Source organism: Lycorma delicatula, chromosome 5 (genome assembly GCF_047948215.1).
Source record: "Lycorma delicatula isolate Av1 chromosome 5, ASM4794821v1, whole genome shotgun sequence".
NCBI lineage: Eukaryota > Metazoa > Arthropoda > Insecta > Hemiptera > Fulgoridae > Lycorma > Lycorma delicatula.
Window position 1 is genome coordinate 93,633,315 of NC_134459.1, and position 288,358 is coordinate 93,921,672.

Here is a 288,358-nt window from a genome sequence, read left to right on the forward strand (position 1 = left end):
GACTTTCTTGTACGCCTATTAAATTACATTAACACATATTTTTAAAATTAAAAGTACATAAAATTTTATTTCATTAATAGGTTCTGATATTTTTACATTTTTTTTTATTTTTATTGTTATTATTGAATTATTATTTATCGTAAGATTTTTTTACAATCAGAGGTTAATAATTAAATAATTAGGTTATTAAATCAATATATTTAAATTAAAAAAACAAGAAAGTTAAAGAGAAAAGGAGATGAAGTCTGATTCGAACCGATGTACCTTCCCCTTGCAATATTCAAATATTTCATTAATTAGAAATTCATTTGACTATAACTCTGGAAACGATGAAAATAAGTACCACTTATGACATATCGTTAAAAAGTTCTCAATGAGGGCTTATTACTGCATTTAAGAAAAATCCAAAATCCAATTTTTTTTTATTTTGGATTTTTTTGAACTCTTTTGGTTCAGTCGATTACAATCAAAAAGAGAAGTGTACAACTAGATGTTATAACAGTCCTAATCCAAAATTTCAATTTCCTACGGCTAATCGTTTTAAGTTATGCGAGATACATACGTACGTACAGACATCACGCTGAAATTACTCAAAATGGATTCAGAGATGGTTAAAATGGATATTTCCGTTGAAATCTGAAAACCGAAATTTTTCGCGATAACAATTTTTACCTTGAACAAGTAAGTATAAAAGAATTTTTTCTAGTTTATTGCTTTTTAGAAGTTAAAATATAATTCCGGAAGTAGTGTTCTTGACGCCGTTTTCTATATGAATCTTAAAATTATTAACGCCTTAGTGCATGTATATAATGTAAATTAGTTGAATTGTTATCTTTATTTGTAAGACCGCTGGCTAGGACGCAATGTTTATAGATGGAAGAACTTATAAAAAAATAAAGTAAAATTATAATACAATAGAAGTACTAACATAAAACTAATAATAATTAATGTAAATGCAGAATAATATAAATATTTATTAATAACTTATTCCGATGTAATAAACCGGTTCCTGATGTTCACCAATGTTAAACAATACTGGGTGCAGTTTCCCTGCATACTGTTTGCATGTTTTATTATCTAGTCACTATAGCAGTCAATGTCATTTAAAATTAAAATAATCAGAAATAAAGTATAGGAAAATATAATAATTTACTTTTATTTTTATTTGTATTGAAATTTCAGTTTTTTTTTTATTTTACTTTTATTTTTTTTATTATTACTCGTACTTTTATTTTTTTGTCTCTCAGCGAATAAGCCTTCAAAGGGCTACGCAAATATTATTTAATGTAGTTTCTTTCTTTTTCTTCCAGAAGTTCTTCATTCTTTCGGACTGTTTACCGTCTTTTTCTTCAGTTCATTCTCCTCGGTTAAGTTTTTTTTTTTCTCCTATAGGAACTATTCAAAAATTTTCTTTTTATATTCTTTTCGATCTAGACAGTTTTTTCTGTAATGTTGAACTTTTTGAACTCTTATTTCATCTGTTTAACATAGCCACCTTGATCTTTGTAGTTCTAGGTGTAAATCTCTCTTGACTGGTTCATTCGGACCATGCGTCTGTAGAATTTTAGTCGTCGTTTTCTTATTGTTACTTCTAGGTCTTCAATTTTATCGTATATCTTTTCATTTGATCTCATTCTTTGGTTTTCTTGTCTTCGTGGACCACTAATTCTTCTTTTTATCTTGATAGATTTTTTATTCCAGTTTTATCGGAAGTTTCAATGCCTTACATGGTGATTGGTCTTACAACTGTGCTATAATGTGTTAATTTTGCATTTATAGAAAGGTTCTTTTCATTGTAAATATTTTTTGTGTAAAAGTTTTGATGTTCTAATTTATGTTTTTTGGTCTCCATCACTAGTTTATCTGTTCCGTTTCTATTAGTTATTTCTCCAAGACATTATAAATGGTCCGTGACCTTACTTTGGTCATACTTTATTTCTGTTGTCTTTTTGAGATATTTACTGACACTTGTCATCATTTCTGTCTTTGAAAAGATCTGCAAGCCTGTTTTTTTCAGGAATGTTTTAAAAATTATATTTAAACTTTTAAAACCCACGAAAAATATTATGTTTGTTTTCACACCGGGTAAAATGTCAGGTCTTCTTTTCGTTTTTCATGTACAAAAGACTAGTGGAAAAACATTTCCAATTCCATTTTTGCAAATATTTTGTAGGTAAATAGAATTTATTTAAAGCTTTCCATGCTAAACTTACAACTTTGTATATATGAATTGGTGTATGTGTGTTACTGTGCTCACATACAAACAAGAAAAGTGTGAAAGCGTTTCCACGAGAAAATTAATTATTTAAACTAAAATAATCGTTATTTTTCATATATAATGAAAAATTGAAATTACACCATCATATGTTTACACAATTTTAAGAAATTTCATACTTCATCAGATTTTTCATCCAGTAAAATTCAGAAATAGCCGATATTAAGGAGTCAGATCTGCAAGTTTTTCTTTTATTCTTAAAATCATGAGATAATGAACATCCGTCTCGTGCAAACGACACAATTTCAACTCCTTAAACCGAATTATGATGAAATTTTATTTTAACATTATTATTAACAGTTTAATTTTATACTCTTTTCAAAATGTCAGCAAAATCAATTAATCCAGTCAAATATAATTAAGCTTCAACCACGCCAATACACGTACATACTCGTACGTATGAATATACAAATATTATCTCCAATCTTATTTTGTTTTTCGGGGTCCCTGGGTCATGAAACGTCGAGAAATGCAAAAATCCGTACTCCATTTTTTAACTGATTTCCATACTTTGCTTCTTGCAGAATAGTTCTAGAGATGTGATGCCAGTAAAGTAAAAATACACAAAATTGACAAAATAACAGGTTTTTCCTTAAATATATTGAGTGAGGAAAATAACTCATACTGTGAAGAGAGAGGCTAAAATCATGAACCAAAAAAGATAGAGAAGCTAACAACATTTTTTATAACAAAAAAGTTTTGAGTAAACTCACGAGACTTCTTTTTTTGTTAAATGAAACGAGACTGTACTTTCAAAACTAAGTGGAACTTATATCGATAATCGATTATAACGATGGTATAGAAAAAAAGTTTATTATTTAAGTTCATTTATTCAACTTTTCGCTAATTTTTATTTCCAGTTTTGCGATTAAATTGTATTTTAAACGAGCAGCTGAGTTTTGTTCTCCATCTGTGTTGCTCCTGTTTATTTTCCTTTTATTTTTTGAATTAAAAGGTACCTATCTTATTTCAATAAATTTACCTTACTGTTAATTAAAACTTAAAAACCCAATGATACGTAATTAATTAATGGATTTTTAATGGTTAGTTTTTTAAGAGATTGATTTTTTTTTAAATAAGAAGACCCACGATTACAACAGAATTTATTTACTTTTATATATAAAACTTCTTTTTAAACATTATTCTTTACTTTTATTACAGTTCATTGTCTTTGTGTGATTTTTGGAGTTATTATTATAAGATTTTTACTATATTTATGTTTAAATAAAGTTATGAAATACTGAATGCTTCTATTCTCATTTTCCAGATTTTTTTTCCTTTTTTAATTAATTAATTTCTTTCAAAAACATTTTTGTTTTTATTCAACAAGAAGAAAATACGCTTACTATGATTGAGATATGATATGAAGCAAATGAATAAAAGAAAAGAAAACTGCTGGAAAGAGAGAATAACGACTAAAAAAAAACACTGAGGGAAATCGATGATGAAAAAAAGTTTATTGAAATCGATTGTTAAAAAACTAAATTCATTTCGTTTAATTTCCAACATAACCGATTTATATTTAAAAGTTATTCAGTAAAGAAAAAAAGGAAACTCTACTGAAAACTCATAATGGGAAGAAGTTAACTCTAGCAGATGCTAAAATTTTGAATTTGATCAATTAAGAATTAATCTTTTATTTTTCTAAAAAGGACAAAATAAATAAATAAATATGAATTAAAAATATTACAGTATTATATTTTTTAAATATTTCCCCAAGAATAGATTACCCATTTGAACTCAAAAATACTGTAAGCTTTATTATTATGACTCTTACACTGAGACCATTTCGTTTTTTACTGCATTAAATTAGAATCCTTTAATTATTTTTTTTTAACGTATTTCAGTTTAATTATTGAAATTCAGTTTAGATTAATATTTTAGGACAAAAATAACAACTTCCATAATCTGACAATACTAATTATCATACATTATTCTTGTTTTTATTTCGTAGCAGATCATATCGCCTAGTATTAGTTACGTTTCATCCTTTCTTTTTTTTCGTATAGGTCAGTGGTTCCCAAAGTGTGCGCCTGACCCGCTGGGGAATCGCGACTTCCTCAGCAAAATACAACACAATTCTCATAATTTTATTTCATTTTCAATTGAATTCATAGGCCGAGACATTTATTTTGTGATGGCCAAATTGTGTTTTATTTATTTTTACCAAACTCTTGCAAAAGATTATTGACTATTTCACAAACAGTAACTTGTCAGAATTTGATATAGGGTGTCTTGGAGAAATCCGGATTCAACAAGGTTGTCGAGAATCAAAACCTTTGAAAACTGCTGGTATAGCTAGTGAGTGAGTGACTCATACATATACCAGACTATTGAGTCATTGACACGACGGTAACGAAAATGGACAACACGCTCGTCTATAGCTAGATAAATGTTTGCTAGACGAATTAACTGACTTTTACTAACATCAGACTCTATAATAAACATATGCTATAGCAAATACATTATAGTCTTACAGTTCCGATGTTAGAGCTATCTGTCGGTAACAAATACCTTCACAATCATTTATGTTAAAAGGACCTAGAGATTACGTCACTGTGGAATTAAACCTAACGATAATTACATGTTTTTTTAAATTAATTTGTTTTTATTGTAAATTTATTTATTTATTTATTTTTTTTAATTAAAATTATTTGTTATTTGTTTTTTACCAAGACCGACTGAATTTATTTTTTAGTCGATCAATTCAAAGCTCAAAACTTGTACTCCTAATTAGTTACTTCTTATTCTTTTAAGATGGTGCATCTTAAAACCTAATATATATACACATTATACTTTCGAATGGTAAAGAAGGAAAATGGAAGAACACAAAGGAAAGAACCACTTTATCCTAGCTGCCAAGGAAAGTAAATTACTAACAGTGTTTAATCAAATCCCCTGCTCACAATTATTCGATAGTTTAAATATTTTTATTAAAAAAATCTATGAATTAACTATTTTCGGTTTTTATTTCTAAAAAAAGTCATGTAAGGGGATAGAAGTCATCCTGGTATATTACTTGATACTTTTCTAATTGTAGGATAATGCACTATTGGAACTTAACTGCCAAGATTTGGATAGTTTATCTCATGCAATGTATTTGGTTAAAACTCCCTAAAATATAAAATCTTGCGGTAGGAAGTAGGTCGAATAAAATGTTAATTAAAAGAGTTACATTCCCAGGTCACGTTATTCGAAAATAGAACAAACGGAAATATATTTTTAAATAAAAGACTTTTAATTAGATACGATTTACTGTCATGAAGATCAGCATTTAAAAAGAATAATGGGATCTCCTTACTACACATATGTTTTTGGTACTTTTATTCTCTACCAAGTGGTTTATTTCTGATTTTCACCGCTGTCTAAGTGGCTGTTGTATTTGAATAGATTATTAGACTATGTAAAAATAACGTTTTTATAAAATTTTAATGGCAGCTTCTAAAGAATCTTTTTAGGGAAGAGAGAATAAATCAAATTCTCCAGTTTCTAGCTTCAAAAATTTATTTTTATTTGTTATTTATTCACAGAAATAATACTTAAATTCTGTTGTATTTTATCGTTATGAGTTTTTAAAAGATTCAATATTTCGCGTTTATGATATCAAGAGAAATAAACTGACTTGAAATTCTAGTGCTCAAAATCGGCCAACTTAAAATTAGATAAAAGTTACCGAGGATAACCACTTACCCTCGATAACTAAAATAATAACTATAATAAATTTGAAAAAAGAAATTTTCACAACATTTTATGAGGGTCAGTAATAATTAAAGAAACAAATTACTGTACAAAAATAATGAGTAATGAGTTATTTATTCAATGACAATCAAACTGACGGTACTTTTCAACATAATCCCCGGGGTTAGATTTTGGCACTAGTCCCATTTTCCTCTGACTCTGTTATTCCATTAGTAAAGAATTTTTTAACTTGGTGTCTGAGCTGTTCTTTTACAGCATTCTTGATCCGATCGTTGTTACCGAATTCGGCTACATAAAAACTCCTTGAGAGCACCAAACAAAAATAAGATTGACCAAACAAAAAAAAGTGCGAGATCGGGAATATAATTTGGATGTGGTAATATCTCCCAATGCAACTTCTAAATAGCTTTCCGTGTCTTTTAAGTGATATTGAGACGGGAGTTACAATGCAGAAGAATTTTTTTACGCTTTTTGAGAGAAAATCAGGATACTTCTTCATTATTTTTCTTTAATTTTTAGCGTGATACAATAGCCGTTGATTGTCCGTGTTTTTTCCAAAATTATTGGAATAAATTGGACCTTTATAGTCTCAAAACACCATTAGCATAAATTTATTGGCTAACGAGTAGGTTTTAAACTTGTACCTGGCGGGTATAGTCGGATGTTTCTATTCTATTCTCTGACGTTTGGATTCCGGCTGAAAATGATGAATCGAAGTTTCATCATGATTTATTATGCGATCTAAAAAACCATTACCTTTCGCTAAAAACCTCCATTTAAGCCGGTACAATGTCAATTCGGGTGTCTTTTGTGATTTTGTCTCAGAACCCACTTTCAACACGTTTTGCGCTAGCTCAACATATTATGAATAATGAAGCGGATAGTGCAGATATTTTCATTACAAATTTCAGCGATTTTCCAAATTTTCATAGTCTGCGTCCTTGCGAATAAAATTATTAATGCTATTTAGCAATGTGACTGTCAAAACTTCACCGAAAATCGATGGCACTTGTTCTGGCCGATTTAAACTACTCGATCCACTTATAAAAATTTGCCTGGTTAATGCGTTTCAAGCATAACCGTCTTTTTGAAATAAACAAAAGAAGTTACAATGATGAAAATTCTTTTCGAACAGCAAATATTTTCTACATTAGAGTTGCCGATTTGAAAGTCACAGTTCCGGTTTAATAGTTTATCCACTGTTGCCATTTATCTCTTTAATTATTATTGAATGACTCTCGTATATTTCTGCTAGGATTATCATAATTGATTTGAGTATTATTTTCTGCCCATTCTAACATTGTCACTGTAACATTCAGCTGACGCGTTTCGGAATACCTCCATTCTCAAAAATACTTTTAACACGAGTCTTTCTGAGTTGTAATCGTCGAATAAATAGCGATATTAAGCTCCTCCCAATCTTCATCCCTACTGACACGGCCTCTTCCTCTCTAATGGTTATACAATTTCATGAACTAATCCTTCTGATTCTTTATTTTAATAATTTAAATTTATTTAATTTTATTACATCAGGTTGAGTGAGTGTTTATATGTTCATTAATTATCTCCTGTCCTTTTAATTTTAGCTTGACTGTGCCCATATTTTATGTTCATATTCTAGAAAATTTCTGTAAAAATTATTTCACTTGTAGATTAGATACAAAAATAAAAGATATTTATATCTCTTTAATTTTTTCTGTTTGTTGGATTAGTACGAACAAATTATAGTATGTTACGGTTTAATCGACATAAAATGAAGGAAAAGTAACTACTGAAAATTATATAACCAATCAAAAGAGTAACAAGCACTCCGTGTGTAACTTAATCGGAAGAGTAAGGTTGAAGCGTATGTCATTTCTTCAGTGAAAATACTTCATTATTGGTATACTTTTGTACATAATATTCCTAGCTCAGTAAAATTCATATGAGATTGAGATTCAATACTATTAATAAATTACACCATCTCTTCATTTTAGCGATGGCGCTGTTTTGAATTCTTCGTCTTTTATCTATGGTGTGTTACATGCATCATATCCTTAAGAAATACTAATAAAAATAATGTACAGAAATTAATTATTGTATCTCTAAGCGATACAATAAAACGCCGAATTATTTTCAAAAATATTCGGCGTTTAAAACGCTGTTCTTAGCAGGCGTTATTTTCAAAAATATTCGGCGTTTAAAATGTTGTTCTTTTTACTCCTTTACAGACTCTTCGAAGAAAAATAAGGTATTACTTTTGGTCGCATGTTGGAATGGGGTTAAAAAAACATTTTGAGGAATGAGGAGCACTAAAATACCATTCACTTAAATTGAGGTTTCCTTTTGTATTTATAGGCCTATGTATAAAATTTGGTAGCTCGAAAATCTTCAGACTACTTAAATTTCACTGAAATTTAGATATTTTGTTGTAGTTAGTCTATTTCAAGTTGTGTGTGTGAAAATTTCATGTAGTCTATTTGAGTAGTTGTTGAATGACGTTCAATTTAAGGTCAGAAAACGCATAACTGGGCAAGTTAGAAGCGTGGTTCGTTATGATGGTTCAAATTGAAACATTGATGTTTCTTTACCTGTGGTATCTGTTATTAGCAACATTAGACCAATTTTTTAAAAACTGAAATATTAAAACATTTTAATTCATTTCAGTGTATTAAAATTCACTGATTTTTTCTTCATTGACTGATTTTTTTCTCATTCAGTGATTTTTTTTTAATTGATGTCATTTTCACTCATAAAGTATTAGCCATATTTTTTAGATTTATAAAAACAATCTTTGTATAATCGTAACGTAATATTTAAGATCTGATACAAGGCTAAAGTTACTCACCAAACTGGCATATCCAGTCCCAGGTATAAAATTACATGCCAGGCTTACTAGATCAGGTGAGTAATGAAACGATTTCCAAAACCCTTTTTTGAACCCAAATATACTCGTAATAATGCAAATCAGCAGGTTAAACCCTCCGAAATGTAGGCATTATCTTGCCCTACAATAAACATCACCCTGTTGATCACATATGACTGGCTGTAAAAACTGTTTGCAGAGAAAGCAACTCTTAATTAACGCTACTTCTAACACAGATGTAACACAATGATTAGAAAAACTGAAAAACATATCGTAAAGCTACAAATTAATTTCTATTGGAAGAAATGTATACTATATTCTTCTCTTTTTATTCATTAGGGGGAGATAAAAAAATTTTTAGATGGCCAGATCAGGTGTTTTACAATTTCTCTGACGTTTTGTGAATTTGTGAAACAAGACTGTCAAAACCAGTACTGCTTCTCTAAGATGAGGGCTGGCTGTTTTTTTTTTTTTATTATTTTAAGGATCAAAGATAAAAAACAGTGGATTGAAATACTTCTGATTGTTTGATTACTGTCTTGTTTTCTATTTATATTAAATCTTTAGTTTCTCTCTCTCTCACACACACACCCACACACACATACACACACAGATGTTAAAGTACACAATTTTGATTCTCATATCAGTACCAATCAAAATAAGGAAAAGTGACGAAAGAAATAAGTAAACATTTTGTACCTTGCAAACTACAATGTTTATATATCCGTAACTTTTTCAAACGACACAGAAGAACTTCATGCTCTATAAATTGCCAAGAGTATTCCACTAAGGGAATTGATTTCTAAAAGACACTAGGTTAGATTTTTCTCTTTGTATTCTTAGTTTGATAGTTCTGTACGTTTTGTTTTTCTTCTTCTCTTTCTAACTTGATGTAGGAGACTGGGTTTATTTTCTGCTTCCTGTCTTCTAGAAAACCCTTTTGTTACTCAAGCACTCTTCAGGAGAGAGAGCAAGAGGACTTTGAATGACACTCTGTAGGACAGAGAATATTCGTATCTTGTTCTGTCTTACTGTTTATTTTTATTTTATTTATTCCCATTGTATCACTTCAGAAATTGATTTTCTCTTATTTATTCATATTCAAACAGTTTAAAAAAGTAAGGTGACTTCATGTAATGATATTAAATACAATAAGATGAACGAAATCAGTTTGATATTTGCTTTTATCAACTAAAATATTAGGTTTGGTAATTTTGTCATCCCCAACAGTTCGATTGGTTTTTTATATGAATCACGAATGTCAAAAAAAAACCTATAAGTATATTTTTATTATGGGAGTGCTATAACTAAATGTTATTTATATCTGGTGAACATTTTTATGGTATATTAAACTCATTGATATTTTATTAACTGCTGAAATTTTAGAACGAAATCATATACATTACCCTACAGTTAAATTTAAATTTAAATAATTATAGAAGCGGCAATTAAAATTCTTTGAACGGTACACTATTTTTTAGACATTACATATTTGACTACCTTTAAAATAAATGAACTGTGTAACATGTTTTATTTGTTCTTTGCAATGCTAATAATAATCTTTTTTTAGAGGTGGAGAAGAAGGTCAACTAAAATATCATTACAAACAACAAAAATTTAATCGATAAAATAAAATAAAATTTATTTTCATTATCTTTACCATTATTATAAAATCCTAAGGTTTTTATATAATATATTAAATAAAAAAATATATCTAATAATAATAATAATAATAATAAGTATTACTCTCACAAGCATGAGGATAATAAGCACAGTAAAAAATGGTAAGACAAGCATGCATGCAGTACTATAATATAAAATAAAGTTATGTTTGCAAAATTTTGAGAAGATTGACTCCAAAAACTATCTACTTCATCTCCTGGAAATATTGACTCCAAACTTTTACCAACAAATTTCTCCTTCCACACGAGTTTCTGTAAAAAATTTAATCAAAATTGGTTTATCCAGTCAAAAGTTATTAAGTTTCTAACACGCCAACACAAGTACATACGTACGTAACAGATTTTGTACATGCCACCACCTTTGTTTTGTTTTTTGGGTTCCCTGGGTCATGAAACATCAATAATGTAAAAATTACCATATCCAATTTTTTAACCTATTACTATATTTTCCTTCTTGCATCATAGCTGTCTGCGAGGAAAGTAATATATACTCCAGCTTAAAACCTTTAGGTAGATTTCATAAGAAAGCTACCTATTTTAATGGATACCATGATTCCGAAAAATTTCGAGATAACTTGCATTTCACATCTCCCAGACTCCAAAACCACCGTCAGCTCAAACGTTTATCTAACGTTTATATATATATATATATATATATTTCACTTTCTTGTGGACACGATAACTGCCGTAATTGTGCGCCATTCACTTTCAAATTGTTCAATAAAAATAACTCAACCCAAAATTTCGGTCGTTCGTTAACGACTAAAATCGGACCATGGGATGGCTTTTACGAAAAAAACAAAATATCTCTATAACTTTCTTATTAAGTAAAATATCGAATTCGTTTAAAGTTCTCACTATTCTTTGGATAAGAGCCTAAAACTATCTAAGTAAAGCTTTTTAATATAACCAACCATTGGCCCAGGGGGTGGAAAAAATGGGGTTTCGAAGACAAATAAAGCCATACCTACCTTGATAGGTACAGTATCGAATCGTTTTAAGGTGGTATTAGTCTTCCGAAACTTTTGTCTGAAACAATTTTTGATATGACCAATCCTAACGACAAGGGATGACCAAAATGTTGCTAGAATTGTACGACGGGTCTTGTATGCTAAATATGTGAAACTTTTTTCACATCCAACCATTGTCATATTGAGTAAATTTGAAGTTTTTCTTAACTGTAAGGTGGAAATCTTTTTTATCCCCCTATTTAGCACCGGTGAAATGTACCTCCGCCTTTCGGCGGACCGAAAGAGTTTTTTAAACTAAATGAATTTAGGTTTTTATTTAAATCAAATTTTTATTAGTTAAATAAACATATGTTTTTGTTTTTAAGAAGATGAGAAAATGAAATCAAATTTAGTCTGAAAGATAAAAAAAAATAATATTAATTCTAACTGAATCCAGTGTCTAGTATCAGCTGGCGGGCATTAGGATGCGTATCCTCGTCTGCAAATTAAACCAGATTGTCAACTGTAAACGTGTCAGATCAATACTATAAATACCGCGGTGTTAATATTACAAGTAATTAAGTAATTTAATATGTAATTATATTAAATAATACGTAGTTGATTAATGTAATAATAGTATATTAAACTTACATGATTGTTGTTTAATGAGGTGTAATATGTCATAGTGTTAATTTAATCTGTTAATTTACGCTTTGTATCTTTGGAATTGATAATATTACAATAAATTTAGGACCGACTTATTACAAAACTAAAACGTAAAATAGATTTACTAGCAACAAAATATGTAAACCTCTAGATATCTCTTTATACACATGTAAGTTTTATTATTACTTTTTTATAATTATAAAATCAATTACTCAGTTAAATATTAACTTTCTATTTTTAGTTATTTTATACTTTCTTTTCTTTATTTATTGCTGATAATCATCTGTAATTTAAAAAAAAAATGTACAATTTATTGTTAAAGATTTTGAAACATTTTGGTTTAAAGTATAAGTAATGGTTTGTTTACTACACATTATGTTACAATTAATAAAAAAATTATATTCTGTATTATATTTATCAGTTAAAATAAAACTTTTAAATAAATTTCACATCAAAACTTTGGAGTAGGCCCTTGCAGGAAATGTTTTTTATCGATTGATTCATATGACATTCCGAAATTTCCTTATATCTACTACAGCTTTCATTTATTTGGAGCCCGTAGGCAACTATATACCTAGATGAGTATTTCTTTAGTATTTTAATACATTCATATACAAAAACGATTGTCACAATTTTTCGTTAATTTGAGCTCAACAATATAGAGGGAGCCAGGGACAATATAGAGGAGCCCTTACGCTAACAATCTAATTCGTTTAGCCGGGCCTCAAAATATTAACCTTCTGCATTGGAAGCCTAGTAATAATCATCTTTGCCACCTTGATAGACACAGTGAATAAACTGGGCCATGAAAAATAACGTTATATGTCTTAAGCTTATGAAAAAACTACCGATGCAAAAGGTGAGGAAATCAAATGTTGAAACCCCCTCCGATGGTTCCTTGAGCAGCCAATAGTAATTCGTAGACAAAATAAATTTATCTTCTACCTTTTTAGAAACATTGACTTTTTTCTGATATTCTGACCGAGACCACCAAAATAAACATATAGCGAAAATGGTGCGAGCCTTCTGAATAACTTAACTATTGTGCTTAGCGCATTACTGTTCTAAAATAAGAGCTGTTATAAATTATTAAAAATAATAATACTAATATTATTATTATTAAACATATTTTTTCCCTAGTTAGATGAACATGCAGTTGGTTGAACCCTAGAAAATTTATTTCATGGTAAATGTGGTGAGCATTTTTTAGTTGATTTAGTTGCAAAATTTATAATTTGAGTAATTTTAAAAGCTATTATTACTTTTTTTTACTTCCTTGTACGAAGTAAAGGAAGTATTTGATCGCGAAAAATTTCAACGGAAATATCCGTTTTGACCACCTCTGTATCCACTTTGACTAGTTTCAGCGTGACGTCTCTACGTAAATATGCATCTAGCATAACTCAAAAACGATTAGCCGTAATATGTTGAAATTTTGGGTTTAGGGCTGTTGTAACATCTAGTAGTACACCTCCACTTTTGATTGAATCGACTGGACCAAAAGTGTCAAAAAAGCCCAAAATCCAAAAAATTTGTATTTTGGACGTTTTCTTAACTGCAGTAATAAGCCTTCATTTTGAGGTTTTTAACGATATATCATAAGTGGTACTTATTTTCATTGGTTCCAGCCAAATAAAATTGGCCTCCTTTGGTTTCCATTGGAAATTGACTTCCATTGAATTGCTTCATCGGTTTTCCAGAGTTATAGCCAAAAATGAAAAATGAAAAATTTATTTAATATTTTATTTTATTTTTTCGATTTTATTTGGTGGGTGCTACATTTTTCACCCACCAAATCACGTATTCATTTAGAATAGTGTTTTATCCATAAATTTCCCTGCAGAAAACTATGATTACGGTATAGTAATATTTGGATCTTACAAGGGGAAGGCACATCGGTTCGAATCAGACTTCATTTCCTTTTCATTTTTTAATTTAAATATATTTATTTATTAGTAATTATTTAACCTGTGATTGTAAAAAAAAATTACAATACTTAAAAAATCAATAACAACAAAAAGAAATGGAAAAAAAATAAAAACATTATTTATTAAAGAGTTCGACGATCGTATCTCCCTTTCAAATGAAATAAGTTTAAATATAGCGCAGCAAAATATGTGTACAGTAAAACAGAGTAAGCATTTTTGAAAAACTCTTAGGGTATTCGATCTTCTCCCGGCGACTTTTTATTTTTGCTACTCTTGATTACACTGAGTAATTCTATTAATTGAAAGGGAGTATTCAAGGTTTCATCGAGGAATAAAGGCTCACAGTAAATTATTTTAAAAGAACCATTATTTGGATTCAAAAACTTATTAAAATACTACACCAGCTCCGGACCTGTAATATCATTTGTAGAACAAAATATTTTTCGTTTTAAAACATCGGACCAACTTCCAAAACTCCTCAGAATCTTTCACTTCTCTGAATTTAACTACACTAAAAAAATTAGTATGTTCAAAATTAGTGTGTTTTGATAAACTGATTTATAAGAGCAGTTTAACTGAATGTAATCATTACTTACAATCTGGATGAAATGGTATTTGATAAAAAATTCTTTAAAATAATTAATTAGATTAAGAAAGGAGAAGTAACAACCGTATTGTAACATAAACTTCGTTTTTTACGCTCTTGCTTGTAAGACTTGATACCAGTTAAATATTTTCGTGTGAGTTACAGTCGTTCTTATTGAAACATTTATCCCATTTTTATTTGCAAATATCACTTAATCCAAGGCACTTAACCAAGGTTTTAATAACTAAAAAAAACTTTCTCACTCGGCTAATCAAAACATTAAACCATTTTTTTATTTTTAAAAATAACAATTTCTAAATTAAATAAAGCGTATTTTTATAATACTTTCTGCGTATTTCACACTGATATCAACCAAATCGAGTTGTGTTAAAAAGTAATAAATAAAATTATTGGGGAGTAAAATTGAGCCACCTTAAATTTTCCCCTTTTTGTGTTGTGAAGCCAATTAAGCGTTAAATTCAAAGGAATAGATTCAGAGCATCGCGTATTCATAAAATATTAATCAAGATTTGATGTGTTTTTTTAAAGTAATGTTTATATTTTTTACATAACTGTATATGATACATAAAAACAAAGGGGTATGACATGGTTTTTATAGACAGGAGTACACTATATAAAAATTTATGATGAAATTAAAATTTACTAATCGATGATTACGATTGTAAAGAAAGTTTCGCATCTGAACTTTCACATCGTCTATTTTATTTATACATCTGTATTTATTTAATTACTTCCCTTTTTTTCTTTTATTTATTTATTTTTTAATTTCTCTTAATTTTCTACGGTGACTATTGAGAAATAAAAATAAAAGAAATAGTTTTCAATTTCTTTACCGTAATAAAAAAAGTCTACAAAATCAATGAACGCATTAATTCAGTTAAAATAAAAATATCAATTGTTAAGCTCTATTAGTCAAGCAGTTCATAAATAACAAAAGAAATAATGAAAGTTAAAAATAATTTAAGCATTAAACATCGGACAGAATTGAATCAGTGGCGTCATTAAGTATGAACACGAGTTCAGTTTACGAGGATGCGGTTTAGTTAGAAATGTTTGTTAAAGCGGAAAGCCAAACAGGATTCATATATACAAAACCATTTTGACAGTTGACAACTCACAACGGGTATCATACAGATGTTCACTATTTGATAATTCTACACCGTTACATTTACTCAAAACAAAACGGGGTCATCCATTCATCGGTAATGTAATTATATTAGAATGCACACAGGGGCTAACTTGCTTTAAGGATTAAGGTATGACGTAACAAATCGAGTTATATTTTCCCAGTGTATGTTCCTGTATTTATTTATCGATATAAAATAAGAAGAAATTATGTTTAAATTTTACGGATTTACTTTTTTGCAAAATAATATTGCCTCAACATAGACTTTACTGTTAATTTGTCCTGTTGAATTTCACGACAATTACGCCCACGTAAACTAAAAGAAACAAAAGCATACATTTCCAAATAAAATCAACCTTAATGCTCCTCTGTATTTATTTTTTAATTTTGGTCGTATAGAATTAAAGGAAATATTTATATTGATTTTGAACAGTTTTTCAGGAAATAAAGTGTTCATAAGTGTTAATTAGTGTCACTGCTATATTTTTCACCCACCAAATCGCGTGTTTATTTAGAATAGTGTTTTACCATAAATTTCCCTGTAGAAAACTATGATTACGGTATAGTAAATTAGTTATTGACAACATTTTAAGATTTTATATTACCTAAGAGTATTAAAAGAATAAATTCAAAAAAATTTATTTATAAACATTGAGTAAAAATGGACATAGTATATTCTGGCAGTCCAGAGAATTTAGCTGCACTCGTTAGTAAACTTTTACGTTTTTTTTTCTAAATTGCTTTTCTTATTTTTAACAAGTTGCAGTTTCTCTCCATTTATGTTTTTTTACAAATAATCTTTTTTTCATAAAAGCAGCGGTTTTTATATGCACCTTTCTATACCGTAAACAAAAAAGGTGAAAAAAGTGTTACGATTCCCACTAATGAAAAACAAAGGTGCAGTGTTATGCTTTGCATTACTTCTGATGGATCAAAATTACGCCCGTACATTGTTTTTAAAAGAAAAACTCTTCCTACCGTACAGGTAAATGAAGTTATTATCAGAGCACAGGAATCAGGTTGGATGGACGAAACCTTAATTTTAGATTGGATCAGGTATGTCAAAAGCGATCAGGAGATTTACTTAATAAAAAAATACCGGTATGCTAGTAATGGATAGTTATCGGGGGCATACAACTGATAAAGTGAAAGACATTTTAAAAAAGGACCCAAGGTATGAAAGACCCAAGTAATAATTCCAGGCGGATTGACATCTCTATTGAAACCACTAGATGTCTGCATTAATAAACCGTTCAAATCTGCATTAAAACAACTGTATAGTAAATGGATGGCTGATGAAAATTTCTTTCTCACGCCTACAGGAAGAATGAAACGCCCAGATTTTAACCAGATTTGTGTTTGGATAAAAGATGCTTGGGAAGGTATTTCCACGGAATTAGTAAAGAAAAGTTTTAAAAAATGCAGAATATATCTAATGAACGTGATGGTAGTGAAGGCCTTTGGCAGAGCGACGTGGAGACTACCGGTAAGTCTTCTGACAGTGAAAATGATTAATTAAAAATAAAATCCCATATTAAACAGTGTATTGAAATGATCCTTTTCAACATGATACTTTCTTTTCGTTTTACTGGCCTACTAATTATGAACTAAACTAGTACTTACGGTAATTATATTAATATTGTAAATTAAATGCTTTTTTTTCTGAATATTTTCGTATTTACGTATTTTTTTATCATATCTATTGCACTAAAATCCCGGTATATAATCGATTTTTTTTTAGATTTTCTGTCCGGAAAATCGAGGTGCGGGTAATATTCGTGGGCGGGGGGTTCTCGAATAAATACGGTATTTTTTTTAATTTTTAATTTAGATTTTAGATTAATGTTTAAATTTTTTAGGTTCGAAATTCCCAATAACCTGTGAACATACCAAATTATAGCATAATCAACCCATGGGTTAGTCTACTGGTGAACTCGCCATCGCAAATCAGCTGATTTCGAAATCGAGAGTTCTGAGGTTCAAATCCTAGTAAAGGTTTAAAAAGTAAATTTAGTACGTATAAAAATTACTTTTTATACTGATTTGAATACTAGATCGTGGATACCGGTGTTCTTTTGTGATTGAGTTTCAATTAACCACACATCTCAAGAGTGGTCGACCTGAGACTGTACAAGACTACACTTTACATTCGCATTAATATCATCCTCTGAAATAATACTTTACGGTGGTTCCGGAGGCTAAACAGAAAAAATAAATTATTGTACAATTTATTTAGCAAGTTATATAATGGATTTCTAATACTCAATATTTAAAAAAAAAAAAATAAGTAAAAAGGATTATTTTATATATTTTAATATTTTTTTTTAAAATCGGCTTTATTGTTTTCTTTTAACTTTGGTTTTCATTAGTATTTTGACAGAGAGTTTTCTTCATGTAATCCGATAAGAATTTGCACTCAGAAGAACACTGCGTAATTCAACTTGTTTTAGGCCATGTTGATAATAACGAAAAATGTATTTTTATATGTATATAATTTTTTACTGGTTTTGTTACTTTTTGTAACAATAAATCTTATAGTTGTAATGAAAAAATAGTAATAAAAAAATTGCTCAGATTATCTTGTTTACATGTTAAGGTTTGAATTACGATCATCATTACGTTATTTTATAGTTTTAACTTTAAAATAACTTTTAAATAATTTTTTCAAGAAAATCTTCTAGGTATAATTAGTTCCTTTTTCGTATTTTACATATTATATATAAATAATTCTTGTTAATATTAAACATAAAGGTTCATATTTAATTTAATAAGCAAAATTTACGTACAACAGATCCGAGTTAATTATCTTTGCTTCAACATAATATCTTTTAAAACATTATAATACCAAAACTTATTAATGTGTTTTCCTTACTTGGGCATCATTAGTAATAATTGAAGTATATCTTAATATAAAACTCAATTATGTAATTATTATGCAGTACGTAAAATATTGTATAACATTTTACATTAATTTATTAAATAAAATTATTTTTATTTCAAGTACGTAATTAAAAATTTGTATTTAGAACATTTATTACTTACTCATAGAATGAGTCTGCCTTTAAAAACAACAAAAATAGGAGTAATTTATTTATCAATATTTAAAAAAGAGTTTTATTAAATACAAATAAATAAAATATTTTAAAAAAATATAATAAATGAAGTAGTTTAAATTTATTCCAAAGTTGATAAAATTCATTGAACTTATAGCAGCAGGGAGTAAAATTCATATACATAATAAATAAATAAATTAACTATCTAACTGGAAAAAAAAATTATGAAATTATTGCTGTTATGTAACATGAGTGTGAGCGTAACATTAGTGTAGTGTCTTCATTAAATAGTAAATATATTTTTTATAGTTCTCATGTTCAAGATGTTTCATATTAAGTAGGTGTGTGTGTGTGTATGTGTGTGTATATATACATTTGTTTTGCTTGTGTGTGCTTGTATTTGTAAAATGTATTGCATGTAAATGATAAATGGTATTCAAATCGTTATAATTATTAAAAAATTATATTTATCTATTTATTCGGTAGCGAGGCCAAGAGTTTGACACCGACTTTCACTCTCTTCGTAAATCCCCCTCCATTCCTCGTTTATTGCATTTAGTCGATTATATTCCGATCCTCGGACGCGTTTCCCCAGTCTTGATAACTCGCGCGCGACAGACGTTTGTTGTACGATTTAAGTTTTACTACGCGGCAGTGTTTAATTTTATGACAGTTTTAATTATAAGCTAAAAAGTGTAGGCCGTATAGTGCGATATTATATTGTGAGAGTAACATTAACATAGTGTCTGTAGCCTGTTGACCGACTTCTCGTTGGATATTTTTATCTACTTACTAATCGGGACGTCGCGGTTAAATATGTATTATATACACGTGTGATTAAAAAATAACCTGAAATAATCCGTGTAGTATTTTATGAATATGTAATCAAATAGTTTTGTGATTTATTTTTAATTTGGCAGTAATTTAATCCGTATGAAATATATTTTAATTAATTATGAAATGCATATATTTTAACTTAGCTGACTTTAAATTTGTTATATTAGGTTTGTTTATAATTTTTATTATGATTTACAAAAATAATTTTTTTTGTGTTTTTAAGATAACATAATAATTGTTATTAGTCTACCTTATATGTTTACGTAAAATATTTTTATATTTTTAATTAAAAAATAAGTTATATCATCCAAAAATAGAATTTAATTCAATCTTTAACAAAATAAATTGAAACTATTAATGAATCACGGATCAATAACATCCTTGTAATTGGATCAATTATAATTTTTCGTAAAAAATGGTCTTAAATATTTTTAAAAATAGCAACCTAAACAGTGGGTATTCTTAATTAAAAACGGGAATTATTTTAATTCTCATTCTTTTTACTCCACCTCATAAACAGTAGTTAAATTTTAATTAGTTGTTAAGCTCTTGAGTTTTAATTTAGAATTTTAATATAATTCGATCCCTGACAAAGGTCTGGTATTTTTTCACTTATTTCATTCGATGTTAAAATTGATGTTGTAATTAAATTAGTGTGTGATATGTCCGTGATTATAATGGTGAACGTTACCTAACTAAAATAAAATAAATCAAATATAATTTTTCAACTGAAAACTTACTATCTAGGAAAAATACAAAAAGAAGAGTTTTCTTTAATAATTAAAACGATATTTTATCTCACTGCTATTGTTTACAAACTGTTCTTATTTTGTAATCAATAAATATACATAAGTTATTACGCAACGTCTTATATCGTTATTAAAGGCGTTGTTTCTTTTTACAGTTCTTATATGTGATTAAGCTTTCTCGTAATGTGGAATATTTTGTTTTGGAGTTTACTTGAATGTATCGTTGTTTTCTTCTTTAACATATCAGTCGTGAAGTTTACATTTCATTTTACTTGTGTCTAAGGAGTTTAAAAATTTTATGGTTTTTAATTTTAATTGATATGTTGCGGAAATCTGTAAGTTTATTTTATATTAATAATCGGTATATTTAATTCTGTATTGATAATTGATTAATAAACGTGGCAAAGCGACACTGTATTGTACGAAGCAGTTTGGATTGAAATCGTAGTAAAAATTTGTATTGTTTTAATTAATTTATGTTGCCCATAGTTGAAATTTTATATGTAAAAATGGTTTAATAGTAATTTTTATTATAAAAATTTTATTAAAATAAATTTAAAAATTATAAAACGATCCAGTTTAATTACCGTAATGCTTTTTATTATGTTTTTTTCTGTTAAATTCGTGTACATTATTGATAAACTATACTCTATAATTTTTTTCTTCCGATCTCATATTCTTATATTTCTTAGTACTTTTAAAAGATCATTGATTTGAGCTTAGGAGATATTAAAAATTAAGTTTTACGTTTTAAAACAATGGTATTTTGGTAATTTCGTATAAAGTTAACGAAATAAAAATTTCTTTTTTTGTTTTCTCTAGTCTGTTAGACTCATTTATCCCGTCTGGATGACTCTCTCTCGGTCATTTATTCATAAAGACCTAAAAATCGGTAATGTATATAATTTTTTTAGGGGGTTGGACATTATAAAGAAAATATACGTATTAGGAATTTGGTTCTTTACAAAATTACACTACCACATTATAGTTACTAAGTAATACTGTTAAAGCAGAAAACACTTTTTGTACAGTAGTATATTTTACTTTGTACACGTTTATATTTAAGAGTGAAAGAAAAATTATATAGGTTACTGGATTCGATACAATAATATATTTATTTATTTGAAACATTTAGCTTTCTCTTAACTTCAGTTAAAATAGGGTAGGCAAGTATCGATTTTCTTTAATTTTTTTTTTTTTTCTAGCGCACCAGGCATTGTGTTTTTGGTTTTAATAAAATGTTTAATAGTTTTTGTTATTTTCTTGATGTTAAAAAGTTGTGAAAATTACTTTTTTTCTCATTAATATTTGTAATCTTTTTTTCTAATTGATGAATACACATATAATTTACATCGACGTGGTCTGCAATGTGTATTCAACAATTTCACAGAAAATATTTTTACTTTTTTTTCGAAAATTATATAAAATAAGGACCCACTTGCACTAACATCATTCATTGTTATTATTAGATAGTCGGTCCTCGTAAGCAGCTCCACCACCTTGTGTGCAGTTTGACTATTGTTGCATAAAGATGAAATCAAGGACAGTCTACTTTTCGTTCAAGGTCATGAACACTATAAATTTAATGAAAACGGTCCACTGCTTTCCATTGGACGATTGCGTTACAGTTATCTAGTCCAGACAGAATACATTTTTTTTTAATTCCTAGCTTCTCGAGCCTATCAACGAAATGTAATAGAGATTTATGGATATTGGATTTAATAAATCTAGATTTTGAATTCCCAGTATAGCCATGTTTTTAAGGAACATGAAATTTTTAAAAAAATATAATATTTTATTTGTATTTTTAATTAATCAAAATTTTTGATAATCAGTTTTCGATAGTTTTGATATAATTATCGTCTACTTTCTCTACTGTTTTAATATTATAATCTTAAAATAATTAATACATCCTATATAATCATTTATGTGCTCTTTATGTCCTATTCTTTGTTATTTCTTAACAGTTTTTACCATATAAAACTTCTTATAGCTTAATATTAACTCTTAGATGTTTCAAGATTTGATTTAGAATTTTTTTGAAAATAAATAAATAGATTTATTGACTTTTGTCAATAAATAAACTTCTAGGTGCTTTATTGATTTATTTTCAAACTCCAATTTAGTATTGCTATCGTTATTACGATGAGTTTATGTAGTGCAAGGTTGACATAATACTATAACGAATTTTAATGCAATAAAATGGTATTACATATTATCACTTTCTATTGTCATATCTGTTTGATGATATTCCGGTTATTTCTGTACATTTTGTTTTAATGTTTTCGAAAATAAATTTAATTGGTCAAAAACTAGACGTGATCGAGTCTGCACAGATTCATTTTTTTATAAGGCACAGGACTAAAAGCGAGAAATGAGGGAGATTTTAACTAAAATATGATATAACTATTTATAGACTATTTATTGTGATAATTACACAAGAAACAACCTTCCTGTCAAATAATTAAAAATTTTTATTATTTTTCGATTCGGTTGTGATAATATTTCCTTTTTCGAAGATTATTGTTTTTGTTATTACGAAAACTTCTTTTGTTTTCTTCACAAACAATAGCCTGTCTGATTTAACCCTCTCTTCTTGTCTTTATTGCTATACTATGCTTTATCCACGTGTTTTGTTTTTCTGAACTGGACCGACCACTATAGACTATTCCGGCTTGAACTGGGTCTTCCTTGTTTCTCCAGGTTCGTTATTAAATGCTACTGCTTGTTGTTATTCAACCGCATGAATAGTTGTTTGCTCAATATATCTCTCTCTTTATCTATCCCTCTAATCTTGTCTACTGTATTGTTTTATAAAACCTTTTGGTGTCTCTGTTACACATACATACGCGCACGCGCGAGTCTACGTAACGAAGAGCAATGTTTCTGTTCACTCACGTGTCTATGAATACGGATTGATGAATATCTACTTACGTCAATTGTTTTTATGCTGTTAAAAAATTATGTTCGGCTACTTCGTAATTATATATTTTTTTAATGATTTAAACGTTGTTAAAGTGTATTTGTTTCTTATTAAATCTATATAAACTATTTTGTTAAATTATTTATTTACTGATATTATAATTAAAAATACATTAAGAGAGCTTACGTTTCTGATTTAATATCTTGTAATATTATAGTATTTGTCAAATCCAGTATTGCTTAATATGATAGTACATGTATTAAATAATATTATTATTATTATTATTATTATATTATATATAAATGTACATATATAAAAATGCATATAATTTTGTGACGCTCAATATTATTGGAAAAAAAGATTTCCATTCAAATAAATTAAACATATTAATTAAAATATTTATCTAAATTATTTTTCATCGAAAATTTTATTTACCTTTGTTATAATCATAAAATTTTTCAAATAATATGTTCGAAGTAAGGGAATTTTTTCTATTTTTTAAATCTTTCGTATTTCTATTTTAAATACAAATAAAGGACAAAATAGAAAATATGCATTTTACAAACGAATGAAATCAGTACTTCAGGTTTCATGATAATGTCTCCGAAATATAACCATGATAGGATGTTAGGATAAACAAATAAATCAATTGTCATAACATAAATAATGAACAAAAAAACAATACGAACCATACAAGTTAAAATACAATTTATTTTTGAATAGTACGTTAAAGAAGTTAAATGTATAAGACTTTGCCTCTTTTTTTAACTACCAATCTAAGATTTTAAATTCACAGCCAAAACGTTGTTTATAGTATTTATGGAAAAGGAAAATGAGTAGAATTTATTTTTAAAGAAAATTGTAATTATTACCTTAAATTTTGACATAGCTATGCATCAATATTGCTATACATTTTCTGAATCAATAATTCTTTTTTGTTTTGTTGTCTGATCTGATAATTATATATTTCTGCTCCTTTTTCACTATGCCACTGTATTTATGTATGTGTGTCTGCATGTTAAAATTTATACAACTTTGTTTTTATAAACGTAGCGGATTAATTTAAATAAGAAAATGATGTGATGACATTTTAAGTTTTTAAAAGTAGGCCTGCAATTATTAGTAGTAAATTTGTAGCGTATAAATATCTGAAGAGTTATAGATTTATTCGTAGTGTTCATAGAATTTTAAAAATAAATTATTATCATTAGTGGAAAAACTAATAAGAAATATTGAATTTACTTTCGGTGGTGATACATTAAAACGACAAATTATGATTACTGTTGTTAAATTAATGAATCATCAATGTTGATTCATTAATCACAGTCATAATCGCTTTTAAAATACATAATGAAAATTATTCACCCATAGTCTAAAATGAGTTAGTAACTACTCAAAACTAAATTTTCTTTTGATTTTATTATTATAAATTACTCGGTGTTCTGTAAATTTATTTATTACCAAGAAAGCCTTTATCAAATTTTCATTAAACAATAATCTGTTTGTCATTTATTCTTTTTTATGAAATGATTTTTCTAAATTGTATCGCTAATAGGCTAGAATTAATTAATCGCATACAAATTTTAACAATTTTAACCGTCTCTGGAAGACGGATCCCTGAATCAAAATTAAAAAAGAATGTTTAAAAAAATCATAAGTTCTGTTTTGTTTGTCTTAGTTCCCACCCCTTTCTGTTTCTCACTAAATTATGTATTTAGCAAGTTAGACTTATACCAAAAAATATTAAATCCTGTTACGAGGAGAGTGGAATCCGCGATTTTAAGTTAAAAACAAGTTACTTTTAAGTTTTTTCTTCAGTGTTTCTTTTTTTCTTTTTTTTTTTAAAAAAAAAGCCTATTAAAATCGAAATATGGTAGATCCGTAATTTTTTTAAGTTTAGACATAAGAAAATTTTGCTTAGAAATAAGATAATTTCAGTTTTTTTAAAGTAATTCGCCTGTTTAAGTGTGACTGACAGCTTCACACAAATTAACAAAAGAAAAAAACAATATAATGATTCATTTTTCTATTTAAAAAATTACCGTGGAGATAAAAATTCCAAGCAATATATATATATATATATTTATATATTATACAGAAAGATCATTTATAGATACACAAATAGATGAGTAGATACATAAATTTGTGAATTGTTCTCGTTCGTATTTTGTGTGTGTGTGTGTGTGTGTGTGTGTGCGCGCGCGCGCGTGTGTGTGTACAATATATATTGTTAATATATACGACAGTTATAATAAGCTTTAACCTTGACTGCAATATTGTCATTACCACGGCCATACAACACTGCATCTACATCTAAATATTCAAGCCCATATATTATTTTGTAAACTTGCTTTAAAATTAAATAAACTACTATTCAAATATAAAACTTAGAATTTTGGAAATATTAAATCAATTTCGGATTTATTATTTGTAATATATCGGCTACTTATTATTGAAAGTATTTATTAAGTTTAGGATATATTTGTTTTTTATGCTTAGAATATACGTTATAAACCACTTTCTGTTTAATTTCAATGCTTAAAAATTAAGTTTATAAATTTACTTTTTTGGCATCATAGCTCCAGAGCTCTACTGCAAGAAGGAAAGTACGATAATCAATCAAAAAAAGGGGTATGGGGTTTTTGCATTTCTCCACGATTCATAACCCAGTGATCCCCCAAAAAAGTGGGTAGGTAAATTTTCGTACGTACGTAAGTACGAACAAAAAAACATCAAAAAAGAGTGAAATATCATCAAAATCGGTTTATTCGGTCAACGATTATTAAGATTCAAACACGCCAACAAACGTACATACGTACGTAATTACGAACATTACCTCCGACATTTTTTTTTTTTTTTTGTTCACTGGGTCATAATAAGTAAAAAAATCCATTCGCAATTTTTTGACTGATTACCATACTCTCCTTCTTGCAGTATAGCTATGATGCGAGGAAACTAGTGAAAAATTTAGGTCGGCCGTTGGTTAAAGTAACATGAGAAAATTAAACTCTCGTAGTCTTAGTTAACTTCAACTTTCACACGTGGTGTGAATTTCATAGTGGAAATACAGATTAATTTGTTTTGTGTCATAATTTACAATTAGTTACAGTATTACAGAAACCATAAGTAAATATGATCACATACAATCACATATAAAGAGGGTTCCATCAAACCTCCTCAAAAATTACATATTAATATTCCTATACAGAACATTTAATGTAAGTAAACTTCTAAAGTTAGGTCAGAGAACAGTACCATTGCTAGTTTAATACAAAACAAAAGCAAACATAAGAACTCATAAACAAGAAAAATATTGAAAATAATGCTATAATTAATAATGAAAGAATAATAACTAAAATTGAACGAAGAGATCCAGTGATATCATAGGTAACACGAAGTTGATATATTCCCCCCTCAGATCACATAAATTTGACCTAAGACGTGAAGACGTTTTACTCTTCCAGTGTTTTCACTATTATCTAGAAGATTAATAACCAATATTTCGCGTGGTTGTTTATACACAACCTATATTTTGTACCGAATAGTTGTATTTCTTCTCGAACATACGGTAAACCAAGATATTCGTAAATTTCACTGTTTCTTACGAACCAAGGCGCATGCCTCTGTGGTGTTGCTCAGTAATTTGGAATCGCTGAATAAACTCTACTTTACCACTTCTTGCTATAACCCAAAGCTGGATCCTGTAGGTCCAAATCGGTTTCAGGATCGTCATGTACAATAATTGTTTGTTGAATAGTGAAAGCTGTGACCTCTTGCTCAGCAACCAGTACATTTCCTTAAACTTAATATCCAATTGTTTTCTCTTTTCTCTTACATGGACCTTCCACGTCAGACGACGATCAAGATGATCAAGGTACAGTGCACTTTGAGCAAATGGTATGAGAACGCTAATAAAATGGTCCCGTGGGTAGTCTCCTCTCATTCCGAATGTCATACAACTCGATTTTGCTTTATTAACCCTATATTAACAAATTTAGCATAAAAATAATATTTATTAAACAAATAGAATGTGATAGAGTTGTCATTTCACTTGGTCGGATATTTTTATTATTTTACATTACATTAGATAATTGGTGGGAATTTGTACGAAATTTTTAACAGTTACAACCGGCCAACCTATATTATTTCATCTATACAAACAGTTGGAGTGAATATTTATCAAAATAATTGTTTTATTTATTTCTGTATTTATTAAAATTTATCTGAATTGTATCGGTGAAATAGTATATTATAATATACGTGCTCTCTCTATCATTCTCTCTCTCTTTTTTTTTCAGTCTCATTGTATCTCTTATACATGCGTAAATACACGTACGAATATGCACAATCGTTGATACAAAGCATTAATTCTTTTCACATATATCATAACATATTTTTTTTATCTTTATTATACAAATATCTCATTTCTGTTAAAAGCAAAATTATTATAATTAATCGTATCTGTTGAATTATTTTTTTTATATTCCAATCAAATGATCTTTAAACTGTCTAATTTTTTCTTATTCCAAATTAATATTGATTTAAAAAAAAACTAATAAGTTAAAACTGAATAATCTTCACGGTTAATTAGCCTTTTGTAAATTGGAATGACGTATTCACTCGACTAGAAAATTGTATTGAGTTCTAAACTTTTTTTTTAACTTTTATACAAATTTATTAAAAATAATTTCTTAGGTCTTATGAGTTTATAACACTTATTTTGATTTATTTATAAGCTCCCTTTTTATAAACTAAGTCTGCACATAAGAAATATTGTAATCTAGCAAAAATGTATTACCAGCTTAGAAACATCTTTCTTTTTTTGTTTAATGACATAATTAAAAAAACTATATTTTAACTATAATTCCTGGACTATGTTTTTGTTTTGTTTTCGGGTTTCAAGCATTAAAGTGTGGGATCGATTTCAGTAAAATAAGTAACTGTAATTTACGAGTAATAGTATACATTAATAATTCCATACCATAGTACTTTTTGTGATGTCACAGTCTTCGTACAAAACGAAAGTTCAGTTAATAGGACATAAACTTATTACATATTAGACCAGTGACACGTGATGCTATGCGGTATGGTTTAAATTATGGTTCGTAATATCAAGATATAAATCAAAATGTTGTATCTCCCCAAAATAATCCTTTGCATTATTCATGTGTAACATATTGTCTAGCTCATGAATTGTACATTTCGTTTCTGGTAGATCGTCATCATTTTTTTTAATTTAATTTATAATTAGAATATAGCACTTTTTTACATATGTTTTTAGAATGGAAAAATTGGTTCGAATAGCTTACATTTAATAATAGTTGTAGAAAAAATTACAAAAATTAGATTCAATTTTTTTTTAAATAATTTTTGATACTGCCAATAATTAAAAATTAATCTTAATTTTTTTTATTATTAATATTATTATAAATAATTAGGTTAAAATATCTCGTAATCGAGCTACGTAATCCTTATTCGAATTCAATTTGTTCAATACTTTTAACTAATATCTGTGTTTTCGTTGTACCATTTTACCGTTAGGATTCAGTTCATGTTATTAATGTCTCAGTAGATTACTGGTCATCCAGAAGTTTGATATCAACTGTCTTTCTTTTTTTCTGACTAGCTTCCGGAACCACCATAAGGTAGGATGAATGAGGATATGTATGAATCTAAATGAAGTGTAGTCCTGTACAATCACAAGTCGACCGTTCCTGAGATGTGTGGTTAATTGAAACCCAACTACCAAAGAACACAGGCATCCACGATCTATTAAAATATCAACTGCCTAATTTTAACTAAAATTACCATATTTTTAACAAAAATACAATGTAAAACAGCTGATTTAATTTATTTATAAGCTAATCATTTGTGGGGACTGAAATAACTTTCAATTATTGAATGAAAATTCGTCGTCTATAGAAATACTTACCGTTTTCAGGCGTACATATACTTGAAATAGTAAAATCAATAGTTTTTAATTTATTGAAGAATTGAAAAAAACAAACAAAAATTTCAGAGATAAAGAAGTTTACAAGTCTGCTTATATAAAAGGAAAATATTTTTCCGCAGTTCTGCTCAAGAAGACCGACTTTTCGGTTCCGACGTCCACAATATTTTGTAGTCAAAAACGCAGTGATTTTCAGAGTACAACGGACTACATACGTTCTATTAAATATATAAATACATTATGCACATACCATTTAGTATAACTTTTTGTCCAAGAAATATGCAAAACATAAATTAAGTGAGAAAACTAAAAGAAGTATATTTTTTTAAATTTAATATTGAAATATATTTTCTGTTTGTAAGAAAATTAAATTATTATAACCGTAATTTGATGAAACAATTAAAAGTAACGAATAGGCTCTATATACAAGCATCAAGTTTAAACTCACCATTTTCATTCACTGCATAAGCGAGTATGAAAAATACACCACCACCACACTAAACATAACCTCAAATCGAGGTTATATTGTTTATTGTCAACCTTAAGTTGGGTGTAACTCAAGAACGATTCGACCAATCTTCATAAAATTTTGACGTGCACAACTTCAGATATACTACTACACCATAACTAAATTTCAATAAAATTGATTTACTAGTTTTGGAGATATTTAAGACAAGATGTTTATATAAATACACTTTAAGTGAATGATTTCGTACTCCTCGTTCCTCAAAACTTAAATAAAGTTCAATCTCACCCCCAAATCTCAAACTGCGACCGAAAGTAATATACTTTTCTTCGAAAATTCGTTAAAAACAAGCAGCATTAATAATATAAAGAGGTGACGATATGATTAAAATTACAGTTGATCAGACGAAGATCAATTATCACTTAGATAATTAATTTTTGGTGCTTTTTCCTACTTTCTGCAGATTGGAAGAACTGAAGAAAGATCCTTCCTCTCTTCAAGAAGTTCAAGAGGAAGAATTAGAGTCATTCTTGACTCCAAAGAAGCCTTCCAATTATTAGGATGCTCAAAATTTGTTTATCTGTAGAGGAGGGATTTTCTTTAAAATTCCGTTGTACAACGAAGATTTTACATATTTATGTACGAGTACAGATACAATATTTATACCATTTAAATATATTTTGATTTATATTTCATCCTTTTTTCCTAACTATATACTTCCTTGTAAATTTAGTTTTCTGATCTACGACTTTTATTAGATCTATTCTGTAACTGCTTTTTCTTTCTTTTTTTTTTGTCAGTATCTTTACATTTGTTTAGAGTTATTTTTATTATACTGATATTTCACTGCTCTTAATTTTTTATTTATTTTTTTTGTTCTGTTTTTATATTTAATCATAATTGGAAATATTTGGCAGTATTAATTTTTTTTAACGTATTACTTTATTTTTTACTATTCGGGTGACAGTAATTTTTCTGTTTGTGCTCTCGAATAAAAAAATAAATAATAAATACTAGTTAATTGCAACTGTTCAAACTGTTGCCTAGTTAAAGATAAAAAATTAATTAGAAATAATTTGTAGTATTTTCCATTATTGCGTAGTCAGAATTTTACGCGACATAGCTCATCAAGGAAAAATCATTAACAGCATTTGTGTAGATTGATATTGTAAATTAATTTTCCTTTTGAAATACTGTTTTTTGTCAATAGTAATAATTATAGTACAAATTAGTAATTTTATAGTAGTATTACTCCCAGGGTATAAAAATGAAAAAACAGCATTTTTTGAAATTTTAAACCCTGAGCTCATTTCTCTTATTCAGTTCAAAAAACGGATAATATTATTATCAACCGTATGGGAAATAGGCAGTTATTAGAAAAGAGTTAGTCTAAATCTTTTCAGCTTGAGCAAGAATTAATCTTAAGAAATGAAAAAAGTTGAAAAGTTAAGGAATTCTTTCGTACATTTCTGGGGTGATGCACAGTAAGTAAATTAAAATTGAATCAAAAATAATTAGAAATAGGAAACTTTCCTTTGTTTTCCTTTATTTTTTGGAAAACAATTCTAGCAACGAATTTTAATAGGATATTTTAACCAAAAATTAATTAGGAAATTATAAAACATTCCCTTTTTACCTTTCAATATAAAATTACTATATACGAGTGTATAAAGTTATATTTCCCATAAAAGAAGGCAGTGCATGGGTTTGTTATGTGTGCTCACATTTTTTTTTTTAGCTGTTATTGGCGCAGAGAGGACCAATTAGAGTGCGCCGGGCGGCTCCGCGCAGCGCGCGATTCATTGGTTCGAACGATTTGTACTTCTTGATACGAACGATTTATCTAAAATTATTTTTGTGTTTTGGAGATAAAAAAGGAAAACATTGGGAAAAACATTTTGAGGTTTTTCATTGTAAAAATTTTTGTTGTTAATACGCTACATACATGAACGTTATTCAGTTACAATTGGCAAGTACATTTAATAAAATCATATGTAATGAAACATAAACCACGTAACATTTTCCTGGCGGGCCGTGGGCCCGCCTTTCCAAGTATCTTATAAAATGTAACCTTTCAACTTAATCTAAAAACGGTATACATCTTTTCTTATAGGCACAGTGGTTGTGTTATTAATATTTAATTCTGTTTGTTTCTGGTCTCAACATAAACGAGTGGTCTGATTAAAAGAAAAATCAGTTGGAATGTTGAGGGTTAATTACGATTTTTTTCACATTTACTGGAAAAGATAAGACATAATTTGTAGCAGTAGTTGGAATTTCTGTAAAAATTTTGGTTTAGAAAATCCCGCTATCAAACATCATTTGATTTCTTCTTTTTTTTTTGTTATACAGAAATTATTCATTTAATCTCCGTAAGTTTGTGTAAAATAAATTGAAAATAAAAGGACTGAAATAAAGTTTTTATCTTTATGTTTTCTTTAGGTTAATATTAACCTTCAACGTATTTTAAATAAATGGAAATTTTTATTTCCAAAAAAATAAGGAAAATTTTATTTTTATTAATTTTAAACTTCCGGCTTTTTTTAAATAAAAATATGTCAATTCATTTTTTACTTCCTTGTACGAAGTAAAGGAAGTATTGTGACCGCAAAAAATTTCGGTTTTCAGGTTTTAACGGAAATATCCATTTTGACCATTGCTGAATCCATTTTGACTAGTTTCGGCGTGTCGACGTGGCGTCATGCGTACGTACGTACGCTTGCATGTATCTCGCATAACTCAAAATCAACTAGCAGTAGAATGTTGAAATTTTGGATTTAGGACTGTTGTAACACCTAGTTGTGCACCTCACCTTTTGATCGCAATCGACTTGACCAAAAAAGCCCAAAATAAATTCTTTTTGGATTTTTGGCTTTTTCTTAATTGCAGTCATAAGCCCTCATTGGGAGCTTTTCAACGATGTATCATAAGTGATACTTATTTTCATTGGTTCCAGAGTTATAACCAAGTAGAATTTTAATTAATGATATATTTTGATCTTACAAGGGGATGGTACTTCGGTTCGAATCTGATCTCATTTCCTTTTTTTAACTTTTTTTTTAAATTTAAATATATTGATTTATTAATAATTACTAACCTGAGATTGTAAAAAAATTACAATAAATAATTCAATAAAAAAAAATTTTTTTAATTAAAAAATTCTTTATTGAAGAATTGGAGGATTGTATCACACACATCAAATGAAATAAGTTTAAATGAAATGCAGCAAAAAATGTATATATGTGGTGTCCACATCAGATTATTGACAATTGTATTTATAAAGAAAGTTAGATAATTTTTAATTAATAAATTAATTACGTATATTTTATTAACTGTGTTTAATTTGTTTATCGTCTTTTCTTTTGAAAAAAACATCTGTAGTAAACTATGATAACCTTAATGACTCTTAATTAAAATTAATTTTAGAAATATTTATAATTCGCCTTAAATTTTTTTAACAGAAAACAATACATTTAAATTAAAGAAGAATAAAAAGACTCAATTCCCGTACCAAGACTTTGGTAACATAAATGATTATTTTATTATTAACTTTAATACAATTCGCTAAAAGGTACAATACCTTATAGCGTATTATGACTACGGTTAGGCCGTATTCGGCCTTTTTTTTTCTTTTTTTTTATATTTTAAATAAAAGAGTTAGATGTTATCTTATGTTAGGAAACATTTTGTAGGAGGCCAATTACGTTAATTAATTGTATTTTTAAACAAATTAATTTAGAATTTAATATTTTAAAAAGATTAAAGCTATATTAAGCTATTTAAAACATATTGTATTTCTCCAACGGATTTATTAAAATATTTTATCTATTTTTTATTAAATAAAAATATAGTTTAAGCATAACTTTTCAACGTACTCGTTTAATCGATATCAAATTACTTAAGCCTTGGAATGTTTTATTTTTTATAATTGCCGAATAATAATACTGTTTTGTAATTACATATTAATGCTTATGAATTCGTTAATAACTCGCCCATAATTGCAAACTTCAAAGTTAAATTTGAAAAGTCGAAAACAAAAATCATCTTTCAACATTTTAATGATTGCATGGTGAATATTTTTCTTAAATATACTGGATTTTAACCCTTTATGTATAAATCAACCTGCTTGGGTGTTTGCGTAAAACAAAAAAAGAAAATTTAAAAAAATTTATATCGTGACAAATGGTCAATCAGGTAATTTTAAATACCTCAAATTCATTTCTTGGTGTATTTAAAAACATGAGAGTTTTGTCCTGTTAAAGACTTATAGCTAAATGGCGGTTACTGTTGTATACACTGATCAATTCAAAATGGCTTATTTTTATGTACTAACAGTAACGATTGAAATTTCAGTGATCGTCTAAGTATCATTTCTTATCAGTTACCTCAAAGGAGGTATAAATCTATCAAAATCTCAAAAACGTTTCCTCCGGAAATTTGCTTGAATTCTCCCTAAATTATATTATAAAATGCATTACAAAAAAAATAAATTTTGTTGAGAGGAAGTAAAACCTGCTTCTGAAATTAAAAATGGTCTTAAAAAGGTAGCATTTTATCTTATTTTATTTTTATTATATAATTTTTTTTTGTGGAAATCATTCTTTACAAGTAAATCGTAAAAAATTTGAAAAAATGTTTTCTAAAATTTTTTTCTCGTATGTAATGTGTAAAGACTGATGGTATTAAAATTCTATAATTTTCCCAGTTTTTCTGGAGATAAATAAGACGAATTTTGCAAAATTTTGCAAGATCGGTTACCCTATTTTAACATCAACTAACGAAAAAGAATAAAATATATAAACTTGTATTATGTGAAAAAATAATTAAATTAATAATTAAAAATAATTGAATTAATTGTAAGTATTCAAACCCAGAATCTCACAATGATGATGCAACTACAAGAAAATCGAATATTAAGGACGGTCATAGCAATTTTTAATAAAAAATTTAATATATACTAGTTGCTAAATAATATTACAAATTTTCCTGTAAGTTTTTATGAATAACATATTTCTTGTACTTTCTAATGATAACCCTAATGAGAAGGTAAGTAGAGACAAGTCCAATAACTTGATGTGATGTTTATAAAAAGTATGTAATTATTGTTTTAAATATATGAAGATAATAATAATAATAATAATAATAATAATAATAATAATAATAATAATAATAATAAACAAAAAAAACATGTAATTATTAGAAATATTACTCGTCAGTATTATATATGAAATAAATGAAACTAATAATTTGATCCCGTTTATTGATTATCGCTTGCACAACGCGTTATTAGGATTAGCTCTTCTGAAGTACGTTTCCTTCTGTACGTCATAACGAATAACCTTTAGCATACGGTTCACACAGACTTGTAACCGTGATAGCAATAAAAATCTTTCATGGAAAGGTCGTTTTTTGTGAAATTTATGTACATATGTTTTTATTGATTATTGAATAATTTCGTGCGATGTAAGTTGGTAAATATTTAGCATAATATGCAGTGTCTGCTCCCTCCTCATTTACTTGCTGGTTATGTATTTTGTCTAAAATTACATTTTATGCAATACTAGATGTTAATATAAACATATTGTATTGTATATGTATATTGTATACACACACACACACACACACACACACATATATATATATATATATATATATATATATATATATATATATATATATATATATATTAAAGGCACTGTAATCTCTTAAACCTAATACTCTTCCCTCTGTACTGAATTCCACTTCATATGATACTCATAGATGTTTGAGTGTGTACATATATTTAAATCTATTCATGTATTTGTATGGTATCTATTGTTACTAGATTGGTTCCTTGCTCTTGCCTTATTCAGTTATCCTGATTGTAATTAAAATTGATCGAAATCAATTTTCTAATTTATAGAATAGTTTTATGTCATCCTACCCATAACATATGTTTACATTTGTTGAAAAACAAAGTTATTAAAAAAAATTAAACCGACTTCAAAAAAAATATATATAAAAACTAATATTAATTACACTTTTTCAGTTCGTCTTTAAATTTTGACGTTTAGAAGTCAAAGATTAAATGATATTATCAACTAATTTAAAACCCTTAAGTTGGGTTGTGTCTCAAAAAAATATAAACCATTGAAAAACTCTTGCGCAGTTTTGCGCAAGAGGACCAACTTTTCGTTTCCGACGCCCCATATTTCGCAGTTAGAAATTTTTCGTAGTACAACACACTATCTTTGATTACCTCAAATTGACGTTATGTTGTCTGTTGTTAACCTTAAATTGAGCGAAACTCAGGAACGACTCAATTAATCTTCATCAAATTCTTACATGGCATGCACAACTTCAAATAAGCTACTACAACATATCTAAATCTTAGTGAAATTGATCTAGTAGTTCTGGACATTTTCGATATATATATATATTTATGGAAATTTCATAATTTTATGTAAATTGTATTTTCCTTTTCCTCATACCTTAAAAGATAAAGAAAATTCAATTTCATCTCAATCTCATCGTGCAACCATAAGTAGTAATACCGTACTTTTATTCGAAAAATCGTTAAAATTATTTTTTGGGTTTTTTTTTAGATTTTTAATAAGGTTTATTTCAAAGTCAGTATTTTTTTTTCAAGTTTTAATTTTATTTAAGAATTTAGACCGTTTTAAACGATGCCCAAATGAGACAAAGCCTTTTGTAAGAAACTTAAATTAAGAAACCTGTATCACGATAAATATTGAGAAAAGAATGCAGTCAAAAATGTTAACTAATACCACTAAGATTGTCTGGAATACTCGTATGTGCTACACTGTTTTATCTGTAAGTAAAAATAAGAAATTAAATTCCAACAAACTAATTAAAGAGATTTTTATAGGGAGTAATATTAGGAATTCCAAATATAATTAGTATATATTACTTTTTTACCTTTAATTTAATAAGTTTACCAACTAATTTTCGAGCTAAAATATTTATCAGAATGACATCATATTGCATACATACGTCACGGTAATTCAGTATTAGTAACGATTCTAAAAACATAAATAAACAAAAAAATAATAATGAAAACAATTTAAAATATTCGTCATATGTAATTTTTCGTTTAAAGATTTTTTCCATTTATGAGCTTTGAAAAAAAATTATTGTAAGATTGTCATAGGAAATGCCCTGTTTTATCAAACAAATATTCGAAATAATTGATCTATTTGGTGTAGAGTAATGAATAAATGTAGATTAGAAAAAAAGAAGATTAATAGTCGTTGTGGTGATATCCTATTTAGAAGAGTCGGTTTGTTAACTAAAATGTAATTTACTAAAGAAGCATTAAATTTTATGACAGCTCATATCAATGCTACTTGTGACAATTACCAGTATTATTACCATTTTTCTATAATATTTCAACAATAATATTAAATTCGCTATTCTATTTTTTGCAAAGCTTATCTAACTTTTTTCTAGACTGATATTAACAATTTGACTCAAATTAAAAACCCTTTTCATATCTGTTCGTCCAAAACTATGTCAGATTATTCTGTATATATTTCTATACAGCCTACTTAATGACGGTTAACAATTAGCAATAAAATTATTTAAATAAAAAACGTTCTACAACCGCTTTTTTTTAGAAAATGTAAAACGGATGATGGTTTTTAATTTCAGTTATAATTTTTTTATAACAATATTAAAAGATAATCTTGATTCGTTAACAGATGACAGAGATATAAAGTTTATATTGGAGACTTACAGTCACCAAAAATAATTACCGAAGCGAGATGAAATTTTATGAGGATCCAGATCAAAGATGATATTTTAAAATATTTTATACGTATTATACTGATTAGGTTTTTTGTAGCCTTAGAACTCGAAAATTCAATTTATAAAATAATTACATAGAAACAGCTCATTTCTTAATGTTTTTTTTTTTAATCTCCTCCCGGGGCCGGATCAACGAAGCATAAACGTAGCCCGGGGGAGTGTGCCCATTATTCTAACGAACCTACCCGCCTACCGGCTGTAAGTTCGGCATGACAGGGAGGCCAGTCGGTAGGATCGTGATTTCCTTGCCCTGTTTCTAACCCCCAATGCAAAAAGCCACCATGTCCGAAAAAGTCCTACCCAGCGACCCCACTCTGGGAGCCGGGTCTCGGTCTTGTATGCCTGCCTCAAACGGAGGCAACCCGGTGGTCACCTCGGCCGGTTCTTTCAATTGTCTGACTGTAACAAGCGCGACCCACAGGTCGCACTTGCCGGGACTCGGTCTTATCAGCTCCTGGACACCAGAGTCCCCGTGTTTCATCATCGACGGCTACACATCCAAGTGTAGATACACGGCGACTCCACAAGGGGCTGTCCAATACCCCATTGCTACCCCATCATTCACAGTTCTGAAATAGACCGGAACGCCCCCACGTAGGAGAAACTGAAAAGCCAGACACTAGGCAACAGTCACCTTCCACAAAGCATGTAAACACCAGGACAGCAACTCACTCGCAAGCAGCACAATCATCTGCCCGGTGATCCGTTTTCCCACAAATAACGCATACCCGCAGGCTCCCACAAGTGGCCCGCTGATGACCCGGTTGTCCGGAATTATAACACAACGCTGAGCGATCAGTCCCGCGAAAGGTCGAGGACATGTGGCCCCGGCTCCAACAGCGATAACATTTTGTCAACAGGATCCCTCATAGAAGCCCGACAATTCACCCAGCCGATCTTTACCCGGTGTTTATTCAGTTTCCTCGCAACACCGTACGTAGTCTCAACAGTGGCGTTCTGCGTTGCTTCATAAGCTGAACGAACCGAAGGCACTCGAAACTCGGCCGACTCGCTAACTACTCGGCGTATCTAACTAATCGGCCACAGTAATCTTCACCTCAGTCGTAGTACATTCAATATCCCGTAGGTGAACCACCGATCTGCGACCGCCTCTCTCTTCATGCTGACATGCAGGGCCTTAGCTTTATCCTGAAGAACCGTCTTCAACACAATCGCCTTATCATCGAATACGCAAATCTCCTGCAGGCCCCTGTTTCACTGACAGCAAATTACCCACTTCCTCCATCGCAACTGTCTCCTTACTGTTTTGAGTAACTCAGCGTAAGAGCGCCTAGTCACCTTAACTACAACAGTACTGCTGCCAACAACCTTCGGGCTGGAATGCCGTGAATGGACCACTTTCCCTTGCTTATCACCAAAGACTTAGGGTAACACCACCCGAACCTGGGATCCCATCGTCCAAAAACAAACAACACCATACGTTCCAGGCATGAGCCAATTCCTTCCTGGCAGGAAAATCAGCGGATGTGGAATCTCGTGTATATCCGTATATTATGGACGCTAGGTCTACCCCGAACGTGGCGTGAGCATCCTTCGAGGAATCATAAAACAAACAAAACTGTCGATCATCAGAGGGACCGGTCACCCTCCCTAGAATGCGAGAGGTATCCTCCAACACATCCCCCGGCTGGAGCCCAGATCGCCACGACACATAGTTTTGAGGACGAGGCTCCGATAAGTCCTCAGAGTGGTCCAAGTGGATAAGACCGAGTGGTCCAAGACATGGACCACTCCAGAACATGACGCAGGTCACCTTTTTCCGCCGGAGTCTGCGTAGACAGCGCTCGCGTTATCCCTTCCACATATGTGGCCACATAATCCGTATCAGGCGCAGCATCATTCCAAACATCCTTAAGTTTCTCGATATGTAATTCGGCCGAACAACACTTAATCTGTGAATTCGTATTAGGATTCCGAGGAACCTCAGATTGTAATTCATCAATGAACCAAAGCAATCTTACCAATGATACATCGATAGTGTACTCGGCGAGCGAAGGTCTGTTCCTCCTTCTCCTCCTCCGAGCTCGCACTTCCATCACCGATCTCCATTTCAGCCGAGTTTGTTAATGTTAAAACAAATTTTTAATAAAATTTCATAAAAAGGAATAGGTTTTAATTTGGTGTACTTTTTTTTTTATCTATTTATTTTATAGTTAACATAATATACAACTTGGATACTGACGATGACTAATTTTAGTGTTGTCAGATTAGTATATTTGTTGCACATTATAAGTTGTCAGTATTAAGAGAATCTCTGCGCCTTGATATTTTAATGGCATAATCACATATTTAACGAAGGTAAAAATTTCATTACTCGCAGTTTAATTCTGTTCTCTATAACATTTAATATCAGTTGATTCTGTACAATTTATCTTATTAATACCATAATTTTTATGTAACAGTTTTTTCCTTCTGCAAAAACATCATAGTTTAAAATTAAATTTCATAGTTGATTGAAAGAAGCTTGGAGAATTAAATAAATCTACCCTCGATGGTGTTTTATCGTTTGTATGAAGCTTCAGTTTCATTGAAAAGAGTTGTAAAATTGTGATAATTCAATTTTGTTTTATTTAAGTTGTTTTTTAATGGTAAATTTGTGTGTGTGTGTGTGTGTGTGTGTATATATATATATATATATATATGTGTGTGTGTGTCTCTGTGTGTGTGTGTGTATGTGTGTGTGTGTGTGTGTGTGTGTGTGTGTGTGTGTGTGTGTGTGTGTGTGTGTGTGTGTGTAAAGATAAAAATTATCAAAATAAATTTTCTACATATGATGCTTGAATTGAATGAATAATCCGTTACAAGAAAACAAATGCAAAATATATATGAAAAATATCTTTTATTATTTTTTCCTAATGTGTATGTTGCAATTTGTTCTAGTGAATAATAAGCAACCCTCCCCCCCTCTGGCTCAATGAGATGAGGATTATGACAAGTAAATAAGGTGCAATCTTATACAGATTCAGGCCGACAACATCTGAGACGTGCTTAATTGAATCCCAACCATCAAATTACAGCGGTATTCCCACGGTCTACTATTCAGATCTGTATAAAAGTAACTTTACTAGGATTCGAACCTCAGAACCTTCGACTTCTAGGTTCGAACATCATGTGAAATTTCGAAAAAGTGAATTTATAACTTTGGCACCTTTTTTATATGAAAATATTATAATTAATCAAAATAAAATGACTAAAAAAAAAACAGTTTATTCTATTAACTTTTATAACATGATCTGTTACAGTCGTCTGCCACAATTGGTGTACCTAGAAAATAAATGCCTACTTTTCGAAACGTAACATAAAAATACTGTATTATAATGTAAAAAAAAAAAAATGTCATTTCAATATTGGAAAAACAAACCAGGTGTTAAAAGTAAATAGTAGAAAAATAATTTCATATATTAATAGTATTATTTAAATTTCATTCATTGTATTATGTTTCCACCACATTTCTATCCTTATTATTTTTAATAAAAGTCCAACTTCTTAAATTTTTTTTCATGTTCAGTTAATGTTACGTACATTAACATAGAATTAAATATCTTTGAAAAATTTTATTTGAAACGGTAATTTAATGAAGTTATTGTACGGCAAACCGAAAAAAATTAGTTTTTGTGGTACTAATTGTTTTGTATTTTACAACAATTTTCTCAAACATTACTCGAGATAGAGTTCTGGGAATCTGGGACCTGTTATATACAATTTTATCGGTCAAAAACTATCAAAATTATCCCTTAATTTACGTTCCAAGGATTTTAGTATGACATCATTTACCCTTGCAGCAGGAATCAGGGGGACATTTTTCGTAAGCTAAAATTCTTTTCCTTGAAAGTATTTTCTCAAAAAATCACCCTTTTCCGAGTTAATTTAACTCTAATTAAAGGTACTAAATAAATTACGGATACGATCTGAGAATTATAGGTGTAATTTTAATTGTCTGAAGTTTTTGAAAAATTATATCAGATGTAGGACTACAGAACTAAATTTAAATTTTATAATATAAGTCTTATACACATTTTTATTACAAGTGTTTTTATGTTGAATCAAATAATAACAGGGAATATTATACTCACGATTTACTGACTTTTTTTTATTGATATTCTTGAGAACACTTTCTCATTGATTACTGCTTCATCAGGTGAAAGTAGACAATAATAACTCGTATAAAATTATCAATAAAAAATTGACATTTAAAAAGTGTAACATGGTAATATTCTTAGTCTCATTGTAGATTTATACTCAGTTTTTATAACATTGACTACTCTCGCCTGTTGAAGTATGATTCAGTGTGAAAGCGAGACAGATAACAAAAAAGTTGTAATCTAGCGTCGCAGATATATTCTTTGCTGACAGAATACACTTTTAAATACATATATATATATATATACTAGAATCCCCGCCGCGGCTTCGCCTGATCTATATGGTTACTTCCGTTTGCCGTCGCGATTTATTTATTTATTTATTTTTTTGTTTTTTAGTCAAGTAAACCAAAGGCAGGTTTAGCCATTTACATCGCACATACAGTAACACTGGCAGTAGCTGTAATGGTTGAACCACCGCGCTGCATACCGATTCATTTCAAAAATCGAAATTCAAGAAAACCCGAAAATGGTTTTTTTAGATATTTATTTGAAGAGCACTTGCAAGTCTAAATCTAGAAAAAATTTCGTTTAATTGGAAATGGAGAAAATTTTCATTGTTCAAAATTTTTTTTACCTTTCTTCATCCATTTCAAGGTCGAACTTCAGAAAATCTAGAAACTGGTTTTTATATATTTTCATAAAAATTACTCGCACAAAAAATAGAGTTGATACCTACATCTGTTACAGAGAAGTTAAAAAAAAGAGTAAATTTCATTGTTATCCCATTTTAATTCTTTAAACACGAAATTAAAAAAAACATCCTTTCTTAGTGTACACTTACACTGTAAGGAGAACGTCAATAGAAATTTTCATCAATTTATCTTTAGTAGTTTTTGCTGAACATTAATTATGAATAACTCATGACAAATTATACATATATATATATATATATATATACAGGGTGTCCCATATAAAATGCAACCCAACCTTATATTGGTAGGTATTGAAATAATAAAAAGGCATGTGTAAATGTAATTTTTATTATTACCATACATTACCTTTCATTTAGAGTAAATGTTGGAAGTGGCCGCCATCTTCTTGAATACAAGCTTCAATTCTTTTTACAGCGTTTCTTGCAACTTTTTTCAAAGTTTGTGGCTGGATATTTAATACAGCTTGTTCAATATTGACTTTCAATTGTTCAAGCGTTCCTGGTTTGTTGCTGTAGGGTTTTTCTTTGAGGTAACCCATAGAAAAAAATCCGCCCCAGTTAAATCTGGAGATCTTTGTGGCCACAAGCCTCGACCGATAACACGATTACCAAAGAATTCCTCGACGAAATCAGAAGTTGAATGTGCGTAGTGAGATGTCGCACCGTCATGTTGTAGCCAACAGTGTCTGTCTTCCTCTTCCAAGAGTGCAATGAACTGAAATAAAATATCCTGATATCGTTCTGCATTAATGGTGTACTCGAAAAAAATAGGACCGATTATTTTCTTCCGCGATATCGCGCACCACACGCCCAACTTCTGCGGGTGTAATTGTTTTTCGTGATAAACGGGGGAAACCCCAAATCAGCACTTCAAATTCTACTGTTTTGGCTATTTACGTAGCCAACCAAATGAAACCGTTCTTCATCTGTGAAAAATAACGAATCCATAACATTAATTCCCTCACGTAGAAATCGACGGAACCGTTGACAATATTTTAGCCGTTTTTCTTTGTCGGGTTCAAGAAGTTGATGAACCGTTTGAATGCGATTAGGTCGTAATTGTAATTGTTTGGTCGCCCGATGAACAGTTGATTTAGACAAATTAATTTCAGTAGACAAACGTCTGATCGATTTATTTGGCGAGGCGAGTAATCGGTCTTTGATTTCAGTGACTGTATCTGTATTCAACACACTGATGCAGATCTTTTGTCTTCCTTGTTATAACCAGAACCGGTCTCTCTAAATTTTGCAACTAACCTTAATACTGATGGTTTGTTAGGAGCTGGTTTATCTGGGTACTTATGACGAAACAAATCTTGCACTGCAACCACTGATTTCGTACTGAAGTACAACTCAACAATGAAAACACTTTCATCTAGCGAAAACACCATCTTGTCTCTAGCAATACACTGAATGTTATGATTGCATTGTTGTTACTATCGGTAGTGTTCTAATGCGTCGCCGCGATGTTCAGATGTTGGACGAGTCCATTTCAGTAACGAGTAGGGGAGTAAATTTCATGGATGAGTTATTGATGGGTTGCGTTTTATATGGGACACCCTTTATATATATAAATATATATATATATATATGAGAGTGAGAGAGCTGGATTCTAGAAAACTTTATTCATATTGTACAGATCTGAGTGTAAAAAAGATGATAAAATCAGATTAAATATCTAAATCCATGTAAATTCAAATTTAACGAAATTGTGAAATTTCTACCAGCAATGCCACTTTGAAACCAACTTTAAATTTTAAATTGCAAATGCTCTTTTGATGTATAATTTTCATGTGAAATACAACGAAAAGTAATATAATGAAAGTTTTTCGAAAACCACTCCTTTTTTTTGTGTTACTGGCAACTAAGAGTGAAAATAAAAAAACACCCAAGAAATGAAACGAGGGAAAACGGAATGGGAACATTGTTTTTAATACGTTTATTCTTCAGATTTCATTCAATAACGTATTTGTAACATTTAACGTATATTTTCTGTTATAAAACCGCTCATTTCTAAAATCATTCTAGATTTTACTTATTTAATAGGCAAAATTTTACACAATTAGAGATATTTTTCAAGGTTATTAGAGTTGTTTTACAGCAGTACAAGTACGTGCCATATTACAAGTATGAAATTGAATGGAATCTTAGGTGAAATATAAAACAAAAATGTTTACAGTATACTTTATTTCGTTTTATTTCTTGTGCCACTTTCGAAATTTTAGTTAATGAGTTTTCAAACACAGGATTAGTAATCAACAAATACTGATCATCACCCCGTTTTTTTTATAATAAAGAAAAAAGTACATCAAAATGATCATCACAAGAAAATTTAGTTGTATAAAAAATTAGTGTATTAAAGATGGAGTGACAGGAGAGGGCAAATTTTTAAACTTTCTAAAAAATATTTGCCAATATTAGTCGTACACATCTGTATCTGCTTTTATCGTATTGTCACACTAATTTTTATAATATTAAAACGTTTTGCGAACTTTCTAATTCTCTTTATATAAGTCTTTTTAAAGACGTTTTCAGACTTTCTATATATTTCCATATATTTTTTTTTTTACTTTGAATCGAATTGATAAACGAGAGTAATTATAATGGAAATATTAATTAAATAAAACCTTAAATTGATAAATTAAATTTTCAAGCAAAACTAATCTCATTATAAAAGAAATATTGAGTCCTTACTTTAATAGTAATAATAATAAAATATATTAATACAAAATTTAATTACTGGTGTTCCGTCATTTACAGCATAATTATGTTTTTATTTTACATCAACAATTTTTTTTTCTTTTATTGTAGGGTAATAAAAAACACTTGACAAAGTTAATCTATACTTTTATTATTACTTTTTTTGTGTTATTAAATTATTATGAACTTTCCATTACTATTATAACAATAAACTGGTATTATTATTATTGCAATACTGTTATTATTAATTTTTTTATTTCTAAATAAAATTTATTTATCACAAATCTAAATTACGTTTTTAAATTCAATGGCTACGATTTAAAGATATTATAAAAGGAATAATAATAATTTCTTAACATAATTGACAAAGTGGCGTTTTAAACAAATAGATTCTACGATATAACTCACTGGGTTGGTCTAGTGGTGAACGTTTCTTTGCAAATCAGCTGATTTCGAAGTCGAGAGTTCTAAGGTTCAAATTCCAGTAGAGGCAGTTACTCTTAAACGGTTTTCAATACTAGATCGTGGATAGCGGTATTCTTTGGCGGTTGGGTTTCAATTAACCACACATCTCAGAAATGGTCGGCCTGAGACTGTACAAGACTACTACACTTCATTTACTCTTACACATATCATCCTTATTCATCTACTAACGTAATACTTTGCGGTGGTTCCGGAGGCTAAAAGGAAAAAGATTCTACAATATGTACGCGCATGAAAATTTAATTTAGGAAGCAAACCGTTTTAATATCCATCTTCCTTTATGTTGTAATACATAAATAAAAATATGTTAGGCTATATACACTCTCTGTATATTATTATGAAATCTACAGATTTGATTTATATGTGGAATATATACATATATAATCTACATATAAATTTGTGTTTGTGTGTGTGTGTGTGTGTGTGTGTGTGTGTGTGTGTGTGTGTGTGTGTGTGTGTGTGTGTGTGTGTGTGTGTGTGTGTGTGTGTGTGTGTTAAAGTAATAACCATGATGATTGTTGGCGTAGGCATTCAAATATTCTGTATTTCTGATATGTATTTATGTTCATTTTTGATTTTCTGATTTCAAACTTAGAAATCAGAATATAAAACGTGTCACTGTATTCAAGAAAACCTTATCTCGTGCTCGATTGTAGCTCTTTAATGCTGTATCTCTACGTTAATCTTTCACTTTATCACCGTGTAAGTTTTATCGTCTTTGCACTTCTAAGAATGAAGTTTCTTTTAAGAATGAAGAATGTTCTTCTAAGAATGAAGAACTTTCTTTCACATAATCGGGGTTTTTGTACGCCTACAAATTAAAATCCGGATGGTTTTAAAAATGAGTTGTTTTACAATAGTACATGTGTAATGTTATTAATATATTATTGAATGGAATCTAAAGATAAAATTACAAAAAAAAAAAATGTCTACAGTATGTTTTACTTCGTTTCATGTTTAGTGCGACGTTCGAAATTTTGGTTGCTGAATTTTACAACACGGAATTAATAATCGAGAAACAATGTTCATCATCTCTTTTTTATAGTAAAAGAAGCTAACAACAAAGTTGTTATACTTTCCTGGCATTGTTTTTTTTTTTTATTCTTATAAGTAGAAAAATAACGACGATACATGCAAAAACTTCAAAAAATCGACAAGTTTTCCCATATACCCGAGTCTTTGTGCCAAATTTCATCAAAATCGGTTTATCCAGTCAAACCTTGTTGAGCTTCTAACACGCCAACGCACGTACATATGTACTAAGTACATACGAACTTTCCCCCTCTTTTTTTTTATTGTTGGAGTCCTTGGATCATGAAAGATCAAGAAGTTTCAGTCAAAAACCCATAACCAATTTTTTTTACTGATTACCGTACTTTCCTTCTTGCAACATATCTCTAGAGCTAAAATGCCCGAAAAGTACAAAAGAGATATAGGATACATAAATAACATCATCAGATGAAATTTTTTTTATTTAAAAAAATTAGTTGGATTAAAGATTCCATCCATTGAATGAAAATAAATCTAAAAACATTAAATTGATTTAAATAAATTAATTTTTTTAATTAGTACACAATCAATGCAATGAATAAAAAGTTTCTTAAAAAAGTAATAATAGTAAAACCACTTCAAAAATACACAAAAAAGTAAAAATATTTACTTAATACCAATACTGTTTTAAATTTCGACTTTTTGACCTTGACATCAAATTAAAGCTAATACGTTTCAGTTTCTTATAATTTAGAGTCACATTTAAAAAATTGAAATTTACATTAAATTTTTTTTTTTTTTTAATACCTTTTCGGAAAATGATAAGTTATATCAGGTAACCTTATTCAAACATCTTTGTTCTTCTTTCAGTGTTAGTAATATAACATTTTAATATTTTAACAATATGGCTTTGTTACACTAAATTAATGGATTGTTATCAAATTAAATCTAGAACATTAAGTATTACAGTTAAATACAATTTGTTTATTTTTTTTAGAGATATTGTATATGTATTTCAATGTTCTTTTTTCATTAAAATACCTGTTTTCTTCCAAAAATTAATATCAATTTAAAATCTTATCTACTTGTTTTATCTTTTATACTAGATTTCTACAGAAATAGGTTATAACAAACATTTAATGTAATTTTTCTTTCTCCGCGCAAATTGCATTATTCTCACTTAATTCTTTACATCATATCTTTCGAAACTTGGAAGATTGGATTAAGATTTTTGTTATCCCAAAAATTCTGTCTAATTCTTTTATTTTTATCTGCAAATTAAATATTTGTTCTTCAACTGATTTGATTAATTCAACAACCATTGAAATAAACCCTTAAAAATTGTTCATTACATTTTTACTAAATTCTTAAAACTATTACAGTTGTTATCGGCTGAACGATTTTTATTCTCCAAATTACGAATATATTCGAATTTAATTTAAAAAGGCGTAGGTAATATAATTGATGTTTAGATGATGTATCAGTTAATAGAAATCTTTTTTTTTATTATTTATGCATTCTGTAGATGCTCGTTAATTTTGCCCATTTTATACCTTAGCGTTGTTAATTTATGAGTAATAAAATAATTTTTAATTAAAAAATAAATAAAAATCACTTTAAGCTATAAATATTAAAAAATAGATAATATATAACAATAAAAAAACATATAAAATAGACCTGATTTTTAATTTCTTTAATTTTTAAGTTTCGTTTCTCAGAAACATAGAAGGTATTGATTGTTATAAGATTTAACTAGTCAACGGGGCGGGCAATATAGCATTTTAATTGATGATTTTTAACATTTTAGATTTTGAGTAATCTAAAATGAAGTGAATGTGAAGTGAATAAAAATTCTTATTTAAGGTTATTGGCGTGAAATACCTTATTTTTTCAAAATTATTTGTTGTTTAATTTTTGGGTATTTCTGCTGTTAATTTTAAGGTCAACTACTTTTGTCATGGTTTTTATATTTTTATTTCTTGTTTTGACATCAGATTATTGGTTTATCTTTCTATAAAAAAAAATAAGTAGACGTTAAATATGTTTTTACTTCTGCGCAGTATTTTCGTATTAAGTTGAAGATTTAACTTATTACTTTATTTATCTGTTCATTCATTTTCTAACCTAAATAAAAATTAATTTAAATAATCGATCGACTTATTAAATCAATAAAGTTTTATTAAAAATTTCTGCATATTCAAATAATTAATTTCCGAGATTGATTCAATTGTAAGCATCTCGAATGATAATTTTAATTAAAAAAACCCTAATTTTCATAATTTTTTAATATTTACTCCTACCCCTATGATAATATAACAAGGAGTTCTAACCCAATCATATATTTATAAAAATGTTCGAATAATAAAAGTTTAAAGCCGATACATAACCAAATTATTTATACTGATCTGTCTTTTCCTAATGTGTACAACTTTATGTGGTTCAACTTTGTGAACAATAAGCAATCATACCAAATGAAAGAATGACAATTAGGTCAAGCAGACCATTTCTGATATGTGTCGTTAATCGAACCCCAAAGACCAAAGTACACCAGTATACAATAATATTCAAATTCCTATAAAATTAACTTGCTTGGATATACATTAAAACTTTAAAAATCTACATACTCGAGTGTATGATTGTACGCGCGAGCTTTCTTGTATATTTTTTTCTTCTTATAATTAACTTTATATGTATTACATATGGGCCTGTATTACTCCCCATTTTCAAGTCCTACTGGAGAATTAAGATGTAATTCGTTATTTTAAAACACAAAAATGACGAAATTTATAAAATTCCAATTTTACGTAGTTATATTGTAAAAAAATCAGGCAATTTTAAATCGTACTTTCTCAATTGGTATTTCGCAGTGATATTATTTTATGAAACTCCAAAAAGTTTTGTTGATCTATTCCCATTTGGGATAAAACTCTACTCCCCTCAAATAACCCTTCCTCACTGTCCAATTAAAAAAAAAAACAAAAAACTAAAGATCAATACTAGAAATACAGAAGCTACCATATGGAAACTCGTAATTCTAAATTAAATTTCCTTTTAAAGAAAAATAAAGGTAACGCTCGTTCAGAATTTAGAAGCAAAGATTTTTAGAATATGATTTTAAACATTTTCTGAAATGTAACAATTATTAACATTGTATTTAACTGTGTTTAACGGATAAATTTTCTGTTGTAGTACTAGCACTCAAAAGCACTCAAAAAAAATATTTTTTTAAATTCAAAAAAGTTCTCTTCTTGTCACAATTTGTGATGAGAAGGGACTGATTCCCGTATTTTGCAATACTGTAAATTTTTACAGTAAAAATTTGAATTTGAATTATTTATATCCTACATTTAAATTTTTATATGGTTTTGTAGAAATAAGTTTTTGCGATTTGTTACTTTTTTTATTTTGTATCTTGTACCTAATAGCCGTCTCGATCGGTTGGGGATCTCAGATAATCGTATATTTCAGTGTTTTTTGCAAACCACGGCGCTTCTGTTATATTTCTCAATAGTTTGTTTTGGTATCGATGTACGACTTCAACGTTACTCTCAATTTTAGCCCAACCCAAAGTTGAATTCCGTAGGTCCAAATCGGTTTCAGGACCGCTGAGTACAGCAATTGCTTGTAAGATAATGATAGTATGATTCTTGTCTAGCAACCAGTACATCTCCCTGAACTTAATGTTAAACTGCGTCCTTTTCTCGAAGACACGACTCCTCCACGTTAGATGGCGATCCAGTTGCAGTCCTAGGTATTGCACGCTATTAACGTACGAGACGAAAACGCCATTAAGTTGAACTTTCGGGCAGTCACCCCCTCCTCATCTCAAACGTAACATGTGTAGACTTAGCCGAAATAACCTTCATCTTCTACCTAGCTAGCCACTCGTTAATTAGATCCAATACAATTATTAATTTAGCAGAAGTTACGATAGCATCCACAGCCAGATTTGCGGTGTCATCCGCAAACGATGCAACTGTGATGTCCTCTGGAGTCGGGAAGTCTACAATTAAAACCGTGTGTAGAACCGGACCCAGAAATAATCCCTGAAGAACATCCGACCCAGTATCAAAGAATTCAGTCAAGTCATGATTGTTTTTCACCTGAGAAACACGTCCGTCAAGTAGCTGTGTAGGATCAAGTAATACGGTTGAGAAAGGCTCCCTTTCAATTTTTAGAGTAGACCAGGGAACCAGACCTTATCAAAGACCTGCTGGACATCCAAAAAAACAGCCGCGCAACACAACTTCTCTTCTAGGGACTTTCTGATAACTTTGACAGTCGTGTGTGTTTTTCCAATTGTTGAGTGACCACGTCTGAAGCCGAACTGACGATTAACACGCCCGTCCTCCAAATTCGGCTGTAGCCTCAGAAGAAATAGTCTTTCAAGTACCTTTTATAGAATAAGTAACAAGCATATCGGTCTGTATGAAGCTACATCATGGGTATGTTTACTCGGTCTCGGGACCATTACCATCTGCGATACCTTCTATTCCGTCGGGAAACTCATAGTTCGAAGAATTACGAGTGACTTTGAATGGAAGCATAAAAAACATTTTATTAGTTATCAAATCATACCCGAGAGCTTTCTTTGTATTCCTTGCTCTCCTGATTATTCGCAGAACCTCTGCTGACGAAAAACATTTCACAGGAACACTCATAGGAATTAAGCTACTCAGGAATTCGATTATTTCTTCCTCATCAGCCCGTCGAAGTCAGAAGACTGAAAGATACAAAATGAGACTGAACAAGCATGAGAACTGGCTGGCGTTTATCCTCCTGAATAAAAGTGAGGACGTCAGGCGTCTAAAGTGAGTGCTTATATTAGACTTTGAGATTTGAAGTGAATCAACTTCCCTAGGTTGTATTGCATCAACCCACCGGGTTGGTCTAGTGGTGATCTTGTCTTCCCAAAGCAGCTGATTTAGAAGTCGAGGGTTCCGGCGTTCAAGTCCTAGTAAAGTCAGTTATTTTTACACGGATTTAAATACTAGATCGTGGTTACCGGTGTTCTTTAATGGTTGAGTTTCAATTAACCACACATCTCAGGAATGGTCGAACTGAGAATGTACAAGACTACACTTCATTTACACTCATACATATCATCCTCTGAAGTATTATCTGAACGGTAATTATAGGAGGCTAAACAGGAAAAAGGAAAGAAAGCATCATCAGAATTCTTCACTTCATTTCGTTACATAATTTTGGAAGTTGTTTGATTTGTTTCACATTTTCTTTATTTGATTAGTTTTTGATTGATAAGACTACATTTTGGTGTTTTCTTTGGTTTTATGTTCTGACACGTGATCAATGTTCTTTGGACTGATCATTGTATGTACTTATTTATGTATACTGTATGAAATATGTATACTCATTCATATAAAGTTGTTTGAAGGATTTCAGTGAAGACCCCTCTGTACATGTCACTTTTTTTTGGATTCAGATTCACTTATGGTTCCGATCAAATGGAACCAATTGTAAATTAAAGTGACAAAAAAAAAATTATTGTCATTTCGTATCTAAATAAACAGAATGATATGTAATTTTATATATTTCATTTTGTACTCCAAAAATGTTTGAACGATTAATATGTTGATTGAACTTGTTTTGATAAAAAATAGAATTAAGTGAACATTTTTATATTACAGCAAAGTATATAATCGAAGTTTCTTGTTGCAGTGCATAACAGTGATATTTAATACGTTTACATTATAAGTCATCAGAATAATTAAAAAAATATGTGAATGAATTTATATAGATCTATATATATCGGGGAAAATACGCAGTTATTTTTATAATATCAGTCATTATAATAATCATTTGACTTATTTTGAATGACCGGGCATGTACTCAGATGAGAGAAGCCAAGTTATTTAAAGACAATTTAAACAAGACAAATAGTGGTGTTATGATTCAGTGGAAGGGATAGAGGATGAGATCAAGGAACTGGCATTGGTGTGTAAGTGGCAAAAAAGAAAATGAAGACCACCCGCAATGTCGTCTTATATCAATACAAAATTTATCACAGGTAAAAGTAAAAACCAGTTATTTAGTTATTTTTTATTTGTTTCTTTTATTATTGTTATTATTTCTTATTTTTTTATCTAATATGTATTGGGATGTTAATCCTTCAAACATATCTAATTAGTTTTCTTTGCTTTTTAACATTATTAATTAGTATCCTACCTTTACATACATAACAGATTGCGAATCTTTTTTTTTGTATAAAATTTTATTTAACTAATGTATTTTACTTTTATCTGATTTAATTTGTTGCTATTTATAAAAAATGATACTAGTTTGTATAATTACTGTTATTAAAGCAAACCATGATAGATTTAGTTCATAGATAAATGTTTCATTTATGTAGTATTTTATTTATATCCCTAGAAAAAAGTAATTTATTCTTATTATATATATATATATATATATATATATATATATATATATATATATATATATTCTATTATTATTATTTTTTTATTACTCTTAAATATTTTAATATGCCTTTCAACTGAACGGATAAACATTAATGTTCGTAAGTTTATTATTTAATTAAATTTTAGTGAGAGAAAAGAAGTCTAGAAAGGTAATTTATTATTCATTCAGATATTTAACAATTCCAGAGATGTGTGAAGGTGTTCTTTTGGAAAGCTTCCAAATTACTATACGAACATTTTTATCATTATATGAATACTTTCATTACAACTGTCTGCACTATATATATATATATATTTAGTGCATCGGCGACGGCTTGGATTTACCTTTGTCATTGCCAGAACCTTAGATTAAGCTTTTTACTCCTTATCAGTAAACAAGATTCCTTAATTAGGAATCTAGAAAGAGGCGTCCATATTTTAATACGTAGGTTCCTCCATGTATGTAGCAACGACTTTAGAGAAGTTGAGCGAAAAATCATGGAGTATTCAAGGGAATAAACAAATCCAGGCACATTCCGCCTAAACTTCCTTAGAAGAGATCAGTGTATCTTTATTAGGAATAGGAGAGGAATGTTACTAGCAAACGATTTTTGGTTGACTAGTTCAGGTAACACTGAAAATCGTTTGAATCGCTAAACTTTTTGTGGAAAAGCAAATATTCTTGAAAACCTTAATATTAAAGATACTCGATGTAAAAATTGTACGTTAGTCTTAAAGTAATAAATATTATATTTTTAGGAATTATTTGGAATACATGTTCGGGAATAGTAATAGCTTAAACCATAAGATTTGTTGTTTCCTTGCACCAGAACAGGAATAAAACAAATTAATTTGTTCAAACATTCTGGTAAAAGGTCGTTATCTTTTAGGAAAAGTCTTTAAAATGCTTCTTTATCTTGACGTAAGAATCGTGTGTTGGGCTGTAAATAATAGAGATGAAAGTAAGCAAAAATAGAAGCTGAAAATAAATTTCTGAGGAGTGGAATCGGGGAAACTTGAAGAACTGAAAAAAGAAGTTGGCTTCAACGTTTAGTTAATCGGATGAAAAGTTAAGATAGTTTAGGAAATCTATATTTAATAGTTGAAGAATAAATTCCGCGGTAAAGTGTGAGAACAGAAGGAAACGAGAAGGGAACAAGAGGGGGATCAAGTAAATGGTAGATGGATTCAATCAAAGAGCAATTAGTTGAAGAAGTGATCTTCAAAAAGTGAAGTACTGATTTGTTTTGTTTTATCGGGAGGTGTGAAGATGTATTGTTGATGGTCCACCCCGAGTTATTCTGGAACAAAAAACCGATAAATAAGTTATAATTGTTGATTTATAAAACTTTTTTTTTTTACTTTTTTAATATCTTTTCTTTTTGAAACTTAAGTTTTTGTTTGTAGAATTTTTCATTTTCAGATTAGGAATATTAGCTTTTTGTTCCTATACTAGTATATTTTTTATTTTATAATTTTATGGCTCTGTTGGTGAAATTTTATGTTTCCCTTTTTATTTACTAACTAGTCATGTTTTGTTCAACAATATTTTTTATGTATATCCTTCAAACCAACATAATTCGCAATGGTGGTCAGAAAATAAAAATATCTGTTTGTTGTTTGCTGTTAAAAAAAGATGAAAAATTATAAATATTTTTACCATGATTATTTTCAAACGTTATTGACATTAATCAAATATAAATGTGATTTATTATACTACATTTCAATTTTGATTACTTTTCAAATGGTTTAAAATAATGTCAGAACATTTGAAGTTATTGAATTTTATACGTTTATTTATCATTTTTATTTATTTTAAAAATTTAATTGTAAAGAACCTTTTAATAAACATTTAATTAAAATAAAATATTTTTTAATAAATATTTACAATACAAATACAAAAGTACTCCATTACTATCTTTACAGAAATGAGTGGCGACTCATTTCATATTTTGATATGGTCAAAATGGTTTGTTCATATAATCCGAAATATTATAATTTGAATTTTTTAATTATGATTATATATTTAATATAATACCTTAGAACGGAATTGAATTACTAATCATTTTTACGGATTTAATGAAAAATTTTTGAAGTTTTTTATTGGGATGTTTTTTTAAAACTAAATTAAAAATTTGTAAGAATAAAATTGTCTCGAAGTAATACCTGGAAAGTTTAACAATCAATACTAAACTTGTTTTTAATTATAATTTTGTTTTTAATAATAATGTAAAAGACATTTATCTATACTGTTTTTAATCGCTCTTCACAATTTGAAAATTACAATATATAAAAGTTCTATATGAGGATAAATTAATCCCTTCTATTAATGCGCTCGATGGAAGTATGTCTGTCCGGCCGAAGTGAAGCCGTTCGGCTCGTGCTCGGAGGCCTTCGGATCTCAATAATAAGCTAATTATTGCAAACTTTCTTGCTAAGAAACAAAAGAGGCTTGCAAAATGCTTTGTCTAAGTAAGAGTAATATGTAAAGTCAAAGTCGCGATATGCGAGGGATCCAAAAGGCCCCCGAACATCTGGTATAATCTAAATATACTTAACATAACAGTATTAAAAATTCTTTTTATATGCTTTTATAAAAATGTAGTGTATCTTCTATCTACAAATATTAGTTAGAAAATATTTTCAGAAAACAGTTTGTTAAACACGTACTTTCATATGTATGTTAACTATTCAGAATAGTTGAGGAGGTATATCAGTATTATTGTCTGTAAAGAATGTCCGAGCCAAAAATAACTGTTTGTCATTTTGAAAGCGCTTTAAATTGGTATTTTCTACATATTTCTTAATACTAATATATTATCATTGCATCCAAATAACAAGAAAGTTTTAATATTTAATATATTTGAAAACAGAATTTTTGTTTCAATTATAATAATTTTAGAATAATTATTTGAATTCGAAGAGTTTTTGAACACGAGTAAATTAAATTTTAAATTTTAAAAACCTGCGACAAAATAAAAGTTAAGTTAAAAAATACTAGTTAGAAAGACTGAGAAACATACAAAAAGCCATTTTGATACGTTTAATTTTGATATATCGGCTTTGAACTCGTTTCATTATAAATTATTTTTTAAATATGATTATATGTACAACAGAGTACGAGAGCCATCTGTTGTGACACTGACAACCAATAGACCTGAAGTAGATAATTATATAGTGGAAATTAACCAGTATGTGGAACTGAAAAATTCTGAAGAAAGAATTAGGTAATTATTTGAAGTTTTGTCAGTTTTTCGTATCACACAAACCGTACCGATTTTTATACAGCTAATAGGATTAAAAAAATAGACTACAAATGAAAAGTAATACTTTTAGACTTAAAAAAACTGTCATAACTTTTACAGAAAAATTGTACTAATTCTATTATAGTTAATCCTAGCTAATCCTATTATAGTTAATTTATTTTACTTATCATAATCCTAGTATAGTTGTTTTAATCCTGATCAAAATCCGAATTTATATCTCAAATGTTATTTACAAATTGTCCTACTCACTTCTTGATGAAAAATGTATTTTTTCTAAATGTACATGCTTATTTTTTTTTATTTTTTTTTATTTTATTATTGTCTTTTAAGTAATATCTTTTGGAAAAAGTAAATAACTAATCTTAATTCTAATTCCAAAATATACTTTTCTTTTTGTGATTTAAGTTTGAATATTTCAAAGCGAGTTTCAAAGGAAAATATAAATAAAAAGAAAATAAATTTAGTAGGAAAATTTTTAATTTTCAAAAGGCGGTTCCTATTTTTCCTTTTAGCTAGTCTTTTTTATTATTTACAGACTGAATTGAAAACAAAATTTTTTGAATGAAAATAAATGCATCTTTTAATGCATTTTTCCAATAAATGCATTTCTTCTAAAATATGAAACTATTTTTTTCCTTTTTATCGCTGTTGAGGTTGCAAAAGAAAAAAGGAATACCATAAAATATTAATTTTATCTAAAACAGCATATTTTGATTTTTTTACTTAAATAAAAACTTTACAGGTTTAAATATAAACTGATGTCGAAGAAATCGGAGTAATTCAGATTGTACGATTCTATAATCTATATTTCCTGTTACAGCCTACAAGTAGTTATTATTATAAAATTCATTTAAGCAGAATCTTCTGTGTGTGTGTATATATATATATTAAAATAAAATGGAATCTCGCTATTTGGAATTTACTATAACCATAGTTGATTATTTGCCAATGATATCTTACATACATCTAATATTCAGTTATTTAATAATATTAATACAATCTATGTTAAGAAGTAACATCAATGTTTTTTTGCCTTCAAGAATATGTGTAATTAATATAAAACTTAGTTTTATAACCTTATCTATCTTTTACAGTCGACTGATTTATAAATTTGATAATGGCATGCACATACACGCTTACACACGTACGCACATGTATTTAGATTTGACCTGTAATATGATTTTTAATAGAGGTTATCGAGTTATATTTTAGCTTTCACTTTAGATATTTTTTTGTTTTTATATGACTATTCCAAACACGGTAATAATGAATAATATTGATATTTTTCTGTACAATTTCTTTTTATTTCAATTTCAGAACAAACTACAGTAATTCAAGGATATTCTATTAAAATTAATATACGATTTTTTTTTTTTAATTTGACTAGCTTTTTCCTGATATAAGAAGTCACGTAACATAATTACGTATTAAAACTAAAATCCTGTAATTTATTATTTCTCTTTTTCTGTACATTGGCTTAATAAACTTTTTTTAATTTTATTAATCAGTTTTTTTATAAACCAATGTAGGTTAGTTTTATTTACAAGAATAGTTCTACCCAAAATCGTTTTCGATATTAACTATTTCTAAATTATTTAGTTATGTTAATGATTGTTATTTTACTTTCGGGTATTCAATTCGAACCGTACATCTAACCCGTCAGTAAGGGCGTTCTCTCTTTCTCTCTTTGTTTTACACGCATACATACGAAATCTGTTAATAAAGTAATGAGACTAGTTTTTTTTTTTTTTTTTGGTAGCCAAAGGTAGAATTTCTTGGTTTTAATTTCTTGGTAACAAATGACGATATCAATTTGATTTTTGGTGTGTGTAATTTTCATGTAAATATCTAAAAATAAATTTCTTAATTTTTCGAAATTCAACCTTGAAAGCGGTGAAGAAAGGTAAAGAAAATTTTGAAAAACTATTACAAATTTTCCCAATTTACGATTATACTAAACGAGATATTCTCTATACTGCAGCTTGCAAATATTCTTCAGATAAATATAAAACCATTTTGGTTTCTTGAATTTTAAGGGGTGCGACGGTGTATGGCGCGGCGGCTCAACAAACACGGCCACTGATACTGTATGTGCGACGCGAATGGCTGCATCTGCTTCCGGTTACTTGACTAAAAAACATAAAATAAAAGTAATTTTAAAAAAATGAGAAACTAACTACAGTTACTTCCTAGTGGTGTTTGTCGGGTAACGACAACAACCGGACAAAATACATTTTTAACCAGTTATAACTAATATTTTTAAGATGGAGGCCGACTGTTTTGAAACCCACATTGTTAAGTCTCTTAAAGTTAAGGTCTGTACTGACCAAACTGTTGCTGTGAAGTAATTATAATACGCTGGCTGGACGGGAAGGGCGAGAGAAGCCCTAATAAGCCCTAACCAACTAAACATCCCCTTACCGCGACGGGAAAGTGCAGGCGAAGCCGCGACGGGTCTGCTAGTATATACATAAAAGAACATGTCGTGAGTGATTCATAATCAACGCCTAACAAAAATTGCTGAAGATAAATCGATGAAAACTTATATAAATGTTCTTTTTACGGTGCAAGTGCACCGTAGAAAGGATTTATTTTAATTCCTAATTTAAAGGTTTAAAACTGGAATAACAATGAAATTTACTATTTTTGGTAAATTTCTCGGTAACAAATGAGGATATCAACTTGATTTTTGTTGTATGTAATCATCATATGAATTACTAAAAAGCATTTTTTTTTCGATTTTTGGTCTTAAAAGGATTGAAGTAAGGTAAAAAATTTTGAATAATGATTCCAAATTCTCCCATTTCTGATTATACTATACAACAGATTCATTACATTTCAGATTACAAGTACTCTTCAGATAAATATATCTAAAAACCATTTTCGAATTGTTTTTTAATTTCGATTTTTTAAGGGGCGCGACAGTATAATGCGCAGCAGCTCAACCAACAAAGCCACTACCAATGTTACTGTAACTGTTACTTGAATTAAAAATTGAATAAAATAAAAATCGATTGACCGCAACGGGAAACGCAAGAAACTGAACAGCGCGGACAAAGCCACGATGGTGATATTAGTTTCTCTGTAAAAAAAAATTAAAAAAGATTCATCAAAATCGGTACAGTAGAACCGAGGAATGAAAAAATTTACGTTTCATAAACTGAATTTTTTTTAAAACTGAATAATTTCTTCACGTTTCGAAGCGTTAACGTATAATACCGGGTGTTTTGAAGTCTGTATGTTTTTCTATAAAAAAATAAGGAAAATAAAAAACGATTGATCGAAATCTGTACAGTAGTTTTTCCGTGATTGAGTAATAACAAAAAAACAGACTTTCATTTATATATTAGTATGATATATATATATAATAGAGAGAGTGATACAGCGAGAGAGAGAATTTTTTGGTGATATTTTGTCAAATTTTGTCAAGTAATTGTCTATATAATACTTATCTTGGAATAAGTAACCAAAACTATAAAGATTATCATTTACAGGGTTGATAAATTAAAATTAATTCAACCCTAAGAGGAAAGCAAATTATTATAGAAAATTATTGTGTTTAAAATATCAATCAAGAAACTGTTATTTGACAACGTATTTTATTATCGATTTTATCTATAATTTTATATTTATGTAATATTTTCGTTCTTATTACACTTTCTTATTTTTTTGCTTACAGTTTTTTTTTTATCCTCTGTTAATTTTTTTCTAATATTTATTGTATTAACACATTTTATGAAGCATAATCAATCAATTTGTCCAGTAAAATTCCCAATTTTAAGGTACAAAATTTATTTTTAAATAAACTTGGCGATTTTCCAGGATTTCAAAAGGAACAAAAAATAACTGTTTCAAAAATAAATATTTTCTTTTAATTTTGTAAATATTTAACCCCGATCAATTTCTGCAAAGACTTTATAAAATTATTTTATGAGACCATTATATATAAAGAACAGTAGATAAACATGTACTTGATTATAACCGAAATAAAAAACAGAATATATTAAATTTTTTACCATCTAATTTTGTAGATCAAATATTTATTCCCTCTTATTGAATCTATTATTAGAATTTCGATTTACGTTGGCACAGATTATCACGATGAACCCAAGCGACCTATAAGAAGAACATTAAGTGAAATTTAAACTAGTGAAATCTAAGACCTATCACGTATATGCTCTGAATTTTATAATATTAATGTAAGTCGAGTGAATAACGTAATTAATTTTTCTTTTATCACCTATTCTATTCTGACACGTTATGATTTCTAGGAACAAAATTATTGACAGTCTGTTGGTCGTTCAGTCGTAACCAATCGATTGTTAGTTAAATTAAAATGAAATATTTCACTGTAACATGAGACATGTTACTCTCAAAAATAGCTAAATCATTCTTAAAATTAGATCATACGCTAAAAGTATTTCATAGTAATATTTTATAATTTTAAAAGACAACTAATTGTGGTTTTCTGTTTATAATAACAAATAAATATATTAATATCAATATTCAAAAAAGCTTCTGAATACGTTAAGTAAGCGGATATGAGTCATCCGTATGTTTTTAGTATTATATAGAAATATCAGCAGAAATATCGTCGATAGTATTTGGAGTGGTGGGATAATACTCCCCACCACATCAGTTCAGTGCCGGGACATAGAGCTCGGTATCATGCGATAGACTGACGGTTTTACACTATATCCATTAGAAAATACATCACGTATATCCTATCGTTGCCAAATATCGTTTAGTTAAATTATATATATTATCATATTGAAATCTGTGTATTTTATTTTTGTCCTCCGAAATTTAATAAAATAATTTATAGAAGTACGCTTTTTTTTATACTGAATTACTTTATAAATATTAATACAATTATTTTTTTTAATAAAAGTAATATTTTGATAAATTACTTGTTTTATTTAAAATTACGATAAATATTATCATACTTTATATAAGAAAAGTATTACGTTAGAAAATTAATTTAAAAAATTCCAGAAGAGTTATTTTTATAGCTGTTTGTTGTTATAGTAAAATGTATCGCATAGGCCCTACATTACAGAAGCGTAAAACGAGCACATAAATGTTCTATTTATGTAAATTCAATGTAACGTGCAACAGCTGAATCCATATGCAAATATGCGCATATAACATAATATGAGTTTCTATTCAGAATTAAGCATTTAATAATAATTACTGTACTCTCATTTGAGAATATATTAGAATATAGTTAATCTACAGTTGCACTAAATTAATTAATTAATTACCCTATGGTATTATTTAGTAGTACTATTTATTAATTTTCACTTTTTGGCATCATAGTTTTAGCGGTAAACTGAAAGAGAAGGAAAATATGGTAATCAATCAAAAAATTGGGTATAGATTTTTTGTATTTCTCCATGTCTCATGACCCAAAGTAAAAAAAAAAACAAAAAATAGAAGGGATGTAATTTTCGTACGTGTGTTGGTGTGTTTAAAGCTTAATAACTTTTGGTTTGATAAACCGATTTTGATCAAATCTTTGGCACAGACTCATGTATATGGGACAATTTGTTGGTAAACTTTTAGGGTTAGTTTTCTCAAGCACAGTACATGTTTGCATCCTTCTCTTACCATTTTTTTTAAATTTTGCCCCAAAATTCCCTCCTTTCCCAAAAATCTAAAAAGTTACCTTTTTATTTTTTTGCATATTTTTTAAACGATTTTCTTAAGTCTTCCTAGGCATATTAGCAGTGCAAGTGATGCAATGAAATACTTTTGGGGCAATATTGGAAGTGAGGAGCCGATCAAAGTTTAAAAATATCAATTTTTTGGAATTTAAGATCTTTTTTGTTTTATTTTTATATTTCATTATTTTTATATTATATAAGAATAAATAAATAATCATTGCCAGGAAAGTACAACAAATTTGTTGTCAGCTTTTTTTCCTCTTTTCAGTAATTTTTATTTTTTATGTTTTGTACACTTCATCGTAAAATGTTAAACGAGTAAAATTGTTAAAAAAACGTACGGTGGTTTGGCGGAAAAATTTAGAATATAAACAATTTTTCTTGAAGTATTTTCAGTTTTTTTAATAACATTGTTTGGTCCTTTAAATTTAGCCTTATGTTAAAAACCATCCTGATCGTATGTATCAGTAGAAACTTGCTCGTTTAGAAGTAGTTGAACTTCCATTCAAATCTTTATAAAAAATAACAATAAAATAAAATTTAAAAAAATATTTAGTGTAAACAAAGTTAATTAAATTTGTTTCTTTTATTATTTACGTTGTAAAATTTATCTGAATTAGTTAGGAAATTTTTAATTAACAGTAGAATGAAAATTTTATAAACAAAATTTATAGCTCATTAACATTATATCATAATTATCCAAGTTAAGGTTTACGTTCATCCAAGAAGTTGCGTTAAAATTAAATTGGCCATTTTTTTATTACACTCGTACAAACAAAAACAAAAACAAATCGTTAAAGTATGCTAATTTGCTTCAAGTCTGCGATAAAAACAAAAATATCATGAAAAAACGCTTGCTGAACTTTTTCGTCATTTGCATAGAGCTTAAAATTTAAACCATTCTGCAGGACAAAGAAGATAATTGTTATTCCCCTCACGACTACTTTCTTATTTTTTTATTTTTACTTATTTTTATTTGTAAAGAAATACCAATTTTTTTTAAATTTTTTTATCTATTTGTATACTTTCCTGTTATTTCTACCGCAGCATATATCGCCATAACAGGGAAATTAAAAAATGAAAAATAAATTCGTTAAACCATCAAAAAGTTATAAAAATTCTTATGAATTCATAAACTAAAAAATACAGATCTAAGAAACAGGTTATTAAAAATAATTTCTAGAATTTAAATATTTAGGGGTTAGATTGAATTATTTAGTAACCTTAACTTAGTAATTTAATAAGGGTTGAACATTTTCCATCCTGATAACGTCTACTTTCAGAGGAAAATTCAAGACGATTATTTAAAAATTAATAAGAATTACGGAAAATATTTTTTGTAAAACTTTTTAGTGATAATGTTTCTATCACCTATTATAATACTTGAGTATCTGATAAGCTTAAAAATGTGCTGCCGTAAAATTATCGATGACAAATACCCTTCAAGATATTGCAACCTTTAATATTTCTCCACCATTTCATTTGATTTTTAAAGACATTAATTGAATAATCCTCTTATACACTAATTCCCAAACGAAATTTCATAACTGTAGATTTCCAAGATAGAAATAAAAGTAAAATCCAACACACACGCACGTGCATACATATATATATATATATATCCACACACAGAATTTTGTGATTTATTTTTAGGATATTTGCACCCAGAGAATTTTTTAAAAATAGACAATCAAAATTTTTGGACGAGGATAATTTCTTAATAGGTATGAATGATAATAAGATGTGTACTGAGCTATACAACTTCAAATATCTGCGTATAGATATAATATTAATTTTATGTTTTTGTTTTTTCAACGCCTTAATAGATATATTCAGTTTTAAAAGAATTTTTTTTAATAAAATAGTTTTAAAAATGGATAATAAATACCGGTTTCGATTCATACGTCAATAAATCTCCTAATTTCAATTCAGTTGCTTAAATGATTTCTATAAAAAAATATTAAAAGAAATCTACATTATTTTACTACGTAATAATTATTCTTATTGCAATTGTTTATTTATTATATCACTGCTCAACAAGTGATAAAATCAACATTTTTAAAAACTCAAGAAACATATCTACTGAAGCACCCGCTGGCGGCTTCTAACCATAAAACTAATCTAAGAAGCTGCTGTGAGCTGATACCTATGTAATGCAAAAAACCACATCAAATTCGGTCCAGCCGTTTTAGAGAAACACATCTACTGCAGTACCCCCTAGCGGCTTACAGCCGTAAAACATGTCTAAGAACCTGCTCTGAAGTGATACCTATATAATGTAAAAAATCTTATCGAAATCGGTCCAGTAGTTTTTTGAGGAAAATGGTAAACACATACATACACCCTCTTACCCCAAACGCATACGCTAACGTTTCTGTTCCTCTTGGGTAAAAAGGAATATGTATGTAGACTAAAAGAGTAAGTAGTATGTATGTTTGTTCCACTGTAGCAGCTCAACGGCTGAACTGATTTAGATGTATGACCCTGCGTTGGAATCCATACGATACCGGAAATATCATAGGCTATATAATTAAATATACACACAGAGAATTTAAACATACATAGATGTTTAAATTTAAAAAATTTGAAAAAATTATACTTTAAAAATGACTATATACACTACTACCACCCACACGCTCTTTAAATATCCTTTAATATTTATCCTATATTAAACAGAGCAATATTGTTTTTGGCAGTCGTATTTTTGAATTTTTAATATTTATCTTTTGCAACTGTCATTAATATTATTATGCAATCACCTACTTAAGTGAATTGTTTTTTCAAGGCAATGATTTTATTTTTCTAAATATTTAAAATTCAATTTTTACGTTTTATAATCTACCTTTTAAATATATTTTGATTTTTAAATTTTAAACAAATGTTTCGTATTTTTCGTATTCCAATAAGCTTTATCGTACTAATACTAAAACTACTAATACTTATCGTTGCTAATACTAAAAGTACTGTAATTTCGCCAAAAAAAAGTATTACAAATAAATGTTTAAAAAACTAAACTTTTTATGTTTATTTATTTCAACTAAAATGATCTCAGAGTTATAAGTATTCCAATAGGGTCAATTACATAAAAGCAGTATCATCCTGTTAGAAAGAAATCATAATTAAAGATCATTTTTAAAAACAGAATCACTTAGAATCTTAAATTAAAACGTCATATTTTATGTTTTAAATTTTTGAAGCGAAGCTTCTTAACGCAGGCTTCGGGATGGGGAGTCAACGAGAAAAACGAGCGCCACGAAAGAGCGTACCGCGCTAGCAAATACGCGCATGCGCATGCGAATGCAATACAGCTGACCATAAATTATAGAAAATATGGCTGCAACTTATTTTAATAGACCTCCGGCCTTTCACCTGGAGGTCCCGGGTTCGAATCCTGATCAAGCATGGCATTTTCACACACTTTACAAATCATTCATCTCATCCTCTGAAACGATGCCTAACAGTGTACTCGAAGTTTAAGCAAAAAAAAAAACCTTATAATAATGATTAAACTTCAATGTTAATAAATTTTTCTGTTTTATTAAACAGATATTTTTTATAATATTATATTACTCCGATCAACCCAAATACAGAATTAATGAAATAAAATAAAATACGATGACACCTACCTTATTCCATAATCCAAGCAAGAGCGCTTTCGAGAGTACCTCGCATCATCACTTGCTCTATAATTTTTCAAATCTTTCTTTGCAAATTGCACATTAAAATTAAAATTGAGATTTAAAATTTAAAAAAAAATCCTTTTCCAATTAAATCAAAACAGAATAAAACTAATTTTTTTGTAGTCAAAATTTTAAATTATAAATTAAAATTAAAAATTTCATATGTATACAAAATATGAAGTCATCAATAAAAAAAATTAAATTAAAGACAAAATTAAAATTATTAATAAAAATAAAATAGAAATCCATGTAGACTAGCGACCCAAAGTTATGTTACTGTCAACACATATTTATATATACAAATTTTTATAATATATGTATTTCATTGTTAGTTCTTATATATTAATAAAGAATTGTATCATTTGTGTATACGTTATTTTATAACATTAAATTCATATAATATTCCGTAAGAAGCTTCGTTTCTGTCGTGTGTCCACGCACCGACGCAATCGTTTTAATTTTTTAGCTAAATCTTATTATCAGAATTATAGGTAACTTAAATCAATATTTATATCTATTTTTCTGCATAAGATTTAAATACGGCAACACTGGTTTTACTCTTCCATAGCAACCTTAAGTCTAATTAATATAACGAGTGGGAATGGTTTCTTGCTGCTTAAAATTTACCGTATTTCTACTTTTTTTTAAATTCTTTATTATTATTATTTGGTTAATCGTATAATTATTATTTTAGATGGAACTTTTAACTAAAAACATATGACAACAAGACAAATGCATATAAATATAAAATGCATATCGCATTTTAAATTTACTTTGCAAGTAAATTTAAAATGGAAGAAATAATTTATCACTAAGAGAAAATTTCATCATGTAGCTTACATATTTATAAATTCTTCTTTGTCGTCGTCGTTTACAAAATATTTCATGAATATAAAACAATGGTTTAAAGTCGATGATGAACTGAGAGTAATATAATGTGTAAAAGTAATATTGTATCTTTTATCAAACGATAAGAAAATTATTCTACCCATTTTAATTAAAAACAGAAAGAAATAAAAAAATGTATATACTGTCACATTTATCCTAGAGTAAGCTGCCGTATTTTTGTAGTGATATTCGTGATGAAGCAGTTGAAAGTCGTACCAAGTGGTAGGAAAGGAGTTCGGTTGTATAACATCATTTAATTCGAGTACCGCTTCAGGCGCACGAATCTTTCTCGTCCTGCTGTCATAAAACAATCCTTTTTTCCCCTTAATGTAGAATGTATATATTTTTATTTTTACAATACTCATTAAGGGAATTACTTCCCTTTATTATTTTATCAGTATTAAAATTAGATTAAGAACTTTCATTAATTTATATTAAAAAAATATAGCTATATATATACATATACACACATATATATATATATATATTTGTGTGTGTGTGTGTCACTTATTTTATTAATATACATTTTTCACTTCGAAAAATCTGTGTTTTTAACATTTTATTACTTTTTTTTTAGTTTGCTCTATTAAAGAACATTACTTATGTCCGAGCAAGTATACTAAATTTTATGATGTCTTGATCACTTATCGTATTTCTGTGTAAGTATATTTGTAGAAAGTATTATACAACGAATATCGTTAAATATCACCATTATGAACTGGGGGATTATTCAGGTTACCTCTCAATTTTACTTATCAATACACCTTCTTAATAGCACATTTTATCAAGATTGTTTATTTATATATCAAACTAAAGCTTAATAATTTTAAATAAACAAAAAAAAAAATCGTTTAAAGGATTTTTTTGGCCCGAACTGATCGTCAGCTTGATAATTAGATTACATGAATTCTTGTAAAGAATAATGATTATTCTTGTGCAAAATTGAATCGGGTGACTGTATTTTGAGATTATATTATACAATGATTTGCCCCGACTAGAGATGGCAAGTTAGTCATTTGAGAACTGATATATATATAAATATATATTTTGTAAACGAAGGAGAGTTGTAAATAAAAATTCATTAAGGCAATTTTACTATAGTTTGGCCAAATTCTTGTTGAAATACGCCTGTTGAAATACGACTGGAATGGTGAATTAAAAATAGCAAATAAAATATTATTGAGAATGGTTTTCTTGCGAATTGTCGCCGAAGAAACTTTATAAACACCGGACGTATTGGATTTAACGCAACTACTTCTGAAAAACTTTGTGTTATTTATAGTGTTATTGATTAGTTTTGGAGACTTATCCGACACGAAAATAGACTAAAATTAGACTGAATTATAACGTTAAAAAAAGATTTCTCCTGATTCTAAGTTTTGTACACGCTTGGTCCAAAGTTTCCGTATGAAGCCCATTTAAACTAGGAGTCTTTACGGTGTGCACTACAGAACGTGTAGCAAATGAATTGTAGAATCGGTTTTTATTCTACGGGCAGGAATGTTATCATTCACAACTGTTTAAATAACAGAATTGTTGTAATTTATATATGTATTGAAGTTAAATGTAATGGTTATTTACAGTTTTTAAATTGGGATAATGTACTCTAACCTTATTATAGGGCTACATTAGTATTTATTTATTATTATAATATTTATACTTTTTAATAATGAATTTCTTTGTTATATTAAATAATATTTTTACCGTAATTACAATATAATAATAATAGTAATATAGTAAGTAGAGTATTGTTATTATTTTTTTACTCGAATTTATAAGAGGATGAAGAATTTAGTCTCCAAAGCATATAATTCTGGTGAATTTGATGTTGATATTAATAGCACCTCCTTATGATGGCAACTTGCTGAAATATACTTTAAAATGAACACTTTTACGTAGTAAGTTTTACTTTATATTTTTCCTCTTTCATTAAGAATGGATTTTTGCTTAATTTTTACAAATTACATTTATTCTAATCTTTATTTATTTTTTAATTTTTGCTTTTCAAATATCTTAATTTTTTCTCATTCAAATTAGGTTGTTTATCATCTTCCAGTGAATTTTTATTACCGTAATGGAATTATCAATTACAAATTTTTTTCACATTATTGAACTCAATAATTTTACTAAATAAAATCGAAAAAATTCTAAAATAAAATAATCTTAATATGTCATATGTTCTTGCACAATATTTCGGTATTAAAAAGACTGTTTTAATATCGCTTATATTTACCAATAATATTTTTGCTAACGTTGAGATCAAAATACTAAAAATATTCTCCTAATTTTTAAAAATTTAGTAGCCCAATTCTCAAGAAGGTTTTTTTATTATTTATGATCATTACTAAAATAAGATTTCACGTAAAAATTCCCAATTTTGGAATAAAAAGATGTCTGATTTTAGGGGCTTACTTTGTAGAAAAAATTTATTTGTAAAGAAGTGATCCCTAACAAAAAAGAACAATTCAAAAGAGAACTGTTTAAAAATACAGAAAAAATAGGTATAACTTTTATGAAAATAATGAAAAAAAGTAGGCTACTTTAATAGCCCTTTATTGAAGAAAAATATAAAAAAAATTAATAATAAACGTTAAAACAGTTAGAGCCAAAAAGGCATTAATTTTAAAGGGGGAATAAATTTATAGCCTTATCCAGAAATATTCATATACAGGTTAAGCTTAACAAATTTTCTGAATAAAGATTTCTCTAAATCTAACACCCCCTTCAATAAAGGTTAAAATAAATAAAAAATTTTCTACATTTTAGGTCCGCAGTCTATAATTTAAAAAATTGTTGATATTTCTTGGTAGCTCAATGTAATATAAACTTTCAAATAATCTTTAAAAGTATTTAAACGGAAGGGAGGTAGAGAAAGAGAATAAAAATCATATATGTCAATTTTAAAATGGGGGTTGATTTTTTGAAGAAAAATATTTGGATTACGTATGTATTCATTTTAGGTAACAAATTTGCATAAATACATTTTTCTCTAAAATCGAAATTGATTTTCCCGCAGTACCTCTTCACTCTCTGAACGAATTTTGAAAAAAATTAATATGATCCTTGCCCCATATGCAGGTATACTTGAGCCAAATTAAAGAAAATTGGTTTTTCAGTCCTCAGAAAGAAGGCCAAAAGCAGTGCGCATGAGTATATTTTTTTTTTTGTTTACATGAATAAAGTTGGACTCTATAAAGTTTCAAAAAATATGATACCTCATTTTTGGCGTGATCACTATAGTTTCCCCTTTATTATAAATATTCTCCGGGGAAATATGTACAAACATATTTGTATAGTTTGCTGAATATAAAATAAAACATTTATTTATTACTTTCTATACCCTTTGATTATGTTGGAGAAAATAGATTTTATAATTTCTTCGTAGAATGGAATTGAAAATATAATACCCGAAAAAAACTTGGAACACTATGTCTTCCTTACAATTTTATTTCTTTGATGTAAATATTTAAATTAAAAAATTAATGTAATAGATTAAGACAAGAGATAAATATCAAAAATTAAAAACACGACTGCCGAAAAAAACATTGTTGACAAATATTGCTCTTTAATCTAGGATAATTGAAAAGCGTGCAGGTGAGAATTTTGTATATCTTTTTTTTCAAATTTTAAAAACCTATTTAAACATATATATAATTACACTCCCGGTAACGTAAGGATTCCAACACGTTGTCATACATCTAAAACAGTTCAGCCTTTGAGCTGCTACGGTGAAACAAACGTACATACATACATATATAAACAATAACAATTACACTCCTTTTTGGGCAGTCGTATAAAAACACTAATGAATAAAATTGATCATTTGATCTATCAACTGATACATTTGAAAAAATCTATAGATGATTGAGTCGTTTTTGAATAACACGCATCTCAATGCTTCTTTCTGAACGATTCGGAAACCTCGTCTCTCATACGTGAGATTATTAATTTTATTTACAATGTCATTCTAAAATTATTGCAAAATTAAGCCGGATAAATTTCTATCTAAAAGAAATTATTAATGTTACTTTTTTAATTTATTTCCTAACATTTTTTTGTTGGTTTAAATTGTAATAACAACTTGCCGTAAAATTATGGCAAGACAGCTTTTCTCATTAGTTATATAGTATAGAAACATAATGTTTTTAACAACCAATAATAATTGAGTTAACACTTCGATTAACTCGCTAAATAAAAGAGAGGGATTATTAGTTAATGTTCAGCAATAAAGAACATGATTACATACATCGCCGAACATACTGACCGTCAAAAAATCATAAGATTTTTCTAAAATGTTTATAAACAATAAATAACAGTAATAATAATTATAAAATAAATTAATAAATTTTACTACCGTAATTCATTGATTCTTTCAATTCCAACGCGCATCATGCATCTAAATCGATTCGGCCGTTGAGCTGCTACAGTAGAACATACATATATACATACACCCTAAAAACTTTACACTCCTTTTTGGGCAGTCGTGTAATAAAAAAAAAATTTATATTCTTAATAGAAATTTAAAAAAAGATAAAATGATATCGTCTGACTTACCATTATCTGAGTTTTGAATTATTGTAAGATAATTCAACTCAAATCGAATTTTCAAGTCGACGTATTGTTAAGTTCAAGTCGATTTTTATAGCTGCCTTATATTTTGCAATCCATTGGTAAAGGAAGCCAGAATTTGACTGAAAATAAATCAAACCCCAGGAAAAAGTTAAGTTTCTTTTTAGCCATTCCTAAAAGGTTGAAACAGGATAAGCAGGGATTTGTACGCGTTGAATAATAACTAAAGCTTTTGCAAACGTGCTAAATGTGAATTCTACAAAAAATTTACTTCAGTATTTCGATGCAAACCATATTTTAAAGCATAAAACTGAATAGAGGAACTTTATGTTTTCAATTTAAGTTCCAAATTGCTGGAATTTGGCATACTGCTGAGGTAGAGAATCTATTTTATATATATATATATTACTTATCCCGCGAATATAGCTAGAATAGCCACATTAAAGGGGAAAGTATAGTGATCATGTCAAAATTGAGATATCGGGGTTTTTTTGCAGATCTTTACGTTTTAAGGTCCAATTACTTCATCTAGGCCAAAAAATATATTTATGTGTGTAACTGCGTACGTATGCGTGTTACACTACTTTTAGCCTTATATCTCAGGATTGACCGAACCGATTTTTTTCCAATTTGCCTCAAATATTTCAATATGTTATTTGTTTAAAGGATAGGCATATTTAAAAAAAAACAATTTCGATTTTTTTCAGTTTTAGAGAAAAATTCATAAAATCAAATTTGTTACTTAAAATGCATAAAAATAATAAAATAAAAAAATCAATCCCCACTTCTTAAAATGAAAATATCTTACTTTTATATCTATTTATCTATCATTTTTCTATCTTACTTTGGTCTAAATATTTTTCAAAAGTTTTTTTAAAGTTTATACGTCATTTACAGAGTTATCAAGAAATGTGTACAATTTTTTTTTAAATTGTTGACCTTAACTGCGGAAAAGTTTTTTGAAAATTTTATTTTTTTATTTTAGCGTTTATTGAAAATTGACGTTAGATTTACAGAAAAATTTATTTAAAAAAATTTGTTAAGTTTCATCTGTTCATCTAAGAAATGATTTCTTAAAATTTATTCCCTACCTTTAAGAAAATATATATTCTGTTCTTTGTGTTTTGGCTCAACTCTTAATTTTTATTACTAACAGCCGTGAAAATCATCCAATACTTTGGCAGCTCTTATATATACATTGGAAAACAATCATTAAGATTCAGTGTTTGATTGTGCGAAGATCAGGCTTCACCAAGTAGATAATATTTGAGAGGCTCCAGTTACTCAATCAATGTACCTGTATATATATTTGTTAATACCTGTTTATTTTTTTATAATATCGTGTTGTTGGTTAGTGCAACTATTTAATGTTATTCGAGATTAAACTAAATAAAATTATCGCCACTTTAACGACTTCTACTGTGAGATAAATTTTTCTAATAAATTTAGTAAAATATTTAATCTTTCGCTTATTGCTTTTATATAAAAATAAAGGGAGGAAACGTAATATTCTTTTTAGATATTATCAATATTTTATCAAAATGACATTACATATTATATGATTGCACTTTAACACTGTAATATTATTACTTTTTTATTTTCTCTACGATGCGAATTTAATGGTTATTACGTTTCTCTTTATTATACCTCAAAATAATATTCTAGTTTTACTGGTAGCGTATATAACATGAGCGATAAATTTTATTACAACATACAGTATACATCATTCTTATATTAAACTTTAGATATGATTTATTCAAATTGTTTTGAAAAGCCATGGTTTTTTTTTTTAATTTATTTTATGTTCTGAAATATTTATGTAAAAATATTAAATTATATATTATATAAAATAAATAAGTACTTAGTTTTACTATATAACTAATCATGTAACTGTAATCTGTTATTACTAATAATGATGAAATCATAACACATTTGTATTATTATATAAATTTGTAAACTAAAAACTTAATACAGATCGATTGAATTTCTGATAGCACTGGTTTGATCATGAGCACTATTAAATGCTCCTCCTATTCACAGTCGCCAGTACATTCAGTGTATATTAAAAATATACTGTAATAATGTAAGATGTATTACTACATACACATTATTCAGTAATGATTCAGTAAAAATCTTTACCATGTCTTTTATAATTTTTATCATGTCTATAATAATAATAATAATAATATCATATATTTTAGTGAGATAATAATAATATTTTTTTAATTGAAGATAGAATATAAATGTTTGTTGCAAGTTTGAAAAGTTCTTTTTAATGACTTATTTATTATTTATTTAATAACGCTGGTTTTTATTATACAGTCTTATTCATATTGGTTATGGTTTATTGTACAGTCTTATTCATATTACAATGCGTAAACAAAGCCATATAATTTATTAAGTGATCGTTTGTAGAGTTATAAACAATCCGTTTTTATAACCAGTTTTTTAGTAAATTAATACAAACACAGTTTGGTCTCAATAATCGCTCAATGTGCTAGAATGCATTCGGTTATCAATACAAAAACTGTTCGGTAGCTACAACAGATAGAATATATCAGCATATATCAATAGAACAGCATATATTAATAATGCAGCAGATAGTACTAATTAGTTTTAATGTCGTGTGTAGCTTTATGATTTACGGTTAAAATTATTTCAATTTTTTTTTTTTAAATACATTATTTACTTTTTTTATTAAATATGTCGAAATTTGATATCCATATTCCTCGCAGTCAAACATTTGAAATGTAATAAAATTATAAAAATTATTAATTATAAAATTATTATTATTAATGTAATGAAATTATTTTTTTATTAAAATGTAATCAATTTTACGTTATTTACAAGTAGAAATGTAAAAGCTTTGATAACATACAAAAAACGGTAATTACTTTTTGATACTGTAGTTTATCACTACAAAATTACTTTTGTATAGTCTTCCTGATAGACCAGCGTTCTCTCGGTTTTTGAAAATCGAATCTTTTTTTGTGTTTTCATACATCCCTGGACTGGATCTGCAGTCAAACATGACTCTTTCCAGGAGCGTGTCCTTGCGACTCTAACGGGCCTCCCCGCCTGCCTAGGTCCGGCGTGGCAGGTCGGCCCGCCGGTTCTGGATCTTCTTTTTTAATTTGCTCGCCTCTAACTTCAGAGGCGGGAGTAACAGGGCCCGGCTATGCCGTGCCCGGGACCCCGCCACATCCGCCGGGACTCGGTTTTTTCTTCATTTTTTTTTCCGAGGAATTGGGAGTCCCCGAGTCTCCTCACTGTCGCCCACCCGTGCAAGCATGGACAAATGGTAGGTCAGCAGGGAGCTGTCCTTCCTCCCCACGACTTCCAACCGGACTTCAGTTTGCCCCCCATTTTCTGTAATCCATTTACTTCCTCTATAGGATTTAGTCTGCAGTCAGCTTCTCCATTTTTTGCCATTACCTTAAACCCTTCAACATGTACGGGATAGCGGTTTCATCTGTCACCCATTCGAGATTAAAATTTAACTTGGTCCCATCCCACCGAGGACATTCAAAAAAAGTATAAAGTATGTTAGGAGGCGTCCTGCAAGCCGCAATATATGCCTTCTACCAAATCGGTAGAGATATTCCCCAAATTCGTTGTGACCGGAGAGCAACTGTGTGACATGATATCCAACCTCTCCATGCCCTTCTACAGCTATGGCTCTAACCTGGGTATGAGTCTGCGCGTCCAGGTACCATTCGTCGCCGTGTCACATGCCTCCTGCCATTCTTGAGATAATAGTGCCGTCGCATCTTCTTTGGTCATTCCCTCATATCGCCTTATAAGCTCTGAGACGAATCGGGGGGACCCCAGCGTGTACTCCCACCGCCCCTGCAGACACCGTTCTGTACGCACATGTTATTTTCAGCGCGGCTCTTCGCTATGTCGATGTCAGACATCTGACGTGTTTCTTTCTGTCCAAGGCAGCAAACCACGCCAGTATCTTATATAACAACACCGACGTTGCAGCAGACATGAGCAGTTTTCTTTTTTCTCTTCGAGGGCCCCATCTGGTGTCCATTAATCGGCTTAAGGTTCCAATCACACGCTCCGTCTTGCTCGACACTTCCTTAATATGTTTATTGAACAGCTCTCCTTGTTCAAACTATAAGCCAAGGTGCTTGACATGGGGCTGAAAACCGAACCTGTACAAACATTTAAAGAAGAGAATAGAGGAGCACTGGAATGTGAAGACGAATGGCTCATATTCTATGTTTTGTGCGTTGGATCGACGCATTCCTTTTGACATCAAATTAGTAATAAATAAACGAGTAGGACGATTGTAAATGTTTGCCTTCATAAAAATTTTTATTCTTATAGTTAGTAGAATTGAATAAAGCAACAGTTTCGGCAGTACAATTCTTCTGCATTTTATTTTACAGTGATTTTAAAAAGAAATTATCATAAATAAATTATTACTGTTCATTGTCAACGTAATCTTTTTTTTTTTGCAAATAGACTTAAAATTGTTATATTCTGTAGCGTGTTATGCTAGTACTATAATTTTATAACCTAATTAACTATGTCTAGTATTTATGGTTCTTTAGTTAATTATTTGTTTACTGTTACCTAAAGAATTTGTTTTTTTTGTTCTAGTTTTAATTTGATAAGTACTTTTAAACCTTTACCTCTGATTTTAGTATACTGTACGCTTTCTGGCAAGTATTAAGTTTGTAAACTAAAACACTTCTTACCGCGACTATTAAATTAGAAACTCAATCTTGCTAATACAGCCCGCAATTCCGGAGTAAGTGTGATTTCTGTGTATAACTGCAAATGCAGTATCTTAAACATCACATAATACCAATGGAAGCCACATTTCATTACACATAATTTTATTATTTAATAGTAATCCGATATTTTTTTTTATTATATCAAGAAAATCATGGTCCACATTAACTCTGATTAAAGAGACTTTTCAGGTATAAGTCCATAAGAAAGAGAGAGAGAGAGAGTGTGTGTGTGTGTGTGTGTGTGTGTGTGCTCATAAACTAAAAAAATAAACCGAAATATTATTTATACAAACTCGTCTTCGAACGGGTAATTACTGTTTCCCTAAAAGAGAAGATGTTTCTTCATCGTACTTTTCTGATGAAATTTTTAATGAAAATGATTAAAACAAGTTAACAGTACAATAACTTCTTTAGTTAATTTTTTCTAAAAATTGTACATTTAAATCATTATTTTGATTTCTCACCTTGATTGACAAATCATTTTGTAAATAAACAAATATTATTTTTCATTTTTTTCTAATAGGTAAAAATTATGGGCTCCAGCTCATACAGACTCGCCACAATTGCTTAAATAAGTGTGAATTTTTTTATCCGATGCAAATATAACTAATATATATGAAAATGTTTTACAAAATTGTACGCATGCATATATATATATATATTAGCCGATCAGGGCTGCCTTCACTCGCCCTTCCTCGCTGATAACAAACACAGCGGAGACCTTCACTGATAAATAACAATTAAAGCGTGTAAAACTCTCTTCCTCCAACGGTTAGCTTCTTCTTCACATAGAAGCTCTGATACCCTCCTGCTGAAGACGAATATATCCCTTTTGGTTCCCGTTTCCATTACCCTAGAACACCCTATACCTCGAGATATGTTATAAAACGCATATTCTATAATTTTTACGCCGAAAAATGAAATGAAAATCGATATTAGGTTGTAAGAGGAAGCATCCACAACTTCACCCCTAAGGCCTCGATCTTTGGCTTAAAACCTTCCCTGGAATAACATGAATATCTGCTGAAAATTTGAAAGAAATCGATCGGTTGATTCTCGCGTGTTGCAGTTAGAAACAGACGGAACCGCCACAAATTTTCGCATATACATTTAATAGATTGACATATATACGAGTAAATAAGGTCATATGTGTGACTAATATATTCCAATGTAAAATTTTTTGCTCTTTTCATTTCTAGCTTTTTAGTGAGGTCAAAAATAGATAATTCCATATGTAAAAATCATGTTAACCTTGAAATAACGGTCAAGGTCAATTCCAAAGTCACCATGAGGTGTCCCCCTCCACTGTGAGTAGCGTTTTTTTAGGTAATTTTTAAAACTGTGCGTAGTTTACGAGAAAACGTCAGAGAAAATTAAAATTAAACATCCTATTTATATTTGAAATAATTAAGAAAATATTTTACAAAAACAATTTATTTAACGTAAATTTTAATTTTATTGCTGGAAGCTTTTTAAAAATAATAATAATTCTCTCAATTGTATAAATAAAACAAAACAGAGTGTACTTTTATAATCTAAAATAGTAAAGAAACATGATTTTAAATTCGTTAAAATTTTAATATTGTTTAAAAAATGGTAAAATTATGGATTTTCATAACTACGTTATTGTCTTTTTAATTTTGCGAATGATGCCGGCTAAATCAAAATTTGTAAAATAATTTCATAATAGAAATTCTACAGATAGCTTCGGCGGGTCCATAAAAAAGAGAAATACATTTTCTAAGCATGAAGGCGGTGGTATATTTTTGAAATGCTATGTAGCTAAAGCTTGAATCAAGGCCAAGATCGAATCAATTTATGTGTAATTTTAATGAAAACAGAAAAGACGTTCAGAAGTGATGACAAAATTGACACGTAGCGGACTTTCATATTTATTTACAGCATGAAAACCACTAAGCCGCTCGAATCATTACTTATCTAGAAACTCTCGGCATTAGCATAATATTTTTAGTCTATATAAACATGTTTTACGTAGTATATGGCAGCGATTATTAAAAACTATGTTATAAAAATCTCAGCGTAAACGTTGAGATTTTTTACTCTTAAAAGTAATGCAAAGTTTGGACGTCGATTTGGTTAGTTTTTAACTTTTGAGTTTATAATTATAATATTTGAAATTTTCTGCGGTTTTTAAATATATTAAATACTATAAAAAGTTTGTTAAAAATAAAAGAAAAAGAACGAGTAATTTAGTGGTGTATTTTCATAATTTTTTTTAATATTACGTATTATTTATTATTAAAAATAATTTTTTTGATTAATAACTTATAATTTTTCACAGTATTAATAATTATTTTTTTCTCATTTTCAATTCAAACAAACGAAAAATTACAATATCGTAATCAGATTACTCGTCTTTAGCACTTGCAGAATCGATAAAAAAACACAGTTTTTACGGTATTTCAAAACTAATTAAACTGTATTTATTTGAAACAGAGAATCATCGATTACTTTTGCATCTAGCTATCCAAGTATTAATAACGAAACTCTTGCCGTAATTAGTAGCCACTCTGTTGATTTTCATGCGATAATTCGGGTATATGACTCTTAATTCAGAATCAACAGACTTTTCCTGGTCATACAAATTACCTTGAATACGATAATTTTTTAATATCTTTATTTTCTACTGATGACGAACAGGTTTTTCAGTAATAGTAATGAAGCCGAAACACAGTAGTGTTTCGGCTTCACTTGTAATTTTTTTTTTACATTTAACTTAAAAACAAGAGATGGAATTTCACGCAATAATTATTAAAAGACTATAACAGGCAAAAATTATTTAAAATATATATAATAAATAAAAAATGAAATTTAACTTTATCGTTATAGATTTAGTTAACATTCGGAAACAATTCATTCTCATGAATGTTTAATATGTATTTGTGATAGTACATTTAACTTGCTACAACTGTCATTCCTGTAAGTAAGCGATGAGTAAATTTATCAGTACAGTCATCGCAGTAATTTAAACTTGACTTATACAGCAGATCTATCATTATTCATCAAAATCCCCCATCAGAATGATATTCGAGTCGTACTGAAAAATTTACGGTAAACCCTGTACGTGATCAGAATTTAATAGTTCTTATCATAAAAACGTCATTTTTAATGAAAAAATGTTTTAGATAAAAAATTTTAAAAATATAATAAAAAATTATGTTCATATTAGTTTTGAACTTAAAAAACATTAAAGAAGAAATTAAGAAAAAACGTTTCTTAATCAAAAGAGCAACGACGTCCGCCAATATATTTAGTTTTTAAATACTATGTAGCTTGAGTTTAAATGTAAAATAAAACCAAATCAACCTGCAATACTATTAAAATGGATTAGCCGTTTTGTAGTGATACCTGGAAGATAGACAAACAAATTTTGTGTTTATATAATTTGCATGAAATAAAACTTAACTAAAAAATTATTATTAAATTATGTTCGTAATACAGGTGACTGTGTATTATTAAAATATTATATATTTTTCTTACTGCATACGTCAATAAGATTGCAAAAGTAAATATACTAAAATTACGTTACTAATGATGAAATGTTCTCTTTCAAAATACTAAACATTAGGTTGCAGTCATGTTTATTATTTCAATTTAGTTTTACATTAGCTATTTTCGTAAAATTTTAACTTATATTAACCAGTCTAATTTAAACACGACACTCTACCATTTATAAACACATTATAATTGCATGTATTTTATTTTTGGAATGAATCCAAAATCTGCAAGAAATCGAAATTAGTTTCAGTATTAAACATTAATAACTAATCTATTATAGTTAATAGTGTATATGTTTATTAATATAACTTCTTTGTTTGCGCAAGAAAAAGATGTATTACACTATAGTAGGTGGTTAGGAGGAAGATGGTGTTTACTGGAATAATGCAGTATGCATCGTATAGTTTACTAATCTGTTAATGGTACAATCCTATAAAGTTAGAATGAGAGTTTTATCTGCTTGAATACGTGACTTGTTACTATGAAACAAAGATTTTAAACACAGAAATAGTTTATCAAGCAGATTATTCCCTTCATCTTACTCGTAATCTTATATTATTTTTCTTCATGTGGCCAAAGTATCATTAGTTTGAGATTGGGAAACATTTTGGTGATGCTAGTGAGATCGTAAAGAAAAAGCGTGATTGTAAAAAGGAATGATTACTACTTAAACAAATACTGATGGTAGTATTTTAAGTTGTAAAAAAATTACCGATATTAACCGTCTCAGAAAACGTTTGTGCAGAATTCCAGAATTTGTTTCATATAAAAATTATATTTTTAGTCTCACTAAACATAACTTTTATATTCAGATCCTTTCTGCTCTTTTTAATTCCTTAATAATCAATTATTTTTATTTTAGATTATTTTTTTTATAAGACTGTTTTTATATTGAGGTACACAATTGTTTGTTTTCATGTCTTATAATAAAATAAATTTAAAAAAAGCAGTTGTTTGAAAATCGTAACATTATTATTTAAGTTTTGTTAACTGAGTGGAATCAAAGTGGCATGAACCATTTGGAGCAAGTAGATATCAATTTCTTCTTCACAATATGGATTTTATGTTATTTTGTTACCACATATATGCCTAATTTAATATCGGCGGGTGAACACGGTATAGCAACTGGCGCACAGTATACGGACGCTCTAATACAAGCAACACTACCGCCGGGCAGATGACCGCGTAGTTCTCTCACCATAGCGGCGCGCAGCTCCGCCACTCTCAGGCTCCAATAAAAGATCGTGCACTGCGAGATTGAATACAATTCATCGTCGACCACCACCTGGAGAAGACCAAGGAGAAGAAGAAGATGGAAGAAGACAGAATAAGTTCCATGGCCGGCTCAACGTGGGACCTCCCGGTGGATGCCAACATCCCAACATGTTGTACTGAGTCTAGCATATATCGAGAAATTTTTTGGTAAAATTTTAGGGTAAATGTTTCCAGGGGGGTTTTTTGGAAGTCAATTATTTCAAGAGTTTACAAATATAACACCTCTTTTTATTAAGCTCAGTACACGGTACATGCTTTTCTTATTTAAAAAAAAAATAATAATTTTTTTTCTTCCTCAAAAATCGAAAAACAATTTTTTTATTTACCGATTGCATATTTTTTAACCGAATTTTTTTTAATATCTTCCTAGACTTAGTAAAAGTGCAGGCGACCTAAAACAAATATTTTGGGGGAATATTAGGGGTGAGGAAGTCGATCATATTTTTAAAATATAGTTTTTTCAATTTTCTAAAACTTTTTTGGTTTCAAAACTATTAATAATATTAAAAGTTTAAATAATCAACTTTTAATAATAATATTACAATAAAATTTCATCATAGTTCACTCCCACCACAAACAAAGAAATCTTAGGTAACTTTGTATTGGTTATATATACATTTATCAGTGGATTTTTTTAGTTCCTTCCATTTAATATAGTAGAAGTAGAAGATCAAAAAAATTTCTTGGAAGATGATTTTGGTGGCAGGGAGCAAAAAAAATTAAGAATACAAATTTTTTTAATTTTAATTTTTTTTCGTCTATGTAAACATCTCTTATGTAAAAGAGAATGTCCTGACTGATTCACTGACTCATAATCAACGTACAACCAAAACTATTATTGGTAGATACTTGAAATTTTCAGGGTACCTTCGTATCTTTAAGTATGCGAGCATTAAGAAAGGATTTTGCCAAATTTTGATTTTAAGGGGTTCAAATCGATAAAAAACTAAATTTCGTGTTAACAGCGTTATCTGTTGGACGTAAAAGCAACATACGCTACACTAAATATTTTACGATTCCATTGCAATATTTCTGATATGTGTATCCGCTATAGACTAAAAAACTACTGGACCGATTTACGCGCGGGGAAGAAGGGAGAAAGGGAAAAATCAGAAAAGGAAAATAAGGAAAAATCGAAAAAGGTAAAAGGGAAGAAGGTAAAATGGAAAAAAGAAATAAGGAAGGGGGAAAGGGAAATGGCAATGGCAATGGAAGAAGAGGAAGAGGAAAGCAAAGTAAGGGAAAGAGAAAAGGGAAACTGGAAAAAACGGGACGGGAGAGCGAAGCGAGTCGTGATCCTTTGATCGTGATGGGAAACACAAGTAACCATAGACCACGGGCGAAGCCGCGATGGGGATGCTAGATTTGGGATTGTAACAAATTTTTTGTTTATCTTTATTGGACTTTTATATTAAACTATTTTAATTCATTCATAAAAAGGAGTATATTCCTTCAGTGTTTTTCATAAAAATTTTTATTTACCGTTTTATCAGAATTTAATGAAAATCTAAATATAATATTGTTGATTAAATATTTTTTATTTAAAAAAAAATAAGTTTGCTATTAAAAAAGCATCGCGAATGAAGCTACATCTATATTGTGGACGAGGTCACGATGGAGCACGCTAGCATAATGATAATTTTATAATAACATTCATCATAAATTACCCCCATCCGACAAAAAGAAAGCTTGGGTAACTTTTTTTCGTGTATAATTATTTTTCCACTATATAATAATAAATAACCAATGCCAGGAAAGTATTACAACTTTCTTATCAGATTTTTTAGTATTTTTTTTAACCAAAACATTTTAGTTGGAACTTAAAACATAAATACTTCTAAAAAAAATAAACATTATTATTTTAATAAATGGGTTTAAAAAGTAACAGATAACTGAACAAATATTAAAATTTATTATGATATTTTCTTTATATCATTATAAATTAAGAATATGGAGGAAGAGCGGAAAGAAAAGGACATGTACCGTACATGATTACCATACATTCCCTTTTAATGTAGCTATCGTATACTGGCGGGAAGTAAATATTTAATATAGCAGTACTTTTAAGTTTTTATGAAAGTAAATAGGTTTGGAGATTGGTAGGAGGTTACGGGAGGAGTTTAAAATCTTTTCAAACTTTATGAGTACGTTTCTGGTTCTACAAAATCAGATTTTAAAAATTCAATGGATGATAATAAATGCTTTTTCTAATCGATTTTTATTTATCTATTTATTTTATTAATGTAATTATTAAGAACGCATCCCAAACGGAGTAAAATTGGGTGGGAGACTGGTTACCTAATTAAAATATAGTTTATGACATTCTCACGAAATAAGTATTAAAACAGTGTAAGTTTTGTACAATGTTTAGTAGTTCTTGAAATTACTCTGAACAAAAATATACCAAACTCTGCATTATATACACGCGCGCGCGCACACACACATAAATATGTATTATAGTTGGCTATATTTATGCCCGTCTAATTTCTTCCGTAGCAGTTAACCTTACAATATTGTGCGCCATCTGCAGTCATCCACGTGTCATTTTCTCTTCGATTTTCCTCCATATTTACCTCTTAATTTATGATGATATGTAAAAAATACCATGATAAATTTTAATATTCATTAAATTATTTTTAAGTTATCTCGTTTATAAAAATAATCCTGTTTAATGTTATTTATATTTTTAAAAAACTATAAGCAGAGTGAAGGAGATTGATTTTTAATTAATTAATTTCCGAAGCATTTTCTTACAATAAATATCTTTCGGTATCATTTCATTTGTTCAAAATAACTACTGGTAATCATTTCTTGGTTTTATTCTCGTTTTACTTTTCTTCACTAGACTTTGAATTAACATATTTTTCCACTTTAAATTCGGTAAAAGTCGTTTTTCTCTTCAAATTTAGTTAGAATTACATTTATTCAGAAGTCTTACAAACAACTAACGCATTGCAGACCCTTTTAACGTGAACTTTTACTCGTTCTGGTAAAATTTTATGGAAATTAGTGTTGTACACTTATTCATTTGGTTTTGTATTCACTAATAAAAATTATTAAATAACAGATATATTCATTTAGTTATTTCTGGAATAATATTATATCTAAAAACTACGCTGTATAATTTTTAATACTTCAAATTTGCTTTTTTTTTTATAAGCAACTAATAATATTCCACTAAAGAAATTTAATATTATTATACTAAATTGTATTGTTTTTCTTTTTTTTTAGTTACATTGTAACATGTATCTAGTATTGGTTTTATTTTTCAGTTAAAAATATTTTAATATTGATTGGTGTAATATTCAAGTTAAATTTTTTCTTATAAGATATTTGTACTCGTATTTACAAAGGAAATTTAGCTTTGTTCATTGTTATTTGTTCATATTAATTAAAGTATAAATATCATTCGTTTATACTCTTTTTGCGTTAAAATATCAATAAAAAAAACTTCCCTGTCATATAAAATTTATTTTTGGTTTGAGTCAATTAAATGTGACAAAAGTGATTTTATTTTTACACATTTTTATTGATGTTTAATATTATTTCGAGTTGCTAACTTATAACATCGTGTAAGTTAGCTACACAGTTTTCTTCAGTAAATTTTAAAATTTAGACTGTTAATTCATTTTTGTTGTATGTTTTTTGTTTATTTATTTTTTGTTATTTTATAAATTTATTTTGTAATTTCGTTTATCAAAAAACAAAAAAAAACCCATGTGGACACAACATGACTTCCTTGTATACCTATTAAATTACATATACACGTTTTTAAAAGTACATAAAATTTTACTTCACTAATAACTTCTGTTTTTTCCGTATTATTTTTTTTTATTGTTATTATTAAATTATTATTTATTTTAAAACATTTTTTACAACCACAGGTTAGTAATTAATAATAAATCAATATATTTAAATTTAAAAAAAGGTTAAAAAGAGGAAATGAAATCGAATTTGAACCGATGTGCCATCCCCTTGTAAGATCAAAATATTTCATTAATTGAAAATTTAATTGGCTATAACTCTGTAGCCAATGAAATCAAGTACAATTTATGATATATTGTTAAAAACCTCTCAATGAGCGCTTATTACTGCAGTTAAAAAAAGTCCAAAATCCAACGTTTTTGGATTTTGTGCTTTTTTGGACAATTTTGGTCAAGTCGATTGCAATCAAAAGGGTTGATGCACAACTAGATCTTACAACAGTCCTAATCCAAAATTTCAACATCCTACGGCTAATCGTTTTTGAGTTACACGAGATACATACTTACGTACGTACGTACAGACGTCAGGCCGAAACTAGTCAAAATGGTTTCAGGGATGGTAAAAATAGATATTTCCCCTGAAATCTGAAAACCGAAATATTTCGCTATCTCAATACTTCCTTTATTTCGTACAAGGAAGTAAAAACGATAAATTGTTCTTTAGTCATCAGCAACTTAATCGAAGTTTTATTGTACCAAAATTTTTTGTAGACAAGGCATATCAAGCTATGATTAACTACTTCTAAGTCTATAACTGTTGTCTAAATTGATATCCTTTATATTTTTATGTGATCAAAAGATGAAAATGATAAAGGATAAAGAAAGATATTTTATAATAAAAATATGTTACTTTTTTAATGACTGTGGTTTTGTAGATTAATTTTAATTTTTTTAAGTTCATATAAAGCTGTAATGTATTTCTTTAATGGCTTTGTTTAATTCAATTTGTCCTATTATCTTGATTTATGTCTGTTTTTCTGTTTTTACGAGATTATATTATACAAGAAGGGTATATCGTGTTTTAATTAAACTTAAAGAATAAATTATTTTAATTAGATAATAATCTAAAAGAGTGAATTCATAGCAATTTTGCTATTCTTGGTTTGAAATATTTTCCATTGTGTCATCCCTTCTTCATGAGAATTTTGGCATTTATTGCGTAGGATGAGCAAAAAAGAAATAAAAAAGTTATAACTCAAAATATTAAACCCATTACACTTTTCCTGAAAACCTTTTTTTTTTTTTAATTATTCGCATATGATGTAATTTTAAACGTTTCAACGCACAAAAATAATATTTTTAACAATTATTCCAAGAAATTTTCTTTTTATTCAAACGAGGATAATGGAATATCTTTGTCCACCCTTCTACTCCCATAATTGATTATCGTTTTGGGATTAACTGGATAAAGATAAATTTTGATGAAAATTAAAGTATATAAAATTGTAAATAATTTTTACTGGTTTTTTTTCGAAATATGAAAAGGATTTTTTCGCCAATTTATTTAAACTTTTTTTTTTTTTTTTTTATAATTTACTCTGTTTAGATGAATTTTAATAAAAGATATCAGGAAGATAAAAAACAAATAAAATTTGAATTAATTTTCTTACAAAATGATTTTTTTTAAATTTTGACTGAGGCAGGTAATAAATAAAACTTGTCTCCTGGAGGAACACCGAGAAATATAGTTTTATTAAGTATTAATATATTACGACGGTACTTAGTATTAGCCCGTCGACCCTAACCATAATGATCTTTGAAAATACTTCAAAGTTACGGGATCATTTACATATTTCACATATTAAAAGTATAAGCATTATTGCTTATAATTATAGATATAAATTATAAATATAATCTAAGTAAACTTAACCTACGCTCGCTTCGCTCGCTAACCTCGTGTTAATTAGTCAAGGTTAGCGAGCAAAGCGAGCGTAGGCTAAGTTTGGTTAAATTATATTTATAAGATAAATAAATATAAATGGTAATATAATGGTTAGTTATATCGGGTATATTAACAACAGCCCAAAAGTTTGCAATTGGTCGACCATTTGCAAAAATTTGCAAATGGTTTACCATTACGACCTTTCAATTGAGAGCTCAGAGCCGGCCTCCGTGGCGCGAGTGGTAACGTCTCGGCCTTTCATCCGGAGGTCCCGGGTTCGAACCCCGGTCAGACATGGCATTTTCACACACGCTACAAATCATTCGTTTCATCCTCTGAAGCAGTGCCTAACGGTGGACCCGGAGGTTAAACACACAAAAAAAAATGGAGAACTCAGAGAGGGAGGATTGTTTTTTGTTTCAAAAAGTTTTTAATTTTACTTAGATATATAAAATTTACTTATTAAAATTCCCATAGCGCTGAATCAGATATATGAAAGTTCTAAAATAATCGGGTAAACTTCTAGTGAAACTTAGTGTGATCTGGTTAGACTACAATTTACTTGTTTAATCTTCCATTAAACGAGCAGCTCTCAGGATTCCACCCATAATCCGTAACTCGTCTTTCTAGAATTGCTTTTCGATCTTAGTATTATAGTAAACATAACTTAGGATTCCACAATATGCACCACTAAGTAAAATTTATGTAAAGATTTGCACATTTTACTTGATTAGAAGAATTGCGGCGCAAGCAAACAGAACTGGCGGTTTTGAAAGTGATGAAACAGTCGAAATTGAAAAATTTATGTTTTGAAAGTCTGCTTAAATGATTTCTGAATTATAATATACGTTCTCCTGATTTTCTTCTATCTTAAATTCAATAATTCTTCCACTTTTCCTCCACTTCAGGTTATTTTCGAGTTATAGATGTTATATAAATACATAAAAAAAATATTCTTTAATATTACTGAATATTAATTTTTTTTCTTATGTATTTATTTTACATGAAATGGGCTACATTTATTTTTTAAATCTAATACGAGTAATTTTATTAATAAATCGTGTTTTATTAATAAATAATTGTCATACATTTATTTTCAGGTTTTCATTTATCGGTTGGATATCTTCACAAACCCTTGATTTGTGAAGTAATGTAATTGTGAAGTAAACCTATTGGAAGTAGAACCCTATTGATTTTTAAGCGAATCGTTCACAGGAATCTCTTTCCTGTTCTCTGATAAAATAAATGCAGTTTTTATACATCTGATATTTTTCAGTCTTTTTTGGTAATAGTTCCTTAAGAAAACCTTTTTCAGCTTATTAAAAAAAAAATTTAACTTTTTTTATTTTTTTTCGGCAATTCTTAGTTGAGTGTATAATGCAAAAAGGACAGAAAGTCTGTTAACAAAAATCGCCTTTTAATATTTATGGTTTACTGGATTCATGGAATCATGAAAAGTTAAAGAGGGATGAATTCTATTCGACCATATTATATGTATAATGACGATTTATGTATAAGTGCGCGCGCGCGCGAATGCGTGTGTATGTGTGTGTTTGCTATTTGATTAATAACACGGGTTAACTAGACTAAAAATCTCCAGATTTGGCATGATAACTTCTGTGTATAATACGTTGATAAAGAGATCATTAATATGTATGTCTCTTGGTGTTGAGATCTCAAAAGAATGTGGGAGGAGAGGAATGAGGAGTAGATTTCAGCTAAATAGAATTATATGGAAATATTACATGTTCTAGTTTTGAGCACTTTATAAAAGATAACATTTTGTGTTATTAAATTTTTATCCAAATTACACCCCGATTCAAAAATAACGGTTTTAATCGAGATTTTCATCTTTCTTAATTTTTCAGGATTAAATTTTCCAAGTATGAGTCTCGAAAGAATAAATAATTAAAACTGTTTAAATCTTCTGTATCAAATATTTTTATATTTCGGAGTTTGGAACGGAACGCAAGGATAGCGGGAGATTTATGTATATCCCTGCTAATCGCAGAACCTGTACGAAAGTCCCTTGCTTTCGTTTATCTGGTAGGCCATTATTTATTTAACGGCGGTTATATATTTTTTTTGTTTTATCGGTCGGAATTACTTGCTGCTTCCGATCCTTTAGACCGGCAAGAAATTTTTTTGACCGTGGCTGACCTTGGGAAACTAGCCGCGCATGAGCATCGTTCTCCGGGCGTGATTCCCCTTCAGTCCGTCTCTTGAAGTCCTTTCGGTGCTTACGCTCCAGCCTAACAGGAATATGCCTTTCGGGGCTCTAATGCTTGGAGGACGCAATACACTCCCTTCGCTGGAGGCAGTCGCATGTACTGACAGCAACTTTATATTTCGTGGCATATTAAAATATTTGCTGAAAAATTTAGCAACACCATTTCCTGTTATTATTTATTGTAATAAATAATAACAATTATTTCCTGTTTGTTTCCAATAACAATTGTTTGAAATAATAACAATAATATAATATTCTTAGAAACAATAACAATTGTTTCCTGTAATTTCCTGGTTTTGTAATTTATAAAGTAATGGAATAGCCTAGAATAAAAGAATTGATTTACTGATTTTTTGAAGAAAAGTACGGTATTACTTTCAGTATCATGGTGGGAGTAGGTGTGGAGGTGAAAATAAATTTTCTTTACGTTTTGAGGTAAAATTATTACATCATTTCATTGAAATTTAGATATGCTCTAGTGATGTATTATGTAGAAGTGCAAATGAAAATTTGATGAAGATTGGTTCTTGAGTTATGCTCAATTTAAGGTCGAAAATATTTGAGCAGAACAAGTTAGAGGCGTGGTTAGTTATGATGCTGCAACTTGGAACGTTGACGTTGCTTGATCTGCGGTTAGATTAGAATGAGTTGGTACTTTTTCAAAAAGAAATAAAAAAAATAACGAAAATTCTGTCTTCTTGCGCATTTCTGCGCTGGAGTTATTTTAATATTATTACGAGGATATTATTATTAGATATTCTTTATCATTGTTCAATTATTTATACATCAGATTTAATTGTGATTAAGGCCAGATTTTATTAATCATTACCAACAATTTTCTCAATATTTCTTCATTGTTATACTCTAAACTTCATTTTCATTATAAACTTCATTGGAATTTACTCAATAATAAAAAATCAGATAAAGATTTTAAAAGAAAAATTGAATTAGTTTTATTACATATATTAACTAACTTTATTAAAGCTTTTATCTTTTTCCTCACTGTCTTTACAAAAGGATGTTTTTTAGTCGAGTAAAATGATCGTTATTATTCCTTAATAATATTGCCAAATTGTTTTTCATGATGTAAGTTATAAATTTTATTTAACATGTAAAAATTATTCTAATCTAACATTAATTATGTTTTTTTTTCTTTCCCTTTTTTTTAATTAACTTTAGATTTTAACTTTTAAATTTAATTTTAATTAAATTATTGACTGAATTAAATCTTCTTCTCTGCACAAAAAAAAAATTGTTTTTTCCTTTATCGATATTCCTGCCAGGTTTTTTAATATTAGAATCATAAATAATTATCAGGAATTGATTCGTTTTAATAAAAATTTTCTTTACTTTACTTAATTATTTTTTCCAGTATCTTTTTTTCTAAGCAAACAATGTCAGTGTAATTAAATTGGTAAATTAATTACTCTTGTAGAATTTTTATATAAAACATTCTATGCTTAATTGGCAGTATTATAGATTTGCCCGAAATATAGAAAACATGTAAATTTTAAAAAGTTTTGATGTTTGAATTTTGATTTATTTATGATGTTAATTTTACCTTTGTTTTAGGAAAATTTTTTTGTCCTCCTCTAAGGAATACTTTTTTTTTCGTACTTTCATTCTTTTTGGATCATTATGAGTTCTAAATTAAATTTGTTTAGGATTTAAATTTATAATGTAATTTTTTCTTTTCAAATTATTTTCTCTTTCTCTTTTTATAAAATTCGCTTATTTTTTTCTGTTCATTTTCTGTTTTACTATCTTTTACTTATTGACAAAATATTGTGTAGTTGTTTCTTTGCATAAAATATAACTTTTAAATTTTTTTTTTTTTGTTATTATTTTGTAATATATATTTTATACTCAAGACAAATTTGGGGCATGAAATTTTTGTACAGAATATTAATTATTTAATACTGATTGAAAACAGGTTTACTTTCCTACCACACTAGCTCTAGAGCTATGCTGCAGGAAGGAAAGTCAAAACAAGGGGTATGGATTTTTGTGTGCATTTCTCAATGATTCGTGGTCAGGGGCGCCAAAAACCAAATAGGTGAGAAATAACGTTCGTATGCTTGTACATGTGTTAGCGTGTTTGAAACGTTTGTCTGGATAAATCAATTTTGTTGAAATTTGGCATAGACTCGTGTAAATGAGACAATTTTTTCGTAAACGTTCGGGGTCAATATCTCCAGGGGGTGAGGTAGATAGTTTTTTTAGGGTCAATTTTCTCAAATTTTTGCTAACATAACCCCACTTTATATTAAACTCAGTACATACGTGCATGCTTATCTTAATTTTTTTTATTGATCCAAAATTCCTTTCCCAAAACTAGAACTCTTGTTATTTATTGCATATTTTTAAGCATAATTTGTAAGTTTTTTGCGTAACTTGTAAGTCTTCCTAGGCATACTTTTAGTGCAAGTGATCCAAAAAGAGATATATTCTGAGTCCACATTGGGGATGGTGGAACTGATCAATATTTAAAAATAGCGATTTTTTTTAATTTTTTATTTTTTCTTATTTAACAGAAAAAGATTATATAATAAAATATCTTAGCAATTAATTGCTAATGTTATAGGTTTTCTCTGCACGTTTAATTTTTTAAATTATTTATTTATCTATTACTTATATAATAAGTGAATTTTATAAAAAAACAATCAGTAGTTATATTAACAGTAACATTAAGATAACTGACTAATCTAAAAATCTTAAAAATGTCATTACACATTTCTATTTCAGTCGTTTCGTTTAAGTTTGCTATCATTGTGACTATTATTATTATTATTTTTAAAGAATTCAAGTGAAGCTGAAATTGTCTTTAGGTTGTTATCACAAAAAAAACAATTCTGTTATCTGTGTTTACATTAGCCCGACCTTCCTCTTCAAACGAGTCACACCCTAAAGACAGTCTAGTAAGGAAATAACAATTACACGTTTATTGTGTAGGCAGATCTTTGTGTGTTCTTGATTATGTTGCGCGTCGGATACGCCCTTCTTCCTGTTTGAATCGGTCGTCGGGTCATAAATGGTAATTACTTGCGTGAATAAGAAGATACATTTGTGTAAAGGTGTGGGTTCTTTTTGTGTTTTATGTGAAGTTACCATTATGCTTATATGTGATTGCAGTAAAGGTAGCGAAGATCCGCTAGAATTCATATGAAACTAAGGAAAACTTCTATTATATTGGTAATAATAATAATCTTAATTCCAGTAACTAAGCAGATTTTTATCATAATTTGTATACTTAGGTTTTATTTGTGTTGTGGATCAAATACAAATTTTAAAAATCCGTTGACACTTCCTGTAATTAATTAATTCAAAATATCTGAATTGTCAGAAAATAATTCCTTGTAATTAATATAAAATGTTTGCTAGATATCTTCCTTAAAATATATATATATATATATATATATATATATATATTATTTCACTGTCCTTTGAATTAATATCTATTGTGTTTTAGAGACATGGTATCATGTTTTACAGCATGGTTTTAATGCAGAATATATTCCCTATTATAACTACAGTATTTTCGAATGCAGATTTAAAATCATATTTTGTTTTGAAAATATCTAGTTTTTTGTTTTTACTTATTTTTTTTTATACTGGTACTGGCTACTAGGGCAGTTAGACATGATGATCCTCAAATATATAAGTATCCAAAAACTATCTTAACGTCATTAATCACCAAATTATTAACTAAGATTTGGGAAACGAGCTGAAAAGATGAAAAGTCTCCCCTCCCAAAAAAATGGGGTACATTCTTTTATGTAGCATGATTTCACAAATCAGTTCAAAAAAAACTAATTCACGCCTTTATGTAGCATGAATTTTTTCAGTATTCATTGTACATATTTACAAGCTAATTTATTTATATTTCAAATTTCGGAAAAAATTACCTTTGTAAAATATTTCAAAATTGTCTTGCTTTATTCAATTAAAATTCTTTTGAATGATAAACATATGCCCGTTTTCATGGAAGTATTTCGCGTTAAGCTCACACCTTAAACCAATTGTTCCCAAACAGTATGCCACGTTCCCCACAGTGGCGCCACGGCCACAACTACTGTTTTATTAGTTGCGATAGCATCTGTCAGCATTTACGTTTTACATCTGCCCAGATTTTACATCTGAGATGACTATTCTTTTTCATTTTTATGTTTTGATTATGTTTATATAATAGTACGAGTTTATGATTATGATGTCTCGTATTATGAAGTCACTGTTAGTGTATAGCAGCTCACATTGTTACTATTTGTTATCGTGCCCTTTGTACACGACAGAAACGGTCTCTATTTCCAGGATCACGATTCCTAGACAGCAGTATTCGTCTACAAGTTGCTTAACCAATCAGCCGACGCCTTAATTGTTCAAAAGCATACCGGCTGTACTGCGTATGGAATTTTTCAGGACATTAGAAAATTGTATTTAAAAACCCTGATTAGTAAAATAAAAAGCGTATTATGTACAACCTTTAACATGATATTCAAAGAATTATATAGAATAGAAAGGAGGAAATAAATGTTCTCAACTATTTAATTGACTAAAAAAATATCTTATTAAATTAAATAAATAAGAGTTTATACTACTTTAAAATTCTTTTGATCGAAAAACAAAATTGAAAATTTTGTACATGATGGAAAAATGTATAAGGTTTTTAGTAGTCATTATAACACAGCACAACGATTTATTGTCTTCCTATATATATATGTATATCCATTTTATGACAATTTCTATTGTTTTCAATAATGGAATTTTATAACGGCTGTGAACCATAGTTTTATCAATGTAACTCTTCAACGTTGATTTTAAAATAAATAACCAAAACAGGAAGTTTTTATTATACCAGAAATAATTATACTTTCTATACAATTACGTAATTTAATATTAACGTGTAATTGATGTGTTCGTATTACAAAATATATTATGTTACTACGTAATATTTTTTTTTTTTAATTTTAGAGGATAGAATTTCTTTATTAAGTTATAATTCCTATAAATTTATTGGTAATTCTCTTTTTATAGTGTATATTTAAACATTTTATTAAATAGATCAAATTTCTGAATATTTTAAATGTAACTACATAGTTCTACATAATACACTACTACAATTAAAAGAGAAAGGAATTAAGTCAAAAATATATTATAATTTTTACTGTAACTTATTAACGAATATAAATTTTGTATTTTTTTATAATATAGCTTCAGTTGATGGTGTTTTAAATATATTTTAGATTTTAGTGACGTTTTAGAATTATAATTAATTTATCAACTTTAATTGATATTTTATTTTTATCTCAAGTTATTTTTCTTTCATTTGATTACAAATATTTATTGATAAATAACATTTAACTCTCCTTTTTTATGATTATTTGGTTATAAAATTAAAACTTTTTAAATACATAATTGGCATAATAAAAATTTGTTCAGATATTTATTTTCTTTCGTCATAAATCATTCGAATAGTTTTTCATTACATTCTATTCTAATCTTATCTTTTATAAAACAATACTTCAAAATAACATCCTAAATTCTCAGTTTTCTATTTAGCACTTATAATATTTATCTTCTGTTAACCGTTTTTGTTTGTTATGCAGTTCTTATCTTCTGTTAAAAGTTTCTATTTGTTATTCTGTACTTAATTAAAATCTACCTTTTTTGCTTTAGATCTGTATTTGTAACCCTCTCCTTTCTCTTTTTTTACAAGTCTTTGTCACAAAATTCTCTTTGTATATGTTATCAACCCGTCTAATTTACAACATTCTTCTGCAACATTACAGTTGCAAAAATTTCGATTTTCTTTCTTTGTAGTTTGTCCGTTTTCGTTTCTATAATAATCATTGGATTCCTTATGCATTTTATATTTAAGAATAATTTCTTTTTAATTAATAAATAAGTACTGTTTGCCTCATTTGAAAATGAATACAGTTCAAAAAGAATTCTTAGTTTGAAACAGTAAAAAATTGGGGAAGTGTAAATAAACTTCAGTTTTTAGTCTAGGGGAATTTTTTTTTTAGAAATATTATTGTATTTAAAATACATTGATTTTACCTACCATTATACATGCCCACTCCAGTTGAGTGAGCATGTTTAATGGCACGCAAAGTGTGTGGAATGGGAAAACCCATTCACAGATCGGAGAGGAGCACACCTGTCCGAGGCTGTGGCGTCCCTTGGCCTATTCTGCGTAAATCAGGAGGGTGTTCCTACCTTCAGGAAAGGCACATATACGTCGGTACTGGACCTTAGGTTCGTCAGCGAAGTCAGGAAAATAGAATAAAGAATTGAAGTATCATGGAAGAAGAGTGTCATCATATCGTGCGAATATAGTATTTTATTTTACTTATCCTGTGTAATTCATTTAATAGTGATTTAATTATGACTTCGCGAAAAAAACATTCACTATAGAGGAAAAGAAGCACATTATCTGGTGATTAGAGAATGGTGAAACCAATAAGTACATTGCCCAAGAATTAGGCGTAGGTCATTCGACAATATCGGTGATATGGAAGAACCGTGAAAAAATTAAGAAAAATTTTAAAACAAATTCTATGAAATCAAAAAATTACGCCCTAGCCAAAATAATAATGTAGATGAAGCGCTGTTAAAATTGTTTAAATACCAGAGGGCTAGTGATATTCCTATTAGCGGCCCTACATTGCAAACTAAAGCGAACGAGTTTTCTGAAAAATTCGGTAAACCACGTGAAATAACTTCAGCTTGGGTACAACGGTTCCGTCAGCGTCACGATATTGTATCGGAGAGAATAAGCGGCGAGGCCGCAGCAGCACCAACCGGTGTGAGAAAAATGGCTAGAAACCATTCGGTCAAAATTGATTAGTTTAGAAGACTCTTCAAAAACGATATTATAACACGAAATATTCGAAGCGAAGCAAAATAACCGACTTTTTGCAGAAAAAGTAATTTTTACAATTTTTCTCTACCTTCTTTTACTCTACCATATTTGTATTTATTATTCCATATTTTTGTCTTTTTTTATATTATTCTATTACGGAAATAAATTATTATTTTACTGCAGTACAATACCCGTGTAGATGGCATATTAAAGTAATACCACTAAACTACCTAAACATCGGTTATAATGACATAAAATCGTCGATTCCTTGAAGGTATAAACGATATTTACTGTACAAGTTTTAAATATAGTGTAATGTTATTGTTCCATTAACTTGGCACTGTGCAAGCACATCACATATTTGGCACAGCACTTGTGATGTATTAGTCAAACTATTCTGGGTTTACAACTGCGTTCATTAACATTTTTTTTTTTTAATTTCATTTACAATTTTAACAAATCTTTTTGTTTAAATGTTAAAATTTTCTGAACACATTCTTAAAAAAAATACAGAAAAGTGAGGATAGAGGAGTTTTAAAGAAATTTTTAACTTAATTTGAATTGTAGTTCGGTGAATTATGAAATCAATACTTGAGGCTCATAAGTGGATATCTCATTTTATGTCATAAAAAGGTAATTGTTTGTTCCGGTATCATCTTTTAATTTTTATAGCTTTGCTACGTTATCTCTATCTTATTTTATGGTATGTTAGATATATATATATATATATATATATATATATATACATATGCTATGATTTTTAAAAACTGGATATTCATTAAATATTTACATTTAAAAATGTATATTTGATTAAAAAATAGTTATTTCCATATCACCTTCTGTTTTAAAGCCTTCTTTTTCAGAAAATCATAATTTTTCATACTGTCCTATGACTATTAAAAGTGAGGTTAAGAGTATAAAATTACGTTTCTATTTGTTGTATGGTTAAAATAAGTTTAATTCAGATTTATTATATTTTTACTTTCCTGGCAACGTAGCTTATATACTGTAAGAAGAAAAGTATGGTAATCAGTAAAAAATAGGGTATGGGGTTTTTTGTACCTCTCAATATTTCATGACCCAAAGACCAAAAAACAAAAAAAAAGGTTGGGGTGTAATATTCGTACGTACGTGTATGCATTAAGCGGTGTGTTTGAAGCTTAATAACTTTTGACTGGATAAACCGATTTTGATAAAATTTTGTAAAGAAATTACTGCATATGAGGTAATTTGTTGGTAAAATTTTGGGGTCAATTTCTTCTGGGGATAGAATAGATAGTTTTTTGGGGTTAATTTTCTCAAAATTTTTCTAACAACTCTACTTTATATTGTACAAGCGTGCATGCTTATCTTTTAATTTTTTTTTTAATTTGTTACAAAATTCCCCCTTCCTCAAAAATCGAAAAGGCTGTCTTATTTATTGCATATTTTTTAACTGTTTTTTTTTTTTTAATGTATTTCTAGATATAGTTATAGTGCAAGTGAGCCAGAATAAATATTTTGAGAGCAATATTGGGGACGGGGGAGCCGATCAAAGTTTAAAAATGTCAATTTTTATATTTTTTTAAAAACTTTTATTGGTTTATTTAAAGTTTTAATAAAAAAATTATAATAAAATGTCATCCACAAAAAAATAATCTTAGGTAAAGTTTTATTGGTTGTAATTTTTCAGTGTTTTTTTTTTTTAAGTTTCATTTATTTAACAATGTAAACGTAGAAAAATAAAAAAAAATTATTTTAAGGTAATTTTCCCCGGCTGTTCTAGTGGTTAACTCGTCGTGGTAAATCGGTTGTTTAATAGCTAATTTTTGAAGTCGAAGGTTATAAAGTTCAAATACTAGCAAACTTTAGTTGCTTTTATATGGATCTGACTACTAATCAGTGGATGCTGGTGTACTTTAGTGGTTGGAATTCAATTAACCAAACGTCTCAGGAATGGTCGGCTTGAATTAGTACAAGGCTATACCACATTTACACTACCTTTCATAATAACATTCTCACCTCATTGGGCCGTGGGGTGGGGTTGCTTATTGTTCACTAGTTGAAAATTGATTGCAACGTATACATTAAATGGAATTTTAAACGTATATTGCACCTTTTATTTCAGTGTAAAGTTAGAAAAAATGTCGAACTGTAATCACAATGATAACTTTTCGTAAGTTTCATTTAAATCTTATGAAAGATGAAAAAACCTTACTGAACTTAATTTCTACGAAACATTTCTCGCATCAACTGATTCAGTAGACTAACAATCACGTAGAAGAAAACCACGAGCAACAACTTTTGTCAGTATAAAGATGAAAATTAATAACTTATTTATATGTCACTTTTTTATGTATTGTTGAATAGTTTATTTATTTTCAATTAATTAAAAACAAGAAAATTATTGTAAGCAGATTAAGAATTAATTATTTTAAAATATATTATTTAAAGTGACTTGTTTAATTATTTTTATTTCTGTAATAAATGAATGAATGAATTTTTGTAAACAAATTTTTAAATTCGTATAGAAATCTGATTTTAGTTAAAACCTATAATTTTAAGAAAATCAATCGTCATTGTAAGTTAGGTATGGCTAGTAAGTATTAAAATAAAATTATTTAAAACAAAACTAGACTTCTTCGATTTTACATAAATATTTGACCATTTCTCCAGTTTCATTTTATAACATAAATACTTTTACCCCTTTTGAGGATCGTATGTGGTTATCTCCATGTTTAAAATTAAGATTACTTTCGTACTAGAAAATGAATGAACCTAAAATGTGTATTTTATTCCCATTTTCTTTGATTATTTTTTATGTTACACATGTTTCGTAAGAATTCGTTATCATGTTTTTATTCTAAAATTTTTTACTACTTTCCATAAGTTAAGAAATGTGGATATACCCTCTTTTAATCCTCATGTACTGAAATAATATGTTAAATGAAACATATATTTAACCCTTTTAAATCTATAGAACTCCATTGCAAGTTAAGCTTTAAGGATTTTCTAAAGTCACTCCACTATATCGTATTTTTAAATGTACATCTAAACATCTAAAAATATGATTTGTTAAATTTTTAATTGAATTAAAAAGAAAAAGATTAATAATATACAGCAAGTTCTAAATCCATAATAATTTAGCCGAAATATCAGAGCAGGTTTTAACATTATTGTTGTGGCACCACTATTCTGACCTGTTAATGATTGTGAATTAGACAAGTTTCTCCTTCTATCACTCGCAGTTTTGATTTCTGAATAAACTACAAATAGTGACACTGTCACACCTATTATCCCCAATATAAATTTTCAATGAAGATTATATTTAGCGTGTAAATATTTGCTTCCTAAATAAATTTCGTGAGTAATTTTGTTTTGCATCATGCTTAAATTCTTAGAATGCCTTAAAATTTTGACACGACTGTAGGACGATCATAAATTATTAGGTAATTATATGCAATTAGGGATTCACCTCCAATTTTGATAAAATTTGGAATATACCTTATTTAGCACCTAATTTACTCGTTACAATTGTAATTATTCGTCGGAAACGTCTTTCACCCGAGTTGTGCCCCTCATAAATTACACAGCATTTTCACCAAAAATTTCGTAATTTAGCACTATATAAGTGTAATATACATTATTTTCGGACTAAATAATTGGTTATTGTTTACAATTATGGACTCAGGCCAACAATCAGCCGCATTAATACTTAATATCAATAGACGAGAGGTTAGCGAGCATCAGGTTCTGTTGATACGAAGTTCAATGCACAGAAACCGTTAGTTACATAACCTTACCTAATTTCAACCTTAACTTTGACCTAAATTAACTCAATTAAATTTCACTTAAATCAAACTATTTACTTCATAAATAATGTATATTGCACTTAACCTAACAAGAGTTACGAAACTTTTGGTAGGCTACTGTGTATCTTACGAGGGACTTAACTCAGCTGAAAGGCGTTTCCGACGAATAATTTCTATTGTAATGAATAACTTAGATCTTAAATAAAGTATATTCCAAATTTCATCAAATTCGGAGGTGAGTCCCTAATTTTATATAATTACCATTAATTTTTCTGCATTATAGAGCTGAACACTGCATAACCTTTTTTTTAACACTTATAAAACAATAACAGTATACTGATAATAAAAACCTAACTTAAAAAGTAGTCAACACCTGGAAAATGTATTAACTTATTTTTTTCTGACATCTGATGTTATTAAATTTATTATACAATTAAAAGTCTTGAGACAAACTTATTTTTTTCCTTTATTTCCGCAATCTACTCTTTCGGCTAACTTACTTGTGCATAAGCTTTAATAGTTTTTTTTTTCTAATTTTCACTTAATTTCAAATTAAATGTATAAAGAGATAAATCCAATTATGGTTTACAGAGACAACACATTGCTTAATAATTAGATTAATTTTAATTAGCGTTAACTTAAATTCAATTAAAATCCATGTTCATTAAATTAGCTTTTTCAATCACCGTAATTAAATATGATTAAAAAATGTAATTTTAATATGGCTGCAAATTTAGTTCAATTTATTTAATAGAATTTTAATTATTTAAATGTGTTTATTCTAAGGCAGTTCGTAGTTTTTACCATGTATATTTTTCTTTATATTCCATACTTTTCCTTACCGTATGAACATGTTCGTTCAGTCTTTGCAATATATTCTTTCTTTTTAATATTTAAATTTTACTATTTTATTTAAAATTATCTGTTTGTTATTCATATTATTATTTTCATTTACATTGAAATATATTAAAAATAAATTGAATTAAATTCTTTAAAAATAAATTGAAAAGCAAGGGAAAGGTTTATTTTTTTGTCCTATGCTTAATTTTAAAATGAAAAATCCCCTTACATGTCAATTGTGTAAGCTTTTCAATATGATTCGAATTTATTCGTCACTCAGAATCCTGCTACATCTTTGAGTGTGCTAGTATTAAATATTGTGGCGTTTGCTGGTTTTTCGGGAATGAAAAAAAAAACAAATAAATTATTTAGGCTCATTTGGTGAATAACCATTTTCATTCTACTGTTAGAATTACATTCAGAATTATTGTATTACTTAGCGTTATTATAAATTACGATTAAATAATTAACGGACGTAATTACACTAGAAGTATTATATTTACAATTAGAAACTGCTGTACTAACTAATCAAACAACATATTAAATATATAGTATCAATTTAATTAAATCTGTAAATTATTTATAGTTTTCCAAATATTTAAAATTTTACTAAGATCTTAATTGTATATTACATAAATATATACATACGAGGTGCGACAATAAAGTAATGAGACTGATGTGAAAAAAAAGTTGCTTACCGTTTTAGTCATGTTTAGTGTTGTCTCCTTCAAAGTAGTTCCCCTTTGATTGCACACACTTATTCCATCGCTTCTGCCATTGATGGTAACATTTCTGGAACTCATCGTCTGTAATATCCTCCAAGACCCTCGTCACAGCTTTTTGGACATCTTGTGTTGTTTGAAAATGGTGTCCCTTGACCGCTATTTTGACTCTTGGAAATAGAAAAAAGTCGCACGGAGAGATATCTGGTGAATAAAGTGGCTGTGGTAGTAATGAAATTTGTTTTGAGGTTAAAAATTGCTGTACTGACAGAGCAGTATGGGATGGCGCATTATCGTGATACAGAATCCAATTATCAGCAATGTTGGCACGGACACGAAGAACTCATTTACGAAGTCTTTCTAAAATTTCTTTGCAGAAATATTGGTTTACTGTTTGTCCACGAGGCACCCACTCTTTATGAACAATTCCCTTGGAATCGAAGAAACACACAAGCATGCATTTCACTTTTGACTTTGACATGCGAGCTTTTTTTGGTCTGGGTGATCCCTTTGAGCACCATTGCGAACTTTGGCGTTTTGTCTCTGGATCGTATTGAAAAAATCAACCTTCATCACCAGTGATAATACGGCTCAACAAATCTGGATTGATATCCGTTTGCTCTAACAGATCGGCTGCCACATTTTTCCGTGTTTCTCGCTGTTGTTGTGTGAGATTTTTGGGGACCATTTTTGCACAAATCTTTCTCATACCAAGATCTTCAGTTAATATTGGACGAACCGTTTCTAGATTGATGTTGAGTTCTTTTGCAATCATTTTCACGGATAATCTTCGATCAGATCATACGATTTCACGCACCCTGGTCAAGTTGACATCTGTCCGTGAGGTTGATGGTCGTCCACTGCGGGTTTCATCTTCAACATTCGTTCTGCCTTCACTAAAAACTTTATACCACCGAAAAACTTGAGCTCTTGACATAACCTCCTCTCCAAAAGCCAACTTATGGTAAGCTTCAGAAGCTTACCGTAAGTTGTCGTCGCGTTTTCACCCAATTTAACGCAAAAAGAAATGGCATACCGTTGCGTAATATTTTGCGGTTTCATTTCTGTGACGAGAGACACAAACACGTGTTCACTTATTACAGCACAACTCACGACTGAGAAGTTGCATCAATGTGGCGCTTGGACTAGAAGTAGCTTATAGACCAAGGTCAAAGATGGTGTACCTACCCAAGCTGCAGGGTTGCCACATCTTGCAAAGAAAAATCAGTCTCATTAGTTTATTGTCGCACCTCGTATATGCCGTAGGCGAATTGAAAAAAACAGGCTTATTGTAAAGAGCCTGGCTAATAGTAAAATTACCATTTGCAAAAAAATGATAAATATAATCTATATATCTGCTTTCTGTATTATTATTTCACATGAAATAATGTTTTTCTAACAATAGTTACATAACAGAAGTCTAAAAGAAGTCGTTTGTAACGAGAATTCGGTTGTAACGAGCAAAAATTAAAAAAAAAATTGTTGATTTTCTTTATTATTAAAATATTGTACAGTTTAAAATCTCCGCAATATTTTATATTTCCGCTAGGATTTTCATAATTGATTATCAAATAGTAAATTTTATTTTACGAGCTAATAATGAAGTCAGAAGTCGGTTATAAGCAAATTATTTTCTTCCGAATAATAAATTTGTTCCCTGAGTTACTGAAAACGTTAATAATTTTAAATACCGGTACAGAAATTAAATGTTAAAGGTCATTAGTACTGTATGTTTATAATATTGAATGTTGTAAGGATGTCGTTCAATTAGACTAAGGAGGCAATGACCTCTTCATAATAAGTGGACGTGGTAATAAGAAACAACCTAGATACAGTAGTAAGCTGCTTTGTACAGTAAATTCGTGTGTTTAACTCGGGCCGAAATCAGTATATTTTCTGCAAGCGTGTTGCGTTTTTTGATAAATTTTTATCCCACAGAAGTAATTTCGGTCATTAAAACAAAAATCCTTTCCGTTTGTGACAAATTAAAAATTATTGAGAAATTCCAAACGTGTGATTAATACTGACAAGTGTAAAACTCATGGGCTTTCTACTTCCACTGTCTCAAGGATTTGGAAGAACCGTAATACGTTAAGGAACTACCTTTGAAAAAATTCAGTCTCAGGTACAGAAAACAACAAATATGAAAAAAATAATTTAGACGAAGCTCTTATTTCGTGGTTAAAATGAAGAGAAGTGAAAATGTTCCCTTAAATGAACCTATTTTGAAAATTCAGGCTGAAAAATTTACTAACCAGCTAGGATATAAAGGGTTTGTTTATATCGATGGTTGGCAAAATCGATTTAATAAGAGACATCAAATCGTTTTTGCAAAAATTAGCGATGAAAAAGACAGTATAGATAATCTGACGTCAGTAATTGACTGGGTGAAAAATGGCCACTAATAAAATCGAGTTATGAATGAGAAGACATATTTAATGTTGATGAAACGGCCTTATTTTATAAATTAACTCCGGACAAAATATTTAAATTTAAAGACAAAAATGTGTGGGTGGAATACATTCAAAATTAAGGTTTATTGTTTTTCTGTTTTTGAATATTACTGAAACTGAAAATTAGTCATTGGAAAATCAAGAAACCCCCATTGTTTTAAGAACGTCAAACAGCTTTCGGTATAGTATTTAGAAAATACAAAGGCGGGGTGACTTCTACAATTTTTGAAGCTGGAATTCGTAATTGGGATTGCGAATTGATAAAAAAGAAGAGAAATTTTTACTGCGAATTGATAAGTATCAAGCCACTTGCAGGAAAATCTCACTAACATAAAAATCGTATTTTTTCCTCCAAACATTACTGCAAAGCTACAACTGATGATCCAAGGTGTTATTCACTCTTTCGAAGATCACTTCAGACGTTTACTGGTATTACAATTATTTGACTGCTTAGAATAAAGAAACGAATTTAAACCAAAAGTTTTTGATGCCGTCAGATCCTCAACAGAGGATGGGATGATGTATCTTAAACTACAATTCTAATTGAATCAAAAAATCTGGTCTTGCTACAATTTTTTTTTCTTTTTATTTTTTATTTTTTTGTGTGTGTTTAACCTCCGGGTCCACCGTTAGGTATTGCTTCAGAGGATGAGACGAATGATTTGTAGCGTGCGTGAAAATGCCTTGCCTGACCGGGATTCGATCCCGGGACCTCCGAATGAAAGTCCGAGTGGTAGGTCTTGCTACAATTGAAACTAAAGAAGATTACGACCCGGAAGATGTAATACCACTCTCCGAATAGATTCGGACCATTGATTCCAAAAATTTATTTTACAGTTATAAACGAAAGTACAACGGATGAAGAACTAATTAATGATGTGAAACACAGACAGATCAGCGAAATTGAAAGCATTTTACAGAGATTTATTTCAAAAATAACCTCCTCACCAATTTTAGGTAAGTTACAATTTTGTATGCAAGTACAGTAGTACGAATGCGCTTACAATTTTATTTTAATTTTTGTTTTTAAGATGTTTTCCCTTGAATTTTGTTATAACCGATTTTCACTGTATTCACTTTTCAATAATACTAATTTATAGACATCATTTTAAAATATATTTTCTAAAAAACGTTCGTACCGCGTTCACAGTTTGAAAACCCGACTCGCCCGAAACTGACTGCCAGGATTATAAAGGATCATAAATGTTTCTTAAATTACAGTGTATAATTCTATATAATTTTTCAGTATAATCATCAATGAATTGGAAAGAGTTTAAAAAAATATTTTTTGTTCTCACTTGCGGAGTAAAGTGATTTAAACTATGCTTACACATGAATACAACACGCCAAACTCGCCACTCGTAACATTTCCCAGCAATTCCAGCGACGGGCACTGAAGCGTCTAAGACCGAAAATTTCCGCAGATGATACATACAGGCCGTATCGGCTCCTGTTATTCAATTTGAGACCCTATCTATAGGGAAAGGCGAAGATAAATCGTGGTATTATGCCATTGTCGAATAATTAAATATAAAGAGTGATTTTAACGTGTAGTGTTTAGATGTTGTATGATTCAAGCTTGTTTTGTGTCTCAGTTACTGCGGACTTCAAAGTTCAGTAATACTTACTCATTATATCTCAATTTAGCCGGACCATACCTTTTAATTTAGCCACTTGGAGGGCGCGTGTTTCTTGCAGAGCTGGTGTTCTAAGGCTTCCAGCAGTGCAACACAGTACCCTTTAAAACCTGAATTCTTGCCGTTTTGCCAACCATCCTGGTCGTAGACAATTCTACATGCCGGCTAATCTCAGCACCTATGTTGATTGAAACATCTGCAGAGTGTCATACGCCAGCTCGGTCTCGAAACTCGTTCAACGAGTTGATGTTGAAGAAGAGTTGGTGGTATTGCAGGTGTCTGCAATACCACCGGACCAATTACAACGAAATGCATTTCTTCTCCCTCCACCATTTCATCTTTACATCCACCGAATCAGATTGCTTCCTTTCTCTCCTCACGGATTTTGTTAGACCAAATTCTACTACTCTTTTTTTCTAGTACCTCCGCTCGCATCCCAAAAAGATTAAGATTGAATAAATAATTGATCGTAATGAATTAAATAATATCTTTGTGTTAAAATCGGTTTTCGTGTCTGTATAAATAACAATGGCCTTACAACGCGAATTTCGTTGAGACGTAATTCGTTTTTTTTCTCAAGGCCTCTGCAGTAAGTAGCACATTTACACAGAGGTAGAATCCGATGTCTTGGTATAAGTCTTTAGATGTTCCACCCTTTTTTAGAAATAAAAACTAAACTTTAACCAACCAAATAAACATATATATATATATGGTTAGAGATTTGATATTTTGTTTAACAAGTTTTTACTATATTGATTTTTGTGTCAAGCTTTTTATTCTATAAGTATTAGTCAAAGAGCTTGAAAAACACTTGTTCTTTTTTTCACTGTTGACTCTATTCCATCTGCAATAAAAATCCCAATTAACTTTAATATAAAAATTAATATATAAAGCATTGATTTTACATATATAGTTCGGAAAAATTTCTATTCATCCAGTAAATAAATTGTTTGATAAATTTCATAAACTTAAGTTGTAAGTTACCTGACATGAGCCACAAATCACTCCCAAAATTGCAGACATTTTTAATAGTTAATGAGCATCCTACGCCAAGCTTAGCTAGAAAATTGAAGCATGAAGTGGTTTCTCCTTTCTTTCTTCATTGTTCCAAATATACAATTACTTATCAGAATGCCAAGCCCACCGAAAAGCAAGAATATGATGAGTCCTACAATGAGATCTTTTACCAAAGGAACTGACTGAAGAGTGAATATAATTACTGGGACAGATAATGTAAACCGACAGACTAATACCTCTTTCTTTTCACCAACAAAGAAGGTATTGTTTTACTAAAATGCTTTTAATGTATTCTTTTAATAGGGAGAGTAATTAATCTCTACTTTTTAAATCTTAGCCGTTTATTTTCTCTTTTTAAAAAACTTAAACACGAATTTAATTTCAAATATCGTGATTAAAGATAGAAGTTTTCCCCGGAAAATTAGGCCAATGTATATATATATATATATATATATATATAATATTTCTTAATTTTAAGAATTTTTCATGTTAAATCAGCTTTCAACATATTTTTAAAACCATCAATGAAGCTTTATTGAGTACTGTTTTACTTTGTATACAAATAACCTATTGTCGTGCCGGCTGTAAACTTTCCACAAGGGGTGATAAATACAAATAAATTAAAAATTGTATTAATTTTCCGTTTATTTTTTATTGAGACATCTATCTTTGAATATAAATAAGAAAAACGATATTGTTTCTGAAGGTCTTAATTCTACAAATACCACAAAAATATGGTCTCTTTTTCCACTACTTTTTTTTACACTTCCATTCTCATGATCTAGAAGTATATACAGTTCCCCAATTTTTCTTTTTTTCAATTTGACGAAAGATCGATAATATATCATCAAAAAATGTAAGATTCATCTAACATTACCTTTATAAGAACGCTTCTAATAAAAAAATATTTTTAGGGATAAATTTATCTTCTTATAAGATATTTTTCCAACATTTTATTTCACAGCTTCATTTTTCGTAATCACTTGTCGCATTAGCTTACTTGTTGAAAAAATATAACCGTACGTGCTTTAAGTATGCAAAGTATAAATTATATGTATAAAAGGGAGGGTGGTAGTCGTGTGATAAGAAGCGTGAGTTGGAAAAGAATGCCTGAAAGCGAATGAGGTATCGAAAATAAAGAGAAATCATCGTCTCTTCCTCATTAAGAATACTGACTTCCTACCACATGAAACTCCATTCTACTATTCATCAGATCATTACCATTTCTGATAAACGAATGAATAAGTTTTTAGTGAATCGATTTTTTGCTGTATTCTGTATTTTTCATTATTTTAACGTCAATCTAGTGGTCTTTTAACAAGTAGAAAAATTTTCAAACGCTTGTCAACTTATTATATGACATTATTTAATAAAAATTCTCAAATAGACTATTTATGTTTGTAATCATAAATATTTTTCATTGTTTATATTTTTAAGAACTGAATTTTTTAAAAACATCGTTTCTTTTTATTATTATTGTTTTATATTTATATATATATGTATAAGTAAATATAAATTTTAATCGATGCTGAAGCCTTATTATTGGATATATATTTTTAAATTATTTCTTTTTTATTCACATTATATTTTATTTTATATTAAACAGCATTGTTATATTATTTTCTAATTATTTTACATTTCATACAAGTGAAAATAAATCTAAAAGTAAATAATAATTTAAAATATGTGTATTAAATAAAATCTATTTTTAAAGTTCATGTCACTTAAGTAGTAAGTTTTATTATTGATAGCTAATTAATGCTAACAGTATAAAGTTAACTTTCTTTAACTTAAGTGATCGACGAGAGCAGGTTTATTTAAAGTTGCTTGACCTTAAGTATTTTATCTTACTTTACCCTTTTAATTTTCCGAGTGCTATTCCTTTATACGTTTCCGGTGTTAATGAACCATTAAACCATTACACTGTTAGGATGTATTTTATTATCTTAAAAAGAATTACTATTAGCATTCTGAAGGATCAATTTATATAATTATTTTTAAAAAATAAACTTTATCCTGTCTACATTTGCAAAAAGATTTAAAAATTATCTATTTCTTGAACTTCAGTTTTGTTCTGTTGATAAATTTGTAGATAATTTTGTTATTTCGGTGATTTAAACTTCATTTTTTTTTGAGAGAGAGATTATGGGCATCAACTGCTTTGGTCACTAGCTGAAATTTGCACCTTGTGTTGGTGAAAAGAATAGGAGTTATGTATTGCCTCTTCTTTTTCACTACCATGCAACACTTGCAACTCAATTTTTTCGGCTTTAAGTAATTTATTCGGCTTAAATAATTTTTACAAAAATCTTGATTTTAATGAAAAAATGTTTCTTTATTATGTAAAGTAATTTTTTTAGTTTTTTGTGATTAACTTTAAAATAAACAAAGGTTTAATTTTAAATTTATAAAGATTTACTACATAATTTATAAGAAAGCTTCATTACACACAGTTTTCAACCTAAATGGATTTTTCTACTATCATGTATTTTTTTTTAGTAATTGTAGGTATTTACCTCTATTATACTTGCGTATGAGAAATGTATAAATACAATAACTTGACTTAAAAAAACAGGTTTTATTATACTTCCATTAACATTTTAAAAAAATAATATCGGTCTAAAAGAATCTCCAACCAGTTTATTTTTAAAAGGGTTAATTTTTAAGTAAGTTTAATTAATAAATTTTCTTTAGCGGAAAAATATTACTGTGAGATTTTAAATAACCGACTCATAAAACAAATTTTAAACGTAAATGTTCTGCATCTTCGTTAATACTCAAATAATTTAATTATCCTTTTTAAGTTTTTATATTATTTGGAGTCATTTACTTAATTTATTATTATTTCATGTACGGTATTTACATTTTGAACTATTAGTATAGGACATTAACCACTTATATTTTTTTTATTTTATAATTAATTGTGTATTTTGTGACACTCCTCAGTTCAAACTTTAACAGCTGTTTCCATTCAGGCAATTTTGGGGCAGTCCCTTTTTCATTCGTGGAGTAGCGTACCTATCCATTTCTCACTTGATCTATAATAAAATGTGTATTAATTACCAATAAAAGTAAAATATTTATTTATTTATAATGAAGTATAGCGTAATTTTATATATCGAGGAAAATGGTTTAATAAAGTAATTGATGAAAAATAATTATCAGTTTTTTGAATTGAGTCTTATGTTCTATCACTATTACTACCAGTTGATTTAGATGTCAACTTCCTAATCTCTGCGCTATTTGCCCTGCTAAAACCATATATTTTTATAACACGATAAAAATAAAAGATATCAAAAAAGCGAATTATTATATTCATAGTAATATCTCGTGTACAGAACCTTACTTTGAATCCACTTGATCTCTGTTGAATTTAGTATTTATTTGATGTTAAGAAATCACTGAAAATAAATTATAATTATTTACTCAAAATGTTATAACTGCAACAAATAATTTACAAAAATACGTTAAATAGATATAAAAATAAATTTTTTTTAAATATTAGAAAATTTTCCAAATTTGAATGATAATTAAGCTTTAAAAAGTGAAATCTAGAGTTTATATTGAGTTAACATAAATTATTCTGATAAATTTGATTGTATCACCGAAGAAGCAGTGGTTTTAATTAAAGCGTGGACTTTGAATTAGTAATTAGTTTGTAACTAAATTCTAAGCCTTACACAAGCGTAGCAGTAAAGTACTTGCTTTCTGCTCCATTAAGTTTAAAGTTAAGCCTTGTTAAAATTACTGCGTCGGTCTTAAGAAGATTTAAGATGAGTTTGGTATGATAACGGTTTTTTTATTCTAAGTGACTTAGACCAAAACAAAAATATAAAAAAAAAATAAAACTGTGATGGTGAACACAATTTCCGACTCAGTTAGTTCACAAAAGAAAAAGGAGTTTTCTTTTTCTATGTGCGTATATACGTATTCCTCTGTGTATTAGTCCGTTTCATTCCGTTAAATACATCCTTTTAGCACAACTTTTTGTCAGTTATCTAATCTATTTATCCAAGTTTAAACGTCATTTCTGATAAATTCATCGTTACATTCTTATAATTATAGAACTCATAGGGAAAATTAAACAACTGAAAAGTTGCAGTCCCTCCTAAACATAAATAAAAATGCTGACAAGAAAGTTTTAATACTTTCCTAGTGATACATGAGAATAAGCCTAAAAAGTTTTGAAAACTCAAAAAATTAATATGTTTACATTTTGATCGGCTCCCCCACCTCTAACATTGCTTTCAAAGTATTTATTTATTTTTGGTTGCTTGCACTACTACTATTCCTAAGAAGACATGAAAAAAGTTGGGTTAAAAAATATTGAATAAACAAAAAAATAGTTTTTTTCGATTTATGGTGATAGGAAGGGAATTTTGGGAGCTAATTTTTTTTTAAATGGTAGGAAAAACATGCACGCATGTACTGAGCTTAATAAAAAATGGAGTTGTATTTTAAATTTTTAATTAACATAAACATTTTTTCTTATAATTCTCATTTCTCTTAAATCCTTCCTCTTGTTCCCGAGTCAACAGTAATCTGTATGCTCTAGCAATCAACATGTTAAACTGTACACATTGTGCTGCCATGTAGCTGTCACACAGAATACGTATACTTGTAGAACACCCTGCTGCTTCCGGTTTACCTTATGGTTAGCAGTTACACACTGTCTTATACTGAAACGGACACACATTAAATTTTGAGAAAATTGATCCTAAAAAACGATCTACTTTCTGGAGATATTGACCCCAAAACTCTACTAACAGATTGCCCCGTAGAATTTCTTACAAAATTTTGTCAATATCAGTTTATCCCATCAAATTTATTAAGTTTCAAACATGGTAACGCACATACATACGAACATTAGCTCCACATTACTTGTTTCTTGGCATCGCTGCATCATGAAACGTCGAGAAATTCAAAAAACCCCATACCCGATTTTTTATTGATTACTACCTTTTCCTTCTTGCAACATAGCTCTAGAGCTGTGATGTAGGAAAGTAAAACGCAGTTAGTCGATATAAAGCGATATGAAGACGCTTTTATCGTTAGGAGATTGATAAGAAAAAAAGTTAAATGGAAAGATTTGAAGTGTAGTCCAGGCGGTATTTGTTTTGGGTTGGTCTTTTTCTATATGATCACTAATTTTTGCTTTAATGCCTCCGGAATATCATCAGAAATGATTATTTTGTTATGTGCCAGTTGAAAAAGGTGTGCTTAAAGATTTATTAAACAAAATATTAAAAAATCGCAAAAATATCAATTTTTTTCTCCTGTTTCCCAAGAGAACTCGATAACTGTTTATTTTAGAGGAAAGAGCGTGAGAGAAAAAAGGTTTTTATTAAATTTTACACAGCAATATCATCGGTTGAGAAAAATACCTTACTATTGATGCAAAAATAACAATAACTGTCAAAAAAAAAGAAGATTTTTGGGAGATTTTTTTAGAGTACTTAGGTTATACATAGGACCTCAAAGAACTTTTTTTCCTCACTTTTCAAAGAAATTTTTTTGCCTCAAAAAACTTTTTACTGTGATAAAGCAACACGCGAAATTTTAAAAAATCAGTGAGTTTTTGCACAATAGTCTTGCAAACTAGTTTTTAAAAAATGCGATATTTCCAAATTTTGTAGAACCTGAAATAAAGTCTCTAGTCACTTGAAAATTTAATCACATATAAAAGAGCACTCAAAATTTCAAATGCATTTCGAAAAATTAAAATCGGTTAATTAGGAGAGCCTAGGGAATTTTTCAAGCATACTTACAATTTTGTTGCTTTTAAACAAATTGAATATCTTTACGAATTTTTTATCTAAATTAATTTTAAAAAGTACAACTTAAAAGTACTCGAAAAACGCTTATTTTTTTTAAAAAAAAGTTTCGATTCGATAATTATCTCCGGAGATATAACCGATCAAAGTTGACCGCCATTGTGCAGCTTTTGGAATATTATCGATAAATTAATAGACCGATATTTAGCAATAATTCGCTTGGCGTTTGCCAGTATGATATTTGAACTTTTTAGCTTACAAGACTTCGACAATAATTTTGTTCGTTAAAATTACAAGTATGTTTGAAAAATTCCCTAGGCTCTCCTGATTAACCGATTTAAATTTTTCAAAATACATTTGAAACTTGAGTGCTCTTTTATATGTGATTAAACACCTCCCCCACCCTCAAGTAGTAGTCTCAAACCGAAAAATAAATAAACTGGGCCACCAGTTTGGTAAGGATTGTCGTAGATCAGTATTTTTTTATGTAAAACCTTTTGTTTTTCGATTCTCTTTAAAATTATGTAATTTAATTAAATTATGAAATAATTAATAATAATTAATTAAAAATTAATTATTTTGAAATCCTTAATCTAATATTACACTGTAGTTATGATACAATATTATATATTTTATACTGCAGTATTATTATTTGAAAAATATAAAAATAATCCTATTGTTAAAAAATAACAACAAGCTTAATAACTGCCGTTAATTAAAATATAATTTTTTTTTAGATGCAATATATTCTGCATTAAAAATACGATCTCTTAATTAATGAATGAGAAATAATTTAGAAAAAAAAACATATGTATTTACAATTCAAATATTAAAGTGTTTTTTTTTAAAATTGGAATTTAATTCTTGCACAATAATTGCCCCAAGAGAATTTATAATCAATTGTTAATGATAATTTTTTTTTTTTACTTCGCTGAATACTTTTAGAATGTAGTCATGTTACCACATGACTAGAGGAAAATAAATATATAAACTGCTTTTATTATTTTAATCTTTAATTTAAAATATATTTTTAAATTTCTCATTTCGGTCATTGCAGAACTAAATTTTAATTAATTTTTATCATTGCAGGAATACTTCGTTGATTAAAACGAATGTTGCTATTAAATTATATTAAAATATTGAGAAGTTGATTTTAATCAATTTTTTGTTCGGAATTTTTTAAACTTATTAATGAATTTTATCCTGTTAAATATCGTACGAGCACATCGTATTGAGTTTTAAATATTCACCCCAGACTAACTACAATAATCTGTTTGAAGTGTCAAAATTTTCAAAATAAAACATAAACGTATTCAGCTTTTTTCTAATTATACTACGGATATGAAATAACGATGTTATTTCATGATAATTTTTTTTTTTAATGTATAAAAGTTGTGACATTATTAATTGAATAATTAAAGCCTACGTCGACTAAAATCAAATTAAACCTTAATGACTGATATAAAAATTATATATTAAATTTAAATAAAACTTAAAAAATGTTATTGAACGTAGTTATAAATTTATTTTTAATACAGTACAAAAGTTTTTCATAAATATATACTTTTTACATTGTTAATAGCATTTTTAACAATATTTATTTTTTCTTTTGCCATTTTAACTCTAAATATTAGATGTTATACAGTATTTTCCTTCCTTGAAATCGGGACCGCTTTCGTTATCTTAATTAACAAAGATTTTACTATAAAGAATAATTATTAAATGGATAGTTACATCTTCCCATATTTATAACCTATGAGATACAGTTTCTCTTATAGATACGATATTTGAAGTATATAATAAAAGAAAATTTAGAAAGAGAAGTTTAAAAGAAAAGTTTGCTTTCTTTGAGAATAATGATTTTTTTATCACATATAAATCCCTGTGGTAAACGTGGTGAATATATTGCTTGAATATCATTTGCATTATGATTGAACTTGGCATTGTTACCTGCAACAGTATAGTCGGCTCGTGAGAATATATTGAGAAAGAATTTTGCTCCTCCATTTCTCTAATGAACCTGGGAAGAGATACACTTATGAATGGGGATGCTCTTTTCGAGACATGAGTGTTTCTCTTAATGACATGTCAGTTACAACCATTTCGATTACAGCACCTATCATAAATGTTAAATTATAATTACTTATATAATTCAATGCATGTTTGTAAAGTGGTAAACTGTTTAGCCGTAATATTACACATCGTCAGCATTTCAATATAAATTTATAAAGTTCTGTGTTTCAACCCACTTTCTCTATCCCGTTTCTCAGACTTAAGACTTCCGCTGCCTTCCTCTTTTTTCCTCTTAACGCCATGCTATTACGGCATTCTTGTAACGCCTGTTAGTATTAAGCGTTCACAAAGTGACGCCTACTCTGTGTGGGTGTGTGTATATATGTCAGTGACGTCTAATGGAAGAGGAATTCATAAAGTTTACCCTGTTTCCGTTTGTTATTTAATAGTGTAGACCATAGTAAGGAGAAATAAAGATTTTTTTCTACCGTTTACTCACTGTATAATTGATTGATTGATACACCGTATTTATGAATTTTTATCAGCTTTTTTCTGTGTCTACTCATCTTCATTAATATAACAATTATATATATATATCTATATATATTATTTATAAATAATATATAGAATATTTATTTTTCAGTATATTAGTCTATTTTTTTTATTACTATATTAGGTAACATTATAAAATTGAATACATATCTATAAAATATGTGACGTCTAATTTTGGAACATAGTGCTTAGAAACCACTTTTTCTGAAAATAACAGAAGATTTTTAAAACATGATAGTTTTAAAAGTTTTAAGCACAAAAAAATTGAAAATCTTTTTTTGTAAAATTTATCGGTTTAAAGCTACAAAGAATTACGAATTAGTTTTACTAAACAGTTTTTGGAATAAAATAGCTAAAAGTACTCTTAATAGCCACGAACAAAGTAATAATAAATATCTCATTTGAGGCATAGCAAGCAAGGACGACCTAGTATCGGCTGCCTGGGCGGAGCCTTGTTCCCTTCCGAGGTAATTTGAGGCGATGGCACTCCTTGGAGCTGAGCTTATGCTTAGTCGCGAATCCGGCTCCAAGGGGCGGGGAAATCGACGGAAAAAATCTAATAAATGTAAATGTAGATTTTTAAACAATAATTATTAGTAGTCATAAGGAAATAAGTAAAAATAAATTTTAAAACAAAAAATATAAATATAAAGAAAAAAATTATAAAATTAAAATTATAAAACCACTTTGAACAGTCCAGTAGTAATAAAATGATATTATTACATTGCAGTCAACACCACATAAATTTTTTATGACCATAGATCTGCTCCTAAAGAGAGGGGATTTATAGATTTACGATGGATCCCTAGAAAAAGGCAATCAACCTCAAAAAATACCGCGAAACGGAGCAGTAACTGGACTCACTCCAGGGGTGAGCATCCGTCCCTCCCACAATTTTTCGGGAGAGGGGATTGATCAATTATTTATGGTTGACCAGCTTAATATATATATATATGTATATATATATATACATATATATATATATATATATATATATATGTATATATATATATACATATATATATATATATATATATACAGTGCAACAAATTGTGTTTTAAGCCTCATAAAGCCGGCTGAAGCTTCCTACACCCTCGTTCGTCCCGCTCAATTTCAGAATGAACCGTGAACTGGCACGTAAATTTAACTATCTCTTTCATCAACAGTTTTCTAAACCATTTTTAATCGTTTAACCTTCTTCCAGTGAAGAACTGAAATTCAGATTAGGGCTTGTTCGAAGTGTTGAACGATATTAATTTACTAACACACAGTATTGCGCCAAAAACTAAGGATCCTTTCCCCTAATGCAGTGGCCTTGATCCTTAACTATGCACTATCTAACGCACCGTACCAGAAAATTAGGCATAGATTATTTCCTAACACCTTCATGCCAAACGATTATTATAAATTATAAATTACTGGTTTTTTGCGATTATTTTCCTTATCCATCTGGTATTCTTTGAACTGTAATCATTTTCTTTTTCTAATTTAATTAGCCTATTTATAATTTACTTACTTAGCCTGTACTTAATCTACTTTGCCTGTTTATTAATTAAATTATTTTATTTATTTTTACAAACTTAAAACAATGCTCGTTCACATACATCTCTCGAACATAAATACAAAAAAAAAAATTAAAAACAAACACTTGTTGCAATTGTTAAAATTATTTTCCTGATATCGAAGAAATTAATGAATAAATAAAACTGAAAAAATAAAAGAAAAAATTAATTCAACTCGCTTAAAAATATATAATTTTGACATCCTTGAAAAAATCCAAGCCAATTTGGATTTTGGACTTTTTCTTAACTGCAGTAACCAGCCCTCATTGAGAGCTTTTCAACCATATATCATAAGCGGTACTTATTTTCATTGATTCTAGAATTATAGCCAAATAAAGTTTTAATTAATGAAATATTTGGATCGTACAAGGGGAAGGCACATCGCTTCGAATCCGACTTCATTTTCTTCTTTTTTTTTTTAACTTTTTTTAAATTTAAATATATCGATTAATTAATAATTAACCTCTCATAAAAAAAAAATGTGTATATGTAATTTAATAGGTGTAAAAGGAAGACATGTGGTGTCCACATCAGATTTTTTAATAATACATTCATTCATTCAACAATAATTCATTCAAAAAAGAGAGGAAAATTTGGCAAATCCATCATAATACTGAGGGACTGTTCTTAATAAGTAAGTGCGTTGTGAGTTTAGTGCGTTTACACATAAATATTTAATTTAAAAATAGTTTCCGTTTTATTATAGTTTTTAAATTTATTTTTATCCTTTTATTTAAGAATAATTACATAAAGAGTAATAACATTAACAAAGGTAATATGTTATTAAAACTGTTATTCATTAATTTCAACAAAAAAAAATTACTGAAAAAAAAGCTTTAACTCCAGTGCGGTAGATATTGTAAGAGTACTAAATTGGATGGGAACGGAACATTTCTCCTGAGTGCTTTTGTGTGAGTTAAGTTTTCAGATAATCGCAGTTGAGCGAGCAGACATACTCTTAGTAGGGTCGTAATACTACGTACATAGTAGAAGTAGCATTAGTAACATCGTCAATGTCTGTTTTTGAACAATCAAATGAACTCATCTCGTCTCATTTAAATAAATGTTCTCCATATGAGAGAAGACGTTATATATTCAATTGTCTTCAATATTGATTAGTTTCGTGTAGATTACATTTTAAAATCATCTTGCATAATCATGCAATTTTGTAGTGTATATTAATTCATTGTACACGTACGTATAATTTATTCTACATTTAAATTTGTGTCATTCAACCGTAAAATGGGTTTTATTGTTACCGTAATGAATGTTGGTTTATAATTAAAATCTACGAAAAGGTTTTACTTTCCTTCTTAGATCAGTATGTTTCTAGATAAATAATAAAAAATGGTTTTTAATACATTTATATTACAATTTCTTGAAATACTGGAATAGCATGATACAGTTTTATTTTTATTGAAAAATGTTCTAGGAAAACCATCAAAAGTTTTAATATTATGAAGAAAAATGAATTAAAATATATAATTAAATTTTGTAATGTTTTTGATTTTATATCAAATTAACAAGAACCGACATGACACGCACATATTCTAGCGAGAAAAAAGAAATGATTGATTAAAAACCTACCGAAAACTTTTAAAGTAACGTATTCAAAACCAGCTGATGTAATCGATTGTTTTATATGGCATGATATGTAACACAAATCATTACCAAAAACGAAACAGTCTTTCTCAAGAGTAACAATTATTATCAATGTGAGGCTAATAAAGGGAAGTGAGAAGTGAAGTAACTTTCCATAGTCATCTTCACTTAGATGAATGTACTGATGCACATAAGCTTACCATAGCCACTGAAATACCGACAAATGAGATTTTCATTCTGTTTCATTTACGAATCAGCTATAAAATAAACATAATTAATCTTAATGAAAGCAACACTTGCCTGGTTCATTTTTAGCCTCAGTTATTTTAGATGAACCTCAGGAATCAACAAATAACGAGAGTAGTTTATAACAAAAAGTAAAATTATTTTTATCTAAAAACAATTTAGCCAAATATATATTCATTTGTCTTTGTTCATTAAAAGAAAACTTAAATTTAAATTAAATAATTAATTAATTTTCAACTCTTCTTATTTGGCCTTTTAGCAGGTTCTTCCCTGAATAAAATCATAATATTTTCTTATTTTTTATTTATAAAATATATTTTTTCTAATTAATTAATATTTTTCTTTTAAACTATCAGATTTCCTCATATTTTTCTTCCTCTTTTTCTTTATTTCCTTCCCTATTCCCTTTTTTTTGGATAAAAATATTATCATTTTTTTTTACCCAAGTATATTCATTCATCTTTGTAATCTTAATAAAATCTATAACATTTGATTACATTTAATGTAATTAATGAACATTAATTAATTATTCATTAATTGACTTATTGATTTGTATCGTATTTTTTTTATTTCAACGGATGTATTGTAGTTTCGTTGATTAGAGATTCCTCGAGATTCCTTTCTCGTGTAGTGATTCTACCTTTAGAATCTTTGGATAGCTAAGCTACAATGTGTTGTAAATTATATTCAACAACAAAATGTGTGTTTGTGTGTGTGTGTGCTGCGCGCGCGTGTGTGTGTTTGTTTGTGTGTGGTGAGATGGTAATATGAGTAAAAAGAATTTCCCTAATTTCAGCAATTTTATTACAAGACTGGTAGAATCGGTTGGAATTTCAAACCTCTCGGCTCAAGAATTTGTTTTGTATGTCTGTAATAATAAGCTTCAACATGTATTCTCTTTATTACCCTAAGTATATATAATCGATATTCAATGTTTTGTCCATTTGACATCCATTTTTTCTCCAATTAACTACGTTAAAGGTGGTCTAAGTTATTCCAAATCGAGTTTCTGTATGAAAATTTAGTGTAGTTATACTTTTCATAGAAAGAAAGAAGATTGGTATCGGAAGAACTTTGGATTGGCTCATCTCTAATAATCCTCCGGTTTGAAAATATATTACCTTAAAATTTACGAACTACAGTGTCCCACGGTGATGGTCTATCATCTTGAAAATTTTCACATGGTTGAAACAGTTCTAAATGAAATGGATCATAAACTTCATGTTTTGCTGAAATGATAAGCTCAATAAAAAAATACGGTAACCTTTCTGTGCGTTTGATCGCATCAAATATTCATTTTAGGACCGTCTGTTTTTTCTCCGATATAGTATAAGGGTTCTCTGAGCCCCAAATATGGGAATCGAATATGAAATTCTCCACATGATAAAAAAGGTAGCCTAGTCTCATCAGAAAAACAAATAAATATAAGATGCGATTGATTGAATTGTTTCCATCAAGTTGTTGAGAATTTCCGTAGAAAAAGCAGCACTTCGGGGAAAAAATCTCGCTTCAACGATTACACAAATTTATTTTAATTGTGCTCCAAGGTTTTTCAGTTAATCTCCTAAGAGGCTTTAAAAGAATAACGCATAACGTATTTTTTCACCACTGACCTACCACTTTTGATAAGTTCATCTTCTCTGCCAATCTAAATAAACTTTACATAGTGGTTTTTACGCTTTAAAATCTGTTTGATGTCGACCACATTCATTTTTCTCTTGCTCTTGCATTGTAATTGATGATTTTGAGTCACGTACCACTCTACACAATACGCTTTCTCCTTCATGAATACCATTTTCGTACTACCGTTTTCAGCAGTACCAAACCATTAACAAGTCATGCACAAGTATAATTAAATAAAAATGGTATACATAATGATACAAACTGTGTGTATTTTTAACTGCTATAGATTTTAGTTATAATTCTATTTCTTAATGAGGAAAAGGCTTTATGTTTAATCTTTACAACTAATTCAGTCTGATCATGAACTGTCCTTCCACGAAAAAAGGAAAAGGCCAACTCTCTATACCACTCCTACGTATAATGATCAATTATTTGTAATCACTACTAATTAGTACAGCTTATTACACTACTAGTTAATACAGCTTATTACTTTCCCGATGTATAATATGTTTATTTTTCTTATTCATCTCGTAAATTAATATTATTTTGTTCAAATTATTTTAAAGAACAGTAACTGTGGTTGTTAACTTAGCAGTTGCTTGGTACATTTTTGTATCCCTGTTTAAGCTTCGTATTAAAGCTGATGGTAATATTGTTATCCTCTCTATATTATAATAAAATGGTGAAAAAAAACGTTAAAATTGAAATAACTCGAGATCTAATTGATCTAATGAGACGGGCAATGGTTTCAAACACTCAGATAATCAAGTCACACCTAATAAGGCTTTATCCTCGACTCTGAGTCGAGATATGAGCGAACATTGCTTCTTCCTATGTTATAATACGGTAAGAAAAATGCTGAAATACTGGCCCCGTACGGCCAGGGGCCGCAGCCCCCTAGTAAAAGTTATAATTTTAAAATAATTCATATATTATTTAAAGTTTTCTGATTATAATGTATAATATCTATAGTAACTACAGCATAATTGTAAATGTATTGCACTTAAAGCAATCATTGGCTTTCTAACCCTGATTTCTTGTGTATTTAAGTTTTAAAGCGTTGTTGTAGTTTGTAGATACAAACTACAAACTACCAATTGAAGATTCAATTGGTCGACAAAATAGCAACGTTAAGAATAATTTTATTAATCGCTATAATTATGCTTTTATTTATGACAAACTATTCACTTTGAAAGTTATTTTATTATATGGCAGTAAAACATTTTTGCCTTGCAATGCACATATTTGATGAAATGATATTTTATCATTCAATTCAGATTAAATTTTGAGTTTGAAAATAAAATAAAATGAATTATTAAACGACTCGATAAATCGATATTGCGAATCGACATAAATGTACTAACATAAAAATCTATAAGATACTAAATCATTCAATAAAATAAAATTGAAAGCAACAATTTAAAATACTGCACTGTACCTTACGACCTACTTTCATTTCGCATTTCGCGGCTGCCGGAAATTGAAGTTCAATGCAGATCGCCAGTAAGAGGAACAGTTGCTAGAATCCAATCTGACATTCGTTTCTTTAGAAAAGTGAACGCAAGAGATAGATGTAAAAAAATACTCCTCTCTTCACCCTATTTCACTTTGTGTGATCATTCAGGTCGTGAATTGGTATGAAATCTTGAAAAAACATTTTCTTTCTGTTAACTTCTGTTATTTTATTGAATTAAAAGCAGATATTAATGATTACTCGTACTGTTTTGTTTACTATTCTAAAATGTTTTGTCATTTTCTCACGTTGCTCTCGAAGAATGTACTACTACATAATTTAGTTTTTTTTTTTTGTTTTTTTTTAATTTTAATCCATTCAGATCACACGTTGGAGTTACAAAAGCCATAGTGAAATGAAAAATTTTTGCAAATTCATTCCTAAACCTGTTTCTGAAAATCAAAACAGATCAGTCTATCGACTTCCGTGGCTGAGTAGATAGCGTCTCGACATTTCGTGCGGAAATCCCTGGTCGAATCCCGGTTAGGCATGGTATCTTTCCATACGCTACGAATTTCCATGAAGCTAATGATCATAACTGTTCATGCCCACTCTTTCAAAAAAACAAAAAACAAAAACAAACTGCAGTTTGCCCAGTTTTTTTTTATATTATTTGGAATTTAATTTATTTTTCCATAAAATCATTTATCCATACTGCATTCATATTCATGGATAGCTTTTTCAGAATGTTATCCCTTACTTCGTCTACATGTACTATCTCATTCTCAGAATATTTAGACGATTTATGAACCGTACATGTAGAATTTTACGTTGAAATAATAAGCATAAAATATTACATTGTCTTATCTCCTTAACTTACTATTCTAGGCAATTTTGATATGAAACATAGATCACTTCTGAAAATTACATTAATTTTTTTTTTTAAATATCTTATGTTAGGTTAATTAAAGAAAAATTGTTTGCACATTACTTTCTTCGCTACACTTATTTTTATTTTTGTGCTGGTGATCATGAATAGAGGTTGAATAGTGATCATGAATAGAGGTTGAACTTCCATAGTGCCATATTTTTCGTATAATATCAACTAAAAATTTATTTACTGTAATTAATTGCAACGGTGACTGTTTTATGCTGCCTAACTCGGACGTGATATCAGTCTCATGAATTTAGTGGAATTATTAAAGTATGATCAACTCATGTCTGATAATCGAAAAAATCAGGTGTTCAACAACATTGCAAATTTTTAGAACTTTCTTCCTACTTGTAAGATCGTAATACCAAGAATCTAATAGTTAATAACTAATTACCACTAGTCAACAAAAAATGTTTTTTGGAATCGTAGATGGTGATTTTAACTAATTTTGGGGTACTGAATTCAAAACTGTTATCATAATTTGTGGAATACGTCAACTTTTTTGGATAAATACGATTTATTTACCAATAAATGCATTATCACTGTGAAAAATCAATATTTTAAAAAACTATTATTTGTGTGAATTCATTTAAAATTTGTTTAAATCAACGATTTTTTTTTCAAACAGAGATAAATTGGAATACATTAAAACAATTTTAAAATATCAGTTTCTAAGAGTCTAATCATTGGAAATATCTTTAAAATAACAGTTTTTAAAAGTTTAAATCACTGGAACTGTCTTACCATTTATTTTTTAAATATGTTGGCAAACCTTTTCATTTGTGCAATGTTTGATCAGTTTTTCTAAACAAAAACCAACAATAGTCATTCATCATTCCAGGACCCCATCTTCCTTGGTACCGATGTTCCATGGTTGAAATATCCTGATGGAAACGTCCTACTATCTCATGCCGACAGAGCCCAAATTTTCGGAAGAAAAGTGTAGGTGGGAGTGTAGGAAATGAATCTTTAATGACATCCTGCATCCTAAACGTTTGTAGTATTCTAACAGCTTATTAACAACAAAAAAAAAAACATAATTTTAATATCTTCTGTTGCCTAAAAAACCACCAACAACGTCTTTAAAGGACTTCCATGCAGCTAATTTACATTCGCTAAATTTATGTCAAAAGTTGAGTCCTTAAGCTGTTTCTTGATTTGCGGACCGACAAATATATCCTCCTTCAGCTTACCATCACTCAATTTAGGAAAACTTATGTTTAAATGATTAAATCCTGGTCTAACTTTGTCTGTTGCCTTTACAAAAATTTTTCTATGAGTCCGAGTTTTATGTAACGTGAAGGTAGTATGATTTTACAACTCTCAATGAATGGCTTTACATTTTTTTCACCAGTCATAAAGTTCTGCCGCAATGGCCAGTTTTTTACTTGGCAATTACTTTTTGTATCCGACTATCCCAAAGACAAAGAAAACAACAATATTTCGTAAACCCACCTTGTAAACAAGACGTAACGGAACAACTTTCTGATCACTGCAAACTTGCCACATATAAGCCCTTTGTATTTTATTGCTTCTAATATTGATGCCGTAGTTTCAAATATTGTTTTTATGTTGACTGCATGAGCTAATGGAATGGATGGCTGTTTGTTACCATTATGCAATAAATCTGCTTTCATGCTAACTTTAGAAGAGTCAATAAAAAAACGCCATTCTTCAGGAATATGCCGAATTCCAAGTCTTTCATCAGGCCATCGACATCAGTAAAAATGCACAATGAACTTTTCATAGTAAAATAAGTTGAAAGAGTTTTATTTCATGTTTTGAACATAGTAACTTTTATCTTTCCGCTAAAATATTCCACTGTTACAGTCTTGACAAGTTCAGCTTGTTTCTTTGATAACTTCAAATCGCAAATTAAATCATTAAGTTCATGTTGTTGAATTAAATGAGAAGATTTCTCATCAGATACAGAAAGAAATTCTTCAACATCCTCTACAACATCTGTTTCATTTTCAGATTGTTCTTCTAGTAATGTCAGATTAGATGGTGGTACTTTTTTTTTTGTCTTCAGTCATTTGACTGGTTTGATGCAGCTCTCCAAGATTCCCTATCTAGTGCTAGTCGTTTCATTTCAGTATACCCTCTACATCCTACATCCCTAACAATTTGTTTTACATATTCCAAACGTGGCCTGCCTACATAATTTTTTCCTTCTACCTGTCCTTCCAATATTAAAGCGACTATTCCAGGATGCCTTAGTATGTGGCCTATAAGTCTGTCTCTTCTTTTAACTATATTTTTCCAAATGCTTCTTTCTTCATCTATTTGCCGCAATACCTCTTCATTTGTCACTTTATCCACCCATCTGATTTTTAACATTCTCCTATAGCACCACATTTCAAAAGCTTCTAATCTTTTCTTCTCAGATACTCCGATTGTCCAAGTTTCACTTCCATATAAAGCGACACTCCAAACATACACTTTCAAAAATGTTTTCCTGACATTTAAATTAATTTTTGATGTAAACAAATTATATTTCTTACTGAAGGATCGTTTAGCTTGTGCTATTCGGCATTTTATATCGCTCCTGCTTCGTCCATCTTTAGTAATTCTACTTCCCAAATAGCAAAATTCTTCTACCTCCATAATCTTTTCTCCTCCTATTTTCACATTCAGTGGTCCATCTTTGTTATTTCTACTACATTTCATTACTTTAATTTTGTTCTTGTTTATTTTCATGCAATAGTTCTTGCGAAGGACTTCATCTATGCCGTTCATTGTTTCTTCTAAATCCTTTTTACTCTCGGCTAGAATTACTATATCATCAGCAAATCGTAGCAACTTTATCTTTTCACCTTGTACTGTTACTCCGAATCTAAATTGTTCTTTAACATCATTAACTGCTAGTTCCATGTAAAGATTAAAAAGTAACGGAGATAGGGAACATCCTTGACGGACTCCCTTTCTTATTACGGCTTCTTTCTTATGTTCTTCAATTGTTACTGTTGCTGTTTGTGTCCTGTACATGTTAGCAATTGTTCTTCTATCTCTGTATTTGAACCCTAATTTTTTTAAAATGCTGAACATTTTATTCCAGTCTACGTTATCGAATGCCCTTTCTAGGTCTATAAACGCCAAGTATGTTGGTTTGTTTTTCTTTAATCTTCCTTCTACTATTAATCTGAGGCCTAAAATTGGTTCCCTTGTCCTTATACTTTTCCTGAAACCAAATTGCTCTTCTCCTAACACTTCCTCCACTCTCCTCTCAATTCTTCTGTATAGAATTCTAGTTAAGATTTTTGATGCATGACTAGTTAAACTAATTGTTCTGTATTCTTCACATTTATCTGCCCCTGCTTTCTTTGATATCATTACTATAACACTTTTTTTGAAGTCTGACGGAAATTCCCCTTTTTCATAAATATTACACACCAGTTTGTATAATCTATCAATCGCTTCCTCACCTGCACTGCACAGTAATTCTACAGGTATTCCGTCTATTCCAGGAGCCTTTCTGCCATTTAAATCTTTTAACGCTCTCTTAAATTCAGATCTCAGTATTGTTTCTCCCATTTCATCCTCCTCAACTTCCTCTTCTTCCTCTATAACACCATTTTCTAATTCATTTCCTCCGTATAACTCTTCAATATATTCCACCCATCTATCGACTTTACCTTTCGTATTATATATTGGTATACCATCTTTGTTTAACACATTATTAGATTTTAATTTATGTACTCCAAAATTTTCCTTAACTTTCCTGTATGCTCCATCTATTTTACCAATGTTCATTTCTCTTTCCACTTCTGAACACTTTTCTTTAATCCATTCTTCTTTCGCCAGTTTGCACTTCCTGTTTATAGCATTTCTTAATTGCCGATAGTTCCTTTTACTTTCTTCATCCCTAGCATTTTTATATTTTCTACGTTGATCCATCAACCGCAATATATCGTCTGAAACCCAAGATTTTCTACCAGTTCTCTTCATTCCGCCTAAGTTTGCTTCTGCTGATTTAAGAATTTCCTTTTTAACATTCTCCCATTCTTCTTCTACATTTTCTACCTTATCTTTTTTACTCAGACCTCTTGCGATGTCCTCCTCAAAAATCTTCTTTACCTCCTCTTCCTCAAGCTTCTCTAAATTCCACCGACTCATCTGACACCTTTTCTTCAGGTTTTTAAACCCCAATCTACATTTCATTATCACCAAATTATGGTCGCTATCAATGTCTGCTCCAGGGTAAGTTTTGCAGTCAACGAGTTGATTGGACGAGATGGTGGTACAGGTACAAGTAACTTCTCTCCAAATTGTACCACACGGAGAGGTACACCAATATGGTGTATTGGTGTACCTGTACACCAATATGGGTTTAGAGCTGAGGATACATTTGCATGTTTTATGAACTTTCTATTTATGAATGAAAATCCAAATATATTTGTCATACGAAAGTAACAATCTGTGAAGTGGTCCTTAGGTTCACGCCAAACCATCGGTACAGCAAACAGCATGGCTCGTCGTTTCCCCTTCAACTATTCAATTAGAGTTACTGAGCACGATATGCAAATAACATGAGGCGCCCAGATTTTATCTTGATTCCTGAGTGCACAATCAAAATAAAATTTATAAGCTGTGTTTATCAATTCATAAAAAGGTTTTCTTTGAGATTTAGGCTTAAATTTATCACAGACATCAAAAATTATTTGGATAATTTGACCATCCAAAAACGAAGCCATTTTGTACCAAATAAAAACAAGAAAAATTATTTTTATATTATAAAGAATTGATGAAAATATAGTGAAACACTAATAATTTGGTGAAACACAACACACAGTGTAGACAAGTGAAGATAGACTGAATAAGATTTTAATCTCTGTAGTAGGTAACAACAGATGTCTGTATGATGTCATCATACAGACATATTTGTGTCTACATCTCACAGTAGTGTATATATTTTTTTCTCTTTATTAAGCATGTATGCTTATTGTTTAAAAGTAAAAATACTGAAACTATTCTTAATTGTAACCAGTAGTTATATCAAAATTACTTTTGTTATAAAAAAATTTACAAATTTACGATTTACGTAAAATCTTTTCATGGTAACAAAATTTCCATAGCATATTTGATATCAGCACCCAAATTGCAGTGAGAAAAGTTGTGTAGCATGTTAGATACAAATTTTGTGTTAACTATTGACTATTTAATCTTCTTTTATATCTGACCTACTATTAATATGTTACATTAACTCAGACTTGGGAAATAATTTCTATTTTGTCTAAGTTAAAGGTCGAATATCTCTTATATCCAGAGGTCGATCCTATTTATCCAAAACTTAGAATAGTTAAAACAGCTTTGTTATGTTATATAAGTGCATGAAAACTGCTTATAAAAGATTTTTTGTAATAAAAAATTGATTTTAGAAGTTCGTTTAGTAATTACTAAGTAACTAACAAAACTAAGTTATGTCCCAGTATTGATTCAAAATGATAAATCAAAGTTCGTTTTTTTCTGTAATCGTTTGTATTAGTTATTGCAGGATATTCTACTTATAATCTTTTAGTCCCATGATTTATTTTATAAAATTACAATATTTTGTATTGTACTATTGTAATTCGTGCCAACCAGTGAAGTAAATAAAATAAAAAAGTAAAATAACAAAAATAATTATTGCTACATTAATTTATAAAATAACCATAAATAATATAATCAATAAAGGCTTAATTTGGCTACCCTTTTTGATTGAATGGTAGCATCTTGGTTCTTTTCATTCAGAAGGTTATAGGTTTGAATTACTCAAGTTTGGAAATTTTTACGTGAAATAAAATTTCTAGACTATATTTTCACACATAAGCTTTGAGCTTACTTGGTGAATTGCACAAATATGATTTAATTACATTCATATCTAATTGGTAAAAAATTATGACCAAGTAAACTACTGAAATTTTGAATAATTTTCTTCATTTTGAGTCATCTGTTTAATTCAGTTTTCAAGTTATTTAAAAATATCTATCAGAAAAAAGATTTCAGTTTTGATGAAAAATATACCAAAAATCCGTGTTATTTGGATACTTTAATCGTTCACTTTTAAATAATACTACTTGCTGATTTAGTCAACCGGAGATCAGGCAAGATCATCTGCTGAGATTTTATTTGACTTAAAACCTACATTAAGACGATATATTCTCAAAATAATTGAAATTATATTAGGAAACGTTTTTTGCCATCAAATTAAACAAATATTTACTGATATACTCAGTGTTTAATTAACAATTATCAAAGAATAAAATTTAAACCATGTGTATGTTAGATCCCACAGCAACAGTTATAAAAAAACTGACTTGAGGCTAAGTTATTCCCAAAAAATGATATAAATATTTTTAAGCTAAGCTAAGGTCATCTCAGGATTATCAGGAAATGTAAGGAGCGATAGTCAACTATACGAATGATTACGCCACTTGATTATTATAGGAACTAGCTGTACAGTAAATCAGTTCTTAGAGAAAGCAATGTTCTTGTACCTCAGCTGCTTTATAGACATCAGGTTCATAATAAATGGTGAGAATATCTATAAAGTAAAATTTAAATTTTAACTACTCTGATCATAATTTAGCTACAATTTAATTAATTTTGAAAATTATAATTTTTGTAAGATTTCCCTAATTTTTGTGACTTTAATCGATTTTCTTGTGGGCTTAGCCTTTTATTTGAATATTTTTAGTTATAAAACACCAGAATGCAAAATTTTAACCGATCGAGATCATAAATAAGCAACTTTTCAAAAAAACATTTCTGACTGAAAAACCTCCAGGTAGTTATAGGTTATTAATCTCCTAGTAACGTTACATATTTAAGTATCATAAAGTATAAAATTAACTGATCTCTTAGCGAATCGGAGAACAGGTACTTTGCCGATGAATCGTATAAAAAATTAGCAGTTTAGTAATAAATCTTAAGGCATCAAAGATACAATTTTTACTTCCTTGTACCAAATAAAGGAAGTATTGTGATCGGGGAAAATTTCGGTTTTCAAATTTCAACGAAAATATCAATTTTGACCATCCCTAAATCCATTTTAACTAGTTTCGGCGTGACGTCTATACGTACGTACGCACGTATGCATCTCGCATAACTCAAAAAGGATTAGCCATAGAATGTTGAAATTTTGGATTTACGACTGTTGTAACATCTAGTGCACCTCCCCTTTTGATTGCAAAAGAATGGACAAAAAGTGTCCAAAAAAGCCAAAATCTATTTTTTTTGGATTTTGGACTTTTTCTTAACTGCAGTAATAAGTCCTCATTGAGAGCTTTTCAACGATATATCATAAGTGGTACTTATTTTCATTGGTTCCACAGTTATAGCTAAATAAAATTTTAATTAATGAATTATTTGGATCTTACAAGGAGAAGGCACATCGGTTCAAATCGCACTTCATCTCCTTTTTTTAACTTTTTTTTTTAATTTAAATAATTGATTTATTAATAATTATTAACCCCTGATTGTAAAAAAAATTACAATAAATAATAAAAACAAGAGATATGAAAAAATCAGAAGTTATTAACGAAATAAAATTTTATTTACTTTTAAAAATGGGTATATGTAATTTAATAGGCGTACAAGTAAGTCATTTGGTGTCCAAATCAGAATTTTTATCTTAAGAAGGAAATTTAAAGGTTAAAAAATATGAGCGGATACAAAGACCTGAAACGAATAATTAATTACGGATGTAGACTGTCGTAGGTGTATATTTACATTAAAACATTAATTCATGTAAAAATGAATTAAAAAGTGCATTAAACAAAATATAAAAAAAGAATACAGTATCAACGCAAATTTAATAATAAAAATAATATTTTAAAATAGCATACGTTTGATATTAATCAAAAGTAAAGTAGTAATATACCAAATGAAATTATGAAATGTTGTTAAGAGGAATTGATTTCGTTTTCGTTGAGCCTTTTAGTCAAATTGCATAACATGAGAGAGAGAACTCAGCATTGTGTGGTTTTCCCATTTCATTAGGTCTTGTGTGAGGCAAGTTCTAACGTAAGATATTACAACAGCCTTCATCTTGTCTTGTGACGTAACTACCCTCTCACACCACAGTACTTCCCTACAAGAGAAACAGCCTAAATTTTCATATTTTAACTCAAACCTCTCCCCCTGCCATAACTCTTGTTGAGTTTAGCCTCACTGAAATTGGCGTTTATACCCTGAATTTCATAAATGAAGCTGTGATGAAAACTTTTCAAATCCTTACGTTACCTTGGCTGGATCTTTACACCTGTCACTTTAATATTAGATAGTGAGAGGAATTATATTTATAATTCCATTAATTATTACTTGCGTTATTCTAAAATGATATTAATTCTATATCATTTAAATAAATATAAAATTTTATACAATTTTAAAACCCTGATGATGTTCCGCGCTGATTCTTAAATAATTAAAGTCATAAGTTGATGTTATTATCAATTCTTTATTATATTAGAAAATGCTTTTGTATGTATAAATTTAATGTTTAATATACTTGAAATATTGAATGAATTATTTATGTATTATTAAAAGTTTATTATAATTGAATTATGAACTGGAACTGTTACTGAATGCGATTGTACAAGAATAATGCGATTGCCATTTGTAGGCGACTGGCTGTAACTGCAACTGGCTAGAACTGAAAAAGAGTGACGACTGAAGAATGAATAATGAATGACCACAAGAATAACACCTTCCTTAAATAATGTTGCTGGAGCCGCTGCTTCGTCAGGAGCCGAGTGTATCTGAAAGGAGCGGTGTGAACTCAATTCCCCCCGAGGGAGAAGAACATCCGCCTCGTGACATGTCTGGTTGCCACCCCCCCCCCCCCTCAAAGCCATTAGTGGCTTAATCGAAAGACATCTTGCCCTCAAACATTCCATAGTCATCAGTCAGCCTCGTGAATGCCACTGATGCAAATGCCTTGAAAGACATTCACATCAGTAAATTCCTCCCTAGTCAAGTTTTGCTTGCTAAGAAGAAATTAGACACCAACTCTACCACGTTGCTCTCAGGAACTGCTAAACTAACAGCCTACCCGCGGAAGATCATAGACCCCGCGCGCCTAACTCTTATCATCATTCTACCACCACCTAAACCGTGTGTACCCACTTTACAATACGATCATTTCAATAATTTCGTGTCACGACAGCATATGTTAATAAATTTAGTGATTGGAGTGCTAACCAGCGAAAATAATGTCACATAGGATCTCAGATCTGGTCCGTTCGAGAGCTAAGTATAACAGCGGTGTGAACGGTCAGGAGCCGAGTGATGTCGACAGGAGTCGAGTGCATCCGAAAGAAACTCAGTGATGTGTAAGGAGCTGCTGAATCGTCAGTAGCCGAATGCATACGAAAGGAGCCGAGTGTACTGTAAGTATCCGAATGAATCCGACCAAAGCCGAAAATATTTAAATTTAAAAATCTATTAAATTCATGAAAGCTCCCACATTTAAATGATAATAACAAAATACAAATATGTAAAGAGTATTTAAAAATTAAAAAACCTAAGTCTGAACACCACTTGTCAAAAAACATAGTTTTTTCTTTCGTTCAATACGAGACTTTTTTCTATCAAATATACACAGATTCTCTCAAAGCAGTACTAGTCCCAGCCCGGCTATTAATTAAATATACGAGGAGTAATGAGACTAGTTTTTTTTGGCAGCCAAAGTGGCAACACTATAAAGTTACTAGTAAACATATGGCTATATGAACAGCTGATTTATATTAGGTGTTAATAATTTTAGTTTATTGTTGCCAAGTGAGACGTAAACAAACTTTCGTGAAACGAGTTTTTGTTGTGCATTACAAAAATGAGTGATACTAATTATGAGCAACTTTGTGCAATCAAGTTTAGTGTTAAACTCGGTGAGAATGCTACTGAAACTTTTTAACAATTGAAAAGGACATTTGGATATGACGCTTTGTCAGGATCCCAAGTTTTTAAGTGGTTTAAAGCATTCTTTTTCATCAACTTTTTTGTAATGATGATTTCACATTTAAATTCTGGAAAATAAATTAAGTGATTATCTTATTTTGTTTCTGTTCATACATAATGTACGAACGTATGAAGCAGTTTAAAAAGGAATTTTCACGGTTAACCTTTTTTAACTACAATTTCTATTTTTATTTTTAACCTCCTACTGTTAGGTATAGCTTCTCGAATAAAATTTTTTTATTCGAGATGAATAAAAATTTTTGTAGGTGTGAAAATTTCATGTCTGACCGGGATTCGAAACAGGGACCTTCGGATGAAAGGCCAAGACCCTACCACTAATTGCGCCACGGAGGCCGGCACAATTTCCATGTAGACTACTTTAATCCCACCCGCACCACTGTTAGACTAGGGAATAGAATAAGACCTCCAAAAATGTATTACCATCATTATGATGCGCGAGTTACTTAACTCATCAATAAGCATGAAGAAAACTTTAAAAAAAATTAATAATAATAATAAATAACTATTTAATATAATAATAAAATCATAATGAAAATGATCCAGGTGAAAATGAAAATGGTTTTGATCTGAATACCTAATTTAAAAAATATATATATATCTTTACCTAATCTGGGAACTCAGCTGTTTATCAAAATTTTCGTGTACCACCAAAATCTTGAGCATCTCCTCCGTTTCTTTCTGCATTTCTTATCTTTCTACCATAAAATGCTACTCATCCATATAGATTCCTTTTTATGTTCTACATCTATGTTAACTACTAAAGGATTTTATCTTCTATATCAGAATTAATTTGATTTATTGTTTGTTGTTTTATTTTTATTTACATTTTGTTAATTCACTAATTAAATAACAAAGTTCTGGTAATTCTTTTTTATTCTGTTCTCCTATCTGAATATTTACAATACGTTTAATATAAGAAATCTGCAAAATAATTATTTGTGGAGAAATAATTCTCCATAAGAATTATTTGACTTGTAGGAGACTGTATTTTAATTTATTAAGGATGATTAGGAGATCTAGTTTTAGCCGAAACTCGGGCTACAGCCCGAGGTTGGATTTCTTTACAGCCAATGGATAGCAGATAAAATCCCAGTCAGGTCTGTAATCAGACCCGATCAAATCATATAAATATTCATGATTCAGTAATTCAGAAATCCCTTCATCCTGAACATGGAGCTGATGGATAAGTAGCAAAAGAGACTGAAAACCACGAAAAAAAAATAATTAAGCATAAAGTAAATCAGGAGAATAAAGGGACTATGTACCACAGAGGGACCGCAAAACAAGCTATAATCCGCTCAGAAGAAGAAACACCTTTTTTCAGGTACCTTTTTCAAGTTTCGGGGAGTACCCGATACCTGTTGGGTGAGTGGGATGAGTTCCCACTTGTAATCTCTTGGTAGATCAGAGTATCTTGATTGCACTACCAGAATTAGACCATCAAATTACCGATAAAACGATTTTTCATCGTCCAATCTAAATATACTTTGCAAGTTAACTACGTTTACTCCAAATACAATGAAATCATCTAAGATGAGATCTATATTTTCTTAATGAAAATCCTCACATAACCCAGAATTGCATGATGTTTGAGAGAATCCAACTGAAGCACACACTGTGATAAAGTGAGAATATTCTATATTTATATAAACCATTTATCTGTTGCTCACTTAAGGGTTTTGTGAAGAAAAAATATAGGTATAAATGTTTTTACCTTTTTTTAATTTTTATTGTTATAAATTGAATATTTTATGCACGTATTTTACAGAGGAAATGATAGTGTGATAGGTTTTTATGAATGAAGCAATAGATAAAGAAATGCCATTCCTGCATAGAGAAACGAACCCGAGACCATCCGATATAAAATCCAATTTGCTAACCACTATAACTACTGGATGAAAATACAGGATGACTTAGCTCGCTCACAGTATTTTGATTTACTGTTGTAAAAACTTATTTACTTCAATAATGAATAAAATTATTATACAGTTACACGTTTTTTTTATTAGCCATCAGTTTCAAGTTACGGCTCATAATGATCAAGATAACTCAAATTTTACTGCCGCAGATTTTTAACTCTTTAAATTGAACGCTTTATAGCTTGATAACTATTTTCTCTTTTTTCACGTGATATAAATTTTTTTAGAGGTTTAAAACTTAAACATATCATGGAGAAACTATTTTAATTGTAAAATTAATTAATTTTTATTTGATGGCTTGTCCCAAAACCTTGGTGAGGTCACCAAGGAAATCAATATCAATGGTGAGGAAATCAATAATCTTAGGAAGCTTACTAATAAATCGTTGATCTTGGTTATCTTAAACGTTTTTATTAGCTCTGATTAAGTGTCTCAACATAATAATAAATTAGTATATATTACACACACTTACTCTTCTTCTAACGTTGGTCATCATAGTATTCTATGAAAAAATTAAAATATTAGTATTAAGAAATCAACTCAATTTCTTCAATAGGAATTCAATAGAAAGCAGGATTCTTCAACTAATATCCTACAATACATATCATAAACCCTTCAGATTTCTTGATCAGTGTTTTGTATCGCAAGATTCTGTTTTGTAAAAGAGTATTATGCCAATTAATATATTATGCTATTTCTCTCTATGCACTTCTTTATTTTTTTACGTATAATAATAATAATAATAATAATAATAATAATAATAATAATAATAATAATAATAATAATAATAATAATAATAATAATAATAATAATTAAGCATCTTGTATGGAAAAATCAATTAAATATAAATTATAAATATTTCCCTATCATTGCAAGTAATATGTTATAACTTACTCATATTTTACAACTTACGCGGTTTAATCAGGTTTACTTTTTCCGTTCATTATTAAGTTAATATGAACTGAAGCAAAATTACAACTGAAATAATAAACAAAATTGTCTGTATAAATACGTCTGTTGTAGTCCAAAGTTCAGTCTATGAGTTAACTATATAAATTATTGTTTATTAATTATAATCCACTGGGTTTCATAATTACAAATTTCATTTTATGCTAAATAACCTGCGTATATGTATACTTTTACCAGTGTAAATTGATATTATGTCTAGCGATATAAATATGCTAATACTTTATTGCTAATACCATTCTCACCGATTATTTTGAGAGAAAGGGAATTGTTCGACCGCTAATTTTATGTTATACATACTTCATGCGGTTTTATACCAGAAACTTTGTGTTCCGTATTCGGTTACCAACCAAATGTTATGAGTTATGTTTTCTGTGGTTTCTATATATTGAGCTCAGCCTAATAATAAATTAGGTTATATCGCTTTGTTATAAATAATTTATTATTATTAAGGGTACTTATTGGATCAATTAATATATAATTCTTTTTTAAGCATAGATATTATAAATTCTCTTAAAATCTTTACACAAATTACTGGGTACTTTTTCGGAATCTGACAGCCACTTTTTTCAATATTTTCTTCAAAATCAGAGGGTATTTATAGAGAAATTATAAATATAATCTAACTAACGTTAACTTACTTACGCTCGCTAGTCAAGATTAGCGAACCTTCAATTCAATGCCTTTCTCCTTTGAATCAATTTCCCCAACTAAACGAAAAAACATCTTCACAGCGCAAACTAGACACAGACTGATTAGTGACACCAATGTTTAGTAATATTTTGCATTGTTGTAGTAAGTAACCGGACATGTTTAAAGATGACCAATTAATATTAATACGTAACGAAAAAAAGATGGTGAGGCAAAACAGAAAAGGCCCAACTTTTCATTGGTCGTACATTTTTCAGTGCAATTTTTTTTTATACTCTTCCAGTTAACATAGTATACGTAGAAAAATCAAAACATTTTCTTGGAAAATGATTTTGAAAGTGGGGGAATTTAAAAAATAAAAAATATCGATTTTTTTGAGCTTTTTGGTTTATTTAAACATACAATAATTTTACAGTAAAACCTCATTATAAATTACCCCACCCCAAAAAAAATTAATTTCAGGTAACTTTTTTCATTTATCATTATTTCTATACTATATAAGAATAAAAAAAAATACCCATTCTCAGGAAAATATTACATTTTTGTTGTTAGTTTTTTTTTTTTTTTTTAATAGAAAATCGTAAAAATTTAAGAACCAGTATTAATATCTAGCATTTCTCCCCCCATAATATTAACTAATTATTCTCCCATTTTTCCTTACATATATTGTTGTATAAACAAACTTAACTCATGGAAATACAGCCTCGTCATATTGAAATTGACTCAATCCCACTAACACATTACGCGTATTATTTAAACTGCAGCTGTTTATGAAATAAGTTTAACGGCACTAGCCCTGGTTCCGAAACGTGAGAGTACATGTTACGCTTGTTTGATAATCCAATTAGAAAACATTTCTTTACGTAATTTTGTTTACATCAGGATAGAACTAAGAATAAATAAAATTTTATACAATCCATTTCATTTCGACTTTCCACTGATGTATACAATTGGCCCAGAGCAAGGTTGCTACATAGCAACTGTTCTTGGTAGCTTACAAACTTCTTTATGTTTACTCTATTTCTCTATCTCACAAGACGTCAGCATCGATAACAAAAATAAAGATAAGTGCGTTGTAAAATGAAAAATTTAATATTATATGTTCTTTTAATGTTGTAAACAATGTGTAATAGATAGATTGTGTGTGTTATTTATTATACCTATAACTTAAGCCGGATTTACGTAACAAAATATGCAATATAACAGATTACATAAACTACATTTTTTTAAGAAAACCGCTTTATAGTACGATGTTATTAACATTGTTCTTTCTTTGTAGCAGAATATTTGCTGTTCAGTAGTTGTCGGCAATGTTCAAAAGAGACTATCTAGCAATGTTATATACCAAATGTAAACGCTTGTCTTAACAAACTATATAACAAGCCATACCTATCTAATCGCAATGTATAAAGTCACAGTCGTCTTTAATAATCGTTGGTTTCAATCAAAATTTAGTTTTTTTCTTTTTATATACTACGGGTATTACTTATTTGGATCCGATTTAATTAATTTGATTATTCCGAAAGATTCGTGTGTTGTGGAACCCAACTTGTTCTCGGTAAAAAAACATTTCGTAATAAAAAACCAAGACATTTGTAACGAAATTTCGATATAAATACGATTTCGAAAACGTGAATTGATAAAAAATTAGGATACTAATAGGGAAGTTTCAAAAGGCTTCAACCCCCCCACCCCCCCCCACCCCAAAAGAAAGTAGAACCGTAGATTGACAGCGGCATCCAAAATCAGAGTTCTATTTTTTCGAGTTAAAATTATGCCAGTTACGATCGCCAGCTCTAATTTTTTTTATATTTGATGTTTTAGATTGTTATAGTTAAAATGTAAGATTTTAATGCTAAATAATACTTTAAAACGTCCAATAATTACTACGAGTATATAAAATTGCTACGCGGTGTATAATGTAAACATGTCATTAATAATACTAGCATATGAAATATTAATATTTTTTTTTTAATAATCGACGAATGATGCATTTACTTGGAGAAACCCCATAATCAAAAATTGGAAAATGAAAGTTAAGTATTTTTGATTACCACTAGTTTTATTCAAACATGACAACTATTTCTATACGCAGTACTCTCTTCAGATGTTAAGTACAAAACAGTAAAGTTTAAAAGAGAGGTTCAAAGAAGAAGATAAAAATCAGTAAAGATAAAGTACATAAGTACAACAGTAAGAAAAGAGTAACAGTAGAGAGAGTACATTTTATGTTCTTTATCTCTACTGATTTAATGCAGTTACATTATTCTTTCTATCTGACTTTTAAACTATTCTATGCTTAGCCTCTGAAGAAGAAGATACTGTGTATCAAAAGAGATATCATTTAAAAAAAAAAACTAGTGAAAATCAAAAACATACATTGTTTTCATTTTCCAAGGTTTTTTTTTACTTCAAGAACTTCAAGTTTATCAAAGTAATGCTTTACTTTGTAATTACAAAGTAAAGCATTTGTTTCAATTAATTCCAAAAAAAATGTAATGAACTTCAAAATCCATTAATTTTTTAAACAGTTATATTAACAGAATTTAATTTTTTTAATATAAAGAAGTATTTAATTTAATCTCCACGTATCTTTTGAAATATTTTTAAATTGTATTGCTTGATATGAATGCTGTCTTATTCTTTTTACAGAACAATAATTCCAAAACACTTTAAGCAGTGTAATAGTTTGTCTTCTATTAGAGAGGTATAGAAGTTTTTGCTAGTAATTTCGTTCTCTAAATCATCCCTTCCCTGCCATCCACTACATTTATTTGAAAAGTTGTTCTATACATGGGTTCGTAATAGCTTATTACCATTAGAACGGAATAAAGCATCATGATAATGGTACTACAGCTAGTACTGGTTAGCGTTTTGTTACTGGTGAAAATATTACCTTCTCTGCTTTGCATCATAAAGGACAAAACGTTGTTTCTAAGTACCATGTATTGTTTCAAGATTGCCTGTAATGCAAGAAATTCTATATATATATTGCAATTTCAAGTTACCTACTTCCATATAGGATTGAACACTATTATGCCTGTAAAATAAGAACATCAGTGTTTGAAATGTTATATTCTATCAGATTACATAAATAAGGATAAAAGCTATCAAATTAATGTTTATCCTTTAATCATTTTAATTAATTTAAAAATTAATGAAAATTTTCATAAAACCATAATTTTACTCCTTTTGTTCTTTGTACAATTTGCAAGCTCCATAACTTCGATAAACAATCTTATAAATGGCTCTCTAAATGATAGTATAATGTTAAATACAGCAATATTTCAAAATATTTATTTAAAATATTTCAGCATGGTGGAAATTCTAAAAACAATATCTCCGTCCGTAGATTATTATAGCTAGTTTTTTTCCCCGATAAAAATGATTTAATAAAATAATTTTGCATTTCTACTTGTTTTGTATTTATCATAGATCTAGCACTTGATAAATATTTTTAATTAAGAGAGTCGGTTCACCTGTTGTAACGAAATTTACAAAAGAATTTAAAAAATGTCCAGTAATCAATTTGTTTCAGTTTTGTGTAAAAATGTAAGATATATAAAAATAAAAAGGCGTTTTCTGTATGTTTCATGTTAAAATCTGTATAAACATACACACGCTTATAGTATAATGTATAGTTCGTAGTATTAATGTTTTCTTTTGTTTTTTTGTTTTTAATTTACATAATACATGTAATTGGATGATGGAAAGGATATACATACAATGCAGTATTCAATTTTTTTTTTTTTAATATTTAAGCAAATTAACTATTTTAATTTATTGTTGCTAATTAGTACATAATTATCTTTTTTCAAATACATTTCATTATAATAATTTAAGTACAAATGAATGATTTTAAAGAAATTCATGATATTAAGCAGGTCAGTTTTTGTGTGTTCCCTGCCACTCAACTCTGTTAAGTAACATATAAAGAATATTTTGCCCTTATCCTATACAAAATTTAGTTAAGAAGTAATGGGCACTTTTAAGAAATAAATAGCAAATATATAAAATTAATATATATATATAAAACTACAAAAATGAGAGTTTTTTTTTTTTAGTTAGATCGCCATTTCCTTGAGTTACTTATAAAACGGCGAAAAAAAGTTTTTGCGTCTACTAAGAAGGCGACTGCAACATGTTTGTAATGTAGAATATCCTTTAGAAATTTGCTTAGCTAATTAAAATAGAAATTTAAAAAAGCATATTAATGTAAAAAGCTGTTCAATTTTTATTAAAAAAGGATTCTAACCAATAGAACAAAATCAGGTGAACAATAAACTAACTTAAATTAAATTGCACAGCCCAACTCGAAATAAATATATTATAAGCATATCATATATGTACGGTATAACTAATCCGCCTGTATTAGTCTGATTGTTAAACTCGTTATCGCAAAATCAGCTCATTTTCGAAGTCGAGAGTTCTAAGGTTCGAGGTCCTTGTAAAAGCAGTTGCTTTTATATGAATTTGAAATCTAGATATGGATATCGGTGTCTTTGGTGGTTGAGTTGAAATTAACCACACTACTGAGGTGTGGTCGACCTGAGTCTGTTCCAGATTATATCTTTATCGGTACATTTACAATTACACTGCAGCTACGTCAGCCCTGGAAAGCTGGTAGCAGTAACTACATTTGCCTATACACAAACACCCAGACCTGGCAGTAGCTGGAAAACTGGTTGAAGAAATATCATATATATATACGGTATAAGTATTTTAAATTAATATTTTTTTTTTTACTTTCGTTTAGTATATTTTTTAAATACGTTCAGTATTAACAATAAAATCATAATTAATCAAAAAATGTATATGTTTGTAGGTATAATTCTTCTAAAGAAGTAATAATTTACATGTACTATAAAGCACCTTGCATAACTAAAAAAAAAACCCCGCAAGAGGTTGAGGAGAATTAATTAAACTTATTTTGCGGGTAAAATTTATTTTAATAAAAAAATAAATTGTATAGCGTATATGTAAATTTTAACTAATATTAAACTAACACAAAATTTGAATTAGAAATTGTTTTCCTTTGATAAAATATTTCTTAGTTTAAAAAACTTTCAGTCGGCTTGTGCTGTAATTAAAGTTTCATATAAAAATAATGTTGATAAATAATGAAGTTTAATTTACAACTTAATCCTAAATATGATAAGTTTGATAATTTTTAATAAATAAAGGGAAAAAAATAATAAAATTTATGGTATAAAAATAATACGAGTATAAATTATCTCTGTTATGTTACTTTACTAAGATTAGGTCGCTCTGTCCGTTTTGTCACGAATATAACGCTAGTCGAGAGGGTTAGATATCGTTTTTCTCTCGGGAGTAATATTGAGAATAGTCTACTGGGAGGAATTTCTGCACCATCTCCGGACAGAAACGTAAACGAAACGACGCCTGACGATGCTGTAAACGGTCAACCAGTGTCGGATTTTGCTCCCTTACTGCCTTTCTGTATCCTATGAGTTCACAGCAACCTTTTTTTTTTAAAAAAAAAAGAATTTAATCCGTATATTTTAAAGACGATATTTTTATCTTTTAATATAAATGACAAAAATAAAAAAAAAATTTTTAACGATCAAATTAATTAATTTAAACACTGTTCAGAACATGCGGGACATAAGTTTATATGACTTTTATATCATACGTGTTTTAATTATATTATTAATACTCGTATATAGTGCAAACAAATTATAAGTTAAGTTAAAATGGAATTTTAATTTAAAATTAAAACCCGGAGGTCCCGGTTTCGAATCCCGGTCAACCATGGATATTTTTCATTCGCTACAAAATTCCATTTCCATATTCCCATGTTAAGGCTTTGTAAACTTCTGCGATGAATTAATTAATGAATAAAAATAAAACAGTTACATTTAATAGTAAAAATTCATTTGAATGTTACGAGTTTTTTTTTCAGAATTCCAAAAACTATATTTTCAATTTATATTTATTTGATTCTCTAAATAATCTTCTTGATAAATTTTGTGTAATGTCATTCCAAATATCTGATTAATTTTAGTTTTTTTTACTGTTTTTTCCATAATAATATGCAGTACTATGCTAGGTAATCAATATTAAAGTTGTATTTTCTTCTTTTTATGAAAAAATCTCGATTGAGACTTAAGTTTCGAACCCCCCACCGTAGTGTAACGGAAGAAAAAATATAATATTATATTTCAGTAATAATTAAACTTTCCTTAGTATTAATTTCAATAATTATTTTTACAAATTAAATAACCGATCACCGTGACGGAGCTAATAGGCTTTTTATCCAGAGATCCCATTTTCGAATCCCGAATGTCATTTTTCATTCCTACAAATGTCTATTTTCATACTCTCATGTACAAGCTTCTTTTCTTTGTAAGCTTCGATGGTGAATTAATTCAACAGTATAAAAACAACTATTATTACTGTTAATCGTAACCTAATTTTAGCTCTGTTAGAAGTTATATGAAGTTAATACTCCAAGCAATACTGTTGCCTTTTTGAAATAAAATGATAAATCAATGAGAAATATTAGTAATCTCTATTACAGTTATAAATCTTTAAAAAAAATTATTATTATTATTATTATTATTATTATTATAAATTAAATAAAAAGGGACATAAATTTAATGATTTCATTGAAAATTGAAATTGTTATTTGACAGAAGAAAAGATCAAAGTAAGAAAAAGAATACATTTTTACTATGAATCGATGTTGAAATTTTGTTATTTTTTATATTACAGTGAGCTAAAAATAATTCTTTACATCAAAGAAATTTAAATTCTGCCTCATTGTGATGAAAGATGCTTAACAGATATTACATCGTATCTTATAAACCATCCATCCACCTTCTCTCTTCATTACTTTACTATCGACTATATTTAACCTTAACAATCTTTATAAAACGGGTTTTTCTGCTTTTTAACATTTTTACTAACAGACAAAAAAAAGTTACTTCGTTCTATTGATGGCAATGATTATATATATATATTATGTATCAATAATATATATATATAAAAGTATGTATTACTGATTATTCTTAATATTATGTAATGTAATAATATGTTTGTTACGATTTTATTTTATTTATTCTCTTTACATGTGCTTAAATGAAGTAATATAAATCTGCTTATACCAGCCTCTACTTGTCCTCTGTGCTAAATTTTATATCATTTAGTTTTTAGTTGAGTTCCTGGAAAAGCTCTGGAATTTATTCACCTTCACCTAGACTAATTTCACTTTTCCCATTAAAAAATATTTTTTAAATTAAAAGAATAAATAATAAAACTAATTTTAAAAAAGATAATAAAATTAGCAAATTATGCATTTACAATAATCTTTAAAATTTGATGTTAAATGTGGTACGCTAAATGAAAAGTAATACACAGCTTCTTTCAATGTATTTACTGTTAATAAATAAGGTGCAGGCTTCAAAAAAAGCCATATTGAAAAAGCTGAAAGAACCGAAGACATTGTTATTATCTTTTTCTTCAGTTTTACTTATTTGTTTTAACTTTTAGTTTTATACGATAACCAAATAATCAATAGATTGTCTGCTTTCTCATTCCTTCTCTCTCTCTCTCTCTCTCTCTCTCTCTCTTTCTATCGCTCTATCTCTGACATTTTCTCATTCTCTATCTCTCTCTAATGTTTAAAATAACTTTTAAACTTTAGGAATATTTTAATAATTTATCAAGGTATTGTAATGAAGTAATAACGCACTGCGAAAGTACTCATAACAGAAAAATATATGGCAGAGATACAATAATAATAATAATAATTCAACCGTATACTTTTCAACATACTTTTCATAAAACCCAAAATACACATCTTTTGAAGGATTTCTTGTCGTATAGTTATTCAAAGTAATGAATTAGCCGATGTAATCGCCAAGGAAATTTGATCTCGACTGGTTTTTTTTTTTATTGACAGTTTGTTTCGTGTATTGATTAACCACCGTTGGTCAAATGTGCTGTTTCTTAGTGGGCAAATTGTGTAAATATATTATTACGTTTAGGTACTTAAATAACCTTATTTTAGATTTTTTTAAAAACCAAAAAAAACATTTTCTACGTACAACAATAAACTCTCTTAATAAATATCATCTCTATTACATTTTATTAATAATATTTATTTATATAATATATGTTATGATGAAAATTTAACGCACTGTAATTTTATATGTAATAAAAAAAGCAAATTAGGTCTTTAACGTGTTTAATTTACTGGTGTTTTAATTTGTTCTAGGATTTGATTAAATTGAATTGTTTTAATCCGACTACTGTCATTAAATCTGTACGTTTGTTTGAACGTTATACGATATCTTAAGTAAATATGAACTGTATTTAATTAAACTCTTGTTTATTACGAAAATCATTATTTAACAACAATAATAATAATAGACCATAATGAAAATTTCATGTAAAACAAAACTCGCGAAGATGGATTGGTAATTTTTATAAAAAAAGATTGTGCTCTTATAACAAAAAAATAAGGAAAAATAGAAATTATTTTGTTTCATTCTTTAATGAACTGTATACCGTGGATTAAACTATTAAAAAAGTACATAAATAATACACTATTCATGAAGTATGGCTAATCAATACACGAAACAAATTGTCAGTAAAGAAAAACAATTGAGGTAAAACGTACTTGGTGGTTAGATCTGTTTTAATTCATTACTTGGAATTACCATATGACTAAAAATCGTACAACATGATATGAGCTGTATTTTAGCTATTATGAAAAGTATGTTGACAAGTGTATGGTTGAAATATTATTATTGTATTTCTGCCATATTTTTTTACATACTTTTTAAAATACTTATAATTTTAAAAATACGACTACTCTAAACGTTTAACGTTCGTGAATAAACATATATTAATACTATAATACGTATTATTTATGTAGATATATACGATTATATATATATATATATGTGTGTGTGTGTTTTTACCTGATATTTGACTGGTTTATTGAACTTTCATTCCTTTTTCTGCACTAATCATGTTGATCTCTAAGCGTATATAGTACACTTATATAAAATTTTCCGCTATCTTTGTATTTCCTACTTTAGAATTTACACCCTCCTTCCTTCTGCATGCGTTAAAATATGGCCAATCAACTCTTTAATTATATTATTCTTTGTTCAAACTTTTATTTCATTGCCTTGGGAGGTATCACTGGATACCTCTCTTTCACGTCATGTTGCTTTATACAATTACTAATAGTTTTGTTATTTGGAATCTAATTGTAAATAAAATACTACAAAAAAAAATTTAACAGATTTCTTTTCAAGATTTAAACTATCTTTGTTTCTGATATTCGACTTTTTGTCTCTTTTGTAATTAAGACTTTCCATTTTATTTAGATTATCTAAACAACAAAATTCTAGTTTTTTTCTTTTTTAATTCTATTTAAATTGTATTTATGATGTTCTATTTTTAAACTTTTCAATAATTCTCTTCTTCTGTAAATTTTTTTTTAAATTTCTTTTAAAACTTGTATTTTTCCACCCAATTCTCTTAAAGTAGAATGTAATTGTTTCTTTACATAAGAGGTACATTTATTTTATAGTATACTATATTATGTACAGATCTTTCTCATCGCTTTAACGAATATAAAGTTGATTACATTTGGTTACAAGAAGAACCAGCTAAAATAGCTTTCTCTGAAAGTAAAATGATATTTACAAATACATTTAATGTGTAGTAAACGAAATGAATGTGTCTGTTGTTGAGTTTAATATTACCTTCATTTCGGTATAATTGTGTTGATATACAGAATGATTCACGAAGAACGTTAACAAATTTTCAGGATAATTTTTCCTGGTGCAAATAAAGAAGAAAGTTCATATAAACTTAGCTTTGGAAACCCTTCGTTAGCGAATGTTGGCTGGCGAAAGAATTGGCGAAATATTTTACCTGATTTTTGCGCCTTTGGTAAAATTAAGCCAGACTGTAATTTTTGGGACTTGAGGGGTAAATTTAGTAGTTTTATATTAAATCTGATTTGAAAAACTCAAAAAAAAATCCCAGAACTGTATTTTTAAAAGTTTTCAAGAAATTTCGGGTAAACTTCAAAAGATTGGGGGGGGGGGTTAAAAACACACTATTTTATGTTGGCGTAAAGTAACTTTGTTAAATGGGTGATAAACATATAAACGTTTTAAAAAGACTTGTTGAGTATTTTGATTTTGGTATAAACGTCCTCTAACGTAAATGCAAAAGTAAGAATTTTGAAGTTTATTAAAAACGAAACATATCAAAATGTGACAGATTTTATCCCAGTATTAAACAAAATAAAATTTGTATTACAAAACAAAAGAATTAAATATTTTAGAAAAATAAACAATCAAGATTTAAAAATATGATAAAAAAATCGTATAAAACAATACATCAATAATCGACCTACCCCTTAGTCTATAGTTAAAGTGACAATTAATATTAACGACTATAGTCAATAGTCTACCCCTTAATTTGGGTCCCAAGAATTACAGTCTGGCTTAATTTTATTGAAATTAAGCGATGCGCAGAAATTCGCTAACGAAGAGTCTCCGAACCTATGTTTATATGAACTTTTTTTGGCTACGTTGAGTGGAATTTTGGAAGATATCGATATCTTTAATATCTGCTTGAGAGAATATGACACCATGATTCATTTGTACAAAAATTTAATTAGTATCTCTTAATAATTCAGAATTCATTTTACTAAAAAAATTAACTATACTTCATAGCTATTATTTTCCCACGCATTTTTTTAATTTTCCTCAAATTTGGCTCAAATTTTTCTGTGTTGGACATTGATCATATTAATTTTTTTTTTAATTCGTTAAGAGGAATATCACGAAACAAACCAATTTCAATTTTCTTCAGTCATTTTAAAGAAAATTTTATTCAAGCAAATTTGTTATCTTATTTTTTGGCTCTATTTTAATTTTTATTATTAATAGGGAAAGTTATGCAATACTTTCCTAGCTTTTTTTTTATTTCGTCAGCCCTGCAAACAAATCGAAAAAACTGTTTCTTACTACCTAAATGAATGATAGAAGTTTTAATTTCCATTATTATAGTATACAATAGCCGGTTTTTTATATGTCAACTCTGTGAGTCCCACTACTCCAAAAGATTTAAATTATGATGAACAAATTTTTAATTTGCCTCTTAGAAGTAGGTCTGTCTGTTATTTGTGTTAACGTTTTATGAATACATATCCAGCCCATCCCACAGGAAAGGTGACTCATGTGAAATAAAATACAAGACTTGTTTATATGACTTTTTATTGAAAATAGGCTCCTTGTGAGTGAATGCACAATTGGAAGTGTTGGAAAAATTGTTCGAAACAATTCTGATACTCAACCTTTGAAATTGTCTGCAGTACCATGGTTGTAGCCCTCTGGATATCTGAAATCGTGTCGAAACGATGAAAACCCTCGAAATACTGAAAACACCATGTTTCATCACCTGTTACGATGCAAGGACAAGTCTGAGTCCCTAGCGGCCGATCTTTTTATGTCTCTGCGGTGGTCCAATCTGCAATCTTTTTGATCGTTAGTGAGTGGGGCACAAAGCAACAACAGATCTTCTTTTTGCGCAAATTTTTAGTTAGAATGCGATGCGCAGTTGTTTTAGGAATTCCAGTGATCTCCTCAATTAACCTGATAGATGCGCAACGATCATTTCGAAGAATTTCAGCCACTTTTTGAACATTTTCTTCTAGTCGAACTGTCGATGATGTTCCAGGACGTGGATCATCTTCAATGCCCTCTCTACCATCACGAAACCTTGCATATCACAAAAAAATATTTTTACCATTCATTGCTTCACTACCATAAACAGTTTGTATCATTTTAAAAGTGTCTGTGGCTCTTTTACCCAATTTAAAACAAAACTTAATGTTTGCACGTTGCTCCATTGCTCCATTCACGACCGAAGTTCAAAACTAACTGTTAAAGTTTTGGTTATTACGAACAGTCTGTGATGCCAGCGCTGTTAAATTTAAAACGGAAGGTAGTTGGAATACAGCACTAGTTAATTCATGCATCCGTTCACAGATCGCACTAGCAGTTACGCGAATATAAAATCAAAATCAGTCACCTTTCCTGTGCGACGGACTGTATATATATATATATATATTATTGTATAACCCTGGAATATTTTTATAATTATTTAGCCGGTTTAAAAATGTAGACTTTTTATTGTTATGAAAGAGAGGCATCAACAGCTATTGTCATTAGACTGGTGGAAATTGGTAGCGTATGAAATGATGCAATGCCTGACCGGGATTCGAACCCGAAACCTCCGATCGAAATGCTGAGACACATAAATAATGTAATAAGAATATAAGTAATTTTTAACTTTTTTAAGAAAGGAGATAAATTGTAACCTCTACAGTTAAAATGTGTAAAACAGCACTCTTTTTTTTCATAATTATTGGATTTTTATTTTACATATTATGACTGTCATTTTTTAAGTTTAACATATTTTTTATATTTTAAGATAATTATTTTGCATTCTTGTCATAAATAGCCGAATACATTTTATTCCGAATTATTTTGTAATCATTACGTTTTTAGACGTAGAGAGTTAGGTTTTAATTTATTTGGTTAAATTTTTTTTAATATTATTTTTCCATTTTATATTTGTGAATTTATTATTTTTGAGTAGCCATGTAGCGGTATTTTGAAAAGAATTTACTCTTATATAAAAGGAAAACTAGCTTTAAAATGACTTTAATATTTATTCTTTACTGACGTTGTAAGAAAAATTATTTAATTAATTTTTATAATTTAATTTCAGGATGGAAGCTTGGCTACACCACCTAGTTCACCTTTAGATTCGCCACCTCCAGCTCCAGCTCCAGCCGCCCCCGCGCACTATATCTCCTCGCTTCGAGCCTCATCTCGCCGCGGGGGCGGTGTAAGCCCTGACAAAGAACGAGATCCGCTCGCTCGTTTACTCAGGTTTCTCAGAGCGTTTTATCGTGAATTGGCCTCAAGAGATCCAGTTTACCCTCCGCCTTGGGCTCCACCGTTACCTCCAGGTACGACATGTGCTGCTAACTTCGAGCCGTCACTTCAGTTGGCACCTCTCACTCCCTCGAGGACTGATTCAGAACCACGTGACTACATTCGCTTAGATCAAATACTCTCTGCTGTCAGGGTAATTATTATTTTTGAAACTCGTATTTTTATTAAATGTCATATTAATTTATAAAACTGTAATTCGTATATGTGTCTGAGTAAGGTAATAAAATATCATATTCAGGGCTATCAATTGTCCCATTTTTATTTACTTCAAAAAAAATGTAAGGTAAATATTTTAATCTTTTTTAATTGTTTGCCGCTTGTAATCGCAAATAATCAAAAGGGTTAAAACACGGAAAAAGTTAAATTTGGAATTTAATTTGAAAATTTAATTTTGGTCAATGTCAACTACAACATTCTTAAAAAAATATTTTGAGGTTTTCTTTTCAAACCCCGAAAGAGGTTGAAACAATATTTGGAATAGATTAACGGGTCCAGGAAAGTATTTCGCATCCCTATGAAATATGATTATTCAATTAATTTTAGACAATATATGCAAATCATCAGCATATGGTGGTTATCTGTACTGTGATTAACAATTGTTCCTGAGGTTAATAGTAAACAAGTTGTTTATTCAAGACCATCTTACTAGTAATAATTGTTTGTATAATAACTGACAAATACACAATTAAAACAAATAAATTACAACTTTTTAAACATTTCGTTTCAGAAAAAATGTCACATTTGAAGCTTTGGTAACTTTTTAATCGATGAACTAGATATTTTTTTTTTACAAAAGTACAGAAAATGTTTAAGCTGTGTTACTTGTTTCTAACAGCAGTGATAAGTTTTTAAATGTGTCTATTCGAGCAAGATATCAAACTAATATCCCTTTTTACCCACGCTGCGTGCATCATTTTTGATGTGATCGTATAAATATCTCCTTTCACTGGTGGTCTAAATCACTAATTTTCAGAGAATAAACGACATCCTTAATGGTCCCAGAAAGAAATTAACAGCATTAGATCTTATCACCTTGGTGGTCTGGAATTCGGCCCTCCGTTACAGCTCAACTATTGTGAAGCCTTTCGTTGACTTATCGTCCTTTTGGCACTCAACCTTTTCGTATTTTTCATCACTTTGTGTAAAACCTTGCAGCCGTAGTATGTCAAGGTAATCACGGTTTCTTTGCAAAAAAAAACGGTTGTGTAACTTTTCTCTTATTTAATACTCAACAAACTTGTAGAACGTCGGACAAATTCAACTTTTACTTGCTACCAATTCAAATAACCATTGACAAAAAAATTCCCTGATCTTTGAATGTAATATGTTGTATAAAGTTTTCTTCATTGAGTATCTCTCCCAGTCCCACATTTGAAAATTCGATACGTTTGAGACAACTATCCAGTTTAATTTCGTGTCTGAGCTGATGTTCCCCTTTAGTATCATTAACAATGGATTTAGAAAACTAAGCTTCAAATTATGACGGATGAATGTCTTTGAAACAGTTTAACTTTTTTTTTCTTCGGCTTCAACGTAATACGATCTATATTTTCTCTTTCCAAAACATTTACCCCCTTTTTTAAGCTATCTATTTTTTTAAACTTCTGAAACTACGTTTTTATAACGGAATCTAATCGACAGTATTTTCGACTAAAGTTACTCCAAAAGTAATAACATACTTAAAGTCTGCGAACCGTTGAGAAACACTACTCTACTTTTAGTATAGATGCACATTACCACCAAACTAGAAATATTCTAGTAGAAATGCAATTAGTAATATTCAGTTTTTTTATATGAAATCGATAGTTTTCTTCATTATTACCCAAAAGTTCTTGATACATTAGATAGAAAAATTTATTACATTATTGAATACTGTGATGCTTTTTTGGAAACCCTACACATACAAAGTACTAATACTTTTTTTTTACATAAAAAAACCCAATGTATAATGTAGGTATTACAGTTTTAAACACTGAATAGGGTGAATGACGTTGGAAAATAGAGAATATTGAGAGAGAAAGAAAGCGAGAGATAAATCGCTATGCGCACGTTTTCATTTTATTTTTGCTGGAAATGCTCTACATACTATTGTATTTAATCATGATAGCCCATTGATGTGTAACGACTGTGAATTCAATTAGATCGTATCTTGGAAGAACTCTTTAGAAATGAGATCACGAGAAAAAGCGCACCTGCTACAAAAATTCTGTTCATTAAACCAGAATATAAAATGAAAGGTTAATTCCGAAAGGTTAAATCGTAAAATAATTTACAGTAACAAAATGATTTAGTCGGTAAATATGTCTGTTGTTAAATTGTTTGAAAGAACTAGATTGAATATCGTATTCATAATTATAACAAATAATGAGGGCTTTATGTTAGGCTATGAAATTTATGTAATTTTATATAATGAAAATTAGAAAAAAATTAGTTACTAATGAAATGCAATGTAATTCCTGAATTTTACAGACTAATAGCATTACGAGGCAAATAATATGTTTTATTTCTTTTTTACTTATTATTAGTAAAATTTTCATTACATTGATTTAATTATTCACCTTTAAAAATATGTATAAAATTTTAAGCTATTTTATACTTTCTGTAATACTTCCCTGATTTTTTTTTTAATTAGATTTTATTTACTACTGTAAAATTAAAAATAGCTTTAAAAGACTTTGAGGGACTACTGCTCAGCGACAGCACTACAACGGGAATTAAATGTTAATTAATTTAAACTAACACAAATTTTAAATAGACAGGGCTTATTATAGGGTTGATTGGTAAATTTGGTGAGTTTAAGTTGATATTTATTCGGTTAGCGTTACGATTTAGTTTATCCTTAAAACTATATTCTAGTCAATTTGTCGTTGACAAAAGTCAAAATATAATGTAATTTGTTACATAAGAGGGTGCATTTATTTGGTCTTAAAAAAATACGATTTGAAACGTATTTGAGTTATTGGAACAACAATAAATCTCGCTATTCTATAGTCAAGCGGGTTTTATAAGAATTTATCAACCTCGAGTTTTGGATTAAGGAGTTGGAAATCGTCGAGTAGAGACGCTTAAACATAACGTCTTAATTTTTGTGTATTGTGCTTTCGTGTTGATTCCATTCAGTCATTTACCGATTAGATCTTGAGATATTTTGGTCTATTACTTTAAAGTAGGGTTATGTCTTGTAGGTAAATCATAGGTGCTGAATAGTCATATAGGCTACAGTAACAATAGACGCAACTTTTAACATAAATGCCAAGTATAAATCGCTTGGTTAATTCTGTTAATGTTAATTTGAATTCGCCAGTCGGATTAACCAGACTTCATTCAAATAAATATAAACATTAAGTATCAATAAAAATATTAAAATTGATCAAATGTTTTTTACATTTTTGATTTTATTTGATGAAACAGCTTTTGTAAACAGTAATCTGCCAAAATACTTATAATTTTAAATAATCTAAATTATGTTAATTTAAAATATTTCTCAAACCAACTGCAATGTAAAGATTTACGCATTCTTCGTGATTATATCGATTATGCAGCTTTTCTGTGCAGATTTGTATTGGCGATATTATTGCCTAAATTGATAAAATTGTCTGACTGTATGATTTTTTTAAGTTTTTTTTTTTTATATAGTCTTTTCTATCAAATCTATAATAATTCGGTATTATTTAGTTTTTGGTGTTAGCGATTACATGTATTTTTGGTTATCCATGTAATTAAAAATAAGTAGCATTTAAAAGGTTGTCTGAATAAATCCATTAATTTTTTTAAGGGATTTTTCCAACTGAAATAGTTGATTTTCATCAAAATTTTTCTAATTGCTAAAACATTTGGTGATTTAATTAAAATGATATTCTAAAATCATCGAATTAGCTGACCCACGTTTACTTTAGAGTAAAATGTTGAAGGAATACATCAACCTCGAAAAGCTATATTTTAAATTCCTTTGCATTATTATAATTTTTTTATTTGTTTTTCTTTTTTTTACAGACTAGCGAAGGTGTGGTCCATGAAGCTCCAAGACGTGTCTTAATAGAGGGTAGCCCGGGTGCTGGCAAAACAACTCTAGCGTTAAGGGTACTACATTCATGGGCAACTCAAGAAGATCCGTCCATCCAATTAGCTCTGTTCGTACCGCTTCGAGAATTACGCGGAGGATCTCTTTGTCATTATTTAGGAAAAGAATTATTACCGAAAGGAAGTACGGGGTCAGGATTTTTACAGATCTGGAAGACTCTTCATCTATTGGAAGACAGATTGCTATTTGTGTTAGACGGTTATGATGAAGCCGTCCGAGGTTTTGGCCTAGAAAGTGGTCGTGAAGGATTAGGGGATGCATTGGACTTGTTGGAAGGGAGAATATTTCCTGAGTGTCGTATACTTATTACATGTTGCCCCGGATGGAGCTCAGATCTTATCGGTTTTGTACAAAGACGAATATTGTTACTCGGGTTAGATTGGGTGCACGTTCAAAGACTGACTTCATCGTTCTTTTCTTCCAGTAAGGATCAGCATCATATTAATCGGTTCCTAGATACCGTTTCCGCCAGTCCGAATGTTCTGAAACCCCTCGCCTGTTGGCCACTCGGTTGGCTCGTGCTTTGTGTTCTTTACGATGAAGATTGTGGTTATCTACCGACAGACTCTTTAGAATTACATCAGTCCTTATTTAAGTGCCTTATTAGACGTAGTCTAATCAAACGTGGTGATGTTCTCAACACGACATTAAATACATCTTCATCAGATCTTCCTGGTCATTGCAAAAAACTGCTGGCTGAATTTGGAAAATTAGCTTTAACGTGTATTAAAGAAGATAGATTCTCATACACCGATGTAGAAATTAGGTAAATAAATAAATTTTATATATTTCATTAATTTAAGTGTGTTTTTTTAAGCTATTATTTTTAATTTTATCCTAAAAATTAGCTTTTTTTTTTTTTTTTTTTTTTTTGTTTTTTTTTTTTTTTTTTTTTTTTTTTAGGTTTTTAGGGGCATCGACTACTTTGGTCATTAGCCCCATCCCACTTCAAAAAAAAAATAAAAAAAAGGTTCTTTAATTCATATTTCCATGAAGAAAATAAGTGTTCAAAATTTCAATCTTCTAATTTAAAATCCAACAAATTACCGCCTAGGCTTTCCTTTTGGCCATCCTTTCTTACGTTTTTCCATTCTGCGAACGGCCTCAACTTCCGACGACAGAGTGTCTGAGGCTTCAGACATGGCATCGTCTTCTCTTTCTGACGCCAATGACGTTCGCCGGCTTACATCAGGTGATGAAAGCTTCAATGGTGCTGTGAGCATCGTTGCAATTGAGTCTAAACTTGCAACCGATGCACTTTCGGCGGCTGATGAACTTGATTCAATGTTTAGGGCTGTGCTTGGGCCGGCTGATACAGATGCTCTCGCCACAGTTGTTCTCTGAGCTTTTGGGGCCTCTGTAGGTACAGTTTTAATATCGTCTGTGTCTGGTGCTTTTTCGATAGTTACTTGCACCTCCATTTTGGTTGACGCAGATTTTTCCTGTACTCTTGTCACAGTATCCTTAGCTATATGACTCGTCGTCGGGGTGATCTTTAGATCTTTGTCGGATAAATCAAGATTTTTCTTCATTACGTCTATTGCTGGAGTTATAATCGAAGATTTTGCCGGTTTTTTAAACTGCGCTGGTACGGGTCTTCTGTCGGCGACGTCAGTCCGGGAATGAGCCTTCTCATGTTTACTTTGTTGTATCTGATGAGTCGACTCGATCTTGGAATCAATGATTCTTTCTATCATTGTCGCGAGACTTGGTGTCATCGTATTAAGCAACTGCTCCACGTTGATTTTAGGTGTAGGGGGAGCAGCAGCTGCTTCTGCGTATGTAGTCGATGGTCTAGGTGTACGTAGGTTTACAATCTTCTTCGCTTCAGGGTAGCTGACTTTTTGAAGCGTTTTAACCTCCTGAATGGCTGTTTCTGATTTGTATACTGGGCAGTTCCTGGATCGACAGTTATGGTGCCCTTTACAATTAATGCAGACTGGAGGGTCTTTACATGGATCACCCTCATGTATCTTCATTCCGCATATACAAATCTCCTGCGCTTCACATCTAGCTGCAGTGTGTCCGAAACGTTGACACCTAAAACATCTCATCGGCTGCGGAATAAATGCCCGTACATCAAGCCGATGGATGCCAGCTCGTACCTTTTCAGGAAGATTTGGCCTATTGAATGTCAAAACATGAGAGGCCGAAGGAAGAATCTCACCATTTCGTCTCATAGAAAGTCTGCGACAATGTGTCACTCCCTGACTAGACATTTCCTGCACTATTTCTTCTTCAGTACAGTTAAGAAGATCACGGCAAACAACAACACCTCTAGATGAATTAAGTGTACTATGCGGTTGGACAGTAACCGCAAATTCACCGATCTTCTTCAACGCCTGGACTTTCTGGCTTTGCATGTCGTTTATAGTTTCGACATGTAATCCGTTAAACGTCTTACGGATTTCCTTGACAGGACCACCAGCACAATTTGTAATCTCTCTAGCAATTAAGAATGGACTTACCTTTTGGAAGTTACCATTCTCTTTTGTAATGACCAAAAATCTTGGTTTGGGAACATTATTTCCAAACAAAGCTTTTCTTAAATCTTTACTGATTTTATCAGCATCTTTTCTAATCTTATCACTCTCCTTACTTTTTTCCTCTTCGCTTGTGGCGAATCGGCGGTTTCTAAACGAGGGTGTTTACGTGCACCCTCTGCCACGTTAGTTTGTTCTGGAAAATTCATGAACATTGATCCCTTCTGTAGCAAGGCTAGCCGCCGGGGTACACCCCCACTCCAGGGCTACTAACCTTGGAGGTCCGATCCGGTACTCCGGTGGAACCGGCATATATCCTGGCAGAGAGCGGATGCGCAGTCTCTGCACTGACTCCAGGCTCCTACTCACCGAAGCTTTCAGAGCTCCCATGCACCGACATACATGGGCACCATTGCTACATGCTTGCCATCGCAGGGGGCATGTGGACAACGGAAGGGTCTCCGTTACACCTGCAATAACATTGACCCTGGCCGCCACATCGCCAGCTCTAAGAGTGGTATGAATCCATTTCCAAAATCGTTTGTTATTCCATTTTCTGCAGGTAGCCAAAAATCCTGTCCGTTTAGTGACCTGAAGTTGGAACCAGGTCAAACTTAACAAAGCATAACCGAGGAATTTACTCGGAACCCCGTTAGCCAGCTATATGTGATGTACAAAGGTACAGCTGTTGCCGCCCTGGACGTGGAACATAGATGTTGTGTTCCGGACGTGGGGATTATCTACCTCAGGGCAAAGCTTATTATTTTCCACATTATTGCTATCATTCATTTTTTCCATTTTTTAAGTCATAAGAATTCAAATAACTTGAAAATAATTTCTACATATACAAATACTTTATTAATTAATACATCTGATATATAAATAACAAAAAATTTAGCATTCAGTTTATTATCATACTTATTATACAGGTAAACAAATAATTGAACCAAAAATACTTTCTCATGCGTAATATATACCGTTAAAAAAAAAGAAATCATAATGATTTATATTGTTTTTATGATGCCTACTTTAAAGGTAACTAGCAGAATATTATTTATTCTAACAATAGAAAATTTAAAATAACAAAAAACTTGAAACACAAGTGGTATTAATAAAATCAATTATGAAAACCGATAAATAGATTACTTTCTCATACATGACTATATAAATATGAATTTTTAAATAGCGAGTTAAATTTTAACCCTTGTTGTTCAATTTATTTTCCTTTATTTAGGTTTCTTAGATTTTTCGAGCATTTTTTCCATAGCTAAGGAACTTTTCTCATACAATCAGTACATATTACAAAAAATGTATAAACTATTTAAAAATACTGAAAGTATTTTTACAAATGGCATAACGATCCAATAATTTTTTTCATCTGTTACATATTCTTTAATTTTTTTCAAAATTGTTTTTCTATCATTTTTTTCTTCCTAAAGTATCTTTTCCTATTAGAAGATTAACTCTTAAATAAAAGCTTTCTTCATTTTAGATATTGCCGCTGGAAACAAATCAATGCAATGTTTCTGAACTACAGTGAACCTCTCTTACTTTTTTGCTGTTATATTCCACGCTAACACTCATCACTGCACCTGTTAACTCTCTTCTACCGTATTATAAGCTGCAGTATACTACATATGGAACCTCACACGATATGTTCCGGATATTCTAGCATAATATTCTTGGAACAGACCATATTATTTCAAGTCCTTTCTGAACTGTACTCAATTGTTATCAACTGAAAACAGAACCCTACTCTTGTTATCAAAAAAACACCACTCGTTATCGTTCAGTATTAAAACTGAAAGTTTGGTAGATGCAAACTTCGAAATCTTGGATTTTTTCAAATTTTAGCCTTAATTCTTTTTAATAAAAATATGGACACTATTTTCTGAAAAATTCGTCATTTTAGTGAGTATGTGATGAAGTTATTATTCATACGTATGTATTTTTTTTTTTTTGAGCTTATGAATGGAGGAGTATTTAGCCTGTACGATTATTTTTAATTAGGTATTCTTTTTTTATTTTATTATGCTAAAGAAGAAAAGTTTCACATAGTTATTATATTATTGAAAGTTATTACTGTAGTTTTTTTGAAAATATGATGTAAAATCTCAGCTTGTACGTATGTGCTTACTCGCATACACACACACACGATACCTTTATATATTTAATACACAAAATTTTTAATTTACATGAAGTGTTTTTGAAATTTTCCACCTGAAACAAAAAACTTTACATAATTATCTTTTTTTTTTTATTAATTTATTAAGATTGTAAGAAAATTATTTAATGGTTAACGGTCACACTTTCTCAAATTTACGAATAAATTATGTAATAATATTAAATTCAAATTTTCTTTTAATAATGTTCAATCTGTTCATGTATCTAATATGTTTCAATGTTCGTGTTTCAATCCTCATTAAGTTTTAAATTTTTCCTCTTAATTGTTTGCTATGTCATAAAGAGGAATACGCTCAATTCAGCAATTTCCTACCTTCCGAGACCACTTTAAATGATTCCTATTTTGAGTTTGTCCACTGCCTTATAAGTAATAACACAATTTATTGGAAAGAAATAACAGAGGCTTGATTATTAAGTCATATAAAAGGATTATAAGTTAAACATTTCCAGATGGGAGGTAAAGTGTGTATCACCTTACGAATTAGTCTTCAAGTAATTCAGTGTCCAGTGAAAGCATTGTTAAAGCTTCTTTTATAGAAAGAAGACATTGTTTGGAAAAGTTTTTTCGTATTAAGAGGTAATGTTTCTTACCTTTTAAGCCAGTTGTTGATCTAAATGAAAGTTATATTCATAGAAGGAGGAATATTTACATATTTCTTGATTAAAAAAAGGTTATAAAAAGATTTATCATATGTTTGATATGTAAATGATTTCTGTGCCTTTCCATTTACAGAAATATAATAAATAAAATTGAAGAAAATATCAGTAATATAACAATTTATGAGAAGAATATATGTAAAACAAAAAAAATATAACTATTTTAACGACTGGATTGAAAAAAATATTTTTTTGGATTTGAACGTTAGATGGGAGGGAAAGAATATAGATATGTAATAGAGCCTATGAATTAAGAATAAAGAATAAAAAATAGAGAATATTTTTATTTTGTTAATTTTAAGTAGAATTACTTATATGGTTTAAGAAAAAATATTAAAAAAATAAATACAATCAAATAAAAATAATTATAACATAATTATATAACATAATTAATTAAGAGCTGCATCAAACCAGTCAAATGACTGAAGACAAAAAAAAAAAAACGTAACATAATTCAACTTTCAATAAAATTTTCCCAATGTTAAAAATCTGAAAAATATTTAAAATCCTTCAGATCATAGCAACAAATTATAATATAGAAAATGTATTACTTTATTTGACATGTATGTGTTCAAAAATAATTACTAACTTTACTATTTTATCATTTGTTTTAGGACCCATTGTCGAGGAGGAGGTTTAGAAATCACAGAATTAGGTTTCTTAATGCGGGGTCTTAATTTTGGACGAAGTCATAGTCAAAAGAAAAGACCAGATTACTATACACCGATCCATAGATCATTGGCTGAATTTCTTGCAGCATATTATATTTCTTCTATTGTGCATTACGCTAATATCCTCAGAAGAGAACTGGAAGATTTACCCGGACTTAACGCTGGAAATGCGGCTGCAAGTACAGTGTTGATTCTACGTTTCTTACTCGGTTTATTAGGGCGTAAAGGTCATTTAGTATTTTATCAATTCAGCCCTTTAGATCTTCCAACCAGAACGTTATTCACTCTTTTACAAGCAGCCGGTCCGTCGGATTTGAATGTTGCTGCGATTAGCAGATTAGTCGGGGCTACTAGCGGTTCTCCTATCTGTTCGAATCCAGGTCTTGGAACAAGAGTACCAATGCCTCTAGTTCATACTGCACCTTTAGAGTTGGAGGGATGGGCCAGTGTGCTTCGTAGTGATGCGTGCACTTTAGAAGCGTTAGAACTTGTTTTTCAGTTCGATAAAGGAGCCGATTGCGAGCAATTACTAGATTCATTTTTTGCTGCTCTCTCGGCTAATGATAGTGTTAGACTTGTAAGAATCTCTTCTTTATTAGGACATGAATTTACTTCTTCTGAAGTGGAACGTCTTGCTGTATATGTCAAGACTACTCTACCGAAAGCTCGTCTTCATACATTTGAATTGGTCATTACTTGTTTAGAAGATAGCGCACATGACAGGTAAGTTATAAAAATGCTATATATTTATAATCTCACCGTTTTTTAAGTTCATAACAGGCGAAAAGTATTTGCCATCGATCAAGTAATTATTCCTGAATTTTGATTTTTCTTGATCGAGATCATTTATAATTAATAATACAACCCTTAATTTACAAACAATCCATATGTGTATACGTTTGTAATAAAAAATTGCTCCTAAAATGGTCCGCTATAATAATCCTCTAAGTGAGAGATACTTGTCAAATAGCACTAAAAGCAGTTGAAGGGATACAGTATGTCCGTATTGTTGAGGGGAATACGTTTCTATGAGTAATGTTTTACTATAGTTGTCTTCGTAATGATAGCTACTATTAACTGACTGAAATGCGCTATTATGTGAATCATTAATCAAAGTTGACTAATTTCTGTATTATGAATACTATTAGCCCTGTTACCCCACGTACTTGCATCCTCGTCAGTCCCATATACCACTGTTCAACTACTCAGAGCTTGGATTCAACAATCGCTGCATGAGATAAACGTCATAATAATTCGTCATTCTAAAAACATATGATTTATTAGTTACTTTCCTGCGAAAACATTCTAAGTTTATTCATAGTTTAAAATATAATTATGGGTATAAATGTTTTGTCAAAAATTATATTAACTGAATAAATTTCAATGAAATTGAAAAAAAGCAAAATTTATGACTCCATAAAATTAAAAACATTTATCTGTACCGGTTTTTTGTTTGGTAAATTTTTAAGATCAACCATTGTGAAAAAGCTGCTTAAAAACCGTGATTTTTGCTATAATCACAAAGTTTGTAAGAGCTTCGTCGGTAAGAGTCTACAGACGATGAAGTCAACGAACTACGTTTACAGTTCTAGACATAACCTAACCTAACAGTGAAATGAATAATTAAGTTGAAAACATATATTTAACATGTATTTTTTTTTCAACAAAATTCTGAATTAATAACAGATTTTGATAATATCAATCAGAAGCTGTTTCATCTTTTTTGATATCAGTATCGTTTTGTTAAAAACGGTTTTATTTATATTGCAGAAATTTTTGTTTTTGAGCGGAAAGAATGATATCTACGAGACTCTTACCGCACAATTTACAATTCCATTGTAATTTTTTTGGATTAAATTAGAATGATAATTTTAAAATTTTTTGTCAATTTTACGTAAAAATTATTGCAGATACACGATTGATTTTATTTTTTGCACAATTTTCTTTTAAGAAAGATAAAATAGTTAAACACAAAGGTAAAATTTACAAGAGTTCCCGTACTCAGAATTGATTCTTATAAAATTCTAGAAGCTTCAAATATCTAATGCAGCATTCCTGATTCGGTAGGTATTCCTTATCTCTTACAATAGGTACACCTGTAGATTGTTACATCGATGGATCGACAGATTAGGATGTACTGTAAATTAGAACCCAACAACGGATCGTTGACCGGAAACAGTACTTGAGAAATTATTAGTGGTAAAATATAAATGTTTCCAAGAGCTTCAGGCGTTTGTAACCTGAAAATCATTCACAGGTTTGTTAGACCTTATCATTTATATAGTACATCAGTTAACACTATATGTTTAAAAATTAAAATTTCTCATCTACTTATTTTTTTACACTATAATTCTTTCTTCCTATCTTTAGTTTACTGTTCTTATTTTTTTCTTTCTTCTTATCGAAGAGATTAGGGAAAGTTTACGGATTAGCAACATTTTGCAGTTTCATACAAGAATAGATCTCTAATCCTCTGTAGAAATTTATATTTCTATGATAAGAAAATTTCAGGGGTCATAAATTTTCAGAGATGCTTTCTTGACCTAGATGCACCTAAGATTTAAAATGTTCTTCCTGTTATCAAGATATTTTTTTAACGTTGATTATACCGTATAATATTTTCCAAACGAATTCTTTTAATAATTTATTAAATTCTATGTTCACAACCCACACATTCCAACATATTTTATTTTATAAATCTAATACCATTATTTAATAACTCCTAAATTTTATATGTTAGTATACATTTAATATACAAGTTTACTTCGTACCGTTTGTTTAAAATAATGTCTTTAATATCGTTTTTAATATATTTTCCATGTGCGAGTATTCAGAATTAATCATGTTTTTTATTGATTTTAAAGCAGTAGTCTATAAAAAATATATTTCTAGTTTATTTTTGCATTTTCTATATCATTCCAAAAGAATCTCAAAATAAAAGTAAATCTTTTTTCTTTTTGTAGTATAATATAAATATTTTTTTATAGCATTGACAGCGTGAAGCAAAAGGGAAGCTCATTTATGAGCTTTCCTCTTCGCTCTTAAGGGCGTTTCTTTTGTCTCCCCTTCCAATTCACCACCCAGTAGAAATCTATCCCCCTCAACAGTAGGAGGCCATAACCAATGTGCTGGATCAGTTTATCAAATTTAGCGAAAACAGGACAGAGCTCTTAGCGGTACATTCTTCGAATAATGGAAACATTTGCAGTAAACTTTTATGGTTCTTAGAAAGCTGTAGTGAATACCATTCGAAGAAAAGATTTGTTAAAACAAAAATGATCTACATTTGGTTCCTTTTATAATTTTTATAGAAAAATAGTTTTTTTTTTTCATTTATTTTTTGAGCATATTATTTTTTATTTTTTTAAATAAATTATTTTATTTTTTAATGTAAATTTATTAAGATTTTAAATATTTTGTGTTTATTTAAAAACTTAATTACCTTATTCAATAATTATGTTTTAATAGTTAAAAGGTCATTGCATTTTTATTGCCTACGCTAGGCTATCATAAAATTGAGGCGATATTTTTCCACCGCCCTTCTACATAGTATTTTTATATAATAAAGAATATTTTTTTCTAAAAAAAAAAAATTAATTGAGGCTTTATAAATTATTACAGGTGATTGTAGTTCAATTTTTTGGAGTATTACTTGCAGCCGTACGGTTGCAGTAGAGATGAAAATAAATTTTCTTTACATTTTGAGATATGAAGAGTACGAAAATACCTTTTACTTAAATTGGCGTTTCTTTATATGATCTCCAAAACTACAAGATCAATTTCATTGAAATTTAGATATTTTGTAGCAGTGTATCTGAAGTGGTATTTGTAAAAAATTGATAAAAGATTGGTTGAGTCATTCTTGAGTTAAATTCAATTTAAGGTCGAAAAATTTGAGTGTGACTAATTAGAAGCGTGGTTCGTTACGATACTGCAAGTTGGAACGTTGAATTTCTTTCTTTATTTGCGATATCTATTATAAGCAATATTAAACCAAATTAAAAGAAATATTAAATTAAATTAACGAAAAGTAGAAGTAGTACGGAAATAGGGATACGGCGTCAATAGTACTCCTTGTTTCCGGAGAGAGTGCTAGTATATAGTTTAAGAAAAATTTAAAAAATGTATAGTCTTTTAAATAAATTATTTTACAATGAAACGGTCTTAACTTTAGAGATAATCTCTCGTAATTAAATAACTGTTAATAGTTGTTTTACAGGTAAACACAATAGAAAGCAGAAAATTTAATTTAAACCTCCAATCCGGACAGTCTACAATGACGGGTAGAATCACGCCTTTTTATAGGTTGGGTAAATAATCTTATACGATAAAAACAACATGAGCCCTAAGCCAATCAAAAAGATATCTCTGATCATGAATACAATTTTAAGTAAGGAAATAACAGAACAATTGAGATAACATTCTAATAATTGAAATATTGTACGAATTTAAAACAAACAGGCTATAACGAGATTAGGTGTAACTCCTATTTATTACGTACATTTTTTTAAAAACCATTGTTCTAATAAACTATTTTTGTGAGCAGTTTCCATGCAATGCTGCAGGTGTATTGGACATTATTACTCGTAAAGAAAAGAAACTGTGATAAATAATTTTGGCACCTACAGTGATTTTTAATTTTCACAGTTATTAAAAACATTGAAATTGTAATATAAAACAACTGGCATCCCCGTCGTGGCTTCGCCGGCGCGATATGGTTAGTTGTGTTTCGTGTCGCGGTCAGGAGATGTCTCTCGTTCATTTAACTCATACTTGTGAGAATAGTAATGATAAATAAAAATTAAAGTTTGTTCAATTTATTAAAATTGTCAGTGTATTGTAATTTCTTCAGAGCAACAGTTTGGTCAGTACAAAACCCACTAATAGGTTTTTAGATTTCCGGTCGCAGCTTCGCTTCCGAAATACATTATCAAAATTACAAACATATATATTACAATCACAATGTTACCAAATCTTATAAAGACTGATTCAATAGTGGTAGAAAAATATTGAAACGTAAATAACTTTTTATGTTTTTTTATCCTTTAAAATACTAAAATTCAGAAAACCCGAAAATGGGTTTTAGATATTTATCTGAAGAGTATTTGAAAGCCTTAAGCTACTGAATATCTCGTTTAGCATAATCAGAAATGGGAAAAATTTACAATAATTGTTGGAAGTTTTTTAACATATCTTCATCACTTTCAAGATGGAATTTCAAAAAATCTAGAATGTTTTTTAGATATTCAAATGAAGATTACCCATACCAAAAGTCAAGTTGATATCTTCGTTTGTTACTGAGAAATTCAAAAAATTTCCAGGTCCAAAAAAAACGATTATTTTAACCCGTTAAACTCCAATTTCAAAAATCTAGAAATTGATTTTTAGATATTCACATGAAAATTACACACATCAAAAATCAAGCGATGTCTTCATTTGTAACCGAGGAGTTAAAAAAAATTGTAAATTTGATTGTTACTCCATTTTAACCCTTAACTCGGAATTTCAAAAAATGTCTTATTAAGGAATTATGATACCTACGCCGTTAGAACAACATGTACACAAATTTCCATCAATTTATCTTCAGTAGTTTTTGCAGGGCGTTCATTATGAATTAGTCACGACATGTTCTTTAATATATATATAATAACAAGACATATCTTACTTAAAACTATTATCTTTATTAATATCTTAGGTTAACCAATCAACTATACAAACTTATAAATTCACTACGTTTCACTTAGAATTCTCTAAGCTTCCTCAGGTGACAATACACATTCATACACTCATCGTAGGCAAGAGAATTCTATATGGTGATTGTATGAGTGTGAATTGTCACTTGAGGAAGCTTAGAGAATTCAAAGTGAAACGTAGTGAATTTAATTTATAAGTTTGTACAGTTGATTGGTTAACGTAAGAGATTAATCTGTATATTTCCGTTTCTGAATAATACTTAATATATAATACCTGAAACCAATACGAGAACGTTGCCACTATATGGCAATATTAAATTTTAAAGAAATAGTACATATAAACTTGTTACGTATAAACTTGTTCTAGTTTTACTACAAGATTACTATCATATAGAACGGTAAAATTATACATGAATGAAAATACCAACAATATTATTTAAAGAAATAATATTTAATATACATATCATAAATTGTATTTTTTTCAGGTTCCAGAGTCTAGTAGATGCACTTTCCGAAAGTTTACAGCACGCCGCTAGTCCTAGTTTAAGTAAACTCGTACTCGACTTAAATCTTGGTACAGCTCAAGTAGCACAACTTTGTTCCGCTCTTCAGAAAGCTCCTCAAGTCACTGTTCTACATCTTCCACATCTTGGTTGCGGCCGAGATGGGCTTAAAGCCATAGCTGGGTTGATACGTAGCCGTCCACTGGTTGCTTTGAATCTTTCTGGAAGTTGGGGTATGAGAAGAGAAGATCCTCCTTCTTCTACAGGTATGATACTATAGTAAATTTAACTGTTACTTTTAGCTAATGCTCTTTGTTTTATGATATATCATGTTATCAAATTATTATTTAGGATCTCATTTTGTTTATTTATTAATTTAAGTAGCCTATATCTAGAGATAAAAAATTCGAAAGAAAATTTCGAGACTAAGATGACTATCCAAGGAGAGAAAGTAAAAACGTTACAATTCGTGATGCTATTTTTGATGGAAATGTAGCTAGATTTCCTGTTTATTTTTAAGCGTAAAAATAATAAAAATAAAACAAAAATATCGGATAATTTGATGTTGTTGATTTAAATATTTGTATAGGAATACAAATGTGTACCAGAAGGAAAAGAATTTACTTACACAGGGAATAAAATTAAATAAAAAATATAGGCTAAATTATGAAGGCTTTAGACGGAAATACATATGTAATATGTAATCAGAAAAGAAGTTTACTAGTATCACATATACATTTAAAAATTAAAATTACTCAGAATGAAGGTAGACTACAATGATAGTAGTAATCATCGACAATTTAAAAGCCAAAAAAGCAAAGAATTGAAGTTTGGATAAAATTCAAAGTGAAAAGGTTATGAGGCAAACAGTTGGAAAAATAAATTGTTTTAATTTTTTCTAGAAGTTCTTGAAGAACTAGATTGGTAGATCATGTATTAAGGCAAACGATATCGGTCAATTCAAAAAAAGGAAAGAAATGAGTGAGATAAAGATTATCGATTAAGACAAAAATTACAATATATAAAACAAATAATTAAAATGGCTAAACATCAACTAAATTTTACGAATAACAGTTGAATCCGTAATACCACAGCCTAAAAGGCCTTCTTTGCACTCCTTTATCTGATTTTTTTACCTCAGTTCTTCTAAACAAGATGCAGTATTTGACACCAAATCAGAATATAAACCGGACAGAAAGAGTTTGTAAAGATTGCATTTAAAATTTGTAAAAAAATTTCATTTTTATATGTTTGATTTTAATACCTAAACCAAGAAGTTTGTATTAACGAAAAATTTAAAAAACGAGCGTCGTTGAGAGCTGGGTTTCAGTTATCGGATTACAATTGTAACCTAGATTTAGGTCAATCGGATATATCATACATATGGCTTGTATACGCGGTTTTATTAAATAAAACATAATCTGTAAAAAGAAATGGATATAGAAGTTGTCTTCCTTTTTTTATTTATATTCACCTACGTTTAATTTTTAGCTAAGGTTGAATAGTTTTTCACCCTTCTGTGTTAAAGTTTCCACTTTTTTCTTTCCTTATTCCATATTAGTTAAATCTGTGCCAGGGATTTCATTCGAATTACTCCTGTTTACTTTAATGAATGCATTTTTCCGATTTTATGTTATATTGAAATAGTGTATTTTTTGGCAGATTTACTACAGATTTATTATGTGGCGCTGTTAATTTTTCGTACTAATAAATCAATACTTGTATTTGTTTTCACTTACCTCAACCTAGCCAAAATTTATTTATTTTTCGTATTTCCATTATTTATTTTGGCGTTTCCAAAATATCAGAAAATTACTACGTGTAAATAATTAAAAATAAAACCAAACAGAAAGAAATTTTAAAATGTTTTGAATAAATAAATCTACACCGGCAAAGAAATGCAAGAATAAATAAATGGTAAAGGTCTGTGTAAATAATTTGAATTAACTTATATTGCGATAAGCAAGATTAATATATGGTAAACAAGAAACTAGTTACACTACATGAATTATTCGTTTATGTGTAACTAATTAAAATAATTATTCAATTAATAAAATAATGATTGGAAAATATTTTTTTATGACAACTGTTTCAAGTGAATTAATTTTCAAATATTTTGATCTAAAAAAGAACAAGTTGAACCGGTACATGAGAACAATCTTTAGTTATTAAGTCATATCTAAACGAATTTTTATTTGTGTTTACTTCTTTAATATTAAATTTAATTTAATTAGATCTTTTTCCCATCTCTTTTATTTGAAAGTATGTATTGTTTGAGTTTCTTAGGTTATCAGAAGAGACTTATTTACATTTGTATATTAATCTAGGATGCCTCTCCTTTTTCCTGCGTTTTTTAATTCCGGCTGATGAAATCGTTTTTTTATATTCATCTTATATGCCTTTGGAGAAAAAATTCATATGTGGACATGAAAAATACTTCATATCCAGCTGACGAATTATCTAATTATTATAAAAATGTGAGAAAATAGAAATGGATTGATTTTAAAATGACTTTGCTTAAGGTAGGAACTTCCATTGACAATGAAAACATAAAATAGTTTGAAAAATCTTGTATCAAATAGTAAACATACGATTTGACATCTTAACATGAAACAATTTGACATCTTATTTGAAACATCTTAACAGTGTCTCTAACAAGAGACACTGTTAAGATGTTTCTTACACTGCCTAAGTTTTTTACTTTTTTTTAGCCTCCGAGACCCCCGTTAGGTATTGCTTCAGAGGATGAGATGAATGATTGTAGCGTATGTGAAAATGTCATGCCTGACCAGGATTCGAACCCAGGACCTCCGGATGAAAGGCTGAGACGCTACCACTCTCGCCACAGAGGCCGGAACTTTTTCGCTACCTTTTTTCCCCCTGAACCGGACCCCCAATTAAGCATGAACACGGTTCAATGGTTCCGTGAGATACCTTTGCCTCTAGTCACCAAACGAGGGAAATGCCAGACCCGGCTATGCCGTTCCCGATCTCCATCACCCAGCAACCGGGACTCAGTCCTTTGTGCTTTGCCTTTAACGGGGGCATCCCCAAAGAGACGGCCCCCTCTGGACTGTCTTTTAGCTCAGGGGCTCGAAAGTCCCCGCACTTCATCACCACCGCCCATTCGTACAAGCACGAGCGAACGGCTGCTCCGTACGGAGCTATCCCTCATCCCCTCGCTTCCCGATATTTCATCTGCAGTATTTCCGACACAAAACCCGTCACAGTGTCGAAGTCCACCGAACTGCGTAACATCTTTCCAATGATCGTCCCCACCTCGAAATACCCAGTTACTGCAGTACAGTCGCGGCGTTCTTCATCCCACCACGGGCACTGTAAAATCACGTGTTCTGGCATGTCTAATTCGCGACAGAGACGCAGAAGGGGTCTTCAGCTCTTCATCATCCACACAGGTTTGAACGAAAGATCGCATGGCCGGTCAGGAATTGTGTCAGCCAGAATCCCAGTTCGCCAAACTTCCTCTCGGCCTACGGCTCAATGTGCGCGTTCAAACGATACGTCCAAACGATTCGTGGATGAATCCCACCTGGCTTGCCAATCCTTGTAGACAGTTTTTCTACTTAATCTTCCATATCCTCACGTTAGGCAGGTTAACAATAAAACAAGCAAAAAGATATTTTCCTCAGATTTTTCGATCGATTAATCGTGAAATTATTTCATATCTAGACTAAGACATACTTTCATCTAGCAGGGAAGTAATTTTGAATAATCACGAAAAAGTATAATTAATTTATTCAGTTAGAATTCTCCATACAAACGCTCTCATTCTAAATTAGATTACCAAGGAAAGAGATTACCCAGATCTTGCAACTATGCCTTCTTGTGACACTACTGTAAGATAATGCTAAATTCGTCCGTTGAATAATGATTAATGTTGGTTAATAAGTTTCATCGTAGGTCAATTAATGAATCTTTGAATGATGTAAATTTTTTTTATACGTCATAACTCTCCCAATACATCTTAGGTAGAGTTTTGATTTTCCCTTCTTCGTCTGACCATATGTACCATAAATATTCTTTCCTATCTGAGCCGATTTCATGGATAGGTCGTGACAATTAGCATTTGTTGCATAAGAAATTGTAAAAATTGTCAGGAGTTCACATTTTTAAAGTTTAAAAAATCTGAACGCTTACATTATCCAAAGTAGCAGTTGTTACAGGAGAAAAAGTAGCACTCTCGATCGTCAGTGAGAAATAAAGTCAAAACAATTAAACAATAAGATTAAATTTTATGCGCTCAACTACCTATGCTGTTCTGTAACAATAGATGAGATTCCACTAATTTTAATGAAAGTTCTTTCTTTCACATTTCTTTTATCATCTCTTACCATAATAATGAATTTTATTAAATATAATAATTAAAAATAATTAATTATAATAATTTAATAAATTATATATATATATATATATATATAATTATAATAATTTTATTTATAGAAATTATCAAAATACTTACGTACCGTAATGCCTTTGTCTAACCACGTAGTTCAATGCAAAAAAAATGAATTCCTATCTTTATTGAGAACCGTAATAGAATATTTTTTTTAAATGGCGTCCAAGTTGAATCTGAACATCGGGAAAGTTTTAAAATATTTAGGTAGGTACAATTCTGTTCTTAATTATATTTTAAACGATAATTTTTTAAATAAACTTTTAACAAAGTTATCGAACGTTGAATTGCACTACCAGGAAGAGAAAGAGAAAAGCAGTATAATTTTTATTTGTAAATTACCGCAATTACCACGATTTTTTTTCAGACAAGTTGTACCTGTTAATAATAATAACAAACTGTAGAAGAAAAAAGTACAATAAAGTAGAAAACTCGATTTTTTTTATCTTGTGGTTGGTAAGAAATAATTCTTCAAAGATCAATTTTTTTTTGTAGCAAACTACAGCAATTTCATAGATCTCATTCTACGTAGCTATACTATTTGACAAGATTTAATAAGTCAACAAAATTATAATTGTCTAGAACCATTTTATACACACTAAACAACTATAATTCAGTTGTCTTCGTTGGGGTGATTCGGCAATTACTCTCTACGGTAGGTGTTTTACCCACCAAGTTGTAAACAGTTGATTTACTATTTAGTATCATATACATGTTTTCTTACTAGATAAAATTGTATTTATTTCAGGATCTGGCAGCGTTAGCAGTTCCGGCCAACACAGTTCTAAGGTTCAACAGCAGCAAGTATCGCCTAAAACTAGTTCGACTACTTCTTACTACTTCAGTTCGCTACCAAGAGGAGTAATCGGTGCTTATAATAGCCTAACAAGACCCGCCACTCTTCCACGGCAACCTTTACAACAGCTGGTATTAGACGGATATGGGACGACCGATTCAAAAAGAAATTCCGATTCGATACTATTTCAAAGATTGTTTCATCCGTTACCGTCCTGCGATGCAGCACTCCATTCTACTTCCGGATTTCATGATGTTTTTGAAGCGATACGCGATCCTAGTTGTAAGTTACGAAGTTTGAACGTTAGTAAGTGCCTATTAGGGGCTGAAGATGCCCTTTGTCTCGGTGAAACTATACGTCGGTCGTGTTGTTTAGATGCTTTGAGATTAGAAGGAGGTACACGGTTAGGGGAAGTTCTTCCTGTACTGCTAGGATTAGCCGATAATTCATCTTTACAGCTTTTAGACCTCGGTTCTCAAAGACTAGTTCTAGACGATGGGCCGACTCAACTAGTTTGTCAAGCTCTTATAAAAAATACTAGTCTAAGATTGCTTAGCCTCGAGGGATGGACTTTCAGGATAGAGGTATGTTAATATATTTTCAGTATTTATGTGTGTGTTTGTATGAGTTTTTGTACTCTTTTACTTACAACATTAATCTACGTTTAGGTATTAAAATTTTGTTCAATTATGTCAAGTTATTTCCGTGATCAGTTAATAGACTCAACCTGTTATAAGTCTGATTTTGTGTAGTAGAAAACTTGAAAGAAACATCATCCTATTTTAATAGATCCACAATTACATGTAAATTACGTTGAACAGTTTAGCATAGTATTATGATAATTTTATTCAAATTTATAATTTAGCGAAGATGTAATTTTAAAGGAAAAATAAAACTAAAGTTTCCGAACTAAGTTACTAATTTCCGTAACTAAGTTATTTTAACTGACTTTAATAATTAAAAAAAATCAATTTTTTCTAATTTTATTTTCGTTGTAAAATGCGAAGAATTTTGGAGTAATGAAACGATAAGAAACAAAAAGAATATTGTTTTCAAGATAAAGGGGTATTGAAATATAAACTTAAATATCTACAGTAAATGGTAATGAATTCTTATAATAGAATGTTCTCGAGAACACTCCATTGTTTAACTATTCTTGATGCAGTTCAGATATGAACAAGGAAATTTGTAGTTACATAATCGACAAAAGCTAAAGCGGAAATTGGACTGTCAGTGGTGCGAAATTTAATCAATGTTCAATGATGAACATAACTATGATGTCTATTTACTTTTACATGATATATATACACGCGTGTGTGTGTGTGTGTGTGTGTGTGTGTGTGTGTGTGTGTGTGTGTGTGTGTGTGTGTGTGTGTTTGTTGTTTTTTTTTCTGTGGGGAACGTAAGGGAGAGGAGGGAGTAGAGAATCCAGAAGATAAAGGTATTAACTCTTATTAATTCTGTGAAAGTACAGCAATAGTAATAATTCAGTGACTTTTACAGTATTTAATTAAAATACATCGAATTAAGTTCTGAATTTAAAAATTCAATATTTATATAATACTTTAATTGAATGACAGAAACTAGTAACCGTATATATAAATATACACCCTAATTGTATGTATACTAGCATCCCCTTCGCGGCTTCGCCCGCTCTATATGGTTACTTGCGTTTCCTGTCGCATTAAATTTTTTCTTATTTTATTTTTTTAGTCAAGTAACCGGAGGCAGGTGCAGCCAGTTGCCGGCCTCCATGGCACGAGTGGTAGAATTTCGGCCTTTTATCCGGTCCCGGGTTCGAATCCCGGCGGACTCTAAAAAAAAAGTGCAGCCAGTTGCGTCGCACATACTGTAACAGTGGTAGTGACTGTTTGTTTGAGTCGCCGCGCCGTACACTATCATACCCCTTAAAAAAATCGAATTTCAAAAAACTCGAAATTGGTTTTTAAGTATTTATCTGAAGAGTATCTGTAAACCCCAAATCTACTGAATATCTCGTTTAGTACAATGGGAAATGGGAAATATTTTCAATCACTGTTCGAAATTTTTCTACCTTTCTTCACCACTTTCAAGGTCGAATTTTTAAAAATTAGACAATCACAAAAAATCAAGTTGTCTTCATTTTTTACCGAGAAATGACAAGAAATAGCCGGTTTTCAAAAAAACTCAAATCCATTTTAACCTTTTAAACTCGGAATTTAAAAAAAATCTAAAAATTAATTTTTAAATATTCACATGAAGATTACACACACTAAAAATCAAGTTGATACCTTCATTTGTTGGGATAAATTTCACTGTTACTCCATTTTAACCCTTTAAACTTTCAACTTCCTGCATTCAACCACTGTCCACACTGGAATGCTTGTTACCATACGCTTACTGATATTGCCGTCACCACAACCGCTTCAAACTACTAACAGAACTACTCACTGTTATCGCGACTACGTCGAACACGGCCTCGCAGCACTATTTGCAGAATTACTCGCTTAATTATTGACTGTTCCCGCTGGTCCCGGCATTATTTATACACACTGGCCTGCAAAACCAGTACCTGCCTCATTCCTTAACTGTTGAAGCGTAATTACTTTCATCGTCCGTGCCCTAACGTTTTCCTATATATTCTTATTCCAGTTCGGTAACCCTTCTTGTTGGACAACAGCTGTTGGAGGTGCCATTGTCTGTATTACAAGGAACAGATTGTTAAACGGACCTGTTAGACTGTGAAAGGTATCCGTTTTAGTTCCTTTTGGATTCTTCCTTGCATTATTATTTTCTCTTTCTTTCTTCTTAGTTGGAAGAGATCCGTTACCCTGATCCATTATACTGGTTGTGTTACAATTTATTATGAACGCTGTTTAGACTAAGATGTGGGAAATACATAAAGAAATTATTTAAATCTAAAAGATAAAAAAAGAGGAATGATAATTAAGTTTTCATACCACACAGTTTTCGGATGTCTCTGAAAGTATTGAATATTGAAAATATTGTCTCAGAAAAATATTCACTATTTATCTTTACCAATATATTTTCAAAAAAAATTACATAAATTCCTTCCTTCCCCAAGACAAACAAAAAAAATTGAAAATTATTATCATTTGGTATTACCAAAGGGTTGTACTATTACTACTACTAATACCAAAGTAATTTGTTAACGTGGTTGGGCTGTTACATTTTGGAATTAGCACGTTAACAAATGGAAGTTATTTGTTCACATAGTTATTAGAACTATTAATGTCGGGCTTGTTGTACTATGGTAAATAGGCTAATAGTTTATTTTTACGCTGTTTTATTAGTAGCGGTTACGAAAGGTAACGAGGCGTGCACACCAAGTAACTTACTACTTGTTACTTCTAAGCGCTACTCAAATAGTGTCATTTCGGATTTTTTCCGTTTTTTTAAGATAATAATGTATTTTACTACAATAGAATTTTGTTGATTACGTAATTTAATTACAGGCATTATATTTTAACTCGATAATTAGTTATAACCAAATAGGATTTTTTGACGAGCAATATGTTCGATCGATGCATGTTCGAGCGATATGTTCTCAGCTAAGGGGGCGCACACACATACAAATGCCCTTTAGTAGGGAAGAATTTTATATTTCATTATCCTTTATTTTACTTCATTCTATTACTTTTTATTCATATTTATTTTCATACGGAAATTTTTCCGAAGAATGAATTCATATGCAGAGAAATTCACGAATAATCCCGAACGTAAAGTAATAAAAATCCAAACTTTCAGGGCATGTTCGTGTAAAGGGATAATGAAGAAATTTCATAATAACGTAGGTTCGGAAACGCTTCGTTAGCGAGTGTCGGCTGGTGAAAATTTTGCCCTAATTTCTGCACCTTCTGTAAAATTAAGCCAGTTTATAATTCCTGGAACCAAAATTAAGGGATAAATTTAATGATTTTATATAAAATCTCACCTGAAAAATTGAAAAAATAGGTCCCAGAACTGTATTTTCAGTATTATAAACACACTATTTTATATTTGGCCTAAAATAATTTTATTAAATGCGTTATAGATTCATAAACGTCTAAAAACAAAACTTGTAGAGAATTTGTTTCTGAGTAAAATTGTGTGAATAAGTTATCATTTCTTCTAACTTATTTTTTGTTATTTTCCAAAAGAATATTACAATTTTTAATTTTAATCTTTAAAATGTTTCTTTGCTTTAATATTTTCCTATAAAAAATAAAAATGGAATATTCTTGAACCACATCATTATCATTAGTGTTTTCCTTTCTTTATTTTATTTACTTAACACTGCAACCTTTATTTGAACGGTTTATAAATACGTATTATTATATATTTTATATGATATTATTTCTACTGTTTGGTAATAATATTTTTTTACAATCAGTTAGCTTATATCATCAAACCTTCCATATTTTTTATAGATGTTACTATTCATACAAGTATTTACTAATTTTCTTGCTTAACATATATTACAAAAATTCTTACAACTTTTGTAGAACACTAAAAAACTCAATTTTAGAAATTGCTCGGTCATCAAAGGAATTATAAATAGCAGAAAAAATCGTTGAATCAAGTTAAAGGTGTGAAAGAATTAGATTTGTTAATGTTTATAGTTAAAAAGATAAAATTTTACTGAAGAAAAACTTAAAGAATTTTTAATTAAATATCAGAATTTGATTCGATTTCCTTTTATAATAATTCTGGGCCAGGTGGTAATTTTATGGATCTAAATTTCTTACAGTATGACCTATAGTAGTTGGGTCTTAAAAATGACAATTTATAGTCATTTTCTTTTTTCAAGCAATTTATATTTTAAATCTATTTATTTTATTATAATTTAATTTTCTTCCAAACGTACAAACTTTGCTTACCGTTAGTCTATAAATAATCGATTATTATTATACCCAATGTTTAGTAGAGTTAAGTGTTTTTACGTACCTGATTGTTCTGTAGTATTACACGTCTGATAATTCATGGCCTCGTTTACACAAGCTCTTCCCAGCTCATCGATACTTAAACCTAATTCTATCTGATCGGTGAACTTCAAACAATTGTTTTTGTAAATCTAGTTTATTATCCTTTCATCCCACCTACATTTAACACTAAATATTTTTAATGCTTATCCTACCCTGAGATGTTTGAATTATTTTTTTTTCTTCTGTAAATATAAATAAAAAATTTTAATTATGTTAATATAATTTCAATTTTACGTTAAAAATTAACATTATCTATCATTAATGTCTTGAAGAAATTTTTATTCGAAAAAAGTTCATTAAAAATTTAATTTCTATCGATACCTTTTACCTTTTAGATCTTCTGTATCAATTTTGTGTGTGTGTGTGTGTGTGTGTGTACACAAAACAAAGATACACACACGTCTATCGATTTTTTTATTTTTTTGTAAGTTCCAAACAGATGTTGAATTTATTTTTTTTTAATTGTCAAAGCAAATATAATAATAAATACAAAAAGAAAGAAGTTTAAAATAAATAAAAGTTAAAAAACTATATAATGTAACTCAAAATTAGACTGACCTTCTTTGAAATATTGTTTAGTAAGTAAGTCTGTTGTTTTGTGAAATTTACAAATTTATTGATATCTTCTGTTTTAAATTTTATTTAAGAAAATATGCATAAATATCTAGAATGATTCAGAAAGAATGTAGCAAATTTTCATTCATGTTCTAGTGATGAAAATAAATTAGAAATTTCATATAAACGTAGGTTCGAAATGCTTCATTAGCGCGTCTCGGCTGGTAAAAGATTTTGCCTCAATTTCTGCGTCTTGTAAAATTAAGCCAGACTGTAATTCTTGGGGAGTCAAATTAAGGGGGTAAATGCTGTGATTTTATTTGAAGTTTGACCTGGAAAATTGGAAAAATAAGTTCCAGAGTTGTATTTCTAGTATTCATTGAGATATCTGGGGTAAAAGGCAAACGATTCGTTTCGAAGAATACATTATTTTACGTTTAGTTTAAAATAACTTTGTTAAATAGGTAATAAACACGTAAACGTTTTCAACAAAACTAATAGAGAATTTGATTTCGAGTAGAATGGTATGAATAAAGTCCCCAAAAGCAAACACAAACGTAACTATTTTGAAGTTTATTAAAAACAAAACCTATCAAAGTATAAAATAAACGATATCAGATGATAATTTTGAGAAAGAACTTAATATTATAGGACAAATAGCTGTGAATAATGGTTACCAAACGAGTCTTATTGATCAACTGTTTCAGAATAAATTATACAAAATTGCAATTAGCAAAGTTTTTCCTTCTTCAAGAAATTCATTTCAATAAAATAAATTTCACACACTCACTTTTATAGACAAACCCACACAGAAAATTAATAAATTTTTCAGAAACAGAGATTTTGATATTGCTTTCAAATATGATTATTCTTTATTCATTAAGGGTAACAAAAGTAAAACTGTTAAACTTAAAAAAACTAGGAGTTTACTGACTTGAATCTGGTTCTTGAGATAAGTTTATATTGGATAGACTGGTAGATCTTTTGAAAAACGTATCTGGCCACAAATCTTGTTTTCCTAATAACATGAGGATTGCTAATTATGCATGTCATTTAATTAATAAAATGGTGTTTTTAATTGTAATTTCAAGTACTTCATGTTGAGAACAAAGATTTGAAACTGAACCTTTTAGTCACTGGAAATTAATAAACCTAAAAATTCTAATTTCCTTTTAAATGATCAAACTTGAATACTTCACCGTTATTAAACTTATAAATGTGAAATGGACTTTCTATCATTTTGTAAGTGCCACCCCTTTTTCTGTATTGACCAATAGTATTTACTGTTACATTTTTTTTATTACATTCCCTATTGTTGTTCGTTTTCTTACTGTACTTTATCTCTTTTGGTTTTATGTGTTTTTACCTTTTTTTTGTATTTTCTTTATTCTTTTAAGCTTTTGAATTTTGTACTAACATCTGAGAAGGTACTGTTTACCAAAACAGCTATCATTTTTAAATAAACTTTGTAAAAATTAAGTAACATATTTCGTTATAATTTTCTTTTTCTTTTTGATATCAAAATGTCACAGATTTTAACTAGGTATTAAACAAATCGAAATTTTCAATATTTCAAAACAAAAGAATTAAATAATAATTTAATAAAAAAAAAAAAAAATAGATACTTTTTCGTTTCTCCCCCGCTCAAATGTTTGCAAAATTTGCAAACTTTTGCACCTGGAAATAACTCAAAATAGCAGGAAATATTGATATTAACAACAATCAGGTTAGAGAAATAACCCAATAACCCGACATATATATGTATATTACCATTTTTATAACCATTCATATTTATTTATTTATTGTATAAATATAATTTAACCAAACTTAACCTACGCTCCCACGTTAACCTTGACTAATTAACAGTAATGTTTTAAATATTTAAATAATAAATTCAGTAATTATTGCAATTATTTATTATTTAAATTATTAAAACAATACTATTAATCAGTCGAGATTAGCGAGCGAAGCGAGTGTAGGTAAAGTTTGGTTAGATTATATTTATAATTTATATCTGTAATTAAAAGCAATAATTATAATAATATCTGTAATTATACTTATAATAATTAAAAATTAATGCTTATAAGCATATTAAAAATACAAGCTTACATTTTTAATATGTAAAATATCTTAGTATGGAGAATATAAAATGGCCGGTATAAAACAGCATGTTAGTGTGTTATCGGGTTATTTCTCCAACCTGGCTATTGTTAATATCATCAATATTTCTTGCTATTTTGACGGGTGAAAAAATTCCAAACTTTTGGGGGGAGAGAAACGAATAAGCACCAAAATTTACTAAAAATCAAATTAAAAAAAAACACATCAATAAAACAATTTACCTCTTAATTTCGGTCTCAATAATTACAGTTTGGCTTTATATATAAGACGCAGAAATCAGGGGAAATTTTTTGCCACCCGACACTCGATAATGAACCGTTTTCGAACCTACATTTATGTAAACTTTCTTCTTTATTTTTACCAGTAGAATATATCCTGAAATTGGTATATTCTTCGTGAATTGTTCTGTCTAAAACGTAAAAGAAATTATAGAAAAATTGTCAGAATACTGCTCATATATAAAATTCACCACCTAAAATTAAAAGATACAAAGCTTGTTTAAATTACTAAAAACATTCCATTTATTTAAAAATGTAGCTTTGTATTTATGAATATTATATATTACAACCAATCGCATCAGGAAAAGTAGACAAATGTTGACACAAGAGCGACCGTTCCTATAATATTAATGTAACAGCAGGTTATATTAACCTGCTGTTACAAAATGAACTAATAGTTGTAATACGAATCTAGCGAAATACTTGAAAATTTTACTACAAATCTTTTACTGATACGCAAAAATTTTAAATATTGGTTTGTTACGGTACCCTTAGAATATTACAAAACGCGATTACAAAATGTTAATCTGTCAAACGAAAATAAAAGTTTAAGAATATTTCTAATATTAATATTAGTTAGATTTATGATTACATAATTTTTATCGAATGAAGTTAAAACTTATTTTAGTAATTTTTTTTCTTATAAGGTTTAAAAGATCTTGATTTTGATTGAAATTAATTTTATAAAAATTGAATTTTATGAGTTCTTAATTAATAAAATTAAATTAAAAACTAAAATTTATTTTTAAAATTGTCGCTATTATTATTTATGATTTATACGAATACATATGAAGTGTGGGAGAGCTAGTGATAGAAAGGAAAAGAGATTTATTGTCAAATTTAATAGCCATAATAATGTAATAACCTTTACGCATATGTTCCATTACATTATCTGCTATTGTCACATTTAAAGTACCTGTAATTCCGTTTATCATTAGTACAGTCATTAATTATATTACTAACGGGTAAAATTAATTAAAAAAATAATTTTAATCTAATAATAATTTGCAATAATAATAATAATGCTAACAGTAATTTATTTATATTAATTAATCTAATGTATTAAATCCAGATTTATTATGTTATTATTTCTGACTCTATCATAAATGTGAGGAATAATTTATATAGAATAATATAATAATTTAATATAATAATTTTATTTAATAATAATATAATAATTTATATAGAAATAATAATAATAATAATAATTTATTTTATAGAAATTGTCAACTAAAATGAATATAAATCAACGTAAACCCTATGCAAAAGCACTTGCCCGATTGGTATGACCACTGTTTTCAATTTTTTTTAAGTTAAATCGGTTGAAAACGAATTTGAATTTTTATTTTTGTTTCTAATATTACATTAATAACTCAATAAAAGAAGGATTTTCTCAATTCACTCACTCACTTAACTCTTACTTAACGTAGTTGCCTTTTTAAAAAACAAATTTTTATACAGTTAGTACATTTTTACAGAGTTAGTATTACAATATTTACATCTACATTTAATTGTATTATTAACAATAATTATTGAATATTCATTTCAATAATTATTTATTAACGTTTAGCGTTCCTGCTAATGCGTTACATATAAAATTAAACATACATGTATAATTTGAGAGAACTTACATGTTCACTCGGTGAGATCTACTAGAAAACTGAATAATAATTAATAATAAAGACAAATTCTTCTTCTATAATAATATTTCAAAAAATCAACTGATTTCCAGGAACACATTCCTATGTTAGCGCTTACCTTCTAAATATCATAATCTAATATATATATTAGATTATATATTTTTGTTATATATACTAGCCGGTCACAGCTCCCTTCATTCGTCCTTCCCGTCTAGCCAGGAAACAGAGCCCCCTGGACCCCACCCCCTGTCTTTCATTAAATTCGCGCTTGTGAGAATAATAATGATAAATAAAAATTAAAGCCTGTTCATTTTAAAAAACTATCAATGCGTTGTAATTTCTTCAGAGCAACAGTTTGATCAATTTAGGACCCGAAACTTTGAGTGATCTGAAAAATTCAGGTTTCAAAATAATCGGCTTTCATCTTAAAAATAGTACTTATAACTGGTTACCCGTCCATCGTACGGGTAAAGATGTATTTTGCCCGGTTCTTAGCGTTATCCGACAAACATCACTAGGAGCTGACCGTATTTCGTTTCTCATTTTTTTTTTTATTCTGTTTTTTTAGTGAAGGTGCAGCCAGTTGCGTTGCACGTAGAGTAACAGTGGCAGTGGCTGTGTTGATTGAGCCACCAAAATTAAATTCAAAAAAACCCGAAAATGGTTTTTAGATATTTAACTGAGGAGTATTTGCAAGCCCAAATCTACTGAATATCTCGTTTAATATAGTTGAAAATGGGGAAAATCTATAATAACTATTCAAAATTTTCTATCTTCTTCATCCCTTTCAAGGTCGAATTTCGAAAAATCTAGAAATCTTTTGGTATTCACAAGGAGATTACACACCAAAAATCAAGTTAATATCTTTATTTGTTACTGAAAAACTAAAAAACAATTGGTAAATTTAATTTTTACTCCATTTTAATCCTTTAAACTAGAAATTTCTAAAAATCCTTTCTTAGTTTTCATTTCAACTGTAAGAAGAACGTGTATACAAATTCTCATCAATTTATCTTCAGTAGTTTTTGCTGAAAGTTGATTATGAATCACTCACGACATGTTATTTCATATTTTAAACACGCGCGTGCACGCATGCATATATATACTACTACTAAAATGAACTTATGTATAGATATTCTGTTGTTCCATATTTAAGTGCATACAGCATGAATTTGAATAAATTATATAATTTTAACCACAAACTTTCAATTAGATAATCCATTGTATATTTTTTTTATGAATACTGTTCACGCAAAACACCACACTTTTTCAAAACAGAAATTTTTCTCCGAATTAATTTTCAAAATTAGAAATTTATTTTATAATTATTTAAAATTTATTTATTTTAATTTATTTGTATAAAGTGTATTTTACAGTTATATGAAATTATTTTCAATTCATTTTTTACAAAAAAACAAATTGTTTAGGAGCAAGTATGACTTTATCTGCATGGAACTCTACGGACAATTCCATCTTCAACTCTACGCAAAAAATGAAATCAAAACACATCTGTCAAGCCTAAACTTTCATTCGATCATTTTTCTACTACATGAAGTTTCTTTTTTATTTCAATATGAGACGTTTTTTTCTACATACAACTCTATGCATGAACATATTTATATTGAGCTAAAGTTTTTTGCAAACCATTTATATACTAGATCTCAACGAAAGAGATGTGATGAACAAAATGCATCACAACTTATTTTTAAATAATTTTCTTAATAATGTTTCGTATCTTACTGAATTCATTCTGTACAATTCGTTATAGTATAAAACAATATGTCTCGTATTAATGAAATCCCTGTAGAAAAATAGAATCGGCCAAGTAACCCACATCGTTACTCGATTTATTTTCAATCGAAAACCCACGGGACTTTGATCATACTTGATCGGTCTGCAAGTGGTACAATTGTTTACTTCTTTAATGTGTGGCGTAGTAAATGTTTTGTGTTTATTAATGAATGCATATGTTTCTCATGTTTTGTTGTGAATTTTTTTTGCAATGGCAGAATTTAAATCATTTTATGACATTTAGGTATTGCATATTTATGTCATTTGATTTATTACAAATTTTTTGACTTGGGTGGGTGATTGGTGGGCGGAAAGTGGATGGATGGTGGCCGGTGATGGGTGTTTAGTGGGTGGAAGGTGGGCGGTTCTTTGTTGGAGAATGGGTTGAAGCTCTAGACAAATTTAAGATGATATTTATCGTAGGCGTTGTTATTGATGAGAATAAAACGCTCCGTAGTCAAGCACGTGAAATAGTTAATAATGTACACGATTTTGTTAAGAAAGAAGCTATAAAGTTAGAAAATTAGAAGATGACAAGCATTTAATAGGCATTCAAAAATGTGAAAAAAGAACCGCTGCAGCTGCAGCTTGTGGGATTTCAAAATCACAAGTTCAGAAACTCCGAAAAGAAAAGCAGGATCTTAAATTTAAATCACAGTCGTACTCATTCAGCACACCAAGAAAGTATAAACAACGTTCAAAACCAGTTAGCGGATAAGACAGTTTTGATCAAGGCATTGAAAGACAAACAACGAGGGTGACGCAAAACATAATGAACTGCCTATAATAAATAAATTACGCGAAGAACTTCAAAAGCGTTTTCAATTTAAAGATTGTAGAACTACACTAGCGGCTATCCTGAAAGAATTAGGCTTTGTGGTGTAAAACTAATAATAATAATAGGAAACTTTTGACTGAGAAAGAAGACATCCGTGCAAGAGGATAGAATATTTAAGAAAAATGGCAGATTGTAGAAAATGAAACTCTTCTATTGTTTATTTTTACAAATCGTATATTTTAACGTCCCACTCAATGACAAAATTATGATCGGATGACAGTGGTGCTGGAGTAAAAGTGCTGATTAAAAAAGGTGATCAGTTAATCATAATCCATGCTAGAGGAGAAATGGGATTCATTCTGAACACGATGTTAACATGGAAAACGAGTTAAAAAAGCGGTGACTATCATGACAGCGTCAACCACAACAATATCATGAAGTGCATCTAAAAATTAATTCCTGGTCTTAATCCCCAGATAGTTGTTATCGATAATGCGCCATACCACAATTCACTTCTAGAGAAGCTTTTGAATTATCATTTTTCAAATGATAGGAAAAGTAGCATGATTAATTTGTTAAAAAAGGAAATATTCCGTTTAATAAAGGAATATTAAAACCACAATTGTATGACATAACTAAATCACATAGAAATGCAAAAATAACATACCATTTTGATGAATATTAAAAAAGCACGGGGATTACATTCCGCGACTTCCACCTTACCATGCCGATTTAAATCCGATCGAGATGATATAGTCGCTCTAAAAAGATATGTTGGTCGTAATAACACAATTTTAATTTCAGATATTAAAACATTAGCTGAGGGAACAATGCATGAAATGAATAAGGATGACTGGAAACCATATTGCGAACATGTAAGAAAGCTGAAACTGAGTATAAGAACATGAAACCACTAATCGACGAAATGAAGGATTAAATTTATCATACATCTAAGGCAGTGATAATGAAAGTGACTGTTCCAATAAAGACAGAGAAGGCGGTGAACTTGTAGAGGAATCGGATATTCAATGCAAATTTCAAGTAAGTGTTAATAACAATAGTACAATCAACAATGAAAACAATCGTGCAAAAATAAATAATTTAAGAATTCTAAATAATAAAAAATTCCAAATATTGTACAAAAAAGAATTGTACAATAATAATTGTACATCTAATTTGGTGTAATCACAACTAATTACGTAATAATGAATTACAACTAATAAAACACGAAAACGACAATAAAAAGGGACGCTGTACTTTCGGGAATGAATCTGGCTGCCTGTATTGACTGCATGTGCATACTTACATCATACATTTATGTGTGCTTGCTCGCGCGCGCGTGTGTGTGTTTGTGTGCGAGACAGAAAGAATGATTAAGTAAAAAATAGAAGTTACAAATACTAATATATTTATAATGATTTATGAGATAAAATAAAAAAGCTTAAATAAGTCAGTAAATATAATTTACTTGTACATAAAAGAACACTGGGATAAAATTAGAAGGAAATGATACCGTTTTTCTTTAAATAAAAACTTTCTTTTATGTGCATGTTTTCAGAAGATTTTAACTTAATATGCTGTCTACGAATGACGGTGCATTGATACATGAAAATCGTTTACATAATTCTCTCGTTAATTTTTTTGTCGTTATATTTCCTTATTTATTTTTATAATATAAATTTAAATTTAAGTGTGTTGTTTTTTTTTTAGAAAAAAGTAATATAATATTTATTTTTTTAGTCTTAACCAACTTTATATCCATATAAATATATAGTTTTGTTTTATAATGACAGCGAAGACTGGTTTTTGTCTATTAACAATTGTACTAATAATGTTTAACTTACACGTTGTTTACATTTTGTTTTGTTTTTGGCAAATATTCAGATTTACCAGATATTTCTACTACGCTTTAGGCTATGTTAATCTGTAGAACATGACGAGTATTATTCACAAAACACATAAAACAAATCGTTTTATGTGTTTTGTTGATATAATCGCTTTAAAAATATCACTGCATTCAAATATCAGAATCGCTTTGATGAATAAATAAAAGAAAACGGAACAGTTTTTAATCAACAAATTCTTTCTTAAAAATACAAAATGTACGATAGGTAATTTGAAGTTAAAATAAACGTAGCTTGATTTAACAACTTAAATTATACCGTTATTGAAATAACTGACAGGAAAAAAGGTGTCTGAATATTTTTTTTAAGTTGCTTATCGAGTGGTGATTTAACTCTTTGTGTGTGCGTGTGCACACATACACACTTTTACATACGTTTATCAGTAATTTAATGAACATGTATTTATAAAGAAATTAATAATACTATAGATACTTTGTTAAATGTATTTTATTAACTGATCGTAATAAAAATAGAAATCGTCATGTTTTAATATTAAATTACAGTCACATAAATAAAAATTATATATTAATTTACGAACATAAATAGGAAATGTTGAGGGAAAATTAATTTTTATTTAAAAACTGTGCATGCACTTGTTTAATAATTTATAATGACAATGACCTAAAAATATAGTAAAATGATTACTAATGATTGTGTTGTACCATAAAGAACAAAGTTAATAATCAGTTTGCAAATGATGAGGCTATTGATCAGAAGGGGGGGGGGGGTCAGTTTAACTTTCAGTCTCTTTAAGCAAATAAACCCTTTATTCGTCCTACATTATTAGATTCATAAAACCGTATCCGAAATACTACTTACTCGAGAACAATGGGGATACAGGAAGCAATGAAATTAGAAGCAAGCAAAGTATTCACAAGTCAACTGAATTTGAGGGGTTATAAATATTATTCCGTATTAATGTAAAAGTAGAAGCAATTTATATAATGTATTGTTTCTTGTCAGAAAGGGTAGATTAATTTTATGCTTTCATGTGTATTCTAATCTGTTATTAAAGTGAGATGCATGTAACTTACTTGAGGTACAAGAGGAAATAGTTAGGTGTAGCTTTCTTGTACAGAAATGATATTCATTATTCAACCAGTTCCTGTAGTGAAAAAAATGAAAATTTATAGAGCTATTAGTTTTTCATTTTTCTAAATAAACTGAGCTCAAGATGTTCGTTAATTAGGAATATATAAACCATTTTCAGAAGTGACTTGTATGTCACAACAACCTTTTTTTTTTTTTTGGTTATGACACTTAATATACATAAAGTATACAGTGATATTAAAGTATGAAAACTGCTTCATATTGCAAAACTGAAGGAGTTTAAAACTAGGAGATACAAAGAAATGCGGATCTATATTAGTTCGGGGACCACCGTTAGGTATTGCTTCAGAGGATGAGATGAATGATTTGTAGCGTATGTGAAAATGCCATGCCTGACCGGGATTCGAACCCGGAACCTTCGGATGAAAGGCCGAAACACTACTACTCGCGTCACGAAGGCCGACGATCTGCATTAATTACAAAATTACTACTTTACGGTGTGTTTTTAATATTTTCCACCATATTGGATCCGCTAAATTAAATCAAACTATTTCTTTTAATAGGAAGGTTGACATGTGATGTATGAATAATGTGATATATGAAGTAAGAGTTTACGAGAAAAAACTATGGTGAAATCCGTTTCTCGATAAATCCTTTCGTTTTCGAATTATAAGCAAAGTTGCAAAAACGATAGTAATAAAACGGTGTAAAACGCCCCGTAGTAACTTTTTTTATTTTGTATTACCTTCAGAATTACATCTAATAGCAAACTTAAAACAGTTAATGTTTGAATTCTACGGTCCTCTATGACCTATCCAACGATATGTAAATGTTTCATTTAAAATCTACCGTGCTCTTAGATAATGAGCTATAGCAACCCATCTCGCTGAAACCATAACTTATCTAATGTTGTCCAAAATTTTCCTAGATATTTGGTAAAATCCTACTGGCTAACTAGTTGCAATAGTCATCTCCTGTAAAATTTCAATCTAAAATAAAAGGTCCTACCATAAGATTATCGACGATTCCTGCCCAATCGTTTACTTTCTCAGGGTAATGTGTATTACCCTGAAAATTAAATTGCAATTTATTCGCCACGGAGGCCTGCAAAAAAGTTAATGTTATTTTCAAGAAAGTCTGTATCTCCTTTTTGAAGAGTAATTTGTGTCTCATGTTGAGTCACTTACAACCAGTACGGAATTTAATATACTCTATGTACGTTATAAGTGAGACATAGATAATTTTTAATTCACTTAATGATGTAATCACGTATTGTTCACAATAATTTTGCTAATTTACCTTAAAACAATATTAATAAATTTATTAGAACTCTGTGATGTCTAGTTGTTACAAACTTCACTTTGACTTCTAAATTATATAACTTTACTAAATTAATAAAAAGGTAAAAATTAAGAAAAAAATAATTTTGGAAATTTAACCACAAAAAATATTTGTCATAAAAAATTTTTACATTACAGTTAAAAATAACATACCTTTTTTATCTTCTTAAATTTTTTTTGCACGAAATTTCATTTTTATAAATTTCCACAAAAATAACACCGGAAAATGAACAGGTGGATTCCCTCCTCCCCAACCCGCCCTATCGTTAATTACGATTTTTGTTTCTATTTTTTTTAAATTAAATTACCTTAACCGTTGTTTAATTTATAGATACTTGTTTTAATACTTACTTCATGTTCACTGCTTTTATATTTTTTTCACGATAAATGATTCTCAATTCTTGCTTTACTCGGAATTCAAGAGATTAAATTTGCTACAAAATGTATTATCATTCTTTTTTTTTTGTATTAGTCGAATTGATTAAAGATTATTTTATCAATTCCAAAATTAAAAAAATTGTTTTTAATACTACTTATTTATCTTTATTTGTATATAAAAATATTATCCTGTGCAAATGAAATTATGTTTTGAAATATTCTTTTTATAATGATATAAATAATCTTAATCAATCTCTCATCCTGAAGGTCTCAGATTTGAATTTCGGTCAGTCATGGCATTTTTCATAAACTGCAAAATGTCCATTCAATATTCTCAGACAGTAGTTTCGAGCTTATATAGTGAATCTAATCGTAAATATATATTTTTTTTTTTTTTTTAATTAAACTGACTACAAGAAATATATAAAATAAAATATATTGCATTGAAAATGGGAAAATAACTTTTTCAGCTCTCTTTTTATACAATTTTTTGAAACTTATTTTTGAATTCTGCGCCAAATTCAAACTTTCATGATCCGTAACTCTTGCACTCGTAATTTCGTAATCTGTATCTCGTGTACTTGTAACTCATCTAAAATTTGGCGCTGATTTCAAAAATAGATTTTAAGGATTCTGTTGAACGCGTAGTTGAAAATTAATTTTTTAAAAACACATTTAACTAAGTTTTAAAGTTAAATATTACGATAACTAAAATAATAATCAGTTGACATTTATCCTTGTAATTTAATATGTAGCAGAGTAGCAAATTATTAGTTATTCTGTATTATTATTACTGATATTTATTATTAGTGTTTATTATAGTGAAGGCTGTTATTATTAGTATTTGGACCATTAATTCCATCACAGTCTGTTTAAAGTTTGTTATTGTATGTAATTCTGAAGGTAATTACCTAGTTTTATTACTATCGCTACTTTTCCGTTTTTGTAACTTTGATTACTTATAACTCAAAGAGCGAAGGAATTAATCGAGTAACGGTAATTGACATCATTTTCCTCGTAAAACTTTACATTAAAATCATGTATCACACGTTCACCTTCCTAGTTAAAAAAAGTATAATTCAGTATGGGGAATCCAAGTGGACAAAAATTCCGAACATACCATGTAGTAATTTTCTATCTCTGTAGATCCGCACTTGTTTCTACCTCCTGTATCACAGTTTTGAAATATTAAATAGTTTCCAAACTTTAACATCATCCTTATTAATATATGGCCATGGTGTGTGTAAAAGTATTATTAAAATTAGAATGATATTGTTAGTTATTTAGTTTTAATTTATTTTTTTAAAACAAACGTCAGTAATTTAAATAAAATTGCATAGTTTAACAGAAAAATGAACGAAGAATTAAGTATTTGTTTCTTAACATTGCTATAAGCTAGCTATTATCCTTCAGATACATCCGCAAAGGGCTAAAACGACTCGTATATTTTATATTATAATTTTTTTTAACTTGTAAATTTAATATTCAATCAATTTTTTCTATTTTTTAATTCCAAAAGTTTAATTGCTTCACAAATAATTAAGATTTTTTTTCGATTACGCTGATTTAAGAGCGTTGATTTTATTGAAAAAAAGAATCGCTGGTCAACGGGTTATGTTATGTCCAGCGTGTTAGGAGAACGCTGTTAATGACAGCGCGGTAGTATATCAGGCTTGTGATCTAGAGGGGAGTTCAAAATGAGTCCACCCGACAACTCATGGCAATAACCAGAATGCATCAGCCTGTAACCCACCCATAACCTTAATGGCGCTTTGCCATTCTCATCCCTCTTACTTACTTTGACTTAATTTATGGTATAGCACAGCTTTTTAATAGCCAAAGCTGAATTCGATCTTTTCGCTCGATGTACAAGTTAGAACAACTGTGTGGAAGTGCTTAATAGATATTTATGTTTGTTAGGAGGACATTCTTCGTTTACGATTGAAAAAAATACGTATAAATATCGTAAAAATTTTCACTATTTTAATCTTTTTCTCTCAATAAGGGGAAGAGGAAAAATGAGTTTGGATGATTCAACAAAAAATAAAAACTATATTAGGAAAAAGAGTTTATCCAGGATTAAGCATTACTAGGTAAAACCAAATAATGAACCGATGGTTTGATGAATTAAATTTTTTTTAAGAATCTGACAGTATATTTTCTTGCGATAAACAGTTCACAAAAAATTGTTATACGGAGCGTCTCTTTCAGTGCTATTCCGACACTCTTAAATACTCTAATAAAATTGTATGTTCCTTATAGCTGTTTAATTATAATTTTATATATCTCTATCGAATATTTATTACATTAACACTCGAATTGCCGATATCCATGGCGGAGTGGTAGCGTCTTAGCTTTTCATCGGGAGGTTCCGGGTTCGAATCTTGGTAAGACATGGTCTTTTTCATAAGCTAAAATTTCAATTTTCATAGAGAAAAATGACCAAAGCAGTCGAGACCCGTCATCTCAAAAAAAAAACACAAAAAATACATTCGAATTTAATTAAATATTACGCAATCAGTATTGATATTTTCAGAAATACTACGGATTAATTATTTGTATACATGAATAATTTCGATTGCGTATTTGTTTTTAAGTAGCATTTTATTACTGTATTGTTTTAAGATTGTTCTATTACTAATAACATGTACTGTTTTTTTTTTATATTATTATTATTATTAAATAACGGTTATAATTTATAATCATCTTTCAATTAAATAAAAGATAACATATAAATAGATTTTACATGGCAAATAAAGATTTTATTTATAGCAATAATTTTTTTTTACCTGATGTATACATTAACAACTAAGTTGCAGTCTAATTGTATACATGCACTAAAATAACGATTTGCTCCATTCTTTGTAGGAGTACTTCTCTCTAGCATTAGAAAAACAGAAATCCAGTAGTTCTCTCATCTTGATAAATGACCATCATAGATGTGAAGATAAAGTATAACGACCAGCCAAAATTTTGGATATTCGGGGTTTGCAAATGTTAAAGTTTCAGAAAAATTTCTATACATGTAATATACGACGACAAATTTAAGAAGAAAGAAGAGATTGACTACTCCTTTTTTTTAAAATGACAAACTATTACAAAATTTCGTGTTTAATAATGACAAAAACTATTTCTTCATTTTTAATATTTGTTTTTTTTTTAATATAGGTCGTAGAAAATTGAGCTTTAGTACGATGAAATTCTTAGGTTATTTAAAATTTCTAACTTTTAAATAAATAGGATTTAGGGGTAGAGGGATATTAAACAATATTTCTACACAGTTTTTGCCTCATCTTGAAAACTCGTTAACTAAAAAGATTCAAATTTGGCACAAACATTTGGCTACCGTTATCCCAGCTTTGGGATTTTCAACCTCATTTTACAAGATGGATCACGTTACACAGGTACACAGTTTTTTTTTCTTTTTAGTTACCGAACAAATTCTCTAAAATGAAATTTTATTCTACATTACCTTTTCATATTCATCTTTTCAGTTTATCTTAATCTTTCATATTTATCTTTCTTACCTGTTGATAGTTGTTTATAATTTTTTTTCGTTTTCAATAGTATTTTATTACTTCCTTGTACACAGTAAAGGAAGTATTATGATCGCGAAAAATTTCGACGGAAATATCTATTCTAACCATCCCTGAATCCATTTTGACTAGTTTCGGCGTGACGTCTGTACGTAAGTACGTATGTATCTCGCATAACTCAAAAATAATTATCCGTAGAATGTTGAAATTTTGGATTTAGGAGTGTTGTAATATTTATTTGTGTATCTCCCTTTTGATTGCAATCTATTTAACCAAAAATGTCCAAAAAAGCCAAAATCAAAAAAAATATTGATTTTTGACTTTTTGGTTCCAGAGTTGTAGCCAAATAAAATTTTAATTAATGAAATATTTGGCTCTTACAAGAGGAAGGCACTTCGGTTCGAAGCTGACTTCATCTCCTTTTTTTTTAACTTTTTTTTTTAATTAAAATATATTGATTTATAAAAGATGATTGTAAAAGTGATACAATCACTGATTGTAAAAGTTCTTCTGATTTTAAAAGTTATACAATAAATAATAATTCAAGAAAAACAAAAAAAATAAATAAATAAATATCAGAAGTTATTAATGAAATAAAATTTTATGTAGTTTTCATTTTAAAAAAATGTTATATGTAATTTAATAAGCGTACAAGAAGTTACACGGACTCAACATCAGACTTTTTTATTTCCTAATGTTTACGTTGCAGTCTGTTCAACCAGTCAACAACAAGAACCCTCTCATGGCCCAATGAGACGAGGATGACATGTATGACGTGTAAATGAAGTATAGTCTTGTACAGACAAAAGCCGACCATTCCTGAGATGTTTGGTTGGTTAATTAAACCCCAAAGTACACCATTACCCACTCTCTAGTATTCAAATCCGTATAAAAACAACTAACCTACTAGGATTTAAATCTTAGAACCTTCGATTAAGAAAACAGCTATTGAACAGGTGATTTTGTGATTATTAGTTTATCCCGGTGGAGAATAGTATTTTAAAGATTATTTCTTTAATAAATTATACCAACTTTAACAAATGATATTATATTTAGTAAATGATATAATATCTTTAACAAATGATATAATAGTGACGATATAATCTTTAATACACGTCTGGATTTTTTATGACGATAACTAGAGAACTCTGTAGTTCATACATACTGTAAAGTATGTCTACTACACAAGTGCGTGTCATCGTGCGTGCGTGCGTGCGGCGTGTGTGTGTGTGTGTGTGTGTGTGTGTATGTGTGTGTGAATACAAAAGATGCAACTCTTTATATAAATTTTAAAATCAGTTTTTAAATATTTTTATTTGATACCATAATTAATGTTTTAAAATACGATTTGAAAATTGATTTTACAAAATGATTCATATAGAATAATTATAAAATAAAAAATGTAAACATTTAATGAAAATAATTATGATTACAACAAAAATAATTGAACAAAATTTGAAAATTATTTAATTTATAAAATGTATTAAAAGTTATAAAAGTTATTAGGATGTAATTTATAATAAGTAAAATCATCAAGGAAAAATTATTTATAAAAAATTGGTTGAGATGTATTCTGAGAAAAAAATGAAAATAACAACGACCTCATATAAGCAAACAAAACATTCAATTAATAAATAAAACTCGTGACCATTTTTTTGAATTTTTTTTATCTCCGATAGTTTATAATTTCCATAGCAGAGAATCCCGGAACAGAAATCATATAGTTTTTCTTCCACTTTTTTCATAATAAAAATTATTTATTTTCTCTTTTTAATTGATTTCTCAAAATTAAGCAGGATATTTTAAATATATGTATATATATACAACAGATTATCTCTAAAGACCGTTTCATTGTAAAAAAAATTATTTTGAAAACTTTATAAATATTTTTTTTATTTCTCTTGAACTACATATACTATTTCACATTATAATCACCACATGAATTAAAATATTTATCGTAGCGATACACCAGTTTCAATATACCCTCGTCGTAGTTTTCTGCCGTCAGTTCATTTAGCCACTAATTAACAGTATTTTTAAGTTCATTGTCACCCGCGAATTGCATACCACTCAAAAATTCTTTAAATTTCCCAAACAAATGGTAATCAGAAGGAGCTAACTTCAGACTATATGGTGAGTGATTGCAAATTTTCCATCTAAATGTTCTCAGTAAATCATCTGTCGGACCCCCAACATGTGGACGTGCATTATCGTGCAGCAGGACGACGCCATCGGTCAGCCGCCCACGTCACCGATTGTGAATGGCGCGCCGTAACTTACGTAGAGTTTCGCAGTAGGCTTCTGCATTTGTAGTCGTTCCACGTGGTACCCACCGGGTTGGTCTAGTGGTGAACGCGTCTTCCCAAATCAGCTGATTTGGAATTCGAGAGTTCCAGCGTTCAAGTCCTAGTAAAGCCAGTTATTTTTACACGGATTTGAATAGTAGATCGTGGATATCGGTGTTCTTTGGTGGTTGGGTTTCAATTAACCACACATCTCAGGAATGGTCGAACTGAGAATGTACAAGACTACACTTCATTTACACTCAGACATATCATTCTCATTTATCCTCTGAAGAATTATCTAAACGGTAGTTACCGGAGGCTAAACAGGAAAAAGAAAGAAAAGTCGTTCCACGTGGTATGAAATCAGTCAGCAGTATGCCAAACCGATCCCAAAACTGCCTATAAATTTCAGTCGGCCTAACGTTTTGATGGTTTAAAAAACGTATGACTCCACCACGTATTTTACAGTCGGCGGCAACATGATTTTCCTATTCATTCTATAACTTAATAACTCACACGTAAAGATACCACAACGCCACAACTTACAGATAACAATGCAGTGTGTACATTACTAACATGGCCATGAACGACACAGGTTCGCCAACCTTAAGGAGCCTTTCACTTTTCCAAACAGACGATTTCGATAATTTTGTTTTATTTTGTAGAAATGATTTCTCTTGTAGTAATAGAATATTTTTTCTCATAGTTTAAGAACATTTTTTTTAAACGAAAAATTTAATTATCTACAAAGGTGATTTGAAGATATTTTCCCTTTCTTTTTTCATCATCAGTGCTCATCAGGACATTTAAAGAAAATATCTCGCAAAAATTCAAGAAAATTTTTATTAAAAGATGATACACATTACCCATTCCAGTGAGCCGTAGATCACCCTCGTTTGCAAACTTTTTCACGTCGTATACTATGCATTCCTTTTCGTATTTTTATCAAACTTCACGGTTTCTGTCATTTACATTTCATGACGACTTTTCTCCGTATGATTATCATATTTTATAGGCTGTCCGTAATTTTAATAAAATAAAGAACCACAAATTATTGTTTTTTTAGTTATAAAATCGACTTTTAAAAAATCGCGTTAAAAGATAATATAATACTTTTTCTTTAAAATTAAATTTTTTGAAGATGGATCCAAATTAAAGCGTAGTTAATAAATAATAGTTGAGTTATAAATCATTTAAAATGGACATCTTAAAGTTAAAAAACAAATTGAAAATAATTAAATATTTTTATTGTTTAGTGCCTTTTTTAAGTTTTTTTTTTTAGGTAATATGTTAAACATATCAATATGTTTACTTATATTTAAACTGTAATGTGCAGGTTTATTTGTAATTTAATTTTTTTAACATTTTATTTTTACGTTATTATATGATATTAAAAATTGATCGTTGTTATTGGTATTTAGCTGAAATCAGAGAGAATCTTTGGTTTGTAGGATTAGAAGAGCATAAAAAATTGTACTGCATGGTTTTATGATAGAGTTCTAAATTTAAATGTTGTACTACGTCCATCTTGTTTAATATATGAAAATCAGCGAATAGTTTTATCTTCTCTATTTAGATAACTAATAATCCTTTGTTCATTTTTGTTTGCGTTATAGTTACTATGAGTACATCAAATCAAATACATTAAAATAAAGCATATAAACTAATAAATCTCTTCGTAAGATTTATTTACTAAAACATAACTTTATGTTTTGTTTGAATAACTCTTTATCTTTATAACTATGTTTAAATCTCAGCTGAGGCGCATACATAATATATATATAAATACATAATGTATGTACTACAGATTTAAACTTAATTCATTTGTATATCAGTTATATCTGTACTATTATATAAGGAGGAAGAGGGTTTTTGTTTGTTCGGGATAAAAAAAAAAAACTACCCGTTCAATCGCAACCAAATTTTTACCCATGTTTCTTGGCATAACTGAGAAGGTTTGTAGATATATTTCATCTCCAAAAATCTCGAAAAAAAAATATATATGTAATAGTGAAGATTTCCCGGTTGAAGCACAAACTTTAATGAACTGTGAGTTTCTATCACGTTTGAGTTGGGTTTGAACTGAATGATTCGAATCAATCGAATGAATAATAATATTAAAAAAATAATAGAACTAAATTTACGTTAAATAAATAATATTAAATTTAAAAAAGTTTCTGTTTATTAATAATGGGCTTCCAGTCGGGACTGCATGTGAGGCTGGAGTGGTAAAGTATGCGAGCACCTCGTGGGAGACTAGACCAATCATCACCATCAAGTGATAACAAACGGGGTACTCCTGGGGCGCTGTTTTGGGAGAAGCAATGGGGTGCTCTTATAATATTCTGCAAACAATCGTTCGATTATCAAAATTCAAACGAGATATTAGTACGTTGAAGGTTAATTTTTCATGCATCAGGTACATTCTCGATCTAACAGATCACGGTTATTGGGAAAAGTTATCTAAAAATGCAAATTTATTTATTAAAACTTGTAAATAGTAAATAATCCGTTACGGTGCTGAACTTCTCATTCAGGTCGCTAGATGGCACGCTGCTAAATTTTCATGCTCTTCTCTTACAGCGGACCATTGCCAAGATATTTTTCAGTAGAGATATTCCGATAGAGGTCTCATTGAAATTGAAGACATCATATCGTTAACTGATTCATAATCAACGCCAAGCAAAAACTGCTGAAGGTAAATTGATGAAAATTTGTATACGTGTTCGTCTTACGTGTAACTGCTCACTAAGAAAGGATTTTTTAAAAATCAGAGTTTAAAGTGGTAAAATGGAATAACAATAAAATTTATTATTTTTTTTAATTTCTCGGTAACAACTGAAGATATCAACCCAATTTTTTTTGTGAGTGTAATCTTCATATAAATAATCCCCACTATGCTGAACGAGATATTCAGTAGATTTGGGCTTGTAAATACTCTTCAGATAAATATTTAAAAACCATTTTTGGGTTTTTTGGATTACAATTTTTTTAAGGGGTGCAAAGGTATATGGCGCTTTGGCTCAACCAACACAGCCACTGCCACCGATACTGTATGTGTGACTGGCTGCACCTGCCTGCGGTGACTACAAAATATAAGATAAAAATATTCGCTGCTTCAGGAAATGCAAGTAACCATATAGTGCAGACGAAGCTGCGATGGGGAGTTAGTGTTTATATATTTAAAGCATTTATTAGATTTAAGTTTGGTTTAGCTTATTGTTTTAAAAATGAATACTGTTTAAATGTATGTAAACTTTAAAATTTTATTTATACACTTATTTTGTCTTCAATACTTTTAATTAATGGATCATTGTGCATTTAGAGGACGAAATGATCTGAATGTTCATTTCGAAATATTTCTTTTAATTGAACCAACAAAGACTATATCAGCATATCATATCATATAGAAATAGATACATTTAAAAATTAGCAAAAATATTCCTAATATTTTGTCATAATATAACAATATTTTGTGTATAAATGTAAAAAATAAAACCAATTCTTAGCTTTCCATTAAAAAAAAGTCAACTAAAACATAATACAAATGACAAGATTATGTTATCATTTTTCAAAAGTATTACAAACCTAAAAAATGTATGTATATATCAAAACTTATTTATTCACTTTTTTAAGGCTCAATTTGTTTATCATATCTGCCTGTATGATCAGTATATTGGTTAAGAATATATTTATTATAACAAATAAGTTTTCCAGTTACAAACCATCTAATAAAACAAAATCTTTTATAAAAACAGTTATTTAAAATGTAATCTATCCTGCTCCACAGCTTCAGAAATTCTTAGTATCATATTTATTACAACTTCATTTATGTAATATAAATGAATTATATATTATAAATAAAATTAATCTTGTAGTAAATGTTTTGTCCATGTTTGTTAAAATATTTCAAATTCATAATATCTGATAGAAGTACTTGGATAGTTAGTAACTGGTGTTACACTTATTAAGGAATCATATGTAGCTGAAGCTCAAAACACCGTTTGCGATGGAGCAATGAGTTTCTAATCCAATTTAGAGATTAATGATCAAATTCCTATTCAAGAGATTCGATTAATTTGTGACTTAATTTATGACTCCTAACCAACTCGACTATAATTAATGGATCTTATCTTCATTAATGAGAGACGTTAAAGGCTGTCAGTCATTGCTCGGAATATATTGTTACATATCAATATGCTAAAGCACTCCAAATCTGGATGATGTCAATCCTATAAGCAGCATATTTAATCTGTTCGGCATATAGAATGAGGATAAAATGAATGTCATTATTCTCATAGGAATCTCAGTTTCTTTATAAACGTATCATATCTCTAAAAAAGATTACATACAAGAAAGATAGATAGTGTAAAACTAGAAATTAATGCATTCCTTTCTTAGACAGTGGATTATACAGAGTATCCCATAAGTTTCCATAAAAGGAAAAATACTAATGAAGCAGTTTTTTAAATAAATGGAGAGGTTAATTGGCAAAACCTATGTTATTATTGGAGTTTATTGATGGAAATCTTAATGCCAAGTAATATTTATTTTTCTATATATAAAAACTTATAAGACATCTATACATACTGTATTCACTCATTAGCACACTTTTATATAGATTACTTATTTACATTATTTATCTTATATTAATTTATGCAGATTTATTCGTCTACAGACAGAAAATAGTTTATAAAAATTATAATAAAGAATAATCTTTTACCAATTAATAACAACAAAAACTATATCACTTCTAGCTTATTCACATGATCTACTTATAAGAAGTTTGTTTTTTGTTATATTTACATGCACTTGTTATAATGAATATTAGTATTGTTGATGATGTTTGTAGTAATAAACATCATCATTAAATAATAGGCCTTTACCCTACAGATTATAATAATTTATTAATAGCTTAGTCATTTTGTACATAAAAAATCTAATTAGCAATTCTATGAGAAAAGCTAAGTAATTTTTTTCTCATTTTTGACTAATATTCAGTACTAATGTTTAATTTTCAATAAACTGATTTAGTTCAATTCTTGGCATGTCCCAGTATGAATGGTATAGCTGTTTCCTTCTGTAATGTGTAGCATGTTAGTCAGTGCTTTGTGTATCAATGAATTTGTATGTTTTTGCATTCTTTGTTAGTGAATTTTTTTTTTATAATGGCAAGAATTTAAGTTAAGAACAAAAAGCTCTGTAGTCAAGCTCTTGAAATAGTTAATAATGTATACAATTTTAAGGGGTTATAAAATTGGGAAAATTGGAAGATGACAAACATTTAATATGAGTGAAGAAGATTTAAGAATGTGAAGAAAGAACTACTGCAACTTGTGGGATTTCAAGATAACAAGTTCAAAAACCGTTGAAAAGAAAAGCAGGATATTCTTAAATCTAAATCACAGTCGTGCTAGTTCAGCACACCAAAAAAGTATAAACAGCATTCAAAACCAGTTAGCAGATTAGATAGTATTGATCAAGGCATTGTAAGGCAAACAGTCAATGAGTTTCACATAAAACATAATGAACTGCCTACATTAAATAAATTACATGAAGAATTTCAAAAGAGTATTCAATTTAAAGGTTTTAGAATACACTAGCTGCTATCCTGAAAGAGTTAAGGTTTACGTGCTATAAAACTGATAATAATAGAAAACCTTTGACTGAGAAAGAAGACAACTGGTGGAAGAGGATAAAATAACTGAGTTCAGAAAAGAAAATTCTTTAATTGTTTATTTGGACAAATCATACATTTTAACATCCAAGTCAATGACAAAATCATGATCAGATGACAGTGGTATGCTGATATGCTGAGTAAATGCTGATTAAAAAAAGGTGACCATTGATCATACTCCATGCTGGAGGAGAAATGGGATTTTGAACACAATGTTAATTTGGAAAACAAATTCAGAAAGCAGTGACTGTCATGATAGGGTCAACCACAACAATTTCATGAAGTAGACATCTGAAAAATTAATTCCTGGTCTTTCCCCTCAGACAGTGGTTGTTATCTACAATGCACCATATCATAATTCTCTCCTAGAGAAGAATCCGAATTCAAATGATTAGGAGCCACTATCGTGGCTCCTAATCATTTGAATTCATCATATCGTGGCATGATTAATTTGTTAGAAAAGAGCAATATTACATTTAATGAATCAAGTTAACACACAGTTGTATAACTTAATTAAATATCATAGAAATTTCAAAATAAATTATCATTTTGATGAACTATTAAAAAAGTACAGCCATCAGACTTTCTGACTTCCACCTTACCATGCTGATTTAAATCTGAACGAGATGGTATGTTCGACTCTGAAAAGATATGTTGGTAGTAATAACACAACATTTTTAATGTCAGATATTAAAAAATTGGTAGAGGAAAAAATGAATGAAATTAATAAGGATGATGGGAAACAGTATTGCAAACATGTAAAAAAAGCTGAAACTGAGTATAAGAAGATGGGACCACTAATTGACGAAATGACAGACAAATTTTTATCATATATCTAGAATATGGTAGTAAAGTGACTGTTCCATTGAAGACAGAGAAAACATTGAACTTACACCACAGGAACTATTAGTAATAATAATATAATTCAATTAACATGGAAACAATCGTACAAAAAAAAGAAGAATTTGAAAATTCTAAATAACAAAAAATTCTAAATATTGTGCAAAACAGAATTGTACAATAATAATTGTACACCTAATTTAGTGTAATTACAGCTACAATATACATTCAAGCACTAGTTAAGGCTTTTTTAGTTTAAAAATACACCTAAATTAAAATTCTTGTTTTTGTAATTTTTATTTCTTGAATACTAATACTAATTATGTAACAATGAATTATAACTAATAAAACATGAAAACGGTAATAAATTAAACATGCATAAATAAAAGTACAACGATTATTATTGCTGTCCTATTAGATGGGTGCAAATGTTTTCAGGTTTGGTTGTAATGCAGTCTCAACCTTCTCCAGCACAATTTTCATTGTAAGCACTATACATATTAACAGTTTCATCACAATATTACATATGTTAGAGTGGTAATTAAACTTTAAAAATGTATCACCTTTAAACAAATACAATGTATCACTTAAACTTTAAAAACCTATCAATGAGCAAATAATCTCAGAAATAACTTACAAAAAATAACTAAAGTAATTTGAAAATAATAAATATGAAAGTTAATACAGATATGTAGTTTAAAGTGAATTGAAATGGAATATTCTAATTCATAACATCAAATCACTAACCAAAGAATTACTCAGACTAAAAGCACTTTTGTGATTTTCAATTAATTACATTAGATTTTAAAATAAAATTTTTTACATTACAAATTTATTGTTCTTTCAAAATATGATCACGTTTTTAAAATTCACCTTTACCAAAACCTTTTTTAAGTTTATGTAAATAGAACAGAAAAATTTTAATTTAAAAATGTATTTTTGAAAGTTGTAGATGTAATTGAATGTTACATTAGTGGTTTAAGCTGAATCTTTTTTATTTAATGATTTGAGGGTTATATATTAAAATATTCCATTTTAATATTATTTTAATCAGTAATCTGATAAAATTAAAAGTATGTTTAAATTAAAATTCATCTAAAAATTGCTTGAATTTGATGTAAAACAGAAAAAGACAGTTTTTTTTAATGAATGAAACATATGCTTTAACAGAATATTGATTTCTTCAAAATTAAAAAAGTTTTGAAGACATCACTCTCTTTCTCCTACTCTTCCAAGTGAAGAGTATATTTGTGAATATATATATTCACAAATTCACTTGGAAGAGTGAATTTCTATGTCTATAGTTACATAGCATATATATATACACACAGTTTATTTTAAAAAAAGAATTTTGAAAAAATTTAAAAAAGACTATTTGTTGAAACAGTAAGCTTTTATTATGTTTAATTTTTATTAATAATTTTTATTTATAAAAATTATTTTTTTTTATTAATTTTTGTACCTACAAGTATTAATATGGTACTAATAATTCTTTGAACAGTAGACCTAACTAGCTTGGTATTACATTTAAATAAAGCTGTAAAACAAAGTTTAATTAATGCGATGTAAATAAGGTAAAAAAAAAAATTGTTTTTTGCAGTTGACTGTGGAAGTTTAGCCTGCACCAAATAAAATTATTTATTAGCAATATCATAAACAGTATTTGAAGGCACACCATACTGGTGACATCACTGATTTGTGATAACTTCCATTATACCCATATTTTAATTTTTTTTTATACATATTTGTCTTTTTCAATATTTTGTAAATAAAGCGCCTGAGAAGAAGATTTTAAAAAACAAATTTTTTGAAGACCAGCGAAATAATTAATATTTACTAACACTTTGAGAAAAGAAAAGAAAAATATTGTACAGCAGCAGAAGATTGATTTGTGACACCAACCTTAGGTTTAAAGATGGAGTAAGAAGAGTGAGGTATCTAATGTGTAGCTTAGAGATAAAGTAGGAATAGTGGATGATGAGAAGTAAGTTATGTCAAGAGTTGAGGGAAGACAATGAAAACTTTTCCCCTCTATCTTTATGGCTAATAAAAGTAGTAGCAGCCATCATCTTAAAATGAAAAAAATTTTTTAGAGTATGGAATTTTATAACAATTTTTTTTTTTTTAAAGCAGGAAATATTTTTATGTTTGATTACAAATACAGAAACAAATATTATGCCAAAAGATCAAATTAACACATAATCTTGCTTCACTTAATCAATAAATTTATTTATGTTTTTACCAAATAGCTGCATGTATGTTATACTCTATATTAAAACTATATTACATTAATTATTATCTCTAAATGTGTAACACTACTAAAATCAAATGTGTACATAATTAGCCATATTTATAACTAATTAAAGGATTTGTTGAGTCTTTAAATACATGACATTCTTTTTATATCCGAATGGATTGACAATCTTAAAATAGATTCATTTTAAACCCTGTTTTCGATCCCTAATTGCCTTTCTTATAAATAAAAATAGAAATGTTCTGTGTCTTATACATTATTAATGTATTTGTAATGACTACTATTATATATTTATAATACTGAAATTATGGCAAGGCCAATTTAGCCATTCAAAACAGCCAAGACCAATGTCAGTAGAGGTGAATTTTTCCATTGTAAAAACTAATATTAGTACTTTACCTCGAAAAAAGTTTTTTTTTTTCTTTTTATATATAATTCTGTAAGAATTGTCTTGAAGATCTCAAAATTTGTAAAAAAAAATGTTTTATACAAAAACTAACATATTTGTTTTAGTGAAATTAAATGAAATGTTTTAAAAAATTAAGTTTTGAAAATGATGATTCTGAATGAATTGTACAACAATAAACTTCTTTTATATTATAACTTTATAAAAAGATTACTGAATCAATTTTGACAATTTTTTTAATTCAGCAATAAAATAAACCAAATATTTATTAGTAGCCAGTGAGTGGTAGCGTGTTGACCTTTTATCCGAAGGTCCTGGGTTTGAATCCCAGACAGGCATGACATTTCCACAAACGCTACAAATCATTCATCTTAACCTCTGATGCAGTACCTAACAGTGGACCTGGAGGTAAAACAAAAAAAATTATTAGTAATAATTTTGTTAAGCATGGCTTGTTAATATACAAAAAACCACTTACCAACAATTGAATTTGAAGCGTTCAAGTGCTTTCGTAATTAAATTTCATCTTCAGAAACTCTCATATTCATCCTATTTGTAATAGTAATTAAAACTTTACATGTAAATTTCAAAAAATCGTGATATTTGCTTAAAACATAACAGTTGGTCGTTAAATATTATAAAATTATGTCAACATAAACGTCCTGTCAATTTGGTGGTCTCAAATATTCAAAAATGGATGTGGATCAGTTTGGCCAACATAATTTATTACTACTATTTAATACCTGCTTGTATAAAAAGTTATCAGATTATATCCATTCATTTATTAATTTTTTATTAATAATAAAAGAATAATAATATACAAAATATTTTTAAGGGTCATCATATATTATTTATAAAAAATACGTGGATGACATATTGATTATTTATAATGAACAATACAATGATGAGGAAAAAGATATATTCAATGCAATGAATTCTACAAACAACATCAAATTTATTTTATCCCATGAAAACAATAATAGCATACATTTTTTGAACTTAAAAATTAACAAAAATTACAGTAAGTTAGAAACTGACATTTTTTAGGAAAACCAGCAAGCAAGACACAGTAATCCATTGCAGTTCATTTCATCCTTGGAAACAAAAAATGGCTACATTTAATGCTCTGATATATACAGCACTAAAATATTTAAAGAACGATAATATAAAATTAAACAATGAATTAGATATTATTAAATATATTGCCACAACCAATGGATATAATAAAAACATAATTGATAAATTATGTAATAAAATAAAATACAAAATACACAATAGAAAATAAAATTAGCTAATAATAATAATAAATTATAAAAAATTCAACAAAATATTTAAATCATTTGGGCTAAGAACTGCATACATAACTAATAACAAAATAATAAAATAAATAAATAATCCTGCAAAAATAATAACAAAGTCAATTTAGAAAAACATGGAATATACAGTTTGAAATGCACAGATTGCGATTTAAAATACATCGACATGACTAATAGATCATTTTCAATAAGAATAAAAGAACATCTAAATTGTAAAAAAATTCATACAGATAAATCAAATTTTGCTAAACATATTATAAATAATAAACATAATTATGTATGACCCAAGCAAATTTATTAACATACTCGATTACTCTAATAATATATAAAATACTAATATTTTAGAAAAATACCACATATATATTTAAATAATAATAAATTAATAAATGAACAGATAAAATTTGATAACGTTTTATATAAGCAGAATTAAATAGTAGCATTAGATTATGTTGGCCAAACTGATTGATATCCATTTTAATACAACAGTTGAGACCACCAAATTGACAGAACGTTTACGCTGACATAATTTTATAACATTGGTCGTCAAATGTTATGTTTTAAGAATCACGGTTTTTTTATAATTTACATGTGAAATTTTAATTACTATCACAAATTGGACAAATATGAGATTTCCTGAAGATGGAATTTAATTCCGAAAGCGCTTGAATGCTATTTATTAGTAAGAAGATTTTTGTATTTATTTCTTGTACAAGAGAATTAGATTTTATGTTGGTTGTTAGTACAGTGGCAAATACAAGTGAATATAGGCATTATAAAAGGAAGGCATATTACTTGCATTGAAGTAAATTAATACCAAAAATACTAGAATTGGTGAAATTAAGTTTTACAACATACTGACCTTCATTTAAAACTTGTAGGATATTTTTTTTAACATCCTTTTTACTTCATTTTAAATTAAATAAAATAGTCACCCAGTGATTATTTAAATGAGTGAACAAATAAATAAAGCACTTTGTAAAGGTGAGCTGGTATTTTGTTTGTAAACATATTTATGATTTAATTACATCTAAACATATTTTTCAGTTTTTATGAAATTTTATTCAAGGTTTCCTGCTGTTAGGCAAAATAAAATGTTTGTGATTTTTGATAAAATTTTCCATTTAAAAATTGCAGCTGATACAGTTTGAAAGACTATTTACCGTTATAATTTAAAAGATAATAGCTTAAGAAATAATTTGATAAAATTTTGTTACTGATATCATTTATAGAATTAGATTTAAAATATTAGATTATTAAAATATTAGATTTAAAATATTTATTATAGAAACACTAAATGCATCTCCATCATTCTGCAGAAAATTTAATTGTAAAGACTGAATATAGCTTTAAACATTATTGTATCAGTCATTTTACTGCTATCTTAGATATGGTGCGATTGAGAGGAGCGTTAGAGAGCAAGTTTCTCCAAGCCCCAACTCCTGAATAAACACATTGTCTCCCCTCCCTTCCTGATTTAACTTAGGTATTGTGAATCCTTTTTGGTTAATGTTGGCACTGAACAGTGTTCTCACAATGCAAGTCAATACTTGGTACCACTGTATCTACTTTCAACCTCCATACTATGATCTGGGTACCATTAGCACATTGCCACTAACAATCCCACCAGTGTTCCCTTCTGCCTAGTCCCGGTACTCATATTCACTTCATTAATTCAATTTCATTCTGGAACCCAATCTGTTAATTTCAATTGAAAATGAACAATATCTACAGTTCACAGAGCTATCAGTAATTTGTATTAATGTTTTACTATACTGCAGTTATATAAAGATTTGTTAATATATGTGTTTTGTTTTCAGGAAGAAGGTTCATTGCCTATATTTCTTGCATTTTTGCAAGCAACTTCAGTACGTGATTTGGTATTAGCAAACTGCCGACTCCATGTTGCAATCCATGATGGTCGTCTTAGTCGGCTTGGACGTCAAGACGATACAGTAGCTGAACTGCTGACTTACCTTCCTCAGTTTCTCTGTCCAGCAATTGTCTTTCTTAGGCTTGGAGGTTTTCAATTTACTGTAAATGATCGTATTGCACTTCGTGGACCTTTATTACTTCCTTTTCTACGTGGTTTTACTCATCTTAGTGATCTTGATCTTAGTATGGATAAAAGTCATTCCAGTTCAAGCCCATTATTAATTGATGATAAAACACTGATTGCTTTCTTTCAAACATTGTGTATGCATTTCCGAACATTACAAAGTCTCAAAATAAGTAACTGGAGGGTATGTATTAAAACTAAATACTTCTAATTTTAAAATACTTTCAATTAAGTGTAAGAAGATTACTAGTTATTAATTAGTGGGCTTATCAGATTAGCAGCTGTTTATCTAAATTATGAAAGTAATAAATGAATGTATGTATTAATAATTATAGTAAGAACCAGTTATAATAATTAAAGCAATATTTTTAGAACTGACATGATCAAAGGCCAACAGTTTATTGATTACTTAAAAAAACTGAGCTCTTCACTTATAAATTGCCATTGCTGAACATGATGGGATAAGCATGCACAATTACTGCACTCTGAAGTACTTGTGCTCTTGAGATCCAGTATTGAAAAAAGAAAAAGATTCAGTAACATAAATTGTATTTATATACTGACTACCATATATGAACATCATTGTTCACTTGATTAATGATATAATCAGTCATGATTAAGAAATAATTGTAACAGTTCACTTACTTCATGTGCTGCTGGGATTCTTTAGAACATATGTGCCAGAAGTGGTTCTTTTTAACCACTTATGTAAATATTTTGGAAACAGAGGTTGTCTACTGATTTGGTGAAGGTAAAAAAAATTCCACTTTATTGAGGTAAACATTTTTTAACCTATTTTTACTATTGTCAAATCTTATTTGATGTGAGAACCTCACAGAACCAATAATGTTTGTATATTGTAATATTAGGTATACTATCATAAAGAATCTGTCATCGACATATAGAAATGATGGGGAAGAAGTAACGGGTAAAATTTGTCTCAATTTTAATTCAATGTAGAATGAAGTAGTACCAAGTTCATAAGTGTACAAAACAGTAGGTCTGTTCAAAAGGTCTTGTGAGAAAGAATGTCAGTTGCATGCAAAATGTAATTAATTTTTCTTAAGAAATTTAAATTAGAATCTTTGATTTAATGTGACAAACAAAAAGATCATGTCAAATCTAGTTTACTGTAGAATTTAATGGTACCAATAATATTTATATGAATTATATTATTTTGTCTGACAAATTGTGAAATTTATTTAAGAAAGCCTTCACTAATATAAAATGTAATTTCTCTAAAGTTTTTAGAAGATTTATCTAATTATTGTTATAGTTTCAAAGTTTGAAACAAAATAAGAACTGTCATGATAAGATTAAGTTACTTTAAAAGAAGTAGCATTTTAATTTGGTATATTCAATGCAGTGTACGTTAAATAAATTGCAGAAATAGTTCAGGGATATAAAAATAATCTTTTAATTAAAAATGTTGAAGCTAATATTTTTTTTCATTATATGTATTAATTTACATTAATACATACATATTCATTCATTAATTAATTTTAGACATTTTGTTTTAAAGGTTTCCCTTGAAGACTGTGAAAGAAGCTTAAGAACTATAGGAAGGTGTCTCAAGACGTGTTCATTAAGCTATTTAAAATTGAATGGCTTAATTGTTACAGATAGCATTCATCGAACATCACTTGAACATCTTTTATTGCAAACATGTGTTGCAAATCTTAATTACCTGAGTTGGATGAGCATTGTTGGAGTTGCATTGACACCTGGTCAAGCTGCAGGTTTTGGAAAATGCATTCGTGAACGATTTCCTGGAACAGTACTTCAGTTAAGTGCTAAAGATGTTGGTACAGAAGCACTAAAGAGTATGGTTACAGTTTTAGAAGAAGGTGCTAAAATTGAGGTATTATTCCTTGGTGGACCTAGTTGTAACATACGTATTCACCGTCTTTTAAAAAATCAAAAACTTAGGGGAAAATTTCGAAGGTTTACTTCTCTTAAGGAGTAACACTTATTTTTTTATGAACTTAACTCAATATTTTTTTCTAATTCATTTTTTTACAATTCAAGTTATTTAGAAATGGATATTTTTTATATTTGTTATGTAACATTATTATAATACTTATTAATTGTGATATCTTAAATTTTAATTAAATCTTTAAGCACAATTTGTTAAACATTTTTAGTCCTTACATCCAAAATTTTAAGGAAAACATTCCTAACTTTTTAACTATTATAATTCTTAAATATTTTCAAAGAAAATTTAATGAAAGAACTCTAGAAAAAAGGCATTTAAATTACTGGCCCCTGGAATATAGCAGGTTTTTTTTATTATTATTATATCCTAAACAACATACTAGACTACACTAGTCAGCATCAAATTCTGAATCTAAAAATTTAATATTTTTCAAACATTTTTAATGTTTGATCAGTTTTGATAATTTAATTTGGTCATTTTTTTATTACAAAATGATACCATTGTAACTATTGTGTTTCGGTTATACAATAAATTAAGTACTTTTAATTTATCCAAAACTTCTCAAGACTTAATGTAGTTACAAGATAAAAGATAGCATTTGTACTCTCTATAACAATTAATTAAAGTAAGTAAATGGTTAAATGAGTCAATGGTTTGCCAGTTACTGGAGACCAGAAATTTATGTTTATCCTTTATGTCTGTCTCTGCCATTCACTAGGGGCTATCATGGCAGCCAACATATTACCCATACAATATAAGAAAATTCTCAAAATAACAAATGGAGCTCTTTAGAATATGCATTATATCTGGTTGATGATATCCCAGGGATATGTTCAGGAAATTCCATGGAACATTGTTTGGATCTATTGACTTTATGGTGCTGGAACATCCTAAAGACTTCTCAGACCTGACTAGGATATCCCTTTACATCCTCATGCTATGACATTAGTACACATTGAATGTAACCATATACAAAAAACAGATTAAGACAATCAATACAACACAATTGTCATTAATTAGCCAAGTGTAGTGGGAATGTTAACAATAGCTTCTTTAGTAATATCAGTATAGTAAGCAAACCAAAACCATAAATGTTTAATCATTACCATTATGTTTTAAAATCATAATGTATATGCCCATTTTACCAAAAATAATAACTAAACATTTTTAAATCTCTTAGGAACTTAGAAGTAAAAGTTTATCAACTCATCTTTAAGATTTAAAAGTTTATGTCTATAAATGTCCAGAAAATCTAATATTAATTATTAAATATTCATATTAAACTTGTTACTTTACATAAGAATAAAAAAAATCTATTGGGAATTTCTATTTTTCCTGGGATTTGTAAGATGCAACATGAATACCTTACTTATCCTAGAGGTATAGGATATACCTGAGATATCCTGATTCAAGATATTCTGGAGATCCCACATTGTTTCAGGATATATCCAGAAACTCCTGTATATTCTGTATATAAACATTCAAAATGAGTTTTGGATGGCCCAGGGACATCATATTTGCCTGGACATTTATGAAGATACTAATGGTAATATCAGTATCGCCATTTAACACAATACAACATTATTATTAATAGCAATTAGGTATTCCATTCTGTGGGTAAACTGTGTTATTTATTTACATTAAGTAGCTGTTGCATAGTAACTGATATGGCCACACAGCTAAGGTCTAATCCTCAGTCCACAGCTGTCCAGAATAGGAAGGATCAAGTGATGGTATCCATTATCAGTGCAGCGATTGGAGGGATTTAGTAATTTGCAGGGAGTTACCCAAATAAAATATTTCTGTCATTTTTGGTGGCTGAAATTTTACTTCTATTTATGTGGTTTTTTTTTTATTTAAAAATTGTTAAAGTGTTGTAATTAAGAATACGTGATTTTTAATTCTTTATTCAGATAATTTACAAGAAAATTGAAGAAACTGAAAGTTAATATATTTTCTAAGTTGGTGCAAAAAGAAAATGTATCATATTTTTTTTCACTTTATATAAAGAATGTCTTTCTAGTTACAAGCTTTGTAGCTCATAATCATATTTTCTAAGATTTTAGTATAATAGATATCATTTTTATCTAGAGATTATTTTGTGGTATGAGTACATTATTTATGCGAGTGCTTTGTTAATAAACTGCTCAATGTTAATGGAAACATTAAAAAGTACAGTTTCTAATATAGGATCACCCACGTATATTAGAAACTTCTATCTAAGAAAACATCTTTCAGCTGATCATATAAAAATAACAGCATGGAATGCTCTCAAGAAAATGTTCCATTCTAAAGTAATAATAAAAATAGCATTATTAAATATAAAATGTTAAAAATATTACTGTTTAAAAAATGTTTTATTTGTTAAAAAATATAATTTTTTTTACTTTATTTATAACTTGAATTGTAAATAAATAATTATCCTTTTATGATTGCTAATTAATATTATAATATGTTAATATTAATGTTATAATATCCTTATTACGTCATTCAGCACAATTAATATGTATTACATTATAAAATGATTTATATTTTTAAAAGATATGAAAATATCATGGCACTGTAAATGAGTATAAATTTATTGATCACCATATGTGTTTGAATTAGTTTAATACATATAATTAATTTAATATGCAGTATTTATTTTATATATTATTATATCAGTTAATACAAAGTAGAGGAAAATCATCAGTCTTCTTCTAAAACAAAAAAAAACAATGCTCAATATTGCCTTAAATTTTTTATTATTAGAAATTTATTTAATATATTGTTTTCTCTTTATTGTTGTTGTTGATTTTGTAAAATGATATATTCATGTTAATTAAAAGTAATTATATTACGTTTTCTTAATTATTGTTATAGGTATATTTTGTTATTTTTTAATGTTCTTTTTACAAGACTGTCCTTTTTTTAAAGAATTTAATATTTTAGCATCTCCAAATAAAAATAAAAAAAAGATTAACTACAAAAATGTTGATAAAATGTTAAATAGAACATGACAGATATACAAATATGAAATCAATATACAGTAGAATGGTAATGAAAAGTAAAGGAACTCCACTCCATAAATCTTGGCCAGTAATATTATTTTCTCTTAAGCAGCTTAGACTTTTTGTTACGACTGATACCAGCAATGTATATGTGAAACCATCTTTTAAGCTGTAAATAACACACACTTAAATCTGCTATATGTCATATTTTTTACAAAAACTAGAATGTTTTTATTGTTTTTCAGATTTACATTATAAATATTTATGTATATATGATAATCCTAGGTGATAGGCAAAATTTCGGTTGCCAAATAGGAATAGTCTAAACTGGTGCGTGATTTTTCTAAATCCCTACTACTACAAATATAATTTTCTTTAAAGCACTGAATATTTAATTATGTAACTGAATTTATACTCTTATATGAGACAACATGAGGTGTGTGTGTATGTGTGTGTATGTATGTATGTGTGTGTGTGTGTGTGTGTGTGTGTGTGTGTGTGTGTGTGTGTGTGTGTGTGCGTGTGTGTGTGTGTGTGTGTGTGTGTGTGTGTGTGTGTGTGTGTGTGTGTGTGTGTGTGTGAGTGAGTGTGTGTGTGTGTGTGTGTGTGTGTGTGTGTGTGTGTGTGTGTGTGTGTGTGTGTTGGCCTACCTTTACTTCCACAGGCATCACTTTTAACTTGGCTGGTCTCTGCAAGTATTACAATATTAAATTTATCCTGCTTATGTATACATTTTTATTTCCATATTTTTTTTTTTTTAATATTAGTAAATATCCATTATGCTTAATTCAATTATGCACTTACATTTAAATAATTAAAAAGTCATGTTTTCTGTCACACAAACTCTATTCTAAAAATAAAATTGTGCTACAATTTAATGATTATATACAATTTTTTTGATGATTTTAACAACTTTTTGTTGTAAAACAATCCACATCAGCTTACATCCATTTATTTTTAATTTAATCTCTTATGATTATCATCAAAATCTTTAATGCTAAATAATTAAATATTAAAAAAAAATATAAGTAAAAAAACAAATTATCAATTTAATTTTTTTATTAAAATATTGTTATTAGATTATTATATTATTAATTAATAATAGTAATCGATGTTATTAAATAATAATAATAATAATAATAATGGATAAATTGTTATAACAAAGAAGTTGCAGTTATTATCGCAAAATATTACTTAAATAGTTTTTGATTATGTTTTTAAAACAATGTGAATACAAGATTTTCAGTGTAATAATGTTTTCATTAATAATACTATAATATTCACAATATCAATAATTGGTGACGTAAAAATTTTGTTATGTGTAATTTTGCTTTATTAATTTGTACCACATTTTATATATGCATGAAATGTTCAGCTTTAGGCCTGCAAACAGTTATGACACCACCTAAATTCAGTCAGTTAGCCAGGCAAGGTTAGAGTTACTCTCACGTCACATCCACAGTACATTATGAAATGTAATATACAAATCTTCAAAATCATGATATTTACACATGTATCTGAAAATATCGCCTTTTATTTATAGACTATTTTATCTAAAATATTGTGGAGCAGATTATTTACTTATACCTGTCAATCTTCTTTTGGATTGTTAAAAAACTACCAAAGTGATGCACATATCTGGAACAATATTAGGACTCATTTTCATTTACTAAAGAATAAAGAGACTAAATTGTAGAAAAGAAGCTCTGTATGCATAAGAGATGCAAGCTTTGCATACCTACAGTCACTCTCTTATAAATTTTTTAATTAATTTCATTAAATAAAACAGAGATGAAATAATTTTAGACTTGTTGGGATCACATATGGTACATATTAACAAAAGTTTAGATTAACTGGAAGTTAGCTTTAATATCCTGATTCTTATTTATAGTTATTACATTCATGTTTTTGACTTCATGGATTCTTTACTTGACCCCTGTTAAAACAAAACTTAAAGTAGAACCTTTTCTTTTTAAATCCCAACAGATCTGATTTGAACTTTATTTGAACTTCTGAATGGAAAGCTGTGTCTTCATGATTATGCAAACTACTACTTAGATTGGTTAGATTGGTGTAATATTTGAGTTTAAAACTATGACAATTAACCTCTAAGTTTGTATCATAAAAATGATGAATTCAAGCAGCTGTTTGTCAGCAAATAAAATGGTATAGTTTTTATTTTACTATAAAGTGCTAAAGGATGCAATTATTCAAATTATTTATAAATGAAAAATATTTGGTGTTATCTACCATTTACAATATTTTGCTTCTTTCTGTAAAAACAGTAATAAGCATCAGCATACACATTCCATGACACTTTGAAGTCAGCTGACTTAATAGTCAGCAGCAGGTAATCGCATAGTGTTGGTGAGTTAATTTACATTCTGAATGACTTCAATTAGATGAGTATAATTCTATAAATAGAGTACCTTACTGGCAAGAGAGCAGACTTACTGGCAAGAGAGTGACTTATAGGATGAGAGGTTTTGACCAATGAAATCAAAAACATGAATATAATAACTACAAATAAGAATCAGGATATTAAAGCTAACTTCCAGTTAATCTAAACTGTTGTTAATGTGTACCAAATGATACTAATAATATTTAATAAAATTAATTTAAAAATCCATAAGAGAGTGACTGTATATCTATGCAAAGCTTGCATTTGTTATGCATACAGGGTTTCTTTCCTACAATTTAGTCTCTTTATTCTTCAGGTATTTAAAATGTAAGTATCATGTTGTATCACCTCATGTTGTATCATCAAAGCGACAAATGCCAGAGCTTTAACTTAACACATTAAGATTTGATCAATCTAACCCAAAGTGGAACATGGAATGTTGACAAAGATGTGTGAGATATTTTCAGAAAATACTTCATCCATTCTCCAATAACATGATACAGTACACTAAACATTTGTATTTAATAATTAAATTATGTGTGAAGCACTTACAAAGGCATTACTTTATATTTCTGATTGTTTTTTTTTTTTTCACTTAAAATTGTTACAAATTTTTCATTTGACCAGCCCAGATAAATAAGTTAGTATTATAATTTAATTGCTCTATTATTTCATTAATTTGAACCGCTACCTGGAAGACGTTTAAATAAGTGAACTTTAAGTTTTAGGCTGACCATTGGCCAAGTTAAGAAGTGGCCATGGGTGCCCACTTAGGTGGATCTGAGTGGGAAATTAAATACAGAAAAGAAAACATAAGAAAAAAAGCTGTAAAACAAATTTTTTCATTTATTTTTAGATTAGATTTCATGAAAATTAAGAGGCCTGGCGTTACCCAATAGGCAGCTACAATTTTATTGTATAGCCTTTTATACTAAATTCCAGACAAGAATAGAATCCTTTGGAATTTCAACAGACAAATAAGGCTGTTTTGCTACCCCACTGAATTCCAATAAAGAAGCAGCTGACCTGATGGTTACTGGATAATGTCACAGGTAGGACCAGGCAAATAACTGACTCAATTCCTGTTGCACTCAATGGGATGAGATTATTCAGTAGATTATTCAGCCCATAGAATACTGCTTCTGATCAGGGTAGTTTATTGATCTTACAATCACTTGGCCTACATTGCAAAAGATCTTAAATAATAAATCCATTATAAATCACACTGAATGCATATATAAATTACAATGAACAAAGATATAGCAGAAAGCTGTATTTTCAGAATATTCTTGCATTTATTGGTAATTTTCCTTCAATAAAGAGACAGAATTAATATTATCGCAGTGATAGATTGTTTTTATTACTTTATATCAAAAATATTTATAATTTTTAACAACTTTTATGAAAACATTTATAGCAATGGTCAGAAATATTCATCAAAACATTTATGATAAACTAAAATTTGATTAAAAAAAGAGGCTATTATTGAGGTAGCTATTAGGTCAAATTTTAATAGTCTATAACAAAATTAAATTGTATAATTTAACATTTAAAATTAAAATAAGCATCCATTACACAAAAAACTGTTTAACTGATAAAATGATAGTAGCAATTGTTCCAAATTGGTCATACCTCTGTCTTCCATCTACAAGTTTTGGAATTGATTTTGATTATGTGTGACAATTTTCATGGCAACAAAACTTATCTATCTGCATCATCACAAGCAAATATAACAACTGTTTTTCATTTCAGCCAGAAGCTACATGAGTGAAAGAAATGAAATAAAATATTGCATCAGTAATAATAACAAATAATGAAGACAATGATAATATCTTCATTTTTCTTTGGTGTTATATTATTTGAAGATGTTAAATGTAAAACAAGTATTACGACTTCAGTTACTCATATAATATTAACGTTATTTGAAGTTTTTATATTTATAATTGTTTTTTTTCTTAAAAAAATCAAATTAACAAAAAAGCTTGGTTATTGTCATTACACCAGCATATCAGAAAAAAAAATCCATATCATATGACTGCAAACATTATTATATTACATAAATTATGGTAAAAAAAAAAAATTACTCATTTGTAAATTATCAATGAAATCTTTAGGTATTATAAGAAAGATTTTTTTAATCTGTTATAAATAGAAAATAATTATAATTTATTCATAGTATAACATTTATTATAACTAGCTCATTTTTATAATAAAAAAGGTATTAAACTTATGAAATGAAAACTGTAAAGTTGTTTTAAATGTGATATTAATGGTTAAATTATCTGATTGTTTACAATATGTAAAGTAATTAATCTTTAAAGTTTATTTTATATTTTAAGAATAATTTATACTCATTAACTTAAAACAGAATGTTATAAGATATTTAGAAAAATTGTACAATAATACATTGCTTTAATTGTTACATGTGTGTAAATCTAAAACTTTTTTGCCCATGCTAGTAAAAAGTTTACAGATTTTTTATGATAAGTAATATTTTAAAGATATTAATAAATATAAGGATCAGAAACATAATGTACAGTGAATTCTGTTATTTGATGAATCAACAGTGCTAAAAATCTCTTTAATTAATAAATTTTAACCAAAAACATGATAACATGGCAGAAACTACCAAGCATGACAGTTCTTGTTAAAAAAGATTGCCATTGAAAAAACGAATAACAAAGATAATTTTAGTCAACAGAAAACTTCAAAGTAACACTTATATGTTTTACCGGAACTTTAAAAAAAAGACAAGTTATCAAAAATAATTTCTTCTTAATTCTTCTTAATCCTGAGTTAAAAATTTCTGTAAAAACTCACTTTACTTTTATAACTCACTTTAAATTATTTAAAACTCACTACAAAATGTGACTTAAAAATTGTTCTTTTAAACACTATTTTTAATTGCTTCCTTAGTGAGATAATGTTAAAAACATAATTTTTCACAAAGAAGAGCAGACCCCCTCTTTCAAACTAATAAAAAATATTTTTAATATTTCAAATCTTACCTATTTAATTCCTGATATTATTTATTATTACCTTTGAACCCTATTTCTGACATAGGTTGTTCTGTATAACATCCATATTGAAAAAAATAGTTGTGCTGTACAGTACTTTAATAGTTTTATCTTTAATCTTTCATTTACATATTTTTATAATACAACAAAAAATTTGTTCTGTAATGTAGAAATGTTTTTTTTTTAACTTGTTTGTATATATTTTTATGTCTGATACTGTAAAACACCTCAGGTGTAAGCAGCACTAGTCAGAGTAAGTAATATTTTTATTTATTCATTAAACCTCTGTGGTAAACAAAGTGAAGGTACAACTAATGATATGAATTTTGGGCAAGCTTTGTATGCTGATATAAGAGTATATTCAGCTCAGTGGAGTAGGCAATGGGGAATCACTTCATACCTTACTTAAGCAATGGGTTATTGTTATTGTTGGAAATGGGTGTCCTATTTTTGGGAACGACTGATATCTCTCGTCTGTTCACCAATAACCACTTGGTTTTGGCATCTAATAACCAAGAAATAGACATAAAATTTATAATAAAATTCATACAGTTGAAATAGTACAGGACATCCAATTACACTAACTTACAAAGTGCTCAGAAACTCTCACTAGTGCCACATGTAAAACAAAATGATAAACACCAGTCTGAGTAAAATGAAATAATGTTATCCGTCTTATTTTTAATGATGTTATTTTTGATATTATTTGTTTGTCAATTATTTTAGTACACAAAATCATTAATGCTGTATAAAAATAAGTTGTTCCAAACGAATTTAAAAAAATTTTTAAAAGATTAAAGAACATTAAATTAAAAAAAGAGTTGTTAAATTTTAATTTTCCATCTTATATTATTCGCCAACCAACCAAAATTTATTCCTTCTGTGCATTTTACATCATAAATTGTAAAACTTTATTGTCAGTGGAAAAACGTTATGTGAACTTTTAGGTACATCATCATTATCCACAGCAGAAGTTATAAATTTTATCTTATAGCAAATAAAATTACTGAAAAAAATCAAAATTAGCTATTGCAAGGTGTATAATAAAATGTACTACTGAATTTAAATACTTTTTAACTTGTTTTATATTCTTTCATTACATTTCAAAACTTTAAAATTTCTCATATTCCATAATTCAATTTTTAAATCTTAAACAGTTCTCTTATATAACATAATAATTTTGATGGTATATCCTCTGATTTCTACTGCCTTGTCACTGTTTAATGTTCCTGACAAACATATTATTTATTTAAATGTTAAAAAAATTATTGCTTTAATCAAGAATAATTCTCCCAATACACTCAAACATTTATAGTCAGATTTAAATTAAAGTTTATTTAACTTGATAATTTTAAACATGTGTAACAAGTGACAACATATATTCTACAAGTTATTCTGAAAAAGTTGATACTATTAATTAACTAAAAAAAAGTAGAGAATTTTTTTTATAAATTACATATGACTTGTCAAATTATATCAACAACAAAAAATTAAAATAGGATCCACTGTACCAAATAGTTAGAGTAATCATAATTTTTGTTAAATATATAGAATAGGCTTTTAAATATATATATATATATATATATATTTATATTAATATCTGTTTATACACTATAAATTATTATTATAGATAAAAAAAAATATTATAGAATATTAATATATACAACATTTTTATTAATTTGTATGAATTGATTCTATATTTTGATGAATGGAGAAAATTAAAATAAAACTATATATAAAATTTATAAATTAATTATGGATTACATTCCTTTACATTATTAACACAAAACATTGCATACATATTCATAAAATAAACGGTAAGAACTTAATACATTAATTTTTTTATTATTTTTTTTCTGTCGTTAAATAAAAGTTATTTATAATTAATTATAAAAATTTAATGTAATTATATGATTGATGTAAAAAAATATTAAATATATATTATGTACTAAAAAAAAAATATAAAATATAAAAAAAGTGAATTTTATGTTTTATTCACTTGATGTTACTAGGTGGTTTTTAAGATGGTTGCCACTGTTCAGGTAACACATTTTATTATTTTTCCTTTGTGGTTTTTTTTTACAGTAGCAGACGGAGAAAAAATTAGTTTTACTTTTTTTAGGTCTTATATCAAGGATAATGACTAAAACATATTTTCTTTAAAATAAAATTAGCTTATACAGACTAATAATCAGAGTTAAAATGCAGAGACTGATGATAGTAAGACAAGAAAACAACAGTGTTTTATCCATTAATGGACAGGATTAATGGTAAAAAAATGAATTTGTTTGTGAAGTGTCTACTTTAAAGATTGCAGCCATATCATATTTTTATTATTAGTGATGGGAGAATACTACAAGCAAATACTCAAAATACTTTGACTACTAAAAAATATTTAAGATCCTTTATGTAATGCCAGTATATAACATTTAAATATCTTGAATAATGTACCCACATACACTACTGTGTTTAATGTAGTAGTTAACATTCAACTTAGAAACCTTGGCATGCTCCTATCATAACATTGGTATTTTTTCTATAACTGTGGATGGTGAAAAAAATGTAAGAATTGGCAGCTGTAAGTCTTGCCATATAGATTTCAGTCATAAATAATTCAGCCATTTGCAAACAGCTTGCTGAAATTAAGAATAAGAATTGGATATTTGAATAACTGAAATCTGATTATTTGAATTTGAGAAAATTAGTATTCATCCCATTACTATGTGTTGTATATTCAGTAACTAAATTAATAAACCTTGGATCCCTCAATATGAAACTTATTGAGAGATCCAATATCAACCAATTTCTTCTGGTGTGAGTCTACTTTTCTCTGATTTACCTTAACCCATTTTCCATTACTTGTTTTTTTTTTTTTTTTTTTTTTTTTTTTTTTTTTTTTTTTTTTTTGTAGGGTCTCCATGTGAACTAGCAGTTTATCACTTCCTCATAACTAATTGACAATTTTATTAAATAATTTAGTATAACTTGATGAATTTATTTTATGCTTTTTGTTGGAATTATAAACAGTTTTAAATAAACAATGTAAAAGTACCCACAAACTAAACTATACTATATCATCATATTTATTTATTTTATTTAATTAGTAAAAAATTTTCAAAAACTAATGAATATTTTAATGGGTTTGATAATTCATTCCATATAAAGACAATTCATCGATTGTGACAGTAATTTACATTAATGTGTCAAAATAGGTTGCATATTATTAATACACTTGTAGTATCAAGAATGACCAACGTAGGCAATTAACTTGTAATTACTTACTATAAAAAAATAAAAAGATGGCAACACTTACTCAGATAAAAATAATGATCCAATTTAAATTCATACAGTACTATACTATAGCATTGGCTAGCCAAGACACATCAATTCTGACATCATATTTTATATATGTAGTTTTTAATTTCTATAAATTTTTATATATATTTTTTTTTAAGTTTTAAATTGTACATTTTACAAAAATTGTTATATTTTAATTCTTAATTTTCAATTTTAATTTGATAAAAAAAAGAAGAAATTTCATATAATATCAAATTTTTTTTAATATATTTTATTTTAACATTTAAAAAACTAAAATTACAACTGAAGATATTGGTTGCTATTAAGGTGCTATTGTAAAGGTTATGAAAAAATATGGAAAGTGTCATCCTATTTACTTTTTAATTTCTGTATTTAGGTGGGTCAAGTTAGATTATAAATATATTATATATTATTACAGAGGGATATGGATTGGATCTTGAAAAGATTGACTTCAGAAAAATTATATAGAATTTTATGTTTCTGACAATATTTATTAATCAAAATTCGCAGTTTTAAACAACCATTAAATTTTTAGTATTATATATATATATATATAAAAATTTCATATCAAAAAAATTTTTATATATTTTAATTGTCTTTAGTTTAATATGTAGTTTGATATAAACTATTAAAAAGCAAAAATTACAACTTAAGTGAAATGTGTAGGTTGCCACATCTTCAGTTGTATATATACACACACACAATACTATAATCTAATCCGTGTGTGTAATACAGTAGTTTAATGAGAAGTACTGATTAAAAAACTTTAAGCCATATAAAATTTTATCATTTGCAATTATATATTGTGGAAATTTTATATCTAGTAGTTAATCTTTCTGTCTCAGTAATTTTACATATAGTAACAAACAAAAAGTTTATGAAAAAAAATAAAAATGAAGATAAGAAAGCAAATAGGAAAGTGGTCACAACAAAACTTACACTTTAAATCTTCCAACATTATTGGAAACAATCCCTTGCTTAATGTAACCTAATGCAGGGATTTTGCTAACTACAAATATCAACAGTAGTGTTCATTTAGTTATATTACAAAAAAGTCAAAACAATTATACTTTAAACAAATTTTCCTTTGTAAAAATATTTTTTAATAATGTCCACTTCAGATAAAAATACAAAAAACATGTTAAGTTCATTTTTAAATATGTAAAATGTTGTTAAAAGTTTTACATATTTTGTGAAACTTAATACATTCTACTGGATAAAACACCACTTTCATTTCTTTTTCTTGGAAATAAAATTCAATATTTATTAAACCCAAATATATGAGTAATATAATTCTAGATTTGAAAAGAATATGTCAGGTTGTAATGCCAAAATGACTGCATCTTTTAGTGTATATTCACTTCTGACTATACATCATTTGTTATAGTCATCATTTTAAATATGCAGTGTCTAATTTGAAATTGTAAAATAAATAGAAACAGTCAAAATTCTTCATTATGAACTTATAAATCTATTTGTCGTCATTATTTTATACACTATTCTAACTTTTATAACTCTTCAATAGCTCAATTCTTTCCATGGCTGGTTTTTTGTCATCATTGAATCATTAACATAACTGCTATTTTCCACTGAATCCTTTTTAAGAAATACTTTCTTATTTCTAAACCTATTTTTTACTTATATCAATTTAAATGTGTAACTTGTAGATTATGTTATCAAACAAGGTTTAGAGAATCTAAATCTGTATTATATATTGTTTAGTAACTACAAATTTATTTATTTCAGTAAAAAAACTAAAAAATTAACATTGTTAATATTCGTTAAATAATTGAATAAACAAAAAATACACAATAAACTGTTAAAAGTACTCAGTAATACACAGGAAACTGATGAAAATCCCCATATTAATCAAGGAAAAAATTATTAATTGTTTTAATCATTGGATTAATTAGAAATTCAGAGCATATCATAGGGGAAAATACTCATATAAATTTTCAACTGTTTTTTCTCATGTACCATTTTAGATGCCAGCCAGTAAAATAACTAGAAAAAATTCAATTAATAGTTTTCCATTTACTGAAGATAATGTTTTCATTACATTCATCATTAATTCTTTTTTAACAGCTTAAATAAATAGATGCTACTTCAGATGTGCTGATCATAAATATTATATTTCCCTACTGGATGCAGTAATTCTGAATAATCTAAAAAAATATTTTTATTTTTTTTTAATGAATTGGCTTCCTGACTATTATAACTTTCATTCCCTCCTAACCTTTTTGTTCCTTTTGTGTTGGCCTTTTCTGCCTTTTCTTGTTTGTTATACAAACACAAAAAAAGCATTTCCCTTAAGCTTCAGTTAATTATTAAAAAGGTTGAATTCAGTTTCTATCTTACTAAACCGTACATTATATTTTTAATAAAATGTTTTTCTGTCCTTTGGAAAAAATACTATTTTTTTTCAATATTTGATTTATTGCTATAGATGTGTAACAGTAAACTAACTGCAGAAGGAAAGTGAAAAAATAAGTCTGATTTGGGAGATTCCAAGATTCCAAAGTCAATCAACATTGACACACATTTTAACTCATGATGCATGCTGCATTGTATTCTGAGAAGTTTGTTCTCATTATTTAATAGTTGGACCTTACAAACAGTCATCTTTCTATTAGTTTAAGACTCATGTTACTTAATTTCAATGTTATAAAATTTTTAATGTATGTAATATGTATCTAAATTTGCTATATACAGATATTAAATAAACAATTTAAAGTAATTAATTGTTATTTTATTACTTTATATTTAGAAATTAGCTAGCTGTGATACACATTTTTTAAATCCAAAATTAATAGCTTGAAATTATATTTTTAATCTGTTAAAATGAGTACCTTCAGTTATTGATTAATTAATAAAGTTTTAATATATTGTGTGAATGTGATTAATCCTTACTAAATTACTTTTTTATATTTAGGTCTTTACAAAAATTATTAATTGTAAATAATGTTACTTGTTGCAGTTAAGAAGAAATTTTAAGTGATCATTAATTCGCTGTGTATTTAGTATATGCAGGAATACGTATTCTTATAACTACTAATGTATAGATAATGATAATGCTTGCATATGTTTAAGTTAGTCTACATCATTGTTAAAATTGTTAAAATATTTTATTTTATGGTCATATAAATGTATTGGAATAGAATAAACAGTCATATCCTTATAATTATTTTACATGTTTGAGATATATAAAAACTTTTTTTACCCTTTGTTCAGTGTATACTATGATTTTTTTAAATTATTTTTTTAGTCACAAATAACAAATATTTTTTTTCAAAAGAGTATAAAAGTGTTATTTCATTTGAAATATAAACATTTACAAAGACAAAATGTGACTTGTTTTAGGGTACATTTTAAAAGTTATTCTACTGAAAATTACCTATATGTCTGGGAATCTCTATAAATAGTTGGTCATCTATTACTTAGTGGTATTATAAAAAATAAAATTCATTTTTAACAATTCATGCTTCTCTGATACAGGAACTGTGAATAAACATGTATTAGTTCAAATGTAAAACACAATTTCTTCTGAGAAATTACAATATAAAGATATATTAAAAATAACCATCACCAAGAATTAATAAAGTAATTGATCCAAAAACGACACTATTTATTAGTGAAATCAACTATTAATTATTCTGCGTACTTAACTTTAAAAGTAAAAATTCTTAAGCAATATTGATAATCTGTTTAGATAGTTTTTATGCTAGCAAAACATTTTTCCCACAACTTTGGAAATATATGCAACATCAGAAAGTGAGTGAAAATTCTTCTACTAGCATTGTTAAAATCATAGTAAAAAAATTTAAATATATACTGAACTGTTAATGTAGCAAATTGCCACACTGAACAAAGGAGTAATATTATAATTTTCATTGAATATTAAAAAAGTGTAAGTAGTATTTATATTGATGCATATTATAAGCTTTTATTTAAATTTGTATTGTAAATTTGAATTTAAAAATTTTGTAAATGGGCCTAATTTTTGTATTATACAATAGTGTAATACTAAACCTTATTTATTAAGAGTTGAAAGCTGATATAAAGCTATAAAAATTGGCTAGTTTTTTCCAAGTCGCCTTTTTTTTCTGGAACTTGGGATATGAACTATAAGCTACTTATGTTCCACCTGCAATCACCTAGTACATGTTTACTGCCTTAGTTCAAACCTGCTATTATTGTTATTATTTACGCAAAGTAATAATCTAAATAGATAAATAAATTTTTTATAATGAATGGAATATAACAAATATACAGAAAAAAGAGTTCATGTGTGTATGTGTGTGTCAGGAATGGGTAGCATAAGCTGTCCCAGCGTGCACCTAGATGGTTCAAGGGAAATCGTGGTAAACCTTGATCTGAGCAGCATCACAAAATACATAATTGTAAAATAAAATATATGTGTGATTAAAGTCCATATTAATTGTTTAAAACATAAAACACATTTATATTTGAGCACTTATTTATGTAAACATTGAAGGGAGATCAGAAAATTTAGGGTTTTTTAGTGTTATAATGTTATTCTCTAATTAATCAATTGCTTTGCTTTATATAAATATTCATTTTATGGTTAACTGGATAAAGAATCTACATTTTCACTTTCAGTAGGATATAATTCTGAGGTTTCTGTGTTATATAATACATGGTTTAGTAAAAACCTGTCAAACATAATGCTGTGTTGTGATGCTGTTTTTTAAATGATTGTAAAACCTATTTTACAGTGTGAATGTATGCTTAATTCTATATATAGACACAATTTATTAAGAAGAAGAGAATGCTTTTATATTATGATCAGTATCAAAATTATTCATCCACGCAAAATTAATATAATTATTACAATTAATAATTATACTATAATTAACATTATTTTTTCAGTTTACTACAGTTTGAATGCCCAATTACAATTTTGTTGTTGGTTTTACTAGACTCTGGCCAGTCGTGAGGGTGTAATATCATCTGAACCCCAATAAAAATATGATATTGCAGGTTTTCTTACTCTTTAAAAGAAAATATATAGCATCTTTACTCGTAACAATATTTAACATGCAAGATTACAAGCACCTTAACTAGTTTATATTCTTACTCTAAACATAAATCTTTGTCATAATGATTATATTAACCAGTGATAATTGGTCATATTGTTGCAGTTATGCATTTATTACAAAGGATTTTAAATCTGCTTTCAGTTCTTAATAAATAAGTTATATAAATTATAATCAAATGTAATCTCATTGTAAATACAAATTAATTTTAATTTATATTAATGAAATTTTATTTTTCATACAATACATAATGAATAAAGTTATATATTAACCAATGATGAAAGAAATTTAACCTCTTTAAGTGGTGGTCAGTGTTTATAATAATGTTACAAAAAATGGAATACAATATTTATTTTGTATTATAGATTATTCCATAGATAAAGAAATATATCAAAATTAATTTAATAATTTAAAGTTTGAGATTTAAATACTGTGAATATTACATACTTTATTTATAATTTTATATTATGTATACAATGATATGATTACACATTATTACTTTTGGGAGAATTTCTGTTACCTCTTCCAGGTCAGGTGAAGTATTCTAATATAAAAGATTGCACATTGTCAAAGATTTCATATGTGTATGTATATATAAAAATCATATTTGAAATGAAATTTAACTGAAACTACATTTTCATTTTTATTTGTACTTCTTTTCAGATGTCTCTTTTTTATAATTATCTCTTCTTGTGTATTATTATTTCATCTGAATATACTTGTGCATTATGTGTGTTCTCAGTTGATGTTTAAATAAACTCTTCTGAACAGAAAAAAAAATTGTTATGAATTTTATTCAAAATACATATTAAAATTTAAAGATCTGTACCCAAGATTATGCAAAAGATGTTATTTATTAATGTTAATGGACATTTTAAGGAGGTTGTCACAAATAAATAGAACAGACCATCAATTGTAATTTATCATATTTATGAATGTATTACGACACCCTTTTTTGAGTTAGTGGAGAAAAATATACACAAATGATTTAATAGATTTAACACAACTTATCTAGCCATAACATTAATTAACTGTGACTAATTACAGTGATATCAGGTTTATTTGCCTTTCTTTTTTAATCTTCAAAAAAGAATTTTTTAAGATTGCAGTTTAGAAATAGTTATTGACTTTTTTATTTCATTATTACACTCTCTAACATATACTTACATATATTTTAATGAGGAAGATAAAATGGAAAAAATTCCCAACCCTTACTGAAATTCAAAGCCAGCAATAGCTGATGTAGAAGCAGGTATACTAACCACTATACTAACTGGCTTGTCATTTACTTTTAATCGCTTCAACTGCCAAAGTAAAAGTATATCTATTTTGTGATAATAATTCTCAAATTTTTGTTATCATAAGGCACCCTTTATTTGTCCCAATATGAGTGAGTATTACACTTACATGTTTATAAATTAGAATATTTCACTTACATGTTTATAAATTAGCATACAAAAATATTTAAGAAGATCCACTTAGGAAAAATAGAATCTACATTTTGATGTATCATTTAATTGTTAAATAATATAAATATAAATATAAAAATAAGGGTAAAACAAAAGGAAAAAGTAAAAAAACATACAATAACAATAAAAACAAAAAAAAGCATAAAGCAGCCTAAAACAGCTGCTACTTAAAGCAGCTTTACATTTTTAAAGCTTTAAATTATAAAAATCTTACAACTTAGCTGTGAACTTCCAACACAAAAGAAAAATGTTAGTTTAATGTATGGAATATAACACAAATTCTCCATCTGGAATGAAAAGTATCAGCCAGAGAATACAGTTGAACTTTTTTTGTAGCACTTCATATGTACTACAAAAAACTTAATCTTTTTATTTTCTTTTGTATTGTCCATAGTTAGGTTTTATGATTTATTTTTTTTTTTACATTTTAATTTCTGATAGAAACTTTTTGCTGGGATTCATAGCTATTGGTTTTATATTTATTAATTTGTTTCTATTTAGTTAATTATTTTTCTGCTGTTATTTGTAATCATAATTAATTCCTGTACACTTTGGGTGATTATTGTTTAATGGTCAAAATGCTCATCTACTGATTAATTATTTTTTCTTGCAAGTTGTTCATGATCTTTTCCTTGGCTATTTTATTTCAGTAACTATTTGGCATACTTGTTTCTTTAATTCCACATTTATTTTTATAATTTTAATATTGATATTTCCCAGAGAAATTCAGAAAATTTACAGTTGCTTTTACCATCAATTTAATGTTATTGTTTTCTGAAATGTCACAAAGCTATAGAACTAGCCAAACTTTATTTTATTATTTATTAAATTTTGTTTTGGCATACTTATTGTTTACCATAATTAAATTAATGGTTAATTTTTATTGAATGTCAATCAATTTTGTTTTTATTTATGCGCTCCTCAAAATTTACACTGGATCCCATCAAATTTTTTATTGGACTCTCAATTAACCACTTTATCAGTTACCAGGACAACTGATAATGGTAAATGCTGTTAATAATTTCTGGATGCATTGAGTTATTTTAAATGACTGAAATGAGTAAGACTGTTTAGTAGTAAATCTGTAAAAATGTTTTATATTCTATAAAATATTAGCAAGTAATTGTCTCTGATACAGAGAAAATTATCATATATTTCATTTGTATGAAATATTGGCCCTAAAAAAATATTTAAATGTGAAATTATAAACATATTTTCCTTACAATTTCTCATAAAGGAGAAACCCATGAATGGATTTTGTGAATCCTTGTTGGTATAAGGGGTTGCCTGTTACACAGTAGATGTATATTTCAATAAAAACATTTTGTTCTTTCAATAAAGATATAAAGGCTAAAGGATCTTTGCATATTCTGTAACTAATGTAGAGTATTCAAAGATAAATAAAACTATTTAGATATATTTTTAAATTATCAAAAATACACGAAGTCAATCCTAGCTGATGGATACAGAAAAGACAAGTTTTAAAATCAATAGAACCACAATAATACTACCTAGTTCTCTAAGTTTGATAGTAGCCATCTTCAATTCCTAAATATTCTATAAATCCAGTAAATTAATCAATAAGAGTAAATGCTATATTTATTTTATCTAAATTTTCCATCAGTATTTAAATTCTATCTGATTTTCTATTAATATGTTTATTGATTTTTTTATCACTTTTTTACATACAAGGAAAACAAGTTTTTTTTAATTACCAAACTAAACATAAACTGAAAACTTAAGAAACATCAAACTGAAAATATTCTTATTATTATGACTATGATCATAAAATTGTATAGTGATCTGTAAGCAGCTGTGTTATTATATTAAATAATTAAAAACAATTGTAATAGTAATAAGGTTACATTTTTACAATTAATTTTTTTTTTCATCTTTATCAATTTGGGCTTTTCGTGTATTATATTATATATTATATTTATACATCTATTTATCATTAATAAAGTATATGCATAAACATATTTATAAATATTAAATTTATTATTGTTTGTATATTATTATACATATTTTTACTAGACATAACACATTATGTATAATATAATTAAATATACATTATGATCTATCTCTGTAGAAGTAGTTGTATTTTATGTTAATAAAATATTATGTTAACTTTTTTTTTTATAAAAGTCATCTCTTGTGTAATGTTAAAAATATTGGAGGACATTGTTGTCACTTCATAATATTGTGAGCTCATAATATGCATGAAGCAAATAAATTTATGAGCAAATAAATATTGTATGCATGTGGTGGTATATATACTGTTCTATTACTCAATGTAAATAGTGCTGTTTTTGTTGGTTTATATATTTTTTTTTTTAATAAAATATATGTGTAAAAAGAAATTTAAAATTTTTGTATTCTAAAATAAATATTATTATTATATGTAATAAAATAAATAATATTAGATCATGTTTTGTATTATAGGTTTTAATTTAATCTATAAATTAAAAGTATTAAATTAATGTTTTGTGTTTTTCTTATAATTTTCTTTATATTACCTTAAAATAAATATAGGAAAATAGGCAATTTTTTTGCCTATTCTGATAAGGCAGTTAATATTACATTATTTTTCTGATAAAAAGGTGAGTACATATAACAAAAAACAAATCCACACATCATCTTTTGTTACTTATAATAATATGTAAAATAAAAAAATAATATTAAAATTTAACAGCTGATTTGAAAATAAATATTATTTACTGTTATCATTTTTATCATTATCATTTTTTATTGGTTGATGAATATATAAATTATAAAGTACAGTGAAAAATGATTAATAACAAACCTGATAAATCTCTTTATAAAATAAATATTTATTATTCATGCAATTTTAATAATAATTCAGGTATAGATTTGTTAATTTTTATTTTTTAAATAGAAGCTTATAATATGGTAAACAGAGTCTCCCGGGTTTGAATCCCGGTCAGGCATGGGGCATTTTAACATGCTACTTGTCACTCATCCTCTGAAGCAATACCTAACGGTGGTCCCAGAGGTAAAAAAAAAATTAAAAAATTATTAATTAATTTATCAAATATATATATATATATATATATATATATATATATACAAATCCAATGACAGTAATTTAATATAAAAAAATAATAGTAGTTATGATAGAAAAACCACAAAAATTTCACACAGATATGACTGACAGAGTTTAAAAGTAAAATTTCCAAGAATAAAGGCAAGATTACAAATAAGATGTATAAAAAGAATTACATGTAACACAAACAGAAAGAGATGTACAAATTGTGAATCTGTTTTTCAGACTGGGGGCTCCTCTTCTTCTGACGAGACCTGATGGCACCTTTTCTTTCCCTTCAAGTCCACTGACTTCTGCGGCGGCATTATCGGGGGTCCACCAGCACCCACCGAGCTTTTTGTTCGGCTCCCTCTTCCATAGGGATGGACCTACATCTCATCCTATGTTAGTTCCTTGTTCTAGGCACAATTCCTCACAATTAGAGTACCCATTCGATAAATTTTGGGAATTTCTGGGGAGATTCGGGGGATGTTGGTAAAATGTATTATCACAAAAAAAGTATAAAAATTTTGTGAATCTCAAAAAAGAGAAAATTGGTGGGTCAAGGAAAGGTATTTCCCCAAAAATGGGTTCCAAAATTTGGGGGAGAAGGGTTCAGAGGGTCGGGAAGGTCCCGTATCTATACGATCCGGGAGGATCTTGGGATTGGGAGAAGGGGAGAGGAGTAAACGGGAAAAGGTATTCCACCTTGTAACTGGTTGCAGGACTTGGAATAATTCAGTTCATCTGTATAAGAAAAGAAGCGAAAAATTTTTGAAGTCCTTGTTTGTCTCTATACACTTGCAAAAACTTGCATAACAATAATACAACCAACTACCGTTCTTATTATATGTAACAATAAGGTCGAACACTTAAAAATCACTGTAAAAAGTTAGTCCGTTAACCAAAAAGCAATCAGAATAGCAAAACGTGTCTAGTAAAATTTCCACTGCAACTGATGTATTTATAATTTCATATATTTACAGATACTTCCATTCGGCTTTAAAACTAGTGCTGGCAAAATATATAAATCTCCTTTTTATGGCATTTAATGGATGCTAATAATCACAAAGCTTTGACATTTTTCCATTGTAGTTCAGTTTTTCAACATAAACAAAGGGATACAGTCAAAATTGCTAAGGAGTTGGTTCCTTGCCTTGTGAAACTTCTGATGAAGTATCTGTAATTTCTGCTTGGAAAGCATTAATGGTTGTAAATTATATGGAAGCAGATGCATTGTGTTCTGTAGTGACAACACTAACACAGAACTTCAGTGGTTTGAACAGGTAAGAAAAATGTAATGTATTTACTAAACTGAAAAATAACCTACATGATAATATTGAAGGGGTAGACTGCCTGGCACATGTGCTGCACAATTGTGTTGGTACAACAACTGACAGATTAAGTTGTAATATAGAAAGTATAATTGTAAAGTAGTCCTCTTATTACTCTGTGTATACAGTACACACAGAGAGGCTGAAAGAATGTTGTCAAATGGTGGATGTTGAATTTGATAATATTTTGTGTCATTCAAAAACTCAGTTATCTTTAATGCCCACAGTAGAGCAGGTTTTAAAACTTTACAATGCCATAAAGGATTTTTTTACTGACTGAAGAAAAGGACCCACAGATTTTGCTCACATTTTTTAATGAACCTTTGAATGAAACTTTGATCCTATAGTTTATCCTTAACTTTACACCAAGGAATTAAAAAAATTAAAGGAAGCACAAAAAGTGTTATTGAGATCCATGCTGTATTGGAAAACATGCTTGAAGTAGTTTCTAAAAGAAAAGATCAACAATTTTTATCATTTGGTGTACTTAAAAGGAATGAAATCATCCAGTCAGATGAAACCAAGTTCAAAAATGAAGTTTTATCTTGGTTGCGTTAAATATTTAAGTAACTGGATTGTGTTGTTCTCTAATTTTATTTCATGCACATGGATGCTGTTAAAGGAAACACCCAGCTGGGACCATGTTGAAGAGACTGTTGTGTATTTCAAGGAAAAAATATTGAAATAGACAATTCTTTGCTATTTGACCAAAAGACTTCTTTGATACATTTTGTCACTAAAAACCTTAGATTGGAATGACCCAAACAAAACAATCTGCTAAAAAATCATATGTGTACACCACATGACTTCCTTGTATGCCTATTAAATTACAAATACACATTTTTTTTAAATGTAAAGTACATAAAATTTTATTTCATTAATAACTTCTGATATTTTTTCATAATTCTTTTATTTATTTTTATTATTGAATTATTATTTACTGTAAAAATTTTTACAATCAGAGATTAATAATTAATTATTAATAAATCAATATATTTAAATTAAAAAAAAAAAAAAAAAAACAATAGAAAAAAAGGAGATGAAGTCCGAACAGAACAGTTGATGTGGCGAACACCTTCGGAAGGTCGTTAAGGGCAGTTTCACATATCATCATACTATTCCGAGTTTGTGAGATATAAGTTGCAGGTAAAAAATATCCCATTGTGATTGAGGACTCGCAAAATGAATTTAACATACCCTTTTTTGTAATGAGCTAAGGTTGCTTTGAATAATTCTCGTGACACTTCCAACGGAAATGTTAATATCAGGTTCAGTATTTTATCACACCTTCCATACCGTGCCCTATGACAACTTTTGTGTATCTATAATAGAATATTCTCTGACCAGATGTTTCCAGATTCTTGATCAGAGGCACTGGTAATCCCCGTACTGAAACCTGATAAAGATAAATAAATCATGCCCCACAAGTTATTGTCCTAACTCCTTGGCCAGTACCTTGTGCAAGGTGATGAAACGACTAGTAGACCGTCGTCTAGTGTGGTACCTAGAGAGAAACGCCCTAATTGCCCCAGAACAATGCGGTTTCCGCCAGGGTAGATCGTCTGTTGATCACGTAGTTGCCCTGGAATCTGCTATTCACCTTTTTGTTTCGCCAACGCCTGGTTGCTGTACTTTCGATTTGCTACGACACGACATGGAGAAAAGGAATCCTAAATACACTTCATGAATGAGGTATACAAGGTAATCTCCTCGCATTTATCAAGGGTTTCCTCCTCCATTTATCAAGTCGCTCCTTCCGAGTTCGAGCCAGAAGGATGGTATCTGAAAGTTTCACACTAGAAAACGGAGTGCCTCAGTGAAGTGTCCTCAGTGTTACTTTGTTTGCCGTAGCCATAAATAGTATAACAAACTGCGTGCAAAAACTCGCTATGTGTTCTTTATTTGTAGATTATTTTTCTGTTTACGTATGTAAAACGTTAGCTACAGGTGAGAGTTTGCTTCAAAACTCAATAACCCGCATAGAATCGTTGTGTAAATCTACTGAATTCTAGTTTTCCCCGGAAAAAAAACGAAAAGCATTTGCTTTTTCCCGGTTGAGGGAAAGTTGTTGACCCTCAACTGTATTTACATGGTGTACCAGTTGAGGTATGCACGCAGGTTAGATTTCTAGGAATGTGGTTAGACCAACGAATAACGTGGGTAACATATTTGAAAGAGCTGAAGGTGAAATGTTTGACATGCTAAGAGTTCTATCTAATACTGTTGGAGAGCCGATCGTATGTGCATTTTACCCTTCTACCGAGCTCTAATCTGTTCCCGATTAGACTACGGCTGGGTGGCTTATTCGTCGCATTTAACATGCTTGATGCAGTCATCATTCATTCATACATCTTGCCACGGGTGCTTTTCGCTCTAGCTCCGTGGTAAGTGTGCTGGTGGACAGTGGTAAGCCATCTCTTTGGAATAGTTGGAAGCAAATGATATGCTCCTAATGTGGCTCGGATTAAAGTCCAACAACTCATCCAGTCTTTGATGCGGTATTCTACAGCCAGCGTTTTAATTGATACCAATAACAGCTAAGACCTACTTCTCCGCTAGGCATCAGAGTTCAGCACCTTTACTCAGCTCTAAATAAACATTTACCTCCCGTCTTTACTGTTGCTCCATGTCTTTACCCCCTTGGCGGCCTTCTCTTGTTAATTACTGCTTTTATCTTTGTCTGTATAATAAAAAGAACACAAATCTGGTTATTTTGCGAAACAAATTTTATACTATTATTAATAGCGTGAATCCTGTTGCTACAGTTTATACGGATGGCTCTAAAAACGTTAGTTCTGTAGGTTATGCTTCTGTGGATGGGAACAGAATATGTTTGGCCTTCCCGCAGCGTCAGTATTTTCATGGAGAGCTGTTTGCTACTAATAATGCCCTAAGTATAATTAGCTCAACATTTCAATATATACTTGTTTGCTCAGATTCCATGAGTGCCTTACAGGAAATTTAGTGGCGTGTACAACAGACTGTGAGATTCAGTGTGTTATTTTGCAAATAACTAGTCGTAATTCAACTGTGAGCTTCTGCTGGATCCTGAGCCATACTGGAATTTCTAGCAATGAGCACACAGACAGTGCGGCAAAAGAGGTTTGTCTCTGCTCTCGATTGACTACTTGCTATAAATTCTAGAAAATTCTCTTTCTAATCTATATAAGAATATGTACTGAAGAACTCCATCAGCTTTCAGTAAATTTATTTTGTTTTATGTAACAAATACTGGTCACAAATTTATTTATTTTCCATGAATAATAAGAAAATAGTTAAGTAATATATTTTTAATTTTGAAAACTTTAATTTAAAAAATTAAATGTAATTAAAATAATTTCATTCAATAATGAAAATGATAATTAAATTATGTAATTTTTTTTTTGTTTCTCTCAATATGGTTTTTGTTTATTTTATCTAAAAAAGAAGAAGAAGAATGAACATAAACTAGCATAATTGTGAAACAAATTTTATTCCAAGAACAAATTGTCTTTCCATTACTTTTGTTGTTTTTGTATATAAATACAGAAATATAAGACAAGAAAAACGAAATTAAAATTTCTAACAATTCACCACTATGTCAACATCTGAAGAATCTAGCATTAAATCTGTCCCTTCATATAATGAGGAATGCAGTGAAAGTAGTTTACAGCAAGAATTTACAAATGTACAAGCCTATCTTATGCAATGTGGAGATACAAATGATTCTTTGTAAGAAATATTTTTAGGATAATAATTATATATTATTATTTTATTATTATTGCTGCATTTATAAGATGCATTAGTATGTTATTGCTTAGTTAATCTCACTTGAATTTTACATTAGTTGCTGGTATGATTTTGAACTGGATTTTGAATTTATCCAGTTTATTCAGCTATTGAGTTGCTGAGTAATTCAACAGCCTACAAAACATCATATTTTTCCTTAGATGTCATTAGAATTACGGCTGTCATTCCACTATTTAAATAATTATTAATGAGATTTTATAACTTATATTTAATAATTTTTTACTGATTTTTATTTTTTATTTATCTAGTGGAAAATTGAATGAAATCATTAAATAATATATCAGAATTATTACTTCATTTTAGGGCTTAATTTATATCCTTATAAAAAAATATATACATTTTTTTTTTGTTTTATACGTAAATTTATCATAATATGCATATTTGTAATTTTGTGTTATTACTTTAATGTTGACCTTCATTATTTTAAGCTGTGAACATTTTCACAGAAAATTAATATTTAGAATATTTTTTTATAATTTAAATAATTATAAATTTTAAATGGTACTTATGTATTATAACGGCACAACTGTAGGTGGAAGGATATATGTACAACGCTTCTGTAGTTAGTTAATTCTCAGATGGCGCCACTGAAACGGTATATTGAAATAAGAAAATAAATAAATAAGATTATAAATATAATCTAATCACGCTTAACCTACGCTGGCTTTGCTCGCTAATCAAGGTTAGCGAGCCTATCCTTGATTAGGTTAAGTTTGGTTAGATTATATTTATGAATTGAACTAGAGCTCTTACACGGCGTGGACATACTGACAGTTTGCTCTTCAACTTTTGTATTTTTGGACGGTTTTTTCAGAATTTATTGACTTGTGCGACTGGAACTAGTCTGAATTTCGTAGATGTGTTTTGTGATTTTCTAGATTTTTGAACAACGGACTTTTATTACTTTTTTATTACGATTTTGGTGAGTTCGACCTTATTGCCTACGGTAATAAGGTTTATAATTGATATAAGGTCCTTAATTGGTATAAGGTCTACAAGTCATGACAAGAAAACTGCTATAAACAAGGACTTTGAAAATTGTTCACCGAGTTTACTGGCCGACACCTGATCCCCCCTCACCCACAATTTTTTTTGACCCCTTTTTGAAGAAATACATTTTTGGACCCCCCCCCCAATTTTTTATTCCTTTTTTGACTTTACACATTTTACCTCCCCCCAAACCCCCCCGTCAAACCTTTTTTTCTTGAACCTATCAAACTACGCGTAATCGAGCGTAGTACACATTGGTAGTAGTTAAAAATAATTCTAACTTCATATGTGGCAACGAGGAGAGAAAACCCTAATGGAGGAAGATGAATCACCTGATGCAACTTCGGTCGGGACTAACGTTCCTAAAACAGCCACAAAAAAAATGAAGGAAGAGCGTCAAACAGTGGTCAATGGAAGAGCTCCACCTGGTAACTTAAAGGAGTTGAGAGATCGGCTGGACCTTGCGCTATACATACTCACACAGAATCATGATACTGGTTTAAGCGGTTTTATTAATACTCATGAGAGAGAACTTCAATCAATTCTTAGCAGGCTGCAGGCATTGTTGGATTCCTCCTCTAGTGTAATGGACCTGATCGCACCGGCAGATCTTATAACTGTGAGGGAAAGGGCCACAAAAAAACGGGAATGCTCTGAACTCCTAAAATGTCTGAAATGTAACACAGTTGGCCATCGAGCCGATAGTGGGGTCTGTAAACGACGGACAAAATTAATATAATGCAAATCGTAGTGCTGTGGCACACGATCTGATTTGGAGGATGGCAGTGAACGACGGAGTCGATTTCCAGACGATTTCTGAGTCAAATATGAGAAGAGTAGCAGCCCATACTTGGGAAGTTGACCGAAATGCTGATACAGCCATACTTAATTTTTCGGGGCGGTTCGCACAGTCACGAGTTACTACAGGAAACGGGTTTGTTGCGGTTGAGTTAACAGATCACGTTTTAATTTCGGGTTATATTTCTTCAAATTCAGGGGAAGCAAGATTTCACCAATTTATTGACGAGCTAGAAGAATTGATAAGAAGAAGCCGTAGGCCTTTAGTTTTAACGGGAGACTTATACTCTGAATGTCAAGAATTGGGTGGTAGGATTTTCACAGGTCGTGGATACGCCATGGCGACCATGTTTGCGGCGGTGGGACTTGTCGCATGCAGTAGGGGACGTGTCCCCACTTATTTTGGACGAGGTAGTGGTTCGATCGTGGACGTGACGGCTGTGACTGAAAGAGTAGTGCTGAATATAAGCAACTGGACGGTGAAAACAAGAATTAGCCACAATCACGTTTACGGTTGGATACCTCCGACTTGGACTAGTTAGAGTTCCACGCTGGAAACCTACAGAGAGACTGACAAGAGATGTTGTAGACGAGGTTTCGAGTATGTTCTGTGGAGATACACAAATCACGGATTACCAGATCTCCACAATCACGGAAATCACGAAATAACGGAATATCAGTATCGGAATACTTTGAAAATGTATGCAGACGTACTGGGTCAAGGGAAGGTCCGGGTAAGCGTAGACTCTATTGGTGGTCCTCTTTCATAGTCGAAAGGAGAGCTGCAACACTTGCCTCAAGGAGTAGGCTGCAGCGAGATACTAGGAGGAACAGTAGTGTTGACGAAGGGCTAAGAGAAGATTACTACCGTGCCAGGAAGGCATTAACAAATGCAATAAAGGACGCCAAGGTTAGGGCATGGAGCGAACTGCTGGAAGATCTTGAAGTAAACCCCTGGGAGTGGATGCTTACAAACTGGTCATGGACCGATTTGGACGACCAGCCCCCCTCTTTCTAGTGAGGTAACGCTGCGAGTTGTAGAGGAACTGTTCCCAGTAGTTGAATCAGACATTACACCCCAACAAGAGTCCAAGACCAGATTTGGTTCCTGGTAAAATAGTCAAGGAAATGGTGGCCAAACACCCCTGGATTGTGTTAGATGTCTTTAATCGGGCCCTAGAGGGCTCTCGTTTTAGCATGCTGGGAAGAGCCGTACTGGTTCTGGTACCTAAGAAGAGGGATAGAGTGATGGAAGGAATCACGTACCGACCAGTCTGTCTGTTAAACACGATCGGTAAACTATCTGAAAGACTGATTGTTGATTGTTGGAGTTAGAAACGACGGGTAGATTCTCTCCTAGACAATACGGTTTTGTGAAGGAGAGGTCCACGGTAGATGCGTTACTATTCGTAACTAATCGGTCTGCAGACCGAGCGGGTGGCAACTTGTATCGAGGGAGGATTCCGTTAGTGGCCTTACTAGATGTCAGGAACGCTTTCGGCTATCTCCCTTGGCCCGTAATCAACGGAGCATTATGAGAAAGCAATATTAATAATTATCTGAGGGGCATAATGAACTCTTATCTACACCAGAGGAAAATACATGTATGCAAGTATCCATGTATGTGCCAAAGAGGGCGAAATTCCGGTAGAGATATTCGGGTAGGGGGTTTCACAGGGTTCGGTCCTTGAGCCTTCGACAGAGTATTGAGACCGAAGTTTTGAAGGGGATGCCAAATTGATAGCTTATACCAATGTGCTGGTCGCCGGCAAGACGGAACAAGAAGTAGAAGATTGTGCAGCAACCGTGACGATAGTATACAAAGGTGGCTTGAAGGGAGAGGACTGACATTAGCGCCTAATAAGTCATCGGGAGTCGCATACAGGCAGGAGAAAAATCAGTGAAATATGAGTCAGAGTAGGTGATACGATAATCCCCACATCTAGATGTATTAAATATCTGGGTGTGTGGTTGCAAACCAGTAAGCTACAGGAGCAAGTCGAGTTGGAGACTCCTTAGTGGTAACAGGGATATTTTCGCTCTGCGTTCTTATAGTGTTTTGATAGGATTTTTGGAGAATTTAACGGAACTGTACATCAGGAATCATAGTGGATTGGAATAACGGACGAGTTTACAAAGTTTTACGAGTTTTTGACACGGATTGTTAAAGATATTAGCCTTTTTTTAAGATACTGCTTATTGTTGTGAAAAGTGAGTTTTTTTTATTTCATTTTGGTTTTGGTGCGATATTAAGGTGTTTTAGGATTTAATATCGGTATTAAGTGTATTGACAAGACATCATAAGTCATGTGAGTGAGTAAAAAGTATTAGTTGTGCTAAATTTTTATTTTGAGGTTATACATATAGTATAGAATATTGTTATAATTTTTCTAAGTCGAACCGGCAAGTCTAGGCTTGCTGGTGACGTCATTACGAAGAAGTAAACAAGGACTTAGAATTATTTCCAGTAAAACGCGAGACTTGGTGAAAATTATTCTAAGTCCAACTGAGTAGAGTTTTATAGAGGGAAAAGTTTTTTTCTGTATATTTCTGCTTCCACACATCCAAATTCAAAAATTCCTTCAGATCTTTACGAACCACATCCTTCCGGGTCCATTGCCCACCCCCCTCCTCACCCAAAATTTTTGATAGGTTTTTTGGAAGAATACATTTTACATACCCCAAAAAATTTTTAGCAGGAGATATTCTGAAAGAGGAGATATCCATAATCAACGAACAATCTGTGGAGATCAAGAGATCTAAAGTTCAAGATATACTATGACTCAACACTATCTGAAAAGGCATGTATGGAGATAGTGTTGAGAGCGGTCAGGAAGGTAATGCAGCAATCCTCTGATGTTGCATTTATACTGCCGTCGGGGAATATCGGCAATTATGCCAAAAAGATTGTTTCATACTTGGCTAAATACAAAGTGGAGCCGGTCAAAGTTCTGACCATGCATGCGGATAAACAAGGAAGGCAAACAAGACCGGGGCAAGCGGCTATTAAAAGAGCAACGCCACCTGCGGAGGAGAGCCGTACTGTTATTGTGAAAGCAGCAGGCAAAACATATGCCGAATTACTTACTACAATGAAGTTTGCTGTCAATGACGATGAGGCTAAAGATGTCATCTCTCTCCGTATAGAGAAAAACGAAGAATTACACGTTAGAATCCAAGGAGCGCAAAAGGCGACCGAATTCACAAACGTGCTTCGTGACAAAGCGGCAAAATTACAAGTAGATCTAAAATCTAGATCAGGAAGAAGAACAGTAGTTCATATAAGGGACGTCGAATCTGATGTGTCAGAACAAGAGATCATGGCTGCAGTCATAAATAGGATTGGAAGCAACGATGAAGTTAAAATTTCCTCAATAAGGAAGGGATACGGGGAAACGCAAAACATAACAGTAATTACATCATACAGAGCCGTATGCAAGTTAGTTGAACAACGAATTAAGATAGGCTGGGTCAATTGACACACTTATATAAGAGAAGAAGAAGAGAAGTGCTATAGGTGCTGGTGTTCGGGTCATCGCAGGCACGATAGAATGGATATTTGCTTCAATTGTGGAGGCAAAGGTCATAAGATTGCTGACTGCAAGGAACACAGCAGTTGTCTAGATTGTGGAAGCCAAGAACACCGCACCGGAGGCTGGGGGTGCCCAAAGTACTCGAATGCTTAGAGTTTTATTGGTCAATGCAAATAGAAGTGTACCTTATCTCATGACTTTGTCAGCGAACTGGTTATTGAACAGAGAGCTGATCTACTGATCGTCACTGAGCCAAATAAATATGTCCCTGGTCGAACAGGCTGGGTTGCGGACACAGACGGGTACATAGCCATTAAGTACGTAAGTGGGAGGATAGCCTGGAGAACTTCGTCCAGATCCAGAGGCATGTTGGCAGTAGACTCGTGATTGGTGTGTATGTATCACCTAATTGTGATATACAAGAATTTACAAGACTGTTGGACACAATACATGGGACAGCAGTGAACTCAAGAAAGTTATTATATTAGGTGATTTTAATAGTAAAGCAATCGCAGCAGGGAGTACAAACACCAATCAAAGAGGCGAGATTCTGACTGGCAATGGAAGCTGTGGCTGCCATTGCGTAAACGATGGTACTCCCACTTATGAGGCGAGAGGACACTCGTCAGTCCTAGATTTAACAATCCTTGATGATAGGTGGAGAAGGGAGCAGTGGGAGTGGCGGGTGCTACCACATGATGTGGCTAGTGATCACCTAGCCACCATAATCAGCATAAATGATCCAGATTTTGTAACTAGAGAAAAAACGCCCCCCTGCAGGCTTACGACGGAACAAATAGAGAGGATAGTCAGTAGAACGGCAGTAAGGCTCAGCAATATAGAGAACTTACACCAATCGCGCTGGCTAATGTCATAAAACAGGAGATGGGTAGGGAAGTCCATAGAAGCACAAAGAGAGACCCAGTCTACTGGTGGAATCGAGAAATAGAAACCCTAAGAAGGCACCTTCAATTTTACAGAAGAAGGAAACAAAGACTTAGGGTAAGCGGTGGACAGGAGTATGAAGAAGCGTCCATTACCTACATAGAGGCCAGACGTGCTTTAAATAAAGCGATTCGAACGTCTAAAAGGAAGCACTGGCATAGGCTCTGCGAGGAGTTGGATGGGGATCCCTGGGGGCAAGCATACAGAATTGTTACCAAGCGTTTCGGCAGGTGCTTGCCCACACTAAGTAAGGCGCAGATAGAGCTTCAGATTAATGAACTTTTCCCTGCAGAGGTGAAACGGAAGAAAACACAATAGATTGTGAAGCTTTATGTTCTCAGAATTACACGTGGCAGTTGAACAGCTTGGTAACAGGAAGAGCCCGGGTCCTGATGGTATTCCCGCTGCACTCCTCAAAGGGCTAATCAAGAAAGTCCCTTATGAGATACTCGAAGTGGCCAGCCACAGTTTAGAGAACAAGACCTTCCCAAGTTACTGGAAGGAGGCTAGAGTGGTGTTCCTTCCAAAAGGAACAAATGATAATGGAGACAGTATATAGACCATTGAGCCTCCTTAATACTATGGGGAAGGTAGTAGAAAAAAAGTTGGCTTGCCGAATTGTTAAGGAGTTAGAAGAAGGGTCAGGAATTAGCGACAACCAGTATGAATTCTGGAAGGGTCACTCGACGGTCCAGGCGGCGAGGAAAGTTATACACTGGGCAAATCGATTATGTCAAATCAGCGGGCCCCAAGATCCTCTAAGTGAAGAGCAATATCGTCTACTGTGATCTCGATAATGCTATATGCGGTACCCGTGTGGTGGCCCTCAGTCAGTATAAAGAGGAATTTTAACAGACTAGTGAGCACTCATAGGAGGCTGTTGCTGGGGGTCGTATCAGCTTACAAGACGGTCTCCTATGATGCATTGTGCGTACTGTCTGGGGTCCCACCGACAGATTTGATGGCTCTGAACAGAGTTGAGAGGGTGCAGGGCCTTGAACTAGATGAAGCTAAATCAAGATTAAGACTGAGATGGCAAAACAGATGGCGAGAAGATGGACCGACCAAGCGCACTAAAGAATTGATTCCCGATCTGGATGCATGATTGGACAGGAAGCAAGGGGAGACTAATTATTATATCAGTCAATTTTTCACAGGTCACGGCAATTTTAATGAGTACCTCCATCGTGTTGGAAGAAGGCCAGGACCAGAGTGCATGTACTGTGGGAGAGCAGATAACGCAGAACATACATTCTTCTTTTGCGAGAAGTGGGCAGCAAAAAGAACGGACTCTGGTATCAAGGGCAAGAGCCCATTAGAACTGATAGTTTATATGCTCAGGAATGAAATAAACTGGAAAAAAGTAGCAGAATTCATTAATGCTGTGCTATCAGAGAAAGACGTGGACGAGAAACAAATGGGATATTAGTGAGAATAGGGTAGGGTGGACAGCCTCAGTGGTGAAAGACGACACGACGGCACGCCGAGGTGTGTCGTTCTCAATGATCCGTTGAGGACTCCAGGGGATTGATAGGCTCTGAGAATAAGAATTAAATGAAGTAAAAGACCCGGCACCACGTCATGACTATCCGATGTATGGCGTGGTGTCAAAATTTTGGGCAAAGAAGTATATCACTCAAAAGAGCTGATCGGCTAGCCGACCTGCCATGCCGGACTTACAGCCAGTAGGTGGGGAGGCTCGTTAGAGTACACTAGACACTCCCCTGGGTGGCGCAATATCAACCAGTTGGACCGGCCCAGGGGAGTAGAGTGAAAAAAAAAGGCTACAGGAGCAACCCACCAGGTTGGTTTAGTGGTGAATGTGTCTTCCCAAATCAGATGATTTGGAAGTCGAGAGTTCCAGAGTTCAAGTCCTAGTAAATTTAGTTACTTTTATATGGATTTGAATACTAGATCGTTGAAACCAGTGTTCTTTGGTGGTTGGGTTTCAATTAACCACACATCTCAGGAATGGTCAAACTGAGACTATACAAAACTACACTTCATTTACACTCATACATATCATCCTCATTCATCCTCTGAAGTATTATCTGAATGGTAATTATCAGGGGCTAAACAGGAAAAAAAAAAGATTACATTTATAATTTTATTTATTTATTTTCTTATTATTTAACTCACCACCAGTCATGCTGGTTAAAACCTCCCAATGATCTGGCGCCATTATAATACACAAGTGCCATTTTAATTTATTAACAAAAATGAGAAAATAATATTAAAGTTAATTTAACAGATAGATGTTTTACTATAACCACTGTAGATTTTTCCTTGTTCTGTAACAGTGTGGTAAACAAATGAAAATTTATGTTGGATCCCGTGCAGAACTCGATGATTTTATTATTCTAGTAAAATAAAGTCATCACATAAACAGACATCCGAATACTGAATCATAACATAAAAGTTTTAAAACTAAATTCTCAATAACATTTGTTTTATGATTTTGTTTTATTTAAAAAAAATAAAACTGAAATTGCACAAGTATTAAAAAATATAATACTTAATTTAAGTTTGATTTTGATAACAAAAAAAGGGAGCAATTGCATAAAAATATTAAACAGTATGGTGATAAAATAAATCCATATATAAGTAAAAAGTATGGAGTATGAAGAACAGGAAGGAATTAACAAAAATTAAAAATATAAATTACCTGATATTGGTGTGAAATATATTGATATTTAATGCTGTATATAACACACAAACATCATCAATATACTTAGTGATGAATTAACATAGTGACTAAATATACACATGCTAAAACTAGGAACTGTTATAATTAATTCCAAAAGAATCTTCTAGAAAATCAAAAAAGCCATTTTTTTTAAATGACTTCTGTGTCTCAAGAACTCAAATATCCTAAGATTTTCATTTCCACTTTTTATTTAATTTAATAGTGTAGAAATGTATGAAAGATTTTTGACTGACTTCAGTTATCAACAGCACAATGAATTTAAAAAATAACTTTTTGTGTAAAGAAAAAACTTAGCCGCTAATTGAGATATTTTCATTACATTTTATTATTCACACATACAACTTTTCATATAAGCTTTCAATGAGCGTCATTCTGAAAAAGACATCAAAAAAATAAAAATTATTTTTCACCCAAAGTAAACAAATAAATAATGAATTAATAATAATGTTATCTATTGCTAGAGATAAAAAGAAAATGTCAAAGAAATTTAAGATTACATTGGTTGAAATGATGTTACAAAGTGTTTCACTAATGATTTTTTGGTGTGTTATTCAATATTACATCAATATTTGGGTATGTTAATAACAGCAAAATTTGAAACATTTTTTTTTAAACTTATGAGCTATTCATTCTATTGAATAATTGTTTATCATATAATATATAACGTATAGCATATAATATAGCAGTTTAGATTGTGAGCATAATTTATTTATTTCCCTTTGTTTTATAAAATATTGTGACTAAATAAATTAATTTATGTTAATGAACTTTATTGATTAATATAAAGCACACTTACTTGTTTATTATAAGTATTTTATAGATTGCTTTATGTAATTTTCAGTTGTCTTTGTATATTGAATGGTCTGTAATTTCTGATTCTAAAAACTGAAAGTTAACGTGGTTAGTTAAGTTTGATGTATCTATGTATGCAAATGAGGGCAGGTGGTTGTATTAAAAATTGGTTGTTTAAAACAATAAAAAAAATTATGAATCCATAATCTTTTTCAAGTACTGCATCATAATCAAAAATTACGAAATTCATAATCAAGTGTGAAAGTTCTCATATTCCCACCTCCCTATAATTTTTAACATTACCCCTTTAATACAAACCACATAACTCAAGTGTTTTTCTTATTTTAATGCACTATTGTTCAAAAAATTTTAAATGTTTCTTTTTAATTAAAAAAAAGATTAATAACTTAATTACCATATGACTTTGTTTTTGTAATAAAATATTATTTAATTTGAACATAGGATAATTTGAATTTCATTCAGATACTTACTATTCATGTACTAGAAACATTATCCTCATGTTGATTTAACATGATCCCGTGGGATCAACATGATCCCATGTTGATGTACAATAGTGAGTTTATTTATATTCTTCAGATTGTTGAAATCAAAACAAAATTACTTTTAAAAGTCTACAACAATGGCTTGATAGGTAATGTTTTTGTTTTATCTGTTAAGTGCATCACCATCCTTGAATATTTTTTATACTCTTTTCAACAAATTCAAGCAGTAGGCTGGGAAAATATATCCATAGCTGTTTAAATTTGATGATCTAGAGAAACCAATTCAGTAAATGTTACTTTAGCTGTTGATGTTTTATCCTTACTCCACATCAACTTTTAGGATCTTCCCAGCCAGGTGTCGCAGAATCTTGATGTTATTAGGAGTGCAGTTTACAATTTTATCATTGTGCCATTAAAATATTAAATTGCATACATTGTTTAATTTGTAGAGATATGAAAGTTAATTAATAACCTAGTCTATTTCATATACTTTTTAACAAAATAAATGCTATATGGACTGTGGCACTGTAAAAAACCCAAAGTTCCATTTTTATTGTTTGTTCCACAGAACAAATGCTAATAAAACAAAATATGGTTTTTGTCTGTATTTTATTTCAACTTATTTAAACATTCCAACCCAAAGGTCATATTTATTCCACCTTTGAGAAGCAAGGCTTCTTTTCTCACCTGTTTTGTAATGACTCTCATAATATTTTCATGATTGATGCTAAGGTGTTGTCTTTATGTATTTTAGGCTAAAAAAAGACAATAGTTGTGCACCATTTATAAGATGCTATCAATACAAACCCCTATCTATAAATATGGTTTTGCTGTGTAGGGAATCATCTCCCAGGTGTGCATCAAACAGATTTAAGATGAAAAAAAAGAAAGTGAAAAAATGTTGAAAGTGTAAAAAATGAGTTAAAATTCAATTTTTTTTTACTGGGCCATTGATGCATTCAATCGCCATCAGTGGTTGGTGTATGTCATGTCACTGCAATGGCCAGTTGTATGTTACTTTTTCTAGAGCTAAGTCATTTCAACATATAAAAGTAACCATTATAGAAAATTCAGAACAAATGTTGTTACATGATACATTCACTCTATTAACGTTATACACCAAGATATTTTTTAGCAACTATGTTTTTCATCTTATCTATTGTTCTGTACAATTTGTTACTGAAACTTTTCAATCACTCTCCTTACTTTTCCTCTCTTAGAAATAAATTATTACTGCAGTTAATATGATTTTTATCTATTTTTTATAAAATTTTTAACCCATGTGTCATATCAAACTTGGAAGTTTACTCTAACTGAGGCAATATGTGAAATTTTTGCACAGGTCTCCTTGATTATATTTGTTAATTATGCTCACATGCATTAAAATAAAACTAATTTAGCATCAAATTAGGTGAATTCCCTGATTTTAGTAAATGAAAATGATGTATTGAATAAGGAAGGTAATCAAGGTATGATTTAATAAGTGTGAACCAAACTTTTAAGATTATGGAATTTTTATGAGTAATAAAATTCAAAATATCCTTTTTACATACAATAAATGGTATAAGGTTAAGAGAGTTTTCCATTTCTTCAGAGTTAGATGTATGTAATTTGTTCATGTATGATGCATTTTTGTCACACCAATAAGTTAAGTTATGAGTTTGGTGGTTTACTAGTTTTAACACCATCTTCATTGTATTTTTTAGGTGGACTCATCTAAGTGAACTATTAAAAAAGATAATTGAAGAACGACCAACAAATGTAATTGATTATTTTGAACAGTACAGTCGACGTTTAAAAGAAGAACGTTTTGCTACTGTGAATGAGCATTTGAGAGATGTTTATCTTCCACCAATTAACTTGAATTATGTTAAAAAACAAATTGATTTGCTTAAGGTAAAAAAATGCCTCATCTCCTTACTAAATTATAATTTAATAAATTTAGGACTAATTTTTAATGTAGTCTAGAGGCTATAATTATATATTTTTGCCATAACCCTTAAATTGTGAATCTAATAAAATACCCTTAAGCCGATTCTATGAAAAGTGGAATCTTAATCCAAGTAATCAGAATTGGAATTTGATCAGACTGCATGTTTATTGTAGTCTTTTGTCTTTTTTCTGTTGTAGTATTTATTTACATGATCTATAATAAGGTTAGAAACATTTTGGGAAGGCTGCCCCTCTGAATTTGCTATTGAAAGTGCTGACTGCTACCTAGCAATTGCAAAATTGGGGGAGAAACAGGGTAGTTCAGACACTTGCCGTACAATTTGGATGTACATGCCAGATCCTAAATTCATAGTATTATTGCTAATGTTAGTATTGTAATCATGCTGTATTTTGCTGTAAATAAGAATAGTAACTCTTTGTACTGACAGCATAGTGGAAGAAGAGCAACACATTGTATAAGGAAAGATACATGGAGAATTCATTCTGAGACTGGGAGTTTAGTCTTTTGAAAAGTTTTTGAAAACATGGTTTAACTTGATAGTGTTGAGCAAGGAACCAACCCACAGTCATCTCATTCTTAGAAAATGAGCTCAAATAAACCATTAAATAAAAAATTCCACCCACAATTTTACGCAACATTTTTCATTGTTAGATAATTTTAGTGATAATTTATTTTTTCCAAAATTGTTTTTTTAAGGTGTTAGGTTAGTAAGGCTCGGGAGACTTTTTCATGGCTTGATTTCTTGTTGAATTATTAGAAAAGTAGCATTTAAAATTATTGGAAACCAGCAGGTTTGGGTTTTTGTTGCATATTATGGTTATTAATTGTACACAATCAAAAAAGACATCACTAACCAAAATTTTTTTGATTAGTGTAATAATTTAGCAAATTATACAGATTGAACATTTTCAAATTTTTTTTTTATATCATATAGAATCAGTTTTAACTAGTTCATTGTAAAATAAAAACATATATAACAATACAAATAACATTAATATATATATAACATTATATTCAGGAACTTGCTATTGCTTGATTCAGTGAAAAATATGTTAAGCACACGTATTTGTTGCTCTTCAACTTCAAAATCAAAAAGTGTATTAAACACTTGCAAATCATCAACTGCATTCTTGAAGCAAAAAAATGATAAAATTGTTTTGCATACAGATTCTATATTGTCAGCTTAGGAGCTGATATTAGCTTACCACCAGGCCAAGGTTATCAAACTGGATGTAAAAAAAAGTGCTTTTCTGTAATCTTGCATTATGTTTTCTTTATATTAATGGTTTGACACTTGACATTATTAGAATATTCTTATCACAGTGTAATGTGGTACAGGTTACCTTGTGTAACGACAATTTCTTTTGTTAGCAGCCAATTGATTTTCTTTTTGTATAGATTAATTTTATAATTAACAATAGAATTTATAACTCGCTAGTGCTTAGAAAATTCAAAGGAATGCTATAGTTTATTTTCATTAGTTGTCTCACTCTGTAATTTCTCATTACAAAGGCATAGTTTTTAGCCATAAAAAGTTTTTGCTGTAATTTGATACATGAGAAATTAGTCACTAGGTAAAAACAAATGTTCTGAAATAAAAATTTGTTGTACTTTTTAATCTACTTTCTAATTTTTCTAAAAATATATAAAAATTATATTTGTCTTGATATTTTGCTAGTTCTTCTTGTGACAAATGTGGTTAAAAATGAAGTTTGTGCATTGTAAATTTCAAACAGAAAAGTGAAGAAATCTTACTTTCCTGCCTAGCGCTATAGCATGCTTTAGCTATAGAAGGGAAAGTATGGTAATCGGTCCATATTTGCAGTTTTCACTGGTATATGCAATCGGTATATGCAGTTTTCACTGGATCTTTACATTTTGACACCTAAGGAACCCAAAAAACCAGTTGGAAATATTCCAGATGTTCTACGTAATGTGTGTGTGTGTGTGTGTGTGTGTGTGTTCGGTGTTAGATGTCACACCCTAAATCACCTTATTTAAATTTTTTAACTTAAAAGGTCAAGGGGGTGAGGCTGTGGAGCAAGATCTCGAGATTTCGACTAATTAGGTCTTGTTTTCTTAGGCACATTTGTTAGCAATTAACAAATAATTTTTTTTTGTTTTTATTTTTTGCAAAATTGCACTCTTACCCCAAAAAATACTCCAAATAAACTAGTGGCTAAGTGGGTATATTGTGTCATTAGTACCTTATCTCACAACAAGGAGATCTAGTGTAGCACTGACGTACAGCTTCTATATTCGTCTTCTATTTTGGAATGTCACAGGTGAGAGGTAGACCTTAAAAAGGTGTGCAGTTGACCCCAAAAAATACCCTCCCCAAAAAAAATCCTTGTCAGGCGAAATCCTACCGTTTCTAGGCATTTCATACCATTCCTGATCTATCCAACCCCTGAACCAAAATGGCCCCCGAAAATTTCTGACCCTATTTTTGGCAACATACAAATCACCTCCCTTCAAAACTCCCAAAAAAATCCACCCCTCCCCCCTGCCACGGCCACCTGAAAATCGCCGAGTGGGGTGTCGATTTCGAGTGGTTTTCATCCGTGAACAAGGATCTGTGGTCACTTGTAAATTTGAGTAACCCGTTGTTGAGATATGGCTGATTAACCGTCTAAGACGACGAGGAGTCCGACCCGCTCACCAGTATGCGGAGATATTCAAAGAAAATCAAGAAGAAGCACTGCTGCGGCTCTAGGACCATCTTCGGTGAAAAGTTGAAAAACACCAAAGGCAACGGAGACGATGATTACGACAAGATGGAGACGACCGAGGCCAGTGTACCTAAGAGGAAAATCAACGTCATCGACGACAGCAGCGATGGAGATCTTTCAGATGGTACAGACATGGACCATCTTATGCATTAAATTGAGAAATTAATTGCATATATTCAACAGAATACAAACACCAAGCGTGAAATTAAGAACTGTACATACCGAGTGCTTGAATACGCCAAAGATATGGAGGCCACAATGTACACATTGTACGTATTTCCAAATCCATTGCTTAACCAGGAGAAAGCCGGACAAAATTCTGGTGATAAACGAAGGCTGACGAGAAATGAGATAAGTGACAAAATAAAAAGAGCGCTAGAGACAAGAGATATGGGCGACTTGGAAGAGGTTATGAACGTACGATGGCCAAAAGATTTATTTAAACGCGAAACGTTGACTATGGCTTCTCGGCTGAAGAGGTAGAAGGTGCCTGGGCATTCCTTTTGTCACAAGAGCACTGGGCATATGGTTTATTCGGCAAATCAATAAGAAAAGCTGCCCTGGAATATCGAAGAGACTAGATGCGGGAACGAAGATGCCATGTGGCATAGTTTTAAGAGATACAAGAAGTACAGATATATTTTACCCGGAAGGTGAGAGCCCTGATAATTTCACTACCTACGTGATCATGGTCGAAGAGAAAAGCGAAGATTTGGTCAGAAATCTTAAAAAATCCTTATGCAGAGTTCGTAGCGCTGACAACGGAAGACTCTTATTTTACATACCAAATGATAACGCAAGAGATAAGACATAAGAACATATTAAGAATAAGACGTATAAAAGATAAGAATAAGACACATAAGAAGAATAAGCCGCTATGAAGCTCGCTTTCGGGAATACCCAGAAGGCAACAGTTCTACTACTAACGAGACACGCCAAACTTTTAACGAATAAGTCAAGAATTAAAGTTGGATGACATTCGTGCCGTATCGAGGCCGTATGGAAGAGACTGGTTGCAGAGTTAGAGGACGATGTATGAGGGAGGGCGTATCGGATTGTTATGAAGAGGTTCGGTGCGCCCCTCCCCTCGCTTACTCGGGACCAGATCGAACAAGCGATTACAAAACATTATATTACTAGAGAAGGCGACCGTGTGGTTAAATCAGATTTTGCCAAGAGAATATTCTCCATAGATGCATTACAATGGGTGATTACCCACATCAACCCAAAAACGAGCCCAGGCCCAGACGGGGTACCAGGCATATTACTGAAAGAGCTGACCAAGAAATTAACGTGGACGGTCTTAGAAGTACTGAATGAGGCTTTGAAAAGGGGAACCTTCCTCACATCTTGGAAGTTCGGTAGATTGGTGTTAACTACTAAACCAAATGCGAATAACATGGCAGTAGCATATCGACCGATTTGTCTTCTACCAACGATTGGCAAACTGTACGAGAGATTTTTGACGGATTGCATACAGGAGGAGATTGTAGCAACCGGAGGCCTATCTCGATCACAATATGGATTTCAGAAAAGAAGGTCGACCGTAGATGCTTTAAGAAGAGTGGTGTCGTCGGCGGATGGATGCAGAGCAAGCACCTGGAGGACCAGACAAATTCCATTAATGACCCTCCTGGATCTCTGCAATGTGTTTAACAGTCTCCCATAGGCTGTGGTGGTCGATGAATTGGAGAAGAGAAATATCAGTGCCTACTTACGGGCGGTTATTTGCGATTTGTGCGCAAGAGAATTGATGATTGAGGCTGAAGACTGAGAATATAGGTTCCAAATGCGGGGAGGGGGCGTGCCGCAGGACTCTGTTTTAGGCCCCCTCCTCTGGAACATTTCGTTCGACGGCATCTTGAATTTATGATATCCACTGGGCGTGACTCCAATTGCGTACGCGGACGACCTGGCACTCTTAGTGTCAGATCGGTCCGAAGAAGAGTTGGAGGAGAAAGCTAACAGGGCGATTGAGCTGCCGAACGCATGGCTTCTAAATCGAGGACTTCAACCAAAGAAAACTCAGGTCCTAGCAATAGTGGGCAGAAAGAGAATCAGAACCATCCGTGTACGTGTAGACGAACATATTGTTGAGATGACCTCGCATGTGAAATACTATGGTATGTGGTTGCAGCAGTCGTGGAAATATAGCAAGCAGCTCATCGAAGAGATTACGACGAAGGCTGAAAAGCAATAAATAATTTTAGTAGGCTGATGGGCACAAATGGGTCTCTAAAGCATCCCAACGAAAATTGATTACGGCCGCCGCGATTTCCATAATGTTGTTTGCCATATCAGTGTGGCATGCGGCTTTCGATACTCAGCGGAACAAGAAAAAGCTAAATGCGCTGCAAAGGAGAATGAATCTTAAGATTACATCCGCGTATAGAACGGTGTCCACTATAGCGCCGGGAGTCCTCGCGGATTCCCGCCGATCCAGGTGAGGAAATGCTTATGCATCTATGAGGGAATGAGTCGGCAAGATGCGACAGACATACTAGTGCAGCAATGGCAGGCTATGTGGGACACTGCCCAAACGAGCAACTGGACAAAAAGGTTGATTCCCACACTGCGCCCATGTTTTATTTCAATGATGCACTACCTTATCATAGCAAAGTTTTGCATCAAGTAGTTTTGCATCATAGCATCATTGTAAAATGCCACCATTCAGGTTCTGATATACTAGTAGGTAGGTAATGTACCATATCCCTGACACGGGGAGATGGGATATTACACCTCCCAGTTCCTCTCTGGCCATGGGGGATTCGAAGAATATCTACAAAGGTTTAAAAGAAGAGAATTTAACAATTGTATATATTGCGGATATATAAACTCATCAGAACATACTTTCTTCTCCTGTGAAGAAATATATATATCTTTCATCTTTATCTTAAATCTTTGATATCTTAAACTTATTTTCTTTTTGAGGAGTCTGATTACATTTAAGTTTTCTGCCTTTTTTCTTTCTACCATTTGATACTTCTACATTTAAATTATTAATTAATTTACAAAAATTATTGTCATCCATCTCTTCAGTCTGCATATTTAAATTATTTGAATCAGATATATTATCTACAACTGCAATTTTTTTCTTTAAATTAATTCTTGAACATTATCATCATAATTGTATTGTATTAGTAAATATAACAAAGCAAAATAGGCATATGAGGGATTATTATTTGTTATTATTTATCTTTAAGGTAGTTAATGCTAGTCTCTAAAAAAATATTTGGTGTTCCAGTCTATTAGCAATAATGTGAAAGAAAAAGTAGAAGAAGAAGAAGAAGAAGAAGGAGTACCAATTGAAAAATCACCACCTGGTGAGGAAGGTGATGAAGCTCCTGCTTCTAACAGAAAAATGGGATTTTTGGAACAAATGAATTTCTTCAAGGAAGCAGGAGTATGTTTATCAAATGATGAATGTTTTTCTATCAATGTTGCAATTCGTAAACTTTCTCAGACAGCTCCAGTTAAAAGTACACGGTTTGTAATTAATTTTTTTTTTTTGTTAATGTTTAGGATTAATTTTATTTCTGATCATTATACAATATGGTATTACTTAAAATATTATTTTCAAAATTGTAAAAAATAAATTTAGGTGGAACTATATAGTTCAGTGGGTTCGGCAGCTTACACAGCCGAGACAGAATGTAATTGGTACTTTTCTCTCTGGCATTTCTTGTAATCCTAAAATATTCCTGTACCTCAGTACAAAATCGTTGATCATATCAATCAACTCAGTCATAACATCATTAGAAACCAAGTTGGTAGAAGTTAATAATGCTTCTAACCTCTTCAGAATGGCAGCCTCAGCCTTCTTAGCCTTCAAAGGCGGTAAGATCTCCTTCACCTGTCATGTGGTAAGAACAAATAGTTCTTCCATGAATCTAGTATCTGACCCCGAATCAGAATCCTCCATTTCCTTTTCTTGTCTTACCCCTTTCTTCTGAACAACTGCCTCAGTTGCTTCAGCAACTTCTATCTTCCTACCCTTACGCATCCAGGGTGACACATTTGCCGCACTGACAGTGTCACCATAATCAGAAGCGTCACTACTCTTTTCCGCAGCCTCTATACCCATTCTCAGACAAGCTTCCTTCAGCAATTTCTGCTGAGCCTCCTTCTCCCTTTGCAGTTTCTGCTAAGCAATCATTTCCAAACACTCCCTTTTCTCTCTCTCCCTTTGCAACCTTTCTGCTTCAGCCGCTTTCCATCAAGAAATGCGTTTTCTACAAGAGTCTTCCAGACTGCTCATGTTTATGGGTCAACTCAAAGCGCAAAGTAAATAAAAATTTCCAGTAACAAAAAACAATGTATATTCTAAACACAACATAAAAATGAAAACCAGCTAATAATTAACGCAACACAAGATAAAATTAGATTAACAAAGTAAACAAATAGTTGCTTACGACACAACAAGCCAACCAAACACAAGAGCCAATCAGAACAACCAATATGGCTGTTGCTAATATAAACAACTAATATAGAAACTATCCTCATAATATAGATAACTATACTCAAAATTAAAAAAAAAACTCAAAATAAAGAACAAAAATAATTATAAATAACACCAAATATACCAAAGAAAAACCACATTAAATACTCTCCAGGCAGGTGACTTAAATAAATAAATCACCACCCAGCAAAAAACCTAGATAGCCAAAGACTACTCAAGTAACCAAATCCAAAAATAAAAAAATAGAACAAATAATATAAAACAGTTTTCTAAAATTGATACCAAAATGAAAGCCAACCCTTACCTAACACACAAAAACCAAAAACCTACCAGTAACGATATACATACCACTAATAGAATGTGTATCGTAGGAGCCAACAGAAACACAACCTACTCGCCGCCATTGCATGTCAAACTCTCCGTTTAGCACACCTAATACTCGAAGGCAAACAGCCCTCGCGTTGCGGGAGGCGCAGAGCAATTCAATCATCGGTCTTCCATTAAAGTTATGTAAAGCCCTACACCGATCCCTTAGTGCGCGCCTGCAGTCCTCATCCCACCAAGGAACAGCAGGCCGCCTTGGCTTCACAGATCTTAAAGAAAAGTTCATTGGCGCTATCGAGAATCTCATATGTAAACCTGGCAAGTCGGTGGATCGCGCTACCGCTTTTGTCATACCGATCAAAAGAATCCTTGTACCCGATCCAGCACGCTTTCCGAACTAACTGCTTGGCTGGCTCTTAGGCAAATCGCTATTACAAACTGAGATTACAACCGGTCTATGGTCGCTTCCAAAGAAATTTTTGGAAACGCTCCAGGAAAGACGTAGGAATAATAAGGTTGCTGAACATAGGGACAGATCGATGTACAAAGATGTACCAGATAAAGATGATACAAATGTGTACGACGCATCATTCAATAAGCAGAGATATTAGTTCTGCCTCAGTCGATCAACTATACTGCCTCGGGATGGATGAACATGATGGTGAGCCCCAAGAATGGTGAAAAGAAAATTTGAGAGAAATTCTCGAACTTGTGAGAAATTCATCAATTTTTCTCAGATATGTAAGATATTCATTCTTCAATATTTCTCAAATTTGCTATAAATTTTTCCGTTTTTCTCAAATTTGCGACAAATTCTTCAATTTTTCTTAAATATTGGAGAAAAATCATAGAATTTCTCGAAAATTTGAGAAAAATTGTAGAATTTGTCGCAAATTTGAGAAAAATTGCGATATAATTGATAATCACCCCGAAGCGTTTTACGCCTAAAAAAAAAAAAAAATGGCATAAAGTGTATGCAACTTTTATTCCTTATCATGAGAAATTCTCTTTTTTATAGTTTGTTGTTATAACTTTTTTCAATGAATCTTTAAAAAAATACCAATTGTCTTCATCAAGCAGAATGACTGGTCCTCTTGTGAATGTTTTAAAATTTTGGTAGTCTAGTAATAGTAAGTAGATAGTAATAGATAGTAGATGAATCCTGCATCTGTAACTGAAATCTGTTTGACCTTTCTTGCATGACACGAATATACTATCAGATAAGCACAAACTGAGGTCATGGATTAAATTTAGTTCAGATCTGTATCAAATGCAGATTTATGGAATGCAAAGGATTTTTTGAACTGTGTACAGGCAAAACTTAATTTTTATACTTATTACAGTAAAATTTATACTTATTGCAGTAAAATTATATTCCTGCTAGAGTTAAGTACTATATAAAATTTAGTATTTTGATGAAATGTTGAGAAACAATTTCTGTATAGTACCACATTTTTACTTCCTTGTACGAAGTAAAGAAAGTATTGCGATCGTGATAAATTTCGGTTTTGAGATTTCAACAGAAATATCCATTTTGACCATACCTGAATCCATTTTGACTAGTTTCGGCGTGACGTCTGTACGTACGTATACGTATGTATCCCGCATAACTCAAAAATGATTGGCCGTAGGAAGTTGAAATTTTGGATTTAGGACTGCTATAGCATCTAGTTGTGCACCTCCCCTTTGGATTGCAATCGACTGAATTAAAAGTGTCCAAAAAAAACAAAATTAAAAAAAATTCGGATTTTGGACTTTCTCTTAACTGCAGTAAAAAGCCCTCATTGAGAGATTTTCAACGATATATCATAAGAAGTACTTATTTTCATTGGTTCCAGAGTTAAAGCCAAATGAAATTTTAATTAATGAAATATTTGGATTTTACAAGGCGAAGGCACATCGGTTCGAATCAGACGTCTCGCCTTTTTCTTTTAGCTTTTTTTAACTTTTTTTTAATTTAAATATTATTGATTTATTAATAATTATTAACCTCGGATTGTAAAAAAATAAATACGATAAATAATAATTCAATAACAATAAAAAAAATATATGAAAAAATATCACAAGTTATTAATGAAATAAAATTTGTTGTACTTTTCATTCTAAAAAGATGTGTATATGTACTTTAATAGGTGTACAAGGAAATCATGTGGTGTCCACTCAGATTTTTTCCTAAATTTTTTTACACTTTTGTTTAAACTATTAATGGTACATTTTGATATGCATATTAATATTTTTTCATGCATTTACATTATTTTTTAATCCTATTATTTTTTTATATTATTTATTTTACTTTTTATTATAGAATTTTTTGTTTATAGATTTTGGGGCAAAATCTTTGGCACCAGATATGACTATCTAATTGCTGAGTGTGAATTAACTGATGAAGAATTGAATAAAAGACTAGAGGTAAATAATAGTCATACACGAATAAATAATTTCACATTAAAAGTTTTATGGGATAATTAATTTATTAACATGACTTTTAAAAAATAAAATTTAACGCAAACTAAAAGTGCTGTCCTAATGGATGAAATATATCTTCAGTGGTGGGAAAGTTAACTCACATGTGATTCTTGACATAACATTTTCACTCAATATGTTGACAAAAAGATATCCCAGTTTATAGATGAAATTTTTCTGTATCAGGCTACAAAAATATAAATGCAATCTATTTTCTGTTGAACCATTGAATTAGGCATTATTTTCAATATTCTTCTTAGATTGTTCTAGATGTTCTCTAAGTTATTATCGTAGTTTTTGAAATTTTAAAGTGATTTCATATTGCAGACAATTATATTTCTACTCTTGATGACATATTTTTTTACTCTTGTTTCTATAAAAAATGCTTTATTGAGAATGCCATGAATTCATACATTTCAAGTATATTATTTTTCTTTTTAGTTCATCTTTTTTTTTTTTTTGCATAATTAGAAAATTGTTTTGGTATAACAATTAATTGGTCTTTAATAAAAGCAGCAACGTTTTTAGATTTTATTAATTTTTTTTCCTTGAATCTGTTGACTGTGTTTTATAGGTTTTCAGTTTATAACATCTTTGTTGTTTACTGCTTTCAACAGTTTTTATAATAAAGATTATAATATTTAAAAAAATTGTTTTTAAAACTTTAGAACTTGAATGCTAACATTCAGCTATGGAGATTATATAATATTTAATTATATAATATTTCTGTGTGAGTAAATTTGATAAGATTTATTATATAATCACAAAAAATTTATTCTATTAATATTATCTTAATAGATAATTTTATAATAAAAGTATAAAAAGTTATACTTTATCATAACAATCTTTTCCCTTTTTGTTTTTGTAACTGTTGTTTGAATTTTAAAGTCATTGAAATTAATTAAAATGTTTTTGAATAAAAGGTATAGTTTGGTGAAAAATGTAATCAAATTATATTTAAATGTTAATAATGTTTAATGAAAAAAAATTATTATTTAATGAAAAAGTAATTAGTATTTTATTTACTTTAATCTGTCTACTCATACTTTGAGAAACAGTATACTTGTATGTTCATTAAATTTTCTTAGATAGAGATTATCTTAGTTGTCTAGGATGCAATAGATAAAAGAAATCATAATTAAAAAATGTGGAGTTAACTTAAATTTTATGTTCAAAAATATCTATGAATAAATTTTTGCATAATAGAAATGGGCAAGTAAGAATAAGTAAATGAAAAAGTTTTTTAAATTACTTTTATTAAAATTTATATTACTAATTTGATGGGTGTGTTCCTTCCTATGTAAAGGTACAAATAACATATTTATATAAAATACTGTCTTAATTGCCAGTATAATTGACTACTAGCAAAAATTTTAAGTAATACAGGAACTGCAATAAAGAATAAAAACTAATCTATGAGGGTAAAAGTGACTTCCAAATGGTTGTTGAAAATAAACTCCTGTCTGGCATCCGTTTAGTTCAGTACTTGAAAAGCAGTAGTCAATAAAACATTGACTTGTTAGTTTTGCTGCACATAGCATCTATTGATGATTGTGTTATATTTAAAGTAATACTGTTATGAGTGACATTTCTATGAATGGCAGTGGTATCCAAAATTTAAAGTGAGACACATGTTTTCAGAACAAAGGGCAAAGGACTAAAATTATTTGCTACTAATGAAAACTTAATTAAGCCATTCAAGAAGATTTAACTGTGCTTGCCAGTGCTTTGAAACCAATGAAAGCTCATGAATGTGTTAATAAACCACCTGGGTATCTAGATATTTGATTTAACTGGTGAGATCTGCCAAAGCTAGTGCAATGTAGCAAAAGTGTCTGAATGTGGGTAGGAAGTATGTGTAAAAGTAATATAACTTAATTGCACAATAACTTTTTCTTAAATTTCTTTATTTATTATACTTATTAAAAACGTTTTTCATCTTAATGCTATTAAATTCTTGAGTGTTTAAAATAAAACCGAATGGAACAATATAATTAACAAAACATTATCATAATTACAATGGACCCTCATTAGTAGAACTCATTTTGTAATGCAGTGTTTCTTAGTAGGAGGGATACATTAATCTGTTATTTTATACTTTCCCAATATTCTTAGAACTATGACATATGTAAAGTATTTAAAGTACCAGAGAAGGCATTAATAAGTGTTACCTTCTCTGAGAGTAATTACACTTACTGTTTAGCCAAATGCTTATGGTGAATAGTGTAAAACTCTTCCTAATATCTTTAGACTTAGTACAGTACAATACTATACTTAGTATAGTATTGTACAATAGTATTTTAGGTTTGGTGAAGACCACCAGTGAACTAGTTTGGTGAAGAAGGCCACTTTACTCTTCATATTTCTTAGCTGACATGTCATGCGGTACTTGTTATTTTCAGAAAGATTTGCCATTTCTGTGGAGACTTGTAATCAGGCTGCATTGAACCATGACGATTTTGCAAGTATGTAAGATGCTAAAACATCTAACATACAAAAAATTTCAACGAAAAATAAGTTGTTTGTATCTAAAAGTAACAAACAAATACAATTTTAACAAATACATTAAATATTAATATCAATAATAATTTTTGCTTTTATCAACATTTTTAGATATTTTATACATGAATACTTTATTACTATGAAGTAATATTATTTTATGTTTTTGAAATGTTACATTTCACTTAATTATATTTTTGTATTCATTTTAAAACGTACATAAATATATTTAAGTGTGTAATGATAACAGTCTTCTATTATCCACAGAAGTTTGGTAATTTTTAATTAGAAAATTACTCTAATAGACTTACTTTGTATCAGATAATTGTTTTGGCATCTAATTTTTGTTATTTCATCATAACGAAGGCTTAACTGAACTTTTTTTAGTTTCTTGTGAAAAAAGTGGTGTTCATTGTCTAGCAGGATGCAGCTGAGGCAGAAAGAAAAGCAGCAGAAGAGGAAGAGAAATTAGCTGGACAGGAAGAAGAGTTTCAGGAATCATTAAGAGAAACAGAAGTTGCAAAGGAAGATGAAAAAGCAGAATCAGTGCAAGAAGAATATACTGGAAAAAATGAACCATCACCAGTTTCAATTAGAGATCAATACATCATGCCACCAGAGCCAAAACCATTAGAAAAGGTAGAAATCAAAATTCCTACAGAAAAACATGGAGAAGGTGCTAATAAAAAGGTGAATTTCAAATGAACATTTCTTTATAACTCTTTTTGTATATCTATCTGACCATTTTCAAAATGTATTTATAATATAATCACTGAAAATGCAAATCCAAAAATATATTGTGGATGAAATACTGGTAGAGTAGTAAATGTGATGTAGATTTTTGCAAAATCTATCCAAGAAGCTCCTATTTCTTCTCTGAGTTCATTGTTCCCCCTTTTCCAAGACAATAGAATCAGTAGCCATTAAGTTTTTGTTTGCATATTAGAGGTTTGTAGAATGGTAATTAGGCATTTCAAAAATTCTATTGTTTGTTGCAAGTAATAAATTAATTATGTAAACTAATAATTTGAAGTACAAAAAAGTAGTACAATTGTAGTAGTTAATACAAAAGATAAGAAAAAGTCAATAAACAGTATTTATTATGATTAACCTATTAAATCAAGATATCAATAACATGGGGAATTGAAAAAATTATGAATTTAAAATTAATTTAAACAAATTATGATTTTGCATCTACAGATCTAGGGATGAGTGTACTTTCAGTACCGCAGGATTAGGATTATGAGTTTTATAATATTGTATGAAACTTTTTCTGCATATAAGGTTATTTGTATTTGTTCCTCTGCAAGATTGCTTACTCTTAATATCTATTAAGACAGTTTGCAGCGCTTAGCACAATTGTAGTAGTCATGACCAAAACTTCTTTCCTACTGAAAAAGTGATTGTTTCACAGTCATTTTAACCATATATACTGTTCTTTATATACATTAGTCATTTAGACTAAATTCATTTAGACCATTATTATAGGTATCTATTACACTAACAATTACATATTTAACTCATTGGCTGCAGAATGACTTTTAATGTATGTAGTTTTCATGCAATTACAAGTCCCCAGTGTCCAGTATCAAGTGCCCTATCTTGTAAGCTTTGGTCCCTTCTAAGCTGTGAGTCAATCATTGATAGTATTATTTGTGATTCTTATATTCAAATGATGTGGTCACCCAATTTTAATCACTTAACATCAGATTTTAATCTTTAAAATTACCCAGTATGATATTAAAAAAATAATTCAGGAAGAAAAATATATACCTGCTGCACAGAAATGACAAGGGAGGAATAGGACCCCTCATCATAATGCAGGGTTCATGTAACCTGCGCCAGCCAATATGTTAAAGTTCAATTACATTTATAACATCAGTTGGAGTTTAAAAATATAAATAAACGTAATGAAACCCAATACAAAATTTAATTATCATAATTAACTAAATTTTACTTGTAAAATCTTTGCTACTCGCTCTGTCCGTTTGCAATTATTTTAATTCCTGCATATAGTTCCATATTCAGCAAAAGAAAATTAACACTTCCAAGTGTTTCTACTTTTCAGAAATATCCATTCTGTTCTGCAATAGCTGTTTTTGGAAAATTACATATTACTGCAAAATCATTTGTAAAAAATCATCCAAATTGTGGAAGGACTAAGAGAAAAATCACAGATCTGAGTTTCAAAAAATGTATTATCCTTTTATAATTTTTTACTTATATTTTACCTTTAGTAATTTTTACACTGTCACCGTTTTTTACAAGCCAAAATTTAAAAAAAATATTTTGAAATTTAAAAATTATGGGTATCAATTAAAGGTGGGAATTCAACTCCACAGTAGGAATTAAAACTGGGAACAGGAATTCAAGTACACGTTACAGTGTTCCATAACAATTACACATGAAAAATATTTGTAAAAGTTAAAAATGTTATCTATTTGAAGTATCATAGAAATCTTAATATGTAATAAAATAAATGCATATGATATGGTGAAAAAGGATTCAGATATTCCTCAAACCAGAGCCCCATTCTTAAAAATAATATCTTATGTTAGACATACTAGGAAAATGAGGAATAGAAATAGTTACAATTGTATTCTTCAGTATGTTGAAAATAGCTTGTTAGTACGTCAGATTCACCAAAATGTAGAAGATATTGTGACTTTGTTTAGGATAGACCTAAAGTCTATCCTAAACAAAGTTAGGATAGACTTTGTTTAGGATACTTACTTTGATACTTACCTTGCCATAAGTAATGACTATTCAGTAAAAATTATTACTCTCAGAGAGAACAACTCCAATACTTGTTGTACCTTAAGTGCATTAGATGCCACAGCCAAAAAAGAGTTTAAATCAAATTAATATACCTCTTCTGCCAAGAAAACATATTAGGGTATGAGATTGCTTCTACTCAGTAAGGGATTAATGTTTAATAATTACCTAAAATTGAAAAATAATGCAAACAGATAACTAAAACTGAATCACCTGGAATTCCTAACAGAAGTAATTAAAAATTTGTTAATAAAAATAAGCAGAAGAAATTGACCATACATTTTATATTAAATAATTGAAAATGGGTTGAATATTGACTGTATTACACATGAAACTTTTGAATTTCAATTGAGGTTCTGCTAATCACCCCAACAAGACCCTCAATCTCATTTTTATTATTTTAGAATATTCCTTATATAATATTCATTATTATAATATATCATTTAGAAGATTTTCTTATACAGTATAAATCATTGTTTCATTGCTGTGGTCATTAGTCTAATGAAACCCAACAAAAAAAGGGAAAGTAACATCTAAATTTATTTTATTTTATCAACAGGAACTGCTTTATTGATCATGGCTTCCTATTGGCATTTTATCATCTTTGAAATTTTCAGAATTCTGTTCCAGGTGATGTGTTACACAAACCTTTTCAAATTGTAGATTATCTTTATCTGGATAAAAAAAAATGTGACAAAAACTTTATACAATTATGTAATTTTATTTTATGTATAAATTAACCTGTAAAATTTACATTATGTTGAATTTAATAAATTAACATTTTATAGGTATATTACGTATGTAATGAACCTGGTGACGAATGGTTATTATTACCAAATGTAACACCTGAAAATATTGTTACCGCTAGGAAAATAAAGAAGTTCTTTACAGGAAATTTAAATAAGAAGGTAAATTTTTAAATTGTTTTTCAGTAATGTGAAGAAAATATTTTTGTAGTCATTATCGGGCATTTAACAATCATTATCAGGCAGTTTCATGACCTTATATCATATTAAAATGTAAATTATAATTATTTAAAAGTCAGTACCTCATTCTTACATGAACTTCACTGTACCAAAATCTGACTGTTATGAAATGATTATAACATTTGCTATGATGATTTAACATTAACAGAAATTGCTTTAAAATCATATTTACCACATATTTTTCATGAGAGTAAAAGTGTATGCAATACACAAATACACTTGAAGAAAGGTTACATATTACAGTTACAATTTTTTTTTAATTTCCGCACCAAAGCCACATTCCAACAAGTCGGAAAGCAACCCCAGTTTAGGCACCCCGAGGACAGTCTGCCAAGCAGCTCTCTTATGGCAGACAGCAGATGATAGAAAATAACCCGGTCAAGTTGGTCAATCCCTGGTGCCTTTGTCAGTGCCATTTGAGAAATTGAGAAACCACTCGGTCTATATCTATGGGTTCCATAGTCCGTACGCCAGGGAATGGTGTCTCACCCGCCCTAATGCCGACTTCTGCTTCACCCTCCGGAGCATCTGGAAGCAGAGTATTCAGGAATGCCTGGTAAGTCGCCACAGATGTTAAAGTGTAGTCACAACCACCAAACCCGCATCGAACACGGGACAGAACGTGCAATAGCTTTGCCCGTTAACATGACTTCGCAAGCTGCCAAGGATTGCGCTGAAACTCACGCATGGAGTCTTGCCAAAACTTGAGTTTGGCTTTCATGATGGCATGAAAGTACTCAGTACGGGCGCGCCGGTAGATCCGCCGATTCTCGAAAACTTCCCCCAATTCAGGCGTCACCATACGCCGTATTGTTTACGATCTTTGCCTGGGCTATGTCATGTAATCTCCATTGTTTGTCCCCGACCCAGTGTCCGGCATCAAAGCCTTTCACCAAGGCACAGGGAGCACACTTTGCAGGCGTGGTCTTATTAGGGCAGTTAATTGCACTGTGTCCAGAAAGGGCGCAATAACCACACATATCCGTCTGTGCTCCACAGCGGATTAAGATGTGCCCAAAGCATTGACATTTGAAGCACCGGGGAACTTCTATATGATCGACAACCCTGCAAGAGGTCCATCCAAGGAACAGCCGACCACCGGCCACCAAGACCTGCTGGATCGTTGGCAAAGTCTCAATTATCCAGTGGCTCTTCGGGGCCTCTTTCTGCCCCAACTGCCGAGCCGCCCTGGTTCCCTTGAGGAAGTCCTCGACAGCCATATCCAACACAGGATTTTGGTTGTGTATAGACCTGAGGATTTCGGGCTCCTCTACCCTCGTTGCCCTTGGCAAATCGTAGACCAATATTTGCGGCCTCCGTTCGGCCAGCTACTGAGCCTTCAGCCCATTCTTTCTAAGTACGTCGGCCTCCAGCAGCCGCTTCGTCTGCTGTTCATTAACAACCTCTAAGACGACTCCGTGCTCCCTTGTTTTTATAGCCCGGGAAATCTGGAACCTTTCCTTCCAGGTCCAGGACCTACTTCAGGGTCAGCTCCGTCATGGCAGACGAAGCCCCCGAACCAGGCGTCACAGGGACAACCTTGATGATGGCCTGCTTAATTTTGATAGCCGGCGCCTGGACTGGTGGTGGGGGACTAACCCCCATAGGCCCCGGCGCGGCTGTTACCGCAGCGAAGGAGACAGGATTTTTACCTTCTCCTGCGTCCGTTTCAGAGAAGTATGGATCTCGCCAAGGACCATCTCTTTTTCCAGTTTCAAGTCCTTAAATCCTTCCACCACCTGATCCACCTTGCCCGACCGTCGAGAAACGATTGAATCAAGGGATTGCGCCCAGGAGGTTTTCGTTCTTCAACGCCAGTTCAGAAACCATCAAGGAACATTCTGAAAGGTACGAGTCTACCAGCTGTCTAAACTCGACTGAAATCTTTGACTCCTTTTTTGAGAATATTTTGACCCATGCGGACCGCATACCCTTGATCCGCCCTATTCCTTAGGATCCCGAGCTAGACCCCTTCAAGTAAGATTCGCCCCGGAGTCCTAGGTCAGAGCCGATCACCGCACCGCTGTACACCACCATCCTCGACTTCGCAAGGAGCTGCCTCTCAGCCTTGGTTCGCCCTCCACTGTCTTACTCTCCCTGCACGGTTCCGACCGAAGTCTTTCCCGCACAGCTCGACGCAGAGGTTTTTGCCGGATTTTTCGTGCAATCCGCTGGTGCACAACAGAGTAGGGCCTCCCCTCTTTTGGAGACCTCCGTGACCTCCTTAACAGAGCACCGTGGCTCGGCGGAGACCTGCCTAGTGAACTTCTCGGCAAGAAGGGGTCACCGGTAACCAAGTCCTTGGCTAAACCAACCAAGTCCTCGAGGCAATCTCCCCCAGATTGCTGCATCGCAGCTTATTAAAAGAATACAATTGCACGGCCAGGCACTACAGCTGCAGTTTGAATGAAACCTAACACGAACCACAAGACAGGTGAGTGTTCGGCTTAGTTATACCGAGCAAGGCCGCCTGTTCTCACGCAACCTCGTTTGAAAAAGTCAAAGCTTAAAAACTCCTAATATAGACCACCGGCGAGGTCGGAGCGAAATCGTTTCCGGAACCTGCCAGAGGATCAGAAAAATTTAATGGCCTCACGAACCTATGAAAATGGGGATACGATTCAAACAAAGGAAACGTCCTTATTTAGCCGACAGTGGCACTTCTGCAACACACTACCCAGCTGTGTTGCCTAAACCCCAAAGCAACGCAGGTTGACTGACAGCCACTGATCGTTGTCAGCCCCGACGACGTGAACGTAAGCACGCTGTACTTGTTGAAGCAATATATCGCTACACGTAGCAGTAAATACAAGTTTTGCAGCACGGGGAAAGAGACCGAGAAGCGAGCGATTGGGCCGAAAAGACTGGGAGTCGTGGAGGTTCTTATAATCCAGCTACTTGGAAGTCTGGTATTGTGGACGAGTATGAGTAAATTGTTTGCTCTGGCACGTTTCATGTTGTTGAGTATTATCCGCATTAAGCTCTCCTAATCAGCAGTCGGCTCGATTTATTTACTATAAATGTGTGTACATTGCTGTATTATTAATATTCCTCTGATGTGACAACTAAAAAGGTGGTTTCCAGAGTTCTAATTGAAGATTCATGATGAAGAGGATTTAAGTAAAATTACCTCATGAGGTTACCATTGAAAACATGAGATTCAATTAGAACAATGGCAATTACATAATGTATAGCATAGGGTTATATCAAAAGTAATGCCTGTCCACATGCAGTCAAAAATGAAGACACAGGACAACTTTTAGCAACTGGCAGAGTGTGAAAGCAAACCATATAAGTTGGTCAAGGTTTATTAAGGATAACAATGTCATGCAGTTCGAAGACCAAACAGAAATTAACTCAGATCATATTACAGAATTTGAACAATACACATACATTAAAATTGAAACTTTAAGAGACAATACTGTGCCAATATTTTATCAGTTGTTAGGGGAAGTGTATGGTGATGATACTGGAGATGACACCATCACACCGCAATGGCATAAAAATTTTAAGTAGGCAGAAGGAATACAGCAGATGAGCCACAATTTGGGTAACTGTGTCATTACACAGTCACCCAAAGAGACTGTGTCACTAGTGTCAACTGTGTGTCTTGACTGTGTCAAAGTGTCTATAGTATAGCATTCTATAGACAAAACAACCATTGCTATTGTTGCCTAGGTGATCAATGTAGACCATAGTATGATAGAGAGAGGAATTGAATATGAAACCAGAATGTGGGAAACAACAACTAAAATTCATCGCATTAAACAAAACATGTGCACAAAAAAAGGTCACAGTGCAATAGGTACTAAACCAACTGAATGGACAGCAAAAAGTGTAATGCATCTCGAAATAACACAAGAACTGTTTACATTATGAAAGAGAAGATGAGCAGTTTTTGAATCAAATAACTGCTATTATGAAGTAAGGATACATGATTTTGAAACTGAACTTCCTCATAGTGTTTGGAAGAGTCAATGTTCTCCAACTCCTAAGTATGCATGTCATAAATGATGCAAATTATGATTTTCACTTAGAATAAAGAGGATTATTGCGAGGTCCAAAGTGCCAAATGGTGTTAGTGTCACTCTAATTATTATTGAAACTTCATTCGGAATGTTTTGCGACCAAAAGTTTGAAAACTAACTGCATCTGAAAAAAATTAGCAGTAGTGTCAGTTTTGCATGTCAATGCACACTCACATACGAGGTGTGTGAGAAAAGTAATGACACTGACGTTTTACTTACCAAAGTTTTTATTTTTTTCAAACAACAATATCATCCCCTTCATAGTAATTGCCTTGGGCAGCTATACGCCGACGGAGTCGTTGTTCCCACTCATGGTAGCAGCGCTGAAAGGCTTCAACTAGTAGGGCTTTTAACTTGTCGGTCACAGTCTTTTGAATGTTCTCGAGAGTTCCAAAATGACGTCCTTTTAAGACATGTTTCAATTTCGGGAAAAGGAAAAAGTCACAAGGAATCAAATCAGATGAATAGGGTAGGGGGTTGAGAACCGTAGGAATACATTTTGGGGTCAAAAATTCCCCGATGGAAATGGCCGTGTGACACGGGGCATTCTCATGATGAAGCATCCACTTGTCTGAAATGTCTGTTCTCACGCGAATCACTCTTTTCCTGAGCCTTTCAAGGACACCTTTGTAAAACACTTGGTTGACAGTTTGTCCTGGAGGAACAAATTCTTTATGCACGATACCCATTCTATCAAAAAAAGCAAATCAGCATGGTTTTGATCTTTGATTTGCTCATTCGACATTTTTTTCCGTCGAGGAGGTGACGGAGTGTGCCACTCTTCGCTTTGCCGCTTTGTTTCAGGATCGCACTCAGATATCCAGGATTCATCACCTGTGATCACACGATTGAAGAATTCTTGGTCATTGTCAATCCTCTCAAGATCAACACAAACGTTTCTTCGATTGTCCTTCTGTTCCGTTGTGAGGTTTTTCGGCACCAATTTCGCGTGTCCAAATCGTCTGTCAAAATTTGTACGGTAAAAGTACGGTAAAAGTGTTTAAATTTAACTGTTCACTCATCATCCTTATTGTTAAACTAGGTCTGATCTCACAAGAACCCTCACACGCTCAACGTTTTTGTCAGATTTTGAAGTTGAAGGTCTCCCTGAGCGAGTTTGATCTTCAACGTATTCTCGGCCTTCCAAAAAGGATTTGTGCCAACGGAAAACAAACGCTCTTGATAAGCAATGTTCCCCATAGGCCTGTTTCAAGTTTTCAAAGATCACACTTGCGGATTCCCCAAGTTTTACACAAAACTTTATTGCATAACGTTGCTCTAAATCCCCCGACGCTCCATTTTCGTAACACAACTTCACTGATGGCGCTTTCAAAATAATCTGTTGGCTGAACGGAGTTGAAACTCGTACTGAGCATGTGGAAGGGATGAAAAACCGGTCTAGCACAGACCGGTAGACACAGCGTTGCCAGATCGGTAGTATACTCATGGTGATTATACTTTTGACATTCAAACAGTCATGACTGTGTAATTATTTTAATTTTTGACATATTATATAATTTTCATCTCCTGATGATGGTTTGAAATAAACCAAAAGATCACAAGAAAACACATCTATTTTGCTGGTAAGGTGAATATAAAATTTTTAATTATTTTTTATTCTATTAAAATGATATTTATTTGACTGAATATTTTTTTTAAATATTTAAAAATTCAGGTGGATGAATTATGTGAGTAAATACATTCTGCATAAAAAATCATAAAAATTGCCTTAGATCTGTTTATAATTATGAAATAAAAATATGGTTCTGATAAATCAAAACAAACAAAATGTTGTTTTACATTATTAAATGTTTAATTAAATTAAAGAACTTTGCTAACAGACCTATTTATAGTCTTTTATTTTCAGATAGAAAGTTATCCTGCATTTAATGGTACAGAATTGAATTATCTGAGAGCACAAATTGCTAGAATAACAGCTGGTACCCAAATTTCACCACTTGGATTTTATACATTCAAAGAAGGTGGAGAAGAAGAGGAAGAAGTAGGTGAAGAGGAAGAAGGTAATATTTTTGCACACAAACTTTAATCTAAAATTTTAATGGCAGATTGATAAGTAGTGTCAAAAGACAAATAAATACTATCATTATTATATATTTCTTCATATATCCCACAAGCAACAAATCTTTATGTGTAAAAATACTTCTCATTTTAAACTTTTGATTGATTCTACTTTGATTGCTGTTTACAAATTTAAAAACTTAGATATAGAATTTGGATTTAGCCCTTTAAATCCTGAAATTATGTAGAACTGAATCATGTACAGCATATTTTATCTTTTTATAAAACATTGTACTATAACCTTTGCTTCAGAATGACAGAAGATATAGGACATCTAAAGATAGATGTTTCAGAAGATATAGTGCATCTGAAAGCTAAAAAGTGCACTTATTGTTTAAAATTAAAAGCAATGCAATTATTTTACTTAACAATAAAAGTTGCATCTTCTGAAACAAGATTTAAAAAAATACCAAACAGAAAAGTGTTACATTCTTTGTATCAGTTGTTTAAAAAATTTTACTTCTATGGTATTTTACATCAATCAGCATTTATTTTTATATTATAAATTTTTCTTTAATATAAAAAATTAAAATTCAGTTTCTGTTCTCTCAAAGGAAGTGTACAATTTGCTTTGAGATTTGTTATCAGAAAATTGAGTTAGCTATATTTTGCACTAATTGTAGAATCCATAGATAAAACAAAAACAGTAATAAAGATTAACATCCAAGCAACTTGAATGTATATATAATCTATATATTGTATATACACTGTATATATTGAATATGTATGTACTCAAACTTTTTTATTTTTCATCTGAGTTAGATATGTTATTTGTTAACACAACTTGAACTTGAAACATATTATTAATCATTTTCTTTGTTTTCACATAATAAATATCATTAATTTTAAATGTAAGAAAATATATATGATAAACATAAATTAAATCGCATGAAGCACTATTCATGCTAAAATGAGATTCAAATTACATATGCTACCAGCTTAGTTGTTATTTTTCAAAATTTTCTCCAATATCTAGCAAATGCCTTGATGAACTGAATGATTCAATTTAGAATAAACAGACTAAATTAAACAAGTCTTTAAAGCCAATGTACACTACCCCACTATATTTTCTTGTAGATTAAAATTAAACAGACAGTTTAGTTTATTCATGTAGTCAGGCACAGTTTCAAAAATACAAAATAAATTAATAAGATTGCTAGATAAAAAATTATTCTATGCAAATTCTATTGAAAGATTTATATTTTAAATAGTCTATTTATTGTAAATAAACCATGTTTAAGTGAAATATTTAAACCTCCTTGTTGACACTCCCACATACAATTAACTCTTTAGCAAGGACTTTTTTGTGCTAAAACTTTTTAATATGTATTCTGACCTACTGTATATTCCGGACACTCTCTTGGCTAAACTTGGATACTTGGAATATTTTTGTAAAATCATCTCCCTTTTTAAGACAATAAAATACTAATAATGACTTACTTTTGTAGATTAATTAAATTACAATAAAAAAAAGATTTGTTTTTTCAAATAATATGAGTGAGATAGTTGTACTCACAATTTTTCTTGTATAAAGAAAAATATTAATCTTAGCATTGTACTGATACCAATTTTTAATTATACCAATACCAAGTTTTATTAATAATTCTACTGTTAGTGAAACCAAGGACTAACTGTAGTTTTTGAATCTTTATTAGCTCTATAATTTTTTTCTGTTATGTATCAAAAAGGAGGCTATCCTTCTTGGTATCTGACGAGACTAGCAACATACAGTAACAGCTTTGTATTACAAAGTTATTTCATGTCTGTGCATCAATTTACTATTCATTACACAAATCACTTGCATATAACAAAAATAAATATCAAAATATTTATAAATTTACAGGATATATTGCACATGGACCAGTGTGCGTAATGTATAAAAAAGAGCAAATTTGTCTATGTTAGCTATTGTGTACCCTTAAAATTCACAAAGAAACTATAAAGTTTTTTTTTAAGTATTTGCTGTTTTTAAATTTTGCTCTAAAATACAAATTAAAAATGTTGTAGCATTTTTTAAAACCAATCTGAAATCATTCAAAAGCATTCTTACCTTCTCTGATTTGTGTAATAAAGTTCCTGTAAAAAGCTTCGTTACATTCATAATTTACCCTTCCAATGCTTCTTAATATAATAAAACCACCCTTCCAATCCTAAAGAAAGAATATAAATTTTGTAAAAAAATATATTCAATTCTATCTGCTTGACTAATGTGTAATGTAAAAACTGCAATTTTTAAATATTTGTGAGGCTTGTTAGTAAAATATGTAGAATCCTGTCTATGTCAGATGCATCATTACTTATCTCATTTACATTTTTTTAATACAAAATCAAGCTCCCTACTTATTTTTTAAATTTGTCTATTCAGTAAATCATCCTTTACATGTACAAGTTATGTACATTGTTGGAATAAGGTTCCTATCTGCCATAAGTAATCTTTTTCAAATTTCAACTCACATTTCCGCATTAATCCTAGAAAATTTGTAATACCTTCATCTGTAAATCCTAAGGTATAAATGGAGTAATCACCTTTACCTTTCAAAAAAGACTGTACACATCAAACATGAAGCACATTCCAAAAGTGCTTCATATTTTTAATTGTACTTTTGATTGCAATAGCTCCATCTTCTCTTACTCACACAGATCCTTAAACTGTCTCATAATACTAAGTATTCTTGTTTAATTAGGTTTAATTTTCTATTCTAAACAAATTCAATAGTTTGAAAACTCTTGCGTGGATTTTACAGCATCCATGATGAAAAGAAACCTGCCTTCTTTTTCTACTTTTGTCTTTTTATCTCTTACAATTTGCATGCTCAAACATTAACATTTATATTATATAGTTTATTAACTAAAAATATTAATTTAACTTTCATACTTACATAAATTAAAATTAAGTTTAATTATGAGGTTATTTAGTTGCACTGATGGCTAATCATGTTTAAGACTTATTAACTTAACATCCATCTAAGATAATAGACCCTTAATTTTTAAAGTTATTAACATACAAGTTCATATGTAAGACAGCCATACATGAACTTGAGGACATTTCAGTTAAAGAAGTATATTAAAAAAAAACTGTTATTTTTTACAGAAACTAAAAGTACATATGTAGAAAATTCAGATTTTGAACCACTTCCAATGAAAGATTTGGTGGATCCATCAGTGGCCTTTTGGGTGCATCACTCACAAAATATTCTTACTCAAGGTCGCACTAAATGGTGGAGTCCTAACGCATCTAAGGGTGAAGCTGTAAGAATAACATAAATAATATTTTTATTGTAAATCTCATTTCAGTTGTGTAAGGTAATTTATTCTGAAGTCATTGAACTTTATTATACATAATAAACAATCAGAAAATTGCAAGAATGGGGTAATTTTGAAATTGTTCATGCTACAGTCTTGTGTAGACATAGTAATTATGTAAATTGCCCACAGTGTACATTCATTTTAATTGAAATTCAGGAAGAGTACCATTATTCACTATAACTAATTGAGAACTGATGTACTAAATACTTGATGTTTTTTTACGTCAAACTATAATGATTATAGACAAGCTGAAATGAATCCAAATCACTTTCAAAATGACATAGCCAATGTGAAGGATTACTATCAGGCTTAACAGAGAAAATAACGAGTGAAGTGGTTTCCTGTAATGCTCTTCTTCAGTGAGCCAAATAATACTACAAATAACAGCACCCCATTCCTACCAAAATGCAGTTCTACCAAGTAACACCTTTATTCTGATCACCAAAGGAATTAACTTTGTAATAAATATCATTATTCAGGAAAAGCAACTCTTGACTGATGCCTCATGTTTCTCTGATACTTTATACACTTTACTATTGTTATGAATACTGGGACAGAGAGCGATAGGAAACAAAAATTCTGGTTTAAACCATATGCTTAACATATTGTTTCACAACTGAAAATAATTAATTAAATTTGTTGCTATACATTATCCATCTTTCTTATGGCTGTCTTACGTATGAACTTGAGGCACAAGAGGTACGGGAGATGCTTTTTCTGTGAAAAATAATGTTCAGTGTACAATGAACATTATTTTTGCTGATATGAACAAAGTGAAGATTTCTCTTTTAGGGTAGAATACCATAAGGCTTGGCATACCAATACATCCTAAAGTTTGGGCATGGAATACTTGTTATTCTTGATAACGGTTCTGTCTCTTTGGGAGTGACTTGTGCACTTAAGTTACCAGTTTACATTGTTATCTGTACAGATTTATGATCAGAGACCAATTTTTATTGACAACATCAGTTTTTTAGTGAACAAAAAAATGATGTGAAACAGCTACTTTTTTCTACTTTATTATAATTTGAACTTAATTCATTTTCAACAATTTCAAATCTACATCATGTATCCAGAATATGATCCAGAATAGGATCTACTGTTTTCCAGCCTTTTGATTCGAAGTCATAGCCAAAGATCTTTAAATTAAACAACATTCTTCTACTGCAATTTCCTGTTTTAATGCCATTAATCTTGTTAAAAGCAATATTATTTTAAGAATCTTTTCTACTTACAAATTATTGAATAAAATTAATAAACTGCTGTTTCCCCCATTTCATCCTCCTCAACTTCCTCTTCTTCCTCTATAACACCATTTTCTAATGCATTTCCTCCGTATAACTCTTCAATATATTCCACCCATCTATCGACTATACCTTTCGTATTATATATTGGTGTACCATCTTTGTTTAACACATTATTAGATTTTAATTTATGTACCCCAAAATTTTCCTTAACTTTCCTGTTTGCTCAGTCTATTTTACCAATGTTCATTTCTCTTTCCACTTCTGAACACTTTTCTTTAATCCACTCTTCTTTCGCCAGGTTGCACTTCCTGTTTATAGCATTTCTTAATTGCCGATAGTTCCTTTTACTTTCTTCATCACTAGCATTCTTATATTTTCTACGTTCATCCATCAGCTGCAATATATCGTCTGAAACCCAAGGTTTTCTACCAGTTCTCTTTATTCCGCTAAGTTTGCTTCTGCTGATTCAAGAATTTCCTTTTTAACATTCTCCCATTCTTCTTCTACATTTTCTACCTTATCTTTTTCACTCAGACCTCTTGCGATGTCCTCCTCAAAAATCTTCTTTACCTCCTCTTCCTCAAGCTTCTCTAAATTCCACCGATTCATCTGACACCTTTTCTTCAGGTTTTTAAACCCCAATCTACATTTCATTATCACCAAATTATGGTCGCTATCAATGTCTGCTCCAGGGTAAGTTTTGCAGTCAACGAGTTGATTTATAAATCTTTGCTTAACCATGATATAATCTATCTGATGCCTTGCAGTATCGCCTGGCTTTTTCCAAGTGTATATTCTTCTACTATGATTTTTAAATTGGGTGTTGGCAATTACTAAATTGTACTTCGTGCAAAACTCTATTAGTCGGTCCCCTCTTTCATTCCTTTTGCCCAGCCCGTATTCACCCACTATATTTCCTTCCTTGCCTTTTCCAATGCTTGCATTCCAATCTCCAACTATTATTAAATTTTCATCTCCTTTTACGTGTTTAATTGCTTCATCAATCTCTTCGTATACACACTCTACCTCATCATCATCATGGGCGCTTGTAGGCATATAGACGTTAACAATCGTTGTCGGTTTAGGTTTTGATTTTATCCTTATTACAATGACTCCCTATCTTCTTGTTCATCACGAAACCTACTCCTGCCTGCCCATTATTTGACGCTGAGTTAATTACTCTAAAGTCACCCGACCAAAAGTCGCCTTCCTCTTCCCACCGAACCTCACTAATTTCTACTATATCCACGTTTACCCTATCCATTTCCCTTTTTAAATTTTCTAGCCTACCAAACTTTTTTAAGCTTCTAACATTCCACGCTCCGACTCGTAGAATGTTATTTTTTAATTTTCTGGTGACCCCTTCCTTAGTAGTCCCCACCCGAAGATCCAAACGGGGGACTATTTTACCTCCGGAATATTTTACCAAGGAAGGCGCCTCCATTATTGCTATGTGAAAATGCAGAGAGCCACATTTTCTTGGAAAAAAAGCAGCTGTAGTTTTCCATTGCTTTCAGCTGCGCAGTACTCAGAGGACTGACTGATGTTTATATGGCCGTTTAAGTCATTGTGACTCATGCCCCTAACAACTACTGAAAGAGCTGCTGCCCTCTTTCAGGAATCATTCCTTAGTCTGGCCCTCAACAGATACCTCTCCGATATGGTTGCACATTCGGTCCAGCTACTCTGTATCCCTGAGCACTCAAGCCCCCTCACCAACGGCAAGGTCTCATGATTCATAGAGGAGGTTTAATTATATAACAAAGTGAATCCCCTTGTTGCCACTTCCATTATAGCAAATATCCCTATAAAAAACTGATCACTTTCTTTATCTACTTCTTTCTGAGTAATTATTCAATTGTTATGTTGACTATTTACTTAAGATCTACTGCAATTTGCTGTCTGTTTTTTTATTAACTTCAATATTCTACACAAGAGAAAAAGGTAAGGAGGGTATAGAAGAAAATTCTGTCCCTTTTTTAGGTAATTATTAATTTTGATAGACAGTGTTGAAAAATGTTTTATTGTTTTTTTTATATGTAAATTGTAATAAAATAAATTAGATTGAATTCAATACATTTTTTTTTTTATTTGTTCCCAATTTAATAACCTTGCTTGCACAAGTTATCCCTACTAAAAAGGAGCAATGCATACAATACATTATGTTTTGATAGAAAAAGTAAAAGTAATAATTGTAAAGTGACAATATTAATTTGTCTTATACAAAGCATCTGAATTAAATTAGGCACCAATTGAGTTGCTTTTTTCTGAGGACAGTATGTTGTTCACTCCCCAGCCAGTAGGACAGTGCTAATAGTAAAGTAGAATGAAGGTGCCACACGGCTAAGCTAAACATCTGCATTCATTAAACTTGGCATGATGACATATAACTGTGTGTTCCCTTCTGAGAACAGAAGGTTTATTTTATTCAGGAGTGAATCCACCTTCATTCCTCACTATATTTCTAAGCCTGACATGAGATGATCATTCTCTTGAGAATACCTATCTCAGCTTCAGGAGTGACTTGCATCACATGTTGCCAATCACTTTGCTTATGACACCTGACATTTTATGAGTCCAGTTTCTTACAAAACTGATTAAAGTAAGGCTTTTGGCCTCTTAATCTATTGAAGATAATTAATGTAGATCAATTGAAATATTACTCTATAAAATCTGTATTCACACTTTCATATATCTGCAATATATACCACACTATATTTATGGAAAATTCACAAAGTAGTTAAGAATCATGTTAACATACTGCGCAGATAGGATGAATCATAAAATTTGGTTATGCATATTTATCTTATTATAATTATATGCAGGTTTTTATTTTTTAAAATGGTTAATTAATTGTTTAATTGATAAGGAGGGAGAAGGGGAAGAAGAAGAAGAGGAGGAGGAGGAAGAAGGAAGTGAAAAACCAGAAGTTGGACCTCCGCTTCTTACGCCACTGTCTGAAGATAAGAGTCTGGAATCAACACCACCATGGACAGTACGAAACACTTCTCTTTACACACCTGAAAATGCAATGGCTTTTGTTTCTTCTAACTTATGGCCTGGAGCTTATTCTTTTGCTGTTGGAAAGTAGGTATCAGAATAAAAATTACCAAAGGTCACACTTGGATTTTACATTCATTTTTAATCATTCTCCTATATATTCATCATTCTTAATATACTGAATGATGTGTATTTGTTCAACCTTTATAATATTTCTTCTTTTCATTTCAACAAGTTAAATATATTATTCTGAGTAGTACATAATAATAATGCATTATATTGATCATATCAGAAGCATAAATAATCATTAGTCCAATGGGATGAAAGCCAGCAGTTCTTCACTGTAAAACAATGGATTTTAAAAATGTAATCTCAAAATATTTCATGGTAATGATATAAAATGAAACATTGATTTGCATAGTGTTCTTTCATGTTCCTATTCTTTGATCTTCTGTGGATCTGCTTTAGCATATTTCTAACAATAATGCAAATTTGTATTTGGTGAAATTTATTTACATATGATGTCATCAGCCTAAAGGGCTTATTTCTCTCCTTCGTTGTAGAGACTTATAGCATGACAATGCTACAAGATTTGTGTGGTACTTCAGAAATTTATGGATGTCTTAAAGAACTTTGCTGAATCAGCACTTCTTAGCAGTTGCAGCATAATAAAAATTAGGGAGGTTGTCATACTTTTATTAAAAATTGCTTTTAAATTATTATAGTATCATCAGATGGTAACAAGAAGCACCTTAAATACTGTTGAAAACGACTGTTTATTAAGTTGGCTGATCAAGGTGGTCGGCAGTGGCAGCTTACATAAGTTGGCTTTAATAAAGTGACTCTGAAAACAGTTGTTGGGTGTTCAAGCCGAATTGATTGTAGCTATGGCAAGGCCATCCTGGTAGTCAACATGTTCCACAAGGTTTGGCACATGGGTGTACTGAACTTAAATATTCCTACATGTTATTTCGGTACACCAGTGTAATGCTACCTATTTTGTTATTGAGGAGGTCTGTACCAAATAACCTTCTGACATAAATTACTATATTTTTCGTGTCTATCACATAGGAATGTTTTAAAATGAACAAAGCCAGCTCTAAAATATGTTAATACACCTATATATTCTTTAGGCAAACAATGTAACTTTCTTACCCAGAAGCCCAGCCTGATAATTTTTATCACAGCATCGACAAAGAAAAGTTATAAAATGAACATAATTTATTTCCATGAGTAACATTACTTAATTATAAACAACAAGAATAGTTTTTTTACTTCCTTGTACGAAGTACAATGAAGTATTGTAATCGCAAAAAATTTTGGTTTTCAGATTTCAACGGAAATATCCATTTTGACCATCTCTGAATCCATTTTGACTAGTTTCGGCATGACATCTGTACATACATATGTATGTATCTCGCATAACTCAAAAACGATTAGCCGTAGAATGTTGAAATTTTGGATTTAGCACTGCTGTAATATCTAGTTGTGCACCTCCCCTTTTGACTGCAATTGACTGAACCAAAAGTGTCCAAAAAAGCTCAAAATCCAAACAATTGGGATTTTGGACTTTTTCTTAATTTTAGTAATAAGCCCTCATTAAGAGCTTTTCAACGATATATCAAAAGTGGTATTTATTTTCATTGGTTCCAGAGTTATACCCAAATAAAACTTTAATAAAATATTTAAATCCTACAAGGGGATCTTACTTTTCATTTTAACTCAAAAATTTTTACAGAGGTTAATAATTATTATTAATAAATCAATATATTTAAATTAAAAAAAAATATATGAAGTTGGATTCGAATCGATGTGTGCATGGTTACTAATCAAACACATTCTCCCCTACACCACGTAAGTAACTACTTGAGCGATGTGAAACAGAATTAAATAAACTAATATAAAATGTTGATATGGACACCACAAAAAAGGGATGCAATATGGTGTCTACCACAATGCAATTGTGTAACTGTCCACTTTATTAAAAAAATTAGAGGATCGTATTTCACTTTCAAATGAAATAAGTTTAAATATAGGTCAGAAAAAAATGTGTATATATAATTTAATAGGCGTACAAGGAAGTCATGTAGTGTCCACATCAGATTATCATTAAAAGAATATATTTTGAAAATTTATTTTTAAATTCATATTATCACATTTTTTCTCCAAAAAGGTTTTTTGAACCAATAAAAAACACATCATGATGAGTCTAATTTGAAATTTAAACATTAAAATTATATTAAAAAAAAAAATTGAAATTATTATAAAAAATAAATGTATAAAGCAAATAAAATAATTTAAAATTAAATTGATCTTTTTATTTAGTTTAGTAAAATTCCAGCTCAAAACTGCACTACAATTTTCATAATTAATATTTTTAATACCCATTGAAAAACTAACATAATCTATACTATTATATAAAGAGGAAGAAGGTTTTTGTTTGTTTAGGATAAACAAAAAACTATTATATCAATTGCAGCCAAATTTTTACCCCTGTTTTTTGCCAAAACTGAGAAAGTTTTTAGATATATTTCATCTCAAAAAATTTGAAAAAATATATATATATATAAAATAATAACTAAATTCTATTCTCTGGTTCAACAAATATAAAAAACTAAATAAGTTAGAAAATTATCCAATGTAATTCATTACGTCGACAACCACACTAACAAAATAACAAAAACAAAAGCAGAAAACCTCGACGTTTCGTCCAAGATGTAGGACTTTATCAAGACAAACCACAAATGACAAAGAAAAACACCAGCAAACACTTATAAAACCCCCACCACCTAATAAAATAAAAACCAAAACCCCCACTACTAAAAATGTTATCATTTCCATAGATACTCCTACCACCATTCCATGTTATTATTGGAATGGTGGTATTGATATATATATATATTTATACAGAGGGTCATAAAGTTGCGCAACTCAAATTTTACTGCTTTGTAGAAATGACAGTTAAATTAGTAGAAGATATTTTAATTAGGGTAATTTTTTGTGTGACAGAATAGTGAGCTGTCACTGGTAGGCAGCTAACTGATGAAAGATCCACTCCTTTCTTGCTATTGTTATAACTTATCACACAATCAGGTTTTTACTTTCTTTTTCCTGTTTAGCCCCTGTTAATTACCATTCAGATAATACTTCAGAGGATGATATGTATGAATGTAAATGAAGTGCAGTCTTGTACAGTCTCAGTGCGAACATGCCTGAGATGTGTGGTTAATTGAAGCCCAACCATCAAAGAGCCCGGTATCCACGTACTAGTATTCAAATCTGTGTAAAAATAACTAACTTTACTAGGACTTGAACGCTGAAACTCTTGACTTCCAAATCAGCTGATTTGGGAAGATGCGTTCACCACTAGTCCAACCCGGTAGGTTAATCAGGTTTTTACTGAACATCTTCTCTTCAGTTCAAGTAATTAACCTTTGTGCTCAGTATATCACAATACCATCAAAACTTGGTTCATTTGATAATTTTTTATAGTCATTATTCTGAAGGCTCTCAATTCCACTTTTTTCTGCTTTTTTTATCAAAATTTCTGGAAGACCTTTTCTGTAATGTTTTAGTGTACCAGAGTAGGTTTTTTTTACCTAGTAGCTCTTGAACGAAAGATAAACTGGAATAAAAGTTTCTTCCTTATGGAGTATCCTCCCTTCATCCCTTTGGAATTTCATTGTTCACTTTGTGGGCAAATCTAACATTACCCAATAGTTAGCAGTTTTTCTAGAGTAGCGTCACGTAGTGAGAAAGTCTAATATTGCCAACAGTTGGCAATATTATTGGTTCAACAGTTTTTTCAGAGTAAATTATAAAATTGTAATTATAAATATGAAAACCATAATTATTAAGTTATTTAAACTGTATCCAGATGGCATATAAAGTTTACAGAATTTGATCCCATATCTATAGGCTTTGTTTTTATTGAAAACATTGTTAAAAACTAGACCAATGCATCAAAAAATTCTCCCCTAAAATGATGAAAAATCTTACAACCATTCTGAATTATGAATTAGTATTATATTTTTGTAATATTTATTAAAAAAATGCCCTGCCATGTTCAGCAAGAACATGTTAAACTTAATTGGTTTTAAGAAAACCAGTATGGCTCACAACCAACCAGTTGTAGTTAGCCGTGACTCGAGTGGTTAGCTTCAGCATTCATAGGTTGGCTCTGAAAAGGGATGTTGGGTCTGTAATCTCCCAGAATTGGTAGCAGCGACAATTGGACCAGTCTTGCAATATGAATGAGTGGATAAAAAAATTAGTTTTAAAAAAATTAATGAGTTTTTAAAAGAATTGTGATCACTTAACCATAAGTGGCCATAGTTGGAATCCTAACAAAGACAGTCACTTCAAATTTAAATACTTCTGAAAAGGGCCATTAATGTTCCCCACTAATGATGGAAAGAACTGCTCCAGAAACAACCGGTGTAACGATTGGACTACTTGGGTAGAGAGCTAAACCCACTGGGTTGGTCTAGTGGTGAACGCGTCTTCCCAAATCAGCTGATTTGGAAGCCGAGTGTACCAGCGTTCAAGTCCTAGTAAAGCCAGTTATTTTTACACGGATTTGAATACTAGATCGTGGATACCGGTGTTCTTTGGTGGTTGGGTTTCAATTAACCACACATCCCAGGAATAGTCGAACTGAGAATGTACAAGATTACACTTCATTTACACTCATACATATCATCCTCATTCATCCTCTGAAGTATTATCTAAACGGTAGTTACCGGAGGCTAAACAGGAAAAAGAGGGGGGGTTTATAGAGCTAGTCCATTATCTTCCTCTCTGTATATCCAAGTCTCAACGATGGCAATCTGTCTCAACCATCCACGTATGCTCTTTATTTAATGCTAAATTTTAATGAAGCAAAACTAATGATTGACCTAAGACCTAATGTTTCCATTCTCTCCAAACTGGTTATTGTGTTAACCAAATAAAAAGCTTTCGAGTAAAATTACGCAAGTATATATAAATTCTTAAATCTATACTTTTAAATTTATACTTTATTTTATTTTATTTTGTTATTCATGTTTTATATTTTATCCTAACGGTTATCTTTCATTATTTTACTTATCTTTCATTATTTATCTAATTATTATATTAGTTTTCATCTTAGTTTGAATCTTATTTTATTAATATTTTAATATTTGAGAAGGGGCTTTTTTGTAATTTTTTCAACCTGGGCGAAGAACGTGAAAGCGGTAAAAAATCCATTAGATAAATAATAAAACAGATAAAAAATCAATGAATTTCAAATCAAAACCCACAGATATTAAATCTAAACCAAGAACAGTTTTGTTTAAGAAAATTATTATTAAGAACTAAGATATTTTAAGAAAAAGCATTTAGAATCTAACAGAGGTTAGATTAGGCTCTTTAATGAGCATGAACTTCTCAGTTCATGGTCAGTCACCCAGTTACTGGACAATTTTCCAGGTAAACAATGAGTGTTATTTTAGCCACAAATTAGCCATTGGCTAAATTTTATTTTATAATTAACTCAGAAACCGCTTAATATGCATATAGAACTTAAGTATTTATTCAAAACCACATTTTTATGCTTTACAACCTCCCCAATGACAAGTTTCTCTATAATTTATAATTTTGCCCAGTGTAAGAAAATTCTACATTATGATGCTAATTTATAAATTTAGTTTTCCTTATGTCATATTACAGACCAGTAAACATTTAAAAATGATGTTCATAATAAAAAAATTCTTCAGTAATCCCTTTTTAATAAAATATTAATTTTAATATTTATAAATGTTTAAATATGTTTTAATAAAGCAATAATATTTTGTAAAATTATTATTTTTGTGAGTTTGAAAACTAGGAAAGGAGGAAGAACCCAGCTTGTCAACTGAACTGCAGGCATAACAACAAACTTATTAATCGCCTTTTTTTTAATTAATTATATTCAATTTATTCAAATAAAATGGTTAAGGCTTACTGAGTTTTTAACATAAAATATATATATTAAATAAGTTTTAAATGTATCCAACAAAATTAATCAGACTATCTACAAATAAAGACTTATGGAAGAAATTGATATACTGTTTACAATTAAAATTACTTTATTACTGCTATTTCACTTTCTGTTTGACACTTGTTAGAATTAAATAATATTCAATAACACCTAATTTTGATCATATAGCTAAATAAGTAATCTTCAGTACTTAAGACTATTAAAAATAAAATATCAATTTTGTTTCAATGGGTTTGATGAATTTACAACAGTAAATATGTTCAAAATAATTCTGTTATGACATTAATAGAATAATAATGCCACTAGAACTATGTATTTATTGACAATTTGTTATTACACTAATTTTCTTAACTTTCAAATCATTCTACAGTAGCATGCAAATTAATCCAAACACAGGGAATTTTTTTGTATATTTCTACATTGTGGCTACACTGCTTGACCACACTCAATTTAAGCTGTCTGTATAATGTTCTTTGGTTATTTAGCAACATTCAAGTTATAAATAATGTTTTATGAAAGTTTATTTCAGTTTCTATTACAAAATCATATTTTCATAGTTTTTGTTTTGTATGTCTTGAATGTATAATATACCACTGAACTCCAAGAAAGATTCAAAAATTGTTTCCCTTTGGGAGCATACCAGTGTGTCGCAACAACAAATAGCTTTTGAGTGTGATGTTGAACAAGAGATAGTGAAGGCTATTTTAACACCAGCAATGCACAAAAAAAGGCTCTTGTGAGCCAAAGCCATGATAACTGGACCAAAGAAGACTGAAAAATTTATGTTTTCAGAGTCACTTTTTATGTTCAGGAGCTAAGGGTCCCTATGCTAGAAAAGTATCACATGATAATACATTACTAGCTCATATCCAAAAATCAGTTAAACAGAAAAATGTTTTGGAGTTATTTCATATTTGAAGGCCCTTGTTCATCACTTCTAGTAGATGTTATATGGAAAAGTGATAGATATTCAAGATTCTGAAGGAAAGAGGTGTGACAACTTCAAACAAATTCCTCCCACAAGGCAACAGTGTTCCAACAAGATTTGGCGCCATACTATACTGCCAAAAAAGTGAAAACATTTTTTGAAGAACAAAACATTAAAGTTCTCCCATGGCCAGACACTTCCCCAGACTAAATCCAATTGAACATTTTTGGGCAATAGTTAAGAAACGACTCTCAAAAATTAACTGAACCACAAAAACTGACTTCATTAAACAAGGCCTGACTAGCCTTCAAACCCAGAACCGCACAAATGAATGTAGAGACAGTACCATGTATGCACCACAAACAACATTGATGATGTAGATCTGATACCTTACAATGCAGTAAACCAATTTTTCAGGAAAAGGAACTTTTAAAAAAAATTATTTACTCTATTATTTTAATTAATCCCCAAATAGAATATTGATACTTGGGAAATATGTAAAAACGAGGTATTACAGCATTGTAGAGCAAATTTTTATAAGAAACTCTGTGTGCATATCACTTTTATGATACATGATTACATCAAGCTAATAATAATAATAGTAACGAATGTAACATTTTATTTTTATTTTTTGTTAGGTTGTTTAGTAACATATATGTAGGATGGGGTCATAAGTATTCTGGTAATGGTTTTTCACCGTTACCACTTCCATTTCCTGAAAATGAATATGAGGAAGGACCAGAAGTAATGGAAATAGATGACCCAACACCTCAAGCAGAAGAAGAATGGCGATTAGCACATGAGAAGAAACCACCACCACCATCTTCAGAAGCTGAGGAAGAGTTGGAGGAGGAAGATGAACCAGAAGAAGATTAATTACATGCAAGAAAAGCTATGAAATTTAAGATAATTTAAAGAAGAAACATTCTAAAAAATAATTTTATTTATTATATGTAACAAACTTCAATTTTGAAGTTTGTTACATATAATAAATAAAATTATTTTTTAAACTTCAATTTTGAAGTTTGTTACTTAACTGTTGTTAAATAAACTTAAGTACAGTCCTTTTTCATTATCAATTGAATTATTTTATTTTTAAAAAAACAGTTTGTTTTTAGATTTATTTTATTTTTAAAAGATCAGTTTATGTTACTAAATTTTTTTTAAACTACAGTGATACACAGTAACAAACTAAATAAATAAATTTATACTGTTGAACACTTTAGATTTAATTGGATTGTATGATAATCCAGATGCGTAGTACAGTTTTCTTGATAAATTAAGAAGAGAATGCACTTTTCATCCAAGATTAGGAATTAGTGCAACACTTTCACCTCTGAGAAAGAAGTACTTAATGCTAAGGTTAATTATTGTAGCAAATAGTTTTCTATTAAACATTCATTTCTTGTACAGTGAAGCTAATTAAGTACAGGTTAATTACAAATGAGATATATAGTTTTAATGCTTTTTTACAACGTTTGTACAACTGTTGTTGACTCATTATTGATTTTACTGTCTTGCACAACCAGGTCTGGCAAGATGACCATTATTCTTCCAAGTGAATATCTGCCACTCAGAGAATCACATCAATTTTTCTATAGAACACATGTTGATCTGTAACTCATATTTAGCAAACTGTAAAACAGAATGCTTTCTGGTCAAGAATCGCCTCTTTGCTAATAAAGCTCTCAAAGGGATGGAAAGATAGGGAAACAATCTGTGGCCATGTGTGTAACTAAAATTATTCTTTAGCCTTAAATTAAACTATACGTCTCATCCAAGAGATATAACAAATTAAAATCCCAATTTTTTTTTATACATCTATAGCACATAGATTGATTTATATATTAATGCTTTCAAGACCCATATCACCTCTGCAATAATAATTTAAATAAAAAAAGTGGAATAAAAGGTGGATTAAGTTGATTTATAAATCAACTTAATCCACCCAAGTACAGAAATAAGAAAACTGTTACCTTATTTTTTATCTATTATTTTTATTTCTATTTTCTTTATAATGTTTACGATTGTACTTTCGCAGGACCCCACATCATGTCATATATAAAATTTGTATACAATTACATATTAAACACAAAATATTAAGGGGTTAAAAGATTAAAATTACATAGACATATGCAAAAACATATGAAGTCATTTTTTTTTTTTTTTCTTCAGTCATTTGACTGGTTTGATGCAGCTCTCCAAGATTCCCTATCTAGTGCTATTCGTTTCATTTCAGTATACCCTCTACATCCCACATCCCCAACAATTTGTTTTACATACTCCAAACGTGGCCTGCCTACACAATTTTTCCCTTCTACCTGTCCTTCCAATATTAAAGCGACTATTCCAGGATGCCTTAGTATGTGGCCTATAAGTCTGTCTCTACTTTTAACTATATTTTTCCAAATACTTCTTTCTTCATCTATTTGCCGCAATACCCCTTCATTTGTCACTTTATCCACCCATCTGATTTTTAACATTCTCCTATAGCACCACATTTCAAAAGCTTCTAATCTTTTCTTCTCAGATACTCCGATTGTCCAAGTTTCACTTCCATATAAAGCGACACTCCAAACATACACTTTCAAAAATCTTTTCCTGAGATTTAAATTAATTTTTGATGTAAACAAATTATATTTCTTACTGAAGGCTCGTTTAGCTTGTGCTATTCAGCATTTTATATCGCTCCTGCTTCGTCCATCTTTAGTAATTTTACTTCCCAAATAACAAAATTCTTCTACCTCCATAATCTTTTCTCCTCCTCTTTTCACATTCAGTGGTCCATCTTTGTTATTTCTACTACATTTCATTACTTTTGTTTTGTTCTTGTTTATTTTCATGCGATAGTTCTTGCGTAGGACTTCATCTATGCCATTCATTGTTTCTTCTAAATCCTTTTTACTCTCTGCTAGAATTACTATATCATCAGCAAATCGTAGCATCTTTATCTTTTCACCTTGTACTGTTACTCCGAATCTAAATTGTTCTTTAACATCATTAACTGCTAGTTCCATGTAAAGATTAAAAAGTAACGGAGATAGGGAACATCCTCGTCGGACTCCCTTTCTTATTAGGGCTTCTTTCTTATGTTCTTCAATTGTTATTGTTGCTGTTTGGTTCCTGTACATGTTAGCAATTGTTCTTCTGTCTCTGTATTTGAACCCTACTTTTTTTAAAATGCTGAACATTTTATTCCAATCTACGTTATCGAAAGCCTTTTCTAGGTCTATAAACGCCAAGTATGTTGGTTTGTTTTTCTTTAATCTTCCTTCTACTATTAATCTGAGGCCTAAAATTGCTTCCCTTGTCCCTATACTTTTCCTGAAACCAAATTGGTCTTCTCCTAACATTTCTTCCACTCTCCTCTCAATTCTTCTGTATAAAATTTTAGTTAAGATTTTTGATGCATGACTAGTTAAACTAATTGTTCTTCATTCTTCACATTTATCTGCCCCTGCTTTCTTTGGTATCATAACTATAACACTTTTTTTGAAGTCTGACGGAAATTCCCCTTTTTCATAAATATTACACACCAGTTTGTATAATCTATCAATCGCTTCCTCACCTGCACTGCGCAGTAATTCTACAGGTATTCCGTCTATTCCAGGAGCCTTTCTGCCATTTAAATCTTTTAATGCTCTCTTAAATTCAGATCTCAGTATTGTTTCTCCCATTTCATCCTCCTCAACTTCCTCTTCTTCCTCTATAACACCATTTTCTAATTCATTTCCTCCGTATAACTCTTCAATATATTCCACCCATCTACCGACTTTACCTTTCGTATTATATATTGGTGTACCATCTTTGTTTAACACATTATTAGATTTTAATTTATGTACCCCAAAATTTTCCTTAACTTTCCTGTATGCTCCGTCTATTTTACCAATGTTCATTTCTCTTTCCACTTCTGAACACTTTTCTTTAATCCATTCTTCTTTCGCCAGTTTGCACTTCCTATTTATAGCATTTCTTAATTGCCGATAGTTCCTTTTACTTTCTTCATCATTAGCATTCTTATATTTTCTACGTTCATCCATCAGCTGCAATATATCGTCTGAAACCCAAGGTTTTCTACCAGTTCTCTTCATTCCGCCTAAGTTTGCTTCTGCTGATTTAAGAATTTCCTTTTTAACATTCTCCCATTCTTCTTCTACATTTTCTACCTTATCTTTTTTACTCAGACCTCTTGCGATGTCCTCCTCAAAAATCTTCTTTACCTCCTCTTCCTCAAGCTTCTCTAAATTCCACCGATTCATCTGACAACTTTTCTTCAGGTTTTTAAACCCCAATCTACATTTCATTATCACCAAATTATGGTCGCTATCAATGTCTGCTCCAGGGTAAGTTTTGCAGTCAACGAGTTGATTTCTAAATCTTTGCTTAACCATGATATAATCTATCTGATACCTTGCAGTATCGCCTGGCTTTTTCCAAGTGTATATTCTTCTATTATGATTTTTAAATTGGGTGTTGGCAATTACTAAATTATACTTCGTGCAAAACTCTATAAGTCGGTCCCCTCTTTCATTCCTTTTGCCCAGCCCGTATTCACCCACTATATTTCCTTCCTTGCCTTTTCCAATGCTTGCATTCCAATCTCCAACTATTATTAAATTTTCATCTCCTTTTACGTGTTTAATTGCTTCATCAATGAAGTCATTAGGTAAAATAAAATAAAAACATATAAAATACCCTGTTGATTAAGTTGAATCTTTGCTTATATTTATATATATAATATTTTTCTAAAATATCTCAATTTTTTTTTTATATTTCCTTCTTTAATTTCTAAATTAGTATTAACATCAGAAATAGAATGTTTATTATTTATAAGGATCCACAACATTAGAAAAGCCCAATTTTTTTTTATAATACCTAAAATGTTCATAAAATCTGGCTTTAAATGATCTACTGGTTTTACCTACTTAAATATCCCCACAATCACTACATTTTATCTCATAAACCCCACATAAACTGTAAAAATCAGCATTATTATTGTCTTATAAATATTTTATTATGTTGTTGTTAATTTTATATCCAAGTTTAAATTTAACCATGTCATAAACTTTAGTTATATTTTCAACAATACTATTTGTGTATGAATAGCCTTACGAATATATCAGCCTTCTGTGAGCTATATATTGTTTATAAATTATTTATATTATATATTTCAATTATTAATGCAGAGGTGATATGGGTCTTGAAAGGATTGATTTTAGAAAAATAATTATGAATGTTGACCAAGCAAAATTATCCTCTAAATTTTACAAATTACATATTAAACTTTATAATGTAATGCATTTAATAAAGCATTTCTTATACTCAACATTATTCCAAAATATGATAGGATAAATATAAAAGGCTTTCAATTTAACAAAAATATATCCAAAACAAAAGAATTCACAGAAAGGTTTAGGATGAAACAGAAAATTAAACAGGGTTATTACAAAAGTAATTGTATAAACATTAGATTATATAATACACACACCTTCAATTATTAAATATTTTAGGACAAGTGATCTTTGATAAGTACTTAATTTGATTGGAATTAATGTTGAAACTCAAAAACATAAGCTAAAAGAATCTCAACATATTAAAATTGGTAATATGATTAAGATAAGAAATAATAGTAATAATGGTAATAACAGAAATCTGTATGATAATAAGGTTAAAAAAATGTTATGAATAAAAATTGTGCTGCTTCGTGTTTCACTGATGCACAAGAAAATTTAATCTATTCGATAATAACAAGAATAATATAAAAAATATCATAGTCGATTCTGAAATAAATATGAATAAATTCCCCCGATAAGGAACAGTTATGTAATATTATTAGTAGCAATATCAGTAAAATTAAAGATATAAATATTATTAATAAAGCATTTTTTTAATAATAAAAAGTAATTAACAATTTAAAGAATAATTAAATGAAAATAACTGATGCAGTTATTTTCATTTAATTATTTAATCAGATAAAACTAATACACCTGTTATTATGTATGCTGAAAAAATATAATATTTTAATGAAATAATATATAATTGAAAATAACTTAGAGGAATTAAAAGAACCCTACTAATAAATTTTTAAAAATAACAAAAAGTTTAATTACAAAATATCAAACTATTTTTGAACAGTTAGCTCCAAAATTAACAGGACTCCCAAAAAAACATAAACCCCAACATCTCAGTGCCTTTGATTGATTTTACATCTGCTCCATCTTATATAATTTCCAAAATTATAGATAAATTCTC

The 288,358-nt window shown here is 29.7% G+C and overlaps 2 protein-coding genes across 4 annotated transcripts; both read left to right on the forward strand.

The window, feature by feature from the left end:
• Positions 1-20,610: 20,610 nt before the first annotated feature.
• On the forward strand, positions 20,611-209,129 carry LOC142325204 (uncharacterized). 3 transcript variants are annotated; one of them, XM_075366649.1, is made up of 8 exons: positions 20,611-20,752; positions 147,823-148,185; positions 152,046-152,899; positions 158,072-158,851; positions 164,307-164,590; positions 169,487-170,118; positions 204,465-204,887; positions 206,226-209,129. In XM_075366649.1, exons 1-8 carry the CDS (start codon positions 20,738-20,740, stop codon positions 206,667-206,669), a joined length of 3,795 nt encoding a protein of 1,264 aa, XP_075222764.1. In that variant the 5' UTR covers positions 20,611-20,737; the 3' UTR covers positions 206,670-209,129. The 3 variants fall into 3 exon arrangements, with proteins under 3 accessions (XP_075222764.1, XP_075222762.1, XP_075222763.1); XM_075366647.1 differs by lacking the exon at positions 20,611-20,752 and adding an exon at positions 52,251-52,578; XM_075366648.1 differs by lacking the exon at positions 20,611-20,752 and adding an exon at positions 91,410-91,651.
• Positions 209,130-244,146: 35,017 nt separating this feature from the next.
• On the forward strand, positions 244,147-282,982 carry LOC142324630 (radial spoke head protein 6 homolog A-like). Its single transcript, XM_075365478.1, has 11 exons — positions 244,147-244,178; positions 245,032-245,221; positions 248,195-248,419; positions 251,256-251,490; positions 255,100-255,203; positions 258,177-258,446; positions 261,320-261,439; positions 267,413-267,566; positions 270,716-270,873; positions 275,047-275,264; positions 282,745-282,982. Exons 1-11 carry the CDS (start codon positions 244,147-244,149, stop codon positions 282,980-282,982), a joined length of 1,944 nt encoding a protein of 647 aa, XP_075221593.1.
• The last annotated feature ends 5,376 nt before the right edge of the window (positions 282,983-288,358 follow it).

What these genes read in the sequence shown, in the direction of transcription:
- LOC142325204 (XM_075366647.1), top strand. Translation starts at nt 52,483, where the DNA reads ATGAGATCAAGGAACTGGCATTGGTGTGTAAGTGGCAAAAAAGAAAAT. An exon ending in AAATACTCTCTGCTGTCAGG is followed by an intron (nt 148,186 to 152,045) that starts GTAATTATTATT and finishes TTTTTTTTACAG; the next exon opens with ACTAGCGAAGGTGTGGTCCA. An exon ending in AGATCCTCCTTCTTCTACAG is followed by an intron (nt 164,591 to 169,486) that starts GTATGATACTAT and finishes TATTTATTTCAG; the next exon opens with GATCTGGCAGCGTTAGCAGT.
- LOC142324630 (XM_075365478.1), top strand. Translation starts at nt 244,147, where the DNA reads ATGGTTTTGCTGTGTAGGGAATCATCTCCCAG. An exon ending in TCAGACAGCTCCAGTTAAAA is followed by an intron (nt 251,491 to 255,099) that starts GTACACGGTTTG and finishes TTTTTATTATAG; the next exon opens with AATTTTTTGTTTATAGATTT. An exon ending in CAGGAAATTTAAATAAGAAG is followed by an intron (nt 261,440 to 267,412) that starts GTAAATTTTTAA and finishes TTTTATTTTCAG; the next exon opens with ATAGAAAGTTATCCTGCATT.